At 42.9% G+C, this 288,358-nt stretch overlaps 6 protein-coding genes, 1 long non-coding RNA gene and 1 pseudogene across 14 annotated transcripts; 3 read left to right on the plus strand and 5 right to left on the minus strand.

Moving 5' to 3' along the window:
* Positions 1-230: 230 nt before the first annotated feature.
* Positions 231-25,821, minus strand: LOC129855660 (glutathione hydrolase-like YwrD proenzyme). 2 transcript variants are annotated; one of them, XM_055923557.1, is made up of 11 exons: positions 25,719-25,821; positions 24,340-24,493; positions 22,511-22,664; positions 19,543-19,749; positions 17,316-17,468; positions 17,070-17,157; positions 16,002-16,173; positions 4,491-4,647; positions 3,649-3,819; positions 3,241-3,325; positions 231-2,831 (listed from the first exon to the last, which is right to left on the minus strand). In XM_055923557.1, the coding sequence occupies exons 1-11, from the start codon at positions 25,756-25,758 to the stop codon at positions 2,590-2,592; spliced, it is 1,623 nt and encodes a 540-aa protein (XP_055779532.1). In that variant the 5' UTR covers positions 25,759-25,821; the 3' UTR covers positions 231-2,589. The 2 variants fall into 2 exon arrangements, with proteins under 2 accessions (XP_055779532.1, XP_055779530.1); XM_055923555.1 differs by lacking the exon at positions 25,719-25,821 and adding an exon at positions 24,696-25,489.
* Positions 25,822-36,555: 10,734 nt separating this feature from the next.
* Positions 36,556-44,413, plus strand: LOC129855662 (transmembrane 4 L6 family member 4-like). Its single transcript, XM_055923561.1, has 5 exons — positions 36,556-36,997; positions 37,807-37,896; positions 40,794-40,939; positions 41,077-41,260; positions 41,623-44,413. Exons 1-5 carry the CDS (start codon positions 36,824-36,826, stop codon positions 41,641-41,643), a joined length of 615 nt encoding a protein of 204 aa, XP_055779536.1. The 5' UTR covers positions 36,556-36,823; the 3' UTR covers positions 41,644-44,413.
* Positions 44,414-46,364: 1,951 nt separating this feature from the next.
* LOC129855661 (WW domain-containing transcription regulator protein 1-like) lies at positions 46,365-123,379 on the minus strand. Of its 3 annotated transcripts, none has more exons than XM_055923559.1 (7): positions 122,642-123,379; positions 61,926-62,062; positions 57,106-57,219; positions 52,709-52,953; positions 50,410-50,540; positions 50,015-50,130; positions 46,365-49,408 (listed from the first exon to the last, which is right to left on the minus strand). In XM_055923559.1, exons 1-7 carry the CDS (start codon positions 123,043-123,045, stop codon positions 49,224-49,226), a joined length of 1,332 nt encoding a protein of 443 aa, XP_055779534.1. In that variant the 5' UTR covers positions 123,046-123,379; the 3' UTR covers positions 46,365-49,223. The 3 variants fall into 3 exon arrangements, with proteins under 3 accessions (XP_055779534.1, XP_055779533.1, XP_055779535.1); XM_055923558.1 differs by having other exon boundaries at positions 50,410-50,543; XM_055923560.1 differs by lacking the exon at positions 57,106-57,219 and having other exon boundaries at positions 50,410-50,543; positions 122,642-123,376.
* Positions 123,380-162,718: 39,339 nt separating this feature from the next.
* LOC129854779 (COMM domain-containing protein 2-like) lies at positions 162,719-164,643 on the minus strand (annotated as a pseudogene).
* A 6,897-nt stretch (positions 164,644-171,540) lies between these two features.
* Positions 171,541-181,005, plus strand: LOC129855663 (60S ribosomal protein L36). Its single transcript, XM_055923562.1, has 4 exons — positions 171,541-171,591; positions 178,963-179,057; positions 179,440-179,574; positions 180,066-181,005. The coding sequence occupies exons 2-4, from the start codon at positions 178,965-178,967 to the stop codon at positions 180,153-180,155; spliced, it is 318 nt and encodes a 105-aa protein (XP_055779537.1). The 5' UTR covers positions 171,541-171,591; positions 178,963-178,964; the 3' UTR covers positions 180,156-181,005.
* A 16,723-nt stretch (positions 181,006-197,728) lies between these two features.
* Positions 197,729-240,160, minus strand: LOC129855664 (rho guanine nucleotide exchange factor 18-like). Of its 4 annotated transcripts, none has more exons than XM_055923564.1 (18): positions 239,575-240,160; positions 238,626-238,738; positions 237,839-237,979; positions 237,283-237,533; positions 230,873-230,995; positions 230,546-230,663; positions 220,961-221,215; positions 220,771-220,847; positions 217,077-217,255; positions 212,425-212,495; positions 212,033-212,218; positions 209,770-209,907; positions 209,369-209,490; positions 208,046-208,093; positions 207,516-207,701; positions 207,080-207,287; positions 206,250-206,280; positions 197,729-198,167 (listed from the first exon to the last, which is right to left on the minus strand). In XM_055923564.1, exons 1-18 carry the CDS (start codon positions 239,994-239,996, stop codon positions 198,158-198,160), a joined length of 2,679 nt encoding a protein of 892 aa, XP_055779539.1. In that variant the 5' UTR covers positions 239,997-240,160; the 3' UTR covers positions 197,729-198,157. The 4 variants fall into 4 exon arrangements, with proteins under 4 accessions (XP_055779539.1, XP_055779540.1, XP_055779542.1 ...); XM_055923565.1 differs by having other exon boundaries at positions 206,237-206,280; XM_055923567.1 differs by lacking the exon at positions 239,575-240,160 and adding an exon at positions 239,091-239,164.
* A 5,877-nt stretch (positions 240,161-246,037) lies between these two features.
* LOC129855665 (uncharacterized) lies at positions 246,038-249,539 on the minus strand. The gene is made up of 3 exons (XR_008759533.1): positions 247,379-249,539; positions 247,112-247,157; positions 246,038-246,116 (listed from the first exon to the last, which is right to left on the minus strand). It is a non-coding gene; the product is annotated as an uncharacterized LOC129855665 (long non-coding RNA).
* Positions 249,540-265,518: 15,979 nt separating this feature from the next.
* On the plus strand, positions 265,519-284,211 carry zranb2 (zinc finger, RAN-binding domain containing 2). Of its 2 annotated transcripts, XM_055923569.1 has the most exons (10): positions 265,520-265,652; positions 277,085-277,137; positions 277,451-277,559; positions 277,676-277,758; positions 277,868-277,944; positions 278,080-278,232; positions 278,599-278,759; positions 280,872-280,952; positions 282,697-282,846; positions 283,064-284,211. In XM_055923569.1, exons 1-10 carry the CDS (start codon positions 265,585-265,587, stop codon positions 283,119-283,121), a joined length of 993 nt encoding a protein of 330 aa, XP_055779544.1. In that variant the 5' UTR covers positions 265,520-265,584; the 3' UTR covers positions 283,122-284,211. The 2 variants fall into 2 exon arrangements, with proteins under 2 accessions (XP_055779543.1, XP_055779544.1); XM_055923568.1 differs by having other exon boundaries at positions 265,519-265,652; positions 282,697-284,211.
* Positions 284,212-288,358: the final 4,147 nt, after the last annotated feature.

The raw sequence follows: 288,358 nt of genomic DNA on the forward strand, positions 1-288,358 counted from the left end.
ACCTTGAAGTTATTTGGATTTTTACAAATTATCTTTGAAAGACAGGGTCCTGAAAAAGGGACGTTTCTTTTTTCGCAGTTTTTCTATATATAGATTTTTAAATGTGAATCACATTTTTTGGGGGCGTACCCCCGACGGCATTGCGCGTACCCAGTTTGGGAATACCTGGTCTAAGGTGTTTATCCCGTTTATAACACAGTTGCCAAATAAAACAATACTATAAGCACATATTTACCGGTAGAAATAACATTTTTTTTATTTATCTTTTCATTTATATAAGCAAATTCATACTTTCTCGTCTTTTTGTTGCTAAAGATGCAACCCAGTCGTTCGTTCAATTAGTTAGATATTTATGGACATCACCTTGTCACTCGTTCTTTATGTTCTGTTGGTATGCTCGCTGGCAAAGTTATTTTCCCTTGCTTTCTAACTAGCCAGCTAGCTACGGCTAAAACAGCCACGACATCTGGGCCAGAATAACAGGAAAGTAACTGTTTTCTATTGATATTAATTTAGATAAATCCTTAACAATGAGCTGATGATGCCTGAATATGCCTGGCATAGCTAGAAAAGTTTGCCATCTCATCAGGTCACTCGACACTGTTCATTACGAGGAGACCGCACTGCATATCAAAAACTAGGCAAGAAGCTATCTATATATTTTGTCTCCCAGCAAAACTGCCAATATGACAACCAAATAAAAAAAGATCAGTTGGTAAAAATAGCTGGTCAAACTAGAAACGTGGGAGGATTTGACAGCATAGCGTCACTTGTGTCATGACTGCAACTGTAGGGACCAGAGAAATTCATGTTCATCACTCACCACGTTAGGTCATCAGATGCTCCAAAAAATATGTCTCTGTAAAAACAAATCAATGCTAGCTAAGGTTGTCCTCATTGGACCTGCGTTTACAATGTATCCAATTTCGGTTTGTGTGGTTGTTGGTTTAGCTTTCTGTAACTTTGTAGCAAGTACGGTCTACATATGTAAATGAGGAATTAGGTCTGCAGTTGTAAATGAGAACTTGTTCTCAACTGGCCTACCTGATTAAATAAAGGTGAAATAAAAAATGTATTAAATAAAAAATGTAGGCGCTTATTGCATCATGATTGCAAGGTGTTCCAATATCTTTTCCAACTGTGCCTTTATCTGGTTTTAATGTGCATCCTAGAATGCCCTTCTAGCTAATCAAAAATGAGTATTAAACAACACTTTGGTATAATATAACATTAACTCCTGCAGAATTATGCATTTCTTGATGTGAAATTACACAACAAATGTTCATTTTGTCTCAGGAACAGGAGATGAGAAACATGATTTCTTTCTTTCAGCATCGCTTTAGAAATGTGAATGCACATGTAATGTGTTATCTTTGACACTGTTATGCAAGCAGACAGTATTTCAATCACACCTAAGATGAACTGAAGTCTTCTCAGAAACATATTTTGTCATTTTCTCAGCTTTTCATTTTCTTAAAACCGGTCAAACTGATTACATTTTGGACATTTTGCACAGACCACTGTTTTGGAGTTATTGCGTTTTCTCCACGGTCCCTACACAAAACAGAGAAATTTACTGGTGTTAACTAGACTACTAATGCATTCTATCGATTTACAACATTATTCTGGTGAGCACTACTGTATTTAGTCTTCTGGGGCAACAAATAATGACAGAAGAGAAGCTGCATGTATCAAACTATAGTTGACAAACAAATAGCCTACCAAATGTTGGAAAATATAATAAGGCCTACCAAATGTCCAAAACTATAAGCAAAAACAGGCATCTTATCCGAGTTTCTCATAATGTTTATATGATGTGTATATGCGTCAACTCAAAAACAGAATACTTTAGTATCCTGAATAATAACGGGATATTGCTGTGCATGTAAACATGGTCAGTGAGTGGACAAGTGTAGTGCACAGTCATACTGTAAAGATTCTGTAAGCTCTCTAGCTCCCCCTAGGGAGGGGAGAGGGTCACTAGTACTCTCAGAAAAAAAGGTTCTATCTAGAACCTAAAAGGGTCTCCGGTTGTCCCCATAGGAGAACACGTTGAATGATGGTTCCAAGCAGAACCCTTTTGGTTCCAAGTAGAACCATTTTGGGTTCCATATAGAACCCTTTCCACGGAGGGTTCTACATGGAACACAAAATGATTCTACCTGGAACCAAAAAGGGTTTTACCTGGAACCAAAAAGGGTTCTCCTATGGGGACAGTCGAAGAACCCTTTTGGAATCGTTTTTACGAAAAATGTAGAGCTGCACGATTATTCAAATTCACATCAAAATCGCAATATTGACATGTGCAATATCCATAATGCAAGAGATCCATATTGCATGCAATATTTTGAACCGCCACTAAGCTGCGTGTAACATCTGTTTTTATAGTTTACTCTGTTTGACGTCTCTCTCCCAAACAAGATCAATGCTGCTTTCTACTTTGCTTCTTAATATAAATCATTCTATTTCACTGATTCCAAAAGTTCACCCAGATGTTTGGATCTATATCGCAAGCCAAATCGCAATTGCAATATTTGGTTCAAAAAATCGCTATGAGATTTTTTTGCCGATATTGTGCAGCCCTAGTCACTAGTACCCCTGGGCACAACCATCAGCTCTGGGGTCTGATCCTGCCCACAACACCCTAACATTAGGCTCTGCTTCCTGGGTAGACAGGTTCCACCAATCCCCTACTGAGATGACCTGGCCTCGCCCAAACTGACTCCGGTCATGGCCAGTGATAGGCCAGCAAACCACATGGCTACGCTTTTCCAGGTCTTCAGCAACACCCTCGTCGACACCCACCTCCAAATTGACACGCCACTGCTGCGCTGTGAGAGGAGAGGATACAGATAAAGCAGGATTTCCGGTAGGACATGTGGATCCATAACCCCAGAGTTTTTATTATGACAAATATATATAGCATTTTCACACACTTTCCTATCTCTATGCATTACTAACAACATGTGTGTGCATGTTTCTTAGACCAAATTATGATAGTATTTCTTCCTGATGCAGGCAAAATATTATAGTGTAGTTTACTAAACATGTTAACATAGTCCGTCAGGCAGAAGGTCTGGGCATCGAGGGGGGAGGGGGGTTAGGGTTACTCTACCTGATCTACAGTACAGTAAGCATATTTCTACTGTGGGTTGGCTGATTAACATCAGAGAGAGAGAGAGAGAGAGAGAAAGGAGGGTCATGTGGCCTGGCCTCTAGCCTGGTTCACAGAGAGCTTACCAGCCTTGTCATGCTGCACATACATGCGAGGGGCATCTAGCGCCTCTTGGGGGTTCATCCCAAACTCCAGCATGTTCAGCAACACCTGGATGGAGAGGAGAGAGAGAACACAGGCCACTAAACTAAAGCACCAGGAAAGTGTGAGAGAGAGAGAGAGAGAGAGAGAGAGAGAGAGAGAGAGAGAGAGAGAGAGAGAGAGAGAGAGAGAGAGAGAGAGAGAGAGAGAGAGAGAGAGAGAGAGAGAGAGAGAGAGAGAGAGAGAGAGAGAGAGAGAGAGAGAGAGAGAGAGAGAGAGAGAGAGAGAGAGAGAGAGAGAGAGAGAGAGAGAGAGAGAGAGAGAGAGAGAGAGAGAGAGTGTGTGTGTGTGTGTGTGTGTGTGTGTGTGTGTGTGTGTGTGTGTGTGGGCACCTGTATGTGGCCCTGCGGCTGCATAAAGGCTCCCATGACACCGAGGGAGCAGAGTAGGCGTCCAGAGGCGGGGTCGGTCAGCAGGGCCGGGATGATGGTGTGGTACGGTCTCTTCCCCGGGCCTACACAGTTACCATGGCTACGCTCCAGAGAGAAGTGAGCACCTCGGTTCTGATGGGACACAGAGTGTGGGTGTGTGTATTCCGAACTATGTAAATGTGGCAATATGTCACATTTTGGGCGACCTGATCAAATTCACAGAAATGTGATTCATAGATCGATCTATCATTCTACTTGAAAGCGGTGGATCTGTTCTATGTGCGCTATTTCTATGCTTCCCATTCTTAAGTTTTGTTTTTGCGTCTTTTACTTTTAGCTTTGTACATCAGCTACAAACAGCTAAAACAACAATATTTTTGGTTATGTAAAATATACTTCACAGCGGTTTAAACGGTACAATGATTCTCTACACTATACTAACTTATTTTGTCACATAAGCTTTTCAGAGTTTTAGCAAACAGGAAATGGCGGAGCGATTTCTGCATAGTGCAAATGTAACTATTTGTGTCAGGACTAGAATAAACTTGAAGCCTAAATATTGACAATAAAAAGTTTCCTTTCTATTCCCATAGTTCTATTCCGTAGTTTCAATCTGTATCGCAGAAGATCCGCCCTATAGCGTGATAGAAATTCGAAGGCAATGTTCCTGAGTTTGCAGAGACTGCATTCACGGGAAAAGCTGCATATTTCGGTTCAATTGGAAATAACCTTTACATTTCAATTGGGGTACGGATTGAATTTAGCGCTTGGTTCCTCAACGACCGAGACAGGCTGCCACTCACTTGCAGGGAGAAGCCACAGCTCTGAGGCACCAGACCAGTTCCGAAGCCCATGTAGTTACTGTTGATGAATGAGCAGGCGTTGCCCTGGCCGTCCACCACCGTGAAATACACCGTGTCACTTCCTGTGGGCACATCACGCTCCGCCATGACGCTGGCCCTGAGGAATGGGAGAGAGAGAGAGAGAGAGAGAGAGAGAGAGAGAGAGAGAGAGAAAGAGCACTCCGGGGGATTAATTTAATTACTGTAAATAAACAGGAATTAGACTTTCTCATACACATGCAGACACACATGAAAATTAGTCTTTCTGAGTGGATGTCAACTCCATTGAGTGAGAACAAGTGTTTGTGCTCATCACTAATTACTTTGGCTACACTGTGCACCCCAGTCCTCAGCAGCCATTGAGAAATGCATGGCCTGTTTATGTGGGAGCTATATATAATACAAATCGAGGTGAGGGTAATGGAAATGCTTTTGGCGGTTGATCTGCTTCTGTTCTGTGGGTGGCACTGTGTGCTCTTTTCAAAGGATGGGTCCCGGTCTCTCCGGTGCCATGGGATCCGGGGGGGTCGGGTGCGGTCTGCCGGTCATTGGGATGACAACCCAACTCGGGAGGAGGGCTTTTAGCGGGTGGAATAGTGGGGACCAATTGGAGGTTTACTTAGTAGCAATGCAAATATCATGGTAAAGCTATATAGACACTCAATCATCATGTTATATTTAATGGTACGTTTACAAACATATATTATGATAAATAGAATTTAAACTTGTGTCTCATTATGGTAAGTGGTGAAATAAGTATAGCCAGTTATAATTGTAATGGCTTAGCAGATAATAAGAAGATGATCAGTATTTACCTGGCTAAAAGAGAAGGAATATAATATCTATTGTTGTACAGGAAACTCATTCAACAATTTTAGAAGAAGTTTTGTGGAAAAAGGACTGGGGGGCGAAATATATTTCTACCATGGGCAAAGAAATTCAAAAGGGGTGATGATATTAATTAACAGTCATTTTTATTTTAATTATTAACCTATACGGTCCAAATAATTATGATCCATGCTTCTTTGAAAATATAAAAATGTATCAACCATACGAGCAACACAAAACTCTATTATTATGGTGGGAGATTATAATACGGTTTTAAATACCTCTATGGACCGTAAAGGAAATCACACTACAAACTATCACCCACCCAGGCAATTAAGGAAATCATGAATGTCATGAATATATTGGAATTAGTCGATATTTGGAGGCTTAAATACCATGACCTTGTGAGATATACAGTGGGGAGAACAAGTATTGATACACTGCCGATTTTGCAGGTTTTCCAACTTACAAAGCATGTAGAGGTCTGTAATTTTTATCATATGTACACTTCAACTGTGACAGACGGAATCTAAAACAAAAATCCAGAAAATCATATTGTATGATTTTTAAGTAATTCATTTGCATTTTATTGCATGACTTAAGTATTTGATCACCTACCAACCAGTAAGAATTCCGGCTCTCACAGACCTGTTAGTTTTTCTTTAAGAAGCCCTCTTGTTCTCCACTCATTACCTGTATTAACTGCACCTGTTTGAACTCGTTACCTGTATAAAAGACACCTGTCCACACACTCAATCAAACAGACTCCAACCTCTCCACAATGGCCAAGACCAGAGAGCTGTGTAAGGACATCAGGGATAAAATTGTAGACCTGCACAAGGCTGGGATGGGCTACAGGACAATAGACAAGCAGCTTGGTGAGAAGGCAACAACTGTTGGCGCAATTATTAGAAAATGGAAGAAGTTCAAGATGACGGTCAATCACCCTCGGTATGGGGCTCCATGCAAGATCTCACCTCGTGGGGCATCAATGATCATGAGGAAGGTGAGGGATCAGCCCAGAACTACACAGCAGGACCTGGTCAATGACCTGAAGAGAGCTGGGACCACAGTCTCGAAGAAAACCATTAATAACACACTACGCCGTCATGGATTCAAATCCTGCAGCGCACGCAAGGTCCCCCTGCTCAAGCCAGCGCATGTCCAGGCCCGTCTGAAGTTTGCCAATGACCATCTGGATGATCCAGAAGAGGAATGGGAGACGGTCATGTGGTCTGATGAGACAAAAATAGAGCTTTTTGGTCTAAACTCCACTCGCCGTGTTTGGAGGAAGAAGAAGGATGAGTACAACCCCAAGAACACCATCCCAACCGTGAAGCATGGAGGTGGAAACATCATTCTTTGGGGGATGCTTTTCTACAAAGGGGACAGGGCGACTGCACCGTATTGAGGGGGGGATGGATGGGGCCATGTATCGCGAGATCTTGGCCAACAACCTCCTTCCCTCAGTAAGAGCATTGAAGATGGGTCGTGGCTGGGTCTTCCAGCATGACAACGACCCGAAACACACAGCCAGGGCAACTAAGGAGTGGCTCCGTAAGAAGCATCTCAAGGTCCTGGAGTGGCCTAGCCAGTCTCCAGACCTGAACCCAATAGAAAATCTTTGGAGGGAGCTGAAAGTCCGTATTGCCCAGCGACAGCCCCGAAACCTGAAGGATCTGGAGAAGGTCTGTATGGAGGAGTGGGCCAAAATCCCTGCTGCAGTGTGTGCAAACCTGGTCAAGAACTACAGGAAACGTATGATCTCTGTAATTGCAAACAAAGGTTTCTGTACCAAATATTAAGTTCTGCTTTTCTGATGTATCAAATACTTATGTCATGCAATAAAATGCAAATTAATTACTTAAAAATCATACAATGTGATTTTCTGGATTTTTGTTTTCGATTCCGTCTCTCACAGTTGAAGTGTACCTATGATAAAAATGACAGACCTCTACATGCTTTGTAAGTAGGAAAACCTGCAAAATCGGCAGTGTATCAATTACTTCTTCTCCCCACTGTATATGGCAGAGGTTTAATCAAGCCAGTCGTCTTAATTACTTTCTTATGTCATTCTCTCTGGCACCAAAAGTTTAAAAAGTGTTGATAGGGGACAGAATGCGGTCGGACCATCACATAATTGGCATATACACTGCTCAAAAAAATAAAGGGAACACTTAAACAACACAATGTAACTCCAAGTCAATCACACTTCTGTGAAATCAAACTGTCCACTTAGGAAGCAACACTGATTGACAATAAATTTCACATGCTGTTGTGCAAATGGAATAGACAAAAGGTGGAAATTATAGGCAATTAGCAAGACACCCCCCAAAACAGGAGTGATTCTGCAGGTGGTGACCACAGACCACTTCTCAGTTCCTATGCTTCCTTGCTGATGTTTTGGTCACTTTTGAATGCTGGCGGTGCTCTCACTCTAGTGGTAGCATGAGACGGAGTCTACAACCCACACAAGTGGCTCAGGTAGTGCAGTTCATCCAGGATGGCACATTAATGCGAACTGTGGCAAAAAGGTTACATTGTGTTGTTTAAGTGTTCCCTTTATTTTTTTGAGCAGTGTATATTACTCTTACAGAATTTCCACGTGGGCGAGGATATTGGACATTTTATCAAAGCCTACTGGATGATAATTTGTTTTTAACTAGGACAGAATAATTTATAACTGACTTTATCCAACATAACATAGGTACAGCAGATCCCTTTATTGTATGGGACACTTTTAAATGTGCCTTTAGAGGCCATGCAATTCAGTACTATTCTATAAAACAAAACCAATTTAGGTCAAAAGAGTCCATATTAATAAAGGAAATTGAAGGACTAACAGTACAGATAGATAGCAATAAAAACTGTACCATAGAGGCTCAGAGTAAGTTAGAGGAAAAACAAAAAGAAATGGAGGAACTTATTCAAGAAAGATCCAGTAAAATAAACTAGGCAAAAAAAGAAACGTCCTCTCACTGTCAAATGCGTTTATTTTCAGCAAACTTAACATTTGTAAATATTTGTATGAACATAACAAGATTCAACAACTGAGACATAAAGTGAACAAGTTCCATAGACATGTGACTAACATAAATTGAATAATGTGTCCCTGAACAAAGGGGGGGGGGGGGGGGGGGGGTCAAGATCAAAAGTAACAGTCGGTATCTGGTGTGGCCACCAGCTGCATTAAGTACTGCAGTGCATCTCCTCCTCATGGACTGCACCAGATGTGCCAGTTCTTGCTGTGAGATGTTACCCCACTCTTCCACCAAGGGACCTGCAAGTTCCCGGACATTTCTGGGGGGAATGGCCCTAGTCCTCACCCTCCGATCAAACAGGTCCCAGACGTGCTCAATGGGATTGAGATCCGGGCTCTTTGCTGGCCATGGCAGAACACTGACATTCCTGTCTTGCAGGAAATCACGCACAGAAAGAGCAGTATGGTTGGTGGCACTGTCATAATGGAGGGTCATGTCAGGATGAGCCTGCAGGAAGGGTACCACATGAGGGAGGAGGTTGTCTTCTCTGTAACGCACAGCGTTGAGATTGCCTACAATGACAACAAGCTCAGTCCGATGATGCTGTGACACACCGCCCCAGACCATGATGGACCATCCACCTACAAATTGATCCCGCTCCAGAGTACAGGTCTCGTTGTAACGCTCATTCCTTCGGCAATAAACGCGAGTCTGACAATCACCCCTGGTGAGACAAAACTGCGACTCGTCAGTGAAGAGCACTTTCTGCCAGTCCTGTCTGGTCCAGCGATGGTGGGTTTGTGCCCATTGGCAACGTTGTTGCCGGTGATGTCTGGTGAGTACCTGCCTTGTAACAGGCCTACAAGCCCTCAGTCCAGCCTCTCTCAGCCTATTGCGGACAGTCTGAGCACTGATGGAGGGATTGTGCATTCCTGGTGTAACTCGGGCAGTTGTTGTTGCCATCCTGTACCTGTCCCGCAGGTGTGATGTTTGGATGTAGCGTACCTGTGCAGGTGTTGTTACACATGGTCTGCCACTGTGAGGACGATCAGCTGTCCATCCTATCTCCCTGTAGCGCTGTCTTAGGGGTCTCACAGTACGGACATTGCAATTTATTGCCCTGGCCACATCTGTAGTCCTCATGCCTCCTTGCAGCATGCCTAAGGCACGTTCACGCAGATGAGCAAGGACCCTAGGCAACTTTCTTTTGGTGTTTTTCAGAGTCAGTAGAAAGGCCTCTTTAGTTTCCTAAGTTGTCATAACTGTGACCTTAATTGCCTACCTATGCTGTTAGTGTCTTAACGACCGTTCCACACGTGCATGTTCATTAATTGTTTATGGTTCATTGAACAAGCATGGGAAACAGTGTTTAAACCCTTTAGAATGAAGATCTGTGAAGTTATTTGGATTTTTACGAATTATTTTTGAAAGATAGGGTCCTGAAAAAGGGAAATGTCTTTTTTTGCTGAGTTTATATTATAAAAATAATGCGAACTGGATGGCATATGGGGAAAAATGCACCAAAATATTTTTCAACCTTCAACATTCTTCAAAAATGTACTGAAACTTGTTACAAATGACTGAGTCACTCATGATTCACCAAACAATATTTTGAAATAGGAATTAAAGTACTTTAACCATATGTTTTCGTTTCAGTCTCCTCCATCTCCAATAACCGAAGCTAATTGTATGGATTTTTTCCTATTAATAATGTAAAACTACCATCTGTACAGAAAGACTCATGTGAAGGCCAAATTACAGAGGAGGAACTTCTTGATGCAATTAAAGCCTTTAAGTCTGGGAAAGCTCCAGGGCTGGATGGCATACCAGAGGATCATAATTAGCATGTTTTAACCACTCCTATATAAATGTGTCACGCCCTGACCTTAGAGAGCCTTTTTATTTCTCTATTTGGTGCAGTCAGGGTGTGATTAGGATGGGCATTCTACAACATATTTAGGCAGCCTTTTCCCACCTGTTGTTGGTGGGATCTTGTTTTTGTGTAGTGCCTGTTAACACTGCATTACTTCACGGTTCGTTTGTTTTCTGTCTTTGTTTTGGTGAGTTTCATTGATTAAAACATGTGGAACTCTACACACGCTACGCCTTGGTCCAATGATTCTAACGATCGTGACAGAAGATCCCACCACAACTGGACCAAGCAGCATGCCCGGGAGGAGATGGCATCCTGGTCTTTGAAGGAGGTTGAGGAGAGAATATCCTGGACTTGGGAGGAAGTCTTGGAGAGATATGAAGGCCTGCCGTGGAAACAGTCGGAAGCAGCGAAAGAGCAACAACGACAAAACCGGGGTTCACGGCCACGACGGAAACCCGAGAGGCAGCCTCCCAAAAAAAGTGGGGGGGGCACGGGGTGGTTGGCGGAGCGATGGGAACCAGAACCAACTCCCTGTACTCATCGTGTGGAGTTGGTCACCGTTCAGGTGCCATGTTTATCGGTTCTACGCACCGTGTCTCCAGTGCGCCTCCACAGCCCGGTGCGTTCTGTGCCAGCTTCTCGCACTAGTCGTGCTAAAATGGGTATCTGTCCAGGACGGGTTGTGCTGGCTCAGCGCTCCTGGTCTCCAGTACGCCTTCAGGGTTCAGTACATCCTGCGCCGGTTCTACGCACTGTGTCCCCAGTGCGCCTTCACAGCCCAGTGCGTCCTGTGCCAGCTCCCCACGCATGCTGTGCGAAGGTGGTCATTGGTCCAGGACGCGTTGTGCCAGCTCTACGCTCTAGACCTCCAGTGCGCCTCCACAGTCCAGTACATTCTGTGCCTCCTCCCCGCACTCGCCCTGAGGTGCGTGTCACCAGCCCGGTGCCACCTGTACCGGCCCCACGCATCAGGCCTCCAGTGCGCCTCCACAGTCCAGTACGTCCTGTGCCTCCTCCTCGCATTCGCCCAGAGGTGCGTGTCACCAGCCCGGTGCCACCTGTACCGGCCCCACGCATCAGGCCTCCAGTGCACCTCCCCAGTCCGGTACGTCCTGTGCCAACTCCCCGCACTCACCCTGAAGAGCGTGTCACCAGTCCGGTGCCACTAGTGCCCGACTCCACGCATCAGGCCTCCAGTGCACCTCCCCAGTCCGGAGTGGCCTGTGCCGGCTCCACGCACTCGACCGGAGGAGCATGTCATCAGTCCGGTGCAACCTGCGCCGATGCCCAGTCCAGGCACGGTGTCCAGTCCTGCTCCATGGCAGGAGTCTTCCTCTGCGCCGGTGCCCAGTCCAGGCACGGCGTCCAGTCCCGCTCCAAGGCCGGAGCCTTCCTCGGTGCCGGTGCCCAGTCCAGGCACAGTGTCCAGTCCCTCTCCATGGCAGGAGCGGGACTGGCCATGGCCATTCGAAAATGCTTGCGGGGAAGAGGAACATACCACCCATAGCATTCAAACCCCTAATGGATCCTTCTGAAATAGACTCAGTCTTTAAAATATTTTAACACAAACTGGATGAATCTGAAAACAAAAGTTCGAAAGAGAATATAGACAATTTCCTTAATAAGGCCATTTTACCAATTATAAGTGAACCACAAAAAATTTATATGGATAGAAACATTACCCCAGGTGAATTGTTGTAGGCCATCAGTAATCTACAAAATGGGAAATCTCCTGCTAATTTTATAGACACTTTCGTCCCAAGTTACTAAAGCCTTTTGTTACTTATGCTATCAAAAACTCTACAGAAAAATGTACTTCACTAGTCACTACATTTGGCTACAATCACCCTACTTAAAAAGAAAGATAGGGATCCATTGTTATGCGGATTCTTCCGCACAGGATCACTCTTGAATGTGGATTACAAAAGCATTGCTAAGGTATTGGCTTTTCGCATAGAAACGGTAATACAAAAGTTGATTCACTCAGATCAAACAGGGTTTATATGGAACAGGATGTCTTCAGACAATCTCTGACGTTTTTTCAATATAATCCATCATACCAAGAACTTGAACGCTCCAAAGGTGTCAATATCAATAGATGCTGAATAAGTATTTGATACCGTGGGCATATTTGGTGGCTGTCTTAAAAAAACGTTTCAATTTCAAAATTTGGTTGTGCATCTGCAGTTTTTCTCTTGTTATGTCAGTCACTCAATTAGCCTATGTCAGCTACATGTTTTTTAGATTGGTCAATTAATCTAACTGTTTTAACAAAAGACCCCACTATGCAAGTAACCATTTCGGGTGCGTTCGTAACCATCTACTACGATTTCAGAGCACTCTTGTCTGAGTGTGCCAGAGCGCAGAATAACTGATGAATTTACGAACGCTCAACACCATTTGAATATGACCGGTGTCGGTAAACATCAGGGGAAAAGTGCAATTAATTTGTTACCAGCAGCACAGTTACACTCCCCAGGCTCTGAAATGAAAACAGCCTAATCAGCTCTGCAAGGGCGAGTAAAATGATCAGAGTGGGGTGTTCTCTCATTAAGTGTCTGGAAGTAGCTAGCAAGCTAGCCAATGTTAGCCATTTAGCTTAGGTGCTTGACTACCGTTCTGAGGTAAAAATGTTTGGATCAACACTACTCATCGGCCATAGCGTCCAGTGTGCGCTCTGAACGCTTGGAGAGCGAAACGCTCTGAATTTACAAACTGACAGCACAGTTGCAGTCACCAACGCTGTGGATAACATAACAGTCTAACTAGCTCTGCAAGGGCGAGTAATGTTCAGTGAGCTGTTCTCTCATTGTGTTTGGAAGTAGCTAGCAAGTTAGCTTGTCTGCTTGATTGTTATTTTTGTATTTTATTATTATTAACAACAAAACAAATACAAAAACATTAATGTACAAACAACACTAAATAAACTTTTAAAATGTATCTCGGTATTACATATCGAGATACATTTTTAAGTTGTCAAAAAGTTTTATGGTATGTATTGCTTTTTCTTTTTACACTTACTGATAATTTCTAAATAATATTTAAAATCTATCTTATACAATGTGAAGAGGGGTTTGTTCTCCACACACTTTATTTAAAAAAATAAACAAATCAACAATGAAAGTTAAATCAGGGTCCATTTAATTTGGATCAAAATAAATCAGTCTTTCAAATTAACATTAATAGTAGTTTCTTTTAAAATAAAATCTTCTAACTCACTCCAAAATCTTCTGACATAAGAACAGTCCCAAAATAAATGGTCAAGAGTCTCTGGGTCACAACCACAAAATACACATTTGTTATCAATAGCTATTTTGAATCTGTGTGCTTGACAGGGGTGCTTGACTGCTGTTGTTTGTACAGAACGCTCTGATCAACCATTAAAGTAATGGGTGGTGCTAAAGCTTAAGAGGGTGTGAACAATGCTGAATGGGTGTAGACAAAGAAGGGCTCTCCAGTAGTAGTACCAAAATATTCAAAGGCCATTTTCTCAAAAGTGAGTTTACAAGTTTATCAACTTTCAAAGCAAAATTACTTTCCCATTGTTCCTCAAATGCAGTGTATGATATACCATTTTGTAGCTCTGAGTCTCTACTTTCAATGTAAAAAACACTATTTCAAATTTTGCGACATAAGACGAATTTGAGCCTCTCAGTCACATAAACTTTAATTAAAATAATGATTGTGCCATTATACAATACATAGCCTACCGCATATTATGCATGGCAGAAAAAAAGGGGGGGGAAATCATTTATTTAAACTGTCTTTGGTACATAATTGGTCTTGCCTATACTCCAAAATTAAACTAATTCAGAGTTAGCCTACAATTATAGTGAATTTGTATTTGAATAGCCTAGTAATAGCATATTTTTAAATATTTTCATAACTAATAGGCTGACACATTAACTTTAACTACAGAATATCTCACCATAGTGCATTTCCATCTCCTCCTCTCTCTCCTTCATTCCTTTCTCAAGCACACAGAGAGAGGCTGTCAACTGTTTATTGAAATATGTTTTGTTGTGAAAACATATTACTATCTATGTTCCCCTGCCCCTACTGAACAAAAATATAAAGATTTTACAGGATTGCAGTTAATATAAGGAACTCAAAGTCAATTTAAATAAATAAATGAGGCCCTAATCTATGGATTGCACATGACTGGGGCGCAGCAACGGGTGGGCCTGGGAGGGTATAGGCCCACCCACCGGGGAGCCAAGCCCAGCAAATCACAATGAGTTTTTCCCCACAAAAGGGCTTTATTACAGACTGAAATACTCCTCAGTTTCATCAGCTGTCTGGGAGGCTGGTCTCAGACGATCCCGCAGGTGAAGAAGCCAGATGTGGAGATCCTGGGCTGGCGTGGTTACACGGTATTGCGTACGTCCCAGTACTTTACTGGGGCTAAGCTGCCATCCAGGACCTCTACACATAGGCGGTGTCAGAGGAAGGCCCTAAAAATTGTCAAAGACCCCAGCCACCCCAGTCATAGACTGTTCTCTCTACTACCGCATGGCAAGCGGTACCGGAGTGCCAAGTCTAGGACAAAAAGACTTCTCAACAGTTTTTACCCCAAGCCATAAGACTCCTGAACAGGTAATCAAATGGCTACCCGGACAATTTGCATTGTGTGCCCCCCCAACCCCTCTTTTTACGCTGCTGCTACTCTCTGTTTATCATATATGCATAGTCACTTTAACTATACATTCATGCACATACTACCTCAATCAGCCTGACTAACCGGTCTCTGTATGTAGCCTCGCTACTGTATCGAGCCTGTCTTTTTACTGTTGTTTTATTTCTTTACCTACCTATTGTTCACCTAATAACTTTTTTGCACTATTGGTTAGAGCCTGTAAGTAAGCACTTCACTGTAAGGTCTACACCTGCTGTATTCGGCACACATCACAAATAAACTTTGATTTGATTTGACGATCACATTCTTCAGTAACATGTGAGTCAACCAAACTCCTCCAAGGAAACAAGATCCTGGAGTTTCAAGTTGGTCTGGAGATAAATCCAAGAACATGGAGCTGAGTAACTAAAACACTATAACAATATATTGTATAGATCAATTATCTATTAAAATACCTATTGTTTTTACTAGTGTAATGTCTGTCCCTCAGTTTTATGTCACTGTTGTTACATACAATTATTAGCTAATCACACCCTTTTAGTATGTCATAATTTTGAGGATTCCATTAATAATTTGGTGTCTGAGTCCAGTGTTACTCAATTTAAATGAAGGGAAATAACATTGTGAGCAAAAGTAATAATCATATCACTGCAGTAAATTATTTTTAAATAATTGGCCTGTGGCCTCCATTTAAGAAATCTGTGGCCTCCATTTAAGAAAATCTTCAATAACCTAAAATATCTCATTAGTGTTACCATCATTCGTGTTACTACTCCTACTGGTGGCACAATGTTATCCTAATGGTAAAAAGTATTTAAAGTCATTAAGCTGCCATATTAGTTGATTTAGAATGGGAAGATGTACCCAAATACATTGAAATAAATACAAAATAGATTAAATTTTTTCCTAAATGCCATGCCCAAATGCCACCACAATTCATGAACGACCCAGCAACAAGAGAACATTTCTCTCTGGTCCTTGAAAAAAAAAAGGTGTCATTCACTCAAAGCCCTGATCCTGTCATGGGTCGAGACATTCTCTCTCTCTCTCTTGCACTTACTAACTCTCTCCCTCTAATTATTTTTCTCTCACTTGCTCACTCATAACAAGCGCACGCACGCACACACACACACACACCTTTTTGGTCTTACCTGTCCATTTGTATGGTGTGTGAGAGCTGCAGGCTGTAGTCTTTAGAGAGTAGACTCTCCAGAGGGACTTTAACATGATCCGGGTCAGCACAGTAATGGACTGTATCAGCCAGGCTCAGCTTCAGGGCCTCAGCCAACACATGGAGGTAACGTGCACTGTTATGACCCATCTCTGCAGAGCACAGACACACACAAAGAGAATCAATCAGTGGGTTGCATTGAACAGGCCAGTGTTTGTCAACTCCGATTCTGGAACAGACCCAGGGTCGGAGGGTCTTTGTGGAAAGTCAAGACGGGTCAACAAAATATCCTCACTGTGAATAACAGGTGGCTAAGCCTTATATGATCATTTCCGTTTGATTCATATCAAAGCAACGATTGAAAAGTGTTGCCGTAAGTTATAATTAAACACACAAAGTACAGTTACATGCGCAAATCAAATACACCGCTGGAACTCCGATTGAGTTGTTAAATCAGATTAATATAATAGTTAGATTAAAACGTCAACGATTTCCCTAATAATCCTGCTTCCATGGACACATCTGAAATCAGGTGACATGATAGGACTTTGATAAATGCAGAAAATTGCCAATCAAAATAAACGTTCTACCATGTCATTTTTTGGGAAGCCTATTTTATTCGGACATATAAAGTTTGTATGTGAAAACGACTTCTAAGAGGCATACTTTCAGTTGTTCTGAACTCACTTCACTCGCGCTAAACAGGGAAGCTCGCACGGCTGGTGCTAACACATGCGCAGATCAAATACACCCCGCTGGAACGCCGATTAAGGTGTTCACATGTCCTCATAACTCAAAAGATTTCCCAGAAAACCAGGGGTTTTAATTGGCGTATGCTTACTTCAATTAAGATAAGCAGAGTAAGGTGTTTATATGACTAATGCCATACTCTGCCTGCTACCATAATCGGTTTAAGATCAAATTATTAGTGTTCATGTAAATGTACTCACTGTCTCAGTGGAGTTTATATATCTATGCTCTTCCCCACAATTACTACGTAGCTGGGGTTGTCCTTCGTTGGGGAGACTGAAGGTTAAGATGTAGCTACCTTTGATGGGGAAGTTCTCCAGTATATTGAGGGCCATGAGTGCTGCCATGCCTTGACCGTTAGGAGGGACTTCCCATAGCCTCACACCCTGAGAGAGACAGAGGGAGAGAAAGAGAGACAGAGAGAGAGAGAGAGACCACAGTAAGGGATTGATAGCAACATGAACATTGTGTCACTGTGATCCATCCCTACAGTATCAAATTCCTGTTTAGTTGGTTGTGGCGTGTTGTGTGTCCTTGAACCTACCCTGTAGTCAGTGTGGATGGGTCTGATCTCCTCGCTGTCATGGTCACGTAGGTCCTCCAGACTCATCACTCCTCCGTTCCGAATGATGACATCAACAATCGACTTTGCCACTCTGCCTTCATAGAACCCTACTTTACCGTGCTGGCCCAGCTCCTGATCGGAGATATCAATCAATCAATCAATGAATCAATCAATGACTGGGATATATTTACATGCATATTTGGGAGTGACACGATAACAAAACTACTCATCTGATATTCCAGTGAGCGCAATGTGAGTCAGAAAGGAGTTTCTGTGTACACGTGACATGTCAGCCCACTTAGGCTAGGGCAGTGCTTCTCAATTATTTTCTGTTACGCCCCCCCCCCCCTAGGAAGAAGTAAACATTTCGCGCCGCCCCCAACTCTCCGCCGCTACTGTAAATAGTATCATTTGTCTATAAAATTGTTATAGGTACACCTCTGCATAACATTGTATCCTTATTAACATTAAAGAAAACAAAAAAAGAAAGAAATATAGATCAACTTACAACAAAGAATAACTTTATTAACATTGTTTTTTAGTCTGTAACAGAAAAGACTTAAAGTGCATCACTTTGCCTGAAAAAAAAAAAAAATTCAAGCCTTATTTAAACTGTAAACATTTTTTGACCATTAGATACTGAAAAATAAAATTAAATATAATCAATAAATAATAATACATTCAAATTGATCAGCAACATTAACTCAGGAGCACAATATATGAAACACTTTAACTTATAAAACAAAAATGAATAAAACAATTTGTGCTGATTTTTTTTAGCAAAATGAGGAAGTCAGGATTAATGGCTACAATGAGAACGTTTTGCAGAGCGGGACGATTGTTGGTAATATTCAGCACGTTTTCGCTGAAAAAACTCAAGCGGCTTAACAGCGTGATTGGGGTGTAATGTCTTTAAGTGACGCATTCATTTATTTGGCTTCATGCTGCCAACATTTTTAGACACAGTAAACATACCGGTCTTTTCTCCTCTCCCACCGTAGTCACAGTGAAGCCAAGTGCTACATACACGTCGTCATATTTCCTCGTCTTAGCTTTCGGGAGACTTACGTTTGTCTCATTATCTCCGTCTCTCTCCGCCTTTCTTATCATCCCTGTTAAATATTTTTGGTGTCTCTTAAGGGTTTGTTATCTGCACCTACTCCCTGCGGCAAAAAAAAGCATGTTCCCCGGGGTCACACGCTGGCATCGCTCCGAGCCCCTCCCAGGGGGGCGCGCCCCACTATTTGGGAAGGACTGGGCTAGGGGCTCCTTAGTGTACAGGACTGATAACAGACGCCGTCAATAATAGGTGATGTGTTTCCTCGCCAACAGGGAATGTGTCACCACAAACAGTTTGACATTGAACACACGCCATTCCCGTGGAAGGAGTTGTGGGTCAGTTGATATGAACTGAAAAGAATCAATGAACAGAAAAGAATAATCAACTGAATGTGATTATGAATGGATGATGGCCTGATGGTATCCATGTTATCCATGGCATCCCTCAGTAATAAATACTAATATTAATGTATTCAACTTCTATAGCGCTTTTCATAACAGAAGTACATTTCAAGTGCTTCAAAAGCAAAAAACAAACAGGCAATACATCATCATGAGTAGACGAGCTATTGGTTTTATCAAAGATGTATTATATAGAAAAGATGGTTGACTGGCCCCTCTAACAATAGAAATACATGTCCGCAAAGGCGATAGGCAGGCGGGAGAAGGCGAGATCTGGTGGGAACTTTCTAGCCAATGAGGGCAGATACGCCTGTGAACAGCAGGCACAACTCCGATATAAAATTGTTTTTCTCAAACTTGCCGGAATGTCACGTGCATTACACTTATATCAGTACATTCGTAACAACTTAAGTCCTAAGCATTATGAAACTTCTATTAGATCAAATAAGCCTCGACACGCTTTCATTGCCCCCCATACAAAAACTCCTCACATGGTCTGCTTAACGCTTATTTTCGCGTATACAGATTTTGGGGCGGAGTCTACCCTCTTACTCAATTAAAATCAGACTAGTGACTCAGGGACTCACGGGTGAAAGGAACAAACCTGTCAGGCATGACACCAGAGATCAATACTATACACAGTAGAGTTGAGCCTGCCCCGGTAGTGAGAAATGCACACACAGACACTCCTCTCTGAGAAATGTTGCGCATCACTGATTCTCCTCTCAGTCAAGGACAGGGTTACCTGGAAAGTTTGGGCCAGATGAGGGTTGGAGAACACCTGTCCATGTTTGGGCGCATCGTTCTTAATCAGGAAGTCTCTTCCCAGCTCCCTCCCTGCAGCCCTCATGGTACGGACCCACTTGGCCCAGTGGTGCGCGGTCACCTGGGCAACGGGGAACCCACACAGTGCGAGGTCGGAGGCGGGCCTCAAGACATCCTGGAGAGAGAGCTTGTAGACACACAAGAACAGGAAACACACAGTTAAGGAGTTAAGGTTTCCACTAGTTACCACAGCCACAAAGTATAAACGGTCTATATTGTAGAAATTCATGATAATTGTTTTACGCTTTTTGGTTGAAATTTAAGGTTAGGGTAATGCATAATAGTTAGCACTGTGGTTGAGGCTAGGGTTAGGTTTAAAAAACCCTAAGGTCGATGTTCACGCCCCACGGGAATCTAATTAGCATAATAAAAACATCACCATAAAGATATGTCAGTTTAAGATAGATATATCCGGTTTTTTTCAGTCTCAATCCACCGCATCCGCCTATGTAACACTTCCACATCTGCTGTGAAACGTGACAGAGCGAGAGGGGTGTTTGTCAGACCATGAGACATCCCAAAAATCGGTCTTCTCACAAAATCGTCTGTAGCATCCGGTTTGGCCTACAAACTAGTATGACCCATCTATGGAAAGATGAGACTTTCACGAACACGATGGTGTTCTCCGTTTTACTCTACGATCCCCACCAGCGTCTTGGGACTCATCTGAATTCGGTACAGCCGATCTGCCAACTTCTTCCTGTAGCAAATGAACAGTTTGGGCTACACACTATGACCCCTCTGTGGAAAGGTGAGAATCTCAAGAACACGTACATGTCGGTTGTTTTTCCTCTAGCACGCCCACAGGCCTCACAAGATTCGTCTGAAGGTCCGCTGGTACCAGTTGAACAAATTAATGGAAGCGTACAGTTGAAGTCGGAAGTTTACATACACTTAGGTCAACCACTCCACAAATGTCTTGTTAACAAACTATAGTTTTGGCAAATTGGTTAGGACATCTACTTTGTGCATGACACAAGTAATTTTTACAATAATTGTTTACAGACAGATTATTTCACTTATAATTCACTGTATCACAATTCCAGTGAGTCAGAAGTTTACATACACTAAGATGTAGGTTTGTAGGCCTCCTTGCTCGAACACGCTTTTTCAGTTCTGCCCACAAATTATCTATAGGCTTGAGGTCAGGGCTTTCTGATGGTCACTCCAAAACCTTGACTTTGTTGTCCTTAAGCCATTTTGCCACAACTTTGGAAGTATACTTGGGGTCATTGTCCATTTGGAAGACCGATTTGCGACCAAGCTTTAACTTCCTGACTGATGTCTTGAGATGCTGCTTCAATATATCCACATAATTTTCATCCCTCATGATGCCATCTATTTTGTGAAGTGCACCAGTCCCTTCTGAGGCAAAGCACCTCCACAACATGATTCTGCCACCCCCGTGCTTCACGGGTTGGGATGGTGTTCTACAATGTTACCGTTATCAGGCCTGTTACAGCATGTTGCATAACATCATCATTCGTACCAAGGCTGGGCATATCATAAGCCCCAATTCAATTGTTGTACAAAATGGGCACGTAACTAGCCTGCTAATGATGAGTTAATTATCATAAAACTCAACAGAATTCAGCCTGTCTAACTATTCTCTGAGGAACTTGTTTTGGTCTCCACAGTAGATTTGCCATTTTCTCAGGTAAACCACCTCAAGTGGCAGTTTACCATTAATCTCCAATCTAAATGTATATTTATTTTTTATTAATTGAGCAAAAGGCTTAAAATTAAAGTGAAAACTAAACTTGGATTAGAAGAAGGATTTAATGTATCTAGGATTAATTTAAAACTAGGTTTAAAATTTGGTGCCCCAAGATTAATAGATAAACCTTTATTTAACCCAGTTTAAGAGTTAATCAATGTTGGTGCAACCCACCCTAAGTTTAAAAAACATTCAAGACACCTGCTCACTCCATGACATAGACTGACCAGGTGAATGAAGGTGAAAGCTATGATCCCTTATGGATGTCACTTATTATACAGGTTAAAGAAGGATTTTTAAGCTTTGAGACAATTGAGACATGGGATTGTGTATGTGTGCCATTAAGAGGGTGAATGGGCAAGACAAAATATTAAAGTGCATTTGAACGGATATGGTAGTAGGTGCCTGGCACACTGGTTTATGTCAAGAAGGGTCCACCACCCAAAGGACATCCGGCCAACTTGGCACAACTGTGAAAAGCATTGGAGTCCACATGGGCCAGCATCCCAGTGGAACGCGTTTGACACCTTGTAGAATCCATGCCCAGACGAATTGAGGCGAATATGTTTATCAATGTTTACATATCATTCTGTTTCTAACTACAGGTATAAATACAGCTGCCCTAACAGCCAGCAGCAGGTTGCCATGGAGAGAAAGTATGAAGTATGAGTATGAAGTCTCAATATAACACAATGTACTATACAGATCAAAACAAAGCAACAGCTCCTCTGAGGAAGCCATGGAAACATAGTACAAGTGCCTGCTAGGGAGGAACCGCTGGACCCAGGTCAAATACAGGTCAAGAACGAACAAATTAGATCAAAAAATAACAAGAGGACAGACAGTGTGTGGGACTGGGGGGCATGTTTTTAATGCTTACTGAAGGACGGACGCACTCAGAGTGCAGATTCGTTCAGTTGTTGCCATGGATAAGCTACAAAAAAACAAGTGGATAGAAAGGAGCCGTTTGTTGATGTTTTAGATCTAATGTCTTTTTTAAGATGGATGTGCACTATGAATGCACTGCTTCACAACATGAGGGGTCTCACTGCATTAGAAACATTAGAATAGAATAGAAATAGAAAAGAGTAGAAATTCTATAACATACTAAAGAATGAAACATTATTGTCCATCTGGAGCTATAATAAAATAACCATACATCATACTTTACCTTCTGACTGCCAAACAGGCGGACGGTGTCACACCAGCAGGCCGCGGACCCCGGCACGGTGGCGTTCAGGGCGTGGAAGGATGGGATAGGGTTAGACTCACTGTAGCCATACCTCTCCAGGAGATCCACTGTCTGTGCTCTGGGAGCCCGGCCACTGGAACAAGACACACACACAAACACACGCACACAGTCAAACAGGGATCAACAGAAGCGAAATGTGTTGGTCTAGTAAGTAACACACAAATAATTTAGTATGACTGAGACCTAAAATTCCTAAGGCAGGCAAGCCACACTGGCTACCAACACACCCAAATGGGCCAGTGATTAGCTCAAGGTCACTGATCCAGAACTGGATGGTCAAATAAGTTCAAGGCTGCCACCCCAGTCAGTAAGAAACCAATCCAGTATATTCAGTCAGTGCAACACACTAGGGTTAAATAGAAAGTCTAACGCAATAGTGGCTCGAAATAACATAACGCCAAGATGAATAACACTGGTTATTCCAGAGTCAACTGGAACTGCCCACACACACACACACACACACACACACACTACAACCAAAGACATATTACTTGGTAATAACACACTCATAAAGAAACACACACTATATATTTGTCGTGGTAAACAAGGAAATACTTTGAATTATACGCAATTATTTGAAATGAATAAATTTGTCCTTAGTCTGCTCACTGAGCAGGTTTTAAGTTAACACGCTTTAGCAAGAGTGGTAATACAGTGGCCAATAATGGTTGCAACTGAGATCAGCTCTTAGTCCATATTGATGGTTCAATGAGAGATCACCTCACGGTAATACAGTGGCCAATAATGGTTGCAATAGGCCCATCATTTTGATCTCATCGATGGTCAGTCCTTGCATCCATTATACTGCCATATCAAGCAAAAGAGCAGTAACTGTTCATAGAGTGAAACTGACAAACATTAAGTAGTTATTATTGTCCATCCAAATTAACTGTAGGCAGATCATTGGAGATGTGGTTATCTGTTGTCTTACTATGAGGTTATATTTTATTAATACTGACCCTAACCTTTGACATGATCTTTAAACCGAGACGGCAGTTACTGCCTTCTTGATTGATACACCCACTGGAATACGTTTCCATTACAATTTTGTTTAACAAACTTGTGTTCATGTATTTATTTGTATGTGGCTGTCAGTGTCATATAGTTTGGTCCCGTGTGGCTCAGTTGGTAGAGCATGGCGCTTGCAACGCCAGGGTTGTGGGTTCAATTCCCACGGGGGGACCAGGGTTCAATTCCCACGGGGGGACCAGGATGAATATGTATGAACTTTCCAATTTGTAAGTCGCTCTGGATAAGAGCGTCTGCTAAATGACTTAAATGTAAATGTAAATGTAAACAGAGGGAAAGGCATTATTCACTGAGTAACTGATTGTTGGAGTATTTTTTATGTTTGTTTACAAAACCAACGGGGGGTGTAAATCAAGGAAGGTTAGTCATAACACATAAAGCATGCTAAGGAATTTATCTACTGCTTTTAAAGGTCAGAATCGGTCTCCATTTATGCTGCATAGTATTCATAATACCGATTTCATGAAACTGCCATTGTGAACATGAGTCTCACTGTACGAAACAGATCACTGGCTATTTTCCAACAAAAACATTGAGAATATATTAGATCATATTACCAGCCTAACCATTCATGATACAATAACCCTTTGATGAAAATGCTGACTGTTAGCCTACCACATGTTTTTATCTTGTTGTAAAGTTTGTGGTTAAAAACAACACAATGAAATATGACAAAACATGAGCTACTGGTTCTTGGCAGTGCAGTGCCACTCCCTCACCTGCCGTTCAGGCCGCGCACCTGGCCTGTGCTTGTGTCATAGAACAGACAGAAGCTGTCCCCACCGATCCCACTGCTGCAGGGTTCTGTCACGGCCAGGGCGGCAGCCACAGCCACAGCAGCATCAGCAGCATTCCCTCCTCTCTTCAAGATGTCTGTGAGGGGAGCAAGTCCAGATGTTATCTGAATATGTCAGGTCCAGACAGGGTCTGGTCTCGGATTGGAGAGTCATTTAAAGCATACATTGATGAAAAGTGATATAGCCTACAAACATGAAACAACGTGCAAATTAAGATACTATTTTTCACATAGGCCTTCATCAAAGGCGTACTAAAGCATTGGACCAGAGCCACTCACCCAGACCAATGTTTGATGCCAAGGGTTGACTTGATGCCACACAGCCATGTAAACAAACAACAGCTGACCGGCGCGAGGTGAAGGGGAGATCGGGCTGCATAGCCTAGGCTACTTCTCCTTTATCACACAAAAAACTATTTCCTTCAATATTTCCTCACATGAAACGCAATGTGCACAGTTCAGTCATTTCTTTTAAGAGGCACTCTATTTGGACGGCGAAACTAACTTGCTCAATAACGTTTCCCTGTGACAATCACTCGACAATTATTATAATCTAAATGTCATATGAATAATCTTATATTATTCCACACTATTTTGCTACGTTGTGTCACTTTGCTTCCTGATCGATTAATCGGGGGTCGATTGATCCAGGACTGGTGGATGGATTGCAGATCACATCCATGAGCAATGCATTGCATTAAAGTTACGTTTTTATTTTCATTGCGTAATGTCAAGTGGCAGTACATTGTAGTAGACTAGGCCTACACAACACAATGTTAATGTTAGTTTATCAACAAAACAAAGAAGACCAAAGTGAATGTCTAGTCACCAACATATGACCAATGTTCCCTCTAAACTGCGTGCATGTGCGTCCATAGCCTAGGCTAACGCTCTTTTATCACACAACATTTTTCCCCCTTACGTTTCCTTAAAGTTCATGCATTTCTGTTGAGAGGCGCTGTATTTGGACGGCAAAAATAACTTGCTCAATAACGTTTCCCTGTGGCATACCGTCACTCGACAATTATTCGAATCTAAATGTAAAATTAATAATCTGATATTATTTCACACAATTTTGTGTCACTTTGCTTTCTGCTCGATTAATCCGGGGTCGATTGATCCAGGAATGGTGGATAGATTACATACCACATCAATGAGCAATGCATTACATTAAAATTACGTTTTTCTTTTCATTATGTGATGTCAAGTGGCAGTACGTTGTAGTAAACTTAGCCTACACAACACGAGTTTATTGTTAATTTATCAACAAAACAAAGACGACCAAAGTGAATGTCTACTCACCAACATACTGTATATGACCAATGTTCCAAATTGTGTGCATGTGCTGGCGCACAGCTCCCCCAGGACTGCTGTGCAGAAAGTATCAGCATGTGCAGAGAAGCGCGAGATTGAACTTCACTCAACTTTCTACAGTTTTCCCCCTTATTAGTTAACACTATCAACCTTTCCCTTTACTGTAGGAATTTTGATTGAATCAACGTAATATTAGCCACTTTCAACATATGGAAACAAAAGGAACTATGCAAGACTTAAAGACAATGTATGCTTGATCTGAATATGTGTTCGGAGGGGCCATATGGATGGTGTGAAGCAATTGCAGAGCCTCCAGAGGCATGCAGAGGCCAAATTGACCTCTGTACAGCATCGCCATGCCTACCCAAATTTTGTAACAATGCAAAGGGCTCCATATAGCTCCTCATTGACATGATTGGTTGACAGTAAGTGGTTGCGGGAGGTCCAGTATAAACACCTCACTTCCTTGACAACTTCCTGCACAATTATGATGCCCCAAGATGGCATAGCAGTCAGACGTCCTTTGTCCTCGTCTTGTCGTGTCCCGTGTATATATATATATTTACATCTTTCTTCGCATATCTTTTATATATTTTCTTTTCCAAAAACTAAACTTCAAAACACTCTCCTGCAACCCGCCTCACCAATTATTTTTAAAAAGTATTATTTACCTCAAATCTGAAATCCACAGTAGAAGCTAGCCAGAAGCTAGCCAGAAGCTAACCAGATGCTAGCCAGAAGCTAACCAGAAGCTAACCAGAAGCTAGCCAGAAGCAAGCCAGAAGCTAGCCAGAAGCTAGACGTTAGTATTCAGCGAACCACGGTTTGTGGTCATCCGCTATACTTTAGCCATCGCCAGTTTTGTACAACGCGACTCAGACCAGAACATACCGGACCTATTTTTCTCTCCATATCCCCAGATTTCAACCGCAAGCTCTGGACATTTACACCTGGATCTCGCAGCTAGCTAGCTGCTATCCATGTGACTATTGGCTTACGACGATCCCGGAGCAAACATTAATTATTCCAGAGCTAGCCAGCTGTAGAGTTCCATCAGCCACTCCTGGACTACAATCACCTATCCGGACCCGTTTTACTGCGGATGCAGCACCGGGCCTTCCCCACCGGGCCTTCATGAATGGACTACTGACGTTATCGGCCCGAGGGAGTTATCCAACTGGTCCCTCCGTCGCAACGTTACCTGAACGCCCATCTGCGGCCCGCTAATCGTTAGCTGTCTTATTGGCTGCTATCTGAATAGGTCTATCTATCGGACAATTTTTCTTGGGTCACTATAACTATATCTATTTTGCCAATTGGATTGATCCCCTCTACCACACGGAACCCCACTAATCTACTGTCGGAAACACACGAGGTGGCTAAAATCAGACTTCCATCCTATGCTAGCTTGCTACCAATGGCTCAGCTAGCTGTCTGAATCGTCGTTACCCCAACCAACCTCACTACTCACTGGACTCTTATGATCACTCGACTAAGCATGCCTCTCCTTAATTTTTATTTTTATTTTTATTTTACCGTTATTTTACCAGGTAAGTTGACTGAGAACACGTTCTCATTTGCAGCAACGACCTGGGGAATAGTTACAGGGGAGAGGAGGGGGATGAATGAGCCAATTGTAAACTGGGGATTATTAGGTGACCATGATGGTTTGAGGGCCAGATTGGGAATTTAGCCAGGACACCGGGGTTAACACCCCTACTCTTACGATAAGTGCCATGGGATCTTTAATGACCTCAGAGAGTCAGGACACCCGTTTAACGTCCCATCCGAAAGACGGCACCCTATACAGGACAGTGTCCCCAATCACTGCCCTGGGGCATTGGGATGTTTTTTTTTAGACCAGAGGAAAGAGTGCCTCCTACTGGCCCTCCAACACCACTTCCAGCAGCATCTGGTCTCCCATCCAGGGACTGACCAGGACCAACCCTGCTTAGCTTCAGAAGCAAACCAGCAGTGGTATGCAGGGTGGTATGCTGCTGGCATGACATTAATGTCAATATGCCTTGCCCATTGCTGTTCTGGTTAGTGTTTATTGGCTTATTTCACTGTAGAGCCTCTAGCCCTGCTCATTATACCTTATCCAACCTTTCAGTTCCACCACACACACATGCGATGACATCACCTGGTTTCAATTATGTTTCTAGGGACAATATCTCTCTCATCATCACTCAATACCTAGGTTTACCTCCACTGTATTCACATTCTACCATACCTTTGTCTGTACATTATACCTTGAAGCTATTTTATCGCCCCCAGAAACCTCCTTCTACTCTCTGTTCCGGACGTTCTAGACGACCAATTCTCATAGCTTTTAGTCGTACGCTTATCCTACTCCTCCTCTGTTCCTCTGGTGATGTAGAGGTGAATCCAGGCCCTGCAGTGTCTAGCTCCACTCCTATTCCCCAAGCACTCTCTTTTGATGACTTCTGTAACGGCAATAACCTTGGTTTCATGCATGTTAACATTAGAAGCCTCCTCTCTAAGTTTGTTTTATTCACTGCTTTAGCACACACTGCCAACCCGGATGTTCTAGCCGTGTCTGAATCCTGGCTTAGAAAGACCCCCAAAAATTCTGAAATCTCCATTCCTAACTACAACATTTTCAGACAAGATAGAACGGCCAAAGGGAGCGGTGTTGCAATCTACTGCAAAGATAGCCTGCAGAGTTCTGTCCTACTATCCAGGTCTGTACCCAAGCAATTTGAACTTCTACTTTTAAAAATCCACCTCTCTAAAAACAAGTCTCTCACCGTTGCCGCCTGCTATAGACCACCCTCTGCCCCCAGCTGTGCTCTGGACACCATATGTGAACTGATTGCCCCCCATCTATCTTCAGAGCTTGTGCTGCTAGGCGACCTAAACTGGAACATGCTTAACACCCCAGCCATCCTACAATCTAAGCTTGATGCACTCAATTTCACACAAACTATCAATGAACCTACCAGGTTTAAATGCCTTCCTCACCATCTTAAATAAGCATGCCCCATTCAAGAAATTTAGAACCAGGAACAGATATAGCCCTTGGTTCTCTCCAGAACTGACTGCCCTTAACCAACACAAAAACATCCTATGGCGTTCTGCATTAACATCGAACAGCCCCCGTGATATGCAACTTTTCAGGGAAGCTAGAAACCAATATACACAGGCAGTTAGAAAAGCCAAGGCTAGCTTTTTCAAGCGGAAATTTGCTTCCTGCAACACAAACTCAAAAAAGTTCTGGGACACTGTAAAGTCCATGGAGAATAAGAACACCTCCTCCCAGCTGCCCACTGCACTGAGGAGAGGAAACACTGTCACCACCGATAAATCCACTATAATTGAGAATTTCAATAAGCATTTTTCTACGGCTGGCCATGCTTTCCACCTGGCTACCCCTACCCCGGTCAACAGCACTGCACCCCCCACAGCAACTCGCCCAAACCTTCCCCATTTCTCCTTCTCCCAAATCCAGTCAGCTGATGTTCTGAAAGAGCTGCAAAATCTGGACCCCTACAAATCAGCCGGGCTAGACAATCTGGACCCTTTTTTTCTAAAATTATCTGCCGAAATTGTTGCAACCCCTATTACTAGCCTGTTCAACCTCTCTTTCGTGTCGTCTGAGATTCCCAAAGATTGGAAAGCAGCTGCAGTCATCCCCCTCGTCAAAGGGGGGGACGCTCTTGACCCAAACTGCTACAGACCTATATCTATCCTACCCTGCCTTTCTAAGGTCTTCGAAAGCCAAGTCAACAAACAGATTACCGACCATTTCGAATCCCACCATACCTTCTCCGCTATGCAATCTGGTTTCAGAGCTGGTCATGGGTGCACATCAGCCACGCTCAAGGTCCTAAACGATATCCTAACTGCCATCGATAAGAAACAATACTGTGCAGCCATATTCATTGACCTGGCCAAGGCTTTCGACTTTGTCAATCACCACATCCTCATCGGTAGACTCGATAGCCTTGGTTTCTCAAATGATTGCTTCGCCTGGTTCACCAACTACGTTTCTGATAGAGTTCAGTGTGTCAAATCGGAGGGCCTGTTGTCCGGGCCTCTGGCAGTCTCTATGGGGGTGCCACAGGGTTCAATTCTTGGACCGACTCTCTTCTCTATACACATCAATGATGTCGCTCTTGCTGCTGGTGAGTCTCTGATCCACCTCTACGCAGACGACACCATTCTGTATACTTCTGGCCCTTCTTTGGACACTGTGTTAACAACCCTCCAGACGAGCTTCAATGCCATACAACTCTCCTTCCGTGGCCTCCAATTGCTCTTAAATACAAGTAAAACTAAATGCATGCTCTTCAACCGATCGCTGCCTGCATCTGCCCGCCCGTCCAACATCACTACTCTGGACGGTTCTGACTTAGAATATGTGGACAACTACAAATACCTAGGTGTCTGGTTAGACTGTAAACTCTCCTTCCAGACTCACATCAAACATCTCCAATCCAAAGTTAAATCTAGAATTGGCTTCCCATTGAGCAACAAAGCATCCTTCACTCATGCTGCCAAACATACCCTTGTAAAACTGACCATCCTACCGATCCTCGACTTCAGCAATGTCATTTACAAAATAGCCTCCAATACCCTACTCAATAAATTGAATGCAGTCTATCACAGTGCCATCCGTTTTGTCACCAAAACCCCATATACTACCCACCACTGCGACCTGTACGCTCTCGTTGGCTGGCCCTCGCTTCAAACTCGTCGCCAAACCCACTGGCTCCAGGTCATCTACAAGACCCTGATATGGTAAAGTCCCCTCAGCTCGCTGGTCACCATAGCAGCACCCACCTGTAGCACGCGCTCCAGCAGGTATATCTCCCTGGTCACCCCCAAAACCAATTCTTCCTTTGGCCGCCTCTCCTTCCAGTTCTCTGCTGCCAATGACTGGAATGAACTACAAAAATCTCTGAAACTGGAAACACTTATCTCCCTCACTAGCTTTAAGCACCAGCTGTCAGAGCAGCTCACAGATTACTGCACCTGTACATAGCCCATCTATAATTTAGCCCAAACAACTACCTCTCCCCCTACTGTATTTATTTATTTATTTTGCTCCTTTGCACCTTGTTATTTCTATCTTTATTTTGCTCATTCTTCCACTGCAAATCTATCATTCCAGTGTTTTACTTGCTATATTGTATTTACTTCGCCACCATGGCCTTTTTTTGCCTTTACCTCCCTTATCTCACCTCATTTGCTCACATTGTACAGTGGGGCAAAAAAGTATTTAGTCAGCCACCAATTGTGCAAGTTCTCCGACTTATAAAGATGAGAGAGGCCTGTAATTTTCATCATAGGTACACTTCAACTATGACAGACAAAATGAGAAAAAAAAATCCAGAAAATCACATTGTAGGATTTTTAATGAATTTATTTGCAAATTATGGTGGAAAATAAGTATTTGGTCACCTACAAACAAGCAAGATTTCTGGCTCTCACAGACCTGTAACTTCTTCTTTAAGAGGCTCCTCTGTCCTCCACTCGTTACCTGTATTAATGGTACCTGTTTGAACTTGTTATCAGTATAAAAGACACCTGTCCACAACCTCAAACAGTCACACTCCAAACTCCACTATGGCCAAGACCAAAGAGCTGTCAAAGGACACCAGAAACAAAATTGTAGACCTGCACCAGGCTGGGAAGACTGAATCTGCAATAGGTAAGCAGCTTGGTTTGAAGAAATCAACTGTGGGAGCAATTATTAGGAAATGGAAGACATACGAGACCACTGATAATCTCCCTCGATCTGGGGCTCCACGCGAGATCTCACCCTGTGGGGTCAAAATGATCACAAGAACGGTGAGCAAAAATCCCAGAACCACACGGGGGGACCTAGTGAATGACCTGCAGAGAGTTGGGACCAAAGTAACAAAGCCTACCATCAGTAACACACTACGCCGCCAGGGACTCAAATCCTGCAGTGCCAGACGTGTCCCCCTGCTTAAGCCAGTACATGTCCAGGCCCGTCTGAAGTTTGCTAGAGAGCATTTGGATGATCCAGATGAAGATTGGGAGAATGTCATATGGTCAGATGAAACCAAAATATAACTTTTTGGTAAAAACTCAACTCGTCGTGTTTGGAGGACAAAGAATGCTGAGTTGCACCCAAAGAACACCATACCTACTGTGAAGCATGGGGGTGGAAACATCATGCTTTGGGGCTGTTTTTCTGCAAAGGGACCAGGACGACTGATCAGTGTAAAGGAAAGAATGAATGGGGCCATGAATTGTGAGATTTTGAGTGAAAACCTCCTTCCATCAGCAAAGGCATTGAAGATGAAACGTGGCTGGGTCTTTCAGCATGACAATGATCCCAAACACACCGCGCGGGCAACGAAGGAGTGGCTTCGTAAGAAGCATTTCAAGGTCCTGGAGTGGCCTAGCCAGTCTCAAGATCTCAACCCCATAGAAAATCTTTGGAGGGAGTTGAAAGTCCGTATTGCCCAGCAACAGCCCCAAAACATCACTGCTCTAGAGGAGATCTGCATGGAGGAATGGGCCAAAATACCAGCAACAGTGTGTGAAAACCTTGTGAAGACTTACAGAAAACGTTTGACCTCTGTCATTGCCAACAAAGAGTATATAACAAAGTATTGAGATAAACTTTTGTTATTGACCAAATACTTATTTTCCACCATAATTTGCAAATAAATTCATAAAAAATTCTACAATGTGATTTTCTTGATTTTTTTTTCTCATTTTGTCTGTCATAGTTGAAGTGTACATATGATGAAAATTACAGGCCTCTCTCATCTTCTTAAGTGGGAGAACTTGCACAATTGGTGGCTGACTAAATACTTTTTTGCTCCACTGTATATACTTGTCTTTTTCTACTGTATTATTGACTGTATGTTTGTTTATCCCATGTGTAACTCTGTGTTGTTGTATGTGTCGAACTGCTTTGCTTTATCTTGGCCAGGTCGCAATTTTAAATGAGAACTTGTTCTCAACTTGCCTACCTGGTTAAATAAAGGTGAAATAAATAAATAAAAAAACAACAGCTCTGCTCTGCTCAGGCAAGCGCAATACCAGATTGACCATGCAGGGCCTTTTAGTACGCAAAACTAACTATGCAAGACGTTTTGTTGTAGGCAGAATGCATCAGAGTAAGACTGGCCCATACTCTACACAGACCAGTGAGGCATAACCAATCAGTGATCAACCAATCAGTAGGCCTATATGCAAATAGACCATTGCCAATAATGGTTCTTTGCCATTCACTTTGAACTAGACTGTGTTTACAGCATTAGCGGTAATGAGTAGATGTGCTTGTTTTGAGATCTAAGGGAGAGCTGCATGTAGCCACATGTGCACATGTGTTCATATCTTTTGCTAGTTAGTGAATTATTAGCCCAGTTATAGATCATTTGTTGTCAGCAATGGGGGAGTTATTGCTTCCTACAAGAGCACAACACGTGTACATTAAAAGACATCTTTGAAAAGCTAGTCAGGTAAAGAGAATTGTTTTGTCTTAAAGAGGCAGTGTTGTATTTTGAGAAAGGCAGAAATAAGCTAAGTAGTCAATATGCAGAGGGTAGCATAATTTGTCTGATTCCCTGCAATAATGGTATGGGAATTAATAATGCATTTTATTGTTATATTTATTTTAAGTGGTTTCTTGCATCAAACAACACAACATTTTCAGTCACCTCCTTGTCTGAAGGACAAGTGGATACACAGGTTAATGTCAAGCCCTGCATGTTTTTTTCCAAAAGTATCATGGAATGAAGGCCTATGTTGAACACCACACATTGGCTGCTGCTGTAGGCTGAATGACAGAACAGCTATTTCCATGTTAAAATGTTATGGGATGCATTTTACGCATTGTTTTTTTATAGTAGGACACTCTGGTAGGCCTACATTATGATCAAATAGCCACAGTAGCCTACCTGACAACTGTCTGAAACTGTAACTTAATGCGTGTACAGCCTCAGTGTTCACAGAAACGCGTGCTGGAAGTTGCACCGAATTTTCACAACTTTCAAGTTTGCGCTCAGCAGACCTGAAATTTGCTCAGGGCCTAAAAAAAGAGGGAACATTGTATATGGTAAATACAGTGTATTCGGCCTCCCGAGGGGCGCTGGTAATCCGTCTGGCCCCGCAGCCTTGTGTATGTTGACCTGTTTAAAGGTCTTACTCACGTCGGCTACGGAGAGCGTGATCACACAGTCATCCGGAACAGCCGATGCTCTCATGCATGCCTCAGTGTTGCTTGCCTCGAAGTGAGCGTAGAAGTGATTTAGCTCATCTGGTAGGCTCGTGTCACTGTAGGCCTGTCACTGTAGGCCTCCTTGCTCGCACAAGCTTGCACACGCTCTTTCAGTTCTGTCCACACATTTTCTAAAGGATTGAGGTCAGGGCTTTGTGATAGCCACTCCAATACCTTGACTTTGTTGTCCTTAAGCCATTTTTCCACAACTTTGGAAGTATGCTTGGGGTCATTGTCCATTTGGAAGACGCATTTGCGACCAAGCTTTAACTTCCTGACTGATGTCTTGAGATGCTGCTTCAATATATCCACATAATTTTCCTGCCTCATGATGCCTTCTATTTTGTGAAGTGCACCAGTCCCTCCTACAGCAAAGCACCCCCACAACATGATGTTGCCACCCCCGTGCTTCACGGCTGGGATGGTGTTCTTCGGCTTGCAAGCCTCCCCCTTTTTCCTCCAAACATAATGATTGTCATTAGGACCAAGCAGTTCCATTTTTGTTTCATCAGACCAGAGGACATTTCTCCAAAACGTAGGATCTTTGTCCCCATGTGCAGTTGCGAACCGTAGTCTGGCTTTTTTTATGACGGTTTTGGAGCAGTGGCTTCTTCCTTGCTGAGCGGCCTTTCAGGTTATGTCGACATAGGACTCATTTTACTGTGGATATAGATACTTTTGTACCTGTTTCCTCCAGCATCTTCACAAGGTCCTTTGCTGTTGTTCCGGGATTGATTTGCACTTTTTGCACCAAAGTACGTTCATCTCTAGGAGACAGAACACGTCTCCTTCCTGAGCGGTATGACAGCTGCGTGGTCCCATGGTGTTTATACTTGCGTACTATTGTTTGTACAAATGAACGTGGTACCTTCAGGCGTTTGGAAATTTCTCCCAAGAATGAAACAGACTTGTGGAGGTCCACAATTTTTTTCAGAGGTCTTGGCTGATTTATTTTGATTTTCCCATGATGTCAAGCAAAGAGGCACTGAGTTTGAAGGTAGGCCTTGAAATACATCCACAGGTACACCTCCAAGTGACTCAAATTATGTCAATTAGCCTATCAGAAGCTTCTAAAGCCATTACATTATTTTCTGGAATTTTCCAAGCTGTTTAAAGTTACAGTCAACTTAGTGTATGTAAACTTCTGACCCACTGGAATTGTGAAACAGTGAATTATAAGTTAAATAATCAGTCTGTAAACAATAATGTCCTAACCGACTTGCCAAAACTATAGTTTGTTATTAACAAGAAATTTGTGGACTGGTTGAAAAGCGAGTTTTAATGACTAAGTGTATGTAAACTTCCGACTAACTGTTTGTAAATAAAGTATTTTGTTTTTTATTTGTAATACATTTGCAAACATCTCTAAAAACCTGTTTTCACTTTGTCATTATGGGGGATTGTGTGTAGATTGCTGAGGATTTTTATTTAATCCACTTTAGAATAAGTCTGTAACGTAACAAAATGTGGAAAAGCTCAAGCGGTCTGAATACTTTCCGAAGGCAAATCAGTATACAATCAGTATAGAGCCAATACCCCAAATAGACTTTGAACCCCTTTGTACAGTACAAAGGGGTTCAAAGTCTTTTGGGGGTATTGGCCCTATATTGGTTGTCTAGTTATGTTATGTTCTACACTGAGTGTACAAAACATTAGGAACAACTGCTCTTCCATGACATAGGATGACCAAGTGAATCCAGGTGAAAGCTATGATCCCTTATTGATTTCACCTGTTAAATTCACTTCAATCAGTGTTGATGAAGGGGAGGAGACAGTTTAAAGAAGGATTTTTTTCCTTGAGACGATTGAGACATGGATGGTGTGTGTGCCATTCAGAGGGTGATTTGCCAAGACAAAATATTTAAGTGCCTTTGAATGGGGTATGATAGTAGCTGCCAGGCGCACCGGTTTGAGTGTGTCAAGAACTGCAAAGCTGCTGGCGTTTTCCTTTTTCATGCTCAACAGTTTACCGTATGTATCAAGAATGATCCACCATCCAAAAGACATCCAGCCAACTTGACGTCAACATGGGCCAGTCAACATGGACCAGCATCCCTGTGGAACGCTTTCGACACCTCGTAGAGTCCATGTCCCAATGAATTTAGGATGTTCATAGAGCAAAAGGGGGTGCAAATCAATATGAGCAAGGTGTTCCTAATGTTTTGTACACTCAGTGTACATTTACCTTGTAGCCTATACGTCATAAATCTAATAGTGCACAATATGCTGTTGGCAGTGTTGTTTTCAGACTAAATATTATGCATTAATATAAGCCTAAATGTGAATAAAACTATGTAAAGGAAAAAAGTTATTCTTGAATGATAATCAGATTGTATTGGAATGTTTGGAATGTGTGATGCATTATTTAAATCATGTCATGTCAAATTATGAGAGGCTTCATGGGTGTTTCACTACAACATTGGCCGAGTAAAATACCATAAAGTATCAGGAAAAAGTATAGCCTGAAACATACTCCCATTCATAACCATGTAGGGACTCCAATAGGCTGACAGTGTGTTCAATGCCTCCCCCCCTCTATCTCTCTGTCAGGGCTGGGGCCAGGCAGGCAAATGCTATTGTAGAACATTAACCGGACCGGATGGTTGCCATAGCACAACCACTGTAAATTCAATTTAAGGCAGTTACATCATGACATCATCCAACCAGCAGTCTATATATATACCCCCCTCCCCAATCTGAGGGATTGAGAACGTTTGGTGAGTCTGGACAGGTACAATCCTAGATAGGAACCTTTTACGGAGGACGTACAGTTTAGGTAGGTGTGTACGAGTTTGTGTGGGAGCCCTTTGGACTTTAGAGAACCCCTTTTGGCCCTGTGTGACTGTTTTGGCTGATAAGGTGAACCATGTGCTCGGGTAGCTTTGCCAAGTCCCTGGGCATCACCCTGATCCCCCTGGCTATCTTGTGTGTGGTCAGTAACATCCTGCTCTTCTTCCCTGGGGGGCTGGTCGCTGATGACAATGACCATATCACTAAAGAGGTGTGGTACTTTGGGGGAATCATGGGATCTGGGGTTCTGGTAAGTCAACTGTTACGGAAGGGATGGAAAATGGCTTTTGACGTGGGGCTTTTAATAACTTCTAATAGCTCTCTAATGTACGCATTTCTAATTTCAATGGTTTTACTTGAATATCTCTATTCAACGTGTGGAGAAACAGAAATGTACAAATATTGGCTTGAGCCTTTCAGAAAACAGGTGAACAGTCAGGCAGATATATACAGTTGGGGCTATCGGCCTATGCGGTGTGTTTAGGAGCCAGTCTCTGTCTACAGGACGGCTTTAGTGAGATGAACGGTCCCTTTTGAGAAGATTTGTTTCCTACTACGAACTAGGCTGTGGGTTTTGGTTGAGAGGCTGGGAGTGGGTCAGATGTCAATCATTTATAATGTATTATAACTGCATAATAGTATATGAGGTACAATTTTAAACGATTAAAAACGAAGGACTGAGGTGGGCTTGGCCAACATGCTTGTGTTATACCAGCATTATTAGAATGTGATGAAATGTTTAGAATAATGTTCCCGATGTTCAAAAGACAGTGCCACGCTGTTTTCGCTTCTTAAGCCAACCTGCCGTTGTCCTTCCTGTTGCCGATGACAGACACAGTAGTCTCCCTACTATTCGGATTCAAGCCAATATGATTGTCTGCGCTATAGTGAGCATTTAGAAAATGGAGAGCAGTCTTCCTGGTCTTATCTAAATGGTTGTGGGTAGTATGATGTCTTTCTGTCCAGATCTTAAATCAATAGTTGCGTATCCTAATTGGTTGTGCGTATATTGTTGCGCTCTGATCCTAATGATTGTGCGCTGTATATCTTTCTGAACAGATGACCCTCCCAGCACTGGTCTTCCTAGGACTCAAAAACAATGACTGCTGCGGTTGCTGTGGCAACGAGAGTTGTGGAAAAAGATTTGCGGTGAGTAACGTTACATGGAGAGAAAAAAAACATGCAACTTAATAACATATTAATTCAGTTAAAGCATGGGGCATCTAAAGCAGTTCACTGGCAATTCACAGGACTCCTACAGACAAAGCCCTCATTATACTGATGGCCAGCAGAAAAGAGAAGCGTACAGTTATGACTATAATTACTGTTCCCTGAAGAAGGCTATGGGGAGTTTGCACACTACCGCCCCCCACTGAAGAACATTAGATCCCACTGACAAGGCCAATCAACACTGTGCCTCACCGTAAACCCGGTCTTCCACAGGTGATAAATCAGAGGATTCATTCTTTCAACTGTGTTCTTGTACCTCGTTTCCCTCCTTCATGGAACAGTAGCTATAGTCATAACTGTACATTCCCTTTCAGTAGGTCAACTCAGTACAAAACAGCTATGGGGATAGAAAATCACACCCTAAGCAGACCCCAGCAGACACCAAATTAAAAGGGCGATGGCAGACCACACAGAGTTCCAACCCGACAGAAAACCTGCCTTTATGATACATACGATTGGCTTACAAGATGTGTTAAAAGAAACCCGTTCAGATAATATACCATATCACCCAGTCATCATCATCACAATATCGTCACCAAGACCGCTCCAAAATGATGCACAGTCCAGCTTATTGTCTACTGTATGCTCACATATTGAAAGGATCTCTTAACAAATTGTGTAAGTCAATCTTATCTGATTATGTATCATGAAACAGAAGAAAGCACACTTCAATCAATGAATCACATTTCTCTCTTCTTATATCAGCAATTGTCTCAAAGTGTTTTACAGATATCTAGCCTAAAACCCATAATGAATAGAGGGTGCAAACACTTCAAGACTGTAAGGTCAGATGGCTTTTCATGCTTTAGGAAGTCAATGTATGTGGGTGTGATGGTAAGAGACATGGTAGTTAGGGATCAGTTCAGGTCACACCAGGTAGTCAGCAGCACGGGAGAGGCAGCCCAACCAGGTGGATTGGGGACAGGCACAGCCAGGAATCATCAGGCCAGGGTGTCCTCAGGCGTAGAGTGAGAGAAATGGTTTAATTAGTGGGGGCATTCAGATCCAATGTTTTATTGATATTCATTCTTTATTGACTATTAATTGCACTTCATATTGCACACGTTTATGAACATATCCTTTAATAAATCTCATTTTAACATAATTTCACTTCATAAATGTTACATTTTTCTTATTAAAAGTTGTGAATAATGTTTTGTAAACAAGTTTATGCCAGAAACTGCTTGTTCAGTAAGCACAACTTTTATTTTGAAACTATCAGACCAGTGGTGAAAAAAAAACAGACTGCTGCAACCTGATTGGCTGAATGCGATACGCAACATCCGGGACTAGCATTAGGCACTCAAGTATGGTGGTGTAAAATTGTGTTTCACAAAGAAAGTATGGATATTTTCCCACCTTCTCACTATTAAATTGAATTAAGGAGGAAATTGACTCCTTTGCAGCCTGAATGGAGAATGTTTTATGTATGAACCTGTGCACGGTGGATAGAAGTGTAGTCGGCTGCATACATTCACTTTGGATGGTAAAATTACGACTCAATATCGCCATCTGTCGACCTTTGGCTAGATGCCGCCAGACCCCTGGTGGATTGGGCACGTACAGTTAGGTAATTCCTGCCTTTCGCTGTCATATGCCGGAGAAACAGCTTCCACAATCCACTGGGAGAGACCCTGTTTAGAAAGCGCTCTACCACGAGCCAGATTAGAAAAACAGAATAAAAAAATTCGTCACACAAACTGACACCCCTGGTCCGCTCAAGTATGCGTAATGCTCATACCGGACAGAGGGCATGTAACGCTCTGCTCTTCAGAAGCAAACAGGGGGAAAAAGCTCAAAAGCTAGAGAACTGTAGGACATAGTCATGACCTTAGGGGCGAAGGACACAACGTGACTTTAGAGTTGCCAAAGGAGAACTTTATACAGGAGGGGTGAACGGATAACGCGTGGAGATCTCCAACGAGTTTAGCTAAACTCAGGCCAAAGCCACGAGTGGAGCGGTCTTGTAGGAGAGTATCTTCAGATCCACAGACTCCACCGATTCAAATGGGGCCTCACACAGCACATCCAAAACCCAAGCCAAATCCCATGTAGCCGCAATAGGTTTAGAAACCGGCCTAAGACCACACTGCCAGGGGAAGAGCCCCAGGAGTGGCACCATCAATTTTCACATGAAACGCTGAATTAGCTGCCATATACACCTTCAAGGAATTAATCTGCATTTCGGGATTATCACTTGTGGAAGGCGGGGCTTCCGGTGAGGCACGGTATTCATTGGCCTTGTCAGGCGTGATTCTAATGTTCTTCATTAGAGGGAGTTAGCGCGCGAACACCCAATTGATGGAGTTCACCGACTGAAAGGAAACAAAGAGCAGGCAGTTAGCTACAGCGCTCTCTTACCACCTGACCAATAGTATTATTCGATCTCATACTGGTACCATACTGCAGCATTGTTTAGGAGGGTGCCGTTGCTTTCAACAGATTTTGGGGCAAAAGGATCAATTGATCTATTGTCCATTGTTGCATTGGTTGGTTCAAGGAAATAATTGTTTCAAACTGTTGCTGATATATCAAGCTGATATGCTCACAGTATAAGTAAAGACCTAAAGTCCATCCTGATCTAGGATCAGGAGCCCAGACCTGTCCATATAATCTTATCAATTATGGTCTGAAAGCCAAACTGATCCTTACTCTGAGACGCTGTATGGATACGGGCCCTGAACACTAGTGTTAGTCCACTGAGCTAAAAGTGGTAGGAGGGGCTAACGAAGTCTTTGAGTCACTTGGATGGCCTGGGTTCAATACCCAGATTGATTGAATTGGACCTCTGTAACTGTGATCCTTATTTTCCTCAGATGTTCACCTCGATCATCTTTGCTGCGGTGGGGGTTCTGGGGGCTGGCTACTCCATCATTGTGTCTGCTGTTGCCATTCATAATGGACCAATGTGTCTCTATACCAATGGTACAACAGAGTTATGGACCAACCCCTTTGTTGACGGGTAAGAACTGTTTTACGACTCAAAACACATTGTTGTTTAAACATTGTTTATGCTTTGACAATGCGTCTGTCACTCACATACATTACAGTGTGCTGAATCTTATTTGACTTTTTGCTGAACTTCACCATTTTCACCAGTGACTACCTGAATAACCACACCCTGTGGAAGGGCTGTAAGGCACCTCAGGGCATTGTGACCTGGCACCTGACCTTGTTCTCCATGCTGCTGGTGATGGGCCTGCTGCAGGCTGTACTCTGTGCCATCCAGGTCATCAACGAACTCATCGGTGCCATCTGTGGAGACTGCTGTGGCCGCTGTGGGGTAGGAGGACCAACCCTCGTCTTGAAACACCACAATCTTAAATACACATCTAGCCCATATGCCAAATTGGGGTCACAAATACTTTTGCTCTAGTGGAACATACCTTTTAACTAATTGTATTCTAAAGCCCAGAGCTGGACTGGACCTGCCCACATCTAACGCTCAATAAGGCTAGCCCCCTATTGACATTTTCACCCACCTGTGTCACTGACCTCTCGGGCCATGTGTTGTCTGACCATGAACCGCAGTGAGCTTAGCAACAAATTAGCTCATCCATGAATGTCACACTAATACACTGTATAAATATGTTTGTATTTGAGTAAGAGTTGATTTGAAAGTTTTGTCCTGTGTTTGTTTTTCAGAGTACTGATGGTGCAGTCTGAGGATGTTTGAGCCTCTCAGAAGACAACTGGCTTTCTATGAGGTGTATTTAATTTAGCTAAATATACATTTTTTAAATTCAACAATTTCCTACCTACTTAAGTTGTCCTTTTGCTATATAGAAAATATTAGATTTATTTAAATGAAGATAATACATTTAACATAATTAAACGTATTATTCAATATGTTTAAAACATGATAGCATTTTTTACGTTATATTGTCATTTCATATTATGTACCGTAAAAGACATGTCCAACAGAACACTTGGCATCAATTAAATCTATCAAATATTTATCTTATTTAATGTCAAATCGTTTTCGCTATTTAAAAACACACAAAAAAACAATTTTGACAGAGTGAGTGGACCACACCTGCGTTGGCCATATTTTAGTAGGCCTGTGGGTTAAGTTAAGAATTTGTTCTGAACTGACTTGCCTAGTTCAATAAAGATTTTAAAAAATACATTAAAAAATTCATTTTATAACTTTATTCTGGCTACTTCTTGTTAATGGAGGGACATGGCTAGCTTCCCTCCTCTGTGTCAAAATGTACTGTAACGGCATGGGGTTACTGAGGAGTCTTTGTCATGTTGGGTTATCTGTGACATTATGAGGACGTTGATTCCACTATATTATACAAACACACAACAATGCAGGTATCTCCAACCCAAACCCGATTTGCATTAAACATGTTCGAATGGTAGATGCAAAACAATATATTTAAATACTTATACTTTATAAATATATGGCTTTGGATAGACCTAGTTGGCTAGGGTGTGTGGCGCGGTATTATGATGGTAGTGGATGTTTTGTGTGTGTGTGTATATACTGTTGAAGTCGGCAGTTCACATACACCTTGGCAAAATACATCTCAACTCAGTTTTTCACAATTCCTGACATTTAATCCTCGTAAAAATTCCCTGTCTTAGGTCAGATCATCACTTTATTTTTTTAACCTTTATTTAACTAGGCAAGTCAGTTAAGAACAAATTCTAAATTTCAATGACGGCCTAGGAACAGTGGGTTAACTGCCTGTTCAGAGGCAGAACAACAAATTTGTACCGTGTCAGCTAGGGGATTTGAACTTGCAACCTTTCGGTTACAAGTCCAACACTCTTACCACTAGGCTTCCCTGTCTTTTAAGAATGTGAAATGTCAGAATAATAGTAGAGAATGATTTAATTCAGCTTTTTGTTCTTTAATCACATTCCCAGTGGGTCAGAAGGTTACATACACTCAATTAGTATTTGGTTGCATTGCCTTTAAATTGTTTAACTTGGGTCAAACGTTTCGGGTAGCCTTCCACACGCTTCCCACAATAAGTTGGGAGGATTTTGGCCCATTCCTCCTGACAGAGCTGGTGTAACTGAGTCAGGTTTGTAGGCCTCCTTGCTCACACATACTTTTTCAGTTCTACCCACAAATTTTCTATAGGATTGAGGTCAGGGCTTTGTGATTGCCACTCCAATACATTGACCTTGTTGTCCTTGAGCCATTTTGCCACAACATTGGAAGTATGCTTGGGGTCATTGTCCATTTGGAAGACCCATTTGCGACCAAGCTTTAACTTCCTGACTGATGTCTTGAGATGTTGCTTCAATATATCCACATAATTTTCCTGCCTCATGATGCCATCTATTTTGTGAAGTGCACCAGTCCCTCCTGCAGCAAAGCACCCCCATAACATGATGCTGCCACCCCCCGCTTCACGGTTGGGATGGTATTCTTCAGCTTGCAAGCCTCCCCCTTTTTCCTCCAAACATAACAATGGTCATTATGGCCAAACAGTTCCATTTTTGCTTCATCAGACCATTTGACATTTCTTCAAGTAGGATTTTTGTGCCCATGTGCAGTTGCAAACCGTAGTCTGGCTTTTTTATGGCGGTTTTGGAGCAGTGGCTTCTTCCTTGCTGAGCGGCCTTTCAGGTTATGTCGATTTAGTACTCGTTTGCCTGTGGATATAGATATTTTTGTACCCGTTTCCTCCAGCATCTTCACAAGGTCCTTTGCTGGAATTGATTTGCACTTTTTGCACCAAGTACGTTCATCTCAAGGAGACAGAACGCGTCTCCTTCCTGAGCGGTATGATGGCTGCGTGGTCCCATGGTGTTTATACTTGCATACTATTGTTTGTACAGATGAATGTGGTACCTTCAGGTGTTTGGAAATTGCTCCCAAGGATGAACCAGACTTGTAGAGGTCTACAATGTTTTCCTGAGGTCTTGGCTGATTTCCTTTGATTTTCCCACGATGTCAAGCAAAGATGCACTGAGTTTGGAGGTAGGCCTTGAAATACATCCACAGGTACACCTCCAATTGACTCAGATTATGTTAATTAGCCTAACAGAAGCTTCTAAAGCCATGAGATAATTTTCTGGAATTTTCCAAGCGGTTTAAAGTCACAGTCAACTTGGTATATGTAAACTTCTGACCCACTGGAATTGTGATACAGTGAATTATAAGTGAAATAATCTGTCTGTAAACAATTGTTACTTGTGTCATGCACAAAGTAGATGTCCTAACCGACTTGCCAAAACTATAGTTTGTTAACAAGAAATTTGTGGAGCGGTTGAAAAATTAGTTTTAATGACTCCAACCGAAGTGTATGTTAACTTCCGACTTCAACTGTATATGTATGTATGTATGTTTGTGTATAGATACATACACACACACACTCATTCCAGTTGTTTATTTTTATTTGTAATATTTTCTACATTGTAGAATAATAGTGAACACATCAAAACTATTAAATAACCCATTTGGAATCATGTAGTAACCAAGAATTTGTTAAATCAAAATATATTTATTATTTGAGATTCTTCAAAGTAGCCACCATTTGCATAGTCTTGGCAGTCACTCAACCAGCTTCACCTGGAATGATTTTCCAACAGTCTTGAAGGAGTTCCTACATATGCTGAGCACTTGTTGGCTGTTTTTCCTTTACTCTGCGGTCCAACTCATCCCAAACCATCTCAGTTGGGTTGAGGTTGGGTGATTGTGGAGGCCAGGTCATCTGATGCAGCACTCCATCGCTCTCCTTCTTGGTCAAATATCCCTTACACAGCCTGGAGGTGTGTAGGGTCATTGTCCTGTTGAATAACAAATGATAGTCCCACTAAGCGCAAACCAGATGGGGTGACGTATCGCTGCAGAATGCTGTGGTAGCCATGCTGGTTAAGTGTGCTTTGAACTCTAAATAAATCACTGACAGTGTCACCAACAAAGCACCATTACACCATCCCCCCTTCATGCTTCACGGTGGGAACCACACATGCGGAGATCATCCGTTCACCTACTCTGCGTCTCACACAGACACGGCGGTTGGAACCAAAAATCTCAAATTTGGACTCAGACCAAAAGGACAGATTTCCACCGGTCTAATATCAATTGCTCGTATTTCTTAGCCCAAGTAAGTATCTTTTTCTTATTGGTGTCCTTTAGTAGTGGTTTCTATGCAGAAATTTGACCATGAAGGCCTGCTGTTTTGCAGGTACTATTTAATGAAGCTGCCAGTTGAGGACTTGAGGCGTCTGTTTATCAAACTAGATGCACTAATGTACTTGTTCTCTTGCTCAGTTGTGCAACGGGGCCTCCGACTCTTTCTATTCTGGTTAGAGCCAGTGTGCTCTGTTCTGTGAAGGGAGTAGTATACAGCGTTGTACGAGATCTTCAGTTCCTTGGCAATTTCTCACATGGAATAGCCTTCATTTCACAGAACAAGAATAGACCGACGAGTTTCAGTAGAAAGTACTTTGTTTCTGGCCATTTTGAGCCTGTAATTGAACCCACCAATGCTGATGCTCCAGATACTCAACTAATCTGAAGGTCAGTTTTATTGCTTCTTTACCAGAACAACAATTTGCAATTATTTTAGCACAGCTGAAAAATGGTTTTCTAATGATCAATTAGCCTTTTAAAATGATAAACTTGGATTAGCTAACATAACGTGCCATTGGAACACAGGAGTGATGGTTGCTGATAATGGGCCTCTGTAAGCCTACAGTACAGCGGCCCAATATCAGCAACCATCCCTCCTATGTAGATATTACATTAAAAACAGAAGTCATTTACAACATTAACAATGTCTACACTGTATTTCTGATCAACTTTAATGGACAAAAACATTTGCTTTTCTTTCAAAAACAAGGACATTTCTAAGTGAACCCAAACTTTTGAATGGTATATATATATATATATATATATAGATGAGACATTAGCTAATGTTACCTACAGTGCTTCCTCCTTTAAAAGTTGCGAGCTTACACTGTGGAATTTAGAGGTCCCAGCGTCACAGCCTCATTGCTCCAGACCACCACAAGGGGGAGTTAGAGCACTCATTAGGCATTTGGGTCCCAAGGTTTTTATTTGACCAATCATAATCGAGTGGTTCCAATGACGAATCTGACAAGAGCCACTCGTCGCTGGTGACTTTCTTCAGCAAAGATGGCTGGCAAAACATTACGATGGAAGCAAATATAAGTAATTATAAAGTCATAACGAGTCAAGCAAAAAATGTACAATTGAGAGGAATATGATATTTAATATGGAGATAAACGTTTGTGCATGTTTGTCAGCAAATTAATTTACGAAAATTGCAATTTAGCAAGTTATTAATGCTCTCAGGTCATCCTTGGATCGGTGTACGGTTATGTGTGATCCGTGGGTTGTGATATTAGCGATCAAAAGTGAACTTCTGTATTAAATGGCATCAACAAAAACGATCCACGGTTCTGACACCATTTTATTCATTTTTTACATGTTACACAACTTTAAAACTCTCATTTTCAAAGACTCCTTGCCCAGGTTACTTTACGTAAAATTAACTCCACATTGCCAGGATACAGTATACGGCCATTTTGTTGGTGTGTGATTTCCAACCAATGAGCATTCCAAGAACACTGTACCTACTGACAACATATCCCCGTCTCATCCAACCATGCAGCTGTAGCCTAGCCACTGCGCTATACTGCGCTATATATTGCTACAGCGTTATCCTTTCCAATCCATGTCATGCCACTCACTATGCACAGCTGTAGTCAAACGTGCTCCACACCAAACCGTTTCCTCAAACTCTTTATTCTATAACACTACCGCTGTGTTCATCCCCTATCTATGGTCTCAAAGGATCCATCTCTTTATCAGGTCTTGTTAACCCCCAAAGTATAGACTTACAAAAAGACAATCGGATATAAAATGCAATTATCCATTTTCTTGAACTTTTAACTTGTGCCCTTCATACTGGTGCACCCTTGAATTATGTCCCAGTAACAACACACACAAACAGCCCTGCCCAGTGTCCCCCCTCAGTGCCCCTCTGGCTTGTGTTATTAACAGCAGGTCATTCAACAGAAAACAGACAGGAAACCTCCCTGATGCACACCAGGAGAGGAAGCTGTGCGATTGGACAGTGTTAAGCCTCATCCAATCACCTTGTCTGATTTTCAAAGGACCTCATCACCTCTCACTGGAGCGGTTTTCATCAGCTAGGCCTGGGCAAAAGTTAGCATGTTGCTAGTCCTGTCAGAGCTAGCCTTCTTAGGCCATGCTTGGGTAATAGAGAGGCCTCCAATCTTTGGCACTAATCCACACCATTTCCCCCAATCCACACCTCTCCAATGAGACGTGGTAGTGGTGATGGTGGGTTAACTGTGTGCCCCCTCTCACCCCCCTCTAGGCCCCTCTTCACCTTGACGTTAGGACGTCATGAGCGCGGTGTTGGCCGCCGTGTTGAAAAGCAGCGGGTTTTGGCGTGCATTGAACGCCCGCCCGCCCCCTCCCTAAACTCAACCCTCCTCCCTCTCTCCCCCTCTATTCATTGCCCCTTCCCAGGATCCATCACTTTCTCGCCTTGTCAGTCCTAACGTTCTACACAGTAACCAGACTCAGTATAGTCACAATATAAGGTCGGGCTATAGAAAACCTAACGCTAAGAATAACAAATATGTCATTCAAAATGCAAATACAAAAACTGAGACAAATGTAGAAAAAAAAAGATTAGAGCAGATTGTGCTGAGGGGCTGGCACGTTAAAACAAAATCATAATGCCAACCCCATGTCAATCCAATCTGACAATTCAGTAAAAATCCTTGAAAAACGCATTAAAGGCCATATAAAATACTATCGTTGCATATTTCACCGCAGAACAGATATTAGAAAAGTTGTCCTTTGGGTTTTCAAACAGGCCCAACTTTGCAAGCCCAAAGACCAACTGAGGACCAAAGACAGAGTTTGCTTATGAAGGATTATCAAGCCTCAACGCACATTGAACCAAAACGTCTAGTGGGAGCTTCTGGTGATCATCTAACTTCAACATTCACTTCATGATCAGATATCTTTGAATCCCTTGCTCATTTGCAGTGCTTTGAAATCTCAATTGCATTAAAAAAAGAAAGAAATGTAATGTAATGATGAGCCATAGCTCATGATAAATACAAAAAATGCTAACTTTATATTATAGGTCTTACAAATGGCACCAGATGCAAAGAACCCATCTGTGCTATTTTACAGTAAAGAAAAATTAATACTTGTAGCATGATATAAAAAGTACATGGTATAAAACACAATTCTACGTATGCACGTCATTGCATAACTGAGGCATGAGCTTTTAGTGTTATAATAACTATATTGGAATCAGCTTGAGTACAATTAATAAAATGACAAAAACAAAAAACATGTTAAAAAAAAATCTGAGTACAATTTTAAAGTTTTAAAGCTTTTGTAGTGACATTGTAGCGAACAACAGGAAACATTATTTGGTATACAACACACTTTGCTCTCATGGCCGCTAATGCTGATATAGAAGTGAATCGAAGACGGTTGTTTTTGTGAACAGAAGCAACAGTAACAAAGCCAATCGGGTTTTCATTCTAACGCAAACTGACAGTTAGGATACTGTTGGTGATATAGAAGAAGGTTTACAGTGCTGTTGCCAACAGAGGTCCACTTTATACAAAGAACCTACAGACTGGACAACCTTGTAGCCAGTAAAGATCCATTTCATAACTGCAGTAAGTTAAGCAATAGCGCCACCTATTGGTGAAAAAGACTCCCTGCATACATTTTGACAGTCACGTCAAAGCAATACCATTGGAAGCCAAATGTATTTATTTTCACCAAGTACTTGTTCCACATAGAAAGTCACCCCAAGAAAGAAAGGAATGCTGTATAATTGCTTTTATCAATTGTGATTCCAAAACCAGAGTGGGTTATCGGAGGAAGTCTTATAGAACATACAAAACCAAAACTACTAACGTTGTTAGTTTACCATACAGTAACTTCAATAGTGAAGTATACTTTAATACGTGTCATGTTTTGATTTGTTTTTGTTCTCTCAAGGCTCTGATTAATACTCTATATCTTTGATCCGAAACTGAACTCAGATTGACGATATGTGGTCTGGCAGACAGAGGGTAGACAGACAGAGCATAATATTACTGTACACATGGAGAAGTGGGACGAAGAGATAATGCTGATTTGAAAAAGTAGCAAAAGGTAGTCTTTAGATATGTGGAGTGAGTCTTTCGTCCTGTTTCTATGGCTGTGAATATATGTGTAAAGAAATTGTGTGTGTGTTTATGTGTGTTTACAGCCAAGTGAGGAAGGGCTCGCTCTTGTTGAGGACTGACTCCACGTCGTTGAGGATGGGAATGAGGTCTGCTCCCTCCAGGGTTCCCAGGTCCACGTTGGTGCCTGGCAGAGAGTCCAAGAAGTCCGGGAAGCGGCTGTGCTGGGGCACGTTCATATTGCCCGCCTGGGACATGCTCTCACCTGGAGGGGGAGAGGGGAGATGAAGGTGAGTCGAGGGGGGGGGGAGAAGAGAGAGAGAGAGAGCGAGAGAGATGGTCACTTATAATCAGGTAGAGAGAGAGAAAGGGGGGAGAGAAAAAGAGAGAGAAGACTGCTACCTGACTTGATATGTGTTGATATGTTTGCTTTGGCAATGTATGTGGTAACACTTTCCATGTCAATAAAGCCATGTGGGAGAGAAGGCGAGAGAGTGAAGGCGAGCGAGCGAGCGAGAGAGAGAGAGAAGACTGCTACCTGACTTGATATGTGTTGATATGTTTGCTTTGGCAATGTATGTGGTAACACTTTCCATGTCAATAAAGCCATGTGGGAGCGAAGGCGCGCGAGAGAGCGAGCGAGAGAGCGAGAGCGAGCGAGCGAGCGAGCGAGAGAGCGAGAGCGAGAGCGAGAGCGAGAGCGAGAGCGAGAGCGAGAGCGAGAGCGAGAGCGAGAGCGAGAGCGAGAGCGAGAGCGAGAGAGAGAGAGAGAGAGAGAGAGAGAGAGAGAGAGAGAGAGAGAGAGAGAGAGAGCGAGAGAGAGAGAGAGAGCGAGAGAGAGAGAGAGAGAGCGAGAGCGAGAGTGACCTACCTGTGTCCATCTCCTCCATGTTATTGAGGAAGTCCTCTGGGGTGGTGGGGATGCTGTAACAGCCCAGCCCCAGGCCACTGTCTGTGCTCTGCTCCCGTGAGTGCTGGAAGTGACCACTGTGGATCACATACATGACACACATATTAATACACTGATCCCTTCTGTCCACAAACTGGATCTCACACTACAGTTTGAAAGCTGAAAGCAGAAGACAGGTTGAGAGGAGAAGGAGAAGAGAATAGCTAAGGGGATAAGTGGGAGAGGGACAGAGGGGAGAGGGGGTGTTGAGAAAGAAGGGAGTGAGAGGAGAGAGAGCAAGGAGGGGGGGCAGACGAAACAGAAGCAAAAGAGAGGAGGGATAGGTATTATATGGGAGGAGTCAGGAGTGAACTTGCCTGTTGAGGAAGGGGTCGGCTCCATTGGTGGGCATGTTGCCCTGTGTCATGGGCTGGGCAGGGTTGCCACCGGGGGTGGGCACTGGTGCCATGCTCTCCGAGTCCATGGGCAGCTGTCTACACAGCGCCACCTCCTAGGGGGAAGCAATAGGCAGCAGGGGAAGGGGGAGGAGAAGAGGAGGAGAAGGGGAGGAGAGATTCAAGATTACTGAAACTATGTTCATTATTGTTCAAGAACACATGTGCTACAGCACAACGAGGAGAAACATTTGCTGACTCCAGAACAGGGACAGAATCTGCTTCGTACAACTATTACAGAACAATTAACCAAGTCGTGTTTTTCCAGGCCCCAGTAGAGCATAATATATTAGTGAGTGTGTGAACTTCACAGCAATTATCTGATGTGAAGACACACACACTTAACAGTCTTAAAGAAAGTGGGCCACTGGTTAAGTAACAGGTGTGTGCTTTCTGATGTACAGGTAACCCTACCCAAACACACACACAGTTAGGCACTCGCACGGGATGAGTGTCAAAGACAGACCTACACTGGTGGGACTTGGCGGAGGGGAGAGAGAGGGGGCTAACCTTTGCATGTCCCGCTGCCCTGACACTGTTTCTGGGGTTGGATCAGTGTCAGTCTCTATGCCTCAGGCACTACTAACTCCCAGTGCACAGTCACCTGAGAAACACCAGCTTGCCGTTCCAATTCACTTTGAATGGCTTCCCCATTCATCTGATGGGCTGTGTGTGTAACAAAATGGCTGTATATCTAAAGGGAAGGGGCTTTCCAGGCTACAGCTTTATAACAGTTGATAGGTGTGTGTGACATTGGAGCTGGATGGACTGAACACCACACTGTATGGTAGTGAACAGAACGGTTAGAGGAGGAATACAGCGGTATATAGGGATCTATTTACAGACAGTCAGACCAAAGCAGAGTCTAGGGGAGGACAGTGTAAAATAGAGACGCTACTGCTAAGGGTGGGCCTTATTGACACACCACACACACCTCCCCTCTCCCAACCCTTGGCCAACCCCACAGACCCCAGGCCATTCAGTGCTGCTCAGTGCTCAGGGTGGGCCAAATGAGAGCCAAAGAGTTCTGGGTAAGATAAACACTTCCTGGATGAGGTCACTGCTGGATGTTGAAGGCAGCCATTTTGTAAACAGACTGGTGTGCACATCTCTGACACACTAAAGGCTTCAGCATGCTTCAGTTCGGCTAGCGCTGAACAAGTGTGCTCGCATACTCCCTTAAAAGATCTTTGTTTCAAAAACAATAGTACTGTTTGTCCATTTTGAGATGCCGTAGCCAGTATAAACTTCCTCAAAATAGGCAAGAAAGGAGATCTTAGCCGTAATTTTAGGTGCAGTATTTCTCAAATGAAAAAAATGTGCATGAAAATGAGTCGTCTCTCGTTGAATGACAACAAGGATTTTATTGAAGAATCTCTACTGTTGACCAATCACCGACAAATCGGCTACCGACTTCAGCTTACCTCAATAAAAAATGTTGGTGTGCCTGAGCAGCCGAAAAACTGTCGAAGTCCAAAACGTCACAAAATGTTGTCGAACTCTTCTGAATTGTTTCTGCTAGGAAGCAAGCCTTAAGAGTTCAGTGTGCCCTCTCTCTTTCACTCTCAATGTAAACACTGCTTTTAAACACTACCCTGCCTTCGTGTAAGTGTAGGAGTAGATACTTAAAACAGAGAGTAGCTAGTAGCTACTACCCCTTTCAGCCACAAGGTGATGCTAATGTTTAATCCCCCCAAACCCCTCCCGCCGCACGCCATAAAAAGGCCCAAAGCATGCGCTCAAAAGAAACTACTGCCGAGGTAAGCGGTCAATTTCCTGTCTTTCTGAGAAAGATGTGTTGGCTTGTGGTGTGTTGACTTGTGGCCAGTGTGTATGTGTATGCCTACATGCTAATGTGTGTTTAGCTTGAATAAATTTGGTCGAAGTGTCTCTATGAGGAAAAGAGGAGATAATGAGTGATTAGCGATATTGTGAGCAATAAACAAAAGTGAGACTTGAACAGGAAGACTGAGAACAGAGCAGTCTCTCTATCTGTGAGACCAAGGCCATAGGGGCAGACCAGACTGGGAGGATGAGGGAAGGGGGGGGTGTAATACGTTTGTGTGTTATAGGGCTTACTAGAAATAGGGGGCTGTTGCTTATACTGTACTAGGTCACATCTACTTAACCAAGAACTTTCTCTTGATTAGAGCTCAGGAGGACTCATACGGGATCATACTTTAGCAGCTGGGGGTTATTGTTGAGGTCTAGATTGCCTCACCTGTCTCATGAGCTCCTCCTGTCGTCTCTGGATCCTCTCCCTCTCCAGCTGGATGCGCTGCAGCCTCATCTTCTGCTGGTGCTGGGAACTGACCCCCACGCCCAGGGGACTGGAGAGGCTCATCATCCCAGCCTGGGAGCTCTGCTGCTGGGGGAGTGAGCCAGGTGAGCCTAAGGCTTGGGCCTGTTGGGGCTGCTGCTGCTGGGTGTGTTGCAGTTGCTGCTGGTGATGGTGCTGGGACATCACTGTGGAGGGAGAGACAGAGAGGAGGGAGATAGGAGGGAGGGGGGGGTTGTTATTAAGGCTAGAAACGACAAACACAGTGGATGACAGAGAAAAGGGGCGAGAGGGTTATCTTGAGGCTTATAGTACGGTGATAAGAATGACTGCGCTAGTATGTACACAGTACTACTGTAGACACTTCTATCAGGTCTATTCAATCAGGTGAACAGCAGCTGATTCTGAACACTTTGAGCTCAGGTCACTTCACTAGTTCCACATCACCTCTTTTCACACCACTGCTCTGGGAAGGAGACAAGGTCCAGATAGTAAGTTAGGCTGGAAATTGATCACCCACGCATAGGCTACATGTATTCATTTTATTTAACTAGGCAAGTCAGCTAAGAACAAATTCTTGTTTTACAATGACGTCCTTTGTACATGCACAAAAACACCGTGTGCGCGCACGCACACCACACGCACACAGATGTAGACTGTCGGCATAAACACTGCACATGTGATAGAGCTTGGTCAGGTTGTTTCTCACTGTCAACAGAGCCTAAGCCACATACTTTAAAGCACACCAGCAATATGGATAGAATACTGCTCCTGCGCTTAAGGGAAACCAGATGGCCAGGACAGACTAGACCTCCAGCAATAGCATCTAGACCTGGCTATTCCAGACAACAGCCAAAAGGGGTCAGTAAGGTTGGTTTCAGAAAAACTAAACAAAATCAGAGAACATTGTTTTTGGGACTTGTCTACGGTCTCTAGTCAGTGAATCATCAGCACATTCTTTCGAAGACTGAAAAATCATTATCAAGCAGTGATGAGCTGTTTTCTTTGTTACCAGTGGTCGTTAATAATTAGCTAGCCCCTATGTCCGACTCTGTGATCCCAGCCAGCTCAGTGACACAGCGTGAGAGAAGTGTAGCTTAATGGAGGCCAGTACAGTGATGCAGTGTTCTGTTTTTCTGTCTCAGGACAGGACAGACACAGTCACCCTACTCACAGGAACAACTAGACTGACAGAAAAAGAGAGAGAAATGGGGGGGGGGGGAGAAAGATGGGTGATCCAAGCACAACAAGCATACAGTATTTAGTTACTGTACAGGACAGAGCCTGCCTTGGCTTTGGACAGGGAGAAATGTGATCATGATATGGTCAGTTCATTCACCTGGTCAACATTATTCACACCTCAATGGAGGTCTTTAACTGCAGCTTCACCAGTATTTTTTCAACAGTATTGAAGAAAAACTTGCTCAAACTTTTAATGGATTCTCCAGAACACAAAGTCATTGTGTGTGTGTGTGTGTGTGTGTGTGTGTGTGTGTGTGTGTGTGTGTGTGTGTGTGTGTGTGACGTAAACTAATCACACATGGCATAAATGTAGCCGTAAAGGCCCGATTTGGAGCTGAAAAGGCACATGGCACAAAAAGCAGACAGTCTGGTGGTTTCAGTGTGGACAGACACAGTCGGGCTCTCTCTCCTTCACCCCATCTCTTTCCTTCTATCTCTCTCAGCACATCTGTTTCTCTTTCCCTCCATCTCACTCTCCTTTGCCTCCTCTCTCTATCTCCTCCTCCCCTCTCTCCCTTGGCAGTTCAGTGTGCCTCCACCCCCCCCCCCCCCCCCCCCCCATCTGTCAGCTGGACCTGTAGTTTACTTGAAGTCTGGATGAAGAGCAAAGGAACATACATAGTTTACCTAACCTCCTTTCCCAAATCACAACCAAATGGGTTCAACACAGGCTCAAAGTGTGTGGGGAAAGTTTGACTCATGTAAGGAAAAAAATGGTTTTGGCCTAGCTGTCATGCAATGTATGATTTCATCTTTCTATAAAAGCAACACATTTGTGGACCATAAGGTGTTCCTCAGAGCCCCTTAACGTACTTCACAAGTCGGCAAAACAACCATCCATAATCGTCCTATTACACTCAATGATGTAATTCCCAGAGGCCCGATGCACGGCCATTTTGGTTCCAAAGCTATTCATTGCAACCAACAGTCTTCATGTTGGTGAAGGGACAGGAAACTGTCCATTAGACATTCAAACATATCAAATAGAGTATGCTTACAGCTATTAAGAGGCCTGGGCTAAAGTACATGACAATGATGGGAACATGTATTTATTACACCCTTGTTTTGTTAAAACCAAATAGCTTGAGTGGGGGCCCTAAGTTTGGATAGGGGCCAAACAGACAAAGACACACATGCATACACATGGCATGGCATGCATGCAATTGCACACAGAAACACTCAGAGCAGCATTTTTTGATTTGGGTCTGGGACAAGCTTTACAGGGCAGGACACACCCTGTCAGAGTGTGCATATTGGGGCTGCAGAAAACAGACTGCAGGCTTTGCACAGCTCCCCACAGCCTCAGTCACAAGTAAAATAACACTCCTCCACTCCCTCCTGTTTTACCCTCCTCTTCTCCCATGATCTCCCTCGCGCTTCCCCACCTCTCTCCCCTCACCTCCCCCTCTCTAACCTCTCCGATAGACTAGAGCAACAAGACGAGCCAGCACACTACAACCCCTCACAACTCTGTCCCAACATCAGGAGAGAAATAGAGAGAGAAAGGAGTAGCAGAGAAGTTGGGGTCAAAGTAAAAGGGAGGAGGTAAGGGCATTGAGAAAAACAATAAGGAAGAGAGGGAGGCTGAGAAACGGGGGGGGGACGATAGGTACCGAGTGGCGCTGCTCTGCCAACGAAGACCTTGTTTAGTTTACTTCCCAGAAACAGCGTCAGCTAACACGTGGAAAAACAGAAACTCATTAAAACCTCCACCATCTCCTGTGTGTGCGTGCGTTCGTGGGTGTGTTACATTTGATAAGAGACAGCAGAGTGATTTAATATCATATAAAAGGATATGTGGAAGTGACACTTGTAAGGATCGAGGTGTGTGTTTGCGTGTGTTTGTGTGTGCATGCTTGCACGCGAGTGTGTGTGGTCGGGGATCAGGCAGGCCGGCAGCACTCACACACAGCCAGTCTTTGAGGACAGCCCCTTGTGCAACAGGACCCGTTTGGGCGGTTGGCTGGGGAATGAAAGACTAAAATGTAAATGCATTATTTTAAGGTCAGTGCCAACTAAAGATAAAGCGGACTATAAGTTAATGTTTTCCACATTCCTCAGAGGAATTTTTAACAGAGCAATTTAGGGTTGATATGTTCCTCTCCTGGATGTGTAAACCAGTCCATTCTCCAGGCAGAAAACAATTCCCATTTTAAAATCTGACACCAATTAATTCTCCTCTGTCAAAGAAAGCTTCTGTTTTGCCTCGTTGGTCTTACCTCATCCATCTAGGGACCTGACAACATCCATCTAGGGACCTGACCACATCCATCTAGGGACCTGACCACATCCATCTAGGGACCTGACAACATCCATCTAGGGACCTGACAACATCCATCTAGGGACCTGACAACATCCATCTAGGGACCTGACAACATCCATCTAGGGACCTGACAACATCCATCTAGGGACCTGATGGTGTGGAGGTTATCCAGCGCACAGAGCTCCTGGGTACTCTCCTGTTGCTCCCCCAGACACACACCTCATCGACACGCCAAATCATACACACACCTCGTCCATGCATAAACACATCTCCCACTATTTCACTCACATCACTAACTAAAACACTGAGAAACTAAACAGACTTTAGTTGAAATACAAGCACACAAATGCATATGTCAAATACACACACAAAATCAATCAATCATCATGCAGGGATAGGAGAGCACTGTCAGGACAGGAAGTGACACAATCACATGTAGAAAGCAGGAGAACCATTGGTCACTGGTGGGAGGGAGAGGCAATCATTTTTATTGGCTTTCATAAATCAGACTTGGCACTGTCATTGGCTATTGGAATCAGACTTGATATCCAGATAAGCATGTGATTGGGTTTCTCAGGAAGATTTAGCTAACTCTTGTCCAAGCAAAGCATTCCTCTAGCTTCTAGCTTCTCACAGGCAAAGCTCGGTCCCAGGAAGCAACAGGGGGCAAGGGGTCAATGGTCAGGTATGAGAGATCAAGGGGCATGGTTTGATTAGTTTAACGCTAGTAATATTGGGGATGAAGGGGGTTGATTGGTTGGTTGGGTTTGAGCAAGTTGAAAAAGGTAGCGATTTGGGGGATTTGCGCTCCACTTGCGGTCCAGAGGGTACTTACTGAGGCGAGCATCCACGCGCGGGTCGAGCCAAGACGTTCTGTGTGTTTTGTGGTCAATGAAGTAGGTTTCTCCACTAGGGTTTTCAGCCTGCTCCCAGCCATCAGGCAGCTCTCCTGTTCACAAGCAGCAGCAACACCACATCAGCCAGAGTACTTCACCTTTACCAAGCCTGACTGATGCAGGTTTCTTGTATCCAAATTTCATATCTTACAGTATGTTAATTTGATTGGACAATAAAGCTTTTGGGGGATTTTAATTATTTGGAGCAGAAACATACTGGTGAACAGTAATCTAACTAATTACAGTTTGACACATTTTCAATGTTTCTTCCTCAGTCACTCACCTTTTGTTTCATCGGGTGATTTGACTAAGGATACAGTCAAGGAGTTGAAGTGGAATGGAGAGGAGCAGAGGGCTTTCTCACAAGTTTCATGATGAGTCAACATGGCTAACAGTGGAGACGAGCCTAGTCATGACTAGAGCTAAATCTGAAAACAGCTGAGTTGCCATGGGAGATAGTGTCAAGGGATGCGTGGGAGGTGAAATTCCACTGAATCTATTCTAGAACTACAGAGACAGTGGTCATGATCACCAACGTAGTAGTGGAGAGATACCTTGTAGCTACAGTATATTTCTATTTGTTTCTTAGAATCAGGTGTTTGAGTGCTGGTCTGAAACAAAACCCTGCACACCATCACCTCTCCAGAACCAGGATTGGTGATGATCACTCTATACCCGTACAAGAATCACAGCACTCCTCTGGGAGTAGACAGAATCTACAGTACGGGATCAAGACCTCTAACTGGCAACCATAGACCTGTGTGTTGTCTGTTAAAACCCTAAAGCAGAGTGTGCTAACATGTCCATCTGAGAGGAGAGAACAGAAGAAAACAAAAAGAGGTAGAAAACAGCCACCAGGACAACAAAGACAAAGATAATTCCCCTGACAACAAAGACTGGGGTGTCCGCAAGCATTGTTCTAGCAAGAGGGGGGGATGATGATCAAATCCAGTTTTGAGATATACATTTGTCAAAATTTTACTTATGAAAACTTTCCATGGAAGATGTGCACAGAAGTTTGAATTAGGCCCACAGGCTCCAGTCAGGATTAGTCCTGATGTGTTTTAGGAACAGCCATCAGAGTTATTTTAAAGTCATAGGTTTTAGAGTGTGAGTGTGAGTGTGTGTGTGTGTGACATCACTCCAATAGAGCAGTGGTAGAGAGTAGGGAGGAGAAAAACATCCCAGTGACGTTTGAACAAGTCGAGCAGGGCGGTGTATATACAACTACTCAGGTTGAGCGACTCCATTCATACACTGGGCCACACACACACACACACACACACACACACACACACACACACACACACACACACGCGATCCCTCTCCATTTCTGTCTGTCCTAAATTTCCTAGGTCTCTCTTTAAATTTTCCACTTGTTTGGCTCTCTCAAACTTTCTTTAGTTTACCCCTCCACTGCACACTCAGCCCATCCCTCTCCAACTGCAGACACCTTTTTTCCATGTCATCGACTAAAATGGCATAACAAAGCGCTGAACGAGGCAGTGGAACTGAACGAGGTGATGTTCTGCAGGCTGAGCCAGGTGGCTGTGATATGGGTTAGCTAGGTCTATTATAGGTGCGAGCTAGGCTAATGCTAACGTGAATGAGATTAACCAGTCAATGCCAATCTGTGTTATGAAGGAGCTGTCAGGCTCTGTCAGACTAAGTGGAGCATAAGAGGGTGGGGAGGGCTTCCTTATCTCACCTTCAACACAATAACATGTCTCTCTCAGGCAACACAGATCCTGGCTTTTGGTTGGTTCACACACACATTCTTTGGCGTTATTGTGGAAAGGGACTGCGCATGTTATTGTGGTAGTCCCCAGGGAGAAAGACGTCATTGGTCAGAGTGACAATGGTCAGTGTCTGTGGCGGATATGTAAGCACATAGGCGTCAGGAGAAGTGGGATATTAGTGTGTTTTGGTAAGCTACTAGCTCACGGCGGTTGGCTCAGTTGCGTGTGTTAGGGTTTAATAGCGTGAATCGGGTTACCGAGATTTACAGAGATATCCTGCCCAAACTCACTACCGTTTCCCGGGATAAATAACTGCGAGAAACCAGTAAATTATTATAAATTAATTATATGAACAGCATGACGTGAAATGGAACTGTTAAATTATATGCGACGTCTAAATCTGTCTTATCTGTTCTGCTATGTGCATGATCAAGCCAACGTTCAGGGTGGGGACAGACAGCGCATCTCATATGGAGCGCAGTTCACAATGCATGTATCACTTCATCAGCTGGTAACTTTTTTTTCTTGTGACTGGTACATTTGCTGCAGCATAGCCTACTGTATGCTACAGTAATATTATAACCAATATATCTGAATGCGCGTCTAATTTAATTTCCATCTGGCTTTCAGGGGTCATACGCACTTTACACACAAGTACACGTGGATTTTGTATTGTAGATATGTGGTAGTGGAGTATGGGCCTGAGGGCATACACTTGTGTATTCTGTAATGAATGTATTGTGATGTTTTGAAATTGTATAACTGCCTTAATTCTGCCGGACCTTGGAGCAGCTAATTGGGATCCATAACATATACAAATACCTTATAGTTTAGTTTTTTTTGGGGGGGGGGGGGGGACTTCATTAAAATTGCAGGTGCACTCAAATATCGTTGCTTTAAGTCAGTGCATACGCAAGCATGGTCTTTCTCTCGCCGTCAATTCCATTCAAATTGTATCCAAAATATATAATCCTGTTGACGATACAGTATTGATATAGATATACTGTAGATAGATGTCCTAGCCTAGCTAATAAATTCAATGCAGCATTAGCCCTTATATTTAGCTAATTCATTATGGGGGTGGGTTCTACTAAGTTAACATAAGGAATTGTTTTAAGGTGTTCGTACCATGGATCATTTAGCCATTTTATTTAGGAAGGGGGGGGGGGGGGGGGTATCGTAGAGCAGAACGATCGTGTTTGTGAGAGTTTGTAGCCCAAACGGTTCGGACATTACAGACAGAAGTTGGCACATCGACGGGTTCCTAGAGCAAAACGGAGATCACCATCATGTTCGTGAGCGTCTTATCCTTCCATAGAGTGATCATATTCGTTTTCGGAATGATCTAACAAACAGTGCTGTAGCTCTGCCACTTTCCACTGCAGATGCGGAAGGCTGACAGACGGCTGCGGTAGATTGAGACGCAGTCCATACAAAAAAACAAAAACAAATCGAGTTTAAACAGGCGGATTTTGATGGGGAATGTTTTATGTTCGATTGATGCTCAGGGGTTTCAATCGACTCAGAAGGTTTAATATGCATAAGCTTCGAACTTATAGTTTCGGTCTTCACTCTTAAGCAATACGCACATGCTCTCCGCTGGCCTCTCTCCCTTAGCTCTTGTGGGATCCCAGGAAAAGAAAGCAAGACTAGAATAGCTTAATGGATACCATGCCTGATGTCATAATGGCGCTTAACATTGGCACTTTTCAGGAGAGTTATGGACTCGCGGGGAGAATGAATAAATACATTTCCGCCCGCTCGTCTAAGAATATACGGTTTAAAGAGTAAACATATTTTTTTAACAAGCCATATTAACAAAGAAACTGGTAACTAAGCGTCTTCTGTGTGTGATATTAACAGTTGAACCGCACTTTATTTCTGCTTGCTTGTCCCAATGTTCCGCAGAGGATATTTGGATTGATGTGATTGGGTAAGCGGCCTCTTGTATTTGCATATAACCACGCGATTGTAGAGGTGGGGTCGGCGTTGCTTCGAGAGAGCGCGAGAAAGAGGTTGCTGAGAGGCAGCTGCGCCCGGTTGATTTTTTTTAAAGCTGTCTAAATATAATTGATTGACATTTATATAACAAAATGCGATGTTGTCCGGTCCGGATTGACCCTTCTCTGGGTTCGGACCCAGACCACAGTCTTCCAGTTAAGTTTGGCTGCTATAGCAGTTATTTATTCAGACCCATAAGCCGTCTGCATCTTATTTTAGTCCTATATTATTCAAGCATGTCATTACAATGAAGATAAGGACAACAAAACAAATCAAATATAATTTACCTGATGAGCGCGAGGAAGGAATGAAGGTAATACACACGTCGCACAACATTAGGGGAAATATTGTGAAAGGTGGGCTAATGTGTCAGCCTACTAATTATCCCGTTTTTTAAAATAGGCCTATTATATTTCAGAATGAAACTAATTCACTAGCCTATAATTGTAACTTTGTAGGCCGCATGTCCTGCACCAGCAGTGCATGTTCTCTCCCAGCTTCATGGTTTGAATGAGGTGTGAAATTCCAGTCCATATAATACAATAATAAAGTCCACATCCAAAAAGATTACTGGAGGCTGTTTTCTTTATTTACCTAAGAGAGCATACGTCGATGAGCTTTTATGTTATTCTGTTGTGCGTAATGTGCTGTGGCCTATAGCCTATCAGAAGTACGCCTGTTGAATAACAGCACAATCATTTGGGCTTTATGTAGGGCTCATCTGGCTTTAGGTAGCATCAGCCTTGAATTTTCATGCCGATCAAAGCTATGATCAAAGCTCTAATAAAATCCAGACATTTGCATTTGTTTTAGAATTAAACTTCCAGTTTTGGTGGGAAATACCAGGTTACCCGGGAGAAAGGTGATTTATTCTCTGAGTGGAACATTTGTAAAATACCAGGAAAGTATTCAACCCTAGGCTGTGTGTGTGTGTGTGTGTGTGTGTGTGTGTGTGTGTGTGTGTGTGTGTGTGTGTGTGTGTGTGTGTGTGTGTGTGTGTGTGTGTGTGCGACACTAACCGAGGTTGGGCTGGGACAGGGCCATGTTGCGTTGCTGTGGGGTGGCGGAGGGTGGGGGAGCGTGGAGGCTCATCTGATTCATGGCGGCCGTCATGGTCTTACGAGGGTCATGCCAAGTAGTGATCTTCTCCACGTGACTACAGAGAGACAGAGAGAAAGAGAAGTGAAGATCAGGTTAGACAGGAGAAAAAAACAAAAACAGAGTTACTACATGTCAGAGATTGTTTCCAGGGTAACCGTCTTCAATTCCTTCCCTTACTCGTCTCCCTTTCCTCATCTCTGTCCCACATCCACATAGTGATTGGGGGGAAAAACAAAAGACACAGAATATAGCAATATCATATCGATTCTATGACTCCAAGTATGGATTCTCAAAATAAACAAAAAACGTTAGCTGGTGCTAGTCAGTTGTACCTGCACCAAACCTCGTATTTCTACAGCTCTAGCTTGTTATCAATCTTCTTTTTAAAATGGTGAACCTACATGTTTTCAGCACTTTTAAATTCCATGACTGATCAAATCAATTTTCTCGCGGAACTCTCTTGTCCCTCTGCAGCAGAGCAATATGTTTGGAACACCGAATTGCAATATCGAATTGCAATGCATATAGAATCGTGAGAATCTCAATACATATTGTATCGGCACCGTGATAATATTGTATTGTGAGCTCACTGGCATATCCCAGCCCTACACCCACGGCTAGCCTGACGGTAGCTAAGCTACTGTACATGATATTCCTGCCCCGCTGCATTCTTCCATAGGACCACATAAGCAGCAGCAGGCCTAACAGGTGGTTCGTTACCGCAGCTCAGTAGCTCATTATAACTATCACTCTGATCATTATATCATCAGGGATTACACAAGACTAGCAAGAGGCTGCAAGTTTCTGTTAGAATGCCATGATAGAGAGAGTACAACCGCCTTTAAATCAGTTTCTACAGACCTGCACTAATACAAGTGTAATTCACTACATGATCAAAAGTATGTGGACACCTGCTCATCGAACATATGGAGTTGGTCTCCCTTTTGCTGCTATAATAGCCTCCACTCTTCTGGGAATGCTTTCCACCAGATGTTGGAACATTGGCAGCAAGTTCCCGCAGCATTCAGCCACAAGAGCATTAGTGAAGTCGGGCACTGATGTTTGGTGATTAGGCCTGGCTCGCAGTCAGCGTTCCAATTCCAAGGTGTTCGGTGGGGTTGAGGTCAGGTCTCTGTGCAGACCAGTCAAGTTCTTCCACACAGATCTCGACAAACCATTTCTGTACGCACCTCGCTTTGTGCATGGGGACATTGTCATGCTGAAACAGGTAAGGGCCTTCCTCAAACTGTTGCCACAAAGTTGGAAGCACAGAATTGTCTAGAATGTCTTCGTATCCTGTAGCGTTCAGATACTTTTGTATATATAGTGTACGGTACGTTGATAAGAACATGTTTCTGGTGTAATGTTTTTTGTATCATTGCTAGACTTTTGTCTTAAAAAGGAGAAAAACAGTTTTCCGCTGTGCTAACAATTGCAAAAGGGTTTTCTACTGATCAATTAGCCTTTTAAAATGATAAACTTGGATTAGCTAAGAACGTGCCATTGGAACACAGGAGTGATGGTTGCTGATAATGGGCCTCCGTACGCCTATTTAAATATTCCATTAAAAATCTGCCGTTTCCAGCTACAATAGTCATTTACAACATTAACAATGTCTACACTGTATTTCTGATCAATTTGATGTTATTTTCATGGACAAAAAAATGTGCTTTTCTTTCAAAAACAAGGACATTTCTAAGTGACCACAAACTTTTGAACGGTAGTGTGTGTGTGTATATATATATATATTATCAACAGATTCATATCTGTATTACCAGTCATTTCATATCCATAGATTAGAGCCTAATGAATTTATTTCAATTGACTGATTTCCTTATATGAACTGTAACTCAGTAAAGTCTTTGAAATTGTTGCATGTTGCTTTTATATTTTTGTTTAGTTGCGAATGATAACAGTTCCTCTCAATGAAAACAATCTTGCCAACACTCTTCGATAACCACCAAGCCTCGGTGTGAAGTAACATTTTCATGCTCTTATCCCATATCGCCATATGGTTTTGCGAACAGGCGTGCATGATGTAGTTTAAAATCGAAGTTACCTGCTGCATAACTCGGAGTTCCGCGCTCAGCTCTTTTGCCACCAGTTGCCGTCAGTGTATTCATTATAGCTCAGTGGGTGTATTATACAATGTGTCCATATGGCAGAGGGAGACACATTATAAACAAGAGTGCAGTTGCCTGCCTGCCATTCCGTGAGAGATTGAGCCCCATGTGTGTAAAAGCCAACCATTCGATCCCATGTAATATTTTTTTTGTTAATATAGCCACGCAGCACACTGAACATACCCTGTGCAGTTTCATGCTTGGGAACAGAACAATATGTCCTTGTGAAGAACATCCCGACATGTAGCGAGCAAGAGTCAATGCATGGGCATCTCGGCCCTCACAGCTAACGTTCATTTGGAGAACATAAGGTGGGGAGTTTTTGAGTTTCCTCTTGATTGCTAAATATAGCATCAATTCTTAGTTTCACGGTGTTATCTGACAAAAGGTATTGATGCGAGTTTCTGCGCGTCAGCCTCCCCACACATTGTTTTCACCCTATCAATTGCGGCCGGTAATATCAAAGTCTCTGCAATAGTGTGTAGTTTCATAGCGTAGCGGGCTGAGCCATTCACTGTGGAATGATTGAAGTGCAAAGGTCAAGTGAGGTTTTCCCATGATCTAAGGGTGCTCTCTGGTTGAATTTTAACTTTTATATTTGAATAATTTAAATTGAAGTTAAGGTTAACCACATTCCAATGATTTGAGAGACAAACGATATTATAATATACATTTTCGTAGGTTTTTTTAACCAGGATTTTGGAAATTCTCCTGCAACCCCATTTTCATATCAGGCGACCCCTGGCTTGGAAACCCATGCTCTATACATTTCTTGTTTGGTCACAAACTGAAATTAAGCTAGCTATTAGAATTTTACCGATTTCTGCATATTGCACCATGAAGACATTCATTACCTGTAGCTAGTTACATTGTTACTCAAAAGATCAGCCAGGCTGGAACGAGAAAGTACACGCAGGCACGCCAATAAGCACACACAGGAAATTGTTGCTCGAGTTCCACAAAATGGATGATAACGTTGCGGATAAAGTTCGGAATGACAATTTCATGTGTACAGCATCTAAAAGACCTGCATCACAATACTGAGACCTTTGGGTGTTCTTGGAGCCTTTGTTCATGTTTTTGGACACCCTGGAACTCCAGAATGACGCTCAGGATGTCAATCGCTGCAGAGGTAAGTTTGTCAAAACCCAGTGAAAATGTAAAAAAGATATATATCTACACCATTCTATAACATGCCATTTACATCAAAAATACAGATTATGTTCCTAAATTGTAAAATTCTCCTTCAAAATGTTCAAGACCAACCAGTTCCCTTAAAGGGCAATAAAGTTCTATCTATGTATCCATCTATTATACTGCCATCTCAGTGCGAGGAATGTCAAACTAGTTTGTTTAAAATGCAAGGGCCAGGAAGGAGTCTTGATGGCACTGTTAAATCACTGCATGGGACAAGAGGCCTGTTCATAGTCTCGTTCATTCCACATTTATATACACCCATAAAAGCCGCACAAATTAACTTTTGCATGACGTGAAAATGAACTGGAGTGTACTTACAGTACCAGTCAAACACAAGGGTTTTTATTTTCTACATTGTAGATTAATTGTGAAGACATCACAATGATGAAATAACACATATGGAACCATGTGGTAACCAAAAAAGTGTTAAATAAAAATTTATTTTATATTTGAGATTCTTCAAATAGCCACCCTTTGCCTTGATGACAGATTTGCATACTCTTGGCATTCTCACAACGAGCTTTATGAGGTAGTCACCTGAAATGCATTTAAATTAACAGGTGTGCCTTGTTAAAAGTTAATTTGTGGAATGTCTTACCTTAATGCATTTAAGCAAATCAGTTGCATTGTGACAAGGTAGGGGGGTATACAGAAGATGGTCTTTTTACCAAATAGGGCTAAGTACATATTATGGCAAGAAGAGCTCAAATAAGCAAAGAGAAATGACAGTCCATCATTACTTTAAGACATGAAGGTCAGTCAATTCGTAAAAATGTTAAGAACTTTAAAATTTTAAGTGCAGTCGTAAAACCCATCAAGCGCTATGATGAAACTGGCTCTCATTAGGACCGCCACAGGAAAATAATACCCAGTTACCTCTGCTGCAGAGGATTGCAGCCCAAATAACTGCTACAGAGTTCAAGTAACAGACACATCTCAACATCAACTGCTCAGAGGAGACTGTGTGAATCAGGCCTTCATGGTCGAAATGCTTCAAAGAAACCACTACTAAAGGACACCAATAAGAAGAAGAGATTTATTGGGCTAAGAAACACAAGCAATGGACATTAGACAGGTGGAAATCTGTCCTTTGGTCTGATGAGTCCAAATTTGAGATTGCGTCTCACAAAGACACAGAGTAGGTGAACGGATGATCTCTGCATGTGTGGTTCCCACCGTGAAGCATGGAGGAGGAGGTGTGATGGTGCTTAGCTGGTGACACTGATTTATTTAGAATTCAAGGCACACTTAACCAGCATGGCTACCACAGCATTCTGCAGCGATACGCTATCCCATCTGGTTTGTGCTTAGTGGGACTATCATTTGTTTTTCAACAGGACAATGACCCTACACACCTCCAGGCTGTGTAAAGGCTATTTGACAAAGGAGAGTGATGGAGTGCTGCATCAGATGACCTGGCCTCCACAATCACCCAACCTCAACCCAACTGAGATGGTTTGAGATGAGTTGGACCGCAGAGTGAAGGAAAAGCAGCCAACTAGTGCTCAGCATATGTGGGAACTTTTGGAAAAGCATTCCAGGTGAAGCTGGTTGAGAGAATGCCAAGAGTGTGCAAAGCTGTAATCAAGGGTGGCTACATTGAAGAATCTTAAATATAAAATATATTTTGATTTGTTTAACACTTTTGTTAATTACTACATGATTCCATCTGTTATTTCATAGTTTTGATGTCTTCACTATTATTCTACAATGTAGAAAATAGTAAAAATAAAGAAAAGCCCTAGAATGAGTAGGTGTGTCTAAACTTTTGGCAGGTACTGTAGATACATAAAATCAAGAGAATAACACTAAAAAACTAGGTTTAATAAACTGTTTACAATGGACACTAAATAGTCAGTCAGAGTGGTGCGGTGTGAGGGCATAAAGGGCTTCCCACACCATGCTGTGACTCACAGAGGCACACTGGGAAGGTAAAAGCCACTTCCTGTTACTCTAACCCAGTCAGGAAGAATCCACTGTGGGGTTAGTCACCAGAAGCAACAGGGCCTCAAAAAAACAACACCGAACTGAGATGTAGATTACCGGACATTGCTCTGTGATTTACTGCAACAGTGAGAAACATTGTTGAGTCAGTATAATCATGTTTACTCTGAAAAAACAGTGGTCAAAAGCCTTTGCTAATGTAGAGAGAATACCAACAGACATGCTTCCAAAAAGTGAAAGTGTAATTCAATATCAAACCTCAGCTGCAGCCACTCCAGATGCTCCATCATAACACAGAGACAGAGGCTAAACACCAAACATGGTAGTAGGCCCTAATCTGGGTCAGGCTCTAAATTATTATTGTGGCCTGCAGCTCTAAGTAACCACAAGTCTCCAGTAAGACAACTAGCTGCGGTGCTGAGTGTGTGTGTGTGTGTGTGTGTGTGTGTGTGTGTGTGTGTGTGTGTGTGTGTGTGTGTGTGTGTGTGTGTGTGTGTGTGTGTGTGTGTGTGTGTGTGTGTGTGTGTGTGTGTGTGTGTGTGTGTGTGTGTGTGTGTGTGTGTGAGAGAGACATCAGAGGAAAGGCTGATTAACGTTTTTAAGACGCGGGGCGGCAGAGCGTCGCTCTTCAGGGCAGATTTATGAAAGGTATGTGGGAGAGTTGGATGAAGTTGCCTCTAGACACTGATCAAAGGTCAGTTTGTGTTTCCCCTAAATAGTTAAGGGTAGAACTTGGAGAGGGTAGGCTTATCCTAGATCTGTGCCTGGGGTGGGGGTTGCCTGGTGGACATCAGATCACCGCAGGGCCTCCGGCTATGTGGAGGGGATGGGATTGACCCCTGAATTAAGGCCCATGCCTTTTAACTAGGCCTCACTCTGGAGGAGTTATCTTCTACTACTTATTTATTGGTTTCCACGTGGGTGATTGAAAGCTCTACGAGGAGAAATTAATTAAAGAAACCAAACTAAGTTTTTATCTGTGGATGAATTGTCAGAGTAGAGAACACACAATTTTGTATGACCCAAAATGGGTCAAAATTCTACAAAGAGCTAGCAAAAAAAGGACCATATGCATTTCAGGTAAAATAAGAACCCAATGTTTTTCTCCCAGGACAAATTAACTAGCAACATCAAGCTAGCTAAATGTCCATGAATGTGTAATGCGTTTCGACCTGTCCCCAAATTAATATAGTTGGTTCACAGTTGGTTTTGGTATTTTAAACTGCGTGTCATGAACGCGTCTGGGTGTGGATAGACAAAATCAACATGCGCACGATGGCGCACTCGCAGTGCCGGTTTCGTTAAGGTGTTAAGTGGGAATATCTCACCAGGGGAGGACCATCATCCTCAGTGATTTTTATAAAAATAGTGAAAACTTAGTTATCCTTAATGGAATAAAACTATACTAACAATTATATATTCAGGTCACCAACTAATTGATTAAAACACACTGTTTTGCAATGAAGGTCACCTCAACAGTCACCTCAACAGCACTCTGTAGGGTAGCACTATGGTGTAGCCGGAGGACAGCTAGTTTCCATCCTCCTCTGGGTACCTTTACATCAATACAAAAACCTGGAGGCTCGTGGTACTCACCCCCTTCCATAGACTTACACAGTAATGATTAGAACATCCGTAGGACCTCCCCAACCCATCAGAGCTCTTAGGGGATAGACATCGTCCACCCAATCAAAGGATCAGAGAATTAATCTTGTACTGAAAGCATAAGATACTTCTAGCTAGCACTAGAGAGTGCATAAAATGTGGTGAGTAACTGATTCAAAGAGAGAGAGAAATACAATAGTATAACAAATTCATTCATTCAAAAATGAATGCGAAGCGAGCGAGAAATAGCTATCTAGATTTCATAATTTATTTCACTTTCACATGCAGCTAGCTAGTTTAGCCTACTCAAACACCCAGCTCAAACAGAGAGGGATGCTATGTTAGCTAGCTGGTTATGGCTATCCCAACATTGGAACTGTTCCAAGTCAAGGAACATTTTAGATTTTTATTAATTTATTAAACCGCGGCACAACTGTGTAACTGCTCAACTGCTTGCTGACTGTACTGCATGTTTGTAGCGGGTTTACTCCAATCATGTTAGTTCTAGTAGCTATGTTGACTATGACGTTAGCTAATATGTAGGCTGTGTGTAGCGGTTAGCGGTTATGATATGAAGGTTTGGCTTGGAAAGGTTTTTTCACCTGGTCACAGACAGCTGATGTGTTGTGCACTGGAGTCCACAAGTGAATGGAAAAGGTGAAAGTAGGAGAGCTCAATCAAAGGAATCATGCTGTTTGTATGTGGCTGCTATGAAAGTTAACTGTGTTTGATCAGGATTGTATTCATTCTGACGATTCTGTTGAAAAACATTTCTTAAAAAGGAAGCAAACAGAATGAAAGGAGATAAACATACCTTAATTTGTCCAATAGGAACTCTCGTTTGCAACTGTTGGACCAATGATTACACCCTAGATCAGCTAGATGCAGGCAAGACGGTGCAAAGCGGTATTAAATGTGTCAATGTGTGTAAACTTTCATTTAAAGACTAGGATGTAGCAATCTCATGTTGGGTACAGGGAACATTTGAATATGAATATGAAATCAAATATGAATGACAGTCATCCAATATGCTCTAACAGAAATAAGGCCACGCTCATAAAAAAAAAAAAAGTGTCCTCTCATCTTAAATGGCACGAACCACCACTGCTCCTCACCTCTGAACAGCAGTGGATCAGCTCTCTTTTCCCTTTTCTTTCAAAGCAGAAAGCAGGTGATCCTGTCCTCTTGCCAAGTTGAACCTGAAGATCCGGCGTTAAAGCCATCACCAGGATGGCACAGTGTCAGAATCAGGAAAACACATGAACAGGGGCTTGCATAAGCCTGCGGGGGGCTGAGGTGTTGGGTAGGCCTGGGGGGCTTCGTGTGGCGGTGTTTGGGAAAGAGAAGCACATTGTTTACAGAGGAAATGGGAACAATGGCTGGAGCAACGGTAAGGAATGGCCTTGCAGGCTGAAACAACAGTCCCCATCTGTTGCAAGCCACCACACACAAACGATCCCACTGCACTGTCTCTGGCACACCTCATAACTCACAAGACTTCAGCATAAACAGTCTCTCTCCGTCCTCTTCCTCCCTAGCCTCCCTGTTTACGCCAGCGCTCCACAGACCAACAGGGCCTTGTGTGTACATAACCTACTGAGGGGCTGGATCTACACGTAACAGCAACACACTATGGTACTCATCTTCCCCATTTGTTTGAGATTGATGCCTGCAATGCATTTAAATCTCTGCCTGCATGACAATGTATGAGAATGTGAGGAAAGCCAGAGTGGTTAAGGGCTAAATCACAGCAGAAAAATGGCGGAGCTCACTATTTACTTTGGGAAAAGTGGGGCGGGGGGATACTAGCTCCTCTTCTGAGTATTGCTGTTGTTGTTGCCGAGTGTTGTCCTTTTGTGTTTCATATTTACGGTATGGGAGGGAGGAGGGAATGAGGGGCTTGAGAGGTGCTGGGTTGTCCCGTCCGGCTGCCCCTCACATGCTGGAGAGCCAGCAGTGTCTCTATAAATACACTGCCTACAAGGCTGGCAAGCAGGCAGCTGCTGCTCACACACACACACACTTATTGTGTATTCATGGTACACACACATTAAGCCATACAAGCCCAGTGATACAAGTTATGTAAGTGATTAAGTGGTTAATGTGATGGCTCTATGATTGCCACCATGTAGTGTTATGGGAGGTGGGAGTACATATTGTAGGTGGTCTAACTGCTACATGGCTCAACATCAGACACAGTTCAGACACTGTTAACAACTCAACCTGAACTCAGGGAATTTGTCCGACTTGGAGCCATGGAGACGTCAAGACACCAGACATTGTTTGGTTCCCTCCACGACATTGCCAGACAGGCACTGTAACTACGGTGATACACACTGGGCAATATGGAGAGCCTTTAGATGTACACAGTTAGGCAAACTATCCTCCATACTGGTGCCAAATGTTTAATCAAATCAGCACAATACCATTCGGATTCACATTCTCACTAGAATGTAACCAGTCTTAGAATGGAACCTGAAACCCCAACACACAGTTTACTATTGTTACCCTGTGTAGGCGTTATCTAGGTCTCGTCTGGTGTTATGTGTACATGTTAATCTATCCTTTGCCTCTTACATGGACATGAACAAGCCCACTGGTTCATCAGGTTAAGCCAAAAAGCTGTCTTTTCTCTCAGTATACATCCAGAACCTGCTCTGATTGGTCTGCCTTCTGCTAATTTCTTGTCTAATAGAGAGCCTACAGGCCTTCTCCATATCACATTCAACTTTCATTAAGCCAAAACACTAACGTTTCTCTATGGCTGCATGAAGACAATAGCAGACTGAGTGCAGGGGTTATTATAAGAGACCACTATGGGGCCTTGTTGAAGACCATGACAATGCAATGTAAGGTAAAATGGTGGGGAAATGGTTACAGTAGAAGTATATGTAAATATGGAGATCGGGTGGCAGCCTACATTATAGGCCTATAGCTGAATGCTGAGGACTGTTTTGTGTGAAACCACACTGGATTTTGTCTGATTGTGATGCTGTACGCTGATAAACCCAGAGGCACAGATTGTGCTGCTTTCTGAGATCCAGTGATAAGAGAAAAACTGAGATGGACATACAATGGTACAATAACTGCCCTGACATAGATACTGCTCTACATCCTACACCCTCTCCAACACTCTCTATTATAAAAGAACAGACACGGGATGACGGTTTAACAAAAAAAAATCAGATTTGGAGTTTAGGAAGGCGAATGGTTATAATAACACACACACACACACACACACACACACACGTTATGGTAAAACAATGTCCTATATGTAATTAAAGGTCATCTGAATCACTGAACCACACCAGAAAGTGACCGGGCCTTGTTGGAATGAACAGCATTCCCGTTCCCTCCCTGTAACCTTAAATCAGAGGCCGGCATAAAGGTGCGGATTGCTTTCCCATTCAGCCCAGGCTCCAGAGCTCTGGTTACAAGGAGAATCCCCCATGTCATCCACACAATGGAAATCCAACACTGACTTTAGAGGACTGGGTCTCTATGGGAATAGGAGTCTCGCTGTCTGTCTATCTATGGCTAAACACTGTATTTCAGGGGCTGAAGACTTGCCCAAACTAATAGGAAGCCATAGAATTCTAACAAGAATAGTATTAGCTATATATCTACGGCAGTGTTTCCCAAACTCGGTCCTGTGGACCCCAAGGTGTGCATTTTGTTTTTTTTGCCCAAGCACTATAACAGATTAAAATTATAAAAGTTTGATGAGTTGATTATTTGAGTCAGCTGTATAGTGCTAGGTCAAAAACCAAAATGTGTTTTCCTTGGGGTCCCATAGGCTAAAAATCAAGATCTTCAGTTCTCTGTAAGGTCTGAGCGGCAGGCTGCCATGATCAGGACACTGCGGAGCCGCTGCGAGATATGGCTTGGAAAACATACCTCAATCCAGGGATGGGAGAGGGCACTGTACTCTTAATTATCCCATTATCCAAAATTATACATTGAGAAGATTGAAATACTGAGTTTTTAATTAAACTGCCGTTTTTTGTTAGCATGCTAGGCTAGCTAATGCTAAATCAACCCATTGGATTCGATAAACACTTCCAGCAGCAACTCACCCCAATGCAAGACGTTGCATTTTCATGGAATCCAAAGGGCTGCTATAGCATTAGATAGCCTAGCATGCTGTCCAAAACGGCATTTTAATTTGAAACCAGCAGTATTCCAATATTCTCGATTCACCATTCTGGGATAATTAGGAGTACAGGAGACACATTCCATCCCTGGATTTTCCCAGCCATATACCGCGCCGGACTCTGGTTGGCCACATTGTGGCATAGCACCGTTTCGACTAGAGAGAAGAAATTAACGAAAGTCGCATTCTGGCTAGCGGTCCCCAGAACCAAGTTTGGGAAAAGCTGATCTCTGGGTTTCTAAGGGAAAACATCCTCAGATAGATAGCCTTAATGGCCTTCCATCAATTGGAGGGTTTCTTGAATTCCAACAACGTCAGAAGGGCTCGGATTCAGAGTTCTCTGGGTTTGTTGTGGAATGTTACACTGGACAGCAGCTGAAAATCGTATTCAATTACATTAGAACAAAGAGGAGAGGAGTGGCAAGGGAGGAAGTGGAATGTGACTTGCTAATAATAGGCCTTCCCATTCGCCAGGCCTGCCTGCCTGCCCCGGCCTGGCTGCCAGCAGGGATAAATAGTGCTAGCTGGCTTGACACAGGAAGAGACCAGACTGCCATTTTCCCTGAGACATGTTAGGGCTAGCAGCGACTAGCCCCGACTGACCACAGTCAGAGATGCACAGTAGGTTAGCACAAAAACCTCTATGAAGCACTATAGAACGACCAATATGGATTTTTTTTTAGGGCTGATGCCAAAACCGATTTTTGGGGGTCAAGGTCTATACTTTAGGCCGATATTCAATATCATTACATTTGAACATTTGGATGACAACATTTCCCAGAGACAGCCATGTCATTAATGTATCAATATAAAAATCAAATAATACATTTGACTTTGTTTGGACCAACCTAAACACATAAAGGTAATAATCTTATTTGAATGTCTTGACAAACTGGGTAAATTAAGATGGAATAGGTCTACTCGAAACACAGACAAAGGCATTTTCAATAGGAGTGTGTGCATGCATTGAGTTATTGGGTTTTCCTGGCTGATCAGTGGAGTCTGGGATGCTACAGATGACAAACAATCTGTTTGCCCTCCATTTGCATAGAAGCATCACATTATGATGTTCTTCCAAACAGGCGTGACATGCTGGAGTGATGCTTCAATGCAAATGTTGTTGATCATAGGCTCTGCTGATAGTTTGAAAATATAAAATAACATCTATTCAATGCAAATGGGTCCAACGTAACGTCATGACTTGTGATCACGGATGCTTATGAAACTAGTATATTTTGTAGTTTTCCATGATCGGGATATTTTTTTTTCTCCAGCTGTCACAACGCATCTCTAAACAACTCAGCTGCCAGGACGAAATTGGAAATAACTCAAATGGCTCGTTCAGCTATCTGTCAAGAAATGGGTGGGCTGTAAACTAGGGCTGGGTCATGAAATTGTCAGCCAGTGATTGTCAAGCAAATAGCAGTCGGTCTCACGGTAATTGACCGTAAATTAACAAAACACACTTACCATCTCCTGGCTTCCACACATGATGCAGACCATCTACATTTTAAAAAGTCTAAGAAATCCATGTAATATAGCCTACACCATCACAATAAATCCATTATTTATTTTAGACCGGTCTAAAGAAACATGATATGAAGAAAATGTAGTCTAATTCAGAACAGAATAGCATACTCAGTTGTCCTTATGTTCGGTCCTGATGTGGCTATGCCAAATGGCTGTGTGCTACACTAGTTCATTGTGCAAACAAGATTTGCATTATTTTATAGTATGAAGAATACAATTGAACAAAGCTGAATAAAATATAAATATTTTCTCCAAATGATTTGAGGGCGCGCATGTGGCTATTCTGTGTTGAGCGGTTAACAAAGAAATAGGTACTCCTATATGCTCAATTTAGAGTTAGTGTAACTTTAGTTGATATACATGTTTAGATTTGTAATACATTGTAAGGCTGCATCATGCGATTGATGATTTGAAAAAAGTTGCTTGAAGGCATGAGCTCTGCTTTGTTTTTTTTGTGCAGGCTGTACACACTTTATTAGTCTCTCATTCACAATTTGACAAGCACTTGATCATTTTTATTTAACCTTTAGTCAGTTAATTACAAATTCTTATTTTACAATGACGGCCTACCCCAGCCAAATCCTCCCCTAACTCGAATGACACTGGGCCAATTGTGTGCCGCCCTATGGGACTCCCGATCACGGCCGGTTGTGATACAGCACGGGATCGAACCAGGGTCTGTAGTAACGCCTCTACCACTGAGATGCAGTGCCAAGTGCCACTCGGGAGCCCCCAATAATTCCTTATCTTTACATATATTAAATAAAGTACACTACCATTCAAACGTTTGGGGTCACTTAGAAATGTCCTTGTTTTTGAAAGAAAAGCATGTTTTTTTTGTCCATTAAAATAATATCAAATTGATTTAGAAATACAGTGAAGACCTTGTTAATGTTGTAAATGACTATTGTAGCTGGAAACGGCAGATTGTTTATGGAATCTGGCACGTTGTGTTAGCTAATCCATGTTTATCATTTTAAAAGGCTAATTGATCATTAGAAAACCCGAGTCGCGTTCTGTCTGAATGCCTCCAATCTGCCCATAGTTTGAGAAGTGAGAACACACACACACGAGCGCTGATCTTCAGCATTCTTTAGGTAGCTAACCCTATTGCCAACCTTTATTTAAGCATTTTAAAACACTTCCATCTTTCCCTATTACGACAATCATCTAATCTGACTATCAACTGTCGATTTACGGATACGATTGCGGCTGGTCATATCAGCACACTAGTAAATAGCTAGCATTACACCGCAAGTCAGATGGCTTTGTTGACGAAAACGGTGCATGTTCAAAATGATAACCATCTAAGGGTAGCTAGCTATGTTAGCTATTAGATCCTATCTGATAGCTTAGCACCATGTTTACCTAGACAGCTAGCTAGCAGAGTAGCTAATATAGCTAGCTAACACCACATAAAATGGTTAGTTATTGTAATCTTTGCTAACCGGTCACATAGCTCTCTGCTTAGCTATCTTGTTAGTGAATCAACTAAACAAATATTTGCAACAGGAGGAGTTCGAATTTGGTCACTGTGTCAATTCATCCATTTCTCAATAATGCACCTTTCTGTTGGAGAATGAGCTAGCTTGCTGCTGATTTTCTCACCTAGACATTCCTCGGCATTGTGCAGTGCTCGTAGCTCAGGCGGTGAGTGGCGGGTGGCATAGTAGCAGCTTAACTATGTACAGGGACAATGGGCAAAGCCGATAGAGAAGGGCCGATAGCCAAGAATACAAAAGGCCAATATATCGGACAATTACTGTCGTTCTCTAGTTAGCACCAAATGTGATGAAAGAATGGTAGTTTAGGGTTAGTTGGGGTAGTTATCTTATTGGAGCTTTGGTGCCAACATGGCGCCCATTAGAATTCTACATCTCAAACAAAGTTTGCCAATGTTTGAAACAACAAATTAATGGGAGGAAAAGCATTATGTTGGGCAGCAACAGTCATTTGTGTATCAAGGTCAATATTATGGTGATATTAGTGGGAAATTATATCCATAAATATCATTGGTCGAATGGAAAGTTTAACCAGTTCCCCCTCAGATCTACCTCATCTGTGGCAAAGCACTATGGGTGGCTCCTCTTGTTACTGCTGGGGACAACTGGTGGTTTGGGAGAGGTGAGAGGGGAAAGAGGGGTTGAGTGTGGAGGGGTAGGGGGCGAGTGGGCGCAATATAAATGGCAGCTGTTGATGGGCCGTCTAACTATAGACCTGTAGCTGGCTAGGCTTGGTGGTGCAAGACACACTCTCTCTCTCACACACAAACACACCCCATGGAGGAAGAGGGACCAGACCTACCTTCACCTGAAAATGGCAGTATTTAACTGTCCACCTACACACCCCTACCCTGTATAAACACTCATATATCATCACAACCTAAGAGAGCACAGTTGTGACTTCAAGGCTGTTGAATCAAGGCTCTAAAACACAGACAGGCAGACAGACGGAGAGAGATCAAGAGCGAGAGAGGACCTTTGCTGGATGACAGATGGATGTTCTCAGAGAAGGCCAATTTGGTCTTTCAAACCTAATAATATGAATTACAGTGGTTTGTTTTCCACTAGGGCAGAGGACATCCAGACATGACAAGTTCTTCTGGTGCTACGGTCTCCCTGGTCAAAATCTGACATAAGTGCAAGCAATAAATCTCAGCTAAAATTATTCTAGCGATTTCAAAGATATGTTGATAACTGCACTGTGATTTAAAATGTATGTCAATGACTCAATTTTGTTTAAAAGATAAGTCACATGGCAGATTTTTTGTTTACGAAAATGTCCTTCGCTTCCAATGGCCAAAATCACCCCACCCCTAACCGCTACATCAACCCTTCCGCTCACTCCTTCTGATTGATGTGATCCTGATTTATCCTGTACTGAACAGCAGGAGACAAACATTCAGACTGGTCTGGGACAGGCTTCATTAGGCCTTCATGTGCCAGGCCTGGCCCACATCCCAGTATGTTAAACCAGTAACCAGAACCCACACTGGAGTCCAACAACAGACAGACTGAGATGGAGGGCAGCGATACTGGATGTAAGAGTCTCTCTCTCCTACGCCTGTAGCGCGTACACACACACACACAGCTTCCTCAAAGAACTCCATTAGAGGAGAGAACTCATGCATATCAAGAACACTGCACTCGGAAGAAGGCCTGGGCCTATACAATTACCTCTGTATGTGTTAGTGTGAACGTTTTAAACGTTAACACATTTAAACGAAATTGAGTCATTAGCATTTCATTTTAAAATCACAGTGCAGTTATCAAAACTATCACTAATGATCATCATCATAAAAGGGAGAAAAAATGTCAACAAATAGGCCTACCTAGTTATTAAGAGGGGATTTAATAAAGTGCTGATTACAGAAATTATTGCAGTTGATATGCAGCCATTGTCAACGGCCTACTTTAGTTGAGGTAATTTGCTAAATGAAAGACAAAGCACCATTTGAGCCGTGACTCGCGCTACTGAAACAGGTCCATTTTTCATCCATATCACCGTTCACCTTTTACTCCCGTTTCAACAGGTGTTATTTCTTTATTATGAGAGTTGAGACAAACTTAACAGCATTAGAAAGCAAAAATGATTCCCTTTTTAAACAGTATATACCCGCAGTACATACGTGTTTTCTTTAGCCCTGTTTTTTATTTGTGAGTTTATACTAGGTGGGCAGGCTTTTATTAAACATAAAACAAAATAGTCCCCTAAACTAGGGCCCTAAGATTTCCGCAATGTGGAAAACGCGGACGGAATCGCAGAATTTGGTAATAAAAATGGAATCAACTGTAAAACGTGGAATATTGCTGATTTGGCTGAAATATTTTTTTTTTAATCATCAAAAGTATGCCTAATTATTGTAGTAACCTAAATGATTTCATGATTGTAAAACTACAGACGAGTAGGCCTAGAGATTGGGGTGTTTTGAGAGGGGACGGGGGTCGTTCGTGGGACCATTGCGTCACCTCACAACTTGGCTGTCACTTTGAGAAACATGTCGAAGAGTCGTCAATTTTTTTTTTAAAGACCCTAAGCCCTAAATTCAGAGCAGAGCAATATCCAAAGCACTTATGAGTCAGGCGATAAGCTGTTTCACAAATTCTGTCAACATACTATTGATTGGACCCGTAAAAATGTGTGAGATGAGCAATTAAAGTCTAAAGCCCCGTGTTAGCCAGAGCATGCCTGTTCAAACGACCATTACTAGTGCAAGAGCATCAGCAGATTCAAGACGAGAATTTATTCAGGACTTTGTGGCTGCGTACGCCGATTCTGACACCTTTGAAAATCTAAGAAAGCTACGGCCGTTTCTCGTGAAGCATTGCAAACAGGGAGGAGTGTTGCCCAAAAATGAGAGCAGCCTTCAAACTCACCTGCCCCATGTGTTCAACCAACATATGACTGCCGTTCTACAGAAGATCCATGGGAAGAAGTTTGCAGTGGTTGTTGACAAGACAACAGATCCAAGGGATTGCAGCGTTCTAAACATTGTCATTGGTGAGTTAACAGCCTATTAATATACCATGGCAATAGCCTACATTTACATTCTGCAATGTGAATTGTCCGCATGCAAATTGTGATATTCCAAAAGACAAGCTATCGTGATGAAATATAGCGATGCATAATGTCAGCAGTTGTCTGCCTCCATCTAGCTAACTATCGCTGTATCTATATTGTTTACACTTGACATTTAACTTCTACTGCCTCAGAAACCCGGATCCGGGAGCACCCCCCACCCCCCACACACTGTTTAGCATAGCTAGCATAGCTTCACAAGTAGATAGTAGCATCTAAATATCATTAAATCACAAGTCCAAGACACCAGATGAAAGATACAGATCTTGTGAATAAAGCCACCATTTCCGATTTTTAAAATGTTTTACAGGGAAGACACAATATGTAAAGATGTACATCTATTACCTAAAAACACATTAGCATAATCCACCATCTTTTATTTGTCCACCAACACCAGTAGCCATCACCAATTCGGCTAAACTAAGATATTTATAGCCCCTAACCAACAAAAAAACTCATTAGATGACAGTCTGATAACATATTTATGGTATGGGATAGGTTTTGTTAGAAAAAAGTGCATATTTCAGGTAGCTGCCATAGGTTACAATTGCACCCACCGTCACAAATGGACTAGAATAATTACAATGAGCAACGTGTTTACCTAACTACTAATCATCAAACATTTCGTAAAAATACACAGCATACACGAATCGAAAGACACAGATCCTGTGAATACAGACAATATTTCAGATTTTCTAAGTGTCTTACAGCGAAAACACAATAAATCGTTATATTAGCGTAGCACATAGCACATAGCAGCCCAGCATTGATTCTAGCCAAAGTGAGCGATAAAAGTCAACATCGCCAAAAGATATTAATTTTTTCACTAACCTTCTCAGAATTCTTCCGATGACACTCCTGTAACATCATTTTACAATATACATATACAGTTTGTTCGAAAAGGTGCATATTTAGCCATACAAAACCGTGGTTACACAATGAAAATAGTAGCAAAACAAGCCTGAAAATGTCGGTCGCCATCTTTCAGAGTGATCTGGTTTAATTAATAGCTAATCATATACTTGACTAAAAAATACAGGGTTTACAGGAATCGAAAGACAAATTAGTTCTTAATGCAACCGCTGATTTACATTTTTAAAATTATCCTTACTTTTCAATACAGGGTTCGCCAAGTGAAGCTATACCAAACAAAATGGCGAAATGTGCGTTTAAAATATTTCGACAGAAACGCGATTTATCATATTAAATATTGCTTACTTTGAGGTGTTCTTCCATCAGATTCTTGGGCAATGTATCCTTTCTATGTTATAAACGTCTTTTGGTCGATAGATGTCCTCTGTCCTTCGAAATGTCCACCACCAACGACCGACACCCCAAAACGTGTCCAAAGTTTCAGAGTGCACAACAAATAAATTCCTCTAAAATCGCACTAAACGGATATAAATTGCTATAAAACGGTTCAAATTAACTACATTTTGATGTTTTTAACACCTAAAACGAGTGAAAACATGACCGGAGAAATATTGCTGGTTAGAAAACGATTTGGAACGAGGCAGGTCCGATGCCCTTCACGCTTCAGGCGCACGACGAGAAAGGGCGGTCTCTATACATTTTGGTCTTTTATACTGGCTGTGAATATCCCATCGATTCCATTGAAAGCGTGATGACGTACAGACACCCAGAGGAAGACGTAGGCAGTGTCGGTTTCTTCATAGCATTCACTGTCGCCTTAAAAACAGACCCCAGATCAGAGGTAAAAAAAATTGAAATCTGAACCCTGTCATGAAAAGTGCTGTAGAAATTGTTCTGTACAACTCAGAGACAAAATTTCAACTTCTATAGAAACTAGAAGGTGTTTTCTATCCAATAATAACAATAATATGCATATTGTACGATCAAGAATTTAGCACGAGGCAGTTTAATTTGGAGACACAAATATGCTAATGCGGAACAGCACCCCCTATAGTTCCAAGAGGTTAAATAACACTTTTATTTTGTCACAATATTATTTTAGGTTAAAACATCATTTACGTTTTTCTTTATCTTTCATTGCAGGTGTTGAAAACCAGTACTTTCTGGTGGATGTCATTGTCATGGACAGATGCAACTACTCAACGTTTTCCCAGCTATACTAGCCTCCCTCCACAGCAACGATCTGAACCTGAATGATGCCTGGGCAGTGGTCACAGATAATGCCTCCCACTGCCTGAAGGCATACAAGGAGGTTCTGAAAGGAGTGATGCCCAACAGTGTCCATGTAACCGGTCTCTGCCATGTCATCAATCTGGTGGGTGAGACCTGGCAACACTACAAATACCTCTGAAGTTGCAACACTTGTGAAATGGATGAGATCGGTCTCCTTCAAGAAGCCTGCCAGAAAGAGAAGATGGGTGAGCTTCCTTATTATGAAGGCGTTTGTGCAGGCCAAGGCTCCTCCTGAAGCAGTGAGCTCCAGATGGAATAGCTGGTTTGAGGCAGTGAAGTACCATGCAGAGCAGGTTCATCTGTACAGAGAGTTTTGGTTGGCAGAAAAGTCATCATCCCAGGCAGTCACAAACATCCTCAGCCAGCTGGAAACAGAGGAGAAGGTGCAGTCCTTCACTGTTAAACTAACCTTCATCTCGGAGGGCTGCTCCAAACTGATGACAGCTCTGTCAATCCTGGAAAGAACCCACCGTCACAACAGTGTCTGCATACAATGTCATAGAGGATCTGGGCTCTTACCTAGTGAATGGAACGGCAAAAACATGTGGGTATGGTGCCAAGACAGATGAGCTATTGAGAAAGATTGGGATTGGAGAGAGGAGGGAGGTGCTTGACCATCTCCATGATGCATTCCACTTGGCCTTCAAAGTTGTCAAAGCACTGGGACACACATCCAGCCAGAGGTCTACAGGCTAGTTAGGGTATTTGATCCTAGGCAGGCTCCAGCCATGGAAAAGCAGATTGAATGCAATGTTTAGTTTTTTTTTTTTTTACATAAGTATAACTCAGCATTGTTGCCTAGATTCTTGCATTACTTTTTTTCCATTTATAATGAAACACTTAGTAGAACTCCATATTGAAGCACTTGCCTTGATAAAAAAAATTGTGCAATGTTGTGTTGTATCATTACAAATTTACTGTTATATATATATATCTTTCACATTCGTTCACATTATTAGATACTCTTTCTGATGATAAAATTACCGTAAATCGTAAAACACAGAATTCAGAAAATTGAAAAAATTAAACGGAATTTTGGAAAAGAAAATAACGGATTACATAGGGCCCTACTAAACTAATGAATACGCCACTTCCCTTCATCAAAACAATGTTTTGTTGCATATTTCAGTCTGGAATCTGGAAGGTTTAGTTGGGGGGGTTGTAACCTACTAAAAAAGTCATACTATAGCAGTTCGCAAATAAAAACCTAAAAAGATGCAGGCAATGGTTGGAACACATACTGTATTTCCCTACTTTAATTCAACCAGTCCATTTTGAATGTGTGATAAAGCGGTCATGACTTGGCAAGGAATATAGCTTGTCTACGGATTTTTGTGTATCCTATCAGTTAGATACGTTTTAATAGGCAGTCATTTCTGTAGGCCTAATGGGACCTTGGTTGCGTAGCATGTGTGTGTAGAGGGAGCTGTCAGATTCTAAATTTAGTGAGAGACACGTAGGGGAAAGAGAATGTCGGGAAAATAACTTATCACTTGGCTAGGTTTCTTTGTTGTGAGTCGCTAATGCACATAAGATATGGAAGGAACACTAGAGTCAACGTGAATTAACAGTTGCCTTTGGGACAACATTTCATCTGCCCATTCAGGCAGGCACAAAGCAGATTCCAGATGCCTAAGCCTGTTGCACGCTTTCCAGTTGAAACAGTTTGTGCATATATTGTGAAGACATTTTGTTCGTTTTAGTGTTTGGCAGGGTCTTTTTCAGCTGTTCGAACCTAACAAATGATTGGAGGCAAGTCGAAGTTTGTTAGCTGAAGTCTACGCCTTTCGTCAGTGATTGGTCAATAGAAGAATACAGATCCTTCTTTAACCCGTCTCCTCCCCTTCATCTACACTGACTGAAGTGGATTTAACAAGTGACATGAATAAGGGATCATACCTTTCACACTGGCCAGAAGGATACACCTGGCCAGAAGCGCGCAACTGAACAGAGTCCTGTCTATACTCGGTTTGTTGTTTTTATGAAATTGTTTTTAATTAAATCGTTTTTAAAATCATAGCTAAAGTTTGTATTGCTACGGATTCCGCGATGTGGGCACAAATGCGTCAGGTGCGAGATGTTTTAGAGACTGACAGGGTCTGGTAGTGCTCCAATTCTCCTTGTCAGAATAAGCAACAGAGGACATAGAAAGCATATCAACTCCTGTAGAAATGGCACAATGGTTATTGTGAGTAACCTCATTTCTGTTCCTTTAACTCCGTCTCAGAGTTTATACAAACTGTTATCTCATACCATTCTGATAGATTGGAGACGGTCAGAAAACATTGTTGTAATGTTAATAATTTGGTTGTTATTCTCATTGGTTACCTTGAGGCAGATGCTCCAGGGGCAGAATGGCCCACATTGAATATGGCGATATTAAATGTTAAGAGCAATCACTAGTAAAACCTCTCTCGTGAATTACATCATTACTGAGCGCAAAGTTGATTGCATGTTTCTCACTAAAAAAACATGGCTGTCAGATTGTAGTACCCCTCTACATCTTTTCATACTCAAATCAGAAAAGGGCATTTTTACTAATGCTGTAAGGACATTTCGTTTGGCAACTTTTGGTATTTTTATCATCATGCTATACTGTTTAAATGTTAGCCACCAGTGCAGGCCATAACCCTGATTTACTGATTTATCTGAACTACTGTCGATTGTCCTTGAGAACAATGATAAAATCCTTGCGTTGGGCGATTTTAATAGTCATTTTGACAAAGTGAATGAATTCAAGGCCATTGAATTCATGAATCTTTTGACTTTATCCAACATGTTTTGGGCCCACCCATAACCGCGGCCATACTCTGGACCTGGTTATCACCAAGGGGCTTTCTATAATTTCCTCTATTGTTGATGTTGCTTTATTTGATCACCACGGAATATTTTTACTACCTTGTTACCCATAGTACAGGATAATACTGAAAGCAGTGTTAAACGCCATCTTACCTCTGAAGTTGCTTCAGATTGAGTGTATGACTTTTTCCACATTTTGTAACATTACAGCCTTATTCTAAAAATGGAAAAAAATAAAAAATCATCAAGTCCGGGCTCTGGCTGGGCCACTCAAGCACATTCGGAGACTTGTCCCGAAGCCAGTCCTGCGTTGTCTAGGCTGTGTGCTTAGGGTCGATGTCCTGTTGGAGGGTGAACCTTCGCCCCAGTCTGAGGTCCTGAGCACTCTGGAGCAGGTTGTCGTCAAGGATCTCTCTGTACTTTGCGCTGTTCATCTTTCCCTCGATCCGGGTTAGTTTGATCTGGCAGTCCCTGCCGCTGAAAAACATCACCACAGTATGATGCTGCCACCACCATGCTTCACCGTAGGGATGGTGCCAGGTTTCCTCCAGACGTGACGTTTGGCATTCAGGCTTTCATCAGAAAAGTTTGGCAAACTCCAAGCAGGTTATATTGTGCCTTTTACTGAGGAGTGGCTTCCGTCTAGCCACCCTACCATAAAGGCTGATTGGTGGAGTGCTGCAAAGATGGGCGAACTTTCCAGAAAAACAACCATCTCCACAGAGAACTCTGGAGCGGTGTCAGAGTGACCATCAGGTTCTTGGTCACCTCCCTGACCAAGACCCTTCACCCCCAATTGCTCAGTTTGGATGTGCAGCCAGCTCTAGGAAGAGTGTTGGTGGTTGCAAACTTATTCCATTTAAGAATGATGGAAGCCACTGTGTTCTTGGGGACCTTCAATGCTGCAGATATTTTTTGGTACCCTTCCCCAGATCTGTGCCTCGACACAATCCTGTCTTGGAGCCCTACAGACAATTCCTTCGACCTCATGGTTTGGTGTTTGCTCTGACATGCCTGTCCACTGTGGGACCTTATATAGACAGTTGTGTACCTTTCAAAATCATGTCCAATCAATTGAATTTACCACCGGTGGACTCCAATAAAGTTGTAGAAACATCTCAACGATGATCAATGGAAACAGGATGCACCGTTGCTCAATTTCGAGTAGTTCATTTTTAAAATGTTTTTACTTGTAATAAATTTGCAAACATTTCTTAAAACCTGTTTTCAGTTTGTCATTATGGGGTATGTATGTGTGTGTAGATTGATGAGGAAATACAAACGTAATCATTTTAGAATAAGGCTGTAAAATAACAAAAAGGTAGAGAAAGGGAAGGGGTCTGAATACTTTCTGAATGCACTGTACTCAATATACAGCACCAACTACATAAATATCTTTTAGGGTCCATTATCTGCTACCTGGACTTGAACTGAAGTATGTAGCACAATAGTGGACAGTGATTTAACTTTCCCTGACAGCTGGGTACATGTCCACATCTAGGGTTTGGGGGTGAACGAGAGACAGAGATACAGTGAGAGACCCAGACAGACAGAGCGTAGGCTGGAAAAGCACTCTGCCTGCCATGGAAAACAGAGGAGAGACAGAGACAGAGAGAGTGAAAGAAGAGGCTGTAGAGGGAGAGAGAGATGGCAGGCAGGGAGGGAGGGAGATGGCTGGCACAGTGGCCCACGCAGGCTCTCCTCTGCCTGGATAAAGAGCCCAGTGTCTGGTGGATGACCCTGGATCAGAGAACAAGGACTGGGACTAGAAAACAAGGAGTGACTTAATACAAAACCTTAAAGTGTAGTACTTTTTGGCCAAAATGATCAGTATGAAGCTAGATATACTGTAACGGTTATGTAATCCAGTGAAGCAGCAACACCTTGCTGTCGATAGGAAGTCTCCTCCAGTTCAGTAGCAGTCCAACATGGGCTGAGGCCGGAGGTCACGCGATCAAGCCTTCGCAGAGTTCTGTGTGTTTCCAACTCATTTAAGACGACCTCCTCACCGTGCTTCAAGCTATACATCACAGCAACACTGAAGTGTCAAAGAAACATTTCACCCCTCTCGCTGGCCAAATAATAGACTGGTGGTAGGACACACAAACCTCTTTCTCTGTGTCTGTCCAGTGTAGGCTGAAAGAAATAATAAGTGGACAGATATTAGCCTAATGCCCTACTGTACAAAGCAGCCATTGTTATTAATCCTAAAGCAGACATCGGAATGAACTCTGGCTCCACCATACTAGCCTCTCTATCCTCCACTCCCCACTCCCTCTACAGGCACTTTTACAAGTTATATTTTGGCATGCGGAAGGAGGGGAGGGTGTATATGTGTGTGTGTGTGGGGGGAGGGGGGGGTGGGGGGGTTACACCCAACTATCACTCCTTTATATATTATCTTTATCTTGATAGCCCTCTGTGGAACAGACTGTTCTGTGCTTGGCCTGTCAGTGTTTACCGCACAAGGAATGAAAACAAATCTATTTTCTCTCCCATCATCCCTCTTGCATCTGCTCACTACAACAGCCCCTTGACAACAGCTTGCTTTCGGATGGTTATGGAACTCATTATAATAATATCAGTAAAAATAACGAATGGTTGCTGTCAAACCTGCACTCAGCCACCGCCAACACGTGACAGGGAACGGTCAAACTTCACCACAGGAAGAACAAGCTGGAGACAAACACGGGGGGGGGCAGCTGAATGGGAAAACATTCCTTCAACATTGTGGCAACGAACACTGTCTTGGCAGGAGAGATTGTTTAAGAATGTTGAATTCCTCAGCTGGGGATCGAGAGAGCTGTCTCCTCAAGCTGGCCTTGAGGAGAGGAGAACCAAGGAACAGAGAGGGGAAGTTGTAACTGCAGAAGTGGTGGTTGAGAAGAAGAAAGAACAGAGGATGAAAGAATGGCAATGCAATGGATAGCTGCCGTTTTACGGGCTTCTGACCCTAAAACGAACGTTTCTGCCATTGTTTCCTACGACCAAAAAGAGCTTCTAGACATCTCAACAGCTCACCTAGATTTGGATGAAGATTTCTACTTCAACGAGTCGGTAGCGCAGGACATACTGCTCACCCCGGACCAGGCCCTAATCCTGAGACTTGGAAAAGGAAGAGACTGTGTAAAAGAGGCCAACGTGTGGGCAACCCGATGAAATGACATTGGCGGGTAAATAAACCACCTCTACCATCCGTTCTATTGGTGAACGTACAATCACTGGAGAACAAACTGGACGAGAGTATTCTATCAATGGGACCTGAACAACTGTAATATCCTATGTTTCTTGGAGTAGTGGCTGAACAAGGACATGGATAATATACATCTCACTGGTTTTTATATTCATTGACAGGACCTCAGCCTCGGGTAAGCTCAAGGGTGGAGGTGTGTCTGTTGACAACAGCTGGTGCGCAATCTCTAATATTAAGGAAGTCTCAAGGTTCTGCTCGCCTTCGTTAGAAAACCTAATGAAAAACTGTTGACCATACTATTTACCAAGAGAGTGTATCTATATTTTTAGTAGCTGTCAATTTACCACCACCACAAACCAATACTGACACTAAGACCGCATTCAACAAGTTGTATAGAGCCATAACGAAACAAAAAATGCTCATCCAAAGGCAGCGCTCCTAGTGGCCGCTGATTTTAATGCAGGGAAACTGAAATCCATGAGTCACCTGTTCAACTAGAGGCGAGAGACAAAACTCGAGATCACCTTTACTCCACACACAGAAATGCATAAAAAGCGCTCCCTCGCCCTCCAATGAGGCAAATCTGACCATAACGCTATCCTCCTGATTCATGCTTACAAGCAAAAACTCAAAACAGGAAGTACCAGTTACGCGCTCAATACGGAAGTGGTCCGATGAAGCGGATGCTAAGCTACAGGACTGGTTCACTAGCACAGCCTGGAATATGATTAAGAATTAATTTGATGGCATTGAGGAATTTTCCACATCAGTCACCACTTCATTAATATATGAATCGACAACGTCTGCCCCGACAGAGACCATAGCCATTGATTACAGGCAAAATCTGCTCTTGGCTAAGGGCTACAGCTGCCGCTTTCAAGGAACCATCAAACAGGCAGTGTCTCAATACAGGACTAAGATTTAATCCTACTACGGTGGCTCTGACACTCGTCGGATGCAAACTATTACCGATTGCAAAGGGAAACCCAGCTGCGAGCTGCCCAGTGACGTGAGCCTAACAGATGGGCTAAATGCCTTCTATGCTCGCTTCGAAGCAAGCAACACTGAACCGTGCATGAGAGCACCAGCTGTTCCGGACGACTGTGTGATCACGCTGTCCGTAGCAGATGTGAGTAAGACCCTCGAACAGGTTAAGATTCACAAGGCCACATGGCCAGACGGATTGCCAGGACCCATACTCAGAGCATGCGCTCACCAGCTGGCAAGTGTCTTCACTGACATTTTCAATCTCTCATATTTCAAGCAGATCACCATAGTTCCTGTGGCCAAGAACCCCAAGGTAACCTGTCTAAATTACTATCGCCAAAACACTTTGAAAGGCTGGTCATGGCTCACATCAATGCCATCATCACAGGCAGCCTGGACCCACTCCAATTCGTATACCGCCCCAACAGATGACAATCTCTATTGCGCTATTCCACATTTTATTGCGTTACAGTCTGAATTCAAAATGTATTAAATAGAATAAACAAATTCTGACCCATACATACACAATACCCCATAATGACAAAGTGAAACATGTTTTAGAAAACTTACTGAAAATTAAATACAGAAATGTAATTTACATAAGGGGGGGTTACTTGGCTCTAGCGACTCCTCGTGATGAGTCGGTTGCCCACAGGCTGACTTTGGTTGTCAGTTAAACAGTGTTTCTTCGGACACATTGGTACAGCTGGCCAAAGCTGGTGGATGTTAAGGAGCGCGGTTTGGCGGGTCATGTTTCGGAGAACGCATGACTCGAACTTCACCTCTCCCGAACCCGTTGGGGAGTTGCAGCGATGAGACAAGATCGTAATTGAAATTGGGAGAAAAAGGGTAATTACAAAAAATAAATATGGAGATTGCTACTCATTGTTGTATTTATTTGCCCCCAAACATACCACTGTGTACTGAGGACAAAAAAGTGAATTGGTTTTCCACCTGTTTTGCAGTATTACTGTGGTACCTTGTTGCAAACAGGATGCATGTTTTGGAATATTTTGATTCTGTACAGGCTTTCTTCTTTGCTGGTAACACTGTCTGTGATTTATTTAGGATTCAAGGTACACTTAACCAGCATAGCTACCACAGCATGCTGCAGTGATGCGCCATCCATATGGTTTGTCTTTAGTGGGACTATCATTTGTTTTTCAACAGGACAATGACCCAACACACCTCCAGGCTGTGTATGGGCAATTTGACCAAGAAGAAGAGTGCTGCTTCAGATGACCTGGCCTCCAATCACCCGACCTTAACCTAATCGAGATGGTTTGGGATGAGAAGGACCGCAGAGTAAAGGAAGAGCAGCTAACAAGTACTCAGCATGTGGGAACTCCTTCAAGCCTGTTGGAAATGCATTCCAGGTGAAGGTGGTTGAGAGAATGCCACGAGTGTGCAAAGCGGTCATCAAGGCAAAGGGTGGCTACTTTGAAGAACCTAAAATATATATATTTTGATTTGTTTAACATTTTCTGGGTTACTACATGATTCCAAGTGTGTTATTTCATACGTTTGATGTTATCACTATTATTGTACAATGTAGAACATTGTAAAAATAAAGAAAATCCCTTAAATGAGTAGGTGTGTCCATAGATTTGACTGGTACTGTAAGTATTCAGACCCATGCTATGAGACTCGAAATTGAGCTCAGGTGCATCCTGTTTCCATTGATCATCCTTGAGATGTTTCTACAATTTGCTTAGAGTTTACCTGTGGTAAATTCAATTGATTGGACATGATTTGGAAAGGCACACACCTGTCTATATAAGGTCCCACAGTTGACAGTGCATGTCAGAAAAAAAACAAGCCATGAGGTTGAAGGAATTGTCCGTAGAGCTCCGAGACAGAATTGTGTCGAGGCACAGGTCTGGGGAAGGGTACCAAAAAAAATGTGTGCAGCATTGAAGGTCCCCAAGAACACAGTGGCCTCCATCATTCTTAAATGGAAGAAGTTTGGAACCACCAAGACTCTTCCTAGAGCTGGCCGACCGGACAAACTGAGCAATCGGGGGAGAAGGCCTTGGTCAGGGAGTTGACCAGGAATCTGATAGTCACTCTGACAGAGCTCTAGAGTTCCTCTGTGGAGATGGGAGAAACTTCCAGAAGGACAACCATCTCTGCAGCACTCCACGAAATCACTCCACTAAATCAGGCCTTTATGGTAGAGTGTCCAGGCGGAGGCACTCCTCAGTAAAAGGCACATTACAGCCCGCTTGGAGTTTGCCTAAAGGCACCTGAAGTCTCTCAGACCATGAGACACAAGATTCTCTAGTCTGATGAAACCAAGATTGAACTCTTTGGCCTGAATGCCAAGCGTCACGTCTGGAGGAAATCTGGCACCATCCCTACGGCGAAGCATGGTGGTGGCAGCATCATGCTGTGGGGATATTTTTCAGCGGCAGGGACTGGGAGACTAGTCAGGAGCGAGGGAAAGATGAACAGAGCAAAGTAGAGAGAACTTTGATAAAAAGCTGCTCCAGAGCGCTCAGGACCTCAGACTAGGGTGAAGGTTCACCTTCCAACAGGACAACGACCCTAAGCACACAGCCAAGACAATGCAGGAGTGGCTTCAGGACAAGTCTCCTAATGTCCTTGAGTGGCCCAGCCAGGGCCCGGATTTGAACATCTCTGGATAGACCAGAAAATAGCTTGAGAGGATCTGCAGAGAAGAATGGGACAAACTCCCTAAATACAGGTGTGCCAAGCTTGTAGTGTCATACCAAAGAAGACTCAAGGCTGTAATCGCTGCCAAAGGTGCTTCAACAAAGTACTGAGTAAAGGGTCATAATTCTTATATAAATGTGGTAGTTATTTTTATTTTTAATAAATTAGCCAAAAAAAATCTAAAAACCTGTTTTTGCTTTGTCATTATGGGGTAATTATGTATAGATTGATGAGTTTAAAATATATTTTAGGATAAGGCTGTAACCTAACAAAATGTGGAAAAAGTCAAGGTGTCTGAATACTTTCCGAAGGCACTGTACGCTGCTGCTACTGTTTAGTATCTATCCTGTTGCTTAGTCACTTTATTCCTAATTATATGTACCTCAATTACCTCTTACCCCTGCACACCGACTCGGTACTGGTACCCCATGTATATAGCCAAGTTAATCATTGTCTATTTATTATTATTACTTTTCTATTTTTACATTTTTCTTTCTCTGCATTGTTGGGAAGAGACAATAAGTAAGCATTTCACAGTTAGTCTACACCTGTTGTTTACAAAGCATTTGACAAATAAAATTTGGTTTGATGAGAAAGAGGAGTTATTGGTAAAGGCGATGGGTGCAATCAGTGTCTGGTATCAGTGTGGTAAGGAGGAAGGGTGGGTGGAAGGCCTAACCTGCAGGCTGGCTGCTATGTGGTCATACCTGTTCTTACTTCACACCCAGGCAGGTAGCAGTAGGCCTCCGTCATTATGGATGTGAAGGACACTGATCGCATCAGAAGGCTACAGGTACTTCCAGCATTAAATAGTGAGGTTTTAAAGGTGCAACAAAACAATCATAATTAATCAATGTCTATTGATTGACTTAATGCATTCATTCACTGTAGGGAGGTTACCTCTCACAAACAATATTGATAAAGCAGCAGCACTGGACCGGAATAGAACATCTGTCTAATACAGGTATTCCCAATCTGGGGTACATGCAATGCCAAATGCAATCTGGGGGTATGTCAAATAAAAATGTGATTCACTTTTAAAAAAGATATATATATTTTTTAATACATTCGGGTGAGGTTTTTTCCTCGCCTGAGTAGCCTCGTTTCACTGCCAAAAATAAAATTTTGCGAACAACAACGTTAAATACAGGTAGCCTAATCAAATAATTAACATCCAATCACATTAACCGCTAGTCTCTCGCGGGAATTCCACTAACGGTCCATATGTAGCCAAACGTAGCTGCTGCTCATTCCGCTTGCTAGAAAATTGATAAATGGTAAAAAAAAAATTAAAAAAGGCCCGCGTCCATAGACACACATACCAGCTCTACTGGTAGTACTGCACATCCAATGCTAGCATCAGTAATTCTACATTTGTTAACACAGCTACCATGGACACTGACAGTTGTGAATCTGATGAAGCCAAAGAGCTACTGCCCCCTTACCCGGGAAAGGACCGAACAACAGACAGGGACGTTGGCCCATCGAAAAGGCGCAAATATGATGAGAACCACATTGACTTGGGGTTCACTTATATTGGGAGTAGAGGCCGACCAATTAGTTAGGGCCGATTTCACGTTTTCATAACAATCGGTAATCTGCCTTTTTGGAAGCCGATTATATTGCAATCCACGAGGAAACTGCGTGGCAGGCTGACCATCTGTTACACAAGTGAGGCAAGGAGCCAAGGTAAGTTGCTAGCTTGCATTAAACTTATCTTATAAAAAACAATCTTCAACATAATCATAATTAACTACACATGGTTGATGATATTACTAGGTTAACTAACTTGCCCTACATTGCATATAATCAAAGAGGTGCCTGTTAATTTATGATCGAATCACAGCCTATTTCAACTTCGCGAAATGGGTGATTTAACAAAAGCACATTCGCGAAAAAAGCACAATCATTGGACAAATGTACCTGACCATAAACATCAATGCCTTCCTTAAAATCAATACACAGTATATATAGAAGTAATTTTTTTTTTTAAACCTGCATATTTAGTTAAAAGAAGAAATGCATGTTAGCAGGCAATATAAACTAGGGAAATTGTGTCACTTCTCTTGCATTAAGTGCAAGCAGAGTCAGGGTATATGCAGCAGCTTGGGCCGCCTGGCTCGTTGCGAACTGTGTGAAGACCATTTCTTCCTAACAAACACTGTAATTAATTGACAGAATTTTACATAATTATGACATAACATTGAAGGTTGTGCAATGTAACAGCAATATTTAGACTTAGGGTTCCCACCCAGTCGATAAAATACCGAACGGTTCCGTATTTCACTGAAAGAATAAACTTTTTGTTTTCGAAATGATAGTTTCCAGGTTTGACCATATTAATGACCAAAGGCTAGTATTTCTGTGTGTTTATTATAATTAAGTCTATGATTTGATATTCGATAGAGCAGTTTGACTGAGCGGTGGTAGACAGCAGCATGCTCGTAAGCATTCATTCAAACAGCACTTTACAGCTCTTAGCAATGCATGAGGCACAGCGCTGTTTATGACTTCAAGCCTATGAACTCCCGAGATTAGGCTGGCAATACTAAAGTGCCTATAAGAACATCCAATTAATTGTTACATGATTATGCTAACCTCTTCCTCCAGGAAGAGCGGGGGCTGATATCCCAGGGAGCACCCAAAAGGCGAGAGACAAGTGGCTGAGCAAGGGAAGGTGTTGCGGGCGTACTCTACCCACACGAGCTGCTGGCTCCAAGTGGTGGGATTAGCAGAGACCAGGCAGCGAAGAGTTGTGTCCAGGTCTTGATTGGCTCACTCCGACTGGCCGTTAGACTGGGGGTTGTTGGGGAGTTGTTGGAGGCGGCAAGCTGGAGTCTTATTCACATCGTAGTTCTTATGTGGTTTCTATTATTAGTATTACTGCATTGTTGGGAATGGGCTATCAAGGTAAGAATGTCACCGTACTGTTTTACACCTGTTGTATGCTACGCACGTGGCAAATATACTTTGAAACACCCCAATGAAGGAGGGCAACCCCCTCGTGCCAATACAAACTCCCCATCCTCACCACCGCGCCAGTCCAATGAGCTGCTAGCACAATGCTGTGGCACAAAGTAGCAGTGTCGTAGTCTGGGCATGGTAACTGGTGAATGAAATGCCAGTGGTATGGGATAGAGGCGCAGAGAGGGCTGTTAAAGCCTCTGCTCTGCCTGGGGAACAATACACCAACATAGCTACTGCTCACATTCCTGGGGCCATAAACAGACTCCAGTGGAGAGAGAGAAAGTGTGTGGGGGGGGGGGGGGGGGGGGGTAGGCTAGAGAGGGGGGAGGGGTCCTGGGGAACTGAGGGAGTCGGTGGGTGGGTAGGTTAGAGAGTAAGAGTTGATGTTTGTTGCTTATCTAGTATTCTAGTTCACTTGCTTTGGCAATGTTAACATGTGTTTCCCATGTCAATAAAGCCCATACATTTTGAGAGCGAGAGCGAGCGAGACAGAGAGCGCGCGAGAGAGAGAGAGAGCGCGTAGACTAACTTGTGTAGACTAACTTGTCCAAGCTCAACTCAGATACAGACACTCTAATTCTGAGAGACTGTAGTCAGTGGCACTACAGCTCTCACACTCTGTCTTACAGTGTTTCTTTAGTGAAAGACCCTACATCACTATCCTTTAAAAAATATATTTTTTATTTTTCTACAGAATACAGCAAAAGTACTACGACAAAAGGTCATTCAACCCTCCTAATCCCCAAAATATTTTTTTTAAACAAAAAATGTTAATAAATTAAATGAGAATAGTAATAATACTAATAATGACTAAATAAGACATGACAAAAGACCAACATATAAACAAAGCAACACAAACAGTACATTTGAGAGACAATAGCTACGTCAATCTACAAGCTCATATCCACCAACCCCAATGGAAGTGTTTCCATATAGTCCAGGAAGTGTTGCCATATTTCACAAAGTAGTTTAATTTATTTTTAAAGCATAGGTAATCTTCTCCATAGGAATACACACTCATTTCAGAGAGCCATCACGTAATTGGTAGAGGGGATTCTGATTTCCATGTCAATGTAACACGTTTTCTTGCAGTGGCAAGGGCGATTTCGGTCAATTTGATGTTGAAGTTATTCCTCAAATTCACATTTGTGAAGTTACCCAGAAGGCATATTTCTGGGTCAAGTGGGAAAGGGACCTCCATAATAAAGGCCAGGGTGTCACAAACATCATGCCACAAGGCTTGAAATTTAGTACACTGCCATGTAGAATGCAACAAAAAAAGTGCCTTCTGTTGTTCCACATCGAAAACACATTTCTGATATTTCAGGGTTATATCTATGTAGCCTCTGAGGTGTCAGAGTTGGTGGAGGAAGTTGTAATGTATAAGTCTATTTCTAGAGTTGATGGTCGCTGACACAGGTCTGACCACAGCCCCTCATAAATTGTATTATTCAAATCGGATTCCCTTAGACTCTCTTGACTTATATCTGGTTTTGTGCAATGTTGCATTAGCAATGAGTACACTATCCATTTATGGGTCATGGGTTATCATGAAGTAGTTGTTCAATACTTGATAGATTTGGTAAAGTCATATCTCCAAGAGTGATCCTAAAAAATGTTCTTAACTGTAAATAAACAAAGAAATTATTATTGGATAACTGGTATTTCTCTTTGTTGCTCAAATGACATATAGTTGAAGTCGGAGGTTTACAGACACCTTAGCCAAATATTCCCAGTGGGTCAGAAGTTTACATACACTCAATTAGTATTTGATAATGTTGCCTTTAAAATTGTTTAACTTGGGTCAAACGTTTGGGTAGCCTTCCACAAGCTTCCCACAATAAGTTGGGTGAATTTTGGCCCATTCCTCCTGACAGAGCTGATGTAACTGAGTCAGGTTTGTAGGCCTCCTTGCTCGCACACGCTTTTTCAGTCCTGCCCACAGAGTTTCTATAGGATTGAGGTCGGGGATTTGTGATGGCCACTCCAATACCTTGACTGTTGTCCTTGAGCCATTTTGCCACAATTTTGGAAGTATGCTTGGGGTCATTGTCCATTTGGAAGACCCATTTGTGACCAAGCTTTAACTTCTGACTGATGTATTGAGATGTTGCTTCAATATATCCACATAATTTTCCTGCCTCATGATGCCATCTATTTTGTGAAGTGCACCAGTCCCTCCTGCAGCAAAGCACCCCCACAACATCCGCTACAAGACCATGGTGCTTGCCTACGGAGCTGTGAGGGGAACGGCACCTCCGTACCTTCAGGCTCTGATCAGGCCCTACACCCAAACAAGGGCACTGCGTTCATCCACCTCTGGCCTGCTCGCCTCCCTACCTCTGAGGAAGTACAGTTCCCGCTCAGCCCAGTCAAAACTGTTCGCTGCTCTGGCACCCCAATGGTGGAACAAACTCCCTCACGACGCCAGGTCAGCGGAGTCAATCACCACCTTCCGGAGACACCTGAAACCCCACCTCTTTAAGGAATACCTAGGATAGGATAAAGTAATCCTTCTAACCCCCCCCCCCCTTAAAAGAGTTAGATGCACTATTGTAAAGTGGTTGTTCCACTGGATATCATAAGGTGAATGCACCAATTTGTAAGTCGCTCTGGATAAGAGCGTCTGCTAAATGACTTAAATGTAAATGTAAATGTAAACATGATGCTGCCACCCCCGTGCTTCACGGTTGGGATGGTTTTCTTTGGCTTGCAAGCCTCCCCCTTTTTCCTCCAAACATAACAATGGTCATTATGGCCAAACAGGTCTATTTTTGTTTCATCAGACCAGAGGACATTTCTCCAAAAAGTACAATCTTGTCACAGTAAAGACGAGTCCTATAATCGGCATAACCTGAAAGGCCGCTCAGCAAGAAAGAGGCCACTGCTCCAAAACCGCCATAAAAAAGCCAGACTACAGATTTGCAACTGCACCCCATGTTGGTGCATGTTGGTGCAAGATCGTACTTTTTGGAGAAATGTCTTCTGGTTGATGAGTGGTTGAAAAACAAGTTTTATTGACTCCAACCTAAGTGTATGTAAACTTCTAACATCAACTGTAAGTACCACATCTAAATAACAAATGTTCTAAATGCGTTATTCCCTTCTCATACCAATGTTGAAAAATGTTGCTATCCAAGATCATTGGCGGGAGTCTGTTTTGCCACAGTGGTGTTTTAGGTTACAAGTCTTGTTTCAGACCAAATAACTTACAAATTTCATACCAAGATCTTACCAAACTGATGGTACGGGGATTGCTCATTTTTCTTGATATGGTCTTGGGGTTCCACTTGTAGATAATATTACTCTAACCCACTTCATTAAAAGCAAACATTTCCATCGGAGTCCAAGAAGGGGCTGTATCAGTTTCAAATAAAAATGAAATTAATCTAATTTGCGCTGCCCAGTAATACATCTTGAAATTTGGTAGGCGGAGACCTCCTAGACTATAATCCCATGTTCATTTGTCCAGGCTTACCCTTGGAGTTTTACGGTTCCATACAAATTGTCTTGTGGACTTAAGGGACTTCAAGAAACTCTCGGTGTTGATATGGGTAAAGATTGAAATAGTTACATCATCTTAGGCAGAACGTTCATCTTAATACAGCTAATAATGTAAGAGGCAGATCTATCCATCTATTCAAGTCATCCACCCTCTTCTGAACCAAGACAGAGCAGTTAAGCTTGTACACATTTCTTAAGTCATTATCAACTGTGATTCCTAGATATTTGAACCCTTGTGGCAACCATCTGAAGGGACCCGTTCGTTCACAGATGTTATAGTCAAAGCGAGTCAGTGGAAGTATTTCACTTTGTAACCTGATATAGAGCTGTATGTACCCAAAAGCGTCTGTAGTTTTGAGAGGGATCCAGTCGGGTCAACTAGGAACAAAATATGTTGTCTGTGAACAAAGAGATCCTGTGTGTTACCTGGCCCACCTGAAAGCCCTTTATGTCAGGATCCGTTCTTATGGCCTCCGCCAGCAGTTCTATGGCTAGCACAAAAAGCAGTGGGGAAAGTGAACAGCCCTGTCTACTACCTTTAAAGAGTGGGAATATGGCTGACGTCATACCATTAAGTGGTGATCTTGGCTTGCGGTTTATGGAATAAAGTTTTAACCCAGTTGACAAATGAAGGACCAAAGTTAAATTTACCAAGGACCTTGAATAGGTACGGCCACTCCAACCTATTAAAGGCCTTTTCAGCATCCTGCAGCATACTGCTATACTAGGATCACTCCTCACACTGGCCATGTGAATTACATTAAGTAACCTGCACAAATTATTGGGAGGAGGATATTTTCTGTATAAAGCCTGTTAAATCAGGTTTGGTAAATATTGTCCTAATCTATTAGCCGTCGCCTTAGAAATTGAGGTAGATGTTGTTGTCCTTGCACCACATGGTCAGGTCTCTGACCCCCTCCCTATTGGCTGTCTCATCGTTCTCGGTGATCAGGCCTACCACTTGCGTCATCAGCAAACTTAATGATGGTGTTGGAGTCGTGCCTGGCCGTGCAGTCATGAGTGAACAGGGAGTACAGGAGGGGACTGAGCATGTACCCCTGTGTTGAGCATCAACATGGCAGATGTGTTGTTACCACCTGGGGGTGGCCCGTCAGGAAGTCCAGGATCCAGTTGCAGAGGGAGGTGTTTAGTCCCCAGGGTCCTTAGCTTAGTGATGATGATATTGGAGGGTTCTATGGTGTTGAACGCTGAGCTGATACTTCCTCAATCAAAATGACTAACCGGTGTCTGTATGTAGCCTCGCTACTTTTATAGCCTCGCTACTGTATATAACCTGTCTTTTTACTGTGGTTTTATTTCTTTACCTACCCATTGTTCACCTAATACCTTTTTTGCACTATTGGTTAGAGCCTGTAAGTAAGCATTTCACTGTAAGGTCTACACCTGCTGTAGTAGGCACAAACCTTGATTTGATTTGCCATTCTGGCTCGACAGCCATCTGCCCAGTCAGACAGGAAGTAATGTGGAAAGAGGCAATAATTTCATTTTTTGTGAGTTAAGTGTGTCAGGGAGTTCTTGTCCATTTCTTTCCCCGCTGTACGTGCCTTTGAAGTGAGTGAGTCATGATCATTGTTTTACTTTGTCAGAGCCCAGAAAGAGCCTTATGAGTCCCCTGTAGCCATTCTCTCTCCCTTCAAAACAATAGGAAATGACCAGCTCTATATCCTGTGGACGGCACCATCTTTCAACTGCTTATTGTGTGAGGTAGTCTATGGAAAATACCACTTTGCCATTAAAAACAGCCCATCTCCATCGTCATGTGGAAAACCCTGGCACTAGCTCTTTATTTCCTTCTATCACTGTAAAAAGGAGACATACATCAACAAGAACAAATAAGGCTTGTTATGCAACAGAGACGGGCCAAAGACAACATACTGTACATGTTGGAATGGAAAGGGAGCGAGAGAGGCAGAAAGAGAGCGAACGAGGGGGGAAAGTAAAAAACAATTAACAACTACATGGATGAAATGCAGAGGACATGGTGTCTTTGAAGACCACCCGGTGGAAATTAAGGTGGGGGGAAAGGGGGGGGTCAATGTCACATATGTGCGCATGCTCTGACAATGACCTGCTTCTTTATTTAAACACCATTTTTAAAAAAACACATACACTGCTGCGCTCAGAACTCACAGCCAGGACAGCACAACACAGATATCACACACACACACGTCTAGAACTTTCCTGAACTCTCTCAGCATCAGAAATATTATATTTCAGACTAGAGAATTTTTGTTTGCCAACAAACACAGATGCGTTTTTCTTTTCTTAGTGTACAGTACATTTAATCACTGCTGAATATCAGCACATATAAAATACACCTTGTGATGTGCAAAAATATATATATTTTGATCAACTCAACGCCACAACTCAAAATGAGCATTGTTTAGGGCAGTAGACTGATGTGACTAAAGAAAGGGGCAACACATCCAGGGTAAACAAGGAGGGAGTCTACCCCTCCGTCGCCCCATATACACCATGATGCCTGGCCCCCAGAGGATGTGTCCTTTAGGGAGACCAGGGAAGGTCAGGTATCTCGCAAACACACCCATACACATCCTGGCAGGCTCGGTCTCTGGCTCTTGGCCCATAAATAACAGAGCTGTTTCCATGGATTAAATATGACATTTTAGTCATTTAGCAGACGCTAAAGTAGCTACTTCAAGTAGCGAGTGCATAAATGTTCATACTTTTTTCTTACTGTGTGTTAGGGAATGGGGCTGGAGGCTGGGTGAGGGTTGGACGGGGGCACCACAGGAGAGAGAGCTGTGCCCTCAGCTGTTGTGTGGAGGATACCGGAAGGGAACTACAACAAGACTGTAGTCGACCTTAGTGAGATTATCATACATTCTCACACACAAACTTTGTGCTGGCAGACCCCATTTGCCTCAACACCTCACTTTCTAATTTGTTCTCTTTCTCTGTTCTGGCGAACTTCCTTACTATCATGTAGCGCTCCTCCTCTCCCTCCACTAACACACATTATAATGTATGTATTTACAATCCAAATGGGTAAAAAAGTACATGTGAAAGTAAAATTCTCATGAATAGTTTTAGTGAACATCTTGAGCGCCTTACTCTTGGATAACACTTCAAACCAACAGTTAAACTGCAGTAACGAAACATTTGGTCACTTAGTCTGTATGCCTCCCCTTGTTAGGATTCAATAGAGGACAAACTAAAGTACTGCCTTATTCTCCACTCTGCTCTGTGTTATTGGGCTGCTTCAAAGCGGCCATTTTGTTGTCCCTTTAAACCGAGAGCCCTGGAGGATTTTCCTCTAACCCCGAGCTCAGACCACTCCAACTCACTAACCTCTGCCGCCAGCCCTGCTCCTATTCAAGGCCAGAGAGAAAAACAGACTCGGACCACAAACTCCATTGGTTTTAAATTCAGCCCACATGACATTTCCTTCAACTTCAATTGCTTTCATACCATTTAAATCTGCGAGGCACGCAAGGACCTGGAGCTGTGCAACTCTTGCTGTACAAAGCCCCTCTTGTCCTGTTTAGCCCCCATCAGTAGGAGAGGAGAGCGGCCCAGACGGCCAAACAAGCATGTCTTCATGCTCTTCCAACTAACATATCAGGACAGAAAGTGGATCCGGCGTGGCCGCAGTGCCCAGGCCCCAGCCAGGAAAATACAGAGCTAGCCTCAGGGTCTGCCTGTCTAGAAAGGAGAGGCAGAGGTATCCAGCATGTCTGCCTGCTTGCTTGCTTGCTTGGCTAGCTGCTTCACTGCCTGGCAGACTGATTGCCAGTCTTGACAAACATCTGTTCTTGCTGTTCCAGATGGGCCCAGAGGCTTCAGATCTGTCTGTGTTGCAGACAGGGCTATTTCTTTGCAGCAGTACAGGCTATTGTTTTTATCATGCCCCTTGTGGGTTTAGAACTTCCACTCCCTCACTTTCCCTGTGTACAACTCCCTAACCATTACCCCTCTACCCCCTCCTTCCTTTGGCCTAGAGCAGTGTATGAGGCAGCAGATCAAGAAAGGGAGGGCGAGCCTCGTGTCCCCTGAATTTGAGCCTTTACTTCTAGCCAAGTCTGAGAGGGAGAGGAGGAGCAAGAGGAAGGAGGAGGAGGATGGAGGCTTTTCAATTATTCCCAAAAAACAGTATGGCCCTATTTATTCAGTTTTATTTTTTATCTGATTCCATTTAGTTTTTTACCAAATTCTGTTTTGTTTTTCCTCGTTCTGTCAGGTTTTCACTCATATATAAAAAAAAATTTTTTTTTTTATATATATATATATATATATATATATATATATATATATATATATATATATATATATATATATATATATATATATATATATATTATTTTTTTTAAAGCACACTAATACTTTCGATTTTTACAAAAACAACATCAGGAGACAAAACTCATGATATTCTGCCAGGCATAGGCTACTCTGTAGTTAACATTTAATTGATAAGGTTTTTGGGAAAGCCTTTCCATCTCTACCAGAAGAAGCTTATTTTTAGCATCATCATTAACCACAACACAAAGTTGCAGGAAAAAAACAAATGACCGATGCATTTTCTTCATGTCTTATGATTAAATTGGGCAAATTAATGCATTTTCTAATAAGTTCAATACATTTAGTTGATTTCGTACTAAGTTCAATTAAAAACAATTGTTGTTGAATTCCATTTCAATGTCTGGATTCTGTGATTTTCTATGGCCCTACAACTGCTCAAGCAGTGACCAGAGAGACCATGTGCCTTTGCCCGGCAGATGTAACATGTCACAGCTAGGTGGCTCACAGCTTATAGAGACCCAGTGAAACTCTGACCTCCAGGGTAGTGAACTAAAATGTTACTGACCAACCAAAACACTGGTGGTTGGGATTGGCCAACGGGCAGAAAATAAAAAAGACACTCAAATCAACTGTACTCTACCTGGCTGCCTACTGTAAGTTTGGGTCCTACTAGTGCCAACTGTTGCCACACTAATCGTTCATTCTTCTTCTGCCATTGGTCAAGAGTGCTCTGGCCCAAGCCATAGAACGTCTGGCACCAAGCACTCCAGAACAATGACACTCTCTAGGAAGAATCCAAATTAGAACGTTGTTGTCATGGAACACATTGTGCCAACATGGAGGATAGTTTTCTGAGAATATCTGACTCTGCTCTGACCTGGTCTTGCCCTTAAGATGTAGCTGTGACCTTAATCAAAACATTCACCAGTCACTTAGACTTACCCAAATTTTAAAATCGGTGGTCTGGTGCTATTTTCAGCCACTTCCCCACCCTACCTTCCTGGCCCCACCACCACCACAATCCACCTGGCGCTTAGCCACCAGTCCATCTTACAGGTGCAAAACAGAACAAAAATCCCACCTTCCCATTTAGACCTATAAATCCACCCAGGACAGCCCTGGGAGAGCCCTAACCCAGCTTGACCGACCGACCATTAGGCCTACCCTACTCTCAGCCAGAGCATGTGAGCAGAATGGAGCTGGAGTGCGCCCAATTTGACTGGAGCGAGTTTCCCCCAAAGGCTGGAGCGTCGGCCTTCTCGCCCGCTCCAATAGAGCTCACTGCCCAGCCCATAAATAATAGAACAAAAATTACTCACATTCTAGCAAAGTATTTACAAACATATCTGATCTCTTAAAAGATTTGTCAATTTTTTAAATATTATCTACACATCTCTATCAAGGAAAAACCTTCAGGACTACCTATAGAACATTTTAAAAAACAACTCTGCATCCCTGTCTAGCCTGGCAAAAGTGGCCCGAAAAGCGTCCCCAGTGGCTCTGCAAGCACAGAGAGGATAATCTCAGCTGCTGCCCTGCTCTCCAAACACCATCGCATGAGCCTGAAGCCATAGGCTCTGGCCAAACCAGTGTTTCTAAAAGTGAATTCAAAAGGCACTGTAGACAGAGACTAAAGGAATTTTTCGTTAAATGTTTATTTAATTCTAAGTAAGTCACAGCCTATACGCGCAATTTCCAGAATATAATGATTGAATACAACGAAACGTAGTTTAAATGCTGGGTGCTTAATGTTCCTACCAGCCTAGTGTCACACTCGCAAATGCTTCAATTTATTTATTTGTAGGCTATAGCCTTGAAATAATAACAATAATATTGCCTAAATAATTCATTTCCGTTCCTTCTTAGGCCACCCGTCTGGCTCCTGACCTATTTAGAGTGCCGTTTAATACAACATGTAGCCTATTTTAAATGATGAGTGCTTCTTGCCATCAAATTTTCATGTTGTTTATTAAAATACTTTTTATTCAAATCATATGGTTAAGTTTCAATAATTCAAAAGTAAAATGGAATGTCCAGGTACACAAAAAAAAAAAAAAAAAAGCGTATTTATTTTTTACCCCAATTTCATGATAGCCAATTGGTAGTTAGTCTTGTCCCATCGCTGCAACTCCCGTACGGACTCGGGAGAGGCGAAAGTCGAAAGCCATGCGTCCTCTGAAACACAACCCTGCCAAGCCACACTGCTTCTTGACACACTGCTTGCTTAACCCGGAAGCCAGCCACCCCAATATGTCGGAGGAAACACCATACAACTGGCGACCGAAGTCAGCGTGCATGCGCCCGGCCCACAACAAGAAGTCGCAACAGTGCAACGGGACAAGGACATCCCGGCCAGCAAAACCCTCCCCTAACCCGGACGACACTGGGCCAATTGTGCGCCACATCATGGGTCTCCTGGTCGCGGCCGGCTGCAATACAGCCCGGGATCGAACCCGGGTCCGTAGTAACGCCTCTAGCACCGCGATGCAGTGCCTTATACCGCTGCGCCACTCGGGAGGCCGCAAGGAGCGTTTTTTTAGCAGAGCATGTTTGAAAGGACTTGAGCTGGAGCAGTGTACAAGCATACATACTCTGCTCTCAGCAGACTGACCGTTAGGCCTACCCTACTCAGCATAAACACCCAGGGGACTAGCCGGGCCATGATTACACCCCCACTCCCTGGGATCTAGGACCGCTATAACAGAAGGCAAGGTTCAGGCTCAAGTGACGCTATCAGATCACTCCCCGCTCTCACATTCCCCTACTGGTTTGATATCAAAGAGGGCTTCAAACAGATTGTTTTATCCAAGCCTGCTGTGGTAGTGCTGTAGTAAGTGGTAATCACATCCCTCTGTGCGGTGAGGACCCAAAGATTAAAATCAGCCTTTTGTCCCAACTGAGCCACTAACATTAAATGATTAAAATGCACTGGATGCTTTCAAGTTGGCAATACACTGTTCAAGGGCCATCCAGGCATGTTTGTGGTTTGCACCTGGTACTCACCGGGCAAAGAACTGGCCTTTTCAAAGACCCTGTGGATCAAACAAGCTGTTCATAAACATTCCCCAAACACAGTAATCTTATAGTAGCTACATTGATCAAAAACTGATGAGATGATAACAGTGGGTAAAAGTAAAACTTTCAATGTGCTGGTCCCGCTTCACCAAAAGCATCTTAAGGCAAAGTTTATCGTTAGAACATTCATAGGAGCGTCGTTAAATCTCTGAGCTGTTTCCCCAAAACCATCGTTATTGTCACACTTTAAAATGTTCATAATCTAACACCAGCCTCAGACCACTCGTACAACAGACAAGTGTGTTGGATTCTTTTTTGATCTCCGCTACACATAGAAGATCATGGTTTATTTGTCTATACATGTGACCGCCGACAACGTCGGAATTTTTTTTAAACAAAAAATGGCAACTTATGTCTTTGCAAAAAAACAAGCGATGTTTAAAAATATGCTTCAAATGAAAACCAAGATGACTGCGTGAAAATATAAAGAGTAGGATCAAAAATCAAATCAAATTGTATTGGTCACATACACATGGTTAGCAGATGTTAATGCAAGTGTAGTGAAATGCTTGTGCTTCTAGTTCCAACAGTGCAGTAATATCTAACAAGTAATCTAACAATTCCCAACAACTACCTAATACACACAAACCTAAAGGGGTGAATGAGAATATGTACATAAGTGTATGGATGAGCGATGGCCGAGTGGCATAGGCAAGGTGCAGTAGATGGTATAAAATACTGTATATACATGTGATGAGTAATGTAAGATGTAAACATTTTTAAAAGTGGCATTATTTAGAGTGGCTTTGTTTAAAGTGACTAGTGATCCATTTATTAAAGTGTCCAGTGATTGTGTCTCAATGTAGGCAGCAGCCTCTCTGAGTTAGTGATTGCTGTTTAGCAGTCCGATTGCCTTGAGATAGAAGTGGTTTTTCAGTCTCTCGGTCCCAGCTTTGATGCACCTGTACTGACCTCGCCTTCTGGATGATAGCGGTTGTTGTCCTTGATGATCTTTTTGGCCTTACTGTGACATCGGGTGGTGTAGGTGTCCTGGAGAGCAGGTAGTTTGCCCCCGGTGATGCGTTGTGCAGACCGCACCACCCTCTGGAGAGTCTTGCAGTTGAGGTCGGTGCAGTTGCCGTACCAGGCTGTGATACAGCCCGACAGGATGCTCTCGATTGTGCATCTGTAAACGTTTGTCAGGGTTTCGGGTGATAAGCCAAATTTCTTCAGCCTCCTGAGATTGAGGAAGGGAATGTTGCGCCTTCTTCACCACACTGTCTGTGTGGGTGGACCATTTCAGTTTGTCTGTGATGTGTACGCCAAGGAATTTAAAACTTTCCACCTTCTCCACTGTTGTCCATCTGATGTGGATAGGGGAGTTCTCCCTCTGCTGTTTCCTAAAGTCCACGATCATCTACTTTGGTTTTGTTGACGTTGAGTGAGAGGTTGTTTTCCTGTCACCACACTCCGAGTGCCCTCACCTCTTCCCTGTAGGCTGTTGTTGGTGATCAAAGCCACTACTGTAGTGTCGTCTGCAAACTTGATGATTGAGTTGGAGGCGTGCATGGTCACGCAGTCGTGGGTGAAGAGGGAGTACAGGAGAGGGCTGAGCACACACCCTTGTGGGGCCCCAGTGTTGAGGGTGGGGGCGGCTCGACAGAAAGTCCAGGACCCAGGTGCACAGGGAGGGGTTGAGACCCAGGGCCGCCAGTTTGATGCGCTTGGAGGGTACTATGGTGTTGAATGCTGAGCTGTAGTCAATGAACAGCATTCTTACATTAGGTATTATTTTTGTCCAGATGGGATAGGGCAGTGTGCTGTGCAATGGCGAATGCGTCATCAGTGGACCTTTTGGGGCAGTATGCAAACCAAAGTGGGTCTAGGGTGGCCGGTAAGGTGGCGGTGATATGATCCTTGACTAGTCTCTCAAAGCACTTCTTGATGACAGAAGTGAGTGCTACGGGGCGGTAGTCATTTAGTTCAGTTATCTTTGCCTTCTTGGGTACAGGAACAACGGTAGCCAACTTGAAGCATATGGGGACAACAGACTAGTATAGGGAGCGATTAAATATGTCGTTCTCGGAGGTTGACCGGTACATATTCTAGTCAGCATGATCAAAACAATCTTGGAGCGTGGCTTCCGATTGGTCAGACCAGCATTGAATGGTTCTCGTAGCTGGTACATACTGTTTGAGTTTCTGCCTATGCCGGGGACGAGCAAGATGGCGTCGTGGTCGGATTTTCCGAAGGGAGGGCGGGGGAGAGTTTTGTATGCATCGCGGAAGTTAGAGTAGCAGTGATCGGGAGCATTAGCCCTACGTGTCGTGCAATCAATATAGTGATAACATTTAGGTAACATTGATCTCAAATGAGTTTTGTTAAAATACCCAGCTACAAAAATTGCAGCTTCTGGGTATATGGCTTCCAGTTTACATAGAGTCCAGTGAAGTTCCTTTAGGGCCGTCAGGATGTTCGCTCGAGGGGGGGGGGGGGGGGGGGGGGTTGTACACAGCTGTGACTATAACTGACGAGAATTCTCGTGGTAGGTAGAATGGCCGACATTTGAGGAATTCTAGGTCGGGTGAGCAGACGGACTTGAGTTCCTGTGTGTTATGATCACACCATGAGATGTTAATCATAAAGCATACACCCCCGCCCTTCCTCTTCCCAGAGGTGTTTATCTCTGTCGGCACCATGCATGGAGAAGCCCGGTGGCTGGACCGATTCCGACAACATATCCTGAGAGAGCCATGTTTCCGTGAAACAGAGAATGTTACCATGTCTGATGTCTCTCTGGAAGGCAACCTTTGCTCGAATTTCATCTACCGTGTTGTCAAGAGACTGAACATTGGCGAGTAGTATGCTCGGGAGTGGTGAGCGATGAGCCCGTTTACGAAGCCTGACCAGAAGATAGCGCCGCATGCCCCTTCTGCGTCGCCGTTGTTTTCGGTCAGCTGCGGGATTAGATCCATTGTCCTGGGTGGTGGTCCGAAGAGAGGATCTGCTTCGGGAAAGTCGTATTCCTGGTCATAATGTTGGTAAGTTGACGTTGCTCTTATATCCAATAGTTCTTCCCGGCAGTATGTAATAAGACTTAAGATTTCCTGGGGTAAAAATTTAAGAAATAATACATTTACAAAAAATACTGCATAGTTTACTAAGAACGCGAAGCGAGGCGACCATCTCTGTCGGCGCCGACAGATCATACTGAAATACTATTCATGTTCAATAAATTGAGTTCCATTTTGCTACTTGTAGGCTACGGTCTTTCGATCCCATCAGTAGATACATGACCCATGACGCCCTTAGCGACTGTTCTCTCTGCGTGGTGTTTTGGGAAATGCATATTACATCTCTGCATCTGATGTAGAAAAGATGCATCGTTAAAAACACTCGTAAGCCTAAGTTCCATTGTACTGGGAAACCAGGCCATGGTTAGTCTAACTCAAGCATTGGCTCGATTGGGCCTGTGTGTCTGTGCTCGTTTGAGTGTTTATTATAAACACGCGTCTGGCAACAACTTCTCAGTCGGAACCTTGATAAGACCAGGACACAAACACAGGCAGCACTACAGATACGGCTGGTCTGTGATAGGTCAGATTCCACAAATGGAAACAATCACAACCAATATGTTGTTATACATTACATATAAAATCTGCCATAGAATTTCAGCTACACAGAATTCAACTTGCATCAGATTTAGGTCTGATTCATGTGGGTCTGTATGAAGCACTTTGAAGATACTGACCGCCATCTAACATCAAACTCATGCTTAATTACAGACTACCCTTATTATTCATAGATTTTTGTTACAAAAAAACATCCACACATTGAGGAATTTTGGGGTTTCCAAGTAAAGCAGACACCCTGGTATGCAGTGTGTGAGACAGCCTTGTGTAAGACACACATACAGCTTGGAGTCTGCAGCCCAGATGAAGGCAGTACACTAGGCATAAACTAGATAGCAGACATGTAAGGATCTATGAAGGGCTCCAAGCAGAAGATGAAGTTTCGTTTATCTCCTCCATTCTCTCCGGTGTCATGACTTTCACCTCCGCCTCAATGCATCAGGACAGACTGTCCAGATCTCAGTCCCAACTCAAACCCCTGTACTAACTCAACCCAGCAGAGAACAAGACATTGGTTAGCTAAACACTGATTGACCTCTCTGCTCCTCTGCCTCAGCATTAATCACCTACCTCCTCCAGTCCTGAATCCAGGGATGTCAAAGCCACCCACGCAGATCTCCCTCTCTCTATTATCACTCTTTCCATCCCTCTCACCATCATTCCCTATCACACAGACCAGTAAGACTTTACAGTAAGTTATACTGTGTACTGTACCTCCCACACACCTATATCAGGCCTACTGAAGCGAGCTAGGCAGCTACTACTCAGTCCAGCTTGGGAACGCAGGGTTAAGCTCTCCGCTCACTTTACTCTGTTATTATACTGGTGCTTCGGGAAGTCAGATTTTTTGGAGCAACGCGCATCTTTTGGTAATATGATGCCTCACCGGTCCATGCATTCCTAGACTCCCAAATAGCAACACTCACAATTTAAGCTAATTTGAAAGAAAAGCATATTTAAATAATAGCTACACGTAATTAAAAGTTTAAGTTTGTTTTACATGACCTAATTTTGTGTCTGCCAGTAGGCTGTAGACTCCTCAGCTAGCAGCTTGCTAGCTGGCAAAAAAAATTATAATCAGCAAGCAAGCTAGTCTTTTAGCTTTCCACATCTCCCTCATGTGAAACAATGAGATTTATAATAAAATAATATGCCCTGGCAAATTTTATTTTACTTGCCAGTGTAACCTACAAAGGTATACCAGTTTGAGATGCTGCAGTAATGTAATAGCTCCCGTCTCAGCTAAAAATAGAATGTCATACCTTTTTGTCAAGAACAGAAAAAAAAGAATCACACGGCAAGCAGCGGTCTAAATAAAATACCTTTTCGGGGGATTCCAATCATTTAATAAGGTTACAATGTTGTTTGAACAGTCACTGAGATTATATTTATCAATGCAAAATAGGGTACATAGCCTAAAGAACGATCATTGGTTTGTTTGACATAGTTCATCTTACAGACACAAAAACATCCCACTACGCGAGAAATGGTGGTGGAAACGCTGTTCTGCACAAATATTGATATAATAACCATCATATCAAAGAACCCTTGGAGTCACGTGATGATATGGTGTGTGATGATATGGTGTGTGATCCACTATGATTCGGGAAGCCATGCAGTCTATTACGCTACAGATTAACTTCACAGGGTGGTGAAAGTGCAGTTATCTTGTTGCTCCTGTTCAATAAATATTGAGGGTCTTATTCTGGTGACAGGATGATTGATGCTTGACTGCCATTTGACAAATAAAAATGATTCTTATCATGTAGTCTAGCCTACCTGCACAGCTTACGCCCACTGTTTCTGTAAGCTGTTGGCTAGAGCGCACGTGCAAAGACCAGAGCAGATACATTTGCTATTTTATTGAAAATGCAAATAGAAACACATTGAACTTTTGATTTTTATTCGGTACATGACCGAAAAAGTACATTGTGTGCACTACGTCCTCATGCACTGACTTTTATCTGCAGCAAGTCCGTTTGGTGGAAACACTGTCCTCTTTGTAACTAGAACAGTAGTTGCTTTGAAAACTGTATTTTTCCCGCAATTGCATTTTGAGCAACGGTCATATGTGACCCGTTACAGATAGCTGAGCATATGACGCACGTCACTACTTTACAGGAGAGGCATTTGAACCAAAAAACTTTTTTCAACAAAATGCCTTTTTTGGGGGGGAAAAATGCCTTTTTGAAGATGTGAGCTTTCATGTGCCTTAATAACAAACTCGTATGTAATCAGTAAATGTAAATAAAATGTGCAATCACAAAGTTGTTAAGACACTGAGAAAAAACAAAATCTTGCCGAACCATGATTGGTTGAGATGAGGGGGCTGGGACATTCACGAGAACGAGAGTCCATTCTGTCACTCAAGGCTTCTGTCAAATGGCACATCCTGCTCTATGCTACCGCGGATATTTGAAAGATCCATTGTTTTTACTAATATTTGAATCATGGACTACATGCAAAGTGTAGCTACAGCTTTCAATACCAGTGTTGTCAGCTGCTGGTATCAACACAGCTCTGTCTTCTGTCGCTGACGCAGTCTGGACTGGTTGAAGCCGAGTGGGAAGGATTATTTTGAAAGTGTTTCAGTCTGCCATGAATCCTTATAATCCATAGACCGGTAAGAGTCTACAGTTAAAATGCCAAGATAACTACTTTGAGACAATAACGCATGTAGCTTTCATTGAACATCTTGAACATCTTCATTGAACAACATTTAAACATCTTGGCCATGTTCTGTTATAATCTCCACCCAGCACAGCCAGAAGAGGACTGGCCACCCCTCATAGCCTGGATCTTCTCTAGGTTTCTTCCTAGGTTGTGGCCTTTCTAGGGAGTTTTTCCTAGCCACCGTGCTTCTACACCTGCATTGCTTACTGTTTGGGGTTTTAGGCCGGGTTTCTGTACTGCACTTTGAGATATCAGCTGATGTATTTATATAGCCCTTCTTACATTTGATTGCTAGCTATTGTTAGCTATATTGCTAGCTAGCTAGACAATGGCATACTGGTACCATTGTAGCTTGCTTTATCCCGCAATGAGCCATTGTTTACAGATGGCCACTGTGGTCCGAATGCTAATCGATTAGCAAGTTAATCAAACACCATGTTACGTTATAGGGACACATGCTAAATTGGCTAGCCACAATGAAATGATAGCTAAATAGCTATTGGATTATAGATTAAGGTAGTTTTTTGCATGCTCTACTACCTGGTTGGCTAGATGAATACCATTTACATCTAGCCAGCTGGTAATTATGAAGCTTAACGTTTGCTAAATCTAGCTAGTTATCTTGTGTCTGCATTGCCATTGTTGTGTTGGAAGCAGGCGTGTACAGGGCATTTTAGTACAGCTGTAGCAGTCAACAGGCAATAAATAGCAAGCTATAGGACTTTAATTCATGTTTTATCCAATTTTTCTGGAATTTGTCTTTCAGCATAAACCACCAGTACAAGATGATCATGGGTGAACAAGCAACGATTCTGCTATTTTTTTCTTTGTACTTGGAGTTTATTGCTTGGACGTTATTGAATGAATGTTATTGCTGGTATGCAAGGTTTTAATGTCTTGTCTATTTTGTCTGCTTTCTTCCTTCACAGCTTTAATTGTCTAGAGCCTGGTGTTGTTGTGGCCTTTCACTCAGATGTAACAAGGTTTCAGCTGCTGTACAATGTTGACGTCCTTCCTCCCAGAGATGTGAAAGCTTTCCCCGGACTGGACACAACTCGGCAAACATATATTTTTAAGAAGGCTAGATTCTTTTGTTCATATCATAACATGCAGCAAAGTTACTTAAAAGCCATTAGCTGTGTTCCAATACTCATACTAACATACTGTATACTAAACTACTTAATGAGTATATAGTACTAGTTAATTTTAGTATACTGTAAATGAACAGTATGCTTTCAGTTGAGCGTACTAACTATTCGCATGTCAACTGGAAGTTGATGCTGTTGCTATGCTTGCTAGTTAGCATAACAAATTACTATTATTTTATAACTTTGGGTGTGTTCTTAAATTCAATCTGGAGTGCCAGAGTGCGCTCGTAAATTCAGAGCATTGTCAGATTGTCCGTAAATTCAGAGCGTTTGGCTCTCGGGGGGGGGGGCATTGGACGCTCGGGCTGAGGAGTAGAGTTGATTTGAGCTTTCTGACCTTACAACGGCAGTCAAGCACCCAAGCTAACGTTGGCTACTTCCAGACACATATATGAGACCACTCTGACCATTTTGTTATCCAGAGTGTTGGTGGTTGTAACTGTGCTGCTGGCAACAAATTAATTACGCTTTTTTTACCAACGTTTACTGACACCGGCCATATTCAACAGGTGTTGAGTGCTCGTATATTCATTATTCGCGCTCTCTGGTACACTCAGACGAGAGTGCTCTGAAATCGGAGTAGATAGCCAGAGCGAATTCACGGAAGCACCCGAATGTCCATTGAGAACGCACAACGACTATACCATTTAGCTAAGCTAAGAATGACGGGAAATAATCAAGTCAATAAACATTTGGTAGTTAGTTAGATAGCCTATAGTTAATATACTGGCAAGTTTGATGTATAAGTAACCAACTAACATTAGGTTGCTAGCTAACAACTTACCGGTACATACTGCTGTAATGATACGCTATGTGGTTTGTAAGGACAGCATAGCTAACAAATTGTCAGCCAATATAACGACTAAGGTAACATATTTGAAAAGTCATTACTTTATTGCATTGCTCAACATTTTCTTTACATTTATCATAATTAGTTAAAGCAATGAATTTGTATCTGCTCTCGTTGACCATTATTTGTAAATAATTTTGTACATAATGTTTCTGCAACCGTATCTTACGGCAAAAAAAGAGTTTCTGAATATCAGGACAGCGATCAATCACCTCGGATTAGAAGAAGATTTTTTTCTACAACAAAGACGACGCACAAGACATTCTCCAAACACACCACAGGAACGACATCCCGTTATTTGCAAGAGGAAGCGACGCAGGTACAGAGGACAAAGAGCCGGATGCCTGGCCAGGACCCGGAGAAGGCGACGGGGAAAGCTGCCGTTACCGTCAATACTGCTCGCCAACGTGCAATCATTGGACAATAAATTAGACGAGGTACGATCACGAATATCCTACCAACGGGACATCAAAAACTGTAATATCCTATGTTTCACGGAATTGTGGCTGAATGACGACATGGATATTCAGCTAGCGGGATATACGCTGCACCGGCAAGATAGAACAGCACACTCCGGTAAGACTAGGGGGGGACGGCCTGTGCATATTTGTAAACAACAGCTGGTGCATGAAATCTAAGGAAGTCTCTAGGTTTTGCTCGCCTGAAGTAGAGTATATTGTGATAAATTGCAGGCCACACTACTTGCCTAGAGAGTTATCAGCTATACTTTGTGGCTGTTTATTTACCACCACAGACAGTTGCTGGCACTAAGACCGCACTCAGTCAGCTGTATAAGGAAATAAACAAACAGGAAACCACTCACCCAGAGGCAGCGCTCCTAGTGGCCGAAGACTTTAATGCAGGGAAACTTAAAGCAGTTCTACCAAAATTCAATCAACATGTTAAATGTGCAACCAGAGGGGGAAAAAAATTCTAGATCACCTGTACTCCACACACAGAGACACGTACAAAGCTCTCCCTCGCCCTCCAATTCGTAAATCTGACCAAAACTCTATCCTCCTGATTCCTGCTTACAAGCTAAAATTAAAGCAGGAAGCACCAGTGACTCGGTCTATAAAAAAGTGGTCAGATGAAGTAGATGCTGAACTACAGGACTGTTTTGCTATCACAGACTGGAACATGTTCCGGGATTCTTCTGATGGCATTGAGGAGTACACCACATCAGTCACTGGCTTTATCAATTTGCATCGAGGACGTCGTCCCCACAGTAACTGTACGTACATACCCCAACCAGAAGCCATGGATTACAGGCAACATTCGCACTGCGCTAAAGGGTAGAGCTGCCGCATTCAAGGAGGGGGACTCTAACCCGGAAGCTTACAAGAAATCCTGCTATGCCCTGCGACGAACCATCAAACAGGCAAAGCGTCAATACAGGGCTAAGATTGAATCATACTACACACGCTCCGGCGCTCGTCTTATGTGGCAGGGCTTGCAAACTATTTCAGACTACAAAGGGAAGCAGAGCTGCCCAGTGACACAAGCCTACCAGAAGAGCTAAATCAAGCTAAATCAAGCTTCTACGCTCGCTTTGCGGCAAGCAACACTGAGGCCAGATGGATTACCAGGACGTGTGCTCCGGGCATGTGCTGACCAACTGGCAGGTGGCTTCACTGACATTTTCAACATGTCCCTGATTGAGTCTGTAATACCAACATGTTTCAAGCAGACCACCATAGTCTCTGTGCCCAAGAACACAAAGGCAACCTGCCTGAATGACTACAGACCCGTAGCACTCACGTCCGTAGCCATGAAGTGCTTTGAAAGGCTGGTAATTGCTCACTTCAACACCATTATACCAGAAACCCTAAACCCACTCCAATTTGCATACCATCCAAACAGATCCACAGATGACGCAATCTCTATTGCACTCCACACTGCCGTTTCCCACCTGGACAAAAGGAACACTTATGTGAGAATGCTATTCATTGACTACAGCTCAGCGTTCAACACCATAGTACCCTCAAAGCTCATCACTAAGCTAAGGATCCTGGGACTAAACACCTCCCTCTGCAACTGGATCCTGGACTTCCTGACGGGTCGCCCCCAGGTGGTGAGGGTAGGTAGCAACACATCTGCCACACTGATCCTCAACACTGGAGCTCCACAGGGGTGCGTGCTCAGACCCCTCCTGTACTCCCTGTTCACCCATGACTGCATGGCCAGGCACGACCCCAACACTGTCATTAAGTTTGCAGATGACACAACAGTGGTAGACCTAATCACCGATAACAGCAAGACAGCCTATAGGGAGGAGGTCAGAGACCTGGCCGTGTGGTGCCAGAATAACAACCTATCCCTCAACGTAACCAAGGCTAAGGAGATGATTGTGAACTACAGGAAAAGGAGGGGCTGTAGTGGAGCAGGTTGAGAGCTTCAAGTTCCTTGGTGTCCACGTCAACAACAAACTAGTATGGTCCAAACACACGAAGACAGTCGTGAAGAAGGCACGACAAAGCCTATTCCCCCTCAAGAAACTAAAAAGATTTGGCATGGGTCCTGAGATCCTCAAAAGGTTCTACAGCGGCAACATCGAGGGCACCCTGACTAGATGCATCACTGCCTGGTAGGCAATTGCTTGGCCTCTGACCGCAAGGCACTACAGAGGGCAGTGCGTACGGCCCAGTACATCACTGGTGCTAAGCTGCCTGCCATCCAGGAACTCTACACCAGGCGGTGTCAGAGGAAGGCCCTAAAAATTGTAAAAGACTCCAGCCACCCCAGTCATAGACTGTTCTCTCTACTACCGCATGGCAAGCGGTACCGGAGTGCCAAGTTTAGGACAAAAAGGCTTCTCAACAGTTTTTACCCCCAAGCCATAAGACTCCTGAACAGGTAATCAAATGGCTACCCGGACTATTTGCATTGTGTGCCCCCCAAACCCTCTTTTTACGCTGCTGCTACTCTCTGCTTATCATATATGCATAGTCACTTTAACTATACATTCATGTACATACTGCCTCAATTGGCCCGACCAACCAGTGCTCCCGCACATTGGCTAACCGGGCTATCTGCATTGTGTCCCGCTACCCACCAACCCCTCTTTTAAGCTACTGCTACTCTCTGTTTATCATATATGCATAGTCACTTTAACCACATCTACCTCAATCAGCCTGACTAACCGGTGTCTGTATGTAGCCTCGCTACTGTATATAGCCTGTCTTTTTACCGTTTTATTTCTTTACTTACCCATTGTTCACCTAACACCTTTTTTGCACTATTGATTAGAGCCTGTAAGTAAGCATTTCACTGTAAGGTCTTCTACACCTGTTGTATTCGGCGCACGTGACAAATAAACTTTGATTTGATATGTTCAATGGGAGTGGTACTTTATTATACAACAATAGGCTATTTAATACTGTAAATGGTTTGCCTAATGGGGTAACTTGGTGAGATAATGTTCAGAGAATCCATTTTGTAAATTTGGTGAAAGTATTCCTTTTCTCGATGTTTCCCAAGGATTCGATTAATGTCGAGCAAGTGTGAAAATCACAGCAAAATGTTTGATTGCCTTTCGCTCCTAAATGGGATTATACATTTATGAACTTTTAAAGCAGCATTACTTGTTTCCTCCAACTACATTGTATGAGACGGTAGGTCACATATGCTTGTGCTTCTCTGAATGCATATCTCCCTCCTCCATGTGCACAGTGGGGAGAGGGAGTAAGTGGCTCGCTCACACAACAGCTGACAGCAAAACAGGGACAGGCATTTACTTTTTTTGTGCAGGAATCAACATAACGCATCGACTATTACTGTAATGGTTTTAGTAAATAATGGTTTAAGTACAATCTACATGAACGTTGTGTCGCATAATCACAGAAAATTACAGACTTATGCAAAATGCTTTGGTGAGAGGAAGGCAATGTCGATGTCAGTAATTTTCGGTTCATTGTCCCAGCTCTACACGTCTGACCTATTACCAGGTGTTACCACAGGACTCAAAAAAATGTCAGGACTCTAAAGCCATAAAGGCCTTAACCCTATTATTTTTCATTTGAGTAGTACACACAGTGTATCCCATCCTTTTTTGGAACATTCAACTGTACAGTAAAATTCTGCAATAGAACAAAGAAAAGGTTCTGAAAAAAACTAATGCCTTAAAGGGTTTTAAAAGGCAGACAGGGCAGGAGACATGATGGAGCAGCAGTGGCATCCTTAACAAAGAGCTCAGAGTGAAACTAAAAAGATCCAGTAGCTTCGGGACGAGCAGGCAGACATTGTTTTCCTGCCTAGTTAATTGCAGGGTGCGGTGAGGCCGGGGCTCCCAGCTTTGTTGGTGGTGACAGAGCCAACTGTGAAAACCTCTGCATGAGCAGGCATGTTCTCTCCCCCGGCCGGGAACCAGAGAAAGGAGAGGGAGAGGAGACACCTCCTTGAGCCTGGGGTTAGACTGCAGTCGTTCCCTCCCTTTCCTTTCCTCCTCTCCACAGGTGCCAACAAGAGAGCTCACAAAGAACAGCCTCAGCGTCTTTCCATCCCTCCCCTCAAACTCTTTCCCTGCCTCTCACTCCCACTTGTTCTCCTTCCACTCTCACACCCTTCTATTTCTCTCGTTCTCTCCCTCCCACTTGTCCACCCCCTCTCGCTCTTTCCCATCTCTCAAGTCTCTCCTCCCCTCTCGGTTTTTCTCCCATTACAAAATCGTCACATGCAAGCACAGCCAACCCCCTCTCCTTTTTCTGTGGAAAGTTATCTAGCTAATGAACAGCCAGACCTACTGATCAGTGTTCTGTCTGTTCCGTGGTTGTTCTCCTGACGTGGCTAGTTCTCCTGAGGGTCAGCATACAGCCAGCCAGCCATAGAGCCAGGCAGTACAGACCAGCCATGTCCCTCTGCTTCTCTCATCATCTCACACTGTGTTTACATTTCAGCCTGCCTGTTTCCTGGGAAAAACACCCCCTCTGTATTGTTATTCATTATTTCACCTAAACTGGCGTTTAAGCTAATATTGAACTGATATGGATTACTCTTGGAGACAATGAACATTGGGCTAATGTCTTGATGGGCTGTTGATACTGTTAAATAGAGTAATCCAGGAACAGATCCAGGTAAGTGTGTAGAAAAAAAATAAAAAATAAAAAAAATAAGAAGTGTATGAAGTGAGTGTATGTTTTAGCAGAGAGGCCTCTGCTGCAGTGAGACTTTGTGGAGATCAGGGTGTGTTCACACCTTCTATAATTGCTGCCCCTATAGAGGACACCCTGCTGAGCTGACCCCTACCACACAACCCTAACCTCTGCCTAGTCAGATAGCCATGGTGACCCCTCGGGCAGGGAAGAATGGGTCTGCCTGGTCATCTTGTTCCACAGAGTCAAGAGTCACAACACTCATTTGCATTAAGACTGACTGTCTCCAGCAGGAGAGGTATGAGCCAGCAGAGGAAGGCTCTGCACTGATAAGGTAATCACTTTTTATTTAGTTTGTCATTTTATTTTCAGAGGTAATCCCTTTCTTATGAAGGTGAACAAGAACAGGGATCACAGGTGTGTGTGTGTGTGTGTGTGTGTGTGTGTGTGTGTGTGTGTGTGTGTGTGTTTGTGTGTGCTTGAAACAGGTTACAAAACAGAGCCTCACATAGATATTGTCAAACACACACATTTCGTATCAGTATACCTTGGGCATGTGCTAAAGTGAGAGGTGAAAGGTCACTTATTCTGAAAAGAGGGCGCTGGAGGGAATAGCAGCTGTTTTACGGGCTCCTGACCAATTATGGCATTTTTTTTTGTTTCTATCTGATCCTAACTTTTTTTGTACATAATGTTTCTGCCATGATTTCCTATGACCGAAAAGAGCTTCTGGACATCAGAACAGCGATCACTAACCTCGATGTGAATGAGGATTTCTACTTCAATGACACTGAGGCGAATTACATACTGCACATTCCGAACCAGGCCCAAATCGGTCTTACCTCCTTTCTACCAGCATGTCACTTGTGCAACTGGAGGCGGAAAAACAAAAACTCTATCACTTTTATTCCACACACAGAGATGCAAACAAAGCTCTCCTTCGCCCTCCATTTGACAAATCTGACCATAACTCTATCCTTCCGATTCCTGCTTACAAGCAAAAACTCAAACAGGAAGTACCAGTGACGTGCTCAATATGGAAGTGGGCCAATGAAGCGGCTGCTCAGCTAAAGGACTGGTTTGCTAGCACAGACTGGAATATGTTCCAGGATTCATCTGATGGCATTGAGGAATTTACCATATCAGTTATTAATAAAATCATCTACGATGTCGTCCCCACAGTGACCGGACGTACATATCACCACCAGAAGCAATGTATTACAGGCAACATCCACACTGAGCTAAAGGCTAGAGCTGCTAATTTCAAGGAGCAGGACACTATAATCCAGACATTTATAAGAAATCTGGCTCTGCCCTCAGATGAACCATCAAACAGGCAAAGCGTCAGGACAAAGATTGAACCCTACTACAACAGCTCTGACGCTCGTAGGATGTGGCAGGGCTTGCAAACTATCAAGGATTACAAAGGGAGACCCAGCCGCAAGTTACCCAGTGACGCGAGCCTACCACACAAGCTAAATGCCTTCTATACTCGCTTCGAGGCTAGCTAAACTGAACCTTGCATGAGAGCTCCAGCTATTCTGGGCGACTGTCTGATCATGCTCTCCATAGCCAATTTGAGTATGACCTTGAAACAGGTTAGCATTCACAAGGCAGCAGGGCCAGATGGACTACCAGGACACATACTCAGAGTACGTGCTGACCAGCTGGCAAGTGTCTTGACTGATATTTTCAACCTCTCCCTGACCCAGGCCGTAATACTTACATGTTTCAAGCAGACCACCATAGTCCTTGTACCCAAGAACGCCCAGGTAACCTGTCCTAATATTTATATATTTCTTAATTCCATTATTTTACATTGAGATGTGTGTATATACTACTGCACTGTTGGAGCTAGGAACACAAGCATTACTCTACAACCGCAATAACATTTGCTAAATATGTGTATGTGACCAATATAATTTTATTTGAAATGACTATCACACCGTAGCACTCACATCTGGAGCCATGAAATGCTGGTCATGGCTCACATCAACGCCATCATCCCAGACACCCTGGACCCACTCCAATTCACATACTGCCCCAACAGATTCACATATGACGCAATCCCTATTGCACTCCACACCTCCCTTACCCACTTGGACAAAAGGAACACCTACGTGACAATGCATTTCATTGACTACAGCTCAGAGTTCAACACCATATTGCCTTCTTAGGTTAGTGATGAGCTTAGAACACTGGGACTAAACACCTCCCTCTAACTAGATCCTGGACTTCCTTACGGGCCACCCCCAGGTGATAAGGGTAAGCAACTACACACGGGGGCCCCTCAGGGATGCATGCCTAGTCCCTTCCTGAACTCCCTGTTCACCCACGACTGCTTGGTCGTGCACTACTCCAACACCACCATTAAGTGTGGGCTCCCGAGTGGCACAGCGTTCTAAGGCACTGCATCTCAGTGCTAGAGGCATCACTATAGACCCTGGTACGGATTCCAGGCTATATCACAACCGGCCGTGATTGGGAGTCCCATAGGGCAGCGCACAATTGGCACAGGGTCGTCCGGGTTAGTTCGTGGGTAAATAAGAATTTGTTCTTAACTGACTTGCCTAGTTAAATAAAGGTTAAATAAATCAAAGTTTGCAGACAACACAACAGTGGTAGGCCTGATCACTGATTACGATGAAACAGCCTATAGGGAGGAGGTCTGAGACCTGGCAGTGTGGTGCCAGACCAACAACTTCTCCCTCAGTGTCAGCAAAACAAAGGAAAGGAGGTGATCATGGACTACAAGAAACGGAGGGCGGAGCACGCCCCCCATTCACAGACGGTTGTAGTGGAGCGGGTCGAGAGCTTCAAGTTCATCTGTGTCCACATCACTAAGTACCTGTCATGGTCCAAACACATCAACACAGTCGTGAAGAGGGCACGACAATGCCTCTTCCCCCTCAGGAGGCTGAAAAGATTTCGCATGGGTCCCCAGATCCTCAAAAAACTATACAGCTGCACCATTGAGAGCATCTTGACTGGCTGCATCACTGCTTGGTATGGAAACTCCTTGGCATCGGATCGTAAGGTGCTACAGAGGGTAGTGGCATACAGCCCAGTACATCACTGTGGCCGAGCTCCCTGCCATCCAGGACCTCTATACCAGGCGGTGTCAGAGGAAGGCCCTAAAAATTGTCGAAGACTCCAGCCCCCCAAGTCATCGACTGTTCTCTCAGCTACCGCATGGCAACCGGTACCGGTCTGGGACCAAAATGCTCCTGAACAGCTTTTACCTCCAAGCCATAAGACTGAACAGATAATCAAATGGCTACCCTGACTATTTGCATTGACCCATTTTTTATTTGCACGAGCTCTAAGCACACTCACTGGACTCTACCCACACACTCACGTATACTACACTGAAACTCCAACACACGCATATTGATATCATACACAAACACACATACTTTCACACACGGTGCTGCTACTGTGTTTATTATCTATCCTGATTGCCAAGTCACTTTACCTCTACCTACATGTACATATTACCTCGTACCCCTGCACATTGACTCGGTACCGGTACCTCTTGTATATAGTGTCATTATTTCTATTTTATTGTGTTACCATTTCCTTTATTTCTACGCTAATTTCTTACTTTGCATTGTTGGGAAAGAGATGATAAGTAAGCATTTTACAGTAAAGTCTACACTTGTAGTATTTGGCGCATGTGACAAATAAAATATGATTTATCCCTGTGCATGGGTGAGGATTAGAAACACTACAGCCATTGTGGTTTAACCGGCTGCGGCTCAGAGAACGAAACCAAAGACAACTTCACTGCTGTTGCACAATACACTAGAGGTGGTCTGTGATCACATTGCACAAGGAGATACTTCACTAAAGTTTACTAGGGCCAGGTGTGTGTTTATATTATTATATAGGTCTAGCACAACACACTGACTAATTCTAGCAATGAGATTAACCTTCCAGCCTGCATGAAAAATTTGACAGTGTTCACTGCAAGCACAAACAGGTAGGCTGCGGCTCACGCAAAATATTTGAGGCTATTGGGTTCGACTTGTGTGAACAATGCCGCATTTAAAACAATTGGGAACTCTGAAAAATACGAGGTCTAATCATGACATCGGTGATCTTCAAGTCGGAAAGTCAGACCTCTAGAAAGAGGCCGAGTTTCAATTCCGAGTTGGATGATCGAGTTCCCAGTTGTTTTGAACGCACTGAAGTCGTAAGTGGGAGATTTCCGAGTTCCCAGTTGTTTTGAACGCGGCATAAGTGGTGGCCTTATAGTGTCTTAGCTGACAGCGCCAAACAAAGACAGTCAAACTGGCCGCACAGCGCTCAAAGGGGCCACTTGTACCGCACAGTGATCCAAAACTATTGTTGTTGGGATTTACACTGAAATTTCACTTATTTTCCACAACCCATTTAGGCCCATCACTTGAGATGAACCAAAGTTATCTGAAGTGAGGCTTGCACTGACTGAACCTGGTGTTTTTTTTTTTTAAAGGGACTGGGGACATTTGTGTGTTTTCTGTATAATAAAAAAACCTTACTTGAGAAAGTACTTCTGTCCAGTTGACGTGTAGGCCATCTCCCATCCAGGAGGCAGGGGCAACTCTTCGGCAACATCGAAAGACTGGTGCCGGATGTGCGAGTGATGTACTGGGCTTGGAGTTGGATTGGCTCCCAATCCAAGCTGTAAGGACGCGGGCGAGGAATGTGACCGTACGTGTTGTACGGTGAGCCTGGGCGGGTGGCTGCCCGAATCAGTGCTCGATTGTCGGGAGTGAGATCCAGAATCTGGCTCCTTGAAAAAAGACTCGGGTAACATTTTTTTCCTCCATGAACTGGGTTTCGGGTTCATAACCGAATCAAAAAGCGCCTCAAGATCCGTATCAGGGTCCTGAGCGACATGGATAACTTGTTGTCCTGGCATTGGCTGCAGTGGGTTGCTCATTTTGGCTTAGTAGAAAAGTTACAACGCGATACAGAAAATATACAACGAAAACGTTTCGAGGCGAAGAGAGATATCAAACCTTGAGCTCTCTTGAAACGTTCATAAACCCTCCTCTGTGTGGACAAAAATAGTTATCACCTTGCTGCCGTCAAACTCGCGTTAAAACAATTCTGAAAGAGTTAGATTTAAAAAAACACTAAAATGTATCCTTACATTAGAAAAGTAATAAGAACTGTACTTTCTCTTTGCCTCGGCCAGTTCGATAGCTCTTGTTGGTGCTGCCCGAACTTCACTCCCGTCCCAAAGTTTAACTCAACTTTTTTACGACGCCTGTGTCAGCAGTCGTTCATGAATTATTCATGAGCTCCTGCGCGAGAGGGGTTCAGGATAGTTTCGTGATTACAAAACAATCTCTCAAACGACTGAAACTATTGATGGCGGGTGTAACAATTATGAAAATGTTTAAATAGTTACAACTCAACGCCACAAAGTTGCGGAATAGGGTTGAGAGTTTGTTTTAGCAATAAATCACGGCTGCTTCATTCTGTTACATTTTGAGATACTTTGGGGACTGTCTATAGGCCTAGAGACTATGAATTTAAACGATGTTAAGAATAGTTCCAGTTAGTTAAAAACTGTCCACAGAGCCTATCTATCGATTGGACAAGTGAAATCATTTTGAATGTAAGGTAGTGAAAAAATTACCCATCTGTTGAATAATAACTTGAAACTTGTGAAGTTCTGAGATGTTTTGTCATTAATTTGCCCATATATAGTAACATGAAAGATGTAGGCTACCCTACTTTTTCCCTCCATAGTGCATTTTCACTCCCACTTATTCAACAGAGGCCAATTCTGTATAGTGTGTCCAGAGGCCTACATTAGAAAAAATGACAAAAACACTGTGCTTGCTATCATTTCATTACTATGTCAACATAAGTTAGACTACTCATGGTGGATTTTATCCAAAGTTTTTTTTTTTTATCTAAAATATCCACTAATGAGTATCCACTATTCCTCGCAAAACCCAGACAAAAATAAAGACCATGATTTTGGAAAATTTCACGAAATTTAAACTATTGAATAGTCTTTTTGGCAAAGGATTGTCGATATATATTTGAGATTTGTATCTAAAAACATATGAGAAATAATTGATCAAAGTTGGCATATTTATTACATTTTGTCCTCACCCAGGCCTCCTTTAAGACTCCATAGAGCTTCATCTATAGGTGCTAAAAAGTAAATATTGGTGTCATAAGAAGCTTTACTGCTTGCTCTGTACTATGAGTAGTATTTAGATTTTTTTTTAAAGTTTTTAAAAGTTTTACGTTCATTTATGAATATAGAAAAATCAACATTTAGAAAAAGTAATTTTTTAAAATATATTGTTTAACATAATATACTCTGAGCATATCAAAGTTCAAGGGTGGGATCTCTGCTACTTTTATAGCTATGATCCCATTTGTAAGCATAACCAACAGTGTGAATGTGAAAATGGAGTCACCCTCTGCTGGTTATTTGCAGGATGCTATGTTCAATTTTAGGCACTTCACTATGTATTTCTATTATTATGAAACCCCATTAGCTGCTGCAGCTACTCATCCTGGTGTCCAGCTGGAACAATCAGTTGAAAAAGGACTTTACTCAACTGTAATGTTTGATCATAATGCTGATGTCCATGCGTTGCCCATTTCTTGCCCACACTGTTCAATACAGTGCATTCGAAAATTATTCAGACCCCTTGTTACCTTACAGCCTTATTCTAAAATTGATTAAATTGTTTTTCCACTCATCAATCTACACAAAATACCAAATAATGACAAAGCAAAAACAGGTTTTTAATTATTTTGCCAATTTATTCAACAACAAAAAAACTGAAATATCAAATTTACATAAGTGTTCAGAGCCTTTCCTCAGTACTTTTCAGTACTTTGTTGAAGTACCTTTGGCATTGACTACAGCCTTGAGTCTTCTTGGATATGACGCTACAAGCTTAGCACACCTGTATTTGGGGAGTTTCTCCCATTCTCTGCGGATCAACTCAAGCTCTGTCAGGTTGGATGGGGAGCGTTGCTGCACAGCTATTTCCAGGTCTCTCCAGAGATGTTCGATCCGCTTCAAGTTCGGGCTCTGGCTGGGCTACTCAAGGACATTCAGAGACTTGTCGCGAAGCCACTCCTGCGTTGTCTTGGCTGTGTGCTTAGGGTCGTTGTCCTATTGGAAGGAGAACCTTCGCCCCAGTCTGAGGTCCTGAGCGCTCTGGGGCAGGTATGCAACAAGGATCTCTCTGTACTTTGCCCTGTTCATCTTTCCCTCGATCCTGACAGGTCTCCCAGTCCCTGCCACTGAATAACATCACCACAGCATGATGCTGCCACCACCATGCTTTACCGTAGGGATGGTGACAGGTTTCCTCCAGACGTGACGCTTGGCATTCAGGCCAAAGGGTTCAACCAAAGGGTTTCATCAGACCAGAGAATCTTGTTTCTCTGAGTGTCTAGGTGCCTTTTGGCAGACTCCAAGCGGGCTGTCATGAGCCTTTTACTGAGGAGTGGCTTCCGTCCTGCCACTCTACTCTACCAGGCCTGATTGGTGGAGTGCTGCAGAGATGGTTGTCCTATTGGAAGGTTCTCACATCTCCACAGAGGAACTCTGGAGCTCTGTCAGAGTGACAATCGTGTTCTTGGTCACCTCCCTGAGCAAGGCCCTTTTCCCCCAATTGATCAGTTTGGCTGGGCGGCAAGCTCTAGGAAGAATCTTGGTGGTTCCTAACTTCTTCAATTTTAGCATGATGGTGGCCACTGTGTTCTTGGGGACCTTCAATGCTGCAGAACATTTTTGTACGCTTCCCTAGATCTGTGCCTCGACACAATCCTGTCTCGGGAGCTCTACGGACACTTCCTTCGACCTCATGACTTAATTTTTGCTATGATATGGACTGTCAATTGCGGGACCTTTATATAAACAGGTGTGTACCTTTCCAAATCATGTCCAATCAATTGAATTTACCACAGGTGGTCTCCAATCAAGTTGTAGAAACATCTTAAGGATGGTCAATGGAAACAGGATGCACCTGAGCTCAATTTTTATTCTCATAGCAAAGGGTCTGAATACTTATGTACAGTAAATACAATTTCTAAAAACATGTTTTTACTGTCATTATGGGGTGTGTGTAGATTAAATAAAAATACAAATGTCATCAATCTATTTTTAAATAATGCTGTAATGTAATAAAATGTGGAAAAAGTCAAGGGGTCTAAATACTTTCCGAATTCACACATCCAAACCATTAGGTCAAAGGAATTGTCCGTAGAGCTCAGAGACAGGATTGTGCCGAGACACAGATCTGGGGAAGGGTACCAAAACAGTTCTGCAGCATTGAAGGTCCCCAAGAACACAGTGGCCTCCATCATCCTGAAATGGAAGAAGTTTGGAACCACCAAGACTCTTCCTAAAGCTGGCCGCCCGACCAAACGGAGCGGAAACCCAAATTTGTCTACACGGACAAGTTCTGGCCTGGTTTAGATCTTATCTGTCGGAAAGATATCAGTTTGTCTCTGTGAATGGTTTGTCCTCTGACAAATCAACCGTAAATTTCGGTGTTCCTCAAGGTTCCGTTTTAGGACCACTATTGTTTTCACTATATATTTTACCTCTTGGGGATGTCATTCGAAAACCTAATGTTAACTTTCACTGCTATGCGGATGACACGCAGCTGTACATTTCAATGAAACAAGGTGAAGCCCCAAAATTGCCCTCGCTAGAAGCCTGTGTTTCAAACATAAGAAAGTGGATGGCTGCAAACGTTCTACTTTTAAACTCGGACAAAACAGAGATGCTTGTTCTAGGTCCCAAGAAACAAAGAGATCTTCTGTTAAATCTGACAATTAATCTTGATGGTTGTACAGTCCATGTACAGTCCATCTACGTAACATTGCAAAAATCAGAAACTTTGTACAAAAATGATGCAGAAAAATGTATCCATGTTTTTGTTACTTCTAGGTTAGATTACTGCAATGCTCTACTTTCCGGCTACCCGGATAAAGCATTAAATAAACTTCAGTTAGTGCTAAATACGGCTGCTAGAATCCTGACTAGAACCAAAAAATATGATCATATTACTCCAGTGCTAGCCTCCCTACACTGGCTTCCTGTTAAAGCAAGGGCTGATTTCAAGGTTTTACTGCTAACCTACAAAGCATTACATGGGCTTGCTCCTACCTATCTTTCCGATTTGGTCCTGCCGTACATACCTACACGTACGCTACGGTCACAAGACGCAGGCCTCCTAATTGTCCCTAGAATTTCTAAGCAAACAGCTGGAGGCAGGGCTTTCTCTTATAGAGCTCCATTTTTATGGAATGGTCTGCCTACCCACGTGAGAGACGCAGACTCGGTCTCAACCTTTAAGTCTTTACTGAAGACTCATCTCTTCGGTAGGTCATATGATTGAGTGTAGTCTGGCCCAGGAGTGTGAAGGTGAACGGAAAGGCTCTGGAGCAACGAACCGCACTTGCTGCCTCTGCCTGGCCGGTTCCCCTCTCTCGACTGGGATTCTCTGCCTCTAACCCTATTACAGGGGCTGAGTCACTGGCTTACTGGTGCTAATCCATGCCGTCCCTAGGAGGGGTGCGTCACTTGAGTGGGTTGAGTCACTGACGTGATCTTCCTGTCTGGGTTGGCGCCCCCCCTTGGGTTGTGCCGTGGCGGAGATCTTTGTGGGCTATACTCGGCCTTGTCTCAGGATGGTAAGTTGGTGGTTGAAGGTATCCCTCTAGTGGTGTGGGGGCTGTGCTTTGGCAAAGTGAGTGGGGTTATATCCTGCCTGTTTGGCCCTGTCCGGGGGTATCATCGGATGGGGCCACAGTGTCTCCTGACCCCTCCTGTCTCAGCCTCCAGTATTTATGCTGCAGTAGTTTATGTGTCGGGGGCTAGGGTCAGTCTGTTGTATCTGGAGTACTTCTCCTGTCTTATCCGGTGTCCTGTGTGAATTTAAGTATGCTCTCTCTAATTCTCTCTTTCTCTCTCTCGGAGGACCTGAGCCCTAGGACCATGCTTCAGGACTACCTGGCATGATGACTCCTTGCTGTCCCCAGTCCACCTGGTCATGCTGCTGCTCTAGTTTCAACTGTTCTGCCTGCGGCTATGGAACCCTGACCTGTTCACCGGACGTGCTACCTGTCCCAGAACTGCTGTTTTCAACTCTCTAGAGACAGCAGGAGGGGTAGAGATACTCTTAATGATCGGCTATGAAAAGCCAACTGACATTTACTCCTGAGGTGCTGACTTGTTGCACCCTCGACAACTACTGTGATTATTATTATTTGACCATGCTGGTCATTTATGAACATTTGAACATCTTGGCCATGTTCTGTTATAATCTCCACCCGGCACAGCCAGAAGAGGACTGGCCACCCCTCATAGCCTGGTTCCTCTCTAGGTTTCTTCCTGGGTTTTGGCCTTTCTAGGGAGTTTTTCCTAGCCACTGTGTATCTACACCTGCATTGCTTGCTGTTTGGGGTTTTAGGCTGGGTTTCTGTACAGCACTTTGAGATATCAGCTGATGTAAGAAGGGCTATATAAATACATTTGATTTGATTGATTTGATTTGAGAAGGGCCTTTTTCAGGGAGGTGACCAGGAACCCAATGGTCACTCTGACAGAGCTCTAGATTTCCTCTGTGGAGATGGGAGAACCTTCCAGAAGGACAACCATCTTTGCAGCCCTTCACCAATCAGGCCTTTATGGTAGGGTGGCCAAATGGAAGCCACTCCTCAGTATAAAGCACACAATAGCCCGCTTTGAGTTTTCCAAAAGGCACCTAAAGACTCTCAGACCATGAGAAACAATATTCTCTGGTCTGATGCAACCAAGATTTAACTTTTGTCCTGAATGCATGAAGCATGGCGGTGAAGCATGGTGGCAACATCATGCTGCGGGGATGTTTTTCAGCGGCAGGGACTGGGAGACTAGTCAGGGTCGAGGCAAAGATGAACGGAGCAATGTACAGAGAGATCCTTGATGAAAATCTGTTCTAGAGCTCTCTGGACCTCAGTTTGGGATAAAGATTCCCCTTCCAACAGAACAATGACCCTAAGCACACAGCCAAGACAATGCAGGAGTGGCTTCGGGACAAGTCTCTGAATGTCCTTAACCCAGCCAGAGCTCGAACTTGAACCCAATCTAACATCTCTGGAGAGACCTGAAAATAGCTGTGCAGCAACCCTCCCCATCCAACCTGACAGAGCCTGAGAGGAGCTGCAGAGAAGAACGGGAGAACCTCCCCAAATGCAGATGTGCCAAGCTTGTAGTGTCATACCCAAGAAGACTCGAGTCTGTAACTGCTGCCAAAGGTGCTTCAACAAAGTACTGAGTAAAGGGTCTGAATACTTATGTGAATGTGGTATCAGTTTTTAATTTCTTATAAATTAGCAAAACATTTAAAAAACAGTTTTTGCTTTGTATTATGGGGTATTGTGTGTTGATTAATGAGTGGGGAAAAAACAATTTAATACATTTTATAATAAGGCTGTAACCTAAAAAAATGTGGAAAAAGTCAAGGGGTCTGAATACTTTCCAAAAGGCACTGTATATAATATTCAAAAATATATATAGAATAATTAGTCAAACATTTTATATTTCAATATTCATCAATGAATGTAAAAATATGTAATTGAAATCCAAAATACTATTTATATTACAGAGCAAGGAGTAAAGCTTCTTGACACCAATATTTGCTTTTTAGCGCCTATAGATGAAGCTCTATGGAGTCTTAAAGGAGGCCGGGGCAAGATCAAAATGTCATGAATATGCCAACTTTGATTAATTATTTCTCAATTCAGATTTTAGATACAAATGTGAAATATATGTCAACAATCCTTCCACCAAAGGATTATTCTACGTATAAAATTTCATGGAAATGACCCAAATTATGGCATTTTTTGTCTGTTTTGTGAGTAATCACTAATGTTATCTATGTTTTCTTTATTATTTTGGTTAGGTCAGGGTGTGACGAGAGTGGGTATGCTTGTTTTGTATTGTCTAGGGTTTTTTGTATGTCTAGGGGTTTTGATAAATCTAGGTATATGTAAGTCTATGGTGACCTGAATTGGTTCCCAATCAGAGGCAGCTGTTTATCGTTGTCTTTGATTGGGGATCATATTTAGGTTGCCATTTTCCCTTTTCGTTTTGTGGGTTCTTATTCTATGTTTAGTTGCCTGTCTGCACTATCCATATTAGCTTCACGGTTCGTTTTGTTGTTTTGTTCAGTGTTCGTTCTTTAAATAAAGAGGAATGTACGCTTACAACGCTGCGCCTTGGTCAGCGTAAATACAGCGTAAATATGCCTTTGGCTCACTCAGTTGATGAAAATTTCAACATTAGGCTATCGAAATGCAGCAGGTTAAATCTCTATTTAGTGGGCTGAATTATGCTCCATGTTCATGAATGGTTAAGAGATTGCTTACATTTTTTAAATAAATTAATAGAATTATGCTACCCAGGCGGTGGCACTTCAAGGTTGTAACCACAGTGTGAAACTGTAACACAGCCCATAATAAAAGCAACCAGAAGTCCCTTGTACTCCACAGAGGGTGCAGCTGTCCTTTGTAATGTCAAAATCTGAGATGGCATCCATTAGACCAATTCCTTTGGACAATTACTCTGTCCTCAACAATGTACCAACCAAGCAGCCAATCCCCTCTTCAGTCTGGCTGGCCTTGCCTGTGTTCCTGTGGTGGGTCTTGTATGGTCTGGCCTGTGTTCACTGGTCCATGTCCAGCCTCAGACCGCCAACCCCATAATGTTACAGAGGTTGCACACCTACAACATCCTCAGACCAACAACCCCATAATGTAGCATCTTCTCCAAGACCAGAAAGTAAACACTTTCCTCTGGATTGGAAGTTTTTTGGTCAAGAGGTAGACTATGTATGGGTGCAGAACGTTGATGTAACACAAAATAAATCATATGTATATTTGTATTGCCACAGCCTGACTAGTACAGTACAGCCACAACCTACGAGTCATCCTGATGTAACATTTGGGTAACACTGCAAGCCCAAGCCCAGCCCGAACCCAAAGCTGTCTGGCATGCCAGGGAAAGCCCCGATCAGATAGTGAACAGGGATCGTATTCAACCACATAACATTGACTACATCTACAGTGGAGACAGCATCTGAATTGAAGGTCAATATAGAATAAAAATGATTATGCAAGAATCAGTTTCTCATTAAAGGATTAGGATGAATCCACTTGTTCACATTGCTCATTCTCATTTTTTAGCTGTGCCTGAGATTCTGATTCACACACACAGCTCTAAGTGTCGCCGAGGTAGGCTCTCTGGCGATGTGCACCTGTCTCTGAGAACAGTTGACTTTGGGAGAAGTTCAGCTGATGTCTGACACAGAACCCCCTGCCCCCTCCATACACCCCATACCCTGAGAAACCCACCTGTCACCAGAGCTACCCTGACCTCTACACCAGTCTCATCGCCCTTCAATAGTCTGGGGTAGAGGCAGACCTACGGAATACAGTCAGTAAAGGTTTACGTACGCGGATATTTCAGTAGACCAATTTTAGTTTTTGTTGTGTGTTGTGTTTAAGTTGTTTGTGTCATGCCTCTAATTAGCACTACATGTTATGCTCTTTCATCATGTTCTATAACAATGATCATACGTTGATTACAAGCTTGTAATTGTATCATTTTAGCGTTGTTACATTGTTTTAAATACCGGTATGTAATATGTTATTTTTAAAGGCTTTATGAATGACTACATTCGACTGACCTAGAAACGCTCTTATACACATCCGTTTTCTTTTAACGCGCTGATCCAGTAACTTTTAGTATTCAACCACAAATAGCCATTAAAGTGTAGATGGTTCCAGGAAGTGCAGTAAGTTGATGTACAGGAAGCACCTGTGTAATATCCTCTGCTGATCTGTCACAATGACTTCACACCAGCAAGACTCCCACCTGGGTGACCTCTAACCTTATTAGAGGACTTTAAAGTTTAGAAGTTTTCCGATAGACAATGGTTGAATTCCTCCCCCACTACATTGCAGATGTATGCCAGATCTTACAAAGCCTGGATAGGTATTTAATACATCACATCAGCTAACTGTTATGATATGGGGGGGAAGGTTAGCGTTAGGACATAAACAAGCACTTCCACACCTCATCCCCAGGTGGCAGCACTAACCATTAAGGGCAGTGCTCTGCCAGGAAGGCTTGATAAGCACATCAGGTGCAGGCAAATAAGGTGATCGTCAGTCAGTGTCTCAGCTTGCAGAGTCGTGAGGTTGCTGGTTTGTTTGGTGGCCATGAGGCCTTTTGTTTGGTTTTGAGTCTTTCATTTGGGCATGCTTGTTTGTAGTTTTCTGTTTTGTATGCTTATTTTCATCACCATCTGAACAAAGGGACTTCTAAAAATCACGGATTATAAAGGGGAAACCAGCCACTATCCCACCTGGACAAAAATAATACCCATGTTAGAACACTGTTCATTGATTACAGCTCTGCTTTCAACACCATCGTTGCTGAGGTCTAAAGCCTTGTTCACTGCAGGCCTTAATGCTCAAATCAGCTTTGTTTTTCAAAACTGTTTTTTATTACCTTTATTTAACTAGGCAAGTCAGTTAAGAACAAATTCCTTCCTACAAGCTAAGGTGACAACAGTGCCTGCCATGGACATTTCCCAGTTGTTTTGAATGTTTAAAATTATAAGTGTAAGAATCTTTAGGCCTCAAAGGATAAGATGATCCAACTTTCAAAATTAATCCTAACTAGCTAGCTATGTATACTGTAGTTGTTTAGCTTTTTAACACATTCACTAATTTGTTTGTAAACAATTAACAAGCTAGTTAGCCATCATGGGGCCATACTTGTGAACATAAGCAACCATTCAAATCTAAATGGGTTCTCCAGCACAAAATGCATATCAGCCAATAAAAAGCGTCTATTTACTTGTATGTGACAAAACACCAAATTGTAGCTGGTCCCATCAGATCAAATCAAATTATACTTGTCACATGCCCGGAATACAACAGGTGTAGACCTTACTGTGAAATTCTTACTTACAAGCCCTTAACCAACAATGCAGTTCAAGAAATAAAGTTAAGTTTATTCAGTAAATATTTTCAGTAAAAAATAAAAAGTAACACAATTAAAATAGCAATACCGAGGCTATATACAGGGGGTACCGGTACCGAGTCAATGTGCAGGGGTACAGGTTAGTCGAGGTAATTTGTACATGTAGATAGGGGTAAAGTGACTATGCATTGATAATAAATAGTGAGGAGCAGCAGTTTTTAAAAAAAGGGGGGGGGGGTCAATGTAAATACTCCGGGTGGCCACATGGCACACATTAGCCCTTTGCTAACCTCAACAGGTGGTACTGATTATATCCTGGCACAAGTTCTTTATCAGCCTATGAAAGATCTTAGACTTTATATCCACCAACCAATGGCATTTCTTAAAATGGTTCAACCCTGGGCACTAGAGGGATATTGTAAACCTACAAAACCAAGTTTATTTTGTTCTGTTGGTCTGTAACAAAACGTAGTGTGCCAATATTGCAGTGATGCATCCTTGACTAGGCTACTAGCTACTATTTACGTTAAAGACAACATTTGCACGTTTTCGCATATGGCAAAATCCCATGTTTCTGTTGATCAGTTTCACACACATCCATGTGCTTTTATTGGAAAAAGATAAGAGGTCCTTACATGTAACCTTATAGTACATCATTTAAAAAAACGATAGGCCTCATGGGTTTGTCAAATAGTAGTCATGTAGGCCAGTGGTTCTGAATTTTGCTCTGCCCCGGAATACCCCTGAAGTACCCCCCTCATGTGCATTTTACCAGTAGGCCTATGGTTTCGAGTTTTCTGAAGTCCTAGTACCCCTGGTTTGGAACCAATGATGTTGGCTATGATTGCCATCGCTTCACACTGGCACACACTGCTAAAGCTGTTGACTTGCAATCAATAGTGCACTTTAACTGTGGATTCGAGCCCCCCCCACAGCAAGCTTTTTTGTTGAGGAAAAAACTGTTCACTGCCGGTCCTTATGCTCGATTCAAAACTCGTGATTAAGTGGATGATTATAATAATGCATAGCAGTTAGCCAGCATGTAAGTGTAGCCTACATAAGAATATACTAATGAAAGCCAACCGTCTTCCTACATTAAGACCGAGTGGCGCAGTGGTTTAAAGGCACTGCATCACAGCCCGGGCTGTGCCACAACCAGCCGTGGCCTGAGTCCCATAGGACGGCGCACAATTGGCCCAGCGTCGTCCGGGTTAGGGGAGGGTTTGGCCGGTGGAGCTTTACTTGGCTCATCGCGCTCTCGCGACTCCTTGTGGCGGGCCGGGTGCCTGCAGGCTGACCCCGGTCACCAGTTGAATGATGTTTCCTCCGACACATTGGTGCGGCTGGCTTCAGGGTCAAACTGGCGGGTGTTAAGGTAGCGGGGTTAGGTGGGTCATGTTTCGGAGGATGCATGACTCCACCTTCGCCTCTCCCGAGCGCGTTGGGGAGTTGCAGTGATGAGACAATTTTGAGTCTTGCAGATTCACAATAAACGTATTAAATTGATGACCTTCATTTTTTAAGCTATAGGCTGTAGATGTCCCTTTTCAACACTAACAGTGCTTGGACTTGGGCAGAAGCTCACCGGAACTAAAAACTGGCACCTAAAATGTTCTACTGCATGAGTTCCTGCATATTTTAAAAAGTATTAGCTCAAAAGTATTGTGCAGTTCCTGAACCTAAATATAAACAGTACCGTCACCCAAAATGAATTCCGGCACCTATAGTGCTTTCAGAAAGTTTTTATATACCTCCTTGGCTTATTCCACATTTTGTTGTTACAGCCCAAATTCCAAATTAATTAAATGTATAGATTTTTCCCCACCCATCTGCACACTATAGCCCATAATGACAGTGAAAACATGTTTAGAATTTGTTGCAAATGTATTGAAAATGAAATACAGATCTCATTTACATAAGTATTCACACCGCTGTGTCAATACTTTGTAGAAGCACCTTTGGCAGCGATTAGTTTTGAGTCGTCTTTGGTATGTCTGTATCAGCTTTGCACATCTGGATTTGGGTATTTTCTCCCGTTCTTCCTTGCAGATTTTCTCAAGCTTAAGCTTACATTAGATGGGGAGTGGCAACGAACAGCACTCTTCAAGTCTTTCCACAGATTTTCAAATGGGATTCAAGTCTGGGCTTTGGCTGGGCCACTCAAGGACTTTCACATTGTTGTTCTAAAGCCATTCCATTGTTGCTTTGGCTGTCATTGTCCTGTTGGAAGGTAAATCTTCACCCTACTCTAAGGTCATTTGCACTCTGAAGCAAGTTCTCATCAAGGATTTGCCTGTATTTGGCTCCATTCATTGTTTCCTCTATTCTTACCAGTCCCTGCTGCTGCCCCATAGCATGATGCTGCTGGGATGGTGTTAGATGGGTGATCAGCTGTGCCTCCAGACATAGTGCTTTACATTCAGGGCAAAGATTACAATTTTTGCCTCGTCAGACAATATTTTGCCTAATGCTCAGTCTATCATGTGCCTTTTTGCCAACTCCAGGTGTGCTGTCATGTGCCTATTTCACAGGAGTGGCTTCAGTCTGGACACTCTCCCATAAAGCCAATATTGGTGAAGTACTATAGGGACTTGTCCATCTGGCAGGTTCTCCCATCTCAGCCAAGGAAATGTAGTTATGTCAGTGATCAATGGGTTCTTGGTCACCTCCCTGACCAAGGTCCTTCTTACTCAGTTTGGTTGGACAGCCACCTCTAGGCAGTCTGGGTAGTTCCATATTTGTTCAATTTCCCAATGATGAAGACCACTGTGCTCTTGGAAACGTTCAACACTCTAGAAATAGTTTTTTAACCCTTACCTTAATATGCCTCATCACAATCATATGTCGGAGACTTAAGGACAGTTCCTTTGACTTCATGGTATTGTTTCTGCTCTGACATGTGTAGCGGGTTGAGAATCCTTGACTTGGAACTAAAAGTAAAGGGAATACTTTTTTTCTGCTGGACTAAGTATATCCATTTCTATGCAGTCAGACATTTACTATGCAGTAGATGATGCAATTAAAGTCAGGACACAAGAGGGCGCTCTAACTTACTGGTGTAACCCGCTGCCCGGTGGGGAATCGGCAGAATTGCTCCAGCAAGGTATCGAACGCCTGGTCATGGCGTTCTGTCAGGGTATGGAGTCCATCCATAAGACCTTGAAGTAACTCCTTGTGTCTTCCAAGGGTGGTTCCTTGCAGGGAGACAGCATTGTGGAGCTGGTCTGAGTCTGGTGGGTCAGTCATGGCCAATTCAATCAATCAATCAATTTTATTTTATATAGCCCTTCGTACATCAGATAATATCTCGAAGTGCTGTACAGAAACCCAGCCTAAAACCCCAAACAGCTAGAATGCAGGTGTAGAAGCACGGTGGCTAGGAAAAACTCCCTAGAAAGGCCAAAACCTAGGAAGAAACCTAGAGAGGAACCAGGCTATGAGGGGTGGCCAGTCCTCTTCTGGCTGTGCCGGGTGGAGATTATAACAGAACTATGCCAAGATGTTCAAAAATGTTCATAAGTGACAAGCATGGTCAAATAATAATCATGAATAATTTTCAGTTGGCTTTTCATAGCTGATCATTAAGAGTTGAAAAACAACAGGTCTGGGACAGGTGGCGGTTCCATAACCGCAGGCAGAACAGCTGAAACTGGAATAGCAGCAAGGCCAGGCGGACTGGGGACAGCAAGGAGTCACCACGGGCGGCAGTCCCGACGCATGGTCCTAGGGCCCAGGTCCTCCGAGAGAAAGAAAGAGAGAAGGAGAAAATTAGAGAGAGCCAAGATTTTCAAAATGTTCATAAATGACAAGCATGGTCAAATAATAATCAGGAATAAATCTCAGTTGGCTTTCATAGCCGATCATTAAGAGTTGAAAACAGCAGGTCTGGGACAGGTAGGGGTTCCATAACCACAGGCAGAAGAGTTGAAACTGGAATAGCAGCAAGGCCAGGCGGACTGGGGGCAGCAAGGAGTCACCACGGCCGGTAGTCCCGACGTATGGTCCTAGGGCTCAGGTCCTCCGAGAGAAAGAGAGAAGGAGAAAATTAGAGAGAGCCAAGATTTTCAAAATGTTCATAAATGACAAGCATGGTCAAATAATAATCAGGAATAAATCTCAGTTGGCTTTTCATAGCCGATCATTAAGAGTTGAAAACAGCAGGTCTGGGACAGGTAGGGGTTTCGTAACCGCAGGCAGAAACAGTTGAAACTGGAATAGCAGCAAGGCCGGGCGGACTGGGGACAGCAAGGTGTCAGCATGCCCGGTAGTCCTGACGTATGGTCCTAGGGCTCAGGTTCTCAGAGAGAAAGAGAGAACGAGAGAATTAGAGAGAGCATACTTAAATTCACACAGGACACTGGATAAGACAGGAGAAGTACTCCAGGTATAACCAACTGACCCTAGCCCCCCGACACATAAACTACTGCAGCATAAATACTGGAGGCTGAGACATGAGCGGTCAGGAGACACTGTGGCCCCATCCGAAGAAACCCCCGGACAGGGCCAAACAGGAAGGATATAACCCCACCCACTCTGCCAAAGCACAGCCCCCACACCACTAGAGGGATATCCTCAACCACCAACTTACAATCCTGAGACAGGGCCGAGTATAGCCCACAAAGGTCTCCACCACAGCACAACCAAGGGGGGGCGCCAACCCAGACAGGAAGTTCACGTCAGTAACTCAACCCACTCAAGTGACGCACCCCTCCTAGGGACGGCATGAAAGAGCACCAGCAAGCCAGTGACTCAGCCCCAGTAACAGGGTTAGAGGCAGAGAATCCCAGTGGAGAGAGGGGAACCGGCCCTGGAGAGACAGCAAGGGCGGTTCGTTGCTCCAGAGCCTTTCCGTTCACCTTCACACTCCTGGGCCAGACTACACTCAATCATATGACCTACTGAAGAGATAAGTCTTCAGTAAAGACTTAAAGGTTGAGACCGAGTCTGCGTCTCTCACATGGGTAGGCAGACTGTTCCATAAAAATGGAGATCTATAGGAGAAAGCCCTGCCTCCAGCTGTTTGCTTAGAAATTTTAGGGACAATTAGGAGGCCTGCGTCTTGTGACCGTAGCGTACGTGTAGGTATGTACGGCAGGACCAACTCGGAAAGATAGGTAGGAGCAAGCCCATGTAACGCTTTATAGGTTAACAGTAAAACCTTGAAATCAGCCCTTGCCTTAACGGGAAGCCAGTGTAGGGAAGCTAGCACTGGAGTAATATGATCAAATTTCTTGGTTCTAGTCAGGATTCTAGCAGCCGTATTTAGCACTAACTGAAGTTTATTTAGTGCTTTATCCGGGTAGCCGGAAAGTAGAGCATTGCAGTAGTCTAACCTAGAAGTAACAAATGCATGGATTAATTTTTCTGCATCATTTTTGGACAGAAAATTTCTGATTTTTGCAATGTTACGTAGATGGAAAAAAGCTGTCCTTGAAACAGTCTTGATATGTTCGTCAAAAGAGAGATCAGGGTCAAGAGTAACGCCGAGGTCCTTCACAGTTTTATTTGAGACGACTTTACAACCATCAAGATGAATTGTCAGATTTAACAGAAGATCTCTTTGTTTCTTGGGACCTAGAACAAGCATCTCTGTTTTGTCCGAGTTTAAAAGTAGAACGTTTTCAGCCATCCACTTCCTTATGTCTGAAACACAGGCTTCTAGCGAGGGCAATTTTGGGGCTTCACCATGTTTCATTGAAATGTACAGCTGTGTGTCATCCGCATAGCAGTGAAAGTTAACATTATGTTTTCGAATAACATCCCCAAGAGGTAAAATATATAGTGAAAACAATAGTGGTCCTAAAACGGAACCTTGAGGAACACCGAAATGTACAGTTGATTTGTCAGAGGACAGACCATTCACAGAGACAAACTGATATCTTTCCGACAGGTAAGATCTAAACCAGGCCAGAACTTGTCCGTGTAGACCAATTTGGGTTTCCAGTCTCTCCAAAAGAATGTGGTGATCGATGGTGTCAAAGGCAGCACTAAGGTCTAGTAGCACGAGGACAGATGCAGAGCCTCGGTCTGACGCCATTAAAAGGTCATTTACCACCTTCACAAGTGCAGTCTCAGTGCTATGATGGGGTCTAAAACCAGACTGAAGCATTTCGTATACATTGTTTGTCTTCAGAAAGGAAGTGAGTTGCTGCGCAACAGCTTTTTCTAAAATTTTTGAGAGGAATGGAAGATTCGATATAGGCCGATAGTTTTTTATATTTTCCGGGTCAAGGTTTGGCTTTTTCAAGAGAGGCTTTATCACTGCCACTTTTAGTGAGTTTGGTACACATCCGGTGGATAGAGAGCTGTTTATTATGTTCAACATAGGAGGGCCAAGCACAGGAAGCAGCTCCTTCAGCAGTTTAGTAGGAATAGGATCCAGTATGCAGCTTGAAGGTTTAGAGGCCATGATTATTTTCATCATTGTGTCAAGAGATATAGTACTAAAACACTTAAGTGTCTCTCCCGATCCCAGGCCCTCGCAGAGCTGTGCAGATCCAGGACAGCTAAGCCCTGGAGGAATACGCAGATTCAAAGAGGAGTCCGTAATTTGCTTTCTAATGGTCATGATCTTTTCCTCAAAGAAGTTCATGAATTTATTACTGCTGAAGTGAAAGCCATCCTCTCTTGGGGAATGCTGCTTTTTAGTTAGCTTTGCAACAGTATCAAAAAGAAATTTTGGATTGTTCTTATTTTCCTCGATTAAGTTGGAAAAGTAGGATGATCGAGCAGCAGTGAGGGCTCTTCGGTACTGCACGGTACTGTCTTTCCAAGCTAGTCGGAAGACTTCCAGTTTTGTGTGGCGCCATTTCCGTTCCAATTTCCTGGAAGCTTGCTTCAAAGCTCGGGTATTTTCTGTATACCAGGGAGCTAGTTTCTTATGACAAATGTTTTTCGTTTTTAGGGGTGCAACTGCATCTAGGGTATTGCGCAAGGTTAAATTGAGTTCCTCAGTTAAGTGGTTAACTGATTTTTGTCCTCTGACGTCCTTGGGTAGGCAGAAGGAGTCTGGAAGGGCATCAAGGAATTTTTGTGTTGTCTGAGAATTTATAGCACGACTTTTGATGCTCCTTGGTTGGGGTCTGAGCAGATTATTTGTTGCGATTGCAAACGTAATAAAATGGTGGTCCGATAGTCCAGGATTATGTGGAAAAACATTAAGATCTACAACATTTATTCCATGGGACAAAACTAGGTCCAGAGTATGACTGTGGCAGTGAGTAGGTCCAGAGACATGTTGGACAAAACCCACTGAGTCGATGATGGCTCCGAAAGACTTTTGGAGTGGGTCTGTGGACTTCTCCATGTGAATATTAAAATCACCAAAAATTAGAATATGATCTGCTATGACTACAAGGTCTGATAGGAATTCAGGAAACTCAGAGAGGAACGCTGTATATGGCCCAGGAGGCCTGTAAACAGTAGCTATAAAAAGTGATTGAGTAGGCTGCATAGATTTCATGACTAGAAGCTCAAAAGATGAAAACGCCATTTTTTTTTTTGTAAATTGAAATTTGCTATCGTAGATGTTAGCAACACCTCCGCCTTTGCGGGATGCACGGGGGATATGGTCACTAGTGTAACCAGGAGGTGAGGCCTCATTTAACACAGTAAATTCATCAGGCTTAAGCCATGTTTCAGTCAGGCCAATCACATCAAGATTATGATCAGTGATTAGTTCATTGACTATGACTGCCTTTGAAGTGAGGGATCTAACATTAAGTAACCCTATTTTGAGATGTGAGGTATCACGATCTCTTTCAATAATGGCAGGAATGGAGGAGGTCTTTATCCTAATAAGATTGCTAAGGCGAACACCGCCATGTTTAGTTTTGCCCAACCTAGGTCGAGGCACAGACACAGTCTCAATGGGTATGGCTGAGCTGACTACACTGACTGTGCTATTGGCAGACTCCACTAAGCTGGCAGGTTGGCTAACAGCCTGCTGCCTGGCCTGCACCCTATTTCATTGTGGGGCTAAAGGAGTTAGAGCCCTATCTATGTTGGTAGATAAGATGAGAGCACCCCTCCAGGTAGGATGGAGTCCGTCACTCCTTAGCAGGTCAGGCTTGGTCCTGTTTGTGGGTGAGTCCCAGAAAGAGGGCCAATTATCTACAAATTCTATCTTTTGGGAGGGGCAGAAAACAGTTTTCAACCAGCGATTGAGTGCTGAGACTCTGCTGTAGAGCTCGTCACTCCCCCTAACTGGGAGGGGGCCAGAGACAATTACTCGATGCCGACACATCTTTCTAGCTGATTTACATGCTGAAGCTATGTTGCACTTGGTGACCTCTGACTGTTTCATCCTAACATCGTTGGTGCCGACGTGGATAACAATATCTCTATACTCTCTACACTCGCCAGATTTAGCTTTAGCCAGCACCATCTTAAGATTAGCCTTAACGTCGGTAGCCCTGCCCCCTGGTAAACAGTGTATGATCGCTGGGTGATTCGTTTTAAGTCTAATACTGCGGGTAATGGAGTCGCCAATGACTAGGGTTTTCAATTTGTCAGAGCTAACGGTGGGAGCCTTCGGCGTCTCAGACCCCGTAACGGGAGGAGTAGAGACAAGAGAAGACTCAGACTCAGACTCCGACTCGCTACATAATGGGGAAAACCGGTTGAAAGTTTCTGTCGGCTGAATGAGCGACACCGGTTGAGCATTCCAACAGCATTTCCCTCCAGAAGCCATGAGAAAGTTGTCCGGCTGCGGGGACTGTGCGGGGGGATTTATACTAACGTTACTATCTGTACTTACTGGTGGCACAGACGCTGTTTCTTCCTTTCCTACACTGAAATTACCCTTGCCTAACGATTGCGTCTGAAGCTGGGCTTGCAGCACAGCTATTTTCGCCGTAAGGCGATCGTTCTCCTGTATATTATGAGTACAGCGACTGCAATTAGAAGACATCATGTTAATGTTACTACTTAGCTTCGGCTGTTGAAGGTGTTGACGAACCATGTCCAGATAAAGCGTCCGGAGTGAAAAAGTTGAATGAGGGAAAAAAGTTGCGATGGAAAAACTAAAAATATAAACGGTAATTAAAAACAGAAACAAAACAAAAAACGTAAAGTTGTCAGCTAGCAAAGTAAAGTAAAGTTGGCAGCAAAACGCACAGCAACAAAACGCACAGCAACACGTCTGCAGATTCAACAGGAAGTGACGTCCGCAATCTCATTATTGATTGTGAGGGGGTGGGATATTCATACTATCAATTCAATTCAATTCATACTATCAGGTTTCAGGTATAACCCAGATGCAGACAGTGTCGAAGAAACAAAAGTTTATTTCTAGGACAGGGGCAGACAAACGACAGGTCAAAGGCAGGCAGAGGTCAGGAATCCAGAGAGGGTGCAAAAGGTCCAGAACGGCAGGCAGGGTCAGGGCAGGCAGGGGTCAATAATCCAGTGAGGTGGGGCAAGGTATAGAATGGTAAGCAGGCTCAGGGTCAGGGCAGGCAGAACCCGGGAAGGACTGGAAAACAGGAGCAAGAACAGACGGGAGCAGGGGAACAAATGCTGGTAGGTTTCACAAAACAAAACAAACTGGCAACAGACAAACAGAGAACACAGGTATAAATACACAGGGGATAATGGGGAAGATGGGCGACACCTAAAGGGGGGGCGGAGACAAGCACAAAGACAGGTGAAACAGATCAGGGTGTGACAAAAATGGTTGATCCAGCTCAAAGAAGAGCAGTTAAACAAACTGGCAGCTGTCCTGAGTGAGAAAATGTTTGTAGAGGCTCCCACTGTCACAGGGGCTAATGAAGCAGAAATGTATGACTACATTGTGAGATACATGAACAGTAAACAGCTGAGGTCAGGTGGAAGATAAGAGCGGTCGGTCAGCTGTCTTTTCTCCAGGATCTTGTCACCCAGCTGCTGGGGTACACCCTCGACTACACAACTGCCAGAGAGAAGAAACGAACAAGGACAACGGGAGTCAACAGACAACAAACTCTCAGACACACCAACGTGCAGTGGCCATGTGCAGGTTCCTGAGGACGTCAGCAATCCAGGGACCTTACACATGCCTCATAGAGTGTCAGACATGGCAGCCCTTCTGCCACAATGTGAATTTAAGGTCTTTGGTGGTCAAATAACCGATTCAGGTGCTGATATGAGTTACAGTAGCATTTGTAAGCAAATTGATGAGGGACCAAGAGCAAACATTTCTGAATCTGAGATGGTTAGAGCTGTCCTCAAGGTTATCAAACTGGGCACATTCAAAGAGATGTTCATTTACTATGAGGGGCTCACAGTTGCTGAATTGAAATGTTTTCAAATCACGCATGAAAGGTAAAGACATTAGTGAGCTGTTTCAGTAAAGTAGTAGGCTTATTGGGTTGAAACAGTGCATACAGTGCTGGCCATGAGGATGCAGACTCACTAACATGACAAACCATTGGCCAAGTGTGTGTTCCTTCGCACTGTATATCAAGGGTTCAGTGTCAAACATGCAAACATCAGAAGTGATTTCAAAGCATATGTATCTGATCTTAAGGCTACAGATGATTTCCTCCTAGATCTAATCACTGAGTCAGCAAGGGAGGATGCAGAAATTCAAAGGCGCATTTGAGGGTCTTACAGACAACGCTCAGTAGCTGCTAATGTATCACACCAAAGTAATGGGGATGAAAGTGCGACAGAACAAAACCCTAACCAAGGTCACATACAAGGAGATCTACAGGCAAACAGAGTACCCATCCAAGAGTTACCTAGTCAAGTCCCAGCCATTGTAAAGAACCTGGAAAAATTATCAGACCAAAAAGTGAGAGTGGACGGTATGCTGACTATGGTAGAAAACACGGCAGTGTCTATGAAGGATACTAAGGGTACATGTAACAACTGTGTGAAACAAGGTTGCTTGCATCAAGATCATGTCGAGGCAGTATTGAGTCAGTAGTTGATAGTCCCTGTGCCCATTTACCTTACCTCTCAGGGAGACCAGAAGGCTACACTCTTTACCATGCAGACAGACCCAGCAACAAGTGATGGCACCAATGACAAATCCAACAGACCCCAAATGCAACGTGTGAAATGGCATCCCCCGGTGAACTTTAGTAATCTAGATTCAAGACAGGAGGAAATAGTGAGACAAATGTTGTAGGAATCAGATGTGTTTTCTGAGAATGATGGAGATATAGGTTGTGTGCCAGAGTTAAAACTTGAAAGTGAACCTATGTGGTGATATACCTGTACAGAAATCATACAACTCCATTCCAAAACCATTGTACAGGGAAGTGAAGGAAAATTTTCACGCACTACTTGAAAGAGGGTGGATAAGAAAGTCAAAGTCGTCAAACTCATCACCTGTTGCATCTCAGGATGTGCATTGATTTCAGAAGACTGAACAATAAAACAATTCCCGACATACACCCACTGCCAAGAATTGAAGACTTGCTGGATAACTTGGGAGGTTTCTCATGGGTCTCTATTTTTGACCAAGACTCTGCATATCATCAAGGACTTGTTGCAGAAGAGTCAAGACACCTCACAGCATTTAGTACACCATGGGTATGAATGGGTCAGGATCCCATTAGGCTTGATGAATGCCCCAGCGGCATTTCAGAGGTGCATGGAAGAGAAACTTCAGGGAATTAGAAATGAATGCTGCTCACACTATCTGGATGATGTGTTGTGTTACTCCAAATCATTTGAAGAGCATGTGGAAGACCTAAGAGAAGTCCTCAAACAGATGCGTGAACATGGAATCAAGCTTAGGCCTACTAAGTGTGAGCTCTTCAAAAAGGGAGACACATTGGCCACATGGTTTCCAGTGAGGGAGTATGTATCGATCCAAAGGACCTGGAGGCAGTGCAGGTGTTTAAAGAAATATCACCCAGTACAGTGGGAGAGGTGTGGCCTCTTCTGGGATTTCTAGTTTACTATAGGTCCTTCATACAAGATTTCTAGAGACTCGCAAAACCGTTGTATGACCTGCTCCAGACCGACAGAGAAAATACAGAGGAACGCAAAATGTCCAAAAGAACATCAAAATCCAGAGGATAGCTTAAAACAAAATATTCAGGTCAATTGCGATCAAAGATGCTAATTAGAATGGACAGAAGCCTACCAGGCCATTGTAGACAGGTTAGTGGATGTAGTTACCCAATCCTATCCGTTCACCCTACATACAGACACCTCCAAAAATGGTTTGGTGCAGTACTCTACCAGAGGCAGCAGGGAATGTTACGAATTTTAGTGTCGTGGAAATTCTACACAGAGACACTCAATAAACAATGATTCATGAAGATTGACTTTAACAGTCAACTGGAGAGGTTCCAACAAACTTGATGCACCATAGTACACCTCTATCAGGAGCTCTTCCTGGGCAGTCCAGTTAGATCTCTTATATACTGGTTACATACACGTTACATAGGCATAGTTCATAGGGTTGGTTCCGGCATGTGTCTGGCACCGTCTCCTATCTTAACTTCTAGAACATATTCTGGGCGTTCTGCCAGAACAACAAACAACAAACAGACATAGAGAAAAGGCAACTGTGTGTGAGAGCCAAACACTTATGCATTTGTGGACAAAACTGCAGACTGAGGATGGAATCATTTACAGAAGGGTTGGTGACAGGAAGCAGTTTAAAAAAAAATCACTGTTTTTAAACACCTACATAATGACAATGGGGGATGTGGGTGCAGAAAAAAGTCACTCACCTGGTGAGAGAGCGATTTTACTCTCCATTTATATAACAAGAAGTTGAGGACTATGTCACAAAGAAATGTAGTTGCATGAAGCAGAAAATACCAAATGTGCCACAGAAAGCTCCAATGGGCAAGCTCACAACAAGTGCTCCCTTTGAGTTGGTCTCAGTGGACTTTTTGCACTTATAACCCTCCTACTAGTTTCTGAGTACATCTTAGTAGTAGTCGATCATTTCACCAGGTTTACCCAGGCCTACGCCACCTGCAACAAGTCTGCAGACAGCAGCAGAGAAAATCTTCATACCCATCTTCAGATATCCTCAGAGGCTCCACCACGATCAAGGCCGTAAATTTGAAAACAAACTCTTTGGAGCCTTCAGGAACTGGCAGGAGCTGGCACAACACCATATCATCCCCAGGGGAACCAAGTGGAATGGATGAATTGCACCCTTCCCGAAGAAAATAAATCACAATGGACAGACCACTTACCTCATATCGTACATGCATACAACTGCACTCGGCACGAAGCAACAGACTTCTCACCACACTTCCTTCTCTTTGGCCAGCCACCCTTCCTGCCCATTGACCGGTTGTTTGGCCTCCATCAGAGTGATGAACAGGTGTCACACCCTGTCTACGCTCAGAACTGGGCCATCAAAATGCAGGAAGCTTACCAAGTTGCATCTGAAAACATTAAAAAGTCCTCAGCTAAAGGCAAAAGACACTGCGATCATGGTGCAAAGGCAGTGGCCCTCCAACCTGGAGACAGAGTGAAGAATATGTCAGAGAGAGGAGGGCCGGGCAAGTTGCGGGCCTACTGGAAGGCTGCCATACATAGAGTGGTAAAATAAGATTGGGGAAGGACCTGTCTACAAGGTGAAAAGGGAGAATGGTGCTAAGGGCATCAGAGCGATCAATCGCAACATGATGATGTTAGTGAACGACTTAACTGTAGAACATGAGACCTTGGACGAGAGGAAACAGCCTGCTAGAAAAAGAAGATCAAACACAGAACATGGAGGAGATGGGGATGACACTTCAGCAGACTCTGATGAGGAGGAAGACTTCTGGACTCCAGGAGTTAATCCAGTTTCAAGTGCAGAAGAACCAAGACCTAAGACAAAATCACTGACATAACAGGCCTATGCATTTCATCCATATATTCAGGATACAGAAAGTAATCAGGATGAGAACATGGAGCAGGAATCAGAGATCTTAAAAGAATGAAACAATGTGGATGGGGACAATGCCGAAGAGAGAGGACCATGTTGAAAGGAGAAGTGACGCTACCGAAACTGATGTTGGGCCCAATCCAGACAATGGTTCTTCATGTATGAATGACCTCACTGATTCAATTCAGCAGTGCGTAGAGGAAGGGATGGATGTCAGAAGATCCCAACGGATCCAAAAACCAAGGGGCATGCTAATCTATGACACACTTGGGCGGCCAACCAACCAGGTGTGGAAACCTAACGTCCATGCCTCATACCAAACTCTACCACCCACTCTGCCAGTATGTATGCCTACTTACCAATGTCAGCAGTGTGGCCAATATCAATACCAGTACCGAAACCTATACAGAACACCAGACATACCCGCTCAGTTACAGACTTCATTAGTAATAGCAGGAGCCACTATTTAAAGAGCAGGAGAGTGTAGCGGATTGACAATCCTTGAGTTAGAACTAAAAGGGGATACTTTTTATTTTATTTTGCTGGACTGAGTCTATCCATTTCTATGCAGTAGTAGATGCAATTACATTCAAGACACAAGAGGGAGCTCTAACTTTGGTGTTGAACTAGGAATCAAGGGAGTTCTGAGCTGGCTTCATTATTAAAACGAGTAACTTGGAAAAAGTTGAAACAGTCTCATGCACTTTTCCCCCGCATCTCAGATTACTATCCTACTGCTCTCAGATCTCCATCTTAGGATAGTAACACATGCAGTGTCAACAGTGGGACCTTGTAAAAACAGGTGTGTTTATTTCTAAATAATGTCCAAGTGTAACCGATGTGAAATGGCTAGCTAGTTAGCGGTGGTACGCGCTAATAGCGTTTCAATCAGTGACGTCACTCGCTCTGAGACCTGAAGTAGTTGTTCCCCTTGCTCTGCAAGTGCACCAGCTTTTGTGGCGCGATGGGTAACGATGCTTCGTGGGTGTCAGTTGTTGATGTGTGCAGAGGGTCCCTGGTTCCAGCCCGGCGAGGGGACCGACGAAAGTTATACTGTTACACAAGCAACAGGTAGACTACAATCAAGTTGTAGGGACGTCTCAAGGATGATCAAGGTAAACTGATTGCACCTGAGCTCATAGCATTGTGTAAATTAGATGTCTGTATTTCATTTTCAATAAATTAGCAAATGTCTAAAAACATGCTTTCACTTTGTCATCCATCCATAAACAAGCATTACCTCCAACTACTTCGACGATTTTAATTGGCTAATGTACTTGTGCCAGGATATAATCAGTGCCACCTGTTATAGTTAGCATTGGGCTAACATATGCCATGTTATCTGATGGGACAAGGTACAATTTCCAATTTAGCGCTCTGTCACGTGCAAGTAAATTGCCAATTTTAATTGGCTGACATGCATTTTGAGCTGGAGAACCCATTTAACGAAATGGGTGACTTATGTTCGCAAGTATGGCCCCAGTATGTTCTTGTCAAACTGTCAACAGAGTAGCTAGCAAGCAACAAGATATGCCAAATAACAGTCTAAAAACCACTGAGGGCAAATACATCAGATTTGGTTGTTCAGACAAGTCGCATGGCCAGGAATCAGATTTGTATCTGATTTCAAACCACCTACAAAGGTGTTTGTCTGTTTAGACTGCAGGGAAAAGAACCGATTTGAATCGGATATGCAAAAAGTAATTTGAGTCAATTGCCAGTGTGAACAAAGCTTTAGTCGCAACATTTTACGTACAACTAAGATGTTTAGTGCAGGATTTCTCAAATGAAAAAATGTGCATGAAACTAGTCTGTCGTTGAATGACAACAAACACTTAATTGAAGAACCCTGCTGTTGACCAATCACTGATGAAGGGGCGTAGACTTTGGCTACCGAATTTCGGCATGCCTCAAGAAAAAGTGTGTTCGAACAGACAAAAAAACATGCCGAACACCAAAACGAACATAAACGTCACAAAATTGTCATAATATATGCGCACATTGTTTTGACTGGGAAGCATACGGTAAAGCTTTAGACCCTCACAAACTTCTACAGAAGTTCTGTCGGGCTGCATCACTGCCTGGTATGGCAACTGCACCGCCCTCAACCGTAGGACATTTACAGCACTGTGTCAAGAGGATCATTAAAGACATCAGGCTTCCAAGCCATGGTCTGTTCACTCTGCTACCATCTAGCAGACAGAGACGGTACTGGTGCATAAGAGCCGGGACAGAGAGACTGAGAAACAGCTTCTACCACCAGGCCATCAGACTGTTGACCAGCCATCACTAGCCGGCTACCTGCCCAGCACTCAGCCTTGCACCTTCAGACTAATGCCCCATATATATAGTCATTGAGTACGGTTACATGCACACAACAATACGATTGTGTGGCTAGTCAGATTAATATAATTGTTTGATTAAAACATTTACATGCTTTGCAAGAAGAACGATTTCTCTAATAATTCTGTTTACACATCTGAAATCAGGCTACCTGATGGGACTTTGATAAATGCAGACAATTGCCAATCAAAATAAACGTTGTAACACAATGAACATGTTATTTTAAGGAAGTCTATTTATTTCCAAATTCGGAAATATAAAGTTTGTATGTGAAAATGACTTTAAGATGCATACTTTCAGTTGTTTTTGCCGAACTCATTTCACACATGCTAAAGATGGAGGCTCGCTCAGCTGGTGCTAGCACATGTGCAGATCAGATACACCGCTGGAACTCGGATTAAGGTGTTTAGATGTCCTAATAAGGAGAAAGATTGCTCAGAAAACCAGGTGTTTTAATCGATGTATGCTTACTTTGATTATGATCGTACACTGATTCATTAAGATAGAGTAAGATGTACACATGACTAATGCCATACTCTGCCTACTACCATAATCAGTTTAATATCAAATTATTAGTATGCATGTAAACATACTCATTGAACACTGGTCACCTCATATTCTGTTGTTTACTCACTGTGTATGTATATACTGTAATCTCAACATAGCTCATTCTAATATACCATACTGTACATACCATTTTCCAAATTATATTCTGTTTATACACACCACATACTTATATTCTTGCTCTAATGCGTATACTTGGATTGTTATTTCTTGATTTTTTTATTATTATTTTTTAAAATTTTGTATTTGTATTGTATTTGTATTGTATTTGATGGATTAAGAGGACCAAGATATCCAAGAGGATCAACATGGACATTCCAGTGGAGATAAGGAAAACTAAGAGTGAACCATAGCATACGTATATACATGTATATATTAGCATGGGTATTGAAAGATACCAGAGGGTGGATAACAGAAAAATAACTAATATAAGAAGTAGACGGTACATGTTTGGTTTTTAGGCTAAATGTATACATTATGATTTGCCTCTGAACTATATGTGAACCCCTATGCAATCTACTGGCACTAACCATTAAAAACTAGGACTTCAACCAGGCTGTACCTATGCTATTTGCTCTCTTTCTCTCTTAAACTGCTAGCACAAAGTCTAAGTGAAAATGTGTTTTTTCACAAAAGATAACTGGCCCAAATCAGGTCTACATAATTCAGCACACATTATACCCATTATATCAGTGTAGAAATTAAGTAACCTTCATAGGTATTACCATATCCCGTTCAATTCACATTCCTTGTAGAAAGAACTATTTGCAAACCTTTTAAGACATCCAGAAAGACTGGTCTTAGAAGGGTATTTATACTTTAAAATACACATTTTATGTGAATGGATTTGAATGAAAGAATTCTGCCAGTGTTTTAATGTCCTAGTTTCATATTTTCTTCTTTACCTCCAACTCTATATATCCAAGTGAGCCTATCAGGACCTTGGGGATCAGATTTACCATTATACCCATTGATCAAATGTATAACAGACAGACACTGCTCAAAATAAGTTATTTGTGATATCTACACTCAGTTTCCACTTAAATTAGGTTCACCACCCTATTCACGAAAATAAATTACTCCTACATACACCAAGTCCAGTGGTCTTGGCTTGCTAGACACTAAAGCATGCAAAGAAGTATTCAGGTATTCTGTTACTGTTTGTTTGAACTTTAGAATGTGCAAAATGACAGCACAGTCTGTGATGGTCTTTTGTAACTCAGAAAAGTTCCAAAACTGTTTTTTATAATTCCAACACTCAGCTTGTACTGACTGTAATAAACTCCAACTGCACTTAACTTGAACAGTCTATCTCCTTTCCCAGTTTCATCAACAGTTTTGAATTCACTCTGTTCCAGTATGCAAAGGGGGTTGTACCTAATAAAGTGACCACTGTATCTATAGACTTTCCAGAATGTGTTCTGGGAATACCCGAGGTATTAAACATTTGGCTGTAAGTGATGAACAGTTGAATCTATTACCTCAGGAAAAAAGCCTGAAAAAGGAAATACTTATACTAGGAAATACATTTTGGGAGGTTTAGTGTACTTTGATGTAGGTTTAATGTACCTACTGTAGTTATTGTAATTCATGTTACATATATTTGGGTGCCGTCTTTCGGATGGGACGTTAAATGGGTGTCCTGACTCTCTGAGGTCATTAAAGACCCCATGGCACTTATCGTAAGAGTAGGGGTGTTAACCCCGGTGTCCTGGCTAAATTCCCAATCTGGCCCTCAAACCATCATGGTCACCTAATAATCCCCAGTTTACAATTGGCTCACTCATCCCCCTCCTCTCCCCTGTAACTATTCCCCAGGTCGTTGCTGCAAATGAGAACGTGTTCTCAGTCAACTTACCTGGTAAAATAACGGTAAAATAAATAAAAATAAAATAAATATTTCTAAATCCCACATGAGTTTATGGAACCTTGCTGTTTTTGTCTTGGCCACTAGGGGGAGGTGTTTTCTTTCTTTCTACAGTGCATTAGACTAACAGCAAATACAGAAAAAAAGGAGGGGCATTCTCAGACTTACAGTATCTTACAACAAGGTTGACTAGGTGTGATCGAGGTAAACTTTGCAGAAAGCAGAAGGACAATCTTTGGGGAATCCTTTGCTATAGGGTGTGGGAAGGGGGCAAAGCACAGACAATGAGAGAGCAATGTAGTATGCAACTGTGAGGGACATATTTAGTCTTTGAAGCACAACCTTGAGAACTATAGGTTTTAGAAAGCATCTTTAAATGTGTCAACAATGCAGAAAAATGTGGTCCTCCTTTTTCCAGTCGAAGCAAGACTGCTCAATGTGTGCGTTGCATCATCCAGAGAAAATGATGATCTGACAAACTGCACTTGTCTTTGTGTAATATAACAGTAGGCTATGAAAACTCATGTAGTTTCATCCTTCAAGACATTTAGAATTAAGAAACTTTTTGTCTTGAAACTTTATCAGGGTTATCCTTGTGTTATTTTTGCTCTAATGTTCTATTATCATTACTCTATTTTATTATTCTACTATGAGAGATACTAGATACATACTATGACAGCAATTCACTGTAATAGGTACACACGTTGTATCTGGCACAAGTGACGATTAAACTGATTTGGATTTCAAAGACTGCCGTTATTGTAATGTTTGATATTACAACATTGATGTGTGATACCTTTTTTATTAACGCATTCATTTTTTGCAAATGTATGCCTTTATTACGATATGATTTATATTGTCTGAATACTCAACGATGATTAACACCTCAGTTATGTGTGCTTCTATCAGCGTTGTGGTCAAATGCATGTCATTTAAAGTCAATTTAGCCATTGAACAAAAATCCGTTCAATTTGAAAATGTTCCTAATTGCAAAAGCATGTAACATAATTTGGGTATTCCAGAACTGTAATTTACATGTAAATAAACATAACCCTGTTTTATGTTTTTAATACTGCAGATAGAATGCTCTGTGTGCCAGAGATGGTACCATTCAGCTTGTCTGGGGATGACAAAGGACTTCAACAAAGCTAAAATGATTGGAAGGGGCCTCTTTGCTGTTAAATTAGAGACGTATAAATAAATGACTGTTGTGCCTTGTGTGGAAGGACCACCAGAGGGCAGGCTGGACTCACGGATAATAGCCCAACTAGGCATGTGAGTCAAGGGGACCTGAGGCAATTAAGCACAGCTGAAGGTACTAATGACCTATTATCTTTTCCCTACAAGAGAGGAGGGAACCAGCAAGATGGAGGAAAAAACTATCTCTGGAAGATGGCTACCAAGAGAAGCTAACCACGAAAAACCATTAAGACGGTGACAAACCCGTGACTTTTGTTGTAGTTTACAGATAATCGTATCGTGTTCCTGTTTCATCTGGAGAATATATATTTAAGAGATTTTCATTGATTACGTTGGAGTGTTTGTATTGACCAAAATCCCTCAATAGAGAACTGTGTTCAATCAAGAAACCGACTCGTTTATTCCACCTTTCCGCTTTAGAGTGACTCCAAATTACTTGGTCCGCTCACACTTGTAACTACTTTAAAATGTGGAATTGTTACACAAAAAATGCAAACATTGAATATTGTAAACATTATACAACTTTACGCCACTGATCTGGTTTGGAGCGAGCGGTCGCATTTGCATTCGCTCTGCAGGTAGTATAACTTTTCATTACATTTCATTATAGTACAACGGTTTAATTTGTCCAACCTTAGCAATTTCTTCTTAACTAGCTACATAGCCGTCTGTGTATCAAAGATAATTGCGTAATTATCGTATTTCGTCGTCTCGTTGTCCACACTGCTATCTGCCCAGCAGCTAGCAAACGTCCACCGTCTACCGAATAGTAGTATAACTTTTCATTACATTTCATTATAGTACAACGGTCTGATTTTCATTTTCATTACAGTACAACGGTTTGATTTGTTTGATCTTAGCTAGCTACATAGCCGTCTTTTTATCAAACATAATTGCGTCGTTATTGAGGTTCGCTAGCCAGCTATTTTCATCCGAACTTAACGCAACCTAGCCAACACTGCTAGCTAGCCAGCTTGCCACCGAATAGCATTGTAGAAACGAGTGCATTACAACGGAACGACTTGATTAGAGTAGTGTTAGCTGGCTACACAGTTGTCTTTGCTATCTTTGATTTGTTTGATCTTAGCTAGCTACTTAGCTGGCTACATAGCCGTCTTTGTATCAAAGATAATTGTGTAGTTATCGAGGTTCGCTGAGGTTCGCTAGCCAGGTATTCTCGTCCTAACGTAACGTAAGGTAGTCAACCCTGCTAGCTAGCCAGCTAGCCACCGATTAGCAGCACTGTAGAAACGATTACATTACAACGGAACGACTTGTTTTGTGTAGTGTTAGCTAGCTACATAGTTTTCTTTGCTAGCTTTGTATCTAAGATAATTGTGTAACTTTGAGTAATTATCGGTTAGCTAGCCAGCTATTTTCGCCTGCCGCGCTGCCGTCCTCCTACCTAGCCAACACTGCTAGCTAACACTGCTAGCTAGCCAACTTCTACCGAATAGCAGCACTGTAGAAACTAACATTACAACGGAACGACTTGATTAGCGTAGTGTTAGCTAGTTGTCTTTGCTGTCCTTGTATCCATGATAATTGTGTAGTTTAGAGAAACTGTCGAGGTCACCTAGCCAGCTTCACTTTCAACAACGCAGCTACTGCTAGCCAGGCTACTTCACCAGCCAGCAGTACTATATCATTTTAGTCAATAAGATTTTTAATTTTATTGATTTTTTGCAACGTAAGCTTAACTTTCTGAACATTCGAGACGTGTAGCCCACTTGTCATTCTAATCTCCTTTGCTTTAGCGTAGCCTCTTCTGTAGCCTGTCAACTATGTGTCTGTCTATCCCTGTTCTCTCCTCTCTGCACAGACCATACAAACGCTTCACACCGCGTGGCCGCGCCCACCCTAACCTGGTGGTCCCAGCCCGCACGACCCACGTGGAGTTCCAGGTCTCCGGTAGCCTCTGGAACTGCCGATCCGCGGCCAACAAGGCCGAGCTCATCTCAGCCTATGCGTCCCTCCAGTCCCTCGACTTCTTGGCACTGACGGAAACATGGCTCACCACAGATAACACTGCTACTCCTACTGCTCTCTCTTCGTCTGCCCACGTGTTCTCGCACACCCCGAGAGCTTCTGGTCAGCGGGGTGGTGGCACCGGGATCCTCATCTCTCCCAAGTGGTCATTCTCTCTTTCTCCCCTTACCCATCTGTCTATCGCCTCCTTTGAATTCCATGCTGTCACAGTTACCAGCCCTTTCAAGCTTAACATCCTTATCATTTATCGCCCTCCAGGTTCCCTTGGAGAGTTCATCAATGAGCTTGATGCCTTGATAAGCTCCTTTCCTGAGGACGGCTCACCTCTCACAGTTCTGGGTGACTTTAACCTCCCCATGTCTACCTTTGACTCATTCCTCTCTGCCTCCTTCTTTCCACTCCTCTCCTCTTTTGACCTCACCCTCTCACCTTCCCCCCCTACTCACAAGGCAGGCAATACGCTTGACCTCATCTTTACTAGATGCTGTTCTTCCACTAACCTCATTGCAACTCCCCTCCAAGTCTCCGACCACTACCTTGTATCCTTTTCCCTCTCGCTCTCATCCAACACTTCCCACACTGCCCCTACTCGGATGGTATCGCGCCGTCCCAACCTTCGCTCTCTCTCCCCCGCTACTCTCTCCTCTTCCATCCTATCATCTCTTCCCTCTGCCCAAACCTTCTCCAACCTATCTCCTGATTCTGCCTCCTCAACCCTCCTCTCCTCCCTTTCTGCATCCTTTGACTCTCTATGTCCCCTATCCTCCAGGCCGGCTCGGTCCTCCCCTCCCGCTCCGTGGCTCGACGACTCATTGCGAGCTCACAGAACAGGGCTCCGGGCAGCCGAGCGGAAATGGAGGAAAACTCGCCTCCCTGCGGACCTGGCATCCTTTCACTCCCTCCTCTCTACATTTTCCTCTTCTGTCTCTGCTGCTAAAGCCACTTTCTACCACTCTAAATTCCAAGCATCTGCCTCTAACCCTAGGAAGCTCTTTGCCACCTTCTCCTCCCTCCTGAATCCTCCTCCCCCCCCCCCCCCCCCTCCTCCCTCTCTGCAGACGACTTCGTCAACCATTTTGAAAAGAAGGTCGACGACATCCGATCCTCGTTTGCTAAGTCAAACGACACCGCTGGTTCTGCTCACACTGCCCTACCCTGTGCTTTGACCTCTTTCTCTCCTCTCTCTCCAGATGAAATCTCGCGTCTTGTGACGGCCGGCCGCCCAACAACCTGCCCGCTTGACCCTATCCCCTCCTCTCTTCTCCAGACCATTTCCGGAGACCTTCTCCCTTACCTCACCTCGCTCATCAACTCATCCCTGACCGCTGGCTACGTCCCTTCCGTCTTCAAGAGAGCGAGAGTTGCACCCCTTCTGAAAAAACCTACACTCGATCCCTCCGATGTCAACAACTACAGACCAGTATCCCTTCTTTCTTTTCTCTCAAACTCTTGAACGTGCCGTCCTTGGCCAGCTCTCCTGCTATCTCTCTCAGAATGACCTTCTTGATCCAAATCAGTCAGGTTTCAAGACTAGTCACTCAACTGAGACTGCTCTTCTCTGTATCACGGAGGCGCTTCGCACTGCTAAAGCTAACTCTCTTTCCTCTGCTCTCATCCTTCTAGACCTATCGGCTGCCTTCGATACTGTGAATCATCAGATCCTCCTCTCCACCCTCTCCGAGTTGGGCATCTCCGGCGCGGCCCACGCTTGGATTGCGTCCTACCTGACAGGTCGCTCCTACCAGGTGGCGTGGCGAGAATCTGTCTCCTCACCACGCGCTCTCACCACTGGTGTCCCCCAGGGCTCTGTTCTAGGCCCTCTCCTATTCTCGCTATACACCAAGTCACTTGGCTCTGTCATAACCTCACATGGTCTCTCCTATCATTGCTATGCAGACGACACACAATTAATCTTCTCCTTTCCCCCTTCTGATGACCAGGTGGCGAATCGCATCTCTGCATGTCTGGCAGACATATCAGTGTGGATGACGGATCACCACCTCAAGCTGAACCTCGGCAAGACGGAGCTGCTCTTCCTCCCGGGGAAGGACTGCCCGTTCCATGATCTCGCCATCACGGTTGACAACTCCATTGTGTCCTCCCAGAGCGCTAAGAACCTTGGCGTGATCCTGGACAACACCCTGTCGTTCTCAACTAACATCAAGGCGGTGGCCCGTTCCTGTAGCTTCATGCTCTACAACATCCGCAGAGTACGACCCTGCCTCACACAGGAAGCGGCGCAGGTCCTAATCCAGGCACTTGTCATCTCCCGTCTGGATTACTGCAACTCGCTGTTGGCTGGGCTCCCTGCCTGTGCCATCAAACCCCTACAACTCATCCAGAACGCCGCAGCCCGTCTGGTGTTCAACCTTCCCAAGTTCTCTCACGTCACCCCGCTCCTCCGCTCTCTCCACTGGCTTCCAGTTGAAGCTCGCATCCGCTACAAGACCATGGTGCTTGCCTACGGAGCTGTGAGGGGAACGGCACCTCAGTACCTTCAGGCTCTGATCAGGCCCTACACCCAAACAAGGGCACTGCGTTCATCCACCTCAGGCCGGCTCGCCTCCCTACCACTGAGGAAGTACAGTTCCCGCTCAGCCCAGTCAAAACTGTTCGCTGCTCTGGCACCCCAATGGTGGAACAAACTCCCTCACGACGCCAGGACAGCGGAGTCAATCACCACCTTCCGGAGACACCTGAAACCCCACCTCTTCAAGGAATACCTAGGATAGGATAAAGCAATCCTTCTGCCCCCCCCCCCCCCCCCCTTAAAAGATTTAGATGCACTATTGTAAAGTGGCTGTTCCACTGGATGTCATTAGGTGAATGCACCAATTTGTAAGTCGCTCTGGATAAGAGCGTCTGCTAAATGACTTAAATGTAATGTAAATGTAATGTAAACATTGTCTAACTTCATGTAGAACAAATTGCACTTGAAATTAACATTTCTTTCAAGATATGGCAAATAAATTCATATTTTCACTTTTTTCTGAGACAATCACTGAATTAGAATTCTTCATCTTTAAATGAAATATTTGAGATTTTATGTATTTCTAACAAATCAAAACTGGAATTTCTACTCCAAGCAAAGGTTGTAAAAGTATACAGAAGGGGGAAAGCAGAGGCTTAAAAAAATAACATGAGTTGGGAAAAGACATAGTGAACACAAAGGACATTTTGGCTACGATTACACTAAAGACCCTCCTCTCCTACAAAAACAGTACAGAGAATCAGTGTTAAGAAAATCAACTTTATAGAATAAATCATACCGAGTTTGATGATTGTCATAATCAGTGAACACGTTGATTTATATGGCATTTTATAGATTGTATGTCTTTCTATCAAATCAAACCTGGAATTTCTACTCAAAGCAAAGATTGTAAAAGTATGCTAGACATGTATAGAATAAATCTTACCTAGTTTGATGATTGTCATAATCAGTGAAAACGTTAATGATTGGTATAGCTTTAAAATGTCATTTTATAGATGTTGTGTTTATATCATGTCAAAACTGGAATTTCTACTCAAAACAAAGGTTGTAAAAGTATGCTAGACATTTATAGAATAAATCATACCTAGGTTGATGTTTGTGAGAAATGGTGAATTAGTTATTGATTTTTACCGCTTTAAATGGCATTTTATAGATTATGTACACTGCTCAAAAAAATAAAGGGAACACTAAAATAACACATCCTAGATCTGAATGAATGAAATATTCTTATTAAATACTTTTTTCTTTACATAGTTGAATGTGCTGACAACAAAATCACACAAAAATTATCAATGGAAATCAAATTTATCAACCCATGGAGGTCTGGATTTGGAGTCACACTCAAAATTAAAGTGGAAACCACACTACAGGCTGATCCAACTTTGATGTAATGTCCTTAAAACAAGTCAAAATGAGGCTCAGTAGTGTGTGTGGCCTACACGTGCCTGTATGACCTCCCTACAACGCCTGGGCATGCTCCTGATGAGGTGGCGGATGGTCTCCTGAGGGATCTCCTCCCAGACCTGGCCTAAAGCATCCGCCAACTCCTGGACAGTCTGTGGTGCAACGTGGCGTTGGTGGATGGAGCGAGACATGATGTCCCAGATGTGCTCAATTGGATTCAGGTCTGGGGAACGGGCGGGCCAGTCCACAGCATCAATGCCTTCCTCTTGCAGGAACTGCTGACACACTCCAGCCACATGAGGTCTTGCATTAGGAGGAACCCAGGGCCAACCGCACCAGCATATGGTCTCACAAGGGGTCTGAGGATCTCATCTCGGTACCTAATGGCAGTCAGGCTACCTCTGGCGAGCACATGGAGGGCTGTGCGGCCCCACAAAGAAATGCCACCCCACACCATGACTGACCCACCGCCAAACCGGTCATGCTGGAGGATGTTGCAGGCAGCAGAACGTTCTCCACGGCGTCTCCAGACTCTGTCACGTCTTCACATGTGCTCAGTGTGAACCTGCTTTCATCTGTGAAGAGCACAGGGCGCCAGTGGCGAATTTGCCAATCTTGGTGTTCTCTATTAAATGCCAAACGTCCTGCACGGTGTTGGGCTGTAAGCACAACCCCCACCTGTGGACGTCGGGCCCTCATACCACCCTCATGGAGTCTGTTTCTGACTGTTTGAGCAGACACATGCACATTTGTGGCCTGCTGGAGGTCATTTTGCAGGGCTCTGGCAGTGCTCCTCCTGCTCCTCCTTGCACAAAGGCGGAGGTAGCGGTCCTGCTGCTGGGTTGTTGCCCTCCTACAGCATCCTCCACGTCTCCTGATGTACTGTCCTGTCTCCTGGTAGCGCCTCCATGCTCTGGACACTACGCTGACAGACACAGCAAACCTTCTTGCCACAGCTCGCATTGATGTGCCATCCTGGATGAGCTGCACTACCTGAGCCACTTGTGTGGGTTGTAGACTCAGTCTCATGCTACCACTAGAGTGAAAGCACCGCCAGCATTCAAAAGTGACCAAAACATCAGCCAGGAAGCATAGAAACTGAGAAGTGGTCTGTGGTCACCACCTGCAGAACCACTCCTTTATTGGGGGTGTCTTGCTAATTGCCTATAATTTCCACCTTTTGTCTATTCCATTTGCACAACAGCATGTGAAATGTATTGTCAATCAGTGTTGCTTCCTAAGTGGACAGTTTGATTTCACAGAAGTGTGATTGACTTGGAGTTACATTGTGTTGTTTAAGTGTTCCCTTTATTTTTTTGAGCAGTGTATTTCTATCAAGTCAAAATTGGAATTTCTACTCAAAACAAAGGTTGTAAAAGTATGCTAGACATTTATAGAATAAATCATATCTAGTTTGATGATTCTGTGACACTGTGAATTAGTTATGGATTTTTACATTTTTAAATGGCTTTTGGGGAATGTATGTTGAATGCCCATCGATTAATGCAATGCAACGCCTACGCGTCTAGTCGGGCAGAACCTCAACCACACACTGATCCAAGTCCGTTTTGTGTTTCCACTATGATGATCGAAGATATGCCTTACAGGCAAATTTTAGCATCTAGCCGTTATGGACCCAAGAAGAAATTTTTAACCGTTTAATTTTACAGTTACTTTCCAGACATATTGTCTTAGTTCAATTTTGGCCATCATTGAATGGACTGGATTGGATATATAGCAAAAGGTATTTTATTCTGGTGACATGATGATCGATGCTTGGCTGCCGTTTGACAAATACAAATCTTGCTCTTTTGTCTATAATAATCTCATCATGTAGTAGACTATATCCGCACTGTTTCTGCAAGCTATTTGCAAGAGCACACATGCTAAAACCATGGGAATTTAAGTTATTTTTATGTGCACTACATCATGCACAGCCTTTTTCCGCAACAATTCAATTTGATGGAAAAATCTTTGGTTGGAAAATGCACATATACATGGTTATGTAGATTTTAGAACATTTGACTGAAAATCTGTTGCCAATTGGAAGGAAACCTAGCTAGTGAAGTGGTTTGATCACATAATTCTTGGCAGAAATGTACTCACAAAAAATGGATAGATGGCAATATCTAAAAATCCTGTAAACAATTTAACAACATTGCTTTATAAAATTGTAATTAACATTCAGCCACTCATACTCTTTTAGGAAAAAAATTATGCAAAGTCATGGAATACATTAGTCAGGCATGCAATAAGTCTAAAAACATGGACAATCTACATCCATAATGGCTAATTTTAAGTCTACCTTTGATCTGAATCTTTCTGAAGTACCAATGTAAACCGTTTGATGTAAAACAGACAATGCCCACATTCTGAATCCTCTACATAAAAGTGCATGGTTCTCTCACCCACTACTCATCTTCCTCTACAATTGATCCGTCAAGAGAATCAAGGCTATCCAAACGATGTCAGTACAATTTGAAGGTGCACAAATTAAATGATCAAAGATTATGAATGCAACAGCACTGCATGATTACAACCGAGAGCTTTTGCCAATTACTGTTTCTACAAGGTTAGAAAAGATGCACTAGTAAACTCTGTCCATACCACATAGAAATGTCCAAAATGCCCTCCCTCCCACCTAATTCTGATATGGTTATTGTGATAGCTTTATTACTTGACAATATTAGAATAGCAGTGCCTATCAGTGTCTACATCTCAACACCCTAGTGCAGCCTCCTTGTCCATTTCCCTGATCAGAATAAAACTGCACAGGGCCCAGATTCAAACATTTAATCCTGATCCCCCATTGAGTTCCCACTTCATTTTAGAAAGACAATATTTCACCACCAAATGTCATGGGATCATATAAAATTATATTTATTGTGGCATATGATGTGGTATGTAAGAGATGTGATTGAGTTTTCTCTTGCATCCAAAAGCAAGGAGGGACCACATCTGAAGGGGGAGCAGAATTTAACACAGGATCATTTCAATCAAACTGTGCCCAAGTGATAGCATTCTCTAGTTGACCTGTGCCATTTTTCTTTCACTTATCCGGATTTCCCACCCAGATCCAAGCAGTTACAGTAAGCTCCAAAAGTATTGGGACAGTGACAAATATTTTGTAGTTTTGGCTCTGTACTCCAGCACTTTGGGTTTCAAATGATACAATGACTATGAGGATAAAGTGAAGACTATCAGATTTAATTAGAGGGTATTTTCATCCATATCGGGTGAACCGTTAAGAAATTACAGCACTTTTTGTTAGTCCTCCCCATTTTAGGGGACCAAAAGTATTGGGACAAATTCATGTGTAATAATGTAGTCAAAAGTTTAGTATTTGGTCCCATATTCCTGGAACACAATGATTACATCAAGCATGTGTTGTTTATTTAGGTTTCAGATAATTTTGTGCCCTATAGAAATGAATGGTAAATATTGTATTGTCATTTTGTAGTCACTTTTATTGTAGATTTTTTTATAAATTATAGAATTGAATGTTTAACACTTCTACATTAATATGGATGCTACCATGATTACGGAAAATCCTGAATGAATCATGAATAATGATGAGTGCGAAGGTTAGACGCACAAATATCATACCACCCCAAAAAATGCTAACCTCCCATGTTATTTTAATGGTGAGAGTTTAGCAAGTCTTGGGGGTATGATATTTGTGCGTCTAACTTTCTCACTCGTCATTATTTACAATTCATTCAGGACTATCCAAAATCATGGTAGTATCCACATGAATGTAGAAGTGTTTAGAAACATTCTATTCTTATATACAATAAAAGTGACAATGCATTATTTACCATTCATCACCTGATATGGATGAAAATACCTCAAATTAAAGCTGACAGTCTGCACTTTAACTTCATAGTCATTGTATAATTTCAAATCCAAAGTGCTGGAGTACAGAGCCAAAAAAGCAACAAAAATGTACTGTCCCAATACTTTGGAGCTCACTGTATATGGAAGGAGATGAGAGGTAATCACTTTAGACAACAGAGTTGTATCCTATGTGACATATGCCCATCTCCTATCCCTAATGCAGTGTAAGCTATAACACCCTCTGCTGGCAGGGCTCAATTCAATGTTGACAAAAAAACCAATGTCAGATTGGACCCTATTTGCTGTTACACAGAGTTTCAAGCAGGGAATAGAAGCCTGTTTGATGTTGCACAGGGATCTGTGTAAGAGGGACAATTTGATGTTGAATGCTTTCAGATCAGTGAAGTCCCAGTTCAATAATGTACACAGTTGTGACAGTGGGGGAACTCTATTTTTAGGGCATTCCTCTGACACCGCCTGGTATAGAGGTCCTGGATGGCAGGAAGCTTGTCCCCAGTGATGTACTGGGCCGTAGGCACTACCCTCTGTAGTGCCTTGCGGTCAGAGGCTGAGCAGTTGACACACCAGGCAGAGATGCAACCAGTCAGGATGCTCGATGGTGCAACTGTAGAACTTTGAGGATTTGAGGACCAATGCAAAATCTTCTCAGTCTCCTGAGGGGAAATAGGTGTTGTCGTGTCCTCTTCACGACTGTCTTGGCGTGCTTGGACAATGTTAGTGTGGCAGTGATTTAGTCAGTTCACTGAGAATGTGTCAGATCTCCTTCCTTCGGTCCAAGTAGAGCTGCGGCAGCTGGTTCGGCCACCCTGTGAAGGCCAGCACCGAGTCCTGAAAGTCCACCTCAGGGATCTACAACACATACACACACGGTTCAGGGTAGGCTTCATGCTAATGTTCATTCCAAACTCAAAAGGAACAGTTTCCTGGACTCATCCGAGAGCTGCCTCAAAATGAGTGTGCTATGTAGAGTAAAGTCGGTTAGTGTGCTAGCTGTAGAAAGGGGATATGGCTCTCTGTAGTCACTCACAATGAGTTTGGAGCTCTCGGTGAGCAGGTAAAATGAGTCCCTCCACACCATGCTGTAAGGTTTCTGCGTCAACACTCAGCTTCCCTGGAGAACACGTTTAGAGGAGGGGAAACTAGTTGGCTACAACAGTCTACAATGTAAAAATTGTTGGACAATGAAACAGAATGACAGCATTGCATGGATAAGATGTTATGTAGAGAGGTTTATGAAAGCTTGGAAACTGATACTTACTGGCAGCTCCCTCATAGATCTTAGCATTTGTTCCCTTTCGCAGGAAAACTACCTTTATTCGCTCAAATTCACCAACCACTGATGTGGAAAAAACAGCTATGCTAGCTAGCTCTCAAAATAGTGGCAATGCAATGGTCCTGTGACTCCTGTCCAGAGAGAACCCCAAACAGGCATAGATATGCGCACTCCCTTGTCTATGGAATTTTCACCATTTGCTATACCAACTGTCATTTCAGATCCACTCAAAGGTCTATAGCTGGGCTAGGTTGCTATTGGACAGTAACAGTACAGTTTACAGGCAGAAGTAGTTAGGTAACTAGCCTAACAAAGACAGACTGTCCTGGCTGTCTGTTGCCCATCAAGCTAGGTTTTTATTTAGACTCATAATATAGCACTGTATTTGCTTGAAAACACTACCGAATCTAGTGTTTATTTAGCTAGTCACATGACGACAGCTGGTAACAAGCTAGCTAGCTATAATGCTACTAGTCAAAATATTATTTACCCGCAGAGGACACACTTTTCATGCCACTTTGATCGTGATTTTTGTAGCAGGTAAGGAGGACATTTTCGCTGATTGAAGTCTTTTCCTAAAATTAATCTCAGTTTCCTAACCTGCTACAAAAACGCATACCCACTGAGTCCACCTCTGGTAGAAACCCCAGGTGCTCCTTATGTTTGTCACATAACACCAACAGCATCATTAAAAGTTATACAGTCCAACTCTTATTGTACTAAGTCGACATATGTACCAAGCTACAAAACAATGAAAAATTGACTGCTATCATTTAGCTAGCTAGCTTGGCTAATCAAAGTCACATGACCAGGATAAAATTCCATCACCCATAAAATGAGAAAGCATCATTAAAAGTTATACAGTCCAACTCTTATTGTGCTAAGTCGACATATGTACCAAGCTACAAAACAATGAAAAATTGACTGCTATCATTTAGCTAGCTAGCTTGGCTAATCAAAGTCACATGACCAGGATAAAATTCCATCACCCATAAAATGAGAAAGAAACAAAAACCCAGTGGAAAAAGGTTCTGCATCACTGCCTGGTGAAAATACAGGACATTCTAATGTCATGGCTGTTGAAATTATCACTATTCATCACAATAGGCCACACTATCACCAGGCACTTGAGGGGCTTAACATTAGACAAAGTCTCTAATCTTAAAGAGTGATAACAACCAAGGCATTCTAACATTGATGTCTGGAAGCTGAGGAAAACACACCTTTCAAGATGCCTAAGCTACATACACATCTCCACTCCACTTCTACAAGTAGTAGAGGTATGTTTTTCTTTACTGAACTAAAATAAACACAACATCCAACCATTTCAAATATTTTACTGAGTTACAGTTCATAAGGAAATGAGTACATTTAAATAAATTCATTAGGCACTAATCTATGGATTTCACAACTGGCAATATATATACACAGTGTATACACAGTGCATTCAGAAAGTATTCAGACCCCTTCCCTTTTTCCACATTTTGTTACGTTACAGCCTTATTCTAAAATGTATTAAATCATTGTTTTCCCCTCAATCTACACACAATACCCCATAATGAAAAAGCAAAAACAGGTTTTGAGAAATGTTCATAAATTTATTCAGACCCTTTGCTATGAGACCTGAGAGCTCAGGTCCATCCTGTTTCCATTGATCATCCTTCAGATGTTTCTTCAACTTGATTGGAGCCCACCTGTGGTAAATTCAATTGATTGGACATGATTTGGAAAGGCAGACACACCTGTCTATATAAGACACACCTGTCTATTTCTGCAGAATTGTGTCCCCAAGAACACAATGACCTCCATCATTTGTAAATGGAAGCAGTTTGGAACCACCAAAGGGTAGAGCTATAAAATTCAAACCCCTTGGGTGCTGCCATAGTTACATTAGAAGTGCCCATCCAAGAAGGCGCAAGGTCATTGGCCACAGATAAAATGACGTCAAATCACGTTATATGTACAGTAGCTTTGATTGGACTTTCAAAATCTTAGCTAGCAGTCATCATCATGAATCAAGTCGACAATCTACTGGCAAATCCTTTCTAATCCTTGTCATATGAAGAGAAATAATGAAGAGAAATTATAGATAAAACGTATCAGTGCTCATCGGCCATTGGGCATAAACATTACACAGCAAGTTGGAGATCGTGACAGTGGCTAACTGCAAGCATTGCAAAGCAATCACTAGCCTAATATTCAGTGGAGTGGCTGTGTGGTCCCAAATCTGGGATTAAGGGGCTTTTTTCCAAGTTTAAAATGATAAACATTCAACATTGGCTATGCTGTCAATGAAGCTTGATTTGTGCCACGCTCAAAACAACTGCTAACTCAGAACTGCGAAAACTTGACAACTGGGAAGTCGGGAATAAACAAACGAGCTTCGACTGGGAAAATATGTTGTGAACGGTCATCCAACTCAGAATTGTTAATCTGGCCTCTTCTAGAGCTATGACCTGAAGATCAATGAAGTCATCATGATTCGACCTTGATTTCTTCCAAGTTCCTAGTTGTTTTGAAAGCACCTCCTGTTCAAGTGAGCACAGCACAACAAGGTGAGTCCAAAAATGTATTGTATACTGCTGCATAAATGTAATATGCCAGGGAGATACAGTTGAAGTCGGAAGTTTACATGCACTTAGGTTGGAGTCATTAAAACTAGTTTTTCAACCACTCCCCAAAATTATTATTAACAAACTACAGGTTTGGCAAGTCGGTTAGGACATCTACTTTGTGCATGACACAAGTAATTTGTCCAATAATTGTTTACAGACAGATTATTTCACTTACAAATCCAGTGTGTCAGAAGTTTTACACTAAATTGATGTCATGACTTTAGAAGCATCTGATAGGCTAATTGACATAATTTGTGTCAATTGGAGGTGTACATGTGGATGTATTTCAAGGACTACCTTCAAACTCAGTGCTTCTTTGCTTGACATCATGGGAAAATAAAAAGAAATCAGCCAAGATTTAAGAAAAAAATTGTAGACCACAAGTCTGGTTCATCCTTGGGAGCAATTTCCAAACGCCTGAAGGTACCACGTTCATCTGTACAAACAACAGTACGCAAGTATAAACACAATGGGACCACGCAGCCGTCATACCACTCAGGAAGGAGACACGTTCTGTGTACTTGGTGCGAAAAGTGCAAATCAATCCAAGAACAACAGCAAAGGACCTTGAAGATGCTGGAGGAAACAGGAACAAAAGTATCTATATCCACAGTAAAACGAGTCCTATATCGACATAACCTAAAAGGACACTCAGCAAGGAAGAACCAACTGCTCCAAAACTGCCATAAAAAAAGCCAGACTACGGTTTGCAACTGCACATGGGGACAAAGATTGTACTTTTTGGAGAAATATCCTCTGGTCTGATGAAACAAAAATAGAACTGTTTGGCCAAAATGACCATTGTTATGTTTGGAGGAAAAAGGGGGTGGCTTGCAAGCCGAAGAACACCATCCCAACTGTGAAGCACGGAGGTGGCACCATAATGTCGTGGGGGTGCTTTGCTGCAGGAGGAACTGGTGCACTTCACAAAATAGATGGCATCATGAAAAGGGAAATTAAGTGTATATATTGAAGCAACATCTTAAGACATCAGTCAGGAAGTTAAAGCTTGGTCGCAAATGGGTCTTCCAAATGGACAATGACCCCAAGCATACTTCCAAAGTTGTGGCAAAATGGCTTAAGGACAACTAAGTCAAGGTATTGGAGTGGCCATCACAAAGCCCTGACCTCAATCCTATAGAAAATTTGTGGGCAGAACTGAAAAGCGTGTGCGTGCAAGGAGGCCTACAAACCTGACTCAGTTACACCAGCTCTGTCAGGAGGAATGGGACAAAATTCAACCAACTTATTGTGGGAAGCTTGTTGAAGGCTACCTGAAACGTTTGACCCAAGTTAAACAATTTAAAGGTGTTGGGGTTCGTTCCTTGTTAATCATTGGCCCATTGGTGAAATCAGCAATTAGACTATCTTTATCAATCAAACCTTTATTAATGCAATTGCAGACAGAAGTTGACAACGGGAACATAGCATGCATGTTTCCGAGTAAGTTCTGCAAAATAGGAAAGGTTCCGAGTTGTTTTATTATGCTTGCAGTCAACCCTTAGTGATGTAACTGCCCACGTCAACACCATCTACTCATGAGACCAGGCCCATGCACACACAGCTATAGAAACAATAGTTCCATTGTTATCTAAAGCCTCAGCAGTAATTGTCCACTCCCCAAGTTGATTTATAGTGGTATGTCTGACTAGTCTCTTACCTCTATCACACCCCTTCAGGGTTCTGTGTCTATGAATCTCTTTTTGCCTTGAGGCGCTTTCTCACAGACACCCTGTTTTGACTGCAATATCTCACACATCTCTCAGACCATTTCTTTATAAGAGGCAGAGACTATAAAATAATAGTGGAACAATTTTAAACCTTATAATGAATGTATATTGTTCATCTGTATTCTAGGACCCTATAAATGTAGTGGGGGAAGGGTCTTATAGCCCTTCCTCTTCTATTAATACAAAATAAGCGTAATCAATTATTATAATACATCAACCATTTGGTGCAGCCCCTATCATGACCCCAAGGTGAACCCCATCAAAGGCAATGCTACCAAATACTAATTGAGTGTATGTAAACTTCTGTGATGAAAGAATGTGATGTGATGAAAGAAATAAAAGCTGAAATGAATCATTCTCTCTACTATTATTCTGACATTTCACATTCTTAAAATGAAGTGGTGATCCTAACTGATCTAAAACAGGGCATTTTTACTAGGATTGAATGTCAGGAATTGTGAAAAACTGAGTTTAAATGTATTTAGCTAAGGTGTATGTAAAACTTCCGACTTCAACTGTACTTCTCTGCAGCTGCCACCACAACATCTATTTTCTGTGGCTTACAGTTGATAGCCATTGCTATGAACGCTAAGAAGCCAACATTATTGAAACATATCACTCATTTGGCTATCCTTCTGTTCTGGCACAGCTCTAATATTCACAGGGATCCTCTCAGAATCACTCACCCTTGATCCACCCTCCTGTACTTTCTTCACTGCCTCAGCATACGACACCTTCTGCACTACTCTGACCTTGGCCACTTCAACCTGCCTCTCTCGCACCGGACACCTCCGATCCCCAGCTACATGGGCACCCCTACAGTTGGCACACACAACGTTCAACCGAAACTACACATTCCTCTGTCCCATGTCCTCCTGCACACTTCCCACGTGTGCATCTTCCTCCTACACCGTGCTGCGACATGCCCATAAACATGACACCTATAACACCACGGTGGATTTGGCATAAAAGCTCTAACAGCATAATTCATATATCCTAACATTACTTTGTCAGGTAAAGACTAAATCAAAGCTCAAACGAACACTTCTGTTTCACCAAGCTCTCCGCCGGGTCTGCATTGCACCAAACAGTGGGCTCCACAAACACCTGGAATTTTCAACTTCAATTGCTCCACCTCCACACTTAACTCTACCCCAGAAATCACTCCCTTCAATGGTGCCCTATGCCTAAGCATAAAGCAAGATACAGGTCTTTCCCCAAGTTGCGCCTGCTCCCTCTGATCTTAAGAAACACAAACAAACATTAGAAGTCCACTTTGGGTTACCTTCACCGACTCAACAGCACCCACCATATTCCACCCAACCTGAAACAACCCATGGATCAGCCAAAAGGCGTGGATCCACCCTCTTCAAAAATCTCTTTCCCACTGGACCAAACATTTCTATCATAACCTTGTCCATCGATGCAAGGCTTGGGCTCCTAGCTCCTCATCATACCTTCCACCTCTTCCATTTCACCTCAAACTGGTGTCTGGCTCACTCTGTTTGAACTTGACACCAATCTTCCTCGACATACCCTCTCCCTTGTTATTGCCATCTTCAACGGATTCACACCCATCCTTTGCCTACCTCAGTCTTTTTAACCTCATCTCTTTCTCTCTAATCCTCCTCCCTTATCCAATTACCCGACTCCTGAAAATATTTTTCACTTTTCCAAGTCATAATCTCTTTCTTGCTTCCTTGAGGGCCATGCTAAGGCCTATACTCGACCTACAGTCATCCACTATCTGCAGGTCCTTTCAGCCATTCCTTGTGCTTGAGTTTTGCCTCTGATCTAGCTGGTAGTTGTAGTCCAGAGTTGGAAAATTACTGGTTGGATAGAAGTTTCTCTGTAAAATACAAATAAACACAATAAATAAATGGTTGTGACATTTACCCAATTATTTTCTTTTTTGATTTTCTTTATTCAAATATAAAAGTGTTAATGAGGATATCTAGAGTGAGTGGGTCGAAAGCTTCAAGTCCCTCGGTGTCCACATCACTAAGGATCTATCATGGTCCACACACACCAACACAATCATGAAAAGGGGCACGACAACACCTCTTCCCCCTCAGGAGCCTGAAATGATTTGGCATGGGCCTGTAGATTCTCAAAAAGTTCAACAGCTGCACCATTGAGAGCATCTTGACTGGCTGCATCACTGCTTGGTGTGGCAAATGCTTGGCATCCGACTGCAAGGTGCTATAGAGTGTACATCTGTTCTGCCTGTGCTTATGGAACCCTGACCTGTTCACTGGACGTGCTACCTTGTCCCGGACCTGCTGTTTTGGACCCTCTCTCTACCGCACCTGCTGTCTCTAACTCTGAATGATCAGCTATGAAAAGCCAACTGACATTTACTCCTGAGATGCTGACCTGTAGCACCCTCTACAACCACTGTGATTTGCATTATCTGACCCTGCAGGTCATCTATGAACGTTTGAAAATCTTGGCCATGTTCTGTTATAAACTCCACCCGGCACAGCCAGAAGAGGACTGGCCACCCCTCAGAGCCTGGTTCCTCTCTAGGTTTCTTCCTCGGTTCCTACCTTACTAGGGAGTTTTTCTTTGCCACTGTGCTTCTACATCTGCATTGCTTGCTGTTTGGGGTTTTAGGCTGGGTTTCTGTACAGCACTTAGTGACATCGGCTGATGTAAAAAGGGATTTATAAATACATTTGATTGATTGATAGTGCGTATGGCCCAGTACATCACTGATGCCGAGCTACCTGACATCCAGGACATCTATACCAGCTGTTGTCAGAGGAAGGCCCTAAAAATTGTCAAAGACTCCAGTCACCCAGGTCATAGACTGTTCTCTCTGCTACCGCACGGCAAGCGGAACAAGTAGGACCCTGAACAGTGTCTACCCCAAGCCATAAGATTGCTAAATGGTTAGTTAACTTAAATAGTTAACCAAATAGCTATCTGGACTATATGCATTGACCCTTTTTGCACTCATTGTGTATTTATTATTACGTGTTTTACTTTTTTATTATTTCTCTATTTTCTTTCTCTCTGCACTGTTAGTCTACACAAGTTGTTTTCAAAGCATTTGACGAATAACATTTGATTTAATTTTGTTGATACTGCTGAGAGGTCTAAATTATTCTCGTTTGGATTACATAGCTAGCTATAAAGTTTTTAATTGAAAAACTACTGTCTGAGTGGTCCGCACCTTCATGTGGCGCTAGAAAGATTTTCCTGATGTTTTACATTTTATTAAAAACCCTCATGACCCAGCATCCACCGCTAGGCGTTCCTTCCGGTTTGTCCGCCATTAAAGAAAGTAGGTAAGATTGTTTTTGAAGAATTACCATCAGCTGAAATCTTTACAAAATCAATGTCATCCTTCGTTTATCACCAATTATGATAGAACCAACATAAGGTTTATTTGTTGCCAAAAGCATGGCGCCAATATTGTGGTGATAAATAATATATTTTAGCTGTAACGTCACCGGAAATTTGTTGCGTTGACATGACTTTCCCCTACATATGAGAATCGTAATCATATCGCCTTGTTGCTGGATTTTCTTAACGAGCCGTAATGACTGCAGATATATGACATGTATGTCCTTGTGTACTATAACTTAGTCGGCCTCTAGTCATTTTCCTCGACAGAAGTAAGCAACTACTAGATAGCTACGTTAGTTGGCTATCTAGCTAACATTGGTAACATTATGTCTGTTACAACAGCCATATTTGGTTAACGTTAACTAACTTGCTTAATCAAGAGACATACGCCTCAATACGTTAGACTGCTTGTTGAGCTAGCTTCTGCGACACTTAATATTTGGGTAACTGAAGTATTTAGTGATGACCAACACAGTTTGTGTAATGTTATGATTTCATGTCTACTATTAACTAGTTACCACAGACAGTCTTAAACCCCGCTCATATATACAATGTATCTTAAGGTGTGTTCTTAAATTCACTCTGGAGTGCCGGTAGTTCGATTGTCCGTTTCTAAATTAAGAGCGTTTTAAGCTAAGTGCGTTCAGTGCGCACACTGGACGCTCTGTCCGGGGAGTGGGGTCGATCCGAGAGCAGTCAAGTACCCAAACTAACGTTGGGTTAGCTACTTCCAGACACAAATGAGAGAATCTCACTGACCATTTTACTCACCCTAGCAGAGCTGGTTAAGCTGTTTGGATGTTATTAAGTATGTTATTGCCTGTAACTGCTGCTGGCAACAATTTAATTATGCTTTTTTTGCACACGTTTAATGACACATGCCATATTTAATAGTTGAGTGTTTTAGATGCATCAGTTATTCTGCTCTCTGTCACACTCAGATGAGAGTGCCCTGAAATCGGAGTAGATAGCCAGCTGTCTGTAGTTTTCGGATTATCCCTGTTTTATTTAGCTCTGGTTGTCTTAGTCTAATAGATGGTCAAAAACCTGTAGAATGATATTTATAGTTAGCTCACTCTCAGTATTTTTCTGTTGTTCAAGGCTCAAACACCCATGATTCCATTTGGCAAAACCACTCCCACATCACTTATTTATTTGAATCCCCATTAGCTTTTGCAGAAGCAGCAGCAACAAGTAACACCACTGATAAGACAAGGACAGTCACACAAATTTGAAATACAACAATATACGAACAATACACACAAATTGTGCTGAAGTTGCAGCTCTGGCAACCATTGCGCCCTTTCCAAATAGACTGTTTTCGTAGTAAATTACTTTATTGGCTGTTATTTTTTTTAAACTCTTTCAGATGCAGCAGGTTTAGCTAGCTAGCATTGCTAATAACACCAAAGATACAGCAAGTTTCAAATATAAGAGATTAGGATTCTGTAGTGATTTGCCTGTAAATTTCATAATAAATGTTGTTTTCTAACAGGCCTACCTGTTTAAGACAGTCACTAAGATTAAACTGGGCTATTGTAGCAAACACTATTTTGGTTGTAGCAGTTGGACTGGCTAGCATGTTAGCTCACAGCGTCAGACAAAGTAACTTATGGTTAGCATTCGTTAGAATCTCATTTCAAGTTATTTTTGAGTATAATGCAGTTGATTAATTACAACATTAACATACATTCCAGCTTGATATTCATGCAAGCATTAAAATACAACCCAAAAGCAATGTGAAATGCACTCATAACTTATGACGTCTTGGCATGCTAATCAACTAAGCTACTGTAACTGCAGGCTCACAAGGTGGAGCATTGCATCATGGGAGATGAGATGCACCCTGTGAATTGTAGTATACTGTAGACGAGGGCAAGGCAGAAGCTTAAACAATTACAAAACAAGGAATTGTGCAGTATGACCATCAAAATGTGTGAAATCTTGCAGTAGTTCATATGGGTCTTTCGATAAATAAATGGGGCCATTGTGACGTTTTGAATATGCAAATTGAACCATAACTCCACCTATACAACAACAACATAGGCCAGACTATACATCCTTTAAGCGGGGTTCATACAGACATTGGTAAGTCAAATTCAAAGACTTGCAGGGACTTTTCAAGAACTAATTGTAATTTAAGGACATCTGTTGTACAGTGGCGCCATCCCATCTGGTTTGTGCTTACTGGGACAACATTTGTTTTTCAACAGGACAATGACCAAACACACCTCCAGGTTGTGTAAGGGCTATTTGACCAATAATTAGTGATGGAGTGCTGCGTCAGATGACCTGGCCTCCACAATCCCCCGACCTCAACAAAATTGAGATGGTTTGGGATGAGTCGGACTGCAGAGTGAAGGAAAAGCAGCCAACAAATGTTCGGCATATGTAGGAACTTTTGGAAAAGCATTCCAGGTGAAGCTGGTTGAAAGAATGCCATGGTGGCTACTTGGAAGAATCTCAAATATATAATTTTAATTTGTTTAACATTTGTAGTTACATGATTCCATATCTTTATTTCATAGTTTGTTTTCACTATTATGTCGAAAATAAAGAAAAACCCTTGAATTGAGTAGGTGTTCTAAAACTTTTGACAGTATGTAAATAAGGCTTTTCTTTAAAATACATTCCCAAACATGTTTAAACCTCTTTTGGCTTCGTCATTATGGGGCTGAGGATGTTTATTTAATCAATTCTAGAATAAGGCTGTAACATTACAAAATGTAGAAAAGGAAAGAGGTCTGTATACTTTCCAACGGCACTGTATATGGATAATTTATGAAACCAGGCTATTGATTTTATAGTCTAAAATTAAAGTAGGTTTCCTCAATTTTCTTAGACATTTTGGCTATGGTAAGGGCTGTTTCCTCGTCTCTGCTGCTTCCGCCTCCGCCGTATTCTACTCAATCCCAACATGCTGGTTAACTTTGCTATTATGGACACAGCAACATAGGGAAAGGCACCAATTCTAGATTTTCAGAACCGTGGACAGCGACCATATCCAACGTGGGAGAAAGCGCATTTGTTATAAAATAATATTAGATTATTAGTGTTTCACCATTTATTTTTATACAAAGTAACCATATACAATTTTAGTATCACATGTCTTAGCGTGATAGGACTGTGCTATCCACATGGCCTCACATGGTTGTTCCACTGGATATCATAAGGTGAATGCACCAATTTGTAAGTCGCTCTGGATAAGAGCGTCTGCTAAATGACTTAAATGTAAATGTAAATGTAATGGCTATCCACAGGTGGCTTGTGCACCATGGAATTTTTGTTTATTGTTCGACTGCTCGACTAAAGAAATCTTGGTCGACTAAATAGGGTCAGTCCTATGTATATTTTATTGGTGGCATAAAGACCGATAAATATTTCTGTGAAATGCTATTGGTCGGGCTCTATTAATGACATTATCGATTTTAGGTATCAAGGTGACTGTTTCGGCTAGACTCATTTGATTTTGCAACCACATACATTTTGGGGGATTTGTATGCCCATTAACTGTTTTCATCCTGTAACAAAAGGAGATATGAAGTGTTGCCTAGTTACACTGCCTTTTCTGAGAACTCTATACAAGAATTGTCCGACAGCTAGATCCAAGATTCTTACAGGGTTCAATGTCAATATCTACTTTGACAGATCAATTCTTAATATACACAATAGTATGTAGACACCTGCTCGTTGAACATCTCATTCCAAAATCATGGGCATTAATATGGAGTTGGTCCCCTCTTTGCAGCTATAACAGCCTCCACTCTTCTGGGAAGGCTTTCCACTAGATGTTGGAACATTGCTGTGAGGACTTGCTTCTATTCAGCCATAAGAACATTAGTGAGGTCGGGCACAGATGTTGGGCGATTAGGCCTGGTTCGCAGTCAGCGTTCCAATTCATCCCAAAGGCATTAAATGGGGTTGAGATCAGGGCTCTGTGCAAGCCAGTCAAGTTCTTCCATACCGATCTCAACAAACAATTTCTGTATTGACCTCGCTTTGTGCACGGTGGCATTGTCATGGTGAAACAGGAAAGGGCCTTCCCCAAACTGTTGGAACCACAGAATTGTCTAGAATGTTATTGTATGCTGTAGTGTTAAGATTTCCCTTCACTGGAACAAAGAGGCCTAGCCCGAACCATGAAAAACAGCCCCAGACCATTATTTCTCCACTAAGCTTTAGTTGGCACAATGCATTGGAGCAGGTAGCGTTCTCCTGGCATCCGCCAAACCCAGATTTGTCCGTCGGACTGCTAGATGGTGAAGTGTGATTCATCACTCCAGAAAACACATTTCCACTGCTCCAGAGTCCAATGGAGGCGAGCTTTACACCACTCCAGACGATGCTTAGCATTGCACATGGTGTTCTTAGGCTTGTGTGCGGCTGCAAGGCCATGGAAACCCATTTCATTAAGTTCCCGACTAACAGTTTGGAACTTGGTAGTGAGTGTTACAACCAAGGATAGATGCTTCAGCACTCACCGGTCCCATTCGATGAGCTTGTTTGGCCTACCACTTCGTGGCTGAGCCTGTTGCTCCTGGACTTTTCCACTTCACAATAACCGCACTTACAGTTGACCGGGGCAGCTTTAGCAGGGCAGAATTTTGACCCACTGACTTGTTGGAAAGGTGGCCTCCTATGAAGGTGCCATGTTAAGTCACTGAGCTCTTCAGTACGGGCCATTCTACTGCCAATGTTTGTCTATGTAGATTGCATGGCTCTGCTCGATTTTTATACACCTGTCAGAAACTGAATCCACTCATTGAAGGACTGTCCGATATAACGACAACTTATAGTGCCATAAATGCAAGGACATAAATAAATCGTATGTCAAACAATTTGACAAATGTCACCAATCTATGAGAAGGGGTTGGAACAGGTTTTTTCAACTCGTGAATTTGATTGAATTTAGCTATGTTCACCCCTTATATATTAAATGTAATGACATTAAGAAAAAAATGGCAGATTACTATCAATGACTTAACAGCAGTAGGAAATCCTCCACTTGTACCCTAGTTTATAGAAAGACCCAGAAAGTATTCACACCCCTTGACTTTCTACACATTTTGTTACAGCTAAAAATTTATTAAATTTTGTTTCACTGGCCTACACGCAATCCCCATAATGTCGAAGTGGAGTTATATTTTTTACAAATTAATTAAAAATGAAAAGCTGAAATGTCTTATGTATGCTTGCCATAAAGGGGTCGAATACTTAAGTTCAGGAGTAACACTGTGCTTATTAACAAGTCGCATAATGCGTTGCATGGACTCGCTCTGTGTGCAAGTAGTGTTTAACATGATTTTTGAATGACTAGCTCATCTCTGTAACCCACACATACAATTATCAGTCAAGCAGTGAATTTCAAACAAAGCCCAGGGAGATTTTCCAATAGCTTGCAAAAAATGGAACCTATTGGTAGATGGGTTATATATTTTTTTTTAAATCAGACATTGAGCATGTCTCACCCAGTCACTACAAAGAAACAGGCGTCCTTCCTAACTCAGTTACTGGAGAGGAAGGAAACCGCTCAGGGTATATCACCATAAGGCCAAAGGTGACTTTAAAACAGTTTTAATGGCTGTGATGGGAGAACTAGGATGGATCAACATTGTAGTTACTCCACAATACTAACCTAAATGACATTGTGAGAAGGAAGCCTGTACAGAATACAAATATTCCAAAACATGCATCCTGTTTATAATAAGGCACTAAAGTAAAACTGCAAAAAATGTCAAATTAACGCTTGGTATTCAGGACAAATCAAATACAACACATCACTGAGTACCACTCTTCATATTTTGAGGCATGGTGGTGGCAGCATCATGTTATGGGTATGCTTGTCATCAGCAAGGACTAGGGAGTTTTTTTATGATAAAAATAAACGGGATAGAGCCAAACAGACACATTCACCTTTCAACAACCTAAAACAACGGCAAATACACACTGGAGTTGCTTACCATGCAACTTATCACTGGAGGGCTCCCGAGTGGCACAGCAATCTTAAGGCACTGCATCTCAGTGCAAGAGGCGTCACTACAGTCCCTGGTTCAAATCCAAACTATCACATTTGGCCGTTATTGGGAGTCCCGTAGGGCGGCGCACAATTGGCCCAGCGTCGTCTGGGTTTGGCCGGGGTAGGCAGTCATTGTAAATAAGAATTTGTTCTTAACTGACTTGCCTAGTTAAATGTTCCTGAGTGGCCTAGTTTGTTTGGACTTAAATGGCTGTGTAGCAACAAAAAAAATAAGAATATTGTACAGTCCAGTGTGCAAAGCTCTTAGACTCACAGCTGTAATTGCTGCCAAAGGTGCTTCACAGAAGTATTTACTCTGGGTTGAATACTTATCTATTTTGTGTAGACCATTAACAATTTAAAAAAGTTAAATCCACTTTAACACAACAAAATGTGGAAAGAGTTAAGGGGGTGTGAATAGTGGCGTAATTGTCCTTTAAATGTTCGTTCCAGTTGACAATACTGTGATGGCATTGTAGGAAAACATTATTCTGGTAAGGCCAGACAAGGAATTGTATTCACAAAGCATCTTAGAAAAGGTCCTAGGAATCTTGTAAACCTGTTTAAGACACACACAAAACTCCGTAGGTTGTCGGATAATGTTAAGACACTGCCTAGACAAACTTTGAACCAGGAGTAAAATCAACTCGTAAGTTTCTCAGCTAGTAATCACGTCAGTTTGAGGTACTGCAAAGGAAAGGTTGAAGCTCATTGGTTATTCCAATCATTTGCAACGTCAATCATGAGGCATCATCAAGCTGTGAACTCCAATAGCATGCTTCAGACAACCACCGTGAATGTGGCTGTACATCAAATGTTGCAATGGTGAAACATTTGATATAATTTGCCTGAATCACTTTGCCTACTCTTAATTATTAGCTAATATGTTGGCATGAATAACTTTATTGAATTCTGATGGTTAAAGCGGCATTTTAACAAAATTACCGTTATATCAACACACTCGTTGTCACTCCCGTTTAACAACTAAATCTCTTTGGCACAATAGGCATCAAGTCTCTTGCCGATAATGTTGCATACAGTGTTTTCATCAAACACAATCAAAGTTAACATAAGCCCTAGATGCCTTATATTTCCCAACTTATAGGCATCTCCAATTTAGGCATCTTTTTTATCAACGTGACGTTGCGTTCCAAAGGGATAACATGATGTAGGTAATTAAATTATTTAGGCCTCGAGAAATGTGAAGATATAGATTATTTATTGATCAGACATTTATTTTAACTCCACGTGGTGCAGGCACCACTGACTCACTGTTCTTTCTTTCCACAGACATGGCTATCAGGTATCCTATGGCCGTGGGCCTTAGTAAAGGCCACCCAGTAACCAAGAATGTGACAGCACCGAAACATGCTCGTAGGCGAGGGGTGAGTTCATCTGAATGGATAGAAACATGACAACCACAAATAGTGTCATATTGATAGTCTATCAGGTCACTATGTCCTCTGGTAAAGGGTCTGGACCCTTTGCCACAGGTTGTTTGCTTGTCCTAGAACTGCTGGGTGCTGGTTCAAGTTTGTGTTCTAATTCCATTGCAGTGTAGTGATTGAGGGCCGGGGTTCAGGATTCACTTCGGCTGTCTCCTCTACATTAGCGACATGTATATGTTCTGAAACAAAGTAGATGACCACAAATGTTTGAACCTGTTATTATGAGATAATGGGCCCAGTAGTCCACAATATGGCTGAAACATAGGCCACAGTTACTGTTAGTTCTAACTCAGTGTCTCTTCGCTCATTTGTATTTCAGCGTCTGACCAAGCACAGCAAGTTTGTGCGTGACATGATCCGTGAGGTGTGCGGCTTCGCCCCCTACGAGAGACGCGCCATGGAGTTGCTGAAAGTTTCCAAGGACAAGCGTGCCCTCAAGTTCATCAAGAAGAGGGTATGTATGATTCCCCTGCTACTAACATGGCTGGGTGTATTTGTGTTGATATTGGCAGTATGGATGCATTTGTCGTCAGCCTTCTGCAGCTGCTCTTGTGACAGTTTCAGAACAAATAAGTACATTTTTCAAACCAAACAGATTTTGTATTAGACATCTGTTTGGGAATGTCTAGCATTTTGTGCAGCTGTCAAGTGGGCAGCTTTCTGAAATGTGATGGACTGTTTCCTTTGTGGAGTATTTATTGGTAAGATGAATCAACTATTGGATCAGTAAAATTATTCTCCTATAGTTTGTCCAATCATTTCTGTATTATGGAACTGCTAGCCCCATATTTGTTGATTCCTGAATTTGTCGCTGACATAACTTTCCCAGAAACATGCTTCAGTGTTAATTTCATCCTGAGCATGGTAGTTAACCTGCTCTGAAAGTTGCAGATGCATTTGTTTGGTTTTTCCTGTTGCACATTCTAATGTGTGTTTGCTCCACAGATTGGAACTCACATCCGCGCCAAGAGAAAGAGGGAAGAGCTCAGCAATGTTCTGGCTGCCATGAGGAAAGCCGCTGCCAAGAAGGATTAAGCGGTTCTTGCAAATAAATATTTGTATTTTTAAAAAAATGGAGAGTTGTCAGCTCCTTCCTTGTTTCTCATTTTAGAATGACTAAGTGGTACTATGCTTAGCAATGGACTTGAACTACTTATCTCAATTTATCTTTGAGCATATATATGCCTTGTAGGCTGCATGTCTTCAAGTTTCTAGGGTGAGATGCCTGCAGACATTAGACCTGGAGTGGAGCTCTTCAGATGTCTTTGGGGCACGTCTGTGTCTAAATAAGACATTAACTTTATTTGAAATCCGAGTGTCTAATCATCTGGGTAGTGTACTTTCTAAGGCCTGTTTGGTGGAGTGCTGCAGAGATGGTTGTACTTCTGGAAGGTTCTCACATCTCCACAGTGGAGCTCTGCCAGAGTGACCATCGGGTTCTTGGTCACCTCCCTGACCAAGGCCCTTCTCACCTGATTGCTCAGTTTGGCCAAGCGGCCAGCTCTAGAAAGAGTCTTTGTGGTTCCTAACATCTTCCATATAAGAATGGAGGCCACTGTGTTATTGGGGACCTTCAATGTGGCAGAAATGTTGGTAACCTTCCCCAGATCTGTGCCTCGGCACAATCCTGTCTCGGAGCTCTACGGACAATTCCTTCGACCTCATGGCTTGGTTTTTGCTCTGACATGCACTGTCAACTGTGGGTCCTTATATAGACAGGTGTATGCCTGTCCAATCAATTAAATTTACCCCAGGTGGATTACAATCAAGTTGTACAAACATCTCAAGGATGATCAATGGAAACCGGATGCACCTGAGCTCAATTTCAAGTCTCATTGGAAAGGGTCTGAATACTTATGTAAATAAACTTTTCGCTTTGTCATTATGGGGTATTGTGTGTAGATTTTTATTAATTTAATCCATTTTAGAATAAGGCTGTAACGTAACAAAATGTGGAAAAAGGGAAGGGGTCGGAATACTTTCCGAATGCACTGTATTCAACCATATCGATCAGGAGGCTGGTGGGAGGAGCTATTTGAGGACAGGGTCATTGTCATGGCTGGAATAGTATAAATGGAAGTCAAACCTGTGGTTTCCATATGCTTGATACTTTTCTATTTATTCCATTCCAGCCATTACAATGAGTCTGTCCTATAGCTCCGCCCACCAGCCTCTGATATCTATGCATACTACACTGGCATTTCCAGTTTCAGACTACCATTGTGCCCTCATGATTTATTATGAACAGGCTTTCAGAATAAAATATTGAACCATCAATTAAATAAGTCACATACAAAACATTGTTTGCATTTAGTTTTGAATATCAGCTAATCTGGAAGAGTTACTTCACATACTGTTATACTATAACAAACTAACAGGCTACTTGAAGTACATTTTGTTTCCTTCTTGGTTAATGTCCTCATAAAAGGTATCAATGGGTGAATCTATCCCACGAACATCCCTGGTTAATAAACTGTGTGTTATTAGTAAAAGTGATGTGACTCACAGCAATAGTCTTGTCCTTGATGCCTCCCACAGGCAGGATCTTTCTGGTCAGGGACACCTCTCCCATCATGGCCACATTCCCTCGCACTGGCGTGTTGGTCGCCAGGGACAGATTTTTTACATCCATTATCGTATTGTCAGATTGTAACCATGGTGATCCCACATTGCAATTCTCTCACCAGAATGCGTTTCTTGACGTCGTCCATCCCATAATGGTCCTCCTCCAGCACCTCTTCAGCCCGTTTCAGCTCTAGGTTCTCCTCACTATTAGTTCCCAGGGCATTGAGGTCAGCCAGTCCAGATAGTTCCGGGTCACACTGCACACAGAATCAACAGAGAGTTTAATAGATGAGTCATGTTCATCACATACATGTTCAAGAGCATTTTTTCAGAGTTTGTTTAAAATAGGACATATGTGACAAATGTTTAATGATCTTTCTCAGTGATTTTTCAAAGGTGAGGCCACTCTGATTCCAAAATCAACCCCTAGCCCCTACCCCCATGGCACTTGCATACATCTATGAGGATTGGACAGGTGTAAGCAATATGGTGGTAAGCTCCATTTTGCCCTCTGATAGGCCAGGTGGAATTGTCACCATATTGCTTAAACCCATGCAACCCTCTCCGATATACACGTTCCTATGGGGCAGGGACAGGCTAGGGGTTGATTCAGGGTTCAGGGACTGACTTGAACTCTGAGGAGTGGTTGTCCAGCAGGCGGAGTTTGTTCAGCTCCTCATTGATGACGTCCATGATGTGGACGTCATCATCTCCTTCAGCCTCTCCCTGAACTTCTCCTTGATGGCGTCCTTGTCCTCCTTCTCCAGGCCCAGCTCCTTCTTAATGATCTTCAGCTGCTCCTGCAGGAGGTACTTCCTATGGGTCAGCTTAATTTTCTCCTCCACCTGAGACAGAATAATACAGATACAATATCATAATTATATCAAATATTGTGATCTATTTAATTCTGTCCAGGGTTGTCATATTGGATTGGGGCATGGCCCATCTTTTCCATTCATTTAAGACACTATTTTTGAGTAAAATGTGTTATTTACTTTTGCAAAGAGGTGATGAAAAAATGGTTTTAAAGAGGTACTGTACATCTCAAAATTGGCTAAGGAGTTAGACGTCACTTACCTCCCTGCCAAGGCGCTGCTGCAACTCATATTGTTTCTTCTGCAGCAATAAAGCCTTGTACAGACGTTTGGGAATCTGAGGAGAATGTTAAAGTTAATGAAAAAGTATTGTCTTGACGAAGTACTGAGAATTTTATGTTATGTCGATATAATAGAATATTAATATAATATTTGCCATTTAGCAGATGCTTTTATCCAAAGCGGCTTACAGTCATGCATGCATACATTTTAAGTATGAGTGGTCCTGGTAATCGAACCTACTACCCTGGCGTTACAAACACCACACTCTTTCTACCAACTGATCTACAAAGGATCTACAAAGCTACAAAGGATATACTTATGGGCATTATTTTTTATTTTTCTAATTTGAACATCCATAGAGAGAGAAAAGGCCAAAAAAAGATTGTAAAGAGCTGATAATGTTTGCTAGTAAGGACAATCCCTGTCCACTTACATTGCTCTCTTCCAGGAAGTCCTGTAGCTCGTGTGACTCAGCCCGTTTAGAGCGGCTCCCATGTCACTCAGATAGAAGGGGTTGTCCACTACTCTCTGCCCAGCCTGCATCATCTGAAGAACAGACTCTCTGCATATAGACAGATACAATTACATTATAGTCTTTGACAGACACTCTCATGCGTTTAAAAAAGGGAGGCTGAAGAAAAAAAAAAACGTGGGCATCTGAAGTAAAACCTTTTACAAAGATTTGTGTCAGTGACTTTCACTGTGTTAGAATAAACATAAACGTTATGGACTATTAATGCATTCATAATTACCCTCATCTAGACTAGGGGTTATCAAACTTTTTGGGGTCGTGACCCCTTTTGTGATAGCAAATTCATTAGGGATCCCCTCATAATCAGAACACAACTCGAGTGAGGTAAAAAAAAATTTTTTTGCATACAATGAGTTTTACTATGACTTCGGCAGAGCATGGTTGGACGAACCAAGTCTCTGGCTCTGGGAAGGAACATTTTAAAGGTCCGCCTCTAGGCATAGGATTTATTTTTTTGTCGTTTTCAAGCTATTTACTGTAAATCTACACATTTTGTCATGGGGCAGAGAGATTTTCTGTTGTTGCAGCTTTAACACTAATATTCTGCAATTCTACCATTTCTTCCATGAGGCGGATAGAAAAGTTTTAAATCTTAAATTAGAGTGAATCAATAAGGGATCATAGCTTTCACCTGGAATCCCCTGGTCAGTCTATGATGATGTCACTTGTTAAATATACTTCAAGCAGAGTAGATGAAGGGGAGGAGACCGGTTAAATAAGGATTTTTAAGCCTTGAGACATGGATTGTGTATGTGTGCCATTCAGAGGGTGAAAGGGCAAGACAAAATATTTAAGTGCCTTTGAACGGGGTATGGTAGTAGATGCCAGGCACCGATTTGAGTGTCAAGAACTGCAACGCTGCTAGGTTTTTCATGCTCAACAGTTTCCCTTGTGTATCAAGAATGGTCTACCACCCAAATGACATACAGTCAACTTAAACAACTGTGGGAAGCATTGTAGTGAAGATGGGCCAGCATCCCTGTGAAATGCTTTCGACACCTTGTAGAGTCCATGCCCTGGTGAATTGAGACTGTTCTGAGGGCAAAGGGGGGCAAAGGGGGGGGGGGGTGCAACTCAATATTAGGAAGGTGTTCTTAATGTTTTGTACACTCATGGTATATATTTATATATTTTGAGATCTGGCCGCGGACCCCTGGCCCCACTTTGAGAAACCCTGATCTAGACATTGGGAGATACTTTCACAGGTATTTTGAACAACAATTATTTATTTTAAAGAAAGATGTCATTACCTGTGGATTAAGGCCGGTGATGTCACAGATGTAACAATCTCTGCTGTCAGGGCCCTCATAAAAAGACAAGTACATTCAGTTATGTGTTTCCTTAATAAATAAAAATAAGCCTAAACAACACCAACAGCTATGGGCAATTCCACGAAAATGGAATTACGCTTGGACTCAGATTTTTCCCTTTAAAATGTATACCAAACAAAAACAATTAATTTCAAAGTTTCACAAACCATACGACTCTATGCACAAGGGCTACTTTGAACAATTTACACAGAAAAGGTCACAAATCATAAATAAAAAAATACCTAATACAAAAAAATATAAACTCAACATGCAACAATTTAAAAGATTTTACTGAGTTACAATTCATATACTGAAATGAATTAATTAGGCCCTAATCTATGGATTTCACATGAAGAGGAATACAGATATGCATCCGTTGGTCACAGACACTGTAAAAAAAAGAGGTAGGGGCGTGAATCAGGTAACCAGTCAGCATCTGGTGAGACCACCATTTGTGTGACCAACAAATGTATCTGCAGCGCGACACATTTCCATTTCCTTCGCATAGAGTTGATCAGGCTGTTGATTGTGGCCTGTGGAATGATGTCCCACTCCTCTTCGATGGCTGTGCAAAGTTGTTGGATATTGGCAGGAACTGGAACAAACTGTTGTACACATCAATCCAGAACATCCCAAACATGCTCAATGGGTGACATGTCTGGTGAGTATGCAGGCCATGGAAGAACGGGGACATTTTCAGCTTCCAGGAATTGTGTACAGATGCTTGCGACATGGGGCTGTGCATTATCATGCTGAAACATGAGGTGATGATATGGGGGATTTTCCAGTGCATGTGTTGTGCGTCTCGGAGTGTTGAGCACAATCAGTGTGGGCTTGTGGGGAGGCCATTGTGTGTGTGTGACTGGGCCACTGTGGGCTTGAGGGAGGCCGTTACCTAGTCCTGCGGGTGTCCTTGGACATGCACCTGCATTATGAATGAATGTCTGTATGTTTTTGTTGTTGTATCATTGCTATGGTTACGCCACCAATATAATCTATGCCCTGAAGTATGTGCCAAGAAGGGGAGGAGAAACCAAGTGAAGATGGCCATAGACAGACTAGAAGTAAGATAAGTAACAATAAGTGGCAGAATACTAAAAGATGTGGATCATATACATAAAAGAGGAGTGACTATGTATGTGGTGTCAAACTGAAGCTGTATAGAAAGTGATCTCTGAGTCTGGGACCGGCAGCTGCTCCATGGACAAGCTCGGCTTGTTACTTTGTAATAAAGTCTATATTGAATTCCCAAGCTCCGGTGTTTAAGAGATATTTTTAAGAAGTATTTCCACGACAATGACGGCGGATGAATGGCACAACAATGGGCCTCAGGATCTCATCACGGTATCTCTGTGCATTCAAATTGCCATAGATAAAATGCAATTGTGTGCGATGTCCATAGCTTATGCCTGCCCATAACATAACCCCAACGCCACCATGGGGGTACTCTGTTCACAACGTTGACATCAGCAAACCGCTCGCCCACACAACGCCATACACCCTGTCTGCCATCTGCCCGGTACAGTTGAAACTGTGGTTCACCCGTGAAGAGTCCACTTCTCCAGCATGGGAGTAGCCATTGAAGTTGAGCCTTTGCCCACTGAAGACAGTTACAACGGCAAACTGCAGTCAGGTCAAGACCCTGGTGAAGACGACGAGCATGCAGATGAGCTTCCCTAAGACAGTTTCTGACAGTTTGTGCAGAAATACATCAGATGTCCGGATGGCTGGTGTCAGACAATCCCACAGGTGAAGAAACTGGATGTGCAAGTCCTGGGCTGGCGTGGTTACACATGGTCTGCGGTTCTGAGGCCAGTTGAACGTACTGTCAAATTCTCTAAAATGACGTTGGAGGCGGCTTATGGTAGAGAAATTAACATAAAATTATCTGGCAACAGCTTTGGTGGACATTCCTGTAGTCAGCATGCCAATTGCACACTCCCTCAAAACTTGAGGACTCTGTGGTATTGTGTTGTGCAACAACTGCACATTTTAGAGTGGCCTTGTATTGTCCCTAGCACAAGGTGCACCTGTGTAATGATCATGCTGTTTAATCAGCTTTCTGATATGCCACACCTGTCAGGTGGATGGATTATCTTGGTAAAGGAGAAATGCTCACTAACAGGGATGTGAACAAATGTGTGCACAACATTTTAGAGAAATAAGCTTTTTGTTAGTATGTAACATTTCTGGGATTTTTTATTTCAGCTCATGAAACATGGAACACTTAATGTTACATTTATATTTTTGTTCAGTGTACATAGACTGGCACAGTGGACGCGTCATAATACCCATGAAACCTAGCGGTAAAACCTCAGCAAAACCTCAGCAGAGAAGATCTCAGCAAGTCTACAAATTCCTGCAGGAAATTCTTGCACGTCATCTTCAGCCGACACTGTCAGCTACCGTTCACCAGAGTTATCAGAGACCTTAGTGCCCAGAGAACTTCGGTGCCCAATCCATTAATTTGCGTCCCCTTTCTATTTCTTAGCTAGCCACTGACTACACTTTAGCGAGATAATTAGCAGAACAGTAGATCAAAAAATCACTTTGTTTACTTAGCCTAGCTAATTGTTTGTACCGTATGTCGACATTGGTGTCTATTTTAGACCTTATGATATTTTTCAAGAATGAGCCTAAGAACATTAAAAGTGAAGTAGACCACTTCTGGCCATGTGGAGAAGTGCAGCTATAGTGAGGGGCGATTTACCGGTTTGGTCAGGGCCAGCATGAGGGACAAAGTTTATCCTGTGTAGCTAGTGTAGCTATAAAGTTAAGTTTGAGCATCTTAGCAATACAATGTTATGTTTCACTATATTGGATCACTCCAATAAATTGTTATCACTCCGCGGCAGAGGGATACATCCGAGGAGAGGATTTACAGATTTACTCTTGTGTACAGCCACACGCATCTTCTTTCATTTTCTAAGCGGACCTCCGTATGGTTTGAGGTACAAACTTTCTGAAGTTCGCTTGGTAAGTCACTGGTAAGTGTAATATCTTGCGTAGAAGTATACTCACTGGCTGTTTGCAGCCTGGACCAGCCGGCCACATGGCCAGCCCCTCATCTTGGGTGCTCCACTCGCTGCGCACGGTTGATCTGTATCTTCCGCCCGTGGTTTGTCGTACTTGTGTTTCCTTAGCATTACACTACGACTCCGTGTGCATCCATTAGTATGGTGGCTCTTGCTGCCACACACTGTAATTTACCTTACACAACTTACCGACTGGCATGTGTGTGTTGTGAATTGCTGAAACATTCTCTGCTAATTACCATGCAGGTTTGTTTTCTTCTTGTTCTTTCCACTGCAGAGTGTAAGAGTATAGTGGTGGGCTTTCCACGACGTTGAGACATTAACTTTGGAGTTCCTTAATTAACAGAGTTACTCATATGGTAACTCATATCATGCTGTCTTTACTTCTTGGACATTCAACCGGCTAGGTAATATTGCAGTTGCCGTAAAACAAAAATAAATACATTTAATCCATTACCTGGTTGCTGGTTTTTTTTCTCTGCCTGCTTTTCCCACACAGGAGTTCCCTGTTTTTTGCAGAGGTACTGGGTAATTTATTACTCACCGGGTTCCTATTCCTCCAAGCGGGTCACAACATAAGCTTTCCCAGGGCGCCGGACCCCTGCTTCATGGCCTTGTTGGCTTGGCTGAGCTTATGGCTTCCCTTTGTGACAGGTGTGATGGTGGCATCCCCCTGGGGATCTGCATACCTTGTGTATGCATTGGCTGGGTTTGAGCCACGCTGAGAGGGCGGTGGAGCACCCTACTGGATGCCTGTTTTGTGTGGTGTTCTCAGAACGCTTGCGCCTGGCGGGATTGGAGGCCATGCGCGAGTGTGTCAGCCAGGCTCAGGTTGGCAACAAGCTCCCTCCCTCCGGAATGGTGCATCAGCGAGCTGTTAGTCCCTCTATTGGGCCCAGTACCGCTCCCAGGAAGCGTGGTCGGAGCCACCGCAGGCAGAGCCCATCTGCTGCCAGTCCTGGACGGGGGCAGGAGTCGGACCGCTGGGACTACCTTAAACGGAGGGCGCAAGCCCTGGGTCAGGAGGTTGATAGCTTCGATGGTGACGACAGCTGTTCTCTGTTGGCCAGTGATAGGCTGTTCCTGGGGGACGATGCTGGCACTGAAGGATGCATACTTCCATGTTCCTGTTCACCCAGCTCATTGGCAGTACCTCCGATTCGCTTTCTGACAGGCCATCAGAAGCCGGCAGTGGGGCTTCATCACCCCCAGAGGCTCGAAAGGCTATGAGGAGCCTACTCACTCGGTTAGTCACTGCACCGGACATCAAACTGGTGGACTGGGAGATTATAGGGCGGAACCTGCGACAGGAAGCTGGGACACTCCAGAGTCTTTGATACGGACTTGAAAGCCACATATGGGTCCCTCTGCTCTCTTGGCCGCCTTACCAACGTAACCATGCTGCTGCAGGCCTACCTGCAGACTCTGTTGCCTCGGCTGCAGGAGGGCACAGAGGAGCTCCTCTGGGAAGCGATAGAGTTGTCTCGCCTGCTTTCCCTGCTCCAGAGGGATGTGGCCATGTCGCAGGTGGTTACCTCCCGGGGCCAACTCTGTCTGCACCAAATCCCATCTTCCAGCTGCTCTCCAGAACACATTTGTTACTCTCCCCATCACCCCTGGGCTGATGTTTGGCCCAAGGGTTGATGACATTTTGGAGCAGACCGATAAGTAGTCGTAGGGATCGGGAGACACTGAGACGGTTCATGTCGCCTCCTCAGGCCCCGGATCCAAGGCAGATGGACCATCGAACGACCGTGGGGTCCCTCTCCTGCCCCATCGCCTCGTGCTGAGGGACGACAGCTGGGAGGGTCACAGAGTGTGGTGGAGCAACAACCTGCCAACCGTCACCGCCATAAGGACGTGCCTTTGGGACCCATGCGCTCGGGGCGCCAGAGGAGAGGCGGACCCCTGACGCACCTTTCCCTGGCCTCGGCTGCTTCTCATGGTCTCAAAGGGCAAAGTGGGAGGAGGCTATGGAGTCGCCCTGGGTGATGTCCACAATGCTCGAGAAGTACCGATTCCAAATCTGGTGCCGGCCCCCGTCCTTCAGGGGCCTTTGTGTCACCACGAAGAAAACAAAGAAAACGCTGCGGCTGGAGATCTCCTCACTCCTGGACAAGGGTGCTATCCCCAGGATAGAATGGCTAGGTGGGTTCTACTCCATTTATTTTGTGGTCCCAAAAAGAGAGGGAGGGTTTCGACATATTCTGGACCTCCGCAACCTCAATGGGTACTTGAAGGTACTGAGGTTCCACATGCTGTCCCCAGCCGGTGTGTTGCAGGCTGTGTCCAGGGACCAGTGGTTTGTTACGCTGGACATGAAGGATGCAAACTTCCATGTTCCTGTTCACCCGGCTCATTGGCAGTACCTCCGATTTGCTTTCGAAGGGATGGCTTAGGAATTCATGGTTCTTCCCTTCGGCCTCTCCTTGGCAGCCCTCACTTTCACAAAGTGCATGGACGCTGTCCTGGCACCTTTCACGTCCCGAGGATTGTTGATCCTCAATTAACTGAACAATTGGCTGATTTGTGCCCTGACCAGGACCCAGGTCCTGTCAGACAGAGACATGCTCCTGACCCATATCGGCGGGCTGGGCATTACTGTAAATGACAAGAAGAGTTGTCTAACACCCACCCAGAGGGTGAGAGCACTCCTGCCCACCAGAAGGAACCAGGCGATCTTATCTTGCTTCGACCACTTTCGGCAGGGGCTGGTGGTATCCGCCCTGACCTGCCAACGCCTGTTGGGCTTGCTGACAGCGGCCTCGTTGCTGATTCCCCTGGGCCTCCTCCATCTCCGGCCACTTCAACGGTGGTTCAATTCCCACCAGCTGCACCTGAAGCGCCACCATCACCGCCAGCTGCGGGTGACCGCACAGTGTCTCAGGGCATTGTTGAGGTGGCACTGGCACTCCTTTCTCTCAGGTGGGGTGGAGATGCTGAGTATGTGCTGCCGGGAGCTGGTCAGCACAGTTGCCTCCCAGATCGGCTGGGGGGGGTGTGATCAAGGGCACGTCAGCCAGCAACTTTTGGCTAACCCCTTGGAGCGGCAGGCACATCAATACACTAGAGGTCCAAGCTGTATTGCTGGACCTGCGGTCTTTCCTTCCACATCTGAAGGGGAGACATGTCCTGGTGAGAGTGGACAACACCACAGTGGTGACTTACATCAACCATCAGGGTGGACTGAGGTCCCACCATCTCCATCTTATAGCACGGGAGCTCCTTCTCTGGGCATGGTTGCCAAGAAAGTGATTGGTTTTACTAGATTCTTAAAATGTGACGCAGCATTTGTGTGTTGGAGTAAATTTTATTTCACTTCTTATGGCTGCAAGCCCGACGTCGGTACACTTATGACAACAGACAGCTCAAATTCAAAATATATATTTTTTAAATTATTAACTTTCACACATTAACAAGTCCAATACAGAAAATGAAAGGTACACATCTTGTGAATCCAGCCAACATGTCCGATTCTTTTAATGTTTTACAGCGAAAACAGCACGTATATTTATGATAGCTCACCAACAAATACAAAAATAGGACAGACATTTTTCACAGCACAGGTAGCATGCACAAAGCCAACCTAACTAACCAAGAACCAACCAAACTAACCAACAAACAACTTCATCAGATGACAGTCTTATAACATGTTATTCAATAAATCTATGTTTTGTTCGAAAAAGTTGCATATTTCAGGTATAAATCATAGTTTACATTGCAGCTACAATCAGAAATTGCACCAAAAGCAGACAGAATAATTACAGACGTCAAATAACCTGTTTGGGCTGCAAGCCCGAAATCGGAACGACAATGACAACAGCTGCAGGGCGCGAAATTCAAAATCTATTTTTTTAAAATATTTAACTTTTACACATTAACAAGTCCAATACAGCATTTGAAAGATAAACATCTTGTCAATCCAGCCAACATGTCCGATTTTTTAAATGTTTTACAGAGAAAACACCACATATATTTATGTTAGCTCACCACCAAATACAAAAGTGGACAGACACGTATGGATATGATTATGATGTATGAATTATGATTCAAGTAGCATGCACAAGCCAACCGAAATAAACTAAAACCAACCTAAAGAGCCCAGAAAAAACTACCTCAGATGACAGTCATATAACATGTTACACAATAAATCTATGTTTTGTTCATAAAAAGTGCATATTTTAGCTATAAATCAGTTTTACATTGATGCTACCATAAATGCTAACACATAGCTAGAGCCTGAATCCAGACGGGAGTAGCCAGAGAAAATACATACACCAACGTCGGCTACTAATTACACCTCATAAAACATTTCAGAAAAACATATGGTGGATAGCTAATGAAAGACAGATATCGTGTGAATAAAGCCAACATTTCCGATTTTTTAAGTGTTTTACAGCGAAAACACAATATATCGTTATATTAGCTAACAACATAAGCTAGCATAAGTCAGCACTAGCATTGGTCAAGCGCTAGCCTAGCACATTTAGCCCAGTTAGCACAGCACAGCTCAACAGATATATGAAAAAGCATCCCAAATTGGGTCTTATCTTTGTTAATATTCCATCAGAATGTTGTAACGGGGTCCAATGTCCAGTAGAGTCTTTAGTTGGGTTCCAGAACGAATTATTTCCCTCTTTGGTTAGCAAGCACAATAGCATTGCGGCGCTACTCAGCGTTTCTTCAAAAAATTCTTCCGTCGTATCACATCTAAAGTCCAGAATAAATTGCAATAATATAATTAAAGTATATTGAAAAAACATACTTTAGGATGATTTTGTGACATGTATCAAATAATATCGTAGTCAGAGATCATATTCACCGTTATCTACCTTCTTCCAGAAGCCGAGACCAAATTCTGCTTCGCGCCCGGAATTTTTTTTTAACTGCGCAGGTCTCACAAGAAGGTGTGTTATTCAGTCCATGGACGAGATATTCGACTCCTTTCAATTCTCACTTCCGCATTACAGCCTGACGAAGGCGTGTGACGTGTTTCTATGGTCCTAAGTCAAAAGGCCTTTTATAGAGAAGGTCTTAAAGAGACACATCGCATTTTGGAAATCTCAATTCGGCTGGGAAAATGTCTGTAAAAATATTTCTGTTCAACTTAGAGAAACAATTCAAACCTTTTTAGAAACTATAGACTGTTATCTATCCAACAGTAGTAAATATATGCATATTGGAAAATAAAAAGTTTCTTAGGAGGCCGTTTTAAAATGTGCACACATTTTCCAGTTTTTTCAATAATCAGCTTGCAGCCCAAACAGGATAACTAATTACTCATCATAAAACATTTCTGAAAAATACATAGTGTACAGCAAATGAAAGACAGGTATCTTGTGATTCCAGCCAAAATTTCCGATTTATTAAGTGTTTTACAGCGAAAACACAATTTGGCGTTATATTAGCTTACCACAATAGCCAGAAAGACAAGCCATTTCCCAACAGTAAAAGTTAGCGATACTAACAAACCAGTAAAAGATATATAATTTTTGACTAACCTTGATATTCTTTATCAGATGACAGTCCTATAAGATCAGGTTATACATACACTTATGTTTTGTTCGAAAATGTGCATATTTAGAGCTGAAATCAGTGGTTATACATGTTGCTATCTTAGCTACTTTTTCCACAACGTCTAAACAGCAACGATATTTTTCTGACACTATTTCTGACACACATATTCTGACCAAATAGCTATTCATAAACATAACTAAAAAAATACATGTTGTATAGGAAATTATAGATCCATTAGTTCTTAATGAAATTGCAGTGTTAGAATTCTAAAAAATAACTTCATTACGACATCCAGCTTCGGTATATCTAGAGTACCCCAAAGTTGGGCGCCGGCGACTAGTTCACATGCACGACAGATATATGAAATAGCATCATAAAATGTTTCTTACTTTTGGTGATCTTCCATCAGAATGTTGGACAAGGTGTCCTTTGTCAAGAACAATCGTTGTTTGGATTTAGAACGTTCATTTTCCCTCTTGAATTAGCAAGCGCACTAGCCAAGGTCGAAGGTCTCCATGTCAACAAACGGAAGAGAACGGAACACGGCAAAACTCCCGAAAAATTTTCAATAATCTGATGAAACTATATTGAAAAAACATACTTTACGATAATATGGTCACATGTATCAAATAAAATCAAAGCCGGAGATATTAGTTGCCTATAACGGCAGCTAAACAGAAGGCAAATCCAAGTCCCCCTTTGCGCTCTCCAGAAAACAGGAAATGGGCGGACACATCATACAAAGAGCTTGTATTCCACCTCTAGACCAAGATAAACACAAAATTTCTTCTCTCACCGCCTCTTGACATCCAGGGGAAGGTGTATGAAGTGCACGTATACTAATACGTATCATGCCCATGTATAGGCAGGAAGTAGAACAGAGCCTCGATTTCAGACTTTCCACTTCCTGGTCAGGAAGTTTGTGCCAAATGAGTTCTGTTTGACTCACATATATAATTCAAACGGTTTTAGAAACTAGAGAGTGTTTTCTACCCAATAGTAATAATAATATGCATATTGTACGAGCAAGAATTGAGTACGAGGCCGTTTGAAATGGGCACCTTTTATCTGGCTACTCAATACTGTCCCTGCAGCCCAAACAGGTTAATTGACCTACCGTTTCGATCATAAGCCACTGTAATCAATGGGGGCTCAGGGCGGTACCATTCTGCTCATCTGATGAAGGTGCAAATAGATCAGATTCAAACTTTGAAGACCGAGATCGAGTCATTGAAGGCAGACCAGCAAAAAGAGAAACATTATCTGAGGGCAGAGATACGGGTGACAGCTGATGCATTGGTTCAGAGCCAGGCGGCATTGGCGGACAGTAAGGCGGAGAATGACGCTTTGAAGAGGGCGAGGAATGAGATGGAGTCACAATCCATGCCAGTCACACCTGTGAGCTCTGGAACTCCACCTCTGACAGGCATAGTCAACATACCTGGTGGGTTCATCAGGTCGTCGGTTCACTGAGACATTTCCATTCCTCTTCTGACAACAGAACCTGACCAACTGCTCAACAGGCACAGCAAGGGCCGTCCGGACCATTATGCTGTTCTGTTATAGCCAAATGCAGGTGGCTTACATCTTCAAAATGCTTTAAATGCTTTATTATCCAAATGTAAAAGCATATACTGTACAGTACTTCATCAGCATCTTTATGCTTTCCTGAATAAAATAATGATAAAAATACTCTTTCAAAATGCTGATGTGTATTTAGTTATGGATCCATAACGAATTACTATGGGAATAAATATCACTGAATTATAGAAATATTGTAAGAAAGTTGTCTAATGAAGGTAAACAAATTGTTGCTTACCGGAAAATACTCTTTTAAACACACATGGTCACATTGTACAGCAGCATTATGGCTATTAGTTTGTAGCTGGACAATATACTTTCCTAGAAGGAAAAGGGGAAGAATGCTATCCTCAAATGTATTTCTTAGTTGGCTGTATCACAACCGGCCGTGATTGGTTGCAATTTCAATTTAATCCACCAAAGACAAAACAAATAATAGAACAAAAAGTATTATTATGTATCACATCCGACAGTGATTGGGAGTCCCATAGGGCGGCGCACAATTGGCCCAGCGTTTCTCTCCCTCTAAAAACAGAAATAAATGTTTTGGCCTTTACAAATATTATTTTGGCCTTTATTCAGATTACAATCACTCACTTTCGTTTTTTAGAAAACAAAATAACCTCCAAAATATCGTTATAAATTACCAAGTTGATGGCACAGTCATATAGCCTGGCACCTACATAAAGCTGTGTGACTCACTCATTCATGGCTTTGGATCAAAATAAATAGGTACCAGCATTCTTTCTGATAGTCTTTAATAAATACATGTTTTGGTTATCCTGACCTGGACACCATGTACAGTACTACAGTACAGGACAATATACCTTTACCAACACCTCTCTGTATTTTGATACTTTGTGGATGGGGCCTCCCCAGTGGTAAAAATGTGTTGCTACAGATACAGGTTCAATACCCGTGCCGGCCGCCACCGGGAGACCCATGAGGCGGATTTTGGTTTTAATTTAGAATCATCCAATCCTCTATATGTAATTATTGGCGGAGAGACACGTCATATTTTTCTATATAATGTAGGCGACATGAGTCTCACTAGTGTTGAGTAATGTGCTGTCAAAAGTGGTGTAGGTCTTATTTATTTAAATAGCATATTGAAGTTAGAAGCAATAGGATTTGAAGCAACAGCCTACAACTATTTTAGCACCGTTTCGCGCTGCTCTGAGACAAACATGGGGACTGGTCTTGATAAATCAATGAGATTTTTTTTCCCACTGAATCTCCGTTTGGGTATTGGTTAGATTACAATTATTCAATTAGGGTGTGTTTAATCTAGACAAGTTAGGGTGTGTTTAAACTAGACAAGTCAGTTAAGAACAAATTCTAATTTACAAGGACAGCCTACTCCTTCCTCCCCATTGGGGAATTCAACCCCGGTCTCCTGCGTGCCCGCACGACACGGGGATTCTTTAGCTAAATAGCCCAGTACTGTAGTCTACTCCCGACCATCACGTTGTACAGCACCATATTTTAAGTTCCATGCTAACGGAAATACAAAGGGTTTTTCTTTTTTCTTAGAATAGAAACACCATAATATCAATCAAATAAATTAAGCAACCTTTCTTAAAATCAGTCCCATATACTATGTTCTTACAAAAAAGGTTTAACATTCTCTAGTACAGCCACTATTGAAGGCTATGAAATGCTTTTCAAAGATACCCTCTGGTGGTCAAACTAGCACTAACTAGCATTAATGGTAACAGTCGTAGACACTTAAATAATGTGGCATAGAATTCTGTGACACTATGCAAGCTGTCCTGCAATACACTGTAAATTTTAAAGGACAAACCACTGTAAGAATGCTGCTCATTACTATAGCTCAGCATTCAACACCATAGTACCCTCCAAGCTCAATATTAAGCTCAAGGCCCTGGGTCTGAACCCCGCCCTGTGCAACTGGGTCCTTCCTGACGGGCCGCCTCCAGGTGATTAAGGTAGGAAATAACACCTCCACTTCGCTGATCCTTAACACTGGGGTCCCACAAGGATGCGTGCTCAGCCCCCTCCTGTACTCCCTGTTCACCCATGAATGCGTGGCAACGCACGTCTCCAACTCAATTATCAAGTTTGGAGACGACACAACAGCAGTAGGCCTGATTACCAACAATGACAAGACAGACTACAGGGAGGAGGAGGGTGAGGGACCAGGAAGTGTGGTGCCTGGAAAATAACCTCTCACCCAATGTCAACAAAGAGCTGATCGTGGACTTCAGGAAACAGCAGAGGGAGCTAGAAACACAAGCATATCGTTACACCCGCAATAACATCTGCTAAACACGTGTATGTGACAAATAAATTTGATTTGATCCAGTCGTGTAAGACACACTGGAACTTGGTCTGTGACATGTTTGAGAGGTTGGTGGTGCAGTGGTCGGCAGTGACAGACGTGCTGTCCAACCGGACCGTCACCAAGCTGCATGAGACCAGTACTCTTGAGCTCCCAAAAAAATGCTAGCAAATAATGACAGAGATCAAGTATGTCTTGGCAACCCTAAAATGAGCAACCACCACCATGTAATCTGAAAGGTGTCCATCTTCAACATATATCCCATCACATTCAGGCTCCTGCAAACACATCTCCTCTGCGGAAAGGATGACAGTCCCTCGGAAAATACATGCAGGTATTAATGTAGATTAAAATTAGGCTATATTGTATGTAGGTTAATACAGTGTTGTTAAAATTAGCATATATTGTAGGATAATAGTAGCCAAATGTTGTTCCTGTCATTGAGAGTATTAGAATAAACAAAACCATACATTTTTTGCATATTTATGAAAAATCTTTTTGAAGTATAGGATATGCAAAATTGTATAATATTTCTTTCAAAAATCCTTTAATATCGAATTGAAATAGCAAATGTTTTAATTTGGAAAATGAAATGAAAGGTTTTACAATTAGCTGCTTCTCAATGAAAATGTCTGTTCTTCGTACGCATGCAATTCACACAGGAGTAGGTTATCAGGGGAACAATTATTTTATTTAGTCAAGTTAATCTGCCAGGGTGCTAAAAAGGAGTAAAAATGTGCATTTGAATTTACGAAATGTCTGATCAATTTTATTCAAATCGTAAAAGAAAATTGTCCCTCAATTACAACAAAATTCTTTGTTGATAAATCAAATGCATCAAAGGAATCAAAACCATAGCCTTAATAATATGTAGGCCCAATTGAAGCCTCTAAATATAGGTTATCATTTCACAAAGCCATTTCGAATGCCAACATCAGCGAATGCAATTCCGAACCTGGGCCAGGATTCATCACCTTGGAATCGACAGCGCCTCAAATGCAACGCCAAAGATAATCCGAAACAGGTATAGTCAGCGGAGCTCCGTGGTGAATGGAATGAACGGAAAACGCCTCCATCTTTTATTTTCTATAGGTCATGTCATTTTACTCTGTGGAGAAAAAAAAAGAACAGTTAATGAGGGTCGGTTAGTCGGCAGCAAAATTGACAGAAATTTGCATCCCTATTGTCTCATCTTGCAATGATTTTGTCTGTAATGTTATTTAAATTGCGTGTCGAACCCCAGGAAGACTAAAATCAAATCATATTTGTCTCATGCGCCAAATACAATTGATGTAGACCTTACCGCTTACTTACAAGCCCTTAACCAACAATGCAGTTAACAAAAATATTTACTAAATAAACTAAAGTAAAACATTTTTTTAAAGTAACATTAAAATAACAATAATGGGGCTATATACAGGGGGTACTGATATCAAGTCAAGGCCTTCATATGACACCGCCTAGTATATGGGTCCTGGATGGAAGGAATCTTCACGCCAGTGATGTACTGGGCTGTAAAGCAGTACCCTCTGTAGCGCCTTACGGTCGGATGCCGAGAAGTTGCAATACCAGGTAGTGATGCAACCGGTCAACTTTTTGAGGATCTGGGGACCCATTCCAAATCTTTTCAGTCTCCTGATGGGGAAAGGTACTGCCCTTTTCATGACTTTCTTGGTGTGTTTGGACCATGATAGTTTGTTGGTGATGTGGACACCAAGGAATTTGAAATTTTCGACCTGCTCCACGACAGCCACATCGATGTGAATGGTGGCGTGTTCGGCCCTCCTTTTCCTGTCCACAATCATCTCATTTGTCTTGCTCATTTTGAGTGAGAGGTTGTTGTCCTGGCACCACACTGCCAGGTCTCTCTGACCTTAAGCTGTCTCATCGTTGTCGGTGAACAGGCCTACCACCGTTGTATCGTCAGCAAACTTAATGGTGTTGGATTCGTGCCTGGCCATGCAGTCGTGGGTGAACAGAGAGTACAGGAGGGGACTGAGCACACAACCCTGAGGGGCCCCGTGTTGAGGATCAGCGTGGCAGATGTGTTGTTGCCTACCCTTACTACCTGGGTGCGGCCCATCAGTAATTCCATGATCCAGTTGCAAAGGGAGGTGTTTAATCCCAGGGTCCTTAGCTTAGTTATGAGCTTTGTGGGCACTATGGTGTTGAACGCTGAGCTGTAGTCAAGGAATAGCATTCTCACATAAGTGTTCCTTTTGTCCAGGTGGGAAGGGAAGTGTGGAGTGCGATTGAGATCTAGTCATCTGTGGATCTGTTGGGGCGTTATGCAAATTGGAGTGGGTCTAGGGTTTCTGGGATAATGGTGTTTATGTGAGCCATGACCAGCCTTTCAAAGCACTTCATGGCTACAGACACGAGTGCTATGGGGCGGTAGGCAGGTTACCTTCGCTTTCTTGGGCACAGGGACTATGGTGGTCTGGTTGAAACATATAGGTATTACAGACTCGGCCAGCACATTTTTATTTCACCTTTATTTAACCAGGTAGGCTAGTTGAGAACAAGTTCTCATTTACAACTGCGACCTGGCTAAGATAAAGCAAAGCAGTTCGACACATACAACAACACAGAGTTACACGTGGAATAAACAAACATACAGTCAATAATACAGTAGAGAAAAAAAGTCTATATACAGTGTGTGCAAATGAGGTAAGATAAAGGAGGTAAGGCAATAAAAAGGCCATGGTGGCGAAGTAATTACAATATACCAATTAAACACTGGAGTGATTGATGTGCAGAAGATGAATGTGCAAGTAGAGATACTGGGGTGCAAAGGAGCAAGATAAATAAATAAATACAGTAAGGGAATGATATAGTTGGACGGGCTGTTAACAGATGGGCTATGTAGAGGTGCAGTGATCTGTGAGCTGCTCTGACAGCTGGTGCTTAAAGCTAGTGAGGGATATATGAGTCTCCAGCTTCAGTGATTTTTGCAGTTCGTTCTAATCATTGGCAGCAGAGAACTGGAAGGAAAGGTGACCAAAGTAGGAATTGGCTTTGGGGGTGACCAGTGAGATATACCTGCTGGAGCGTGTGCTACGTGTGGGTGTTGCTATGGTGACCAGTGAGGTGAGATAAGGAGGGGCTTTACCTAGCAAAGACTTGTAGATGACCTGGAGCCAGTGGGTTTGGCGACTAGTATGAAGCGAGGGCCAGCCAACGAGAGTCTACAGGTCGCAGGGGTGGGTAGTATATGGGGCTTTGGTGACAAAATGTACGGCACTGTGATAGACTGCATCCAATTTGTTGAGTAGAGTGTTGGAGGCTATTTTGTAAATGACATCGCCGAAGTCGAGGAACGGTAGGATGGTCAGTTTTACGAGGGTATGTTTGGTAGCATAAGTGAAGGATGCTTTGTTGCAAAATATGAAGCCCATTCTAGATTTCATTTTGGATTGGAGATGCTTAAAGTCTGGAAGGAGAGTTTACAGTCTAACCAGACACCTAGGTAAAGTCAGAACCGTCCAGAGTAGGAATGCTGGACGGGCGGGCAGGTGCGGGCAGCGATCGGTTGAAGAGCATACATTTAGTTTTACTTGCATTTAAGAGCAGTTGGAGGCCACGGAAGGAGAGTTCTATGGCATTGAAGCTCATCTGGAGGTTAGTTACCACAGTGTCCAAAGAAGGGCCAGAAGTATACAGAATGGTGTCGTCTGCGTAGAGGTGGATCAGAGAATCACCAGCAGCAAGAGCGACATCATTGATGTATACAGAGAAGAGAGTTGGCCCAAGAATTGAACCCTGTGGCACCCCCATAGAGACTGCCAGAGGTCCGGACAACAGGCCCTCCGATTTGACACACTGAACTCTATCAGAGAAGTAGTTGGTGAATCAGGCGAGGCAGTCATTTGAGAAACCAAGGCTGTTGATTCTGCCGATAAGAATGTGGTGATTGACAGTGGAAAGCCTTGGCCATGTCGATGAATACGGCTGCACAGTAATGTCTCTTATCGATGGCGGTTATGATATCGTTTAGGACCATGATCGTGGCTGAGGTGCACCCATGACCAGCTCTGAAACCAGATTGCATAGCGGAGAAGGTACGGTGGGATTCAAAATGGTCGGTAATCTGTTTGTTGACTTGGCTTTCAAAGACTTTAGAATGGCAGGGTAAGATAGATATAGGTCTGTAGCAGTTTGGGTCTAGAGTGTCTCCCCCTTTGAAGAGGGGGATGATCGCGGCAGCTTTCCAATCTTTGGGAATCTCAGACGATACGAAAGAGGTTGAACAGGCTAGTAATAGGGGTTGCAACAATTTTGGCAGATCATTTTAGAAAGAGAGGATCCAGATTGCCTGGCTGATTTGTAGTGGTCCATATTTTGCAGCTCTTTCAGAACATCAGCTATCTGGATTTGGGTGAAGGAGAAATGGGGGAGGCTTGGGCGAGTTGCTGTGGGGGGTGCAGGGCAGTTGACCGGGGTAGGGGTAGCAAAGCATGGCCAGCCATAGAAAATTGCTTATTGAAATTCTCAATTATAGTGGATTTATTGGTGGTGACAGTGTTTCCTAGCCTCAGTGCAGCGGGCAGCTGGGAGGAGGTCCTCTTATTCTCCATGGACTTTACAGTGTCCCAGAACTTTTTTGAGTTTGTGCTACAGGGTGCACATTTCTGTTTGAAAAAGCTAGCCTTAGCTTTCCTAACTGCCTGTGTATATTGGTTCCTAACTTCCCTGAAAAGTTTCATATCACGGGGGCTATTCGATGCTAATGCAGTACGCCACAGGATGTTTTTGTGCTGGTCAAGGGCAGTAAAGTCTGGAGTGAACCAAGGGCTATATCTGTTCCTGGTTCTAAATGTATTAATTTATTTAAGATGGTGAGGAAGGCACTTTTAAAGAATAACCAGGCATCCTCTACTGATGGGATGAGGTCAATATCCTTCCAGGATAACCGGGCCAGGTCAATTAGAAAGGACATGCTCTGAGTACATGTCCTGGTAATCTGTCTGGCCCCGCGGCCTTGTGAATGTTGACCTGTTTAAAGGTCTTGCTCACATTGGATATGGAGAGCGTGATCACAAAGTCGTCCGGAATAGCTGGTGGTCTCATGCATGCTTCAGTGCTGCTTGCCTCGAAGCGATCATAAAAGGTATTTAGCCCGTCTGGTAGGCTCACGCCACTGGGCAGCTCGCGGCTGGGTTTCCCCTTTGTAGTCCGTAATAGGTTGCAATAGTTTCCAGCCACATCCGACGAGTGTCAGAGCCGGTGTGGTAGGATTCAATCTTAGCCCTGTATTGACGATTTACCTGATGGTTGATGGTTTGTCTGAGGGCATAGCGGGATGTCTTATAAGCGGTCTTTAGTGCCCCGCTCCTTGAAACGGCAGCTCTAACCTTTAGCTCAGAGAGGATGTTGCCTGTAATCCATGGCTTCTGGCTGGGATATGTACGTCACTGTGGGGACGACGACATCGATGCACTTACTGATGAAGCAGGTGACTGAGGTGGTATACTCCTCAATGCCATTGTATGAATCCCGGAATATATTTCAGTCTGTGCTAGCAAAACAGTCCTGTAGCGTAGCATCCGCATCATCTGACCACTTCCGTATTGAGCAAGTCACTGGTACTTCCTGCTTTATTATTTTTTAATTTAACTGTTTATTTAACCAGGAAGGGCTCATTGAGATTTAAAACCGCTTTTTCAAGAGCGTCCTGGCCAAGATTGGCAGCACCAAGTCATTACAAAAATTAAAGACAAACAACCTGAAAAACTACAAGTAATCTAATAAAAACCATAGAATTCACAAGAGTATAACAAAATCAAAAACAGCAAATTAAAAACATTGACAGGTCAGGGAATCAGTCTCAAGATCATTCATCAGTGATTTAAAAATACCAATCGGGACAAGTTCTTCCAGTTTAAAAGTATTTTGTAAGGCGTTCCAAGACGATGGCGCAGAGTACATAAAGGCCCTTTTACCAAATTCAGTTCGGACATTTGGAACAGTTAGCAGGATAAAGTCCAGCGAACGAAGAGAGTACCCACCACATTTCTGAACAACAATAACAATGCCCAAATAAAAAGGTAGAAAACCCCAAATGGCTTTGTGAATAAAAGTATACCAGTGACTGAGCCTACAAGTGACTAGAGAAGGCCAGACAACTAGAGAAGGCCAGACACTATACAAAGTGCAGTGGTGCGTAAGGGTTTTGCAGTTTAAAATAAATCTCAAAGTGCCATGGTAAAGGGTGTCAATTGATCTCAAACACTGAGCGGAAGCATTCATATATAAAATATCCCCATAGTCTAGTAAAGGCATAAATGTAGCTGATACTAGCCTCCTTCTGGCTTCAAAAGAAAAACTATCAAAAGCCTTAGAGAGATCAATAAAAAGTGAGACACAGTGCTGTTTTTTGTCAAGGGCTTCAGTGATATCATTTAAAACCTTCATGGCTGCTGTAATTGTGCTATGCTTCTTCCTGAAGCTCGATTGGTACATTGATAAAATAGAGTTAGTAAATAAAAACTATTTTAGCTGTTCACTCACGGGTTTCAAGTATTTTCACCAGGGGTGACAGCTTTGAGATTGGCCTATAATTATTTAAAAAAGAGTTGGATCTCCCCCTTTTAAAAGTGGTAGCAAAAATGCTGATTTCCAGATTTTCTGAATTTCATTACATTCCAGGGTTAGATTGAACAGATATGTAAGTGGTTCAGCTATGAAATCAGCTGCCAGATTTAAAAAGCAGGGATCCAAAAGATCAGGACCTGCAGGCTTTCTCTGATCTAAGGATTTCAGGGCTTTATGTACCACCTGCACTGAGAATGGCAAAAAGCTAAAAGTTTGACCAGCTCTCACTGGTTCATCCACACAGGGTTGTACAGAGACAGAGGACACTGAATCAAACAGCCTACCAGATGATACAAAGTGCTCATTGAAACAATTCAGCATTTCAGTTTTGTCATATACAGCAACAGAGTTCTTCAAAACACATGACGGTAATTCATTAACATAATTTAGTTTTTGCTTGTAAGCAGGAATCAGGAGGACAGAATTATGGTCAGATTATGGATTGGATTGGATGGATTGCAACTGGATTGCGAGGGAGAGCTTTGTACGCGTCTCTGTGTGTGGAGTAAAGTTGGTGTAGAGTTTTTTCCCCTCTGGTTGTGACATGCTGGTAGAAATGAGGTAAAACGGATTTAAGTTTGCCTGCATTAAAGTCCACGGCCACTAGGAGTGCCGCTTCTGGATGAGCATTTACTTGTTTGCTTTTGGTCTTACACAGCTCGTTGAGTGTGGTCTTAGTGCCAGCATCGGTTTGTGGTGGTATATATATGGTAAATATATGGCTATAAAAATATAGATGAAAACTCTCTTGGTAGATAGTGTTGCCTACAGCTTTTTATTTTATTTATTTAACTAGGCAAGTCAGTTAAGTACAAATTCTTATTTACAATGACTGCCTACCAAAAGGCACAAGGCCTCCTGCGGGGACGGGGGATTAAAAATACAAATAAATACAAATCTAGGACAAAACACACATCACGGCCTCCCGGGTGGCGCAGTGGTCTAGAGCACTGCATCGCAGTGCTAACTGCGCCACCAGAGTCTCTGGGTTCGCCCCCAGGCTCTGTCGCAGCCGGCCGCGACCGGGAGGTCCGTGGGGCGACGCACAATTGGGCTAGCGTCATCCGGGTAAGGGAGGGTTTGGCCGGTAGGGATTTCCTTGTCTCATCGCGCTCCAGCGACTCCTGTGGCGGGCTGGGCGCAGTGCGTGCTAACCAAGGGGGCCAGGTGCATGGTGTTTCCTCCGACACATTGGTGCGGCTGGCTTCCGGGTTGGAGGCGCGCTGTGTTAAAGAAGCAGTGCGGCTTGGTTGGGTTGTGCTTCGGAGGACGCATGACTTTCGACCTTCGTCTCTCCTGAGCCCGTACGGGAGTTGTAGCGATGAGACAAGATAGTAATTACTAGCGATTGGATACCACGAAAATTGGGGAGAAAAGGGGATAAAAAAATAATAAAAAATAAAAATAAAAAATACACACACATCACGACAAGAGAGACAACACAACATAAAGAGAGAACTAAGACAACAACATAGCATGGCAGCAACACATAACACAGCATGGTAGCAACACAACATTACAACAGCATGGTAGCAACATAACATGGCAGCAGCACAACATGGTAGATGGTAACTTGGTTGCTTATCATGAGTTACTCTACCTCAGGCGAGCAATACCTCTAGAATATCTTAATATTAGACATCGCGCACCAGCTGTTGTTGACAAATAGACACACCCCTACCCCTCGTCTTACCGGACGTAGCTGTTCTGTCCTGCCGATGCACAGAAAACCCAGCCAACTGTATATTATCCATGTTGTCGTTCAGCCACGACTCAGTGAAACATAAGATATTACAGTTTTTAATGTGCCGTTGGTAGGATAGTCTCGAACAAAGCTCATCCAGTTTATTCTCCAGTGATTGCACCTTAGCCAATAGAACGGATGGTAGAGGCAGGTTACCCACTCGCCCACGAATTCGCACAAGGCACCCTGATCTCTGCCCCCTGTATTATCCTTCTTTTCTTCATGCGAATGACGGGGATTTGGGCCTTGTCTGGAAGCATTATTATATCCTTCGCGTCAGACTCATTATAGAATTTTTTTTTATTCCAGTTCGAAGTGAGAAATTGCTGTTCTGATATCCAGAAGCTCTTTCGGTCATAAGAGACGGTAGCATCAACATTATGTACAAAATAAGTTACAAACAATGCGAAAAAACACACAAAAATAGCACAATTGGTTAGGAGCCGTAAAACGCCAGCCAACCCCTCCGGCGCCATTCCTACCTAGCTGTCATCATGGCATCAGCTAATAGGGGATCCTAATGAAATGAAATAAATAAATCACTTTAGATTGCTTTCTATCTGGGGGTTCAGAACATTACAGAACCAGTATGGTGTCCAATCAAATACGCATCTTTCGATGTCAATTGTGTAGATAATCTTCAAAGAAAACCAATGGTCCAAACCTCTTATCATAATCCGTTCAAAAGTTATTTGAGTTTTTACCCTTGTAGGATGGCCAGAATTAGAGTGACTAAATCAATAGAGGCCAGAAGAAAAAAAAGTGTTACATTTTTTTTCTGAAAATTGCATCACGTCAGCTAGGCTGGATTCTGTGAAAGAATGAAAGCTACTGGTTACCTGACACACTCACTTTCCACTTGAACTCATCTTTCTTCTCGAATCTGCAGGACATAAAACAATATAGAGGTAAGATGGATAACGATTGAGACTTGACATGTAGTATTTTCAGATTTTAGTATACACTTTTCATATTAATTCGAAATTCATGTTAAAAAAAAAAAGCATATTTCTGTTAAATGTCAACAGAGCACTGAGCGTATACCAAGCTTTTTTTTATTTTAAATTCCTTTTAGATTTAATTTAGCTCATATCATGCTAATTTAGCTTTTTGCAATCAGTCGGAGTGACAAGTGTTCAGTCAGACAGACCAAGTCCTTTCTCCTGCACAGTAACAGAAATGTTTTCTTTGCTGGATGGGGTAAGAGGTGAGGGGGAAGAGAGAATAGGGAGTGTGAACTTCCAAAATGGCAGATCAGGGCCAACCACTCTTTAGGTTATGGCTTGATGAATTTGGTTTTGTTCACTTGGTAGGTCACCAGACAACTCCAAAAGTTTTCATTGGGAACCACCATTGAGTTGTAGGGTTGGGCCATGTAAGCCATGTGCAGGTATGGATAGCACAGCGATTCACATGGATCTAGGGTATAAGTGTGTGTATGCGTGTGATTGCGTGTGTGTATACGTGTGATTGTGTGTGTATGTTTTAGGGGCGGCAGGTGAGAGCATTGGGCCAGTAACCAAAAGGTTGCTGGATCGAATCCCCAAGCTGACAAGGTAAAAATCTGTCGTTCTGCCCCTGAACAAGGCAGTTAACCCACTGTTCTCCGGTAGGCTGGCATCGTAAATACGAATTCTTAACTGACTTGCCAGGTTAAATCAAATAAAAACATCGTCACCCACCTCGATTGTCTTGCTCCAGGTGTTCCTTCTTCACGTTGCGGGTCGACTCCCTCAGTCTCTCCAGATCCTGTTGGTACATCTCCCTCTGTCTCTCCAGCTCCTCTCTCTTCTCCTCCAGCCTCCTGCACTCCTCCTCTCTCTGCCTCAGCCTGTCCTCTGCGGCCTCTGCCTGCAACCGGTGGCGCTCCCGCTCCCTCTCCCAACGAGCCTGGGTAGAAACAAGATTCAACTTGACTAAATGCAGACTGGAATAATACTGCATTAAGTAAAAGTCATAGGGTGAGTTTGAGGTCGTCTTGTTTTGTCGGGAATTATCATGATCGTATTAATGTGGTTCCCTTTTACTAGTACTATGAGATTTAATGATCTACAGAGTGCAATTGTAATGAAGACGACCTGGAGGGCGACCATGAATCTAATTTCGACTGTGTCTCACCTGCTCCTGTCGGTGCAGTAATTTTAACTTGTGGAAGCTGGCCAGCTCCTCCCTCTGCAGGGCCAGCGTCCTCTGTTTCTCCTGCTTCAGGAGCACATTGCCGCGGTGACGGCCGGGGAAGGAGGCACGCTCAGTGAGGGAGGTGCGCTGCAGCTTGATGTGGCTGTCTTGCTGGGTGATAATGGCCTAAAGGGGGAGGGGAGACCGGTGGAGAGGAGGAGATACGTGGGTCAAATTCTGGAAAGCATGCTTGTGGTCACGGACCATAAGCAACCAAAAGCCTAGTCTAGTAGTCTCCATATGATGTCATTTGATCATTTTCATTGACATGCAGACAGACGGGGTCTGGCGTCTCGCATTGGTAAGTGTGGAAGACCGCAGTCCGATTGATTGTTCATGGCCCAGTCACGCACAGACACACAAAGGGTTGGAGCAGAGCCACATGCTGGAATGAGCATGGAAGTGGATGTGGAGAGGTTGTTACTGAGGGTATCTAGGGAAACGCGAGTGAGCAGTGTTGTTTTGTTCACCTGCAGGCTGTAGAGTCTCTGAGACAGCATCAACACCAGGTCAAAGAACTAGGGAGACCGAGACAGGAACGGAAAGAGAAGATCAAAATACACTCTAGGTTTGGGATTGTACACCTGTGAGAGTATGCAGGTCATGGAAGAACTGGGACATTTCCAGCTATCAGGAATTGTGTACAGATCCTTGCGACATGGGGCCGTGCATTATCAAGCTGAAACATGAGGTGAAGGCAGCGGTGAATGGCACGACAATGGGAGGGCCAGGGGATCTCGTCACAGTATCTCTGTGCATTCAAATTGCCATCGATAAAATGCAATTGTGTTTGTTGTCCGTAGCTTATGCCTGCTTTTACCATAACCCCACCATGACATCAGCAAACCACTCGCCCACAGGACGCCATACACGCTGTCTGCCATCTGCCCGGTACAGTTTAAACCGGGATTCGGCCGTTAAGAGCACACTTCTCCAGCGTGCCAGTGGCCACCAACGCCAAACTGCAGTCAGGTCAAGACCCTGGTGAGGACGCCGAGCACGCCGTGCACGCTAAAAGTTTTCTGACAGTTTGTGCAGAAATTCTTTGGTTGTGCAAACCCACAGTTTCATCAGCTGTTCGGGTGGCTGGTCTCAGATGATCCCGCAGCCGGATGTGGAGATCCTGGGCTAAGGTGGTTACACGTGGTCTGCGGTTGTGAGGCTGGTTGGACTTACTGCCAAATTCTCTAAAATGACGTTGGATGCAGGTTATGGTGAGAAATTAACATTTAATTTACTGGAAACAGCTCTGCTGGACATTCCTTGAGTCAGTATGCCAATTGCACGCTCCCCCAAAACTTGAGACATCTGTGGCATTGTGTGACCAAACTGCACATTTTAGAGTGGTATTTTATTGTCCCCAGCACAAGGTGCACCTGTGTAATGATCCTGCTGTTTAATCAGCTTCTTGATATGCCACACATGTCAGGTGGATGGATTACTCTTTCATTACTAAGTACTGGCAGCGTAAAGTAGCTTTTGTTCTGTCCCCATTCGGAATATTGGGTCATCTAATCTATTTATCTGGAAATACTGGTACAGTTCGCTACCTAACTAACAGTTCAGGTTGAGAGTAGCCCTGAAGAACATTTCTGAACGACCTCGTGTGATGCTCTTATCACTGTTTACTCAATATAAACTACACTGCTGGCCCTGTTGTGGGGACAGGGAGTGTGTTGCCCTGGTCACACTGGAACTTAAGTTGTGGCTCAGTCTGTCCTTTCAAGACATTTTCTCATCCATTTTTGCTGTGTTTGTTAACGTGAGTGAGTGTGTGTGTGTGTGTGACCCACCGGTGGCTGCTCCAGGGTCTGGCTGGCCTGAATCTCCTTAAGCTGGGTGTCAGCGCGGGCTCTCTGGCTCCTGTCTCTGGCCTTGTCCCCTCCACTGTAGTTCTTCTTCTTCACACTGCCTTCTAACAAACACATGTTTGAATAGACTATGGGAATTAGGGCTGGGACGATACCAGTATTGCAATACTCGTTAGTATCGTGCCTATGAAACAAAACACAAAGCGGACTCAACTTCTTTAGGAAAACAGCCCTAATGTTGGAAACAAACATCCTTATGATGACATCCCAAGTCACATTTAAGCTATAGCACACAATGTTTTCTGGTATTGCATCAGCCCTAATGGGAATACAATGGTGATAGAGCACATGTAGACCAGGGCAGGCAGGTGGAGGGGACTTACTCTTGTTGAGGATGGTGGGGCTGCTGTCGTAGCCCTCGAAGGTGTCTGCCCCCCTGGGCATAGCCCCGGACCCTAACCCCTCCTCTGGACGTGGCGCTAGCTCTGTCACACCAGACAACAGGTTCTGAAGGTTCTCCACTGGAGAGCACGAGGGAGATGAAGGCAGGTAGAAAGAAAGAAATATTAATAATAATGTTTTAAGAAAGAACAAGAGTAGTGAGGACGGAGCTAACCTTACTATTTTTACAGTTGGGTAAAGTTGTAGTTTTTTGGGGGGGGGGGGGGGGGGTTAATAAAGCTGCACAAATGCTCCAAAATGCAGGTGTTTCAGCCTAGCTCAGTGCTTTCTGTGGTGATGGGGCAAGCCAGCGGAAAATACGGAGCGTAGAGGTTGGTAATGTTCTCTAGTTACGCTGTGATTGGCTCCGTGTCCTGTTACTCATGGGGACACTACATCACCAACAAATCTAAGGGTAGAGCTCGAAAATTCAAGCACCTTGGGTGCTGCCATAGAGTTACAATAGAAGTGGCCAACCACGAAGGCTCAAGGTCATTGGCCACACATAAAATGATGTCACATCACATATCTACAGCAGCTTTGACTGGGCTGATCATGTCAACAACATATTTCAAAATCTTAGCTAGCAAGCTAGCAGTCATCATGAATCAGGTCGACAATCTACTAGCAAATCCTTTTTAATCCTTATCATATGAAGAGAAATAATGAAGAGAAATTATAGATAAAATGTATCGGTACTCATCGGACACTGGACAAACATTACATAACAAGTTGGAAATTGCAAATTCAACAATGATTGGTTTGGAAGGAATCAGTGGCTAACAGCAAGCATTGCAAAGCAATCACTAGCCTGCTATTCAGTGGAGTGGGTGTGTGGTCCCAAGTCTTGGTTTAAGGGTCTCTTTTCCAAGTTTATAGGGATAAACATTCAACATTGGCCATGGTGTTAATCCAGCATGACTTCTGTCGGGCTCAAAAGAAATGGAAACTCAGAACTGGAAAATCTGATTTCAGTGAGTTCAAGACAACTGGGAACTCGGAAAAAACGGGCTCCGACTGGGAAAATACGTTTTGAACGGTCATCCAACTTGGAATTGCAAGTCAGGAACTAGGGCCTCTTTCTAGAGCTCCGACCTGAAGATCACTGACGTCATTCAGTGTTTCAACCTTGTTTTTTCCCCCAGAGTTCCCAGTTGTCTTGAACGCACCACAAATCCAGAGAATGGCAGACTTTGATAACAAAGTTTGAGGACAAAATTTGCCCACGTAGGACTGCCGCACCACCTTCCTGAGTCCAAAAATGTCTTGTATGCTGCTGCATAAATTATGTAATATGCCAGGGATATATGTATACTGTAGCTAAGAAAGTAATACTAAGTGTATGTTGTGTAGTAAGCTGTTAGTAGCCCATGTGCCCCACCCTAATAATTTGGTCCAGGTTCCCCTCCTAATTTCACCTACTGTTTTGACTTGGTGGTGCACATGTAGCCTATAGCCTGTTTTAGAGAAATGTAATCATTGAATATTTTAAGAGCTTTCATTGTCTGCTTATATGCCCCCTTTATTTATCACACGGTTCTGGCTTGGTGTACAGGGAGAATACTGTAAGAACGGCCCATGTTCTTGAATTCTGTCGCTGTACATTTCAAAAGTGCTGAACAAATAGTTATATTGACTACATCCGTCTTAGCTTGCTCATTAATGTCTTAATCGAAATTACGGATTGCCTCTTATCTGCTCGTCGTACCCTTAAGCCATAGTTTGTAAATCTCAATTGTCAGTAGAAACCACATTTCTTTAAACAGGTCAGCCATATCAGCAGTTTTTTTAAAGGCAGTAAATGAGGCTGAATTAACTGTTTTGCTGCCAGACAAGGCTCTGCTGATAGCCAGGTGTAGCAGTGGTAAGGTGTTGGGACAGCTTTACTTAGGTCCTAACAGTGTGTGGCCACCGTTTGTCACCGTTATAGTGTAATTAATGTATTGTTTAGTGTTGTGTTTTGTAGTGGGTTTGCGGGCATGCATCTCAAAAGTTTATATTTTTTTGTTTGCCCCACCAAGTTTTACATGCTAAAATCGCCCCTGGTTGAGTGTCTGTCTGTATGTATGTAACACAAACTAATCTATTCACTCTGAATGTGAATTACATTAATAATTTGTTGTCTTGTGTTGGATCAAAAACCTATACACTATAACAAAAGCCAGTGTATTGTATTCTGTACTGCACGTGTTGTGTCTGTTGTACCTTCAGTGATGGCTCCCTTGAGCAGCGTCTCCCCCTGGTGGAGGTCTGAGGCATCACCACGCAGCAGCAGATGGGCGCGTGAGGCCATATCCTCAAGACCAGCCACGGACTCTGCCATGTCTGCAAACAGCTGCAGCTTCTCTGTCAGACCTGCCACGTTCTGGCCATCCTTCTGGCTCAGACTATCTGGGAGAGGAGAGAGGGACAGAAGAATAGAGTTCTCAATGATCAGATTCTCCTAAATAAATGGAATACAAGGAAGAGAAACATTGAGCAAATGTAATTGTTGTTGACTGGTGCATGAGCAAACCCTTATGGCCTAGCATCGACATTACACTACTTTACAAAGATAGGTGGTCTGTCTGACTGTCTGTCGTTCCGTCTTTAGTTACCTTGGCGCTCTTTGAATTTGCCGGCTCGAGCGTCCTCCTCCTCACTGAAGAGCCTCTCTGTGTGTTGACAACTAAGAGAGAGAGAGAAGAGAGAGGAGAGCGAAGAAAGGAGAATAGAGAGAGGAAAGGAGTTAGCAAAAGATAGAGCGAGTAAGAGTGAGAGCAAGAGGGAGTGAGAGAGAATGAAAAAGAGAGCAAGACACAGACATTAGGAACACCTTCCTAATATTGAGTATCCCTTTGCCCACAGAACAGCCTCAATTCACAGGGGCATGGACTACTAAGTGATGAGTGTTCAACATGGATGATGGCCCATGGTGACTCTAATGCCTCCCACAGTTGTGTCAAGTTAGCTGGATGTCCTTTGAGTGGGGGACCATTCTTGATACTCATAGGAAAATGTTGAGTGTGAAAAACCCGGCAGCGTTGCAGTTCTTGACACAAACCGGTGTGCCTGGCACCTACTACCATACAACGTCAAAGGCATTTACAGTTGAAGTCGGAAGTTCACATACACCTTAGCCAAATACATTTAAACTCAGTTTCACAGTTTAATCTTAGTAAAAATTCCCTGTCTTAGGTCAGTTAGGATCACCACTTTATTTTAAGAATGTAAAATGTCACAATAATATTAGAGAGAATGATTTATTTCAGCTTTATTTCTATCGTCACATTCCCAGTGGGTCAGAAGTTCACACACTCAATTAGTATTTGGTAGCATTGCCTTTAAATTGTTTAACTTGGGTCAAACGTTTTGGGTAGCTTCCCACAAGCTTCCCACAATAAGTTGGTTGAATTTTGGCCCATTCCTCCTGACAGAGCTGATGTAACTGAGTCAGGTTTGTAGGACTCCTTGCTCGAACACACTTTTTCAGTTCTGCCCACAAATTTTCTTCTTTTCCATTTGGAAGACCCATTTGCGACCAAGCTTTAACTTCCTGACTGATGTCTTGAGATGCTGCTTCAATATATCCACATACTTTTCCTCCCTCATGATGCCATCTATTTTGTGAAGTGCACCAGTCCCTCATGCAGCAAAGCACCCCCACAACATGATGTTGCCATCCCGGTGCCTCACGGTTGGGATGGTGTTCTTAGGCTTGCAAGCCTCCCCCTTTATCCTCCAAACATAATGATGGTCATTATGGCCAAACAGTTCAATTTTTCTTTCATCAGACCAGAGAACAATTCTCCAAAAAGTACGATCTTTGTCCCCATGTGCAGTTGCAAACCGTAGTCTGGCTTTTTTTATGGCCGTTTTGGAGCAGTGGCTTCTTCCTTGCTGAGCGGCCTTTCAGGTTATGTCGATATGGGACTCATTTTACTTTGGATATAGATACTTTTGTACCTGTTTCCTCCAGCATCTTCACAAGGTCCTTTGCTGTTTTTCCAGGATTAATTTGCACTTTTCGCACCAAAGAACGTTCATCTCTAGGAGACAGAACGCGTCTCCTTCCTGAGCGGTATGACGGCTGTGTGGTCCCATGGTGTTCATACTTGCATACTATTGTTTGTACAGATGAACGTGGTACCTTCATGCGTTTGGAAATTGCTCCCAAGGATGAAACAGACTTGTGGAGGTCTACAATTTTCTTTGAGGTTTTGGCTCATGTATTTAGATTTTCCCATGATGTCAAGCAAAGAGGCACTGAGTTTGAAGGTAGGCCTTGAAATACATCCACAGGTACACCTCCAATTGACTCAAATTATGCCAATTAGCCTATCAGAAGCATCTAAAGCTATGACATAATTTTCTGGAATTTTCCAAGCTGTTTAAAGGCACAGTCAACTTAGTGTATGTAAACGTCTGACCCACTGGAATTGTGATACAGTGAATTATAAGTGAAATAATCTGTCTGTAAACAATTGTTGGAAAAATGACTTGTGTCATGCACAAAGTAGATGTCCTAACCGACTTGCCAAAACTATAGTCTGTCAACAAGAAATTTGTGGAGTGGTTGAAAAACAAGTTTTAATGACTCCAACCTAAGTGTATGTAAACTTCCGACTTCAACTGTACATGTTTCAAGCAGACCACCATCCCTGTGCCCAGGAAAGCGAAGGGGACCTGCCTAAATGGCTACTGCCCCGTAGCACTCATATCGTTGGCCATGAAGTGCTTTGAAAGGCTGGTCATGGCTCACATCAACACCATAATCCCGCAAACCCTAGGCCCACTCCAATTTGCATACCACCCCAACAGCTACACAGATGACGCAATCTGAATCGCACTCCACACTGCTTTTTCCCACCTGGACAAAAGGAACACCGATGTGAGAATTCTGTTAATTGACTACAGCTCAGTATTCAACGCCATAGTGCCCACAAATCTCGTCACTAAGCTAAGGACCCTGAGACTAAACAGTGCCCTCTGCAACTGTATCCTGGACTTCCTGACAGGCTGCCTCCAGGTGGTAAAGGTAGGCAACAACACTTCTGCCACGCTGATCCTCAACACGGGGGCCCATCAATGGTGTGTGCTTAGTCCCCTCCTGTACTCCCTGTTTACTGCGTAGCCAAGCACTACTCCAACACCGTCATTAAGTTTTCTGATGACACAACAGTGATAGCCTATAGGGAGGAGGTCAGAGAATTGGCAGTGTGGTGTCAGGACAACAATCTCTCCCTCGACGTAAGCAAGACAATGGAGCTGCATTGTTGGTTAAGGGCTTGTAAAGTAAGCATTTCATGGTAAGGTCTAAAGCTGTTTTATTCGGTGCAAGTGACAAAGTTTGATCCCGATGTCAATGGCCACTGACACGCTGGAGAAGTGTGCTCTTAACCAGCTGAATCCCTGTTTAAACTGTACTGGGCAGACTGCAGACAGTATGGCGTCGTATTCGAACGGTTTGCTGATGTCAATGGTGGGGTTATGATATGGGCAGGCATAAGCTACGGACAACAAACACAATTGCATTTTATCGATGGCAATTTGAATGCACAGAGATACTGTGACGAGATCCTGAGGCCCATTATCATGCCAGTCATCCGCCGCCATCACCTCATGTTTCAGCTTAATAACGCACAGCCCAATGTCACAAGGATCTGTACACAATTTTTGGCAGCTGAAAATGTCCCAGTTCTTCCATGGCCTGCATACTCACCAGAAATGTCACCCATTGAGCATGTTTGAGATGCTCTCGATTGACGTGTTTGACAGCGTTTTTCAATTCCCGCCAACATCCAGCAACTTCGCACAGCCATTGAAGAGGAGTGGGACAACATTCCACAGGCTACAATCAACAGCCTGATCAACTCTATGCAAAGGAGATGTGTCTCGCTGCATAAGGCAGAAATGGTGGTCACACCAGATATTGACTGGTTTTCTGATCTGTGGCCAACAGATGCATATCTGTATTCCCAGTCATGTGAAATCCATAGATTAGGTTCTGATGAATTTATTTCAATTGGCTGATTTCCTTTTATGAACTGTAACTCAGTAAAACCTTTGAAATTGTTGCATGTTGCGTTTATATTTCTGTTCAGTATAATACCCTTTCCACACAACTCTGCCAACCTGATCCAAACCGTACTGACTGAGATATATATATATTTTTTTTACACATTGTGCTTTTCAGCACAGTTCTAGCCACTATGGTGGATGCGTAACAGTCCAGCTCATGACAGCTTGGCTCAGCTTGGTTACTCTCAGCAGTGAGAAAAGCCCTTTGAGTGTTTAACACTGCAGAGAAACAGTGAAGGAGAAGGACGAAAGGAGACAGTAAATTATACAGTGTGTGTAAGACAAAGACATTATGAGTGATATCGTGTGTGTGTGTGTGTGTGTGACCCGTGTTCTGGAGGATGATGCCGCTAATGTCAGAAGTGACTTTTCGCAGCAGATAAAGAGAATTAACATAGCAGGTTAGGAAAAATTCTCCCCAACAGGACTCGAATATGCAAGTTTTGACATCACATTGACATTAAGTGCATTCCTTCTAGACATGACCCATCTCACCAACCATCCAATAACACTGCGGACACATCCCCTCTCCTGCCAACTCACCACACCTGAACTCATTCTACTAATCACCCTTCCTCTCCCATTTCTCTGTCCCGCTTGTTTTACCTCTGTGTTTGTGGTGGGATGGTGCAGCACAATTCCTTTGCCTTTTGTTGGGAGTGAGATGACTAAAGTAAGTACATAATATTGTGTAGCAGTAATTGTACTGTAGAACCGATGTATATTTATGTTGTTTGCAAACTCATAGTTTGACCTAATGTCTGCACTGGCCTAGTATGTTTTCTGTTGCACAGCAAGTAATAGCCTTTGTTAATCCTAACTTGAGTATTGGTGTATTGCTGGTGTAGCCTACTTTATATACTAATGTTATTAGTATATAACAACACATAGCACTGGTCAGTCACTTATGGTAATGTAGTCTCCCCTTTGGTATTCATTTCAGACCTACCTCTTGTATCACCCATTCCATAGCTCTATCCTACCCCCACCCTGCCCCCACGCTCCTACGCTCCTGTGTCCTTGTGCTGTGCCTTGTTAGTTTAGTAATAAAAGAACCAGAACTGGGAAACCTTACCTTTGACCGTCATTCTTATATTCTTATAGATGCACCATAGTGCCATTATCACTCCTCTACCTAGCTTAAGATACAGTCCACCCTAGTCCTTTTCTTTAACCTGTGTGTGTGTACCTCTCCACTGCCTGGCGGAGGTGTGTCATCCAGGTTTTGCGCTCCTCCTTGGAGGCGGTGTGGATCTCGTACATCTCAGGCTCATTGGGGGAGGCACAGATTAGGAACATGGCCTTCTCTTCGTGGGCCACCTCCCTCACAATCAACTTCTGGAGGGAGATCACTGACGGCTTGTTGTCCTGGGGGAGATACGGAAGGCAGCTAGAAGTCAAATTGAAAGAAAATGACACCAGAAAGTGATAAGGGAATGTATATGCTTAAAGGTAATGATTAAAGAATTCCACCCTGAAACGTAACTATTAGTGATTATTAGTTTATGTAGCATGTATAATGAATAATTAAAGTACTAAACGTAAGTCCAATGAGGTTCAGTAGAGACATGTGAGGGAGAGAAATGTGTGTGTGTGTGTGTCTAAGAAAATACCGACAACAATTCAACTGTGTTTGACCCGACCTGGCTAGAACTCTGAGAAACTTACGATAGGACAGAGAGTCCTTTCAAGGTTCCTCTAATCTCGGGGGAATGGAACTGTCGGCTTGGTAGTGATAAACAGTGGATACAACTCACCTACTGTTCGTGTGTATGTATGTGCGTAGGATATCTACTGTTTGTGTGAAGGTATGTGTGTAAATAGGGAGGGAGTTATAAAATGGATGTCTTTGTATTATGGACTTCAGAGCGCTCTCGTGAATAAACTGTACAAACCTTTTGCATAAGATGAGTCTTTGCCTAATTATTATTAAACCCAGGGTTTTACAAACCTCGGAGATTGGTCAAAGCTTATTGATTGTTAGTTTTTATCATTGGGATCGAAAATTCTCATGACAGAAAGCAAAATGGAGACACTATTCATAGTTCTAGACCAGGGATGGGTATCTCCAGTCCTCAGGGGACTGATTTGGTATCACACTTTTGACCCAGCTAAGGGAAAGGGGGATACCTAGTCAGTTGTACAACTGAATGCCTTCAACTGAAATGTGTCTATGCATTTAACCCAACCCCTCATTCAGAGAGGTGCGGGGGCTGCCTTAATCGACATCCACGTCTTCGGGGAACAATGGGTTAACTGCCTTGCTCAGGGGCAGAACGACAGATTTTTACCTTGTCAGCTTGGGGATTGATCCAAACACACCTGACTCCAATAATAAACAAATCATGATCTTCAATTTAGAATGCAATTAGTTTAATCAGCTGTGTTTGCTAGGGATGGGGGGGGAAGTATGACACCACTCTGGCCCGCGAAGACTGGAGTTGCCCATCCCTCTTTCTAGACAGATATGCAGACGACTACTGTATCTATACTGAACAAAAGTATAAACGCAACATGTAAAGTGTTGATCCCATGTTTCATGAGCTGATATAAAATATCCTAGGAATGTTTCATATGCACAAGAAGCTTATTTATTTAAAGAAATTGCACATTTGTTTACATCCATGTTAGTGAGCATTTCTCCTTTGCCAAGATAATCCATCCACCTGACATTTGTGGCATATCAAGAAGCTGACTAAACAGCATGATCATTACACAGGTGCAGCTTGTGCTGGGGACAATAGAAGGCCACTCTAAAATGTGCAGTTTTGTCATACAAAACAATGCCACAGATGTCTCAAGTTGAGGGAGCGTGCAATCAGCATGCTGACTGCAATCAGCATGCTGACTGCAGGAATGTCCACCAGAGCTGTTGCCAGAGATTGAACTTCTTAAGGCTAGGCGTCCCGCTAACTGAACAACTTCCGGGGGAAACCGGAGGGCGTGCAATTCAAATAAATTATGGATATTAAACATTTTGGTACATACAAGTGTCTTATCGGTTGAAAGCTTAAATTCTTGTTAATAATCTACCTGCACTGTCCGATTTGCAGTAGACTTTACAGCGAAATCATGCGATTGTTTGAGGATGGCGCCTCACATCAAAATATTTTTCCACCGGCACAGGTTTCATAAATTCACAAATAGCGATTAAATATTCACTTACTTTTTGAAAATCTTCCTCTGATTTGTCATCCAAAGGGTCCCAGCTATAACATGTAGTGTCGTTTTGTTAGGTAAAATCCTTCTTCATATCCCAAAAAGTCTGTTTAGTTGGCGCCATTGATTTTGAGTAATCCACTCATTCAACATGCCAAGATAGGAATCTGAAAATCTACCCCTAAACTTTCTTTCAACAAGTCAAAATATGTTTCTAATCAATACTCAGATACCCTAAAATGTAATTAAACTATATTATTTCATATGAAAAGAAGTATGTTCAATAGGAAAATGGTATTAGCAGGTGCGTGTCTTCTTCATCGCGCGTACACATACACAAATTTCCAAGTCTGTGTTCCTTTAGTAAAACTCATTATTCTTACTCGTTTTGGAAGAAACAAGCCTGAAACCTTGACCAAATACTACGGACACCCAGTGGAAGCCATAGGAATTGCATACTGGGAGATAGATCTAATAATTTCCCTATACGTTCCATTGTAAGAGCATGGGCTCTCAAAAAAAAAGAATTCTGGTTGGTTTTTCTTTGGGTTTTCTCCTCCCATATCTATTGTGTTATAGTCTCCTACATTATTTTAACATTTCTACAAACTTCAAAGTGTTTTCCAATGGTACCAATTATATGCATATCCTGGCTTCAGGGCCTGAGCAACAGGTGGTTTACTTTGGGCACGTCAGTCAGGTGGACATTGAGAGAAAAAAAGGACCCTAGCCTGAAGAAGTTCTCTACCATAACCAGCCTCCGTCATTTTAGAGAATTTGGCAGTACGTCGAACTGGCCTCAGAACCGCAGACCACATGTAAGCACTCCAGCCCAGGACCTCCACATTCGGCTTCTTCACCTGCGGGATCGTTTGAGACCAGCCACCCGGACTGATAATGAAACTGTAGGTTTGCACAACCAAAGAAATTCTGCACAAACTGTCTTGGGGAAGCTCATCTGCGTGCTCGTCGTCCTCACCAGAGCCTTGACCTGACTGCAGTTTGGTATCGTAACCGACTTCAGTGAGCAAATGCTCACCTTCGATGGCCACTGGCACGCTGGAGAAGTGTGCTCTTCATGGATGAATCCAGGTTTCAACTGTACCGGGCAGATGACAGCCAGCGTGTATGGCGTTATGTGGGTGAGCGGTTTTCTGATGTCAACGCTGTGAACAGAGTGCCCCATGGTGGCAGTAGGGACAAGGAACACAGTTGCATTTTACCAATGGCAATTTGAATGCACAGAGAAACCATGACGAGATCCTGAGTTCCTGCTCTGGATTGATGTATACGTCAGCGTGTTCCAGTTCTAGCCAATATCCAGCAACTTCGCACAGCCATTGAAGAAGAGTGGAACAACCTTCCACAGACCACAATCAACAGCCTGATCAGCTCTATGCGAAGGAGATGTGTCGCAATGCATGAGACAAATGGTGGTCATACCAGATACTTACTGGTTTTCTGATCTGTGACCAACAGATGCATATCTGTATTCCCAGTCATGTGATATCCATAGATTAAGGCCTGATGAATTTACTTCAATTGACTGATTTCCTTATATGAACTGTAACTCAGTAAAACCTTTGAAATTGTTCCGTTTATTTTTGTTCAGTATAACTTTCTGTTGAGTTAGTATGCCAGATTTGTCAGTGTTTTCCAGAGTGGCAAAGCTCAAGTTAGTTATGTTACATGGTGGAATTAACTGACAAAAATGATTGACTCACCACAGTAGAGAAGACATATCTCTGGTCTTTCTCTTGGAGTAACAACAGGACATCTGACAGCAGCACAGCGAGAATATCTGAAATGAAAGGAGTTTCATTTTTAGACCTGTGTGAGATCAATGCAGACAGAAGAGAGAAGAGGTCACTTCAGACTACGGAGATGCAGCCTGAGGAGAGGTAATCCTATTACCTTTGAGTCTGCCAGAGGCAGCCTTGTGGTTGACGGTCCCACCGTGCAGCAGCCTGCGTCCGCCCAGGGCCAGGTCCTCTCCGCGGAACACATGGCCATCTTTGATCTTGCCCAGAGACTTGGGCTCTATCTTGTGGGCGATATCTCGGAGACGCGAGGCCTTCTGATGGAGGTTGACCTGGGCATCAACCTGGACGATGCAGTCTTTGATCAGACCCAGAGACCTTGTCAGCTCCTCATGCTCCTCTGTGCCCACTGGAGGGAGGAAAGAAAAGACCCAGGTCAACTTCAGACACACTGGGTCGATTGCAAAGAACGGGCAAAACTTAACATGGTTGAGGTTGTTCTGAGGGCAGAAGGCGGTGCAACTCAATAATAGGAAGGTGCTCCTAATGTTTTTTTACTGTCAGTGTGTGTGTGTCTTACTCGCTCTTCTCTCCGCTCTCTCTCTCTCTCTCTCTTCTCTATACTCTTTCTCTGTTTTACACACACAAGCTCTATGGGGGGTGGGGGGGCGCGTGGAGCAACTGTATTAGGAAGGTGTTCCTAATGTTTGGTATACTCAGTGCTAAAAATCATCTCCTCATGAACCATGCGTCAGATTCACTCCAGATTTTGTATTTTGACTTATGACTGCACACAAAGGAAGATACTGTAGTTCCTAAATGCTTGCTTTGTTATCCAACTGATATTGTGTCCTGTCATCCTGTGATCACCGTTCATTGCTGCTCGCAGCTATATTTGTATTACTTATTGTTAATACTGTCTTTGGTGTGATTATCAATGCCCAAGCACCTTTTAACCCACTCCTATCCGCGGAGGATCCGCAGAGGAGGAAGTGGAGGACCATCCTCCTCAGTGAATCTCAGAAATGAAAAGTCAAACGTTTCAAAAGTTCTCCTTTTTAGGAAAAAACTATACTAAATATATTCACGTCACCAAATAATTGATTAAAATGCACTGTTTTGCAAGGAAGGTCTAGAGTAGCCTCACCAGCACTCTGTAGGGAAGCACCATGGTATAGCCGGAGGACAGCTAGTTTCCGTCCTCCTCTTGGTACACTGCCTTCAATACAAAACCTAAGAGGCTTGTGGTTCTCAGCCCCTTCTATAGACTTACAAAGTAATTATCCTCTTCAGGATCGGACCCGTGTTTTCAATTTTAGCCTAAAATTACATACCCAAATCTAACTGCCTGTAACTTAGTGCAAGGATATGCATATTCTTGGTACCATTTGAAAGGAAACACTTTGAAGTTTGTGGAAATGTGAAAGGAATGTAGGAGAACACAATAGACCTGGTAAAAGATAATACAAGAAAAAAAAAACGTTTTTTTTTTTTCTACCATCTTTGAAATGCAAGAGGAAGTCCATGTATTTTCTCCAGTGCAGCTGCAATTTAGATTTTGGCCACTAGATAGAGGCAATGTATGTGTAAAGTTTTAGACTGAACCATTGCATTTCTGTTCAAAATGTTGTATCAAGACTGCCCAAATGTGCCTAATATGTTTATTAATAACTTTTCATGTTCAAAACGGTGCACTCTCCTCAAACAATAGCATGGTATTATTTCACTGTAATAGCTACTGTAAATGGGACAGTGCAGTTAGATTAACAAGAATTTAAGCTTTCTGCCAATATCAGATATGTCTGTCCTGGGACATTTTCTTGTTACTTACAAGCTCATGCTAATCGCATTAGCCTACATTAGCTCAACGTCCCCTGGGGACCCACCGATCCTGAAGAAGTTATGACAGGTTGGAGGATGTCCTCCAACCTATCAGAGCTTTTGCAGCATGAACTGACATGTTGTCCACCCAATTAAAGAATCAGAATGAATCTAGTATTGACAGCATAAGCTGCAGCTATCTAGTACTCAGAGAGTGAAAGACAATAGTTGAACAGTTTTGAACAAATTAATTTCTTCAAAAATGAAGAAGTAAGAGAGAGAGAGAAAGAGAAATCTAGCAACATTTTTTCACTTACTTAGCTAGTGAACGCAGTTAGCTAGTTTAGTCTACTCAAACACCCGGTTCAAACAGAGATGGATGGATGCTATGTGGATGCTATGGATGCTATTTTAGCTAGCTGGCTATGGCCATCCAGCACTGGAACTTTTCCAAGTTAATGTAAGCTTTAAGGTTTTAAAAATGTATTGCCATCAGGGCCCGCCAGTGTAACTACTTGCTGACTGTACTGCATGATTATAGCCGGTTTACTAACGCCTTAGTTCTAGTAGATATGTTGACTATGACATTATATGGTGACAACCGCTACACACAGCCTACGTCGTTATGATATGAAGTTTTTTTTTTTTGCCTGGCCAGACAGCTGCTCTGTTGTGCACTGAAGTCCACAAGCGAAGGGAAAAGGTGAGAGGAGGAGTGCGAAGATGCTAGAAGGAATTCTACAACGATCAAAGGGATCGTGCTGAATGTTTGTGGCAGCTATGAAAGTTAACTGTGTTTGCATGTGATCAGGGGTGTATTCATTCCACCGATTCTGTTGAAAGGTTTCTTAAACGGAAGCAAAGGGAACGAAACTGGGATAAACATACCTGAATTTGTCCAATAGAAGCTCTCGTTTGCAACTGTTGGACTAATGGTATTGAATGTGTCAATGTCTGTCACCTTGATTACTAAAATGTTTCTCTACCTGTGTACCTACATTGTAAACTTTAATTCATAGGCTAGGTTGTAGCAACCTCATGTGGGTAAATTGGAGTATCATGTAGTAGCCTAAACATATCAATGCTACATTGAGCTGTGTGAATGGAATATGAATAACAATCATCCAATATGTTGTAATGGAAATAAGGCCATGCTCATAAAAAAAATAATTGCATCCTCCCTCATCTTAAACGGCACCGACCGCCACTGACTATCGATAAAACAATTGTATTAAGTCATATAAAAGTTTTACTGTGTGTAAAGGTTTCAAATGCATCCTGTCATTACTGTGATAGTTTTTTTTGTATATTAAATACCTTTAATTAATAAAATATTGAATCAATCAAATGATGACGCAATCTTTATGAGGGAGGGATTCTGACTTCATTGGTCCTCAACTCACAGATCAGACACTTAATTCAGGATAAATGGAGTTATCCCTGAGTTAGCCTGCCCAGGAGCAGGTTAGTTCTGAAGGATTTGTTGCCATATAAATGTACCTGGCTAAATGGTGAGCCATTTTCATGGTACCGATTTATCCAGAGTTGAACTCAGAGTTGGCCAGTTACCTCGTTAACTCCTCTAACAACTTAAGTTGTATAGGGTTCAGGTCTAAAAGAACCTCGACATCCACTTTAACCCTCTAGAGTCTGCCGGGGAAGAGGGTCCTAAGCTAACATATGGACATTTTATTTTTTAAACATGGTCATACCAAGAACCATTTAGCTATTTGATATTTTAAGACCCCTTAAGTTATCAAAAAATGTATAAAATTATTGGATGAAACATTGAATTTGGCATCATGCTATTAGTCAATAGAAACACACTGAATAACAGATTCACTACTTGGTACAAAAGTCCCATATCTGAGAGCTATAGTTATTTTTTGTACATGTATTTATCCCCTTATTTTGGGCACTAAACTATCTCCATATACTTCCATTCATTTAAAAAATATATTTTTTTACTGGTACCGGGGACCTTCAGACGAGGCTTGTGGGCGTCCTAGAGCAAAACGGAGAACGCCATCCTATACTTTATAGGCCAAACCGTTTGGACACTACAGGCGTTTTTGTGAGAAGACCAGATTTTTGGGATGTCTCATGGTCTGACAAACACCGCTCTAGCACTACCATCGGCAGATGCGGTGGATTGAGACGCAACCCATATAAAAAAAACATAGTTTAAATGGATGGATTAAAAAAAATTTTTTTTTAATTAAATTCACACTGGGGTGTGGAAATCGTAGTCTAAGAGTTATGGAGTGGAAAATCAGTGGCCCGTGATGGTTGCAACTGAGATCAGCTGTGCGGGTGATATTTATTTATTTATTGAAGGTTTAATGAGAGATTACCTTACTAGTACGCTGGCCAATGTTCATTGCAATAGGCCATCTCTGAATGTTAGGGAGAAATAATGTTATTCTTTCTATTCCAACAGTCTTTCAAGTTCCTGTCACAAAGTCCTGAACAAAAAGCTGGGCCTCAACCTTCAAGAGCTAGCAGAGGGGAAAGACATGGGGCCCCGATTCCGACCCGAGTCAAGCGCACGGAAAAGGAACTTTTCTCTCTATGACCTTGAACTTAAGCATGAGAATAGCATGCTTATTCACCTGCTATTCGTTTTGGGTAGAGATCGAATGAAGGTGTGGCGGTGGTGTCTATAGATATGCCGTATTCTGACCGTGACTTCATTCCACCACCTTTACAAGTGAAGAAACCAAGAAGGAGGTTCAGCGAACCTACCAGTTCTTCTTTTTTCCCCAATAGAAATAACAGCATTCGCCATGCACTGTAATTTAAAAATGGAGAAGAGCTATTGATAGGCGCTAGGTAAATGAGTAATACATTTGGAGAAGGATAGTAAATACTGTACACATAGGAATTGTTTTAGATGAGTTTTCCTTATGATCCCTGGAGATGAATGTGAAACAAGTCATATGGAAGCAAACTGAAAATCATATCAACAGGACATGTATTATGGCCCCTTTTCCACAGTGAAATAGGCTATAAAAAGCTGTGCTGTTATTACACATTTTTATTGTGAGCCCTCCTAATTTGCGTGGATGAAATTTGGACACCCAAGCTATAGGCTTCTGTAAAGCTTAACCTGCCGAGTTGATGTATGGGCTTTAGAAAGTTCAATTAAAGTCTATGCCTGGGCTTTTCTCCATTTTATTTTACAATTTGTATCATGTTAAATATTAGCCAACGTCAGTAATATCCACATACATTTATCACTGTCACTTTAGTGTTCATTTTCTTCAATTTGAAGCTTAGATTTTTGCATAATTCCATGCCGTTTACCTTTCATTCCTCTGTCACATCCGTGTAAGTTGTTCCTGAGGGTCGCTAGCATTAGTGGATCATATTAGGCTAATGAAACGTTGTGCAATAATTGGAACTGGAACTGAGACGACACGTAGCAGGTCAAACCTGGAGCATGGTTCACAACGACTGTACCGTTGTCATACAGTTCCATGATAAGTGAGAATTAGGTTAGATTTATAGGACTTATTGTTCAACCCCTAATGTACACTTTCCCCCCACCTTCCAATATTTTAATGGATTGAATTTGAAATTGACAACTTTTAGGTTGAATCAAACCAAATTTTTTTTTGTTTATTAATATTTTGTGTGTAAAGGCTCTAACCCTATTTTATGATTCATACATACAGTTGAAGTTTACATACACCTTAGCCAAATACATTTAGACTCAGGTTTTCACAATTCCTGACATTTAATCCTATGTTCCCTGTTTTAGGTCAGTTAGGATCACCACTTTATTTTAAGAATGTGAAATGTCACAATAATAGTAGAGAGAATTATTTATTTCAGCTTTATTTCTTTCGTCACATTCCTAGTGAGACAGAAGTTTGCATACACTCATTAAGCATTTGGCAGCATTGCCTTTAAAATGTTTGACTTGGGTCAAACGTTTCGGGTAGCCTTCCACAAGTTTCCCACAATACGTTGGGTGAATTTTGGCCCATTCCTCCTGACAGAGCTGGTGTAACTGCGTCAGGTTTGTAGGCCTCCTTGCTCGCACACGCTTTTTCAGTTCTGCCCACACATTTTCTATAGGATTGAGGTCAGGCCTTTGTGATGGCCACTCCAATACCTTGACTTTGTTGTCCTTAAGCCATTTTGCCACAACTTTTGAAGTATTCTTGTTGTCATCGTCCATTTGGAAGACCCACTTGCGACCAAGCTTTAACTTCCTGACTGATGTCTTGAGATGTTGCTTCAATATATCCACGTTATTTTCCTCCCTCATGATGCCATCTATTTTGTGAAGTTCACCAGTCCCTTATGCAGCAAAGCACCCCCACAACATGATGCTGCTTGTTTGAAGGTAGGCCTTGAAATACATCCACAGGTACACCTCCAATTGACTCAAATGATGTCAATTAGCCTATCAGAAGCTTCTAAAGCCATGACATAATTTTCTGGAATTTTCCAAGCTGTTTAAAGGCACAGTCTTTAGTGTAACTTAGTGTATGTAAACTTCTGACCCACTGGAATTGTGATACACTGAAACAATCTGTCTGTAAACAATTGTTCGAAAAATTACTTGCCATGCACAAAGTAGATGTCCTAACCGACTTGCCAAAACTATAGTTTGTTAACAATACATTTGTGGAGTGGTTGAAAAACGAGTTTTAATGACTCCAACCTAAGTGTATGTAAACTTCCAACTTCAACTGTACTTTCCTTAACCCTAAAATATGCCTAAATAATATAAGATCAGTGTAACGGTCCTGACCTGTTTTATGTTGGTTTTGTATGTGTTTATGGTCAGGGCGTGTGTTTTGGGTGGGCAGTCTAGGTTTTGTATTTCTAGGTTGGTTTTTGTGTTCGGCCTGGTATGATTCTCAATTAGAGACAGGTGTGTATCGTTTGTCTCTAATTGAGAGTCATACTAAGGTAGCCAGGGTTTCACTGGGTTTTTGTGGGTGTTTGTTCCTGTGTCCTCACAGGACAGTTGAAGGTTAGTCACATTTGTTGTTTTGTAGTGTATTGTTTTGCTGTTTTCATTAAAAGATGGCTTATTTCCCTCAATCCGCATCTTGGTCCTATCCATGCTCCTCCTCGTTTGAGGAGGAGAACAACAATGACTACCTTTACAGAAACACCCACCACAACAGGACCAAGCGGATTGAGGAGAGAGAAAAAGAACTAAAGCAATGGAGAGAAGAGGAATGGAGTTGGGAGCAAATTTTCAATGGAGAAGGACCCTGGGCTAAGGTGGGAGAGAATCGCCGCTCTCGGGAGGAGAAGGAGGCAGCCACAGCCCAGGAGCGCTGGTATGAGGAGGCAGCACGTATGAGAGGCTGGAAGCCCGAGAGGCTCACCCAAAAATTTCTTGGGGGGGGGGGGGGGGCTAAAGGGGAGTGTGGCGAAGCCGGGTAGGATACCTGAGCCAACTCCCCGGGCTTGCCGTGGAGTGAGAGGGCGTCGTACTGGTCAGACACCGTGTTATGCGGTAAAGCGCACGGTGTCCCCAGTACGCGTGCTTAGCCCAGTGCGGGCTATTCCACCTTGCCGCACTGGGAGGGCTAGGTTGGGCATCGAGCCGGATGCCATGAAGCCGGCCCAACGTATCTGGCCTCCAGTACGTCTCCTCGGGCCGGCGTACATGGCACCAGCCTTACAGGTGGTGTCCCCGGTTCGCCTGCATAGCCCAGTGCGGGCTATTCCACCTCGCCGCACTGGCAGGGCTACGGGGACCATTCAACCTGGTAGGGTTGGGGAGGCTCGGTGCTCAAGAGCACGTGTCCTCCTTCACGGTCCGGTATATCCGGCGCCACCTTCCCACCCCAGCTCAGTACCACCAGTGCCTACACCACGCACCAGGCTTCCAGTGCATCTCCAGAGCCCTGTTCCTCCTCCACGTACTCTCCCTATGGTGCGTGTCTCCAGCCCAGTGCCTCCAGTTCCGGCACCACGCACCAAGCCTCCTGTGCGTCTCCAGAGCCCTGGACGCACTGTTCCTTCTCCCCGCACTCGCCCTGAGGTGCGTGCCCTCAGCCCGGTACCTCCAGTTCCGGTACCACGCACCAGGCCTAGAGTGCGCCACGAGAGTCCAGTGTGCCCTGTTCCTGATCCCCGCACTCGCCCTGAGGTGCGTGCCCTCAGCCCGGTACCTCCAGTTCCGGTACCACGCACCAGGCCTATAGTGCGTCTCAGCCGGCCAGAGTCTGCCGTCTGCCCAGCGGTGCCTGAACGGCCCGTCTGCCCAGCGCCGTCTGAGCCATCTGTCTGCCCAGCGCCGTCTGAGCCATCTGTCTGCCCAGCGCCGTCTGAGCCATCTGTCTGCCCAGCGCCGTCTGAGCCATCTGTCTGCCCAGCGCCGTCTGAGCCATCTGTCTGCCCAGCGCCGTCTGAGCCATCTGTCTGCCCAGCGCCGTCTGAGCCATCTGTCTGCCCAGCGCCGTCTGAGCCATCTGTCTGCCCAGCGCCAGAGCCCTGCCAGAGACGCCCGCCAGTCAGGAGCTGCCAGAGACGTCCGACAGTCCGGAGCTGCCCTACAGTCCGGAGCTGCCCTACAGTCCGGAGCTGCCCTACAGTCCGGAGCTGCCCTACAGTCCGGACCTGCCGGAGTCCCTCAGCCAGGACCTGCCGGAGTCCCTCAGCCAGGACCTGCCGGAGTCCCTCAGCCAGGACCTGCCGGAGTCCCTCAGCCAGGACCTGCCGGAGTCCCTCAGCCAGGACCTGCCGGAGTCCCTCAGCCAGGACCTGCCGGAGTCCCTCAGCCAGGACCTGCCGGAGTCCCTCAGCCAGGACCTGCCGGAGTCCCTCAGCCAGGACCTGCCGGAGTCCCTCAGCCAGGACCTGCCGCCCCTTATCCCGGTGCCGCCCCTTGTCCCGGTGCCGCCCCTTGTCCCGGTGCCGCCCCTTGTCCCGGTGCCGCCCCTTGTCCCGGTGCCGCCCCTTGTCCCGGTGCCGCCCCTTGTCCCGGTGCCGCCCCTTGTCCCGGTGCCGCCCCTTGTCCCGGTGCTGGTCTCTCATTTAGGTGGTGTTAGTGGGAGGGTGGTCATTGGGAGGGGGATAAAGAAGCGGGGATTGATTATGGTGGGGTGGGGACCTCGCCCTCAGCCTGAGCCACCACCGTGGTCAACTGCCCACCCAGACCCTCCCCTGGACTTTGTGCTGGTGCGCCCGGCGTTCGCACCTTGAGGGGGGGGTTCTGTAACGGTCCTGACCTGTTTTATGTTGGTTTTGTATGTGTTTATGGTCAGGGCGTGTGTTTTGGGAGGGCAGTCTAGGTTTTGTATTTCTAGGTTGGTTTTTGTGTTCGGCCTGGTATGATTCTCAATTAGAGACAGGTGTGTATCGTTTGTCTCTAATTGAGAGTCATACTAAGGTAGCCAGGGTTTTTGTGGGTGTTTGTTCCTGTGTCCTCACAGGACAGTTGAAGGTTAGTCACATTTGTTGTTTTGTAGTGTATTGTTTTGCTGTTTTCATTAAAAGATGGCTTATTTCCCTCAATCCGCATCTTGGTCCTATCCATGCTCCTCCTCGTTTGAGGAGGAGAACAACAATGACTACCTTTACAATCAGAGTATTATATTTATTTTATTTAAATATACAAGCTGGTGCTGAAACGGAGACGAAGAGATGGCATTCTTTCATTGACCCATATATTCTGAACTAGTTCTCTCGTTGTATTCTATTGAGTCTGTCGACAAAATCCAAATTCAAGCTACACCATATTTAAAGGGATGGCTTAAGACAAATGTACTGAAAACCACAAGAAAATCTGTTGGTTCAGCGGTTGAATTAAATGTATTCAGAGCGCAAGGTAGCCACACCTGCAGAGCACGTTACGCGACTGAATAAGGTAAGTCTGAATACCAAATACTGAGAAGTGGGTAGGAAAGACATAAATTACTAAGTCAGGATCGGGTCTCCTTACCTTCTGTGTTCTGCACAATGCGTTCCACCAGCACTGGGTACTTCGTGATGCGCTGTGTCACCAGGAGAATACACTCTGTCACTCCTAATCTTCTCACAATTGACAAATTGTTGATTTTCTGGAAGAAAAAGCTACATATTTTATACACAGTTCATAGACCATGTAGTGTAATCTATAAATATTTCTGGTTACACACAATAGCTGGATGTGGAAAAAGTCTCATATCATCTTAAATGGCCCACTGTCATTAATGTTCCTTTAAGTTAGCACATGATGGATTGGACAGGATTTGTCAATGTCTCTATTATTGTAGAACCAAAAACTTACCCGTATGAGGTTTTGGAACTTCTTGTTGTGCAGCTGCTCCTTGTAGTAGCTGACAGCCTCTGTGTGGCGGCTACAGAAATCACCATAGCTCTCCTTCATCCGCTCCCCTCTCTCACCTGAAAACTGGAGAGGAGACAAGGATGAGAACAGTCTCAATATTGTTGGTCTTCCCGGGCTCCTCTGATCACCTTTCACTGACAAGTTTTTAATTGTAGGGATTTTTTATAAAGAGGTAGACAGATAGTAGGGGCATAGACTGAGTGACTGAGACAGGGCTCGAACCCCCATCACCAGGGGAACAAATGCGATCCGGAGTTGGCAGCTCAGGCTTTGTTTACACAGGCAGCCAATTCTGATATTTTGCCACCAATTGGTCTTTGACAAATGATCAGACAACTTGCACATAATTGGGAAAAAGATCAGAATTGGGTACCTGTGTCAACATAGCCTTTGACCACTACACCAGACACCAGCACTTTCTGACAGGTTCACTGAGTGCACAAAACATTAGGAACACCTTCCTAATATTAAATTGCACCCCTTTTGCCCTTAGAACATCCTCAATTTGTCGGGGCATAGACAAGAGGTGTTGAAAGCGTTCAACAGGGATTGTGGCCCATGTTGACTCCAATGCTTCCCACAGTTGTGTGAAGTTGACTGGATATCCTTAGGGTGGTGGACTATTATTGATACACACAGGTAATTGTGCATGAAAAACACAGCAGCGTTGCAGTTCTTGGTACTATCAAACCGGTGAGCCTGGCACCTACTACCATAACCCATTCAAAGGCACTTAATTCTATTGTGTTGCCCATTCACCCTCAAATGGCACACATACACAATCCATGTCTCAATTGTCTCAAGGCTTAAAAATCCTTCTTTAACCTGTCTCCTCCCCTTCATCTACACTGACTGAAGTGGATTTAACAAGTGATATCAATAAGGGATCATAGCTTTAACCTGGATTCACCTGGTCAGTCTGTAATTTAAAGAGCAGGTGTTTTTAATGTTTTGTATACTTAGTGTATATCTTATTTTCACTTATAAAAGGGAAGGAGGCAGAGAGCGGAAGACAGTTATGTGGGAAAATTGCAAACTTTGTTCTGCACATGCGCTGTATGAGCCTTAAACCTGCACATTTCCACTGTCTGTTTCTCATGTTAGAAGAAGCCAGAGTTTTTCCCTCTTGTTTCTGAGTAGCTTAGTCACGCAGCCAAAGACAGTGCTATGTGAGAGGCTCTCTCACACCTGCTAAACTGCCACGTAGACAAAGGTTATAGAAGTTGAGACCCAACTCTTGTTCGTTGGGCTCTTAACGCTGCACTGTTGAGTGGACTTATCTGCTCCAGATTTGCAAATAGTATTATAAAAAGTTGTTATTTTGAAGAATCGGCAGTCTCTTCCTTTCTGGTTAGAATTTCCACGACAATTCTTGATGACAAGGATGGGATGGCTAACTCCACTTGCTGATCGTTCCCGGAGACACAGAGGTTAACTGTGCACAGGGGCTACGTTAGGTGTGGCTCAGGGAGCTCACACTCCACTCAAAGGAGCAAAAGGGACCCCGCCTCGGATCCGGCAGAGAGCGTCAGTGGACGGATACGCCATCCCGAACAGACAAAATACATTTAAGGGTAAGACAGATTTTCTTTCAAATATCATAGAAAATCCTGTTCTGGGAACAGGTTGTGCACATGAGGTCTTTGTTGGAGCAAAGACACCCCTAGCTGTAAACTTTGTTGTAGAGTTATTTCTGATAGGGGAAGTCCTAGAATACTTAATTAGGAACTCTGTTGGAACAGATATCATTAATTAAAGGAGAAATTCTGGGACGAGTTGCCCTGTTGGAGCAGGGATAACCTGTTCAGAGATGGGTGAGTTTTCACTGTGTGTGAAGAAGACCTTGTCTTAGTGACAAGGATGGCTCTACTGTGTGTGGAGAAAGCCCTGTTTTATAAGAGGTATTCCCGGGTAAATGAGCATTAGTTGGCAAAGTACTTCATTAATATTAATTGATATGCCATGGTTTGCAATCATCAGATGTAAATGCATGAGTTATGTGGTTCCAGGACAGGGAAAGTTTCCACCCTTTGCCTTGATGACAGCTTTGCACACTCTTGGCATTCTCTCAACCATCTTCACTGGGAATGCTTTTCCAACAGTATTGAAGGAGATCCCACATATGCTGAGCACTTGTTGGCTGCTTTTCCTTCACTCTGTGGTCCGACTCATCCCAAACCTTCTCAATTTGGTTGAGGTCGGGATTGTGGAGGCCAGATCATCTGATGCAGCACTCCATCACTCTCCTCCTTGGTAAATAGCCCTTTACACAGCCTGGAGGTGTGTTGGGTCATTGTCCTGTTGAAAAACAAATGATAGTCTCACAAAGACACAGCGGTTGGAACCAAAAATCTCAAATTTGGAGATAATGTCCATTGCCAGTTTAATGTCTTGGCCCAAGCAAGTCTCTTCTTCTTATTGGTGTCCTTTGGTAGTGGTTTCTTTGCAGCACTGAATGGTTTTTGCGACTGGATTGACTGGCCTTCGTGTCTTAAAGTAGGGATGGACTGTTGTTTCTCTTTGCTTATTTGAGATGTTCTTGCCATAATATGAACTTAGCCGTATTTGGCAAAAGACCATCTTCTGTATACCCCCACCTACCTTGTCACAACACAACTGATTGGCTCAAACGTATTAAGAAATAAAGTAATTCCACAAATTAACTTTTAAGAAGGCACACCTGTTAATTGAATTGCATTCCAGGTGACTACCTCATGAAACTGGTTGAGAGAATACCAAGAGTGTGCAAAGCTGTCATCAAGGCAAAGGGTGACTACTTGGAAGAATCTCAAATATAAACAAATCAAAATACATTTGAACACTTCTGTTACTACATGATTCCATATGTGGTTTTTCATAGTTTTGATGTTTTCACTATTATTCTACAATGTAGAAAATAGTAAACATAAAGAAAAACCCTTTAATGAGTAGGTGTTCTAAAACTTTTGACCGGTAGTGTACTTGGGGAAATAATTGCTTATGTGCATAAAACACATACACCATTTTGTATAGGGGGAAATACTATATGGGTACAGAATTCTAAATGACATAAAGACATAAACAAATATTTTGATGGCGAAGAAATTCCCCCTTTTGAGTTAACCCATAATGCATTTTAAGAAAGGAAGAAGTTCCTAACTAAATGTGATTTGTTTTGTGTTTGTATAGACAGAGTTTCACAATGGGAGCCAAGAGCAGCAGGGGAGAAACTTGTCTGCCTGACCCGCTGATCGGACCGGTGAAGGTAATGGTGGATAAGTGGGGCAGGGACATTCTGGAACAGGTACCGCTCTGGCACAAGCTAGCAGGCTTTCCCTTTAAAGGTACATTAATTGAAGTTTTGCTAGCACAATGTAGAAAGAAGTTACAGGACTTAGAAGAAACCAAGAAAGGCAAGGCAAGTAGAATAGACTGGGTAGGTTTTAGGAAATGGGAAAGAGAAGCAGAGAAGGGCAGACGAGAAAATGAAAGGAATAATGGTGAATGATAAAAGGAGAAACAAGGACTTTCCACCTCCTTATTATACCTCTGTATCCACTGCACCAGCACCCGCCCTGGTTGTCCAACAGCAGCCTGCTTAGCCGCCACCTCCACCGCAGCTCTACCCCGAAACAAGACCTGATACAACTGAAGGACTGTCAGACCCCTACGAGGCAGCCCCAGAGCAGTAGGAACCTGTTCTGCACACCACCTACAATGACTCCCATTTCACTAGAGGACTACAGGCATAGATTGGAGAACTGTTTCCGCAAACACAGTGGAATCAGAACAGCAACCGATGACTACAACAGCCTCTTGAAGGCAGCCCTAATGAATGGACTTTTGCCAGCCCTTGGTGAACAGGTTAAGACGACCTGCATTGGCTGGGAAACTACTACCCTACAGACGGTCATTGAACACTGTAAACACGCTGAGAGGCAGCAACTGTCTCAAGAAGATAAGACGATACAGCGAATGGAAAAGGAGGAGTGCACAGCTGGCATTCTCAAAAATAGGGCCAACAGGCTCAGGGACAACCTCCAAAAAGATTGACAGAGAGGAAAAAGGAAGAGGTAGAAGAGGAGGGGGAGACGGTGCGGACTGGCTGGACGACAGCAACCATAATGCTATAATTGTGGAAAGAGTGGACATTTTGCAAAAGACTGCAAGAACGGATTGGGAGGGGGAGGTAACTGGAGAACAGGACCGCCACCGAAAACGACCCTTTACAACCCACACAGAGACTGACGCGAGGATGAGACAGTTGACTAGAGGTCGACCGATTATGATTTTTCAACGCTGACACCGATTTATTGGCGCACCAAAAAAGACGATACCGATTGTTAATAATAATGACAATTACAACAATACTGAATTAACTTTTATTTTAACTTAATATAATACATGAATAAAATCAATTTAGTCTCAAATAAATAATGAAACCTGTTCAATTTGGTTTAAATAATGCAAAAACACAGTGTTGGAGAAGAAAGTAAAAGTGCAATATGTGCCATGTAAAAGAAAGCTAACGTTTAAGTTCCTTGCTCAGAACATGAGAACATATGAAAGCTGGTGGTTCCTTTAAACATGAGTCTTCAATATTCCCAGTTAAGAAGTTTTAGGTTGTAGTTATTATAGGAATTATAGGACTATTTCTCTCTATACCATTTGTATTTCATATACCTTTTGACTATTGGATGTTCTCATAGGCACTATAGTATTGCCAGCCTAATCTCGGGAGTTCATAGGCTTGAAGTCATAAACAGAGCTGAGCTTCAAGCATTGCAAAGAGCTGCTGGCAAACGCAGGAAAGTGCTGTTTGAATGAATGCTTATGGGCCTGCTGCTGCCTACCACCGCTCAATCAGATCATAGACTTAATTATAGTACAAAACACACAGAAATACGAGCATTAGGTCATTAATATGGTCAAATCAGGAAACTATAATTTCGAAAACAAAACATTTATTCTTCCAGTGACAGACGGAACCGTTCTGTATTTTATCTAATGGGTGGCATCCCTAAGTTTAAGTATTGCTGTTACATTGCACAACCTTCAATGTTATGTCATAATTATGTAAAATTCGGTCAAATTAGTTACGGTCCTTGTTAGGAAGAATTGGTCTTCATACAGTTTACAACGAGCCAGGCGGCCCAAACTGCTGCATATACCCTGACTCTGCTTGCACAGAACGCAGAACGCATGTTAGCAGGCAATATTAACTAAATATGCAGGTTCCAAAAAATATACTTGTGTATTGATTTTAAGAAAGGCATTGATGTTCATGGTTAGGTACACATTGCTTTTTTTCCCTGCGAATGCGCTTGTTAAATTATCACCCGTTTGGCGAAGTAGGCTGTGATTCGATGATAAATTAACAGGCACTGCATTGATTATATGCAACGCAGGACAAGCTAGATAACTACACTTGGTTGATGATACTACTAGTTTAACTAGTGATTATATTAAGATTGTTTTTATAAGTTTAATGCTAGCTAGCCACTTACCTTGGCTCCTTGCTGCACTCGCGTAACAGGTGGTCAGCCTGCCACGCAGTCTCCTCGTGGAGTGCAATGTAATCGGTGTCCAAAAATGCCGATTTACCGATTGTTATGAAAACTTGAAATCGGCCCTAATTAAATCGGCCATGCCAATTAATCGGTCGACCTCTACAGTTGACACCCCTGGACAGCATTTAAAGATTATTTCAAGCCCCCGTAAGGAGCCAATGGTTCGTCTCTTCGTCAATGGTGAGTCAATTGAATTTCTAGTAGAAACTGGTGCTGCAATGTCTGTCTTAAATTCTAAAACTATGTCCAATCCTCCCATGTCAAATGAATCACTCTTGTTTCTGAGTAACGTGGTCATGCGGCCAAAGACAAAGGGCCATCTGAGAGTGACCAGTTCTTGGTCCATCCTGTTCTTTTCGTATCTTTCAAGGGCACCGCTGTGTGGAGATATGAAGAGAACAGAGGCTAGCTTGAGCAGCAGCACCTAGATATCAGCTAGAAAGGAGTAACAGAACTGCGCGTAATGTTCCCATCACGCTCTCAAACACCTGCTAAACTGCCACGTAGACAAACGTTATAAAAGCTGAGACCCAACTCTTGTTCGTTGGGCTTTTAACGCTGCAAGATTGGGTGGATTGTTAATTGCTCCAGATGAGCAAATCTTGTAATAAAGTTGTTGTTTGAATAGTCTAGTCTTTCTCTTCCTTTTGATTAGAATTTCCAGTCAAGGTAATTGGGATACAGCATCTACATTTATTTTTCTTTACCTGCAAATACGGGAAAAATACAAGTCATTGTGTATGTAAGACAGACTGAATTAGAGAAAGTGTGTGTAACACTGTGTGTGTGGTGTCTCTCTACCTGTGCGGTGAGGATGTCAGCGAGTCTCTGTATGTTGTAGTTCTTGTCGCTGCCGGGCTGCGTGGCGTCTCGGCGCCGCTCTTTGAGGTGGGACAGGAAGTGTGTGTGTAGCTCCAGTAGGCTCTCCAGGCGCGGGAACAGACAGTCCAGACACCGCTCATCCATCTGCAGGTGCTCTTTCAGCTCCCTCACGTACACACGCAACATGATCTTCAGGGTCCGTACGTGATGCATCTCTGTCTGCATCAACTCTGTTGGGATAAATAGACAGAATGACTGACAGAACCTGAAAGAGGGGGTTCAACATCTAATTAGCCTTTTACAGGAATTTGCTTTTCCTCCACCGGACTCCTTTATTGATTGTAGAGCCAGACAGAGATAGATGGAACAATTGACATTCAAAAAGAGTTGAGCTTCTCATAATTCACCTTCTAATCCTCAACTTAACCACAGATATAGCTAGAAAAACACATAGAAAGCCTACATAAAACACGACAAATATAACAAGATGTACAAGACATCAAAAGACAACAAAGATAGTGTATGACAAACTGACCATAGATGACGTCCTGTCTCTTGACCATCTCCTTGGTGTGTTTCTTCAGGTACTGTTGGTCCACAGCCAGGCTCCATGACTCCACATCCAAGTCCTGGGCATCTGACTCCAGATCAGCTTGAACCGCAGAGTAGTATGCGTCTGGGGGAGGGGAGGGGCATGGAACAGGTTGAGGCTGGCTGCAGCAGTGTGACTGTATGCTTGTGTAGCACAACTCCAATGTATTTCTAATGCATTCAATAGGTGATGTTCGTTAGTCACATCACATGATTTAGCAATATGTGCAGCTAAATGCTAAAATAATAATCCTACGCTATGACCACTAACACATACTGATCTCCCGTAGTCGGTGTGGATGACTGTTTCTGTCTTGCTACTGTAGCAGCACTAGCTACATCACTGCTAGACAACCTGGGGTAATCATGCAGTCTCTTCCACACACTCCAGCTTAATAAAACTGGGTGAGGTCCCATCTCTCTCCCAACAGACCACGCTCTCTATATGCCAGCCACATAACCCGTCTCATAACCTAGGATAACAAATAGGGTTGCACAACCTTCCTCCTGGAGAGCTACCCTCCTGAAGGCTTTCTCTCCAACCCTAATCTAGCACACATGATTCTACTAATTGGCTGCTCAATAGAACTTTGATTAGCTGAATCGTGTTAGCTACAACAGGGTTGGAGCAAAAGCCTGCACACTCAGTAGTGGTTGTCCACTGCGGCTGTACGGTACTCGCTCTCATGTATCTAAGCTCTAAAGAGCAGCTCCCTCTCTAAACCACTCACCCTCTACGATGATGGAGTCAGTGGTGGAAGGGGTCAGGGACACCGCATACTCGTTGAAGCGCTTGATCCCGAAGCGGAGGCTGTCCATCTCGTCCATGTCCCCCGGGAGGGATCTGAAAGAGGAGCGCCACAGTTCCAGAGTGGCATACATACTGAGAGACTACAAGACTACTATACACTAACACTACAGACACAGCTACAATACAGACGTCCTGAATGACATGCTGGACTGAGATGTTACAACTACAACAAGACACACTAACACCAACGCCCCCCCTGGCATAGGAGAAAGATACAGCTACACTACACTAAAATGGCATACATACTGTACATACTGAGATACTACACTGACACTACTCAACCACAGGAGACAAAGACACAGCTACACTACAGCTAGACTGTCATATATGCTGAGAGAGACTATACTACCACAGATGGCAAAGACACAGCTACACAGCTACACACCTCCCGCAACCTGCCTGCCTGCCTGCAAGATCCCCTGTCTACGACAGCACTATGATAGCACTGGCTGTTTTAAGCTCTGTCTCCACTCAAATTAAAGAACTGCAAAATTCACTTGACAGTTAGCTGCAGCATGTCACCTATTAATAACACATCACAGACATGTAGAAAAAGTTAAAGCCAAAACCAGCTTTTTAGCTGGAAGGAAATAATGTATAAATAGCCTAGATTTACATGCACCACAACCACCAGAAAGGTCCAATTAATTTGCTTAAAAAAAACATTAAATTCACAAATTAAATTATATAGAGCAGTGGTATAGAGTCTATACAGACGATATAGGGCAGTGGTATAGTCTATAACTACAGTCTATTATGACAATGGTATAGCCTACATAGTGGCGGTCAATACACTGCTATTGACCAGCGGCTAGCTTATGTAGCCTGCTGACTGATTGGTCAGGTGGCTAGCTGTTGTTAGTACTAACCCAGAGCTGCTGTTGTGGCTGTGGTTGAGGTTGAGGCTGGCTGCAGCAATGTGACTGTTGCTGGAGGAAGAGCTGCTGGAGGCAGCAGGCTGAGCACTGGGTCTCCGTGGGCTGAGGGTCATGTCTGGGACTTGCGGCGAGCCGGAGGGGCCCTCAGGAGCCAGCGAGGACTTGTTCCGCTCCCTCAGGGCTGGGAAAAGACGAGAGAAGGATGAGAGATGGCAAAAGCGCTGCTTGCCCCAGTAACGCTGCAGCCAGAAGCGAGGCAGAGAACCCTGCAGGAAGTGACAGGTGAGGTGGTCTCTGTGCATCAGCACCCGGACCCCCAGACGGCCAGACAGAGCCCAGGAGGGCCCCCAGACATTGACCCTACTCCGGGCAGGTCTGGCCCGACCAACCCCCTTGTTAACCTCTAGCTCCATAGTGTCGTCTGTCTCGCAGGAGTAGAGGTGATGCTGCTGCTCGCACTATAGTCACGGAGACCGATACACACATGGCTTTATATGCCCACCCGACTCTTGATTAAGTACATTCTAGAGAGCACACATGCCCGTTTCCTTTTCTCTCTCTCGTTTTTTCTACATCTCTCTCGCTCTCTCTTCTCTTCCCTTCCCCTCTCCCTCCTCCACCTCTGTTTCCAGCGGGGGCAGGGCTGGGGTGGGCTGTGTGATAATAGGCAGAGATCAACAAGTAGGAGGGGAGATGAGAACACAGGCGTCTGTCAGTCAGAGTCCTGCTGCTCTTCAGATGACTACCGCTACTGAGGATGAGCAACGTAGACTCAACCCTCACCTGCTAGACTGCTGCTACTGAGGATGAGCAGTGTAGCTTCAGCCATCACCCACCAGACTGCTGCTACTGAGGATGGGCAGTGTAGCTTCAGCACTTATCCACCAGGCTGCTACTAATGAGGTTGAGCAGTGTAGCTTCGGCACTTATCCACCAGGCTGCTACTAATGAGGATGAGCAGTGTAGCTTCAGCCCTCATCCACCAGACTGCTGCGACTGACGATGAGCAGTTTAACATCTGGGTGATTCTCATGAAACTGGCATTTGACAAAAAATAAACATTTTCCACCATAATTCCTCTTGGATCACTAAGATTAGGATCTGCATGTATCTATTTCATAATTATTATGTAATATATTAATCAGATATTATGCATTTGACCAACATTTCTACAACTACCAATGCAAAAAATATAATTACCAGTTTTTGAAGTCCAAAAAAGTTAAAAACAAATAATGTATAATTTTTTTTTTTAACATTGCTCACCTAATGAAAAGGGCTGAGTTACACATAACACTGAAACAAATATATACTGAACCAAAATATAAATGCAACATGAAACAATTTCAAAGATTTCACTGAGTTACAGTTAATAAAAAGACATCAGTCAATTGACATAAATTAATTAGGCCCTAATCTATGGATTTCACATGACTTGAAATGCAGAAATGAATCTGTTGGTCACAGATACCTTTAGAAAAAAGTAGGAGCGTGGATCAGAAAACCACTCAGTATCTGGTGTGATCCCCATTTGCCTAGCGCGACTCATCTCCTTCACATAGAATTGAACAGCCTGTTGATTGTGGCCTGTGGAATGTTGATTGTGGCCCACTCTCCTTCAATGGCTGTGCAAAGTTCCTGGATATCCAGAGCATTCCAAACGTGCTCAATGGTTGGCGTGGTTACACGTGGTCTGTGGTTGTGAGGCCGGTTGGAAATACTGCCAAATTCTCTAAAATGACGTAGAGAAATTAACATTAAATTCTGGCAACATCTCTGGTGGACATTTCTGCAGTCAGCATGCCAATTGCATGCTCCTTCCACTTGAGGCATCTGAGGCATTGTGTTGTGTGACAAAACTGCACATTTTAGAGTGGCCTTTTATTGCCCCCAGCACAAGGTGCACCTGTGTAATGATCATGCTGTTAGGTGGATGGATTATCTTGGCAAAGGAGAAATGCTCACGAACAAGGATGTAAAACTTGCTAAATAAGCTTTTTGTGCATCCTCATTCTGAAGGAATACAGTGCATTCGGAAAGAATTCAGACCACCTTCCTGATCAATGTTCTTCTCCCCAGATCGCTCTGTTTGGCCAGGCGGCCATCTCTAGGAAGAGTCTTGATGGTTCCAAACTTCTTCCATTTAAGAATGATGGAGGTTACTGTGTTCTTGGGGACCTTCAATGCTGCATAAATGTTTTGGTACCATTCCCTAGATCTGTGCCTCAACACAATCCTCTCGGAGCTCTACGGGACATTCTTTCGACCTCCTGGCTTGGTTTTTGCTCTGACATGCACTGTCAACTGTGGTATCTTATGTAGACAGGTGTGCCTTTCCAAATCATGTCCAATCAACTGAATTTACCACAAGTGGACCCTAGAAATATCTCAAGAATGATCAATGGAAACAGGATGTACCTGAGCTCAATTTCTAATCTAATAGCGAAGGGTCTGAATACTCATGTAAATAAGGTATCTGTTTTTCTTCTTCTTTTTTTTCTCTTCTAAAAAACTGTTTTCGCTTTGTCACTATGGAGTATTGTGTGTGTAGATTGATGAGGAAAACATTTATTTAATACATTTTAGCATAAGGATATAACGTAACAAATTGTGGAAAAAGGGAAGGGGTCTGAATACTTTCCGAATGCACTGAATATGTGAAGAAATTATATTAACTTGTGCTCATCTAAGGACTTCTGTCGGTGTTGCATCATGAGTAGGCTTGCACATTTTGGGGAATATTCAGAGGTGGAAACTTTTCGTGGGAATTAATGGAAATATATGGGAATATATGGGAATTAACGGAAATATATGCAAAGTAATAATACCATTCAAATGTAGATGTTTTTTGCATTGGATATACACTGCTCAAAAAAATAAAAGGAACACTTAAACAACACAATGTAACTCCAAGTCAATCACACTTCTGTGAAATCAAACTGTCCACTTAGGAAGCAACACTGATTGACAATAAATTTTACATGCTGTTGTGCAAATGGAATAGACAAAAGGTGGAAATTATAGGCAATTAGTAAGACACCCCCAAAAAGGGAATGGTTCTGCAGGTGGTGACCACACACCACTTCTCAGTTCCTATGCTTCCTGGCTGATGTTTTGGTCACTTTTGAATGCTGGCGGTGCTCTCACTCTAGTGGTAGCATGAGACGGAGTCTACAACCCACACAAGTGGCTCAGGTAGTGCAGCTCATCCAGGATGGCACATCAATGCGAGCTGTGGCAAAAAGGTTTGCTGTGTCTGTCAGCGTAGTGTCCAGAGCATGGAGGCGCTACCAGGAGACAGGCCAGTACATCAGGAGATGTGGAGGAGGCCGTAGGAAGGCAACAACCCAGCAGCAGGACCGCTACCTCCGCCTTTGTGCAAGGAGGTGCACTGCCAGAGCCCTGCAAAATGACCTCCAGCAGGTCACAAAGGAGCAACACAGTCTGCAACACAGTCTGCAACACAGTCTGCAACTCTGCATCCAGCAAATTAGTAGATAAAGCATGTCAGGTTGGAGGGGTGTATGCTGGGAGAAGAACATTCATAAATCTCTTCCAATACACATTGCCTGTGAGCATCAGAGGTGAACCAGTTGCATACACAGCTCGAGTGAGACAATCAGCATTTCTCTGACTACGTTCCTCCTCCATTGAGTGAAAAAAGCTTCTGATTCCAAGAGGACCATGAGCTGTTGCTATCAATAAGGTGAATGATTCAACATTTTCACCTCAAATAGAAGTAGCACTTTCAGTAAAAATATAAAAAGTGTGATGCAAAACACATCATCACACTTGTGCTCCATCTTGAAAATGTAACTGCTGACATGCACACTTTTAAGGACCATATCAACCGAGGCCAAATACTAATAAAGAAAACAAGAAAACAAAAAATATATAGTCTTTAATATCATTTGGTTTTCTCAATTGACTGCCTAACCTGGTTTACCAACTACTTCTCTGATAGAGTTCAGTGGGTCAAATCGGAGGGCCTGTTGTCCGGACCTCTGGCAGTCTCTATGGGGGTGCCACAGGGTTCAATCCTCGGGCCGACTCTCTTCTCTATATACATCAATGATGTTGCTCTTGCTGCTGGTGATTCTCTGATACACCTCTACGCAGACGACACCATTCTGTATACTTCTGGCCCCTCCTTGGACACTGTGTTAACTAACCTCCAGACGAGCTTCAATGCCATACAACTCTCCTTCCGTGGCCTCCAATTGCTCTTAAACGCAAGTAAAGCTAAATGCATGCTATTCAACCGATCACTGCCCGCACCTGCTCACCCGTCCAGCATCACTACTCTGGACGGCTCTGACTTAGAATATGTGGACAACTACAAATACCTAGGTGTCTGGTTAGATTGTAAACTCTCCTTCCAGACTCACATTAAGCATCTCCAATCCAAAATTAAATCTAGAATCGGCTTCCTATATCGCAACAAAGCATCCTTCACTCATGCTGCCAAACATACCCTCGTAAAACTAACCATCCTACCGATCCTCGACTTCGGTGATGTCATCTATAAAATAGCCTCCAACACTCTACTCAACAAACTGGATGCAGTCTATCACAGTGCCATCCGTTTTGTCACCAAAGCCCCATACACTACCCACCATTGCGACCTGTACGCTCTCGTTGGTTGGCCCTCGCTTCATACTCGTCACCAAACCCACTGGCTACAGGTTATCTACAAGTCTCTGCTAGGTAAAGCCCTGCCTTATCTCAGCTCACTGGTCACCATAGCAGCACCCACTCGTAGCACACGCTCCAGCAGGTATATCTCACTGGTCACCCCCAAAGCCAATTCCTCCTTTGGTCGTCTTTCCTTCCAGTTCTCTGCTGCCAATGACTGGAACGAACTACAAAAATCTCTGAAGCTGGAGACTCTTATCTCCCTCACTAGCTTTAAGCACCAGCTGTCAGAGCAGCTCACAGATCACTGCACCTGCACATAGCCCATCTGTAAACAGCCCATCTATCTACCTACCTCATCCCCATAATGTATTTATTTATTTATCTTGCTCCTTTGCTCCCCAGTATCTCTACTTGCACATTCATCTTCTGCACATCTACCATTCCAGTGTTGAATTGCTATATTGTAATTACTTCGCCACCATGGCTTATTTATTGACTTAACTCCCGTATCTTACCTCATTTGCACTCACTGTATATAGACTTTTTGTTTTCTTTTGTTCTACTGTATTATTGACTGTATGTTTTGTTTATTCCATGTGTAACTCTGTGTTGTTGTATGTGTCGAATTGCTATGCTTTATCTTGGCCAGGTTGCAGTTGCAAATGAGAACTTGTTCTCAACTAGCCTACCTGGTTAAATAAAGGTTAAATAAAAAGAAATTAAGAAATAATAAAGTGATCCTTTAAGGGACAAAAAAAGAAAACATTTCAAATCATCAACTAAACATGATGACTAAACGTGTAACTGTCATGCAATATTTCATGGGAGGTCCTTCCAAACAAAAAGGAGTAAACAACAACACTAGCCCTGTGGCAACTAGAAGGTTCCAGGTTTAATGGGAATGGTCTAATATACTGTAGGTGCCTGGTTCCCTGGAGACGTGATCTTCACTTCCTTATCACCTCTAGAGACTGTCGGCTTGCTTGCTTGCTCATTGGTCACACACACACCTTCTCTATCTCACTCTCACAAACTGTGGCTTGTATTTTCCTCACTTTGCAGGTAGAAAAGAAAACTGACTCATTAGCTAGGTTTCCATCCAATTGGCGACAGATTTTCATTCAATATTAAAAAATCTGCACAAAAGCAATATGCGCATTTTCACACCTGAGATGTCTTTCCATCAAATTGATTTCTTGCGGATAAAAGCTGTGCACATAAACATAATTTTGCGATAAAATTCCCATGCACCGAATACAAAATACAAGTTAAATGGGTTTCTATCGCATTCAACTCTACTGATGGTTTTGTCACAAAAAATGTTACTTTATACAGCGAATGTGCCCATTCTCGAATTGGCACGTGGGCTCCAGCCAACAGCTTGCAGATACAGTGTGGATATAGACTACATGATGAGATTATTTTGGTCAAAAGAGCAAGTATTTTTTACTTGTCAAACGGCAGCCAAGCATCGATCATCATTTCACCATAAATAAGACCCTCGATATTTATTGGAAAGGACTATCAAGCTCATTACTTTGTACTTTCGCCACCCTGTGAAGTTCATGATAACATATTTCATCTCTAGCCTAATAAACTGCATGCTTTCCCGAGTCGTAGTGCGAGGACCACACAACATAGTTTGGTTTGATAATTAATTTTAAAGACAAAAAGATCCGACCTTGTCTAGCGTATTTTGTTTTGTCAACATTTGGTAAGTTTACAGACAAATTAGCTGTTTCCATCAGGCCTGTCGTGACATGTACTTTACTCGCACAAAAAGGCTGGATGGAAACCTGGTTTGTGTCCCAATTTCCTTGACCATCTTCCTCTTCCTCCTTCCGGGGTTTTAAAAAGGATAGTGCGGGCATTGAAGAAAACACCAGAGCCTTCCACTGCAAAGAGAGAAGATTTATAAAAGTGCTAATATGATCTAGACCTATTAATAAATGTTACCTTTATTTTACCAACAATAATTGACGGCGGTAACTTGCCTATGTAGTCTGAACGTTTAACCTAATGACTCCAGAACCAATACAATTTAATCAAAATTCCTTCTGGGGTTTAGTGATTTAGTGTTTTCCCCCATTTCTTTAAAAGTTTCTGTTTTAAGGTTTTCTTCCGACAAGGATTCAAGAACTCCCACTTTTGTAATCTCGAATATGAAGGAAAACTTGAAGCTTTATTAACTTTTATTTCAGTGAAAAAAGCCCCTGCCTGGCTGCCTGTCATTAGCGGTCACCATAACAACCTTGGCACTCCACTAATCCACCTCCCACTGGAGCCTGGATGAGGAGCTGCAGGACACCTTTAATTTGACTCTCAGGGACCAGTAACATCCTTATCCACTCCTTCTTTACTCCATCTCTTTTCCTTCTTCCTTGTCCATCTCCTCTCTTCCCTCTTACCCTCTTTTCCTCCTTGTTGTTGTCACCCCTGAGTCCTCCTTCATCACTTACTACCCTGTCCCTTCCCTCCTCCTCCTCTCCCTGGCATCCATAGACAAAAACAGGGATCGGCTCGACTGACCAATCACAGGGCAGCATGGTGCAGGTAAGCAAACAGAGACTAACTGTCTGCATCCGAACCAGTATAAGACATGTCCTGGAGACCACACATTTGCCATGTCGAGGAGGAGAGATAATGGGGAGATGGGGAAGAGGGTATGGGGGCTGAAGGCTTTGATGTCCCATTTAGTTCACACTTGACAGGCTATATAAGGACTGAAGTAAAGATAGAGACAGTGGAGGGTATGGAATAAGACCATGAGATAGAGATCATGTTGATGAGTTTCTCTGTCTATTAAAGATGGAACATCTACATTATGTGTGTGATCATTCCAGTGTTTCACCTGTGAAGGTCAAAGTGTGTGTGTGTCAATTTTGCTCACCTAGGTTATGTGATGCTGTTGCAGAGGTCCAATGCAGATAATCTTTCTACGAGGAGAAAAACATGGGATTATCCAACAGTGGAAAAAACCGACCAGGAAAAATTGGAGAGAGAGTGAGAACATTTTTACTGATTGCAAAGCACATGATATAGGCCAAATCAGTTCAATAATTGTCTCTAGTCTAGACCCATTGGTTTATTGGTTAGAAGTGCTCTGTGACTCTGTAGGGTGAGCATGCATGCGGGCAGAGATCATTAGAACACATACCGTGGGGAATAGCACAAGGACGCTGTCATTGGAGCCCATTGAAAAAACCTTGTTTAAGAAAGTGGATATTTGTCTAATCGGTCATAATTTGTGTGTTCTAACAAGCCCACAATGTGGTTACTAAAATCTGAATTTTATAGATTGGCCTGTTTTTGCTGCATAATATTTAGAAGTGGTCCTTTTTCGGGTTTAGATTTTCTTTTTGTTAACCCGCTAACTCCCATTCAGATAAGATGGTAGCATAGCTAGCCTGAAATTGGTGTTGGAAGTTAGGTGTAAACCAGTTGATTGGTGAAGATGACATGAACATGTATTGGGGATGACATCCATATAAGTATTATACTCTGTTTTTTTATCCCAACATAGTGTAAAATACCCTGGCTACACTGTTGGCTCCACGTGCACTTCGCGTTGCAAAATAAATTCAAAAATCTATGTTATTCAATTATTGCACCCACAATGCTCGCACGCATCACTGAGCGTCTGCGATGCCAAGGGCTAAAATAGAACTCCTTTCTATTTCTGACGCAGATCGCGCTGCAAGTCCTGCCTCTCCCATCTCCTCATTGGTTTATAGAAGCAGGTACCCACGTGCCATCTCCTCATTGGTTATACCCACGTGGGTGATTGAAAGACGAACTGTGTTGCCGGTTGTCGTGGTAATACTATGAAAGTTTAGATGCCAATCAATATATATATATATATATCAATATAAATTAAAAGATGAAAAAGCCTGGAAGGAGAGATGACTAGAAACGATTCGGTTGACCGTTTTATGTGTGGATTAATTGTCGGAGTAGAGGACCTTGTGCATTTCAGGTAAAATATCAACCTACTGTTTATATCCCAGGACAAATTAACTAGCAACAGCAAGCTAGCTAAATAGGACAAATTAGCTAGCAAGTGCAAGCTAACTAGCTAAATTGCCATACATGTTTAATGCTTTTCGACCTGTCCCCAAATGAATATAATTGGTTCAGAGTTTTTTTTGATACTTTAACCTGCGTGTCGTGATCGCGTTTGGTGTATTCATACCAATGTTTTAGTTATATGTGGTATTCGAGCATATGCCATGTGTATGTGACACACATATGTATGGTCATATTTTTTATGTTTTATTTTGCCTCCCAGGTATTTGCATTTAATGTATATATATAATTATTGCCGCTAGGGGAGCTGTGCCGTCAATGAAGTGAGTTAGTGAAGTATTTAACATTTCTTATTCATTATGGAGAATGACTAGTAATGAAAACGAACGTTTCTCTGTCTCATCATTTTACCCTATTAATTCAGGTATGTAACGTGCAAAAATGCAATATGACTCAAAATATTGAGGCAACATGGTTAATTACATAGGCCATGAGTTTGGAGATGTTTGAAGCCAGTTTTAACTGAGTGAAAAACTGGTTGGTATTTTCCCCATTGTAGGTAAATTGATGGAGTTAGCCTAGATTGCTAATGATTTACCTGAACGAGAAGGGATTAACATGGCGTCCAAACTTTCTGTACTTTTTTTTCAACGTTTTAGATTCAATTGGTTTTATTTTCCATGAACAAAGGCTCAGTTTACTTTAGGTAATATATGTAAATATGTGACGTCACAAAACAATGTGTTTGTGTTAATATTTGAACAAAAATAGCATTTAACAGTTCGCTAGCTATAGCAGTTAGCTCTAGCCTAGTTGGTTTTAGTCAATGTCAGCTTAACGTAAACTCACGTAAACTCGTACATCGCCTTGGTCCGTACAATTGCCCTTATTTTAGCGCCCCAAAAACGTAATACTTCCAGATCAACTGTAATGTCAATACCATTGTAAAGCACAATTTCTCCCCTTTCCAACATTATCAATTACATGACCTAAACGCTGCCCGTTTCTGCATAATTCAAGCAGGTAATGAGCCCCGTCGGGTCTTTTTAAAAATGGCGGGTGGGGAAGCGAAACTAATGCGTGATAGTGAGAAGGAGAGAGGTTGTGTGGGGAAATTGCTTTTTTTCACTCGATCTATCCAACTTATCACCTTATCGCCTCTAAAATGTAAATAAAACAGTATAAAAAGTTTATATAATGTGTCATTACATACCTATTTGAAGGTTTGTGTCGAATTTGAATCGGGTTTTTAGGGCGGTGCTAAAGTGATCTTAGAAGTAAACAGCGGCTTTGAGAATGCTGATCGCATGCAATGCTGATGGAAAAAATGAACTAGGTATCCCCCCTTACCCCCTCACTGTCCATTTCTTGTTTTTAAACGATGAGAGAAGTGCTACACCTGGTGGTGAGAGAGTGTAAGACAGAAATAGTTGCTTTATGCGTGCTGTACGTTACGACATGACACGTCACGATGTAACGGAGGGTCCGTTTTTTCAACTTATCTCCAATACTATAGAGCCATTACCATGTCGATCAACGCTTGAATAGAAACCTAGTTCACACCCCCGATTTTGAAGTCAACACAATCCCATTAGTTTTCTTTGTAGCCTCGTTTGAATGTTGCGGTTGAGCACATTTGTACGGAATGGGGTGAGTTTACGTTACATACTATGGAGCGCCATTTGGGTCTTTGCGTGTCAAAAAAGATACAGTAGCACTGTCAAAGCTGTACAAGAGGCTGCAAACAAGCAAACACCGGCTACGTGTTTACAATACTGCGTTGGTAATAAAGCATCATTTGTTCGACACCAACTTCTGGGGTAGCTAGCTTTAGCTTGGTAGCTAGCTAGTACCAATACAACCAGCCTGAAAACAATGACCAGTAGAAACGTTGGTTATTTTCATTATTCTTAGCAATTATTCATATTCTGTGAGTAATTATTAGCTAGGTTGCCACTTGTTGTTCGCCTATTGAAATTGAACATCAGTTCATGAAAATAAATAGCTAGCCAGCTACGTAACCCTTTTGCCCAAAGCTAACGTTATAAGCAGCTAGCTAGCTTCCTCTGGCTAGTGAGGCTCGACCGGACCTGGTTATGTGTTGTGAAGCTAGCCACAATAAAGATTAGGCACAATAGTGGAATTTGCAGTTTGCCTTCAAAATAAAAGCATGTCATTGACAGTGATGCAAATGAATACAAATAGTAGAACTATGCCGTACTTTTATTTTGAAGGCTAACCACAAAGTCCACTTTTGTGGCTAATCCTTATTGTGGCTAGCGTCACATAGATGGTTCTGACCAGTTTAAATAAGAACTGTCTTATAAATGGGTTATTTTAGATGACACTAACTATAGCTACTGAAACAGATTATGTTGTGTTATTTGACCCTTCAAATAGTGTTATTTGACATGTATCTTTGTTGACACTCAAAGACCCAAACGGCGTTCCATAGAAATCCTGGTTGAGAATGAAATGACTGAACAAATGAAAAATGAAACAGCACAGCAAGTAAGTGAAAGAAATAGGTTTGGATGATGTTTTGCTGGTAATGGGGATATACATAAATGCCAACAAAATAACTTTTTGGTCAATGTGGTGTTTGTGTGTGTGTGTGTAACCTTTATTTACATTACATTTACATTTAAGTCATTTAGCAGACGCTCTTATCCAGAGCGACTTACAAATTTAACTAGGCAAGTCAGTTAAGAACAAATTCTTATTTACAATGACAGCCCGGACGACGCTGGGCCAATTGTGTGCCGCTCTATGGGACTCCCAATCACGGCTGGATGTGATACAGCCTGGATTCGAACCAGGGACTGTAGTGACGCCTCTTGCCCTGAGATGCAGTGCCTAAGACCGCTGTGTCTGTGTGTGTGTTTTAACTATTTAACTGTACTAGAATGTTAAAAGGCCACAAAAAATGTTGATATCGGTTATCGGTATCGGTGTTTTGGCAAGGAAAATATTGGATATCGGTATCGGCCAAAAAATGTCATATCGGTGCATCACTTCTTGTAACTATAATGTACCTACTCAGGAGCAAGCTATTTAAATCCGTAGGAGTCTATTGATACACCTGTGTGTCAATCTAAGTTATATAATAAAAAAATCCACATCAAAAGCTGTACATTTAAGCATGTCGGCCTTCGCATCTGCGGTGGAAGGTGGTCGAGGTACAGCAGTGTTTGTCAGACCATGAGACGTCCCGAAAATTGGTCTTCTCACGAGAACGTCTTAGCATCTGAATGGTTTGGCCTATACAGTTGTGTCCTCCGTTTGGCTCTACGACCCCCACAAGTGTCATGGGACTCGTCTGAAGGTAACCCACACAGATGAATGGAAGTACTGTATGAAGGTAGTTTTGTGCTAACAAAAATCAGGGGTTAAATATGTGTCCTGAGCTTGCTTATATCTCCTAGATATACGACAGACACTTAAAAACCTTATTCCTTGTGATTCATTTTTTTACTGTCTTATTTTCCATTTATGAATGTATTACTCAATGCGTTTCTATGGACGATAGTAGTAAAGGCCAAATTCTATATTTTATCAAATAATGTTTTAATTTTTTATATATATACCTAAAGGGTTCTTAAAATTCTAAATCAAATAGCTAAATGATCCATTATCACGCCCTGACCTTAGAGATCCTTTTTATGTCTCTATTTTGGTTGGTCAGGGCGTGAGTTTGGGTGGGCATTCTATGTCTGGTGTTCTATGTCGTCCTTGTTATGTATTTCTATGTGTTTGGCCTGGTATGGTTCCCAATCAGAGGCAGCTGTCTATCGTTGTCTCTGATTGATAACCATACTTAGGTAGCCTTTTCCCACCTGTGTTTGTGGGTAGTTGTTTTCTGTCTCTGCACCAGACAGAACTGTTTCGTGTTGGTCTATGTTTGTTATTTTGTTTTAGTGTTCTGAGTTAAAATACATTTTGGTCCACTCCTTCTTCCACCAACAGCCGTTACATCCATGGTATGACCAGCTTAAAACAATTCCATATGTTAGCTAAGAAGAACCCACAACCGCTTAGCCTGAGGTTTTTAAATGTAAAGTGAAATAACTTTAATTACTATGTAGTTACAATGTAACAACATTTTTACATAATATCGGCTAACCAGGAGAAATTAGGAGACATGAGAATATTAACACTAAGGAAATAGGCTAAGGTCAACAATGCATAATTTCTTTCATAGGCTTTCCTCAGCTGTAGCCTAAATTCTCTCGACTCGTCACCTTGGTATTGTTTGCTCAATTTCACTTCTTGTGGTCTAAAATATTTGTAATTTAAAATAAATCTGTGAGCCTCCCGAATGGCGCAGCGGTCTAAGACACTGCGTCGCTGTGCTAGAGGCGTCACTACAGACCCAGGCTGTGTCGCAGCCGGCCGTGACCAGGAGACCCATGAGGCGATTCACAATTGGCCCAGCGTATTCCGGGTTAGGCCAGCCGGGATGCCCTTGTCCCATCGCGCTCTAGCGACTCCTGTGGCGGGCCGGGCGCATGCACGCTGACTTCGGTAGCCAGTTGTAAGGTGTTTCCTCCTACACATTAGTGCTGTTGGCTTTCGGGTTAAGCAAGCAGTGTGTCAAGAAGCAGCGCTACTTGGAAGGGCCGTGTTTCGGGGAGGACGCATGGCTCTTGACCTTCGCCTCTCCCAAGTCCGTACGGGAGTTGCAGCGATGGGACAAGACTGTAACTACGAAAAACGGGTAAAAGGTAAAAAAATATATACATCTGTTTATAATTATTCCAATTTAAAATCTGTAACTTTAGAACATTTAATACTTTAATAGAATAGTTTGAAAAATACTCTTCATAACTTTCATTTGTTTGAATGTTTTTATGATATTTCATTTAGTGGGATTACAGTTTTGGTTGTTTGGTTCGCAATGGCAAGAAATAGGCCTTGCATACAGGCATACTTTCAGTCTTATAATGCTTTGCTCAGGTTAAAATTTCTCATTCGATTTTTATATATTTTATCTCTCATTATTACCTTAGGCCTCCCATATTTTGGGGTCATTCAAATACAACTTCAAACTTAATGAGATATCTAACATGGTTCTAGGCTTCATTCACTGTTTGATCATGATATAGCACGGCAGGAGAAATCTAGCATGCATTAAACTTAAAGAATGGCTTAATAGGCCAATACTCATATCAAATGTAGAGATAATAGAATATCTGAGCTTCTATAACAATAAGACACCGGAGTGTCCTCTATAAAAATAGACTTCGACTATTGGCCCAGATCATCCGACATTCAACAGAATTTTTTTAATTTATGACCGGAAATTTTGCGCTGCTTGGGTGAGACTAGCTCAGTCTACATTGTTCTCTTGCTTTGTGTAAATAGAACATGTTTGTTTAAATATAGAACATTGGAATAGGCATTTTACTCAGAATGTCAACCATGCATTGCCCTGCTGTGCGCTGCCTTCTCCAATTCTGATCAAAGAAATTGTTTGATAGTGATCTTTTACTTGTCCATTCGTACAACTGAAATCTACATTGTTTGTCAGACTATATTTATTTATCTTTACTTTTTTTTGTAGACAAGCCTTACTCTCTTGCCCTGATTAGGTATAACCATTTTAGTTAGTTTTACATTGTAATTGCAATATAACAATATTTAACAACCAACTCTGTTATTACAATGTTGTTACGAAGGACATACATGTATTTACAATGTACTTACCTACAAACAAGTAATTTAATGTAAAGTGAAATAACTATTGACTATGGGGGCCTCCCGAGTGGCGCAGCCTTCTAAGGTTACTACAGATCCTGGTTCGATACCGGGCTGTGTCTCAGCCGGCCACAACCGGAAGACCCATGAGGCGACACACAATTGGCCCATCGTCGTCCAGGTTTGGGCAGGGTTTGGCCGGCCGGGATGTCCTTGTCCCATTGTGCTCTAGCGACTCCTGTGGCGGGCCGGGTGCATGCACGCTGACACGGTCACCAGGTGTACAGTGTTTCCTCCGACACATTGGTGCGGCTGGCTTCCGGGTTAAGCGTGCATTGTGTCAAAAATCAGTTTGCCTCTCCGTACGGGAGTTGCAGCGATGGGACTGTAACTACCAATTGGATATGAATTGGGGAGAAAAATACATATTTAATTACCATGTAGTTACAATGTAAAAAGCTTTGCAGTCAATAGGCGAAGTAAGGAGACAGGAGAACATTGTTCAGTTTGACTTTTCTTTAATGGATTTAAGAAAGATTCATATTCAATTAATAATTTCAGACTCTTAGCAATAACTACTTTAGTGAGTAAAACATACAAACACAGGGTAGCAAAGCTAGCTAACATTCCTCCATAAATTAATTTGCTAGCTAGCTACCTAGCAAGCAGCTAGCTAAGCCCTGGAACAATGTCAACATGTTTTCCAACTCGGTCAATAAACGTTACAAAATTGTAACGTTAACAGAACTGCAGGAAAACAGTGCTTGGCAGGCAGGGGCAAAGGACACGGTCTACCGGTGTCGTAGCTAGTGGTGTCGCCCCCACCGCCCGTCTGTGTACCGGTGTCCTAACTTAAACATTTACAATTTAAAGTATAAAGAGAGGTTGCTGCAGATGCATGAACCCCCACATGCAGGAAAGGCCTGAATTGCAGCCCACAATCACACCCGTCTCAAATCATTAAAAAAACTCACTTTGTTCACTATTATGTCAGGACTAACGTACCTTTCCACATTCAAATCAAAATAATAATTAACCAGAAAAAAGCTGGGCTGTCACCAGGAAGTGACCTCACACTCTGCAGCCAAACCCGAATGCAACATGCCGATTCTGTCTCTTATTCTGTCCTTTTGTAATGTGCAAATGTACAATGTAAGTCTCAAATAGTGAACTAACATTATTCACTTCTTGTTTATTGAGTTTCATGATGATTTTGTAACGTTTATTGACCGAGTTGGAAAACGTGTTGACATTTCTCCAGGGCTTAGCTAGTTGCTAGCTAGCTACATTAGTGAATGGGTGCATGGGGGAACGTTAGCTAGCTTTACCACCCTGTGTTTGTACGTTTTACTCACCAAGTCTGCAAGGGGGAATTAAATTTGAATGGTTTGAATATTAACCTTTGTTAAATTCATTAAAGGGATACTTTTGGATTTTGTCAATGAGGCCCTTTATCTACTTCCCCAGAGTCAGATGAACTCGTGGATACCATTTTTATGTCTCTGCATGCAGTTTGAAGGAAGGTAGCCTGGCGGGTAGGTGCGTTGGGCCAGTAACCGAAAGATTGCTGGATTGAATCATGAGCTGACAAGGTAAAAATCTGTCATTCTGCCCCTGAGCAAGGTAGTTAACCCACTGTTCCCCAGGCGCTGAAGACGTGGATGTCGATTAAGGCAGCCCTCCGCACCTCTCTGATTCAGAGGGGCTGGGTTAAATGCGGAAGACACATTTCAGTTGAATGTATTCCGTTGTACAACTGACTAGGTTTGCCCCTTTCCTGGGTAAGTACATTGTAAATACATGTTTATTCTTTGTAATAACAGAGTTGGTTGTTAAAGGTTATTTTATTGTTAAGTACAATGCAACTAAAAGGGTTATACCTAATACTCTGTCTCTAACTTCTTGTTAGCCTATTTCTGCAAAATTGTTGTTACATTGTAAGTACATAGTAATTCAAAAGTTATTTCACTTTACATTAATTTGATTTATGTTGCTTGCTCCTAAACCGGTACATTACAGTTACAAGCAATGTAACTGATTGAAGTTCACTAAACTTTCTAGAGCAGTAATCATCAACCAGTCGGCATTACTAGTCGATCACCAAACATTTCTGTAAAAAACCCAACGAATTATGCCTTGTTCCTATTTTTTTTAGTCTCGGGCAGTTGACAGTAGGTGCATCCGATTCAGCTGACTTGCGCGCCGGGTAGGCGAACTGTTGCCATTTTGAACCATTTAATTTGTCTGAATGTACAACGTCTGCCTTCCCGGCGGGCCCAGAGAGCAAATCAAGTACACCTCTGGCCAATCGGATGGCTCAGATTACGGTGTCTGCAGTAATGTAGCAGGCATTAAAGAAAGCTACAGCAAAATTGGTACTGTGATATTTCCACATTTTTAAAACCATGACTAGAGAGAGACTGTCAACGAATACAGCAAAGATCATATTTAAGTTCTTACTCAGCACTGTCAACACTTTGTATTCAACACTTTAATAAGCCCTAAAATTCTTACTATTTCCACTCAACGCTACAACAAGCAGTGCAGCAGTAATGAATGAGTAGGAAAGTGTATCTTATAAGCTTGCTTTGTTGTTATTATTAGCAGCTGTAAGGGTGCGTGCTGGTGGCAGGGACGTCAGGCGCAGGAGATCGAACTTGGTATAAAACGGAGCAGTTTAATGCTCAAAAACTCAGAAAACCAAAATATACAAAATAATACAAGTGGGTACAAAACCCGTCGCACACCAGAACATATCTTGCACATAGCTTACAAACAAACAATCACTGACAAGGACAATGAGGGGGAACAGAGGGTTAAATACACAACATGTAATGAATGGGATTGTAACCAGGTGTGATACAAAACAAGACAAAACCAAAGAAAAATGAAAAGAGGATCAGCGATGGCTAGAAGGTCGGAGACTTCGACCGCCGAACGCCGCCCGAACAAGGAGAGGGACCAACTTCGGCAGAAGTCGTGACAGCGGCTTGGGTCTTTTTTAATATAATGGAATATTTCACTTTCTTCATAGGAGTAACAACATGAATTTGTGGATGAGGCAGAAATAATGCGGTGCGACTCAAGTTTCCAAAATCAACTGGAAAACGGTGTCCCATTTTGGTCAATGTCAGTGGAGGAAAGGGAGAGTAGGGATGTTGAGAGGCGGACCCCCAGTCTGCTGCTCCCTCCCTCCGCTGAGACTGACCATCAGATGCAGGCACCATCAGCCCAGAAAAATAAAATAAAAAGCTAATTATTTAAATGTATGCTCAGTCAGCTGTGCCTCACAAATGTTGAAATATATATATTTTTAAATGGCCCGAACAACAATGCATTGGCAGGGCAATTCAAGCAAAGCCAATACGCAGTGATAATGTATTGGGCCTATAGCTTACTACACAAACATCATTGCTACAGTACTGTTTTTAATTGGTTAATGTTGCATAGGCTTGTTGCATAGGCTAAAAAAATATCTGAGCGGTAGATCTCGGCTTGCATTTGGACTCAGAAAGTGATCTGGACTCAGAATGTGTAGCGTTTTTCCTGTTAACACAATCAACGTTTCCTTTTACTGTGGCAATTGTGAACACAATATTAGCCACTTTCAATGCAACGTACCGAAACAAAACGAACAATGCGATTTTGTTGTAGGCAGAACGCATCGAAGTAGGATTCTATTGCATCTGTGCCATTTACTTTGAACTGGACTGTGTTTACAGCATGAGCGGTCGTAAGTAGATGCGTTTGTTTTGAGATCAAAGCGAGAGCTGCATGTAGCCACGTGCACATTTTGTTCATATCCTTTGCTAGTTAGTGAGTTATTAACCCAGTTATAGATCATGTGTAGTCAGCAATAGGGGAGTGATTGCTTCCTACAAGAGCACAAAATGTGTACATTTCTAGGCATCTTTGAATAGCGAGTCAGGTAAAAGAGTTTTTGTTGTCTTAAAGGGGCAGTGTTTTTTGAGACAGGCTTGAATAAGCTAAGAAGACAATAGGCAGAGGGTAGCATAATTGTCTGATTCTCTGCAATAAATGGTATGTGAATAATAATGTATTTTATTTTGTATCATGTTTTTTTGCATCAAACAACGTAACAACATTTCAGCCACTTCCTTGTCTGAAGGAGGTTAATGTCAAGCCCTGTATGTTTTTTTTCAAAAGTATCATGGAATGTAGGCCTACATTGAACACCACACACTGGCTGCTACTGTAGGCTGAATGATCGAACAACTATTTCCATGTTAAAATTATATGGGATGCATTTTCTCCATTGTTTTTTATGGTAGGCCACTCTGGTAGGCCTACATTATGATTAAATAGCCACAGTTGCCTACATGGCCACTGTTAAAACTGTAACTTAAAGCTGGTACAGCCTCAGTGTTCACAGTAAAAGCGCGCTGGATGTTGCACAGAATTTTCACAATGTTCAAGTTTGCACTTAGCAGACCTGCAATTTGTTCAGTGCCCATTTTGGGGGGAGGGAGAATACAAGTGTATCCTTTGTAACAAAATTGTAGTTCCATAACATTTGATTCAATATACACTCTTTGGGCCGGGTTATAACATGTAAATAAACTACTGAAAACAACCTGTAGTTAATAGCAAGGTGTGCCTTGTTACAATTGTTGTTACCAGGTCCTAGCCTATTTACATAATTAGATTGAGATGGTATCAACCCTGGGATTACCTGTGGATTTGACGGTAGTGGTACCATGCAGTTACATTTAACAAGGTCACATCTTGCTTGCCGTTATTAATGTGGTAATTCACAGGTGACTTTCAAACATAATTAAGTTATAGTGGAACAACAAAATGTAATAACATGAGTAATTACACATGTGGAATAAACTTCAGAAAATGTATGTATAATTTCCGTCCTTATTCCAAATGTGTAATAACTGATACTACTAAACCCTATTACCATGTAATTACAGTAATGCCTGTTACTACAGTTATTACTGTGTAGTTACATAGTAATAGGGGAAACTTAATGTAAAGTGTTACCAAACAATCTAAAAAGAAAGTTGAACATCTACTGGACAGCACTGGAGTAACACTGAAGTAACCTATGGGCAGTCTTGGGGACAAAAGACACCATGCCGACCAATGGTTAAAAGCAGAGGGTGGCCGTCCTATATATCATACTGAAAGTGCCCTCTGGGCACAGTGGAAAGCGTGCTTCCAAAACGGAACCTTGGCCCCCTGATTGAGACAGGTAACCAAACCAACCATGTTAATCTTGGCATTCTCTTTACTTAAAAGTTCCTTTTATAAAGCTAGCAAGCCCACCTAAACAAGTAGGCTGGAAATCAAATTAACAACTAAGGCAGACTCGGCTGGGCTCCTGATCTATCGTTTTTAAATAACCCTTCATTATGGTGAACCCCATGGGTTTAGACCAAATACAAGGGTTCACATTTTGGAATCTAGGCTTATGGATAGGGAAAAAAACAAGACTCATCACCTGTCGATCTAAGCAGCCGATTGGAGAGGAAGGCTGGTGGTGAATAAACAAGATTAATAAAGAGAGTGATTAGAGAAGAGAGAGGCCTAGATAGATAGAGGTAAACAACCAAGCTTAATGCAGCCATTAGTGAGGCACAGGCTTTGTCTGCACCCTGTGGGAGCTCTCAACACTAGTGAGCTCTTCCTGTGCATTAGACTAGGTAGCAAATGTGCGTGTGTGTCACGCACTATATACACTGCTCAAAAAAATAAAGGGAACACTTAAACAACACAATGTAACTCCAAGTCAATCACACTTCTGTGAAATCAAACTGTCCACTTAGGAAGCAACACTGATTGACAATACATTTCACATGCTGTTGTGCAAATGAAATAGACAAAAGGTGGAAATTATAGGCAATTAGCAAGACACCCCCAATAAAGGAGTGATTCTGCAGGTGGTGACCACAGACCACTTCTCAGTTCCTATGCTTCCTGGCTGATGTTTTGGTCACTTTTGAATGCTGGCAGTGCTCTCACTCTAGTGGTAGCATGAGACGGAGTCTACAACCCACACAAGTGGCTCAGGTAGTGCAGCTCATCCAGGATGGCACATCAATCAGCGTAGTGTCCAGAGCATGGAGGCGCTACCAGGAGACAGGCCAGTACATCAGGAGACGTGGAGGAGGCCGTAGGAGGGCAACAACCCAGCAGCAGGACCGCTACCTCCGCCTTTGAGCAGGAGGAGCACTGCCAGAGCCCTGCAAAATGACCTCCAGCAGGCCACAAATGTGCATGTGTCAGCATATGGTCTCACAAGGGCTCTGAGGATCTCATCTCGGTACCTAATGGCAGTCAGGCTACCTCTGGCGAGCACATGGAGGGCTATGCAGCCCCACAAAGAAATGCCACCCCACACCATGACTGACCCACCGCCAAACCGGTCATGCTGGAGGATGTTGCAGGCAGCAGAAAGTTCTCCACGGCGTCTCCAGACTCTGTCATGTCTGTCACATGTGCTCATGTGCTCAGTGTGAACCTGCTTTCATCTGTGAAGAGCACAGGGCGCCAGTGGCGAATTTGCCAATCTTGGTGTTCTCTGGTAAATGCCAAACGTCCTGCACGGTGTTGGGCTGTAAGCACGTCGGGCCCTCATACCACCCTCATGGAGTCTGTTTCTGACCGTTTGAGCAGACACATGCACATTTGTGGCCTGCTGGAGGTCATTTTGCAGGGCTCTGGCAGTGCTCCTCCTTGCACAAAGGCAGAGGTAGCGGTCCTGCTGCTGGGTTGTTGCCCTCCTACGGCCTCCTCCACGTCTCCTGATGTACTGGCCTGTCTCCTGGTAGCGCCTCCATGCTCTGGACACTACGCTGACAGACACAGCAAACCTTCTTGCCACAGCTCGCATTGATGTGCCATCCTGGATGAGCTGCACTACCTGAGCCACGTATGTGGGTTGTAGATTCCGTCTCATGCTACCACTAGAGTGAAAGCACCGCCAGCATTCAAAAGTGACCAAAACATCAGCCAGGAAGCATAGGAACTGAGAAGTGGTCTGTGGTCACCACCTGCAGAACCACTCCTTTATTGGGGGTGTCTTGCTAATTGCCTATCATTTCCACCTTTGGTCTATTCCATTTGCACAACAGCATGTGAAATTTATTGTCAATCAGTGTTGCTTCCTCAGTGGACAGTTTGATTTCACAGAAGTGTGATTGACTTGGAGTTACATTGTGTTGTTTAAGTGTTCCCTTTATTTTTTTGAGCAGTGTATTAAGCAGCACGTAGCACACACCAAATGGTTGTTTGCGTTAGTCTTCAGGTTAGTGGACGTGCTCACAGAAAAGTAGGGTTTATGTTCATGTTGACATGCTGCAAACACCTGGGGTGCATTCAGCATGCTATGTAGAACGAACATGCCTCTCTGACATTTAGAATAAGGTATCACGTCAGGTTTGTTTCAGCCATTTCTATCTACAACGCTCAACATCGTTTGGCTACTGAACTTGGCCCAGTCATGCTCAAGTGCACAGGTTTTACATGGCTACATGAACACACCAGGAAAACTCTGGGCCCTACTCATGCTGCAGTTTCATTCATGTTCACATCATATATGCTGCTATTTGACTGTAACACCAGTGTATACACCCTTATGTTATACTAGGGAAATTGTGTTTCCATAGCTAGGGGTGACAGGGAGGACTTGTGAAGAGCAGAATCTGCATAATCAAAACAGTCACTTTGTGAGGTGTAAAGGTTCATATTTAGCCATTGTTATGTAAATGAAGGCTGGAAATTACTAGTGGTCTGGCTTTGGCCCCAAGTGAGAGCAGGTCAGCCAGTGCCATGGCCCTGTGAGACACTGGTGCCAGCCCGCATAGAGGAGCTCTCGCTCTGCCTAGCCTAGGACAGGAGAGGAGGCGGAAGAAGACAAGATAAACGAAGGAAAATAAAACTGGCTCCTAAGCCTAGTGAAATAACCTTCACACAATACTTTGTCACACTAGGCCAGGCCTCGTCGGTCGTCACACAAAAATGTGTCCAAATGTCACCCTCCAAGCTCATCACCAAGCTCAGGACCCTGGGACTGACACCTCCCTCTGCAACTGAAACCTGCACTTCCTGACGGGCCACCCCCAGGTGGTGAAGGTAGGCACATCAGCCACACTGACCCTCAACACGGGGGCCCCTCAGAGATGCATGCTTAGTCCCCTCCCTTTCACCCACGACTCTGTGGCCGTGTTCAACTACAACACCATCATTAAGTTTGCTGACGACGGTAGTAGGCCTGATCACCGACGAGGAGACCGCCTATAGGGAGGTCAGTGGCCTTGCAGTGTGGTGCCAGGGCAACAACGTTTCCCTCAACGTTAGCAAGAAAGGAGCTGATCGTGGAGTACAGGAAACGGAGGGCCGAGCACGCTCCCATCCACATCTGTAGTGGAGCAGGTTGAGAGCTTCAAGTTCGTCAGTGTCCACATCACTAAGGAATTAACATGATGAACACACATCAACACAGTTGTGAATAATGCACGACAATGCCTCTTCCCCCTTCAGGAGGCTGAAAAGATTTGGCATAGCCCCTCAGATCCTCAACAAGTTATACAGCTGCACCTTTGAGAGCATCTTGACTGGATGCATCACTGCTTGGTATGGCAACTGCTTGGAATCCGACCACAAGGTGCTACCGAAAGTAGTGCGTACGGCCCATTACATCACTGGAGCCGAGCTCCCTGCCATCCAGGACGTCTATACCAGGCGGTGTCAGAGGAAGGCCCTAACAATTGTCAAAGACTCCAGCCACCCAAGTCATAGACTGTTCTCTCTGCTACCGCACAGCAAGTGGTAGCAATGTACCAAGTATGGAACCAACAGGACCCTGAACAGCTTCTACCCCCAAGCCATAAGACTGTTAAATATACTGAACAAAAATGTAAAACGACACATGCAACAATTTCAATGAGTTACAGTTCATATAAGGAAATCAGTCAATTAAAATAAATTCATTGGGCCCTAATCTATAGATTTCACATGATTGGGCAGGCGTGCAGTCATGGGTGGGCCTGGGGGGCATAGGCCCACCCACTTGGGAGCCAGGCCCAGACAATCAGAATTTGTTTTTCCCCCCAGAAAAGGGCTTTATTACAGACAGAAATACTCAGTTTCATCAGCTGTCAGGGTGGATGTCTCTGACGATTCCGCAGGTGAAGAAGCTGGATGTGGATTTCCTGGGCTGGCGTGGTGATCTGCGGTTGGGAGGCTGGTTGGACGTACTGCCAAATTCTCCAAAACGACTTTGGAGGCGCCGTATGGTAGAGAAATTAACATTCAATTAACTGGCTCTGGTGGACATTCCTGCAGTCAGCATGTCAATTGTACACTCCTTCAAAACTTGAGACATCTGTGGAATTGTGTTGTGTGACAAAACTGCACATTTTAGAGTGGCCTTTTATTGCCCCCAGCACAAGGTGCACCTGTGTAATGATCATGCTGTTTAATCAGCTTCTTGATATGCGACACCTGACAGGTGGATGAATTATCTTACAACTGAGAAATACTCACTAACAGGGATGTAAACAGATCTCTGCACAACATATTTAAGAAATTTGCTTTTTGTCCTTATGGAAAATCTCTGGGATCTTTTATTTCAGCTCATGAAACATAAAACCAACACTTTACATTTTGCATTGATATTTTTGTTCAGTGTAATTTAAATCAAGGCATGTTTATCTAGCTTCAAAGTAACCTAGCGAAAATTCCATATGCCATTCAAACCAGGAGCCTATTTCCATCATGTTCTATTGGTTTTCAAATCAACTGTGTTTCAGGTTGTTGCTGAGTGAGTAAGTGAGTGGGGTGTGTGTGCGTGCGTGCGTTGAGAGAGCACCACAACTATTGGCTGAGTCACATTAATTACTTGTTACTTTTATCTCTTATTATATCCATCTTTTTTAAAACTGCACTGTTGGTTAGGGGCTCGTAAGTAAACATTTCACTGTACATCTGTTGTATTCAGCGCATGTGACTAATACATTTGATTTGATCAGTCATGATGCATCATATGCAGAGGCTGAACAACAGTGCGGACTGATGGAGCTTACATGGATGTACCTGTAGTAAGTGGACCTACTGTTGGGGCTGGTGCTTCTGATGGTCCTGGCATGGTTTCAATACCTGTTAAGAAATCTTGTGCTCATGAAAGTGTGGTGTCAAAGGACACATTGATAATTAATAAAGTTGACTTTAGCTTTTATTGGTAAGGTTATCAATATGACTCGGGTTGTGGAAAGCAGAAATGCCAGGTTGAAGGTTATTGTGGAGATGGCAAAATAGATATTGGGGGTAACAGATGTTACTGTTGAAGTGGTTGCTGAACAATCCAATCCTACGGGTGGAGTGTTTCAGCATGATATTGGGCGCCTTGGTAAATTCACTCTGGACGCTCTGCTCAGAAATGCGAGCGCTCTGGTTCGAGCATCTAGAGTTTGATAAGGACGGATTTACGAACGATGAAAGGTTCCCAAATAAAGATTGCTGAAAACAGAACGCTCTCTTTTGGGTAATAAACAATGTAGTTTCATCTATTTTTTAGACTGGTTGACAGCGACAGTGATGAAGACAATGTAAGATCAACACATTGTCCTTGCAACTTGCATTTGGCGTGACCGTCTGTCACTAACCTTGTTTAGCTACAGTAACATCAAGCTAACTAACTAGCCAGCTAGCTAACGTTAGCAAGTGCAATCAGCTGATTGTCAGCTGGAATGGCAATAGCTAGAGTAGTATAACTTAACTTACTCAACTATTAACATAGCAGGCTATTCTAGACAGATACAGTAACTAACTTGCTACAGTAGTCTCATGTTTTTTTTTAAAGAGTATGACAATGCCAACATTGACATGAATATTAAACATGTTAACACCCAATCCGAAATTTACACACACACGGATTCCAGACTATGGCGAAAAAAAGTGTACCTATTCGATTGATGACTTCAAAATGCACTTCAGACTGAAAAGGAGCATCTTCCAAACCCTCTGGGAGTAAACAGCTACCCATATAACCAACCAGGCAGTCGGTCGGCCATCCATTCTAACAGATTAACAGCTCATGATTGTTCTGTGGTTACTAGGAAATCAGGGGTCATTCAGGTGAATATTGTTGTGCAATTATAAACTAATCATGATCATGGATGTGATCAGGTACAGAACTTGACACAATTATGTCCAGATGTCCAGTACCACACACAACGTCATAACTAGCCAACTCCATCACAGTAATAAATTGTCATAATGTTCAGACAACGGGTAATCACGGCCACAAGACTGTTACTCGCGCATTTCAAAATATATAATAAAATGAACGGCAAGCCATCTGCAATAAAACTCACCAGAAATCCATCCTGCTAAATGGTCAATCGGTTTTGTTTACATGATATTGACATGATCTTTCAACTGTCATAAAGTGCTGTATTAAAAGGCACATGGTAGCGCTGACGCCTTTATTTGGTTTTGCATTTTATTTTAATGGTAGTACAGAATTTGGCAGATCATGATTGATATAACATTCCAGCACAGTAGGTGGCGGCATGCACTTTAAAGGTTTGTTTGTGGACCGCCACGATAGCATAGAAGAAGAAGAAGGTTCTTTCTTTCAGGCGTCGTGAGGCCAGCTAGCGATTAGCCATGGATACAAAAATTCCTGGGAAGAGTTTTCGCGTGAGCGACGGAGACTGGATTTGCCCTGATAAGAAGTAAGATAACGAACAAGCTACATTTTGAACAGACATGTTGTTGGAGAAGCATTCAAATAAAATGTTAGGCTTGCTGTGTCTAGCTTTCACCACATGTTAGCGAAACGTGAATTAGCTAGCTAACGTTACAAAGGACAAGGCCCAATACTATTTTAGTTATTTTAGCTACCTTGATACTAAAAAATATCTAAAATTACTAACGGTAGTTATAGCTAGCAACAATTATATTTGCTAACGTATCTCGTTTGCTGTATTGTTAACCATAACTCACTAGTTAGCCAAATAACGTTACGTGTGTGCAGCCAGTGCATATAAAATCGTTTGCGAGCCTAACTCCCCTTGATGTGTGGTGCAGCTTGTTGGGCAACTAACCCCGATGTTCAATGAAAGATGGATGGCTTGCTAGCGACACATCCTAGTGTTGGCTAGTTATGTCAAAACTGGTTTAATTTTAGCCAGTGTGCCAATGATAAGTGGGGGTTTAACGTTAGATGGTGGCTCGCTATTTTTGGTCATGTATTTGTCCTCTCGACACAATTTACAGTTATACTTTAGTCATTTGGCAGACGCTTTTATCCAGAGTGACTTACAGTAGTGAGTGCATACATTTTCATACTGGTTCCCCGTGAGAATCGAACCCACAACCTTGGCGTTGCAAGGGACATTCTCTACTAAGTGGGCCACACTGTACGATAACCTTTTCAATATCACTAATTCAAGTGGTGCAAGCTAGCTTGCTAACCAATTCGTTTTAAATAAGAATTCATAGGCCCCGGGGCTTAACTCTTCCCAACACACAATTTTCTATTAACAAATCCGTGTACCAACATTTGACCGACCGCCTTGATTGGTCTTATGTAGCAAAATTCGAAATTGTGTGTTTACATTGGAGCAGAGAGACAGAGGTACAAAATTGTATATCACATACTGATACTTCATTTGAGTAACAATGGGCGAAAAAAATTCTGCTTTGAAAGTTGATGAACTTGTAACCTCTCTTCTGAAAAAATGGCCTTTGAATTTTTGGGGTACCTACTGAAGAGCTCTTCATTGTGTACATCCATTCAGACATTACTGTGCAGCCGTCTTCATCGACCTGGCCAAGGCTTTCGACTCTGTCAATCACCATATTCTTATCGGCAGACTCAATAGCCTCGGTTTTTCTAATGACTGCCTTGCCTGGTTCACCAACTACTTTGCAGACAGAGTTCAGTGTGTCAAATCGGAGGGCATGTTGTCCGGTCCTCTGGCAGTCTCTATGGGGGTACCACAGGGTTCAATTCTCGGGCCGACTCATTTCTCTGTATATATCAATGATGTTGCTCTTGCTGCGGGCGATTCCCTGATCCACCTCTACGCAGACGACACCATTCTGTATACTTCCGGCCCTTCCCTGGACACTGTGCTATCTAACCTCCAAACGAGCTTCAATGCCATACAACACTCCTTCCGTGGCCTCCAACTGCTCTTAAACGCTAGTAAAACCAAATGCATGCTTTTCAACCGTTCGATGCCTGCACCCGCACGCCCGACTAGCATCACCACCCTGGACGGTTCCGACCTAGAATATGTGGACATCTATAAGTACCTAGGTGTCTGGCTAGACTGCAAACTCTCCTTCCAGACTCATATCAAACATCTCCAATCCAAAATCAAATCTAGAGTCGGCTTTCTATTCCGGAACAAAGCCTCCTTCACTCACGCCGCCAAACTTACCCTAGTAAAACTGACTATCCTACCGATCCTCGACTTCGGCGATGTCATCTACAAAATAGCCTCCAATACTCTACTCAGCAAACTGGATGCAGTTTATCACAGTGCCATCCGTTTTGTTACTAAAGCACCTTATACGACCCACCACTGCGACCTGTATGCCCTAGTCGGCTGGCCCTCGCTACATGTTCGTCGTCAGACCCACTGGCTCCAGGTCATCTACAAGGCTATGCTAGGCAAAGTGCCGCATTATCTCAGTTCACTGGTCACGATGGCTACACCCACCCGTAGCACGCGCTCCAGCAGGTGTATCTCACTAATCATCCCTAAAGCCAAAACCTCATTTGGACGCCTTTCCTTCCAGTTCTCTGCTGCCTGCGACTGGAACGAATTGCAAAAATCTCTGAAGTTGGAGACTTTTATCTCCAACAACTTTAAAAATCTGCTATCCGAGCAGCTAACCGACCGCTGCAGCTGTACATAGTCCATCTGTAAACTACCCACCCAATTTACCTACCTCACCCCCATACTGCTTTTATTTATTTTACTTTTCTGCACTTTTGCACACCAGTATCTCTTCTTGCACATGATCATCTGATGATTTATCACTCCAGTGTTAATCTGCTAAATTGTAATTATTCGATTTATTGCCTACCTCATGCCTTTTGCACACATTGTATATAGATTCTCTTTTTTTCTACCATGTTATTGACTTGTCTATTGTTTACTCCATGTGTAACTCTGTGTTGTTGTCTGTTCACACTGCTATGCTTTATCTTGGCCAGGTCGCAGTTGCAAATGAGAACTTGTTCTCAACTAGCCTACCTGGTTAAATAAAGGTAAAATAAATAAAAAATTGTTCAAAACCTCTTAAGCTTTAGCCCTCATACAAACTGACCATTTTACTCGCCCTAGTAGAACTCGTTTGGCTGTTTTCGTGTTATCCATAGTGTTGGTGACTAACTGCTGCTGGCAACAATTATGCTTTTTTGCCGACATTTACTGACACCTGACATATTCAACGGGTGTTGAGTGTAAGTAAGGGGCAACACTACTTAAGTCTCAGAGCAAGTGACGTAACTGATTGAAATGCTACTAGCGCGTACCCGCTAACTAGCTAGCCATTTCACATCCGTTACACATAGTGGAGTCTTTTGTTAGCTAGTTAAACAATGAACCATAATCCCAACTCATGACGTTACTACCCTGCATGAATCTGCAGGTCGCTAACCAACCATGTTCAATGTTAGCTAGCTAACATTAGGCTATAACTAGCCAAGCAAATGGCTCTGAGATACGAATAATAAGATCATACATGTAACGTAAGCTAGTGAGACAGCCAGCTAACGTTAGCCAGCTAACTGTACACTTGAAATGAAAACACTTTCTGTCAGTTAGAAATGTGTAATATCTGCATGTAGACTCTTACCCGTATACATCATGGATGGACGCATCTCCTGTCGGATTCCATGGTTGCCCTTAGTTTCAAGATGTAATCTGGAGATGGAGAAAACACCTATCATACTCGAATTCCACTGGTTTCAAAACTTGGTCCTCGAGAAAGTGGAGAGCAACACTTATGCAATTTTACTACGCAATTTTTTTTTTTTTTTTAAATGCCGCATTAGACAGGATTACCTAGACATACTGACCAGCTCAAATAGAGGCGTGCTATATGGCAGACCAATCCAAACTCATCTCTCGGCATGTCCAGCCCACTCATTATCTCAGCCAATCATGGCTAGTGGGAACGTTGCTGTCTTTTTCTGTGGCTAAACCAACTAGGCTCGTAATTTAACAATTGTATTCGTATTCACAGATGGCATACAAGCTTGTTATTAAGGCATATGAAATTTCACTTTTGAGAAGGCATTTCTGCCAAAAAAACGCTTTTTGATAATAAGTTTAAGTTCCTGTGTAAAAATAAGTGTTTTTGTTTTTTGGGCATAGGGCTTGGGCTCAACTCACACATAACCAGTCACATTTATTTATTATTCAATGGATTATTTTTATTAATCAGTTATCCAATCAAGGCAGGGCCCCCCACTTACCCACGTGCGGGCCCCCTACCTCATCTCCTCCCCATCTGACGATTAGCAGAGCGGCAGCAGGCTGTCTAAACTCTTTGAGAGCAGGCTCCTGAATCCTCCTGTGGTTGGCGGTTGCTATGTATGTATATATGTGTGTGTGTGTGTGTGTATATAGATATTTATAGATATACATGCAAATATGTTTGTGTATATATCACACAGTGCATTCGGAAAGTATTCAGACCCCTTCACATTTGTCTCTTTTCAGGAAACTAGGATTATGTCGAGGGTCACTACTTCACAGGAGAGCAGTTTGAACCCAAAATGTGTTTTTTGGCAGAAATGCCTTCTAGAACATGTGAACTTTCATGTGCCATAATAACAAAAGTGTATGCCATCTGTAAATACGAATACAATTGTTAAATTACGAGCATAGTTGGTTAAGCCAAAGAAAAAGCCAGCAACCTTCCCGCTAGCTATAATTGTCTGAGATAATGGGTGGGTTGGACAGGCTGAGAGATGAGTTCGGATTGGTCTGCCATATGGCACGCTTCTGTATATTTGAGCTGGTCAGTATATGTAGGTAATCCTGTCTAACGTGGTTTTTTAATAATTTAAGAACACTCAACACCCATTGAATATGGCCAGTGTCAGTAAACGTTGGCAAAAAAGTGTCAATTGTTGCCTGCAGCACAGTTGCTGTCACCAACGCTCTGGATAACATAAAAATAGCCTAACCAGCTCTGCTAGGGTGAGTAAAATGGTCAGTGAGCTGTTTGGGAGGGGATCGTCGCTGCACAGCTATTTTCAGGTCTCTCCAGAGATGTTAGGTCGGCTTCAAGTCTGGGCTCTGGCTGGGCCACTCAAGGACATTCAGACATGTCCCGAAGCCACTCTTGCGTTGTATTAGCTGTGTGCTTAGGGTCATTGTCCTGTTAGAAGGTGAAGCTTCTCCGAGGGTCCTGAGGATCAAGGATCTCTCTTTACTTTGCTCTGTTCATCTTTCCCTCGATCATGACTTGTCTCCCAGTCCTTGCTGCTGAAAAAATTCCCCACAGCATGATGCTACCACCACCATGCTCCACTGTAGGGATGGTGCCAGGTTTCTTCGACTTGACTCTTGGCATTCAGGCCAAAGAATTCAAACTTGGTTCCATCAGACCAGAGAATCTTGTTTCTCGTGGTCTGAGAGTCTTTAGGTGCCTTTTTGCATACTCCAGGCGGGCTGTCATGTGCCTTCTACTGAGGAGTGGCTTCCATCTTGCCACTCTACCATAAAGGCCTGATTGGTGGATTTCTGCAGAGATGGTTGTCCTTCTGGAAGGTTCTCCCATCTCCAAAGTGGAACTCTGGGGTCCTGTCAGAGTGACCTCCCCAGATTGCTCAGTTTGGCCGGGCGGCCAGCTCTAGGAAGAGTCTTGGTGGTTCAAAACCTCTTCCATTTAAGAATGATGGAGGCCAATATGTTTTTGGAGACCTTCAATGCTGCAGATTTTTTTGTGTACCCTTCCCCAGATCAGTGCCGTGACACAATCCTGTCTCGGAGCTTTACGGACAATTCCTTCAACCTCGTGGCTTGGTTTTTGCTCAGACATTCACGGTCAACTGTGGGACCTTTTTATATAAACAGGTGTGTGCCTTTCCAAATCATGTCCAATCAATTAAATTTACCACAGGTGGACTCCAGGCAAGTTGTAGAAACATCTCAAGGAGGATCAATGGAAACAGGATGCACCTAGCTCAATTTCGAGTCTCATAGCAAAGAGTCTGAATACTCATGTAAAGAAGTTATTTAATTAAAAAAATATATATTTTAGAATAAGGCTGTAATGTAACAAAATTTAAGAAAATACTCAAGGGGTCTGAATACTTTCCGAATGCATTGTGTACACAGTACCCGTCAAGTTTACACCTACCGTAATTGCTGGACTATTAAGCGCACCTGAATATAAGCCGCACCCACTGAATTTAATTTTTTTTAATATTTTGTACATAAATAAGCCGCACGTGTCTATAAGCCGCAGGTGTCTACCGGTACATTGAAACAAATGAACTTTACACAGCCTTTAAACGAAACACGGCTTGTAACAAAAATAAATAGGCTTTAACGAAACACGGCTTGTAACAAAAATAAATAGGCTTTAACGAAACAGGCTTGTAAATTTTTTTTTTTTTTTTAAATAGCAGTAAACAATAGCCTACCAAGAAAGCCCTTGGTCACTATCTTCCTCCTGTGCACTGAAACCACTGAAGTCATCTCCTTTGGTGTCGGAGTTGAATAGCCTCAGAATTGCTTCATCCGATGTTGGATCGTTTTCATTGCGCTCTCCTCACTTTCATCCGGAGGCAAACTCATCCAAGCCTCATTTTCTAGTTCGGGCCATCTGCTTTTCTTTCCTCTGAAAACTTTTGTTGTCTTTTTGCACTAAGTCAGTTTCTCACGCTGCTGTTTCCAACGTCTTATCATCGACTCATTAAGGCTCCCGTGCAGCAGCACTATTTCCTTTTCCAACAGCCAGATCGATCGCCTTCAAATTGAAAGCTGCATCATATGCATTTCTCCGTGTCTTTGCCATGATGAGGGTGACAAAATGACTACCGTAATCAGAATGATGTAAAGTTTGAGCGTGCTCGATTTACGTCACATTATGTGACGGTGCTCAGTTTTTTGGCGGCACGAATTTGTGAAAGCGGGAAAAATCCATAAATTAGCCGCGTCATTGTATAAAGCGCAAGGTTCATAGCGTGGGAAAAAAGTAGCGGCTTATAGTCCGGAAATTACGGTACTCATTCAAGGGTTTTCCTTTTTTTATTTTACTATTTTCTACTTTGTGGAATAATAGTGAAGACATCACAACTGTGGAATAACACATGGAATCATGTAGTAACCAAAAAAGTGTGAAACATCAAAATACAGTTAAGATTCTTCGAAGTAGCTACCCTTTGCTTTGACACCTTTGCACACTCTTGGCATTCTCTCAACCAACATCATGAGGAATGCTTTTCCAACACTCCTGAAGAGGTTCCCACATGCTGAGCACTTTTTGCCTGCTTTTACGCTGCTCTGCAGTCCAACTCGTCTCAATGGGGTTGAGGTCAGGTGATTGTGGGGGCCAGGTCAGGTGATTCAGCACAACATCACACTGCTTATTGGTCAAATAGCCCTTACACAGCCTGGAAGTGTGTTTTCGGTCATTGTCCTGTTGAAAGATAAATGATAGTCCCACTAAGCGCAAAGCTGATGGGATGGTGTATCTCTGCAGAATGCTGTGGTAGCCATGCTGGTTAAGTGTACCTTTTTAATCTAAATAAATCACTGACAGTGTCTCCAGCAAAGCATCATCACACTTCCTCCTCCATGCTTCACGGTGGGAACCGCACATGCGGAGATCAACCGTTCACCTACTCTGCATCAGACACAGAGGTTGGAACCAAAAATCTCAAATTTGGACTCATCAGACCAAAGGACAGATTTACATTGCTCGTGTTTCTTGGCCCAAGCAAGTCTCTTATTGGTGTTGAGGTCGGCTGTGCGATGGTTGAGAGAATGCCAAGAGTGTGCAAAGGTGTCATCAAGATGTCTTTATTGGTGTCCTTCAGCAGTGGTTTCTTTACAGCAATTCAACCATGAAGGCCTGATTCACGCAGTCTTCTGAACAGTTGATGTTGAGATGTCTGTTACTTGAACCCTGAAGAATTTATTTGGGCTGCAATTCCTGAAGCTGGTAACTAAAAGGAACTTGTCCTCTGCAGCAGAGTTAACTATAGGTATTTCCTATAGCGGTCCTCATGAGAGACAGTTTCATCATAGCGCTGGATGGTTTTTACGACTGTGCTAAAACTTTTGAAAGTTCTTGAACATTTCCGAATTGACTGACCTTCATGTCTTAAAGTAATGATAGACTGTCGTTTCTCTTTGCTTATTTGAGCTGTTCTTGCAATAATATTGACTGGGTCTTTTACCAAAGAGGGCTATCTTCTGTATACCCAACCCTACCTTGTCACAGCACAACTAATTAGCTCAAATGCATTTAGAAGGAAAGAAATTCCACAAATTTAACTTTAAACAAGGCACACCTGTTAATTCAAATCAAATTGTATTTGTCACATACATGTGTTTAGCAGATGTTATTGCGGGTGTAGCGAAATGCATGTATTTCTAGAGCCAACAGTGCAGTAATATCTAACAATACACAATCTAAATTAATATATATTTTGATGAGCAATCTCAGACAGAGTGTGTAGACTAAGATACAGTATATACATATGTAATCATTAGTGGCCAGTGATTTCAAGTCTTTGTACAGTTGAAGCTAATTTCATTAACTCAGTTTTTCAAAATTTCTGCCATTTAATCCTAGTAAAAATTCCCTGTCTTAGGTCAGTTAGGATCAGCACTTTTAAGAATGTGAAATTAAATAAATAATTCTCTACTATTATTCTGACATCACATTCTCAGTGGGTCAGAAGTTTATATACACTCAATTAGTATTTGGTAGCATTTCCTTTAAATAGTTTAACTTGGGTCAAAAGTTCCTAGTAGCTTCCCACAATAAGTTGGGTGAATTTTGGCCCATTCCTCCTGACAGAGCTGGTGTAACTGAGTCAGGTTTGTAGGCCTCCTTGCCCACACATGCTTTTTCAGTTCTGCCCACATTTTCTATAGGATTGAGGTAAGGGCTTTGTGATGGCCACTCCAATCCCTTGACTTTGTTGTCCTTAAGCCATTTTGCCTCAACTTTGGAAGTATGCTTGGGGTCATTGTCCATTTGGAAGACCCATTTGCGACCAAGCTTTAACTTCCTGACCGATGTCTTCAAATGTTGCTTCAATATATCCACATAATTTTCCTGCCTCATGATGCCATCTATTTTGTGAAGTGCACCAGTCCCTCCTGCAACAAAGCACCCCCACAACACGATGCTGCCACCCCTGTGCTTCACGGTTGGTATGGTGTTCTTTGGCTTGCAAGCCTCCCACTTTCTCCTCCAAACATAACAATTGTCATTATGGCCAAACAGTTCAATTTTTCTTTAATCAGATCAGAGAACATTTCTCAAAAGTACAATATTTGTCCCCATGTGCAATTGCAAACTGTAGTCTGGCTTTTTTATGGCGGTTTTGGAGCAGTGGCTTCTTCCTTGCTAAGCGGCCTTTCAGGTTATGCCGATATAGGACTTGATAGGAAATAAGAAAATTGTGGATATATTGAAGCAACATCTCAAGACATCAGTCAGGAAGTTAAAGCTTGGTCGCAATTGGGTCTTCCAAATGGACAATGACCCCAAGCATACTTCCAAAGTTGAGGCAAAATGGCTTAAGGACAACAAAGTCAAGGTATTGGAGTGGCCATCACAAAGCCCTTTACTGTGGATATAGATACTTTTGTATCTGTTTCCTCCAGCATCTTCACAAGGTCCTTTTGCTGGTGTTCTGGTGTTTGCTGGTGTTCTGATTTGCACTTTTCGCACCAAAGAACGTTCATCTCTAGGAGACAGAACGCGTCTCCTTCCTGAGCAGGTTCACGGCTGCGTGGTCCCATGGTGTTTATACTTGCATACTATTGTTTGTACAGATAAACGTGGTACTTCAGGCGTTTGGAAATTGCTCCCAAGGATGAACCAGACTTGTGGAGGTCTACAAATGTTTTTCTTTAGTCTTAGCTGATTTTCTTTTGCTTTTCCCATGATGTCAAGCAAAGAGGCACTGAGTTTGAAGGTAGGCCTTGAAATACATCCACAGGTACACCTCCAATTGAATCAAATTATGTCAATTAACCTATCAGAAGCTTCTAAAGCCATGACATCATTTTCTGGAATTTTCCAAGCTGTTTAAAGGCACAGTCAACATAGTGTATGTTAACTTCTGACCCACTGGAATTGTGATAGTGAAATAATCTGTCTGTAAACAATTGTTGGAAAAAGTACTTGTTGAGCACAAAGTAGATGTCCTAACCGACTTGCCAAAACTATAGTTTGTTAACAAGAAATTTGTGGAGTGATTGAAAAATGAGTTTTAATGACTACAACCTCAGTGTATGTTAACTTCCGACTTCAACTGTATATAGGGCATCAGCCTGTAATGTGCTAGTGATGTCTATTTAATTCTGATGGCCTTGAGCTTGAAGCTGTTTTTCAGTCTCTCGGTCCCAGCTTTGATGCACCTATACTGACCTTACAGGTGACAACCTCATGAAGCTGGTTGAGAATTCCAAGAGTGTGCAATGCTTTTATCAAGGCAAAGGTTGGCTACTTTGAAGACTCAAATTTAAATCTAGATTTGTTGAAACCTTTTTTTTGTGGGGGTTTATTTACTACATGATTTCATATGTGTAATTTCAGAGTCTTGATGTCTTCACTGTTATTATGCAATGTTGTAAAAATAAAACCCCTCGAATGAGATGTCCAAATTTGACTGGTACTGGGGTGTGTTTGTGTGCACACTACTGTTCAAAAGTTTGGGGTCACTTAGAAATGTCCTTGTTTTTGGTCCATTAAAATAGCATCAAATTGATAAGAAATACAGTGTAGATGTTGTAAATGACTATTGTAGCTGGAAACTACTGATAAATAAATGGAATATCTACATAGGCGTACTGAGGCCCATTATCAGCAACCATCACTCCTGTGTTCTAATGGCACGTTGTTAGCTAATCCAAGTTTATCATTTTAAAAGGCTAATTGATCATTAGAAAATTATTTTGCAATTATGTTAGCACAGCTGAACTAAAGCTAATTAAAGAAGCAATTAAACTGGCCTTCTGTAGACTAGTTGAGTATCTGGATCATCAGCGTCTGTGGGTTTGATTACAGGCTCAAAATTGCCAGAAACGAAGACCTTTCTTCTGAAACTCGTCAGTCTATTCTTGTTCTGAGAAATGAAGGTTATTCCATGCGAGAAATTGCCAAAAAACGGAAGATCTCGTACAACGCTGTGTACTAATCCCTTCACAGAACAGAGCAAACTGGCTCTAACCAGAATAGAAAGAATGGGAGGAGCACCGGTGTCTAGTTTGAGAAACGGATGCCTCACAAGTCCTCAACTGGCATCTTCATTAAATTGTACCCGCAAAACACCAGTCTCAACGTCAACACTGAAGAGGCGACTCCGGGATGCTGGCTTCTAGGCAGGGGTTTGGTATGATCAAATAGCCTTTTCAAATGAAAGCCTTGGATTAGCTAACACAACGTGCCATTGGAACACAGGAGTGATTGTTGCTGATAATGGGCCTCAGTACACCTTTGTAGATGTTCCATTAAAAATTTGCCGTTTCCAGCTACAATAGTCAGTAACAATCTACACTTTCTAATCAATTTGATTATATTTTAATGAACAAAAAAATGTGCTTCTTGCAAAAACAAGGACATTTTATAAGTGATCCCAAACTTTTGAACTTTTTTTTCTTTCTCCCAGGCTTCAGACCCAGTAAACCCCAGCATTACTATGGCCATGGCCCCAAGGAGTTTTTTGATTGACATTCTGTGTTTCAAAATGCAGAAGTATCGATCCAAAAGAAAAAATAAATGGCTTCACTGTCCTAATGATGAGCTGTCTCTGTACAGTAAAATAATTGTTGGATTGTGCTTTATGCAGGGTGTCCAAAAACGCAGGAACATTTTACCCATTGTTCAAAAGAGTGGTTTTTGATTGGACATATGCTCATTTTGACACATTGTTATTTTCCTCTAGGTGTGGAAATGTGAACTTTGCAAGAAGAACAAGCTGTAATAGATGTGGCAGTGGTAAGTTATATGTCTCTATATGACCCAGTACTACACTTACTACCCTGTCATGACTCTTTACACTTGTCAAGATTAATCGCTCCACAAATTTACAATCGTTTGGTTGGAGGAATAGAAATTCAGTTTGAGACTTAGTTGTAATCTCTGGTTCTCTTGATGTCAGTCAGTCTGTAAAGAAAGTCCATCAGAAAAGTAACCACTGACTATTCATGTGTTAGGCGGTATCAAGGAATAACATGACCAGGATTTGTTTCACTGACTTCGGAGTCAAAGGATTGTCACACCAATGTGAATCCCTATCTATCCAAAACAGAAAAGACAACGGAGGCAAAGATGATGAAAGCAGGAGGGACAGAGATTGGCAAGACCCTGGCTGAGAAGAGTCGGGGCCTCTTTAGTGCAAACGATTGGCAGTGTAAAACGTAAGTGACTAGCTAACTCTTCATTAAACTTTGACTCGTGCATGGTGGATCTTGACACAGGTTATGCTTTGACTGTGTCTGATAAGCACATTATGGTATGCCTTTTTAATATATAGCTGCGGCAATGTGAACTGGGCCAGGAGGTCTGAGTGCAACATGTGTAACACACCTAAATATGCCAAGCTCGAGGAGAGAACAGGTACATAACACAACACTGCCCTAGACGTTTTTTGTCGTGTTTTGAAATGCATTGCCTCATTGGATATTCCTAGTTAATTCTTAATTCCATTGCCCTTTCCTGTTATCAGGATATGGTGGAGGGTTCAATGAGAGGGAGAATGTGGAGTACATTGACCGAGAGGAATCTGATGGAGAATACGACGAGGTGAATCTCTTAAGAAAACACACTATGGGCTTATAACTGTCAAGTCATACTGGTTTATGATTTGGTATATTTTAGATAACAATGTATGTTGCCATTCCATTTACACTAATACTTTTGGATTTCAATATCTGCCAGTTTGGGAGGAAAAAAAAAAAGTACCGTGGGAAACCTGGTAGCAGGTCTTCCTCGAAGGAGAGTGAAAAGAAGGCGGAACCAGTAAAACCAGAAGAGGAGGAGGAGGAGGATGACGACGAAGAGGAAGGAGACCTTTCAAAATACAAACTAGATGTGAGGACAAGGTCCCTGAGATTGGGAAATAAAATGCAACCTGTGCTCCGCATTAACGGAACAGGTTTGGGGACAATATGGCTCTTTTCCATAGCTTAACGTTCTTGTCCAATATAGGGTATGTAGCACAATGTGGAGAACCCACATTGCATCAGAAAGCTCGCCACACGAGTTGTTAATAGGCCATATTGCAGTAAAATATTTTGCAACGTTGAAGGGAAATTTGCTTTTTATTGGTCACTTTCAGAGAGGACCTCAGTTACGAACAGGGATGGAAGTGTCCATAACCTTAAAGTTAAAAATATAATTTGTACCTAATTAGCACCACACCGCTATATTTTGAAACCGTAATTTCTGGTTCCCCAGGACGATGATGATGACGATGATGATGATGCGGATTTGTCAAAGTACGATCTGGATGCCAGTGGTGATGAGGGGGAGAAGGACAAGCCAGTCGCAATAAAGGATGGCACCCCGGGGTCTTCCCAATCCTCCTCGGGCTCCTCCAGCTCTCGGTCCAGGTCCAGGTAAAAGGGTACAGGTCAAGGGTAACTCCAGGCAAAATGTCAGTATCAGCTCAATATTCCTTATAACCTATTGATCCTCATGAATTATGTACTTTTGTGCTACTTTTTTTCTCCTGTTTTGTCTTAAGTGATTCAGTATGTGTGTGGGTTTATCACCTAATCGTAATGTGAAAAAGGGTACCTGTGTTTATTTGTACACTGAACAAAAATCTAAACGCAACAATTTCTAAGATTTCACTGAGTTACAGTTCATATAAGGAAATGTCCATTTAAATAAATTCATTAGTCCCAAATCTATGGATTTCACATGACTGGGAATACAGATACCTTTAATTTATATAAAAAAAAAAGAAAAAAGAATAGGTTGGGCGTTGATCAGAAAACCAGTCAGCATCTAGTGTGACCACCATTTGCATCATGCAGCGCGATACATCTCCTTCGCATAGAGTTAATCAGGCTGTTGATTGTGGCCTGTGAAATGTTGTCTCACTTCTCTTCAATGGCTGTGCGAAGTTGCTGGATATTGGTGGGAACTGAAACACGCTGTTGATCCAGAACATGCCAAACATGCTCAATGGGCCACATGTCTAGTGAGTATGCAGGCCATGGAAGAACTGGTATGTTTCCAGGAGTTGTATACAGATCCTTGCGTCATGGGACTGTGTGTTATCATGCTGAAACATGGGGTGATGGCGGCGGATGAATGGCACGACAATGGGCTTCATGATCTCTTCACGGTATCTCTGTGCATTCAAATTGCCATTGATAAAATGCAATTGTTTGTTGTCCATATCTTATGTCTGCCCATACATGACCCCACCGCCACCATGGGGCATTCTGTTAACGACGTTGAAATCAGCAAACTGCTCAACCTACACCACGCCATACACACTGTTTGCCATCTGCCCGGTACAGTTGAAACTGGGATTCATCCGAGAAGAATACACTTCTCAAATGCATAGCCATCGAATGAGCATTTGCCCACTGAAGTTGGTTACGACGCCGAACTGCAGTCGGGTCAAGACCCTGGTGAGGATGACAAGATGAACTTCTCTGAGTTGGTTTCTGACAGTTTGTGCAGAAATTCTTCGGTATGCAAACTCTTTCTTCAGCCGTCGGCTGACTTGTCTCAGACAATCCCGCAGGTGAAGCCGGAAGTGGAGGTCCTGGGCTGGCCTGGTTATACGTGGTCTGCGGTTGAGGCCGGTTGAACGTACTGCCAAATTCTCTAAAATGGTAGAGACATTAACAAATTATTTGGCAACAGCTCTGGTGGAAATTCCTGCGGTCAGCATGCCAATTGCACGCTCCCTCAACTTCTGTGGCATGTTGTGACACCTGCACATTTTAGTGACCTTTTAATGTCCCCAGCACAAGGTGCACCTGTGTAAGATCATCCTGTTTTATTCAGTCTTGATATGACACGCCTGTCAGGTGGATGGACTATCTTGACAAAGGAGAAATGTTCACTAACAGGGATGTTAAAAAAATAAGTGTAAGAATCTTTAAATTGTGTGTTTGGAACATTTCTGGAATATTTTTCAGCTCATAAAACATGGGACCAACACTACATGTTGCGTTTATATTTTTTATTAAGTATCTGTTTTTTGTCATTTGTTTCAACTAATGTTTTCAGATATGTTATTGATTTCTGTATTGCTGTCAATTGGTTACAAAGTGAAGGTTACTGCTTTGACTTAAGAGTGGACACAACATTGTAAGATGGCATATGACATCAAAAGGGAGGGGGGGGGGGCTGGGCATATTCACAAGTGTGCATCTTTTCATGGTTAATGCTTGCCAGTTTAATACTTGGTTTATTGTTGATTGACCTTTAAATATTAGCTTGAATCAGATACTTTAAAAAAAAGTTGAATCGCTTGTATTGTCAGTTTTAGATGTTTTTAAGTTGATTTGTCACATTGGTCCAAAGTAGCCAGTGATCATTGGTTTATGTTCACATTAAGGTGTGCAACATTGACCTCTTTTGCCATTGACGGACTGTTACACAATGTATGATAGATGTAACTTGTTTGTTTTCATACATGTGCATGCCCCTTGTTTTTCACTCGTTAGAAAATATTGTTACATTTCTTGTTTTCTGTTTTTCAGATCCCAATCTAGAAGCTCATCCAGTTCCAGATCTCGCTCCAGTTCCCAAGAGCGAGGCCGGTCTCGCAGGTCCAACTCCAGGTGAATGAGGTGACATACACTCTCTCCTAAGGGGAGTGTATGTGACTGGGCAGAATGTTCCAGAAACCATATTGCCCTATTTAAAGTGTAGAAGAGGCTGTGCATTGATGACCTCAAATCCTGCAGTTTCTCCATATACGGTTCCTTCCTTGGATGTCCCCAATTTAATTATGGAAAGTGTCACAACATAATGACAAGTTTGTCCCTGTTTCTTAATTTATTGTCATGTTAAATCAACTATTTCTATGTCCGTTGGTCTTTTTCATATCCGTTTTAAGGCTGTGTCCGCTTTGTTTCACTTGCTGTGCATTCGGAAAGTATTCAGACCCCTTAACTTTTTCCACAGTTTGTTATGCTACAGCCTTATTCTAAAATGGATTAAATAGTTTTTTCCTCAATCTACACTCAATACCCCATAATGACACAGCAAAGGTTGTTAGAAAATGTACAAAAAATAAACTGAAATATCACATTTACATAAGAATACAGACCCTTTACTAAGTACTTTGTTGAAGCACCTTTTGGCAGCGATTACAGCCTAGAGTCTTCTTGGGTATGACGCTTGGCACACCTGTATTTGGGGAGGTTCTCCCATTCTTCTCTGCTGATCCTCTCAAGCTCTGTCAGGGTGGATGGGGAGTGTCGATGCACAGCTATTTTCAGGTCTCTCCAGAGATGTTAGTTCGGCTTCAAGTCCGGGTTCTGGCTGGACCATTCAAGGACATTGAGACTTGTCCCGAAGCCATTCCTGCGTTGTCTTGGCTGTGTGCTTAGGCTTGTTGTCCTGTTGGAAGGTTAACCTTCCAACACATCCTGATTGCTCTGGAGCAGGTTTTCATCAAGGTTGTCTTTATTTGTATTTATCTTTCAATTATACACATTTAACCTTTAACTAGGCAAGTCAGTTAAGAACAAATTCTTATTTACAATGACGGCCTACACTGGCCAATTGTGCGCCGCCCTATGGGAATCACGGTCGGTTGTGTTACCCTGGTTTGAATCCAGGCTGTGTCTGAAGTGACGCCTCTAGCACTGAGATGCAGTGCCTTAGACCGCTGTGCCACTCGGGAGCTCTACTTTGCTCTGTTCATATTTCCCTCCATCCTGACTAGTCTCCCAGTCTCTGCTGCCACCACCATGCTTCACCGTCTTGGTGGTTCAAAACTTATTCCGTTTTAAGAATGATGGAGGCCACTGTGTTCTTGGGGCCCTTCAATGCGGCAGATTTCTTTTTTGTACCCTTCCCCAGATCTGTTCCTCGACACAATCCTGTCTCGGAACTTTACGGACAATTTCTTCGACATCATGGTTTGGTTTTTGCTTTGACATGCACTGTCAACTCTGGGACCTTATACAGACAGGTGTGTGTGCCTTTTCCGAATCATGTCCAATCAATTGAATTTACCACAGGTGGACTCCAGTCAAGTTGTAGAAACGTCTCAAGGATGATCAATGGAAACAGGATGCACCTGAGCTCAATTTAGTCTCATAGCAAAGAGTCTGAATACTTATGTAAATAAGGATATTTCTGTTTTATAAATTTGCAAACATAAAAGAAACCTGTTCGCTTTGTCTTTGTGGGTTATTGAGTATAGATTGATAATTTATTTAATCAATTTTAGAATAAGGATGTAACCTAACAAAATTTGGATATAGTTAAGGGGTCTGAATAGTTTCCATATGCACTGTACCTGGTTCATTATTGTTTTTGCCTCACTGATTGCTTGATTTATCTCTACAAAAGATCCAGCTCCAGGTCTGGAAAGGCCTCTTCTCCCAGGAAGAGGACTCGCTCGCCGCCCTCCTCGCCAGAGAGGGAAAAGAAGCGTAGTCGCTCCAGGTCCTCATCTGGAGAGAGGAAAAAAAGGCGCTCTAGATCACGATCGTCCGAAAGGTTTGGGTTTCTGTGGAATACCGCAAATGGTGTACTGAATATTAGCCTTGCCATCTACTACCCTTTTCACTACGCGAGTCAAGATTTTGATGTGACTTACTACAGTTACAGTACCTTATCTTAATGCTGTAATATCAGGTGCATGTGCTGAATTTAAGCCTTAGAGGGTCGTGCCTGTCCACCCTACTCACCTCTCTGGTATTTTGTTTTGTTTCAGGCGCCGTGGCCAGTCCTCTGGATCTTCCCATTCTGGCTCAAGTTCAAAACAGAAATAAGTTTAAAGCAGCCCGTAAAATGGGACAAAATGAATCTTAATGCCAGTGAATGATGTTTAAAAAGAGAGAAAAAAGAAAAGAAACAGGACAGATCCGTTCATTATGCTGTTCATTTTACCAGAGCTTTGCAGTACACAACAAATATTTTCCTTAAAAAAGAAAATGGTGACATGTCTCTTTTTACCATTCATTACATGCTGCCTTTTTAGAGCTCACTAAGCTCCCTGTCTGTATCAAGTGTGTAACTTTAGGTGTTCAATAGGCTTATGGTGTCTGGTCCTTTTTTGTTGTTGAGAAACAGAATAATATTGTGAAGAGGCAACATCCAATTTTAATCCAAACTGCACAATATCAGGGCAGGATACATTTTAATCCAGTCATTGTTAGGTTTTGAGAAATGAAAATAGCATAGAATGAACTTTCATTTTTTTACCAAGGATGTTTTACAGATGTTGGTCTTAACCCCTGATTTCCAGTGATTCAGGAACATTCTTGTGTGTGAAATTGTATAAGTGAGGCAAAAATGACCAACTCAGGTCTGTAAAACCATCATCTTGAAATATCTATTGTGTTCACCAATAAGCTTGCTAAACTAATTTGATGTACTGTTAAGTCTTTTCTATGTTTTGAGGTAAAGTGAAGGTAAGTATTTTTCTTTACTTTCTGATATTTCTTGTTTTAAATAAGTGCAAGGTATTCCAATGGTGTTTTAGGCTTAGGAAATAACCCTAAATGATTTGGCGCTGACAGTTGTTAGGCCACCAATGACAGTTGAGGTAAAACTAAGTATATCTTACAGTAATTTATGTTTAGGGCCTATAAAATCACTACTCAACTTTGGTAAGTGTATGTGAAACTCATAACAGGTTTTCATGAAATTACTTTTTCTATTGTGAAAGCTAAAATCTTTTTGCTTTGTTTCTCTGCTCTGTTGTATACTCAAACAGTTCATGATTACTGTGCAGTAAGGATTCATTTAAAAACATATATTTTTTCTCTTCAAAATGACAGTATCAATAGAATGTTAAGATCTCGATATCTAAAAATAAACTGAAATGTAAGCAGCATGAATAAAATCCTGTCAATCATTGCTGTGCTATTTTTAAATGGAAAACTCACGAGGTGTTAATGTCAGGAGACCATTTTTAATTGACAGTGTGCCCGATCTATGCATGTGTAAACGTAATACGGTGGGAAATGTATCTCTGGTTGGCGCAATAATCACCTACCACAGGTGACTGACTGAGCGTGCTATGTGATCCATGATGCACGCCGATGCATCCTCGTGGGGAAAGTGCAAATTATTGGAGCTTAAGACAACCGGGAACTCGTAAAAAATAGTTCAAATCACGACGTCAGTGATCTTCAGGTCGGAAAGGCAACGCTCTAGAAAGATGCCAGAGTTTCCGAGTTGGATGACTTCAAAAGTCTGAGATGTCCCGGTTTTGAACCCCAACTGTACAGGAATTTCAAATGCTACTTTCTACTGACCTTGAGGTCACTACTAAAATCAAAGCACATCATGTTACGGATTAATCCTATTTTATTGATGTTCAGTCTTGTCTTTAGGTGGCACTTAAAATACTAGCAGACTAAATTGTGGAGCCCACTGTTAATTTTCAGACCAAGTAATATCGTCCAGGAGGCTATGTAGAAACGCACTTCAGGGTTAGGACCCTAGGTTTACAGGAAATGTGTTGAATATGGCGATAATACTTTAAATCCAGGAAGCAGCCTTTCTACTTGCCATTCACCAGCTTTTCATTAATTATATCAAAATAGATTCGGTACTTACCGAAGAGTTTTGCTTAGCAACTATTGTCATTACTGCTGTTACGGCTGGGATGTACTTAGAAAAATTCTAAATAAAGTTCCATGCAACTGAAAAAATGCCTTGTCTGGGAAGAATATTGTTTTTGACCAAGTGCGTATGTGCCAAATCCATCTATTCCTCACCTACAATATTAAGAATTGAATTAGAATACACAAAATAAAGCTTATCTGGAAATATACAATCACTGTAAAAACGTGCTCCATATTGTCTACTTAACCTACTTGCATGAAATATTGCATTACGTGTAGCATGGATGAAACAACAGATTGATGTTGCGTTTATATACTGTTGTAGGTGATAAAATCAATTACCTTTCCTACTGCTAAATCAGCTGACCTGTGCGTGGCAGTAATGAGGGATTTTATTGAAGGTGCAGAAGCGGTGAGTTGGCAGAGCACATTTGGTCAAAAACAATACGTCTTTCCCGACAACACATTTTTTTTTTTTGCATGCAACTTGTATTTATACCTATTTGGAAGTACATAACGGCAGTAATGATAGTTGCTCAGTGAAAATCCATTCTTTGATTAATACAGAACATATTTTGACATTAAGCTTTGAATGGCTCTTTCCTGGGCTTAAAGGAGAATTGCCATATTCAACATCTCTAAACCCAGATTCGGGTTCATTTTCAGGGCTGAAAAATGGCATTAAAACTGCACTGTGAAGGATATAGGTTGCTTAATTTTCTTAAATGCAACAATTAGGCCTAGGCTTGCCCATGGCTCTGAAGTATGCTAGGTCAGCGATTTTCAACCATTGGACCAAGAGGCCTTGACCTTTAAAAAAATATATATCAGCAGCAAGGGCAAAATGTCTCATTTAATGCAAGAACTGACTGGCATAGTATAATTTCATATTTTGTGTGAACAATTGGCACACATTTTGCTGAGGTGTCCTGGACTATTTGAAAGCTTTTCAGATAAACCCGGAAGGGATCAGAACACTTAGTCCAGGTGAGATCAATCATGGGCCTATCAAAGCCGTTGATAGCCTATATTATATTTAAGGCATAGCTGCCTACTAGCATATGCAACAATTTGTTTTGTGTCTAATTTCAGCTGAAAAGTGAACACGAATTAAAATAATGTATTCAATGAATTGACCCTTGTCCAGCTGCCAAAATTGTCCTACTGGAGTCATAAGTGTTGAAAGATAGGCTTGCCTCTTGTGCTTTTATGCACAGTCGCTTTGCAGATAAGTCTTGGTGATGCCAGTAGTGTCGGGGAAGCTACTCTGAAAATATAGTTGAACTTCTTCCAGTGTGAAGTAATTGTTAATCTTAAACTACCCTTAAAAAAATAAAGATTATTAAGTGGCTCACTATCTAAATGACTGATAAATTATATCTAAATCTGAAATGTCATACTACCAATTGCAAGAGCAAATCCAATCACTCTGGAGTTAGTAAATGTGTAATTTAGCATAGTAGGCTCAAACTATATTTCAAGTGAGAATTGGGCAGGTCTGATGCTGAAAATGAAAATAATTCTTCTCACATTTTCTTTTCGCAACAAAGGTAGTGCGTTTACAGTAGGCCTATTTACCTACACAACTACATAGACCAATTAATGTTAATCGTTTATTTACAAATTCTGTCCTAGTTTTGGTGCTGGTCCTGCGCTAAAGCAAGACGGATTGTGCAGTATGGCTGCATTTGCGCTGTATTCCATCCGAACAATCACTCCATCTGATTTGGCTGTGATTTAAGTTCAGTAGAACTTCCTCCACAGGACACTGCGTTAGACTATATTGTAAATCAAAACCCCCCCCAGTAATGATAGTTTCTTGACTCACGTTTAAATTGACAGAACAATATTTATTTTATTATTCTTCTGGGTAATTAGTTGCTGGGTAATTTGATATGCATCAATCTGTTCCTTTGTACGTAGGCATCGAATTGAGCGTATGCTGAGCAGGTTCACTGGTTTGCAAACCAAGTGGATGGGTCTAGCTCATTGATTTGTAGATCTGACGCAGTTGCTACCTCAGATTATGAGCCCAGCTAGTGTTGCAAATGAGGTATGTAGTCCCCCAGATGGCCACAGGGAGGAGCAACAGCCAAAACCCATACAGTTTTTGGCTGAATAAACCCTAAACCTAACCCTAGGTAAAATCAAATCCAATTTTATTGGTCACACATTTAGCAAATGTGTGAATGATGTTCTCTGGCAAATCCCAAACGTCCTGCACGGTGTTGGGCTGTAAGCACAACCCCCCCCTGATAACGTCGGGCCCTCATACCACCCTCATGGAGTCTGTTTCTGACCGTTTGAGCAGACACATGCACATTTGTGGCCTGCTGGAGGTCATTTTGCAGGGCTCTGGCAGTGCTACTCCTTGCACAAAGGCGGAGGTAGCGGTCCTGCTGCTGGGTTGTTGCCCTCCTACGGCCCCCTCCACGTCTCCTGATGTACTGGCCTGTCTCCTGGTAGCGCCTCCATGCTCTGGACACTACGCTGACAGACACAGCAAACCTTTTTGCCACAGCTCGCATTGATGTGCCATCGTGGATGAACTGCACTACCTGAGCCACTTGTGTGGGTTGTAGACTCCGTCTCATGCTACCACTAGAGTGAGAGCACCGCCAGCATTCAAAAGTGACCAAAACATCAGCCAGGAAGCATAGGAACTCAGAAGTGGTCTGTGGTCACTACCTGCAGAATCACTCCTTTTTTGGGGGTGTCTTGCTAATTGCCTATAATTTCCACCTTTTGTCTATTCCATTTGCACAACAGCATGTGAAATTTATTGTCAATCAGTGTTGCTTCCTAAGTGGACAGTTTGATTTCACATAAATGTGATTGACTTGGAGTTACATTGTGTTGTTTAAGTGTTCCCTTTATTTTTTTGAGCAGTGTATGTTTTTTCAATATAGTTTTATTAGATTATTGAAATTTTTTCGGGACGTTAGGCGTGTTGCGTTGTCTGTGTGTGTTGACGATGGAAAGCTTCGCGCCACTTGGCCAGTGTGCTTGCTAATTCAAGAGGGAAAAACGATGTTCTAAATCCAAACAACGACTGTTATGGACAAAGGACCCCTTGTACAACATTCTGATGGAAGATCACCAAAAGTACGACCCATTTTGTGATGCTATTTCATATATCTGTCGAACTGTGTACTAGTAGTTTTGCGCCCAGGTTTTGGCCACTCTCTCGCTATAACATAAGCCTTATGTCGTAATGAGGATATTTTTAGAATTCTAACACTGCGATTGCATTAAGAACTAGTGTATATATAATTTCCTATACAACATGTATTTTTTTGTAATGTTTATGAATAGCTATTTGGTCAGAATAGATAAGAGTCTAATAGAAATATCCGCACATTCTGGGAAAAAGAAGCTACGTTAGCATAATGGATAACCACTGATTTCAGCTCTAAATATGCACATTTTCGAAC

This window comes from Salvelinus fontinalis, chromosome 5 (genome assembly GCF_029448725.1).
Source record: "Salvelinus fontinalis isolate EN_2023a chromosome 5, ASM2944872v1, whole genome shotgun sequence".
NCBI lineage: Eukaryota > Metazoa > Chordata > Actinopteri > Salmoniformes > Salmonidae > Salvelinus > Salvelinus fontinalis.

Bases quoted from the DNA above. Each gene is read 5' to 3' on its own strand.
- LOC129855660 (XM_055923555.1), bottom strand. From the start codon at position 24,795: ATGCAGCCCGATCTCCCCTTCACCTCGCGCCGGTCAGCTGTTGTTTGT. The intron at 24,494-24,695 runs GTGAGTGGCTCT...CTCCCCTCACAG, and splicing joins GGCATCAAACATTGGTCTGG to ACATCTTGAAGAGAGGAGGG. The intron at 2,832-3,240 runs GTAAGCTCTCTG...CTCCTCTCACAG, and splicing joins TGTGCAGCATGACAAGGCTG to CGCAGCAGTGGCGTGTCAAT.
- LOC129855664 (XM_055923564.1), bottom strand. From the start codon at position 239,996: ATGGAGCTAGAGGTTAACAAGGGGGTTGGTCGGGCCAGACCTGCCCGG. The intron at 237,534-237,838 runs GTCAGTTTGTCA...TTATCCCAACAG, and splicing joins GAGACAGGACGTCATCTATG to AGTTGATGCAGACAGAGATG. The intron at 209,491-209,769 runs GTAAGTCCCCTC...TGTGTTTGTTAG, and splicing joins CCCCACCATCCTCAACAAGA to AAGGCAGTGTGAAGAAGAAG.
- LOC129855662 (XM_055923561.1), top strand. From the start codon at position 36,824: ATGTGCTCGGGTAGCTTTGCCAAGTCCCTGGGCATCACCCTGATCCCC. The intron at 40,940-41,076 runs GTAAGAACTGTT...CATTTTCACCAG, and splicing joins ACCAACCCCTTTGTTGACGG to TGACTACCTGAATAACCACA. The intron at 41,261-41,622 runs GTAGGAGGACCA...TTTGTTTTTCAG, and splicing joins ACTGCTGTGGCCGCTGTGGG to AGTACTGATGGTGCAGTCTG.
- zranb2 (XM_055923568.1), top strand. From the start codon at position 265,585: ATGGATACAAAAATTCCTGGGAAGAGTTTTCGCGTGAGCGACGGAGAC. The intron at 265,653-277,084 runs GTAAGATAACGA...ATTTTCCTCTAG, and splicing joins TGGATTTGCCCTGATAAGAA to GTGTGGAAATGTGAACTTTG. The intron at 278,233-278,598 runs GTGAGGACAAGG...CTGGTTCCCCAG, and splicing joins TTTCAAAATACAAACTAGAT to GACGATGATGATGACGATGA.
- LOC129855661 (XM_055923558.1), bottom strand. From the start codon at position 123,045: ATGAGCAACCCACTGCAGCCAATGCCAGGACAACAAGTTATCCATGTC. The intron at 62,063-122,641 runs GTAAGGTTTTTT...GTCTCTCTGTAG, and splicing joins GGACAGAAGTACTTTCTCAA to TCACGTGGAGAAGATCACTA. The intron at 50,131-50,409 runs GCAAGTTCACTC...TGTGATCCACAG, and splicing joins GCCGACCCCTTCCTCAACAG to TGGTCACTTCCAGCACTCAC.
- LOC129855663 (XM_055923562.1), top strand. From the start codon at position 178,965: ATGGCTATCAGGTATCCTATGGCCGTGGGCCTTAGTAAAGGCCACCCA. The intron at 179,058-179,439 runs GTGAGTTCATCT...TTTGTATTTCAG, and splicing joins AACATGCTCGTAGGCGAGGG to CGTCTGACCAAGCACAGCAA. The intron at 179,575-180,065 runs GTATGTATGATT...TTTGCTCCACAG, and splicing joins TCAAGTTCATCAAGAAGAGG to ATTGGAACTCACATCCGCGC.